General features: G+C 39.4%; 3 protein-coding genes and 3 long non-coding RNA genes across 9 annotated transcripts; 3 read left to right on the top strand and 3 right to left on the bottom strand.

The window, feature by feature from the left end:
* The first annotated feature begins 15,256 nt into the window (after positions 1 to 15,256).
* Positions 15,257 to 29,022, top strand: LOC122121828 (INTS3 and NABP interacting protein). 3 transcript variants are annotated; one of them, XM_042696026.1, is made up of 6 exons: positions 15,257 to 15,400; positions 15,654 to 15,870; positions 17,888 to 17,970; positions 25,078 to 25,180; positions 26,810 to 26,900; positions 28,240 to 29,022. In XM_042696026.1, exons 3-6 carry the CDS (start codon positions 17,946 to 17,948, stop codon positions 28,333 to 28,335), a joined length of 315 nt encoding a protein of 104 aa, XP_042551960.1. In that variant the 5' UTR covers positions 15,257 to 15,400; positions 15,654 to 15,870; positions 17,888 to 17,945; the 3' UTR covers positions 28,336 to 29,022. The 3 variants fall into 3 exon arrangements, with proteins under 3 accessions (XP_042551960.1, XP_042551952.1, XP_042551967.1); XM_042696018.1 differs by having other exon boundaries at positions 15,654 to 15,918; XM_042696033.1 differs by lacking the exon at positions 15,654 to 15,870.
* A 7,478-nt stretch (positions 29,023 to 36,500) lies between these two features.
* Positions 36,501 to 37,262, bottom strand: LOC122120894. The gene is made up of 2 exons (XR_006149808.1): positions 37,186 to 37,262; positions 36,501 to 36,964 (listed from the first exon to the last, which is right to left on the bottom strand). It is a non-coding gene; the product is annotated as an uncharacterized LOC122120894 (long non-coding RNA).
* A 1,035-nt stretch (positions 37,263 to 38,297) lies between these two features.
* On the top strand, positions 38,298 to 42,853 carry LOC122120904. The gene is made up of 2 exons (XR_006149810.1): positions 38,298 to 40,235; positions 40,995 to 42,853. It is a non-coding gene; the product is annotated as an uncharacterized LOC122120904 (long non-coding RNA).
* A 27,339-nt stretch (positions 42,854 to 70,192) lies between these two features.
* On the bottom strand, positions 70,193 to 175,002 carry Kiaa1958 (KIAA1958 ortholog). The gene is made up of 3 exons (XM_042695118.1): positions 174,800 to 175,002; positions 113,620 to 114,811; positions 70,193 to 71,537 (listed from the first exon to the last, which is right to left on the bottom strand). The coding sequence occupies exons 2-3, from the start codon at positions 114,785 to 114,787 to the stop codon at positions 70,492 to 70,494; spliced, it is 2,214 nt and encodes a 737-aa protein (XP_042551052.1). The 5' UTR covers positions 114,788 to 114,811; positions 174,800 to 175,002; the 3' UTR covers positions 70,193 to 70,491.
* Positions 83,076 to 85,939, top strand: LOC122120899. Its single transcript, XR_006149809.1, has 2 exons — positions 83,076 to 83,116; positions 85,876 to 85,939. It is a non-coding gene; the product is annotated as an uncharacterized LOC122120899 (long non-coding RNA).
* Positions 175,003 to 181,069: 6,067 nt separating the features above from the next.
* On the bottom strand, positions 181,070 to 234,286 carry Hsdl2 (hydroxysteroid dehydrogenase like 2). Of its 2 annotated transcripts, XM_042695130.1 has the most exons (11): positions 234,194 to 234,286; positions 223,278 to 223,441; positions 220,864 to 220,962; positions 216,257 to 216,371; positions 214,663 to 214,766; positions 211,666 to 211,764; positions 204,175 to 204,369; positions 201,424 to 201,495; positions 189,542 to 189,718; positions 186,829 to 186,957; positions 181,070 to 181,355 (listed from the first exon to the last, which is right to left on the bottom strand). In XM_042695130.1, exons 1-11 carry the CDS (start codon positions 234,208 to 234,210, stop codon positions 181,243 to 181,245), a joined length of 1,284 nt encoding a protein of 427 aa, XP_042551064.1. In that variant the 5' UTR covers positions 234,211 to 234,286; the 3' UTR covers positions 181,070 to 181,242. The 2 variants fall into 2 exon arrangements, with proteins under 2 accessions (XP_042551064.1, XP_042551072.1); XM_042695138.1 differs by lacking the exon at positions 223,278 to 223,441 and having other exon boundaries at positions 234,194 to 234,275.
* Between the last annotated feature and the right edge of the window lie 2,015 nt (positions 234,287 to 236,301).

Genomic DNA, 236,301 nt, shown 5'->3' with positions numbered 1-236,301 from the left:
TTTGATTCAAGTGGTAGAATGCTAGCCTTGAGTGAAAAACCCAAGAAACAGCAACCGGCCTTGAATTCAAGTCACTAGACCAGCACACAAAAAAATAATTAGTAATTACAAAAAAAGAACTAGAGACATGGATCAGCAGTACAGTGCCTGCCCTGAAAGTATGAGGCCCTGAGTTCAAAGACCAGCACCTCAAAACAAATTCGGCCAGGCATCGGTGGCCTATAATCCTAGCTACTCAGGAGGCTGAGATCTGTGGATCTCAGTTCAAAGCCAGCCCGGGCAGGAAAGTCCATGAAACTTTTATCTCCAATGAACTACTCAGAAAACTGGAAGTGGTGCTGTGGTTCAAGTGGTAGAGCGCTCGCCTTGAGCTGAAGAGCTGAGGGATAGCACCCAGACCCAGAGTTCAAGCCCCACAACTGACAAAAAAAAAAATTCAATGAGATCTTTTTGCTCCTAAACTTGTGTTTTATTGTTGTTGTTATTATTACATTCCAGAAATGTTCAGATTGTACGACAGTCATCTTTTCTATCAAAGCCTGTTGCCATTTTAACTATTTTCGGTTCTAAGTTCTTCTGTCTTCTTGCTAAGCCCCATTTGCCCACAAACCTTGCCAACCAGTATGTGAAGCCCTCAGGACTTGCCCAGATTTGCCTGCCAAGATGTAACTGTTAGCCACTGTCCTTGCACCAGTAGCAAGTTTTAGCCAATCGAAAGTAGACTGTGAACCTGAGCTCAGCCAGTCCTAGCAGAGGGGCAGGGCCTGCTGTGTTAGGGATAAAAGGGGAGCAGCTGACTGCTCTGAGTGCTTGGCTTGCTGACTTTCTGTGGATGGTGCATTTCTCTTCAGAAGTAACCTTTGCCTTGCCAAAGCAATTCTTTGTTTCCCTATCTTCAGTTGTGACTCCTGTAGGGTTTGTTTGTTTGTTTGTTTGTTTTTGTCAGTTGTGAGGCTTGAACTCTGGGCTTGGGCACTGTCCCTCAGCTCTTCAGCTCAAGGCTACCACGTGAGCCACAGTGCCACTTCCGGTTTTTGAGTGGTTTATTGGAGATGAGAGTCTCACGGACTTTTCTGCCCGGGCTGGCTTTGAACCGTGATCCTCAGATCTCAGCCTCCTGAGTAGCTAGGATTACAGGTATGAGCCACTGGGGCCTGGCTTCCTGTGGTTTTTTTGAGGAGGATATTTTAACAAGATCAACTAGACTATGTTGACAGATTTATTCCTTAACCCTTGGCTGTGAAGTAAAACAGATAACTTCCAGATCCTGTCCTCCTAGTAGTTGAGACTCGTGTGGCTTCAGAAGTGCAATCTGCTGCCATCCCTGAAGAATATCTGCTACTACCTGGCTTTCTTCACATACACGCTGTTGGGGTGAGGGAGAGAGGATGAATGTGTGATCCTTTATCAGTGTTACCCTCAGAGAGAAAGACTACAGAAGACATTGAGTTGACAAGTCCAGGAAGCCGTGGCATTGATGAGTCTCAACCTACTCACTACCATCCCTTGAGCTGGGGATCAAATCCAGGGCCTACTAGAGTAAGAGCTGTACCATGGAGCAACATCCCCAGCCCAGGGATTAAGCTGTATTAACAATGAGTCTCTGATAAGAATGGAAAACTTACTGGTTGATTTAAATTTCACATGGGCGAAGATGGCTTGGGTCCTTGGTTTTCATAGCATCCTGGACTTGTCTTGCTTCCTCATTCCCTCTAGGCCTTGGTATTTCTCTGTTCATTGTGTTGCCTTAAATGGGGCCTCATCCACAGTCACTAAGGCAAGATAATGGCAAAAGTAAGTGTCAGAGACTAGGAAAAGAGCTGGGGCTTAAGAGTCAGGAGCTGGTACTTCTGAGCAGGCATTATCATCATTGGAACCACTGAACTTGTTGGTGTGGGATGCATGGCATGGCTAGCTAGAATAGAAACGACTGTTCTGGAAAGCTTCACTGAGCTGGCTGGGGGATTCAGTCTGGGGAAATGACTTCTCAAAATTCCTTCCTGACCATATATATAATTTGTTCAAATTAAGTACTAGATTATAGAGACACCAATGCTATTTCTGGAGGAAGATAATTTCTTGGTTTAGATATATTCCCTCAGGAAGGATGTGGCTGGCAACAGTAACTGACAACCCCACCCCTTTAATTTAAATGTTTTATTTTAGAATTTTTTTTTTTAGGTTTCCAGAAAGGCGAAGATCATGCAAAGAGTTTTTCCAGACTCCTCACCTAGTAGCCCCTATTGCTAACATCTTGTGTCACTGTGTGGTACATTTGTCAACAAATGAACCAAAGTCAGCTACTATTAAGTAAACCATAAACTCTACTTTTCCCCCAATTTCTGCCCCTCCTCCAAGTTTTGGCTTACAAATCTAGGAACTCATTCTATTTCAAGTGTTACCAAAAAGAAAAAATCCAAATCTATTTGGTGAGGGTTTTTTTGTTTGTTTTTGCCAGTTGGAGAACTTGAACTCAGGGTCTGGTATTGTTCTTGAGCCTTTCTGTGCTCAAGGCTAGCACTTCTACTTGAGCCACAGCACCACTTCTGTCTTTTTTTTTTTTCTGTTTATGTGGTACTGAGGAATCAAACACAGGGCTTTATGCATGCTAGGAAAGCACTCTACTGCTCAGCCACCTTCCCAGCCCAGCAGAAAGTGGAGCTGTGGCTTAAGTAGTACAGAATCAGCCTTTTTTTTTTTTTTTTTTTTTGTCGTTCGTGGGCTTGAACTCTGGGCCTGGGTGCTATCCCTCAACTCTTCAGCTCAAGGCGAGCGCTCTACCACTTGAGCCACAGAGCCACTTTCTTGGTGAGTTTATTGTATGTACTGAATTATCAAAGATATTCCTGATGGCATTGAATTTTATTGTTAATAATCAGTAAGAATAGATGTAGATTAAAATTTTGGAACTTTGACAGTGGGGAGAATCTCTTTCAGAATACCCTCTGGACCTGGTTTGTAATTCAGTAGTAGAATGATTGTCTAATAAGTGCAAAGGCCCTGAGTTGTTTTTTTCTTTTAAAAAAAAAAAAAACTACTATTGAAAAATAAAGCCAGGTGCTGGTGGCTCACGCCTGTAATCCTAGCTACTCAGGAGGCTGGGATCTGAGGATCACGGTTCAAAGCCAGCCCAGGCAGGACAGTCCGTGAGACTCTTATCTCCAGAGGAAACCAGAAGTGGTGCTGTGGCTCAAGTGGTAGAGTGCTAGCCTTGAGCTGAAGAGCTGAGGGACAGCGCCAAGGCCCAGAGTTCAAGCCCCACGACTGAAAAAAAAAGAAAAAAAAAAAAAAAACACCACTAGGGGCTGGGAATATGGCTTAGTGGTAGAGAGCTTGCCAGGCATGAAGCCGTGAATTTGATTCCTCAGTAGCACATAAACAGAAAAAGCTGGAAGTGGTAGGGTGGCTCAAGTGGTAGAGTGCTAGCCTTTAGCAAAAGAAGCTTAGGGACAGTGCCCAGGCCCTGAATTAAAGCCCCAGGACTGGCAAAAAAAAAAAAAAAAAGAAGTACTAGCTCTGGCTCCACATTTCAAATTTTGTTTTTCTTGAGTATCCTCAAGATTTCAGGTACCACAGGACAAATTTATCTCATGATTTGACCTTGGACCTTGTATCTTCTAGAGGAATTCCTACACCAGGATATCTAGCAGTAACTTTGCACAGAAATGGCAGTGAACCTCATAAATGTATTCTGTTAAACTCAAATAATTCCTAACTCAACTTTCAGAAATGCCTTACTTTTTCCAACTTTACGAAAATACATGTCTCTGTGAGCACATTGCTAACCCAGGGCCTGGAAAAGAGCAACCTGAGGGTTGAAGTAAAGAACCCTAAACATAAACTTCACCAGCTCATAGGAATTCTTCTCTGCATCCATTGCAAGTGAGGATACAGAGAAAGGTAGTCTGAGCAGTGATAGCCCTTGTACTAAAAATGTATGCGTGCAAAGACAGTTATTACAACATTGTTTATAGAGGCAAAGAAAGTAGAAACAACCTACACACATATCACCAGGGGAAAGGTTAAATAAATTAAAATACATCCACACTGTTTTCTGCAGCAATCAAAAAGAGTTAGAGCACTATATATAACTGGGAGGTCTTTTCAAATAAAAAAAAGGAAAGCAATATTTATGCATGAGAGGAACCTGTTTTTGGAAAAAGAATGTCCCTCCATTGATACATATAGATGGTTTATGTGTATGTACAAATATTAGTGTGTATATATACCGACATTTATATGCAAACAGGAAAAAGCAAGAGAGGCTATGTCCCAGAGGTTAAGTTCATGACCTATGAGGGGACAAGGTGGGGGATGACTGGAGGGACAAACTGAATTCATGTTTCCTTTTTACAATTTCATAATGCTAACTTTCCAATAATTATTCTCTCTTTTTTTAACCTTCTCTCCTTCCTTTCCTTCTCTGCTCCTCCCTTCCCCCCCAGCCTTTTTTTTTTTTTTTTGCTAGTCGTGGCTTGAACTCAGAGCCTGGTCACTGTCCCTGAGCCTCTTTTGCTTAAGACTGACACTCTATCACTTGAGCCACAACGCTACTTCCAGCTTTGTCCGTTTACGTGGTGCTGAGGATCAAACCCAGGACTTCATGCATGCTAGGCAAGCACTCTACCACTGAGCCACCTTCCCAGCCCTCTCTTTTCTTTTCTTACAGACAGTCTCACTAGGTAACTCTACTCCCTATCCTCCTGTCTCAGCCTCCTGAATGTTGAGACTACAGGGATTCACCAGCATGCCTACCTGTCATTTATTTCTTTTGCAATTAAATGTTCAAATCAAGAAAAAATTGAAAACTAGTGGTGGTGGTACACACTTGTAATTCTACTCTAGAAGCTGACAGAAAGATTAAGATTTCCAGCCCAGCCTGGGATACCTTTTAAAAAGGGCTAGGAAGGTGGCTCAGTTATAGAGTGTTTGCCTTGCATGCATGAGGCCCTAGGTTCAATTCCTCAGCACCACATAAACAGAAAAAGCCAGAAGTAGTGCTGTGGCTCAAGCAGCAGAGCGCTTGCCTTGAGCTGAAGAGCTGAGGGACAGCGCCCAGGCCCAGAGTTCAGGTCCACGGCCAGCAAAAAAAAAAAAAAAAAAAGAATTAAAAAAAAATTCTACTTTGGGGGCTGGGAAGGTGGCTCAGTGGTAGAGCACTTGCTTTGCATGCCTGAGGCCCTGGGTTCGATTCCTCAGCACCACATAAGCAAAAAGAAAAAAGCTGGAAGTGGCTCTGTGGCTCAAGTGGTAGAGCACTAGCCTTGAGCTGAAGAGCTTAGGGACAGCACCAAGGCCCAGAGTTCAGGCCCCACGACTGGACTCCCCCCCCCAAAAAAAAATTCTACTTTGTAATTTGTGTGTTTCTACTGTTATCTGTATATGTAGCTACTATGCTTTATGTATTTATAACTGAAGCCGGTATGTTTTCCATTTTCATTTTGAATAATAATCTTAAAAGTTTTTAGATTCTAAATATAAAATACAACATAGGACATTCTAAATTGTCTGGATAAATAAATGTCAGCCAAGTATAGTGGCACTGTGCCTGTGACCCCAGCTAGACGAGGGGCCATAGGTAGGAAGAAGTCTGAGGCTGACTCAGGCGAAAAAGAGAGACTTTAGCTGAGAAATCATTAAAGCAAAAAAAGTGAGAGGATTGGCTAAAAGTAGTAGAGCAGGTGCCCAGTAAGTACAAGACCCTGAATTCAAACTTTGGCACTGATAAAAAGAAAAAAGAAAAAAAAAGGATATATCATTAGTCTCTACATTTAGATAAGGTAAAAAAAAAAAAAAGGTCAAATATTTCAACTTTGAGTTTTTTAGAACAGCAAGGAAATGAGTTTTTCCCAGTCAGGACCATCTGGATGTTTGCAGGCCTGGGGCAAGAGTGCAGATGTAGGCTCCTGTTCTGTATCACTAAATATTTATCTTTTTTCCCATTGCCGAGGATCAAACACAGAACCTATCTACCATAGAGCTCTGTCCCCAGCTCCTATCTAAATATATAAAAATTATAAACCTAGCTAGCTAACAAGCAAGTGTAAAGCCTTGAAATGGCTGAAAGATGACTAATTATGATATACAACAAAGTATTATTTCTTAAAGCTAGGTAGTGTGTGTGTGTGCTAGTACTGAGGCTTGCTGCTTTTTAGCGGTCAACTAGAGATCAAAATCTTACAGACTTCCCTGCCCAGGCTGGCTTTGAACTTGTCAGTTTTCTGGTTTTGTGTGAGTTTCAGTTGTAACCTTAAATTCTAAGTTGTTAATTTTGAGAAATACTATGATGTTCAGTTTTTAAAAAAATATTGTAGGGGCTGGGAAGGTGGCTCAGTGGTAGAGTGCTTGCCTTGCATGCCAGAGGCCCTGGGTTTGATTCCTCAGCACCACATAAGCAAAAAGAAAAAAGCCGGAAGTGGCGCTGTGGCTCAAGTGGTAGAGCGTTAGCCTTGAGCTGAAGAGCTGAGGGACAGCGCCCAGGCCCAGAGTTCAGGCCCACGACTGGACCCCCCCAAAAAAATATATATATATTGTAAAGGTAATGAGTTCATATTCATATGTAGGCACAAGACTTATCTTGATGAACAGCTGTGAAGAATGGATTATAGGAAATTATTACAATTATAAAATATTTCTCAAAACTGCCTACTTAGAAGAAGTCACAGGAGATTGATTAGCTATATTATTTCCATATACCTAATTATTTACATGTATGTAAATTTATTAGCATGTAATGCATGCTAATAAAAAAAGTCACTAGTGATAGAGTGACTTTTGTGTGTGGGGGGGGGGGGGTACTGGGGCTTGAACTCAGGGCCTAGGCTTTGACCCTGAGCTTCTGTTGCTTAAGGCTAGTGTTCCACCACTTGAGTCAAAGCTCCACTTCTGGCTTTTTAGGGAGTTTAGGAGAGATAAAAGTCTCACAAACTTTCCAGCCTGGGCTGGCTTTGAACTACATCCTCAGATTTCAGACTGATGAGTTGCTCAGATTACAGGTATAAGCTACCAGAGCCCAGCTGATAGTGACACTGGTTTTTTAATTAATTCAAAGCAATAGTCCTCCATTGAACTATTGTGTAGTAAAAATTTAGCAATAAACCCCGTGCTGGTGGCTCGCGCCTGTAATACTAGCGACTATGGAGGCTGAGATCTGAGGATCGCAGTTCAAAGACAGTCTGGGCAGAAAAGTCCATGAGACTTGTATCTCCAATTAAACACCAGAAAACTGGAAGTGGTGCTGTGGCTCAAGTGGTAGAGTGCTCGCCTTGAGCTGAAATGCTCAGGGACAGCACCCAGGCCCAGAGTTCAAGCCCCACGACTGACAGAAAAAAAAAACACAATAACCTTTCTTTGAAACAGTAGGGAAATACCCATATGTGATTGAATTTTAGTCTTAGATCCAACATAGCTAACTTTGGTACAAAAAAAAAAATCTGATTTGTATTTTTATCATCCACACTTTTCAACATGGTGCCTGGCAGGTAGAAAGCCCTCAATGAAAAAGAAAATTACAACACACACACACACACACACACACACACACAATACTATGTCAGCATTTTTATGAAGCTTTGAAATATTTTTAAATGTATATTTTATACATTTTTAAAATATTTAAAACAATATAATACCTTGTTAGGGGGACTCAATGTAGTAAAAGCTTAAAGATGCCCGTAGGAACAATGAAAGCAGATCAGTGGCTCACGCCTGTAATTCTAGCTACTCTGGAGGCTGAAATCTGAGGATAATGGTTCATAGCCACCCTGATCAGCAAAGTCTATGAGAATCTCATCTCCAATTAAACACCATAAAAAGCCAGAAGCTTTATGCCACAACTCTTGTGGCATAAGTGATAGAATGCCAGCCTTGGGCAAAAAAACCCTTAAGGGACAGATAAGAGAAACCATGGGACCTATGTTTCTTTGGGCCTGGCTTACTTCACTTAATATAATTTTTCCAAGTCTTTCCATTTCCTAACAAATGGGGCATTGTCATTCTTTCTGATGGAGGCTTAGAATACTATTGATCCATTTTTCTTGATCCATTTATCTACTGAGGGGCATCTGGGTTGGTTCTATATCTTAGGTATGGTGAATAATGCTGCAATAAACATAGTTGTGCTGGTAGCTTTAGTATGGCCTTGTTTGTGATCATTTGGGTAAATGCCCAAAAGTAAGATTGCTGGGTCATAGGGGAGCTCTATGTGGAGTCTTTTGAGGAACCTCCATACTGTTTTCCAAAGTGGTTGAACAAGTTTACATTCCCACCAACAATGCAGTAAGGTTCCCTTCTGTCCACATCCCCTCTAGCATCTGTTGTTATGAGAGTTCTTGATTATAGCCATTCTAACTGGGGTAGGTGGAATGTCAATTTTTTTAATTTGCATTTCTTTTATGTCTAGAGAAGTTTAGCATTTCTTCATGTGTCTATTGGCCATTCTTATTTCCTCTCCAAAGAAATCTCTCTTTAAGTCTTTAGCCCACTTATTAATCAGGCGGTTGTTTCTTTGAGGATTTGTTGTTGGGGATTTAATTTATTGAGTTCTAAGTATATTTTAGATATGAGACCCTTGTTTGTTGTATGGCTAGTGAAGATCTTCTCCCAATCCGTGGGCTTTTTATTGATCTTGCTTGCTATGTCCTTTGCCATGCAGAAGCTCTGCAGTTTCATGCAATCCCATTTGTCCAACCTTTCTTTGATTTGTTGTGTTTCTGGGTCTTTATTAAGAAAATTTGGCCTGTGCCAAGGAGCTCTATAGTTTCTGCTATTCCTTCCAGTAATGTTTTCAGGGTGTCTGCTTTGACTTCGAGGTCTTTGATCCATTTGGAGTTGATTCTGGTACAGGGTCAAAAACTATGTACATATGACCATATAAACTAATGCTAAGCAAAATGAACCCCAAGATAGGGACACAAGAGATTTTATCCTTCTTGCTGTTTTTGTTAATGTACTTATAATGCACTATTGATCTTTTTGTATTTTTTTTGTTTTTACTTTCTTATTTCAACTTTTATTATTATTATTTGCCTCATTATTATTATTATTTTTGGTTGGTAGTGGGGCTTGAACTCTGGGCCTGTGCTCTGTCCCTGAGCTTTTCAGATCAAGGTGAGTGCTCTACCACTTGAGCCACAGCACAGCTTCCTCCTCTTGTATTTTCTTCCCCCATGGTATAACCTCTGTTGTCACTGTATTTGATTCTGGTGTCCTGCATCTTATATATATATTTTTCTAATTTGGGGAGGGGAAGGGAAATAACAAAATGCTGAAATAAGGATACAGGATGATCCATTGTATAATGAGATGTACCCATTTCAATACTATGTTGAAAACAATCTTTACAACTTTGCAGGAGGGGGGAGAAGTTGGGGATGTGGGTAGAAAAGGGATGGTAGGGGAAAAACAAAGGAGGGGTTAACAATGCTCAATAGGAAATGGACTCAGTACCTTGCTCACGTAACTGTAACCCCTCTGTACAGTATCTTTACAATAAAAACATATATTAAAACAAACAAACAAAAAACAAACTAAGGGACAGCAGTCAGGCTCTGAGTACAAGCCACAGTATTAGCAAAAAAAAAAAAAAAAGGTTTTCCCAGCATTTGTTTATTTAATATGCTCACATTTACTCTGAGATGTGGTAGCCATAACAAATTACCATAATTTGGAGTTTCAAAACAACAGGAATTGCTAGATATGGTAGTCACATCTGTAGTCCCATCTTCTTAGTAGGTTAAGGATTGCTTCATCCTGTGATTTCAGGACAATCCTGTGATCTTGTCTAAACACACACACACACACACACACACACACACACACACACACACACCACTTTAACCTTTCACACATTTCACATAGTTTGAATCCCAAACAGCTTCACTAGAACAAAATCAAGGTGACAGCAGGATAAGGATCCCTCCTGAGTGTCTTGCTTTCTATCTCTAGTTGCCAGCATTCCAAGGCTTGTGGCTGCATCCCTCAAATCTCTGCCTTTGAGGCTACATTGCCTCCTTCCCTTCTAAGTCTGGTGTCTCTGTGCCTCTCTTTTGTAAAAACAAAACAAAACAAAAAAACACTTGTAATTGCATTTAAGATTTATCTGAACAATCCAGGCTAATCTCCTGTCTCAAAAATACTTAATGCTATAAGATAACTTTCAGAAGTTCTAGAAAATGGGACTTGAACACAAATACCTTATCTGTTCTGACAATAAACACAGTCTGGGCTTAAGCTCAGGGTTGAACACAGCTGGCTCAAGGGTAGTAAATAAAAGGTACTGATTAACTGTAAAGGAACTTTAGAAATGTTCCAGGATTTGAAGCACACAGCCTAGGGCTGGCATTTTTGTCTGGAAAGACCTTAAATAAGACCTGTTTATCCAATTTATTAAATCTATAATGGCACTAGGCCTAGAGGAACTGTTAAAACCCTTGAGCAATCGTTGAAGAGCAGCTCTTTGAACTTGGACAGATCAAAGATGCCAAAAAGCATTTGAACTGCACCCAGGGTCCTCTGGTTTGAAAGTTTTTGTTCCTTCCAGAAATGAATGTTGAAACTTGATCCCCAATGCAACAGTGTCAGGAGGTGGGGCTTTATGGGGGGTGTTTATGTCTTGAGATGAAGCTCTTAAGACTGGGTAAGTGCTGGTATAAAAGGTGGCGGAAGTTCTCTGTTATCTTCTCAGCTGCTTTACAGGACTTAGCTTGTCCCTCCTTGTTCTTCGACCACCGTGATAAGATGCAGCAAAAAGGTTCTTAACCACTTGAGATCCCAGTGCCTTGATCTTGGACTTCCAGCTTTCAGAACTGTAAGAAATAGGGTACATAAAGTTCTGTTTTTCTGGTTGGGTGCCCATAGCTCACACCTGTAATCCTTGCTATTTAGAAGGCTAAGATCTGGGCTGGGAAGGTGGCTCAGTGGTAGAGTGCTTGCCTTGCATGCCTGAGGCCCTGGGTCTGATTCCTCAGCACCACATAAGCAGAAAAAGCTGGAAGTGATGCTGTGGCTCAAGTGGTAGAGTGCTAGCCTTGAGCTGAGCAGCTGAGGGACAGCGCCCAGGCCCAGAGTTCAGGCCCTACGACTGGGGGAGGGGCGGGGGAAAGGGTAAGATCTGAGGATTAAGATTTGTAAGCCAACCTGGGCAGGAAAGTTTGTGAGACCCTTAGCACAAAAGCTCAGGGACAGGACCCAGGCCCTGAGTTCAAGTCCTACAATTGACAAAAAAAAAAAAAGTTCTGTTTTTTTTTTTAACTACTGGGGCTCAGGTATTCTGTTGTAGCACACAATGAGTTATGAGGCAGTAGGTAGCCACAAAGCCTTTGTAAATAGTCCTTTGACTACAGGATTAGCTTAGTTGTTTTCCCCCTTCCTTCTACTCTCAGGGATAGGAGGGAATTACAGATATGTACCACCACACCTGGCATCCTGTTGGCACAATATAAAATGTACTGGAAAGCAGATCCTTTCCAAGCACCCAAAGTAGAAGCAGATGTTTTGAAGCTTATCTTGCATCCATTCAGCCATTCCACAAGAAGCTTAGTATATCCTAGTTAGTGATGCTTCTATGTAATTAATTGAAAACACCGGGGCTGAATTAGTCCACACCTGTAAAGCCAGTACTTGGGAGATGGCAAAAAGAGGATTGGAAGTTTGAGGGCAGCCTGGGATGTATAGATCTTAGCTCAAAACTAAAAATGTAAACAGAGACAGGGGCTGGGAAGGTGGCTCCATGGTAGAGTACTTGCCTTGCATGAATGAGCCCCTGGGTTCGATTCCTCAGCACCACATAGGCAGAAAAAGCTGGAAGTAGCTCTATGGCTCAAGTGGTAGAGTGCTAGCCTTGAGCTGAAGAGCTGAGACAGTGCCCAGGCCCAGAATTCAGGCCCCACGACAAAAAAGCAAAAAACAAAACAACAACAACAAAAACCCCAAAGAGACAAAACCATAGGAGAATGAGAGTGTTCTCAAGTCAAGCAATCTCATAAAAATACTAGAACCTTCTCTCTTGTGGGCCTCCTTTCCTCACCTAGGGAGGAAGAATAGGCATTCATCCCTTGGTGTCCTGCAAACTGCACTCCACCCAAATACACAAAAGGGGCCTCAGTCTGCAGTAGTAGTACATGACCGTGACCACATTCTAACCATTCTTGACCTTGTTAGAATAAACAGAACAGGTAGCTTCACCTAGTGCTTTAGCTTGCTATTATAAAACAAAATTTGGTGGCATGTGGGAAAAGCTATTTTTAAAAAAAAATCTCAGTGTATGGGGCTAGGAAGGTGGCTCAGTGGTAGAGCGCTTGCCTTGCATGCCTGAGGCCCTGGGTTCGATTCCTCAGCACCACATAAGCAAAAAGAAAAAAGCCGGAAGTGGCACTGTGGCTCAAGTGGTAGAGTGCTAGCCTTGAACTGAAGAGCTGAGGGACATTGCCCAGGCCCAGAGTTCAGGCCCCACAACCGAACACCACCCCCCCCCCAAAAAAAACTCAGTGTCCCCCTTCTCTTTAAAATAGGAAGGTGGCCCGGTGCTGGTAGCTCACACCTGTAATCCTAGCTACTCAGGAGGCTGAGATCTGAGGATCTCGGTTCAAAGCCAGCCCAGGCAGGAAACTCCGTGAGACTCATCTCCAATAAACCACCAGAAAAACCGGAAGTGGTGCTGTAGCTAAAGTGGTAGAGCGCTCACCTTGAGCTGAAGAGCTGAGAGACAGCGCTCAGGCCCAGAGTTCAAGCTCCATGACCTACCAAATAAAATAAAATAAAATAGGAAGGTGATCATTGTATTTTTCTCAAAGTCAGGTCTTCAGAGAATGTATGTTGGGTCTTGGCACATAATTAGAAGTCCACTGACTTCCCAAAGTTTCTAGAAGTTTTCATAGTAAGCAAGTTCTCCTTCACTGAATCATCATCTATCTAATCCTTCAAGGGTAGGAAATGCTCGAGGGGGTAACCAGACATAATCACAGTATAGGATTAAGGAGGGAGCGCCATTGTTGCCAACACCCACATGGTAGTTCCAAACTTTTCAGTGCAGTGTAAAAGCTCTCACTCTGGTTTTGGAGGCAGCTAGTTGTGGTACATTATTCTCTTCTCTCTGCTGCCATCTATTGACATACTAATGCGAAGCTTTAGTATGTCATCATTTTACCAAGCCCTTCTTTCTGGAAAAGATCATTGCTCATGTAGAGAATTAATCAAAAGGAAACCAACCATCTCCCTGAATTAGTTCATCCTTGGGGTTAACAATGGCCAGAGAAGGGCTGGGAAGGTGGCTCAGTGGTAGAGCGCTTGCCTTGCATGCATGAGGCCCTGGGTTCGATTCCTCAGCATCACATAAGCAAAAAAAGAAAAAAGCCGGAAGTGGCGCTGTGGCTCAAGTGGTAGAGCGCTGGCCTTGAGCTGAAGAGCTGAGGGACAGCGCCCAGGCCCAGAGTTCAGGCCCCACGACCGGACCTAAAAAAAACCCCAAAACAAAACAATGGCCAGAGACCTGCTCTAGAGGGTAGCAGGACAGATAAGGAGGAAAGGCTTCTTGTTGATCCTGTTGTATTAGCTACATATTGAAATACAATGAATTACCCCCAAATCTAGTAGCTTAACACAACACATATTATCTTGCCCAGTTTCTGTGGATTAGAAATTTGTGAGTATATATTGTAGTCCCAGTGCACACATTGTAGTCCCAGCTACTGAAGGAGGATCAGTTGAGCCCAACAATTCAAGACCAGCTGGAACAACATAGTGTCTTTCTTCCTAGAAGTCAGGATGTAAGCTACCAGCCATGTCATGAGCAACTGTGAAAAGACCTTCATGGTATAGAACAAAAGCCTCCTGCAATCAGCCATGTAAGTGAACTTACAAGCAGTTCTTTACTCCCAGTCAAGCTTTCAGATGACTGATGCGCCAGCCAGTACCTTGACTGCAGCCTCAGCAAAGATCCTTAGTCACAATCACTCATCTATGCTGCTTAGATTCCTACTCTATCAGGAAATGTAAGATAATAAAGGTTTACTATTTTAAATGACTAGCTTTCAGGGCAATTTGTTACACAGAACTAAGCAGCTAGTATAGTAAATGTCTCAAATTTCTACATATTTGATTTTAAAGACTCTAGCCTAAAGCAGTTCCCATTACTATTTTATTACAAAATGCCCAAAGGGGCTAGGGTGATTTCAGTTGGAAACTGGGGTCTATCATCAACTATTTCTTTGGATGTTGAAGGTCAATAAATACCTTCAGGAATTGCTTTATGAAGAAGATATTCACAAACTGCTGTCTGGCATTTCCTAATGAGCCTGGGTCTGTCATTTGCACCTCTTTTGTCATGCACTTTCCTATGTAGGCAGAGTCCACATATGTGTCAGCTGGCCTACTGATCAAGTGCCAAGATAGCCAATACAACACAAATCTTTCATTGTTCATAAAATCAATAGCCAACATTTATTGAATCTCAGCTTACCACTTGACATAAGCATAACAGCATTTCCCAGGAGTGGCAGGGCCTGAGTTGATAATCTGCAAGCATCTAGCAAGTAGAAGGCCCTCAACAGATGATTGTTACAGAGTCCATCAATGCTTGGAGTTGAAATTTCATTGTTACGGATGCATGCAAAATTATGCATCATAGATTTTCACCCTGCGTAAACGTCAATCACTAATAACGTGTTCAAGTTCTAGAAAATATACCCAAATATACCGACCATGGAACAAATGACACCTATCAATGCACATTTCAGGGAAACGTGTAGATTACCTGTGCTGGAATGCATCCCGTGATTCTGCTGGTGCCGTCTTGGTGTTTTAATACCCAGATTTATTTCACAGCAGTGAAAAAGAAAACAAAACACAAAACAACTTCACGTGCTTTCAAAACGATGGAGCCAAAATATCCCTGGAAGTTGTGTGTGTGCTTAGACACGCAATCCGACGCGGCTGTGAAAGACTGAGGGCGAACTAGCCTCCTTCTACAGCTCAGCTGAGGCGGATTCGCGCGGCTCCAAGTCCTGCCGCGCGGGGGGCTGGGCCTAAACAACAAATCTCGGTGCTAGGGACCCAACTATTGTCCGCCCCGCCCCTGCCTATCCGCCCCGCCCGCGGCCCCGCCCCAACGGGCTGCCTGCATCTCCCATGAGCCTCTTCGACTGTCACTCTTTGGAAGGGAAACACGTCCGCACGGAGGCAGCCATTAAAATGAGAATCGCTGCGGAGTCGGGACTGTTGGGTTTCCACGGTAGGCGGGACTTCCGCTCTCCTGGGCCTACGTCAGCCAGGAGGCGGAAGCGCTGCGCGGGCGGGAAGGTTGTAGTCGTGAACGGCGCTGTGGTTTTCCTGGCTCTGAGTGGTCGCGCCCCCCTTGACAGCCGCGGGGCGACAGCGACGTTTCCCGGGCATCCTGGCGTCCCCGGTAAGTAGGACAGCCCGGCAGCGCCGGGGAGTGGAGGCGTGTGGACGTGCGGTTGGCTTGCTATCTTTGTTGCCTCCGAGAAGCGGCCTCCTCCACCAGCCTCGCTGGCGAAGCCACCAGCGCCCCGGGGCTGCGCTCCGTCGGCGGGCCGGGACCCGTGCCGGCCCTCTCACACCCCCGCCTCACGTTACCATAGCCACACGGCTGGGATGCCCGCCGGTCCTAACCCAGCTTCGCTTCCCTTGTGCTTCAGCCGCAGGAGACCATCCGCGATTCCTGTACGGAGCCAGCCTCGGGCCTCCGGCCTCTACCTTTCCCGGGCTCTCCTGAAGGCATCAAAGCATCACTCCAGTAGCATCCGTTCTCCGAAGCACTGTTCACACCTGTTTGAGACCGGGTCTCACTCACTGCGTAGCCCAGGCTCGCCTCCAACTTGCAATCCTCCTTCCTCTGGACTGCTAGTTGTAAACGTGAGCCACTACACCGGCTTTGTGCACACCTCTTAATAAGCTGTTTTGGTATGATTGCTTGGATAAGACTTCTCCCCCACCCCACCCCCCGAACTCTGTGTTCCTTGAAAGTAGAAGTAAGGTCTAATTATTTAGGAATCTACCTAGGGCCTAGTATAAAAACGCTGATGTTGGAAGGGAGCAGCCCAGAATTATACTTACTACCCCTGTGACAGCCTCCACACGTGTAAAGTGGTCATAAATAAAATAACCAATTTCAAGCAAGTAACGGTGTATGTCGCAGAATAGGTATTTGATAAATGGTAGGCTTATTTTTCTTCCTAGCTTTCAGAGAATACAGTAGTTGCTGGTAACAGCTATGGAAGCAGAAGCACCATAGATGAGTGATTTTACTTTCTAGCATTGTGGTCCTGTGGAGGCTGTCAGTGGGTTAGTATATTTGGTAATATTTGGTAGATGCAACCTAGTGATGTATATTAAAGAGAGTGTTTCTAAATGTTAGTAGTCCTGCCTTCAAGAATAAACAATGTGGGCTGGGAAGGTGGCTCAGTGGTAGAGTGCTTGCCTCACATGCATGAAGCCCTGGGTTCAATTCCTCAGTACCACATACACAGAAAAAGCTGGAAGTGGCGCTGTGGCTCAAGTGGTAAAGTACTAGCCTTGAGCCAGAGAAGCTCAGGGACAGCACCCAAGCCCTGAGTTCAAGCCCCAGGACTGGGAGGGGGGTGGAAAAAAAAAGAATAAACAATGTTTGCTGGATGCTGAAGGCTGAGATCTGAGGTTAAAAGCCAGCACAAAGCTGAGAGATTCTTACCTCCAGTTAACTAGCAAAAAGTGGGAACTGACTACTAAACTTGAGGAAAGAGGTGGGAGAGAACAGTAGAAGGGGTGGCAATGAATGAGATGCACTGTACTTATAACCTGACTTACAGAATTGAAACTGGTTTGTATAACCATTTAAAAACACATTTTTTAAAAGCAGAGGAAGGGGAAACTGGGGGAAAGCAAAGGAAGGAAAGAAGGGGTGACATTGTCCAAAAAGAAATGTACCAAGGCCTGGCACCCGTGGCTCATGCCTGTAATCCTAGCTACTCAGGAGGCTGAGATCTGAGTAATTCGGTTCAAAGCCAGCCCGGGCAGGAAACTCTGTGAGACTTTGCCCAATTATCCATCAGAAAACCAGAAGTGGTGCTGTGGCTTAAGTGGTAGAGAACTAGCCTTGAGCCCAGAGTTCAAGCCCCATGATTGACAAAAAAAAAAAAAAAAAAAAAAATAGAAATGTACTCATAAGCTAGTTGCCAGTGGCTCATGCCTGTAATCCTAGTTACCCAAGAGGCTGAGTTCTGAGCAGAAGATCACAGTTTAAAGCCAATCCATGAGACTCTTATCTCCAGTGAGCCACCAGAAAACTGGAAGTGGCACTGTGACTCAAAGTAGTAAGTGAGAAAGCTCAGGGACAGCACCTAGGCCCTGAGTTCCAAGTCCTACAACGGACCAAAAAAAAAAAAAAGGACTCAATGCCTGACTTATCAAACGGTAACTCCTCTGTACAATACCTTAAGAATACAATTTTTTTAAAAGTGAGAACTAGAGGTATGACTCAAGTGATAGAGGCACAGCTATAAGTAGAAAAAGTGACTCTCAAGAAAATGCTTGAGGGAGCTGGGAATGTGGCTTAGTGGTAGAGGGTTGCCTAGCATGCATGAAACTCTGGGTTCGATTCCTCAGTACCACATAAACAGAAAAAGCTGGAAGTGGTGCTGTGGCTCAGTGGTAGACTACTAGCCTTGAGCTAGAGAGGCTCAAGGACAGTGCCCAGGACTTCTGAGTTCAAGTTCCAGGACCGGCAAAAAAAAAAAAAGAAAGAAAATGCTTGAGACACTTGTTAAGTTTAGATTTGTGACTTAAGTCTGCTTTTGGAATGTGTCTTTATGAAGCAATTAAGAAACTGCAAGTAGGCTCGCTGTTCTTGACAACTATATCCTGTATGTGTCTTTTACTCATGTCTCTTTTACAGATGACTATAAAGTGCTGATCATTTGCCACTGAACATAACTGAAGCAGAAGAACGGAATATGGCAGCAAACCCTTCAGGACAAGGTAGCAAATGTTCGAATTTCTGTATTATTGAGAACTTTTCCCCCCATACAGTAAATGTATTTGACTCAGAGAATATATGGTATAAGTCAGTTACTATAGTATGTAAAAATAAATAGTAAAACAAACTCCCAAATTTGAAATTGGTCCAATATTGTCTCATATATGTAACATCTTTAATATTACCAGTCCCAATTTGTGTGTGTGTGTGTGTGTGTGTGTGTGTCGTGGGCCTGAACTCTGGGCCTGGGCGCTGTCTCTCAGCTATTCAGCTCAGACTAGTGCTCTTCCACTTGAGCCAAAGCACAACTTCTGGCTTTTTCTGCTTATGTGGTGCTGAGGAATCGAACCCAGGGCCTCATGCATGCAAGGCAAGCACTCTACCACTGAGCCACAAATTTTAATCATGTGTGTGTGTGTGTGTGCACATGCATGTGCATGCCGGGCTAGGGATCAAACCCATGGCTTTGTGCATGCTCTGGTATGGCAAATGCTCTAGCACTGAGCTGTAACCCCAGATCTCCTATATTATAAACCTTGACATTTGTTAGTTAAATAGGGCTTAAACTCACGGCATGGGTGCTGTCCTTGAGCTCTTTTGTTCAAGGCAAGTGATCTATCACTTTGAGCCAGAGTTCTACTTCTGATTTTTGAGTTGTTAATTGGAGATAAAAGTCTCACAAGGACTTTTCTGCCCTGGCTGGTTTCAAACCATGATCGTCAGATCTTACCCTCCTGAGTAGCTAGGATTACATACATGAGCCACCAGCGCCTGGCTTTTTTAAACTGTAAGCCAGAATCACTTTTCTAACTGTAATATTACCAGGCAGTGACCATGATACATTTATCTGCATAGTTCTAAAAACTTTCACACACATTTCACTGGTGTTGATACCATTAATCAAATCAAACATATGTTGTTGTCAAGGAATTAATTTTAAAACGTTTTATAAAAGTAAAACTTTGAAAGTATTATATCCCACTTTGTAAATAGTTCCTGCTTGAACACTTGCAGACCTCTGACTGTATCAAGTCTGAACTCCTATTTAATTTTTAGGTTTGCTCCATTATCACATTGTTTTAAGTTGTTCCTGTTCTGATATATTATGTTCCTTTTTTCCTTTTTTTTGTACTAGGGATTAAAATTTAGAGCCCTATGTTCTTGTTTTTTTTTTCTGGTCACAGCTGGCAATTTACCACTTGAGCCATTCTCTGCTAGTTCCAGTGTTTTGCTAGATTTTTGGAAATGAGTCAGATTTGTCTCCAGAGGTTGGCTTCAAACCAAGATTCTAAGATCTTACTATCTTAAGTTAAGAAAAGATTATAGGTAAAAGTCGTGTGTGTGTGTGTGTGTGTGTGTGTGTGTGTGTGTGTGTGTGTGTGTGTGTGTGTGTGTGTGTGTGTGTGTGTGTGTGTGTGTGTGTGTGTGTGTGTGTGTGTGTGTTAAGGGCCTGGGCTTTTTTACTCATGGCTGGTGCTCTGCTGCTTGAACTATACCTCTTCTGACTTTTTGGTGGTTAATTTGAGATAAGAGTCTCACAGACTTTTTTTGTCCTAGGTAGCTTTGAACAGTGATTCTTAGATCTGAGTAGCTGAGCTTACAGTTGTGATACTGGTACTTGAACCTGAGTAGCTGAGATTACAGTTGTGAATTACTGGTACTTGAACCTTACTTTTTGTGTGTGTATGTGTCAGTCCTGGGGCTTGAACTGAGGGCCTGGGTGCTGTCCGAGTTTCTTTTACTCAAGGCTAGTGTTCTACCACTTGAGCCATAACTCTGCTTTCAACTTTTTGGTGGTTAATTGGAGATAAGAGTCTCCTTGACTTTCTTGCCTTGCCCTCCCCTCTACTCCTCACCCTCCCCTTCCCTTCCCTTCCTTTTTTAGTTTTCAAATTTACTTTATCCTGGCTAGTTTTGAACTGTGATCCTTAATCTCAGCCTATTGAGTAGTTAGCATTAGCTTTTTAGTAGTTAAGCATGAACCACTCCCTGGCCTAACTTTTGTTTTTAATCTTAGTTTTGTCTTAAACTTCCTATAGATGGAATCATAAAGTATATTGGTTTGTGTCTATTTCCTTTTACTACACTGTCTATGAGATTACTTGTATTTTTGCATGGATTAATGGTTTATTCTTTGTTATTGTGGAGTAGTACTTCATTGTATGTATATATCAGTTTGTTTATTCATTATTCTCTTAGTGGGCTTTTAGGATTGTCTGAGTTTGGAACATTGTGAATTAAGCTGTTTATAAGTATTTCTGTAGATAAATGTTTTATTTTTCTTGGATAACTATTGAGGAATGGAGCTGTTACAGTATAGTCAGTGCCAGCCCCTTTATTAAAGGGACCAAATGGTTTATATTCCTTTCAGATTGCCATACATGTAGAGCAGTAGTATCAGTCTTTTTTTTTTTTTTTTTGGGTCCAGTCGTGGGGCCTGAACTCTGGGCCTGGGTGCTGTCCCTCAGCTCTTCAGCTCAAGGCTAGCGCTCTACCACTTGAGCCACAATGCCACTTCTGGCTTTTTTCTTTTTGCTTATGTGGTGCTGAGGAATAGAACCCAGGGCCTCATGCATGCAAAGCAAGTGCTCTACCACTGAGCCACCTTCCCAGCCTGTCTTTTTTTAAATAGTAAAAAAAGTCTAGCCTGGCGCCTGTGGCTTATGTCTGTAATCCTAGCTACACAGGAGGCTGAGACATGAGGATCACAGCTCAGAGCCAGCCCGGGCAGGAAAGTCCGTGAGACCCTTATCTAGAAAACCGGAAGTGGCGCTGTGGCTCAAATGGTAGAGTGCTTGCCTTGAACTGAAGAGCTCAGGGACAGCGCCCAGGCCCAGAGTTCAAGCCCCATGACTGACAAAAAAAAAATGTCTATTGGGAGTCAGGCATTGGTGGCTTATGTCTGTAATACTTGTTACTTAGAAAACTGAGACATGGGGCTGGGAAGGTGGCTCATGCTGAGCTAGATGTGTGTTTCAAGTAGTAGAACACCAGCTGGGAGTGAAAAATCCACATGAGAGTTGTGAGGCTCTGAGTTCAAGTCTCAGTATAAACACCGCAAAAAAAAAGTTTATTAAGAAAGGAATACATTTTCAATAGACTGGAAGCAGTAATATCTGTTGTCAGTCTTTTTATTTTTAGCTGCTCTAGAATAGTGGCATGACATTGTAGTATTAACTTGCATTTTCTTGTAAATCTTTTGTGAAGTGTTCAAGTCTTTTGTTCATTTTTAAAAAGTCAGCTTCTGGGCTGGGAAGGTGGCTCAGTGGTCGAGCGCTTGCCTTGCATGCATGAGGCCCTGGGTTCAATTCCTCAGCACCACATAAGGAGAAAAAAAAGCCTGAAGTGGCACTGTGGCTCAAGTGGTAGCGCGCTAGCCTTGAGCTAAAGAGCTGAGGGACAGCGCCCAGGCCCAGAGTTCAGGCCCCACGACCGGAAAATCCCCCCTCCCCCCAAAAAAAGTCAGGTTCTTTTTTTTTTTTTATTTTTGGTCAGTCATGGGGCTTGAACTCTGGGCCTGGGCGCTGTCCCTGAGCTTTTCAGCTCAAGGCTAGTGCTCTACCACTTGAGCCACAGTGCCACTTCTGGTTTTCTGGTGGTTAATTGGAGATAAGAGTCTCACAGACTGGCTTTGAACCGTGATTCTCAGATCTCAGCCTCCTTAGTAGCTAGGATTATAGGCATGAGCCACCAGTGCCCAGCTTGTCAAGTTCTCTTTATCAGGTTGCTTTGTTTTACGTCTGGATGTTAGTCCATGTGCTTAAGATTTTCTCCCAGCCTTGTCTTTTCATTTTCTTATTGGTAGCATTCTTATTCTAGATATAATACATTCTTTTTCTCTTGCTACCTTCAAAATTTTCCTAGGGAGCTGGGAAAGTGGCTCAGTGGTAGAGTGCTTGCCTTGCATTTATGAGGACCTGGATTTGATTCCTCAGCACCACATAAGCAAAAAAAAAAAAAAAAAGCCGGAAATGGCTCTGTGGCTCAAGGGGTAGAGGCTAGCCTTGAGTTGAAGAGCTGAGGGACAGTGCCCAGGCCCAGAGTTCAGGCCCCCTGACCAACAACAACAACAACAACAACAAAATTTGCCTAGGACATGCCTCAGTGATTTTCTTGCATGTGATTTCTAGAGGCATTTTGACCTGTAAGCCTTGCACTATGTTTGGGAAATTTTCATGCAGTATTGTACAGTTCTGGGCTGGGAATGTGGCCTAGTGGTAGAGTGCTTGCATAGCATGCATGAAGCCCTGGGTTCGATTCCTCAGTACCACATACACAGAAAAAGTTGGAAGTGGTGCTATGGCTCAAGTGGTATGAGTGCTAGCCTTTAGCAAAAGAAGCTCGGGGACAGTGCCTAGGCCCTGAGTTAAAGTGCTAGAACTGGCAAAAAAAAAAGTAAAATTCTATTATTTTTGAGGGTTACCTTTTTTTTTGTTTGTTTTAGGATGGAAATTATGCATAAATTACTTGCCATTGGCCCATAAGCTCAGCTTATTTACTTATGTGCTTCAGTACTTTCTCTGTGCTTTAGATTGGATAATTCCTAATATTCTAATTTGGACTTTACTGACTGTTCTGCCAGTTCCAATCTGCTGTTAATTCAGTACAGGGAACATCTTGTTTCAGTTATTTTTAGCTTTTGAATTTCCATTTGGCTATTTTCTGGAGTCAATACTATGCTTCTAAAATGCTCCTTTTATTTATTATATGACTATTTTTCTTAAGTCCTTGAACATATTTTTACTAGTTGAGTTTAAGTCCTTAACTGATAATTACACCATGGAGGTCATCTCCGAGTTGATGGGGGTTTTTTTTTGCCCATGGGTCAGACTTTGTTCTTTCTATAACTAATGCTTTGTTATTGGATACTAGACATTATGACTAATACATCATGGAGACATTAGGTTCTGTTTTCTTCTGAAATGTGATTCTTATTCCAGCACACAGCAAGTCACAACTCAGCTTCCAAACTCTTAAGTTCTTTGTGTCAGACAGCAACTGAAATACTCCTTCCATATATGTGGAGCTTAACAATGGAGAGACACTTCAGTTAAATTTCATATCCATTCCTTCTATCTCTCTTATGTCTTCTAATGTTTTGGCTATACTTTTAAGCTCTTGACTCTGACCTCTGACACCTAAGGTAGTAAAGCAAGGCTCTCTGGCCTGTTCTGGGTGTAGTTCAGGCAAAACATTACAAATTCCTAAATCTCAGCAGTTGCAGTTTCTTTTTTCTTTTCTTTTCTTTTTTTTTGGTCAGTCGTAGGGCTTGAACTCTGGGCCTGGGCACTGTCCCTGAGCTCTTTAGCTCAAAGTGAGTGCTATACCATTTGACCCACAGTGCCACTTCTGGTTTTTTGAGTGGTTTATTGGAGATCAGAGTCTCCTGCCTGGGGGCTGGCTTTGAACCATAATCCTCAGATCTCAGCCTTCTGAGTAGCTAGGATTATAGGCACTTGCACCCCATCTGGCAAAATATTGTAGAAAGCAGTCATTTTTCTGTGCATATAAGGTGTATATGAAATATAAATGAACTATGTTCAGTCACAGGTCCATCCCAAAATATCTCATGTATATGCAGATATTGAAAAATCTGAAAAAGTCCAAAATACTTCTGGTAATAAGCCGTTCAGATAAGGGATATTTAACCTTTATTGTAAAAAACAAAACCAAACAAACAAATAAAACCCTAGTTAATGGATAGCTTATGAGCTATAACTACATTTCTGTTTCTTCAAATAATCATATATGATTTACAAGCTAAAAGGACTGACACTGGTTAACATGCCTTTTGGTCTTTAATCTCTTCTTTTTACCATTGAGTTATAATGGTTCAGATGAAAAACAAACTAACAAGATGAAAAACTAACATGTTTATCCTCAGCATGTATGAGCACATATGTATACAACTGAAAACTAAGAAAAGTCTGTTTAGGACAGATAACATGCTACTAAAAATCACATATTAACAGTCAAAATGAAAATGAAAATGTAAGTCACCTGTTCTAATAACACAAAGAATTGAGATTTACAATTTGTTGGTTATTATTCTTTTTAACTGTTACAGTAAGATCATAGCTAGTTTAGTGGTACATTTGACCCATAGTCAAGTCTCCTGTGGAACATCAAGTCTACAGATATGTTAATTTACATTGATCATTTGTCTTTTATTATTCTTTTGTCAGCAATTTTATTTGTGTCATGCAGCTGCTACAATTAGACCAGCAGAGGGTGTTCATAGTATGTTCTATAAACTTTGAAGATTCTCAGCAAAAATTTTTATTTTTTTGTCAGTCGTGGGGCTTGAACTCTGGGCTTAGGCGCTGTCCCTAGGCTCTTCAGCTCAAGGCAAGTGCTCTACTGCTTGAGCCACAGCGCCACTTCCAGTTTTCTAGTGGCTTATTGGAGATAAGAGTCTCACAGGGACTTTTCTCCCAGGACTGGCTTTGAACCTCTATCCTCAGATCTCAGCCTGTAGCTAGGATTACAGGCGTGAGCCACTGGCGCCGCAAATTTTTATTTATTTATTTTTTGGTTGGTCGTGGGCCTGCACTCTGGGCCTGGGCGCTGTCCCTCAGCTCTTCAGCTCAAGGCGAGCGCTCTACCACTTGAGCTACAGCGCCACTTCCTCAATATGCATCATTTTATATGATCGTGTGCACATAGCTATTGAGCCCTTGTGATCCTCTCCCAAGAATATCCTCCTTTGGTCATGAGACGTTTATCTCCAGTTAACCATCAAAAAAATGATACAGCTGTGGCTCAAGTGGTAAAGTGCTAACCTTGAGCAAAGAACTCAGGGACAGCTCCTAGGCCCAAAAGAAGCTTTTCAAAGAGACCTAAATTGAAGGCTTATAATCTGTATACTTAGAAATTTGATTGCCATGTTAAAAAGCAAATGTTACAATCCATACCTTGGATGTTAAAATTATTTAGAACTAAGTCTTACAAAGTCTTCAGTTTGTATTTATTTTTATTGTTGTTGCTCTTGAAGCTGCTGGGAAAGAGACAGTAGGGGAAGGAATTTGTGCTAGTGACTTCCTTGTTTTAGGTACATCAAATGGGTCTAAAATGTTTTCTACTTCCTGTCCTCCACCCTTTTATTTTAGGTTTTCAAAACAAAAATAGAGTTGCAATCTTGGCAGAACTGGACAAAGAGAAGAGAAAATTACTTATGCAGAACCAGTCTTCAACAAATCATCCTGGAGCTAGGTATTGAGTATTATTTTTGGGTGCTATGCTGCTTAATACTCTTTTGAGGTATCCTACTTCTGTTTGGATAAAATCAATCTTATAACATTTTTTCCAACCAGTATCCCATTTGTGTGAAGAGTCTGTATTGGTACTCTGCTATGACCTGCATCATGTTTCATCAGAATTGCTCTTGTCTTCGAGCTTGTCTTGCATATTTTCATACTCCTAGAGCTTAGCCCAGAGCCACATACACCTAGCTGATCTAGAATCAGGTGAATAAGTGACTCTAAGTTTGTTCTTAACTGCGATCCTCAGATCTCAGCCCACTGAGTAGCTAGCATTACATGCGAGAGCCACCAGCATCCGGCTCCGTTCAGAATTTCTAATCAAGGCTTAGTCTTTCTGGTGACCAGCCCCCAACCTGACATAATCTAGGGGTCTCTAACAAAAGTTGCCTCTTCAGCACAAGTACAGATACAGTTGGAAAAACCTCCTTAAACCAAAATTTGCTAGACTTGGAAAAAATTATAGTAAGTGAAGCAAGCCAGGCCCCATGGTTTCCCTTATTTGCAATAACTAGTATATGTCTGAGACAAGCAGAAAAGGTCAGATAAGTTGATGTTAGGTGAAATGAACCCCAAGATAAGTATTCAAATGTTTTTGCTTTCATGCAATTGTTTCTAACATATTTATAAGATGATTTCTTTGGTGCTTTGTATGTCCCTCCCCCACCGTATAACCCCTGCTTTCATTGTATTGATGTTGGTATAATGGGAAATTTTAAGGATTTGGAGCTCTGTGTGGAGAACTTGGAATAAAGATCTTTTTCCCCCTCTTATACCAAAAAAAAAAAAAAAAAAGATTGGTGGAACATGATTATAATTGTCTCAGTTAATTTATTTTTCAAACCATACAATATGATTGTATTTTTTGAGTATGTGATTCAACAGTTTTCAGAATGATGCTATTAAGCATCATTAAGTAGATGGTGGTAGCCCATAACTATTTGAAAGTGGAGAACTATTTATTATGAAATTTTAAATATATCCAGACATGGTAGCACACACCTGTAGTCCCAGAGTTAGGAGATAGAGTATTAGTTTGAGGTCAGCCTAGGCTAGGTCTCAAAAACAGCAAACAAACAAAAAATCACTTGAAATTCCAGTAAGTAACAAAGGCTTTCTTCATCTAAAACACTGTAGATAATGGGAGAGGGGAAAAAGACTTGATTTAGCCATTTCCTAATGTATACAAAAACCAACATATATACAACATGTATAATTGTGTGTGTGTGTGTGTGTGTGTGTGTGATGGTTGTGGGGCTGGAACTTGGGGCCTATGTGCTGCCCTGGAGCTCTTGCTCAGGGCTAGTACTCTACCACTTTGAGCCACAGCTTCACTTCCAATTTTCTTGTGGTTAATTGGAATCTCATAGACTTTCCTGCCTGGGCTGGCTTTGAACATGATCCTCAGATTTCAGACTCCATAGTAGCTAGGATTATGGACATGAGCCACTGGCACCTGGCAAGCTTTTTTTTTTAAAATTACTCCTATAAAAGTGCCAATTTAATAAATCTCCCTTTATAATTAAAAAATACAAAAGTTGTCGGTCTTAATCAGCAAAGTAACCTGCACATTCTGTTTTAGCATTGCACTCTCCAGGCCTGCTCTCAATAAGGACTACCGGGATCATGCTGAGCAGCAGCACATTGCCGCCCAGCAGAAGGCAGCTTTGCAGGTGAGCAAAGTGTAACTGACATCCTTGGCTCATTGGAGATTTCCAGGTCTTAGAAGCTAGCACAGTAGTTATTTTGTATTTCAGTGCAGTAATATCAATAAAAATGTTCCACACATAATTGCAGAGGTTTGCTGATGTTCAGTCATGCCCAAAGGATTTGAAGGACCAATACAGCAGTAATGAAAGGATCTTTTATGAAGTCGATGTTGTCATGATTGATTCTGTGCTGTACCTTGCCAGGGGACTGCTTGTGCACAAAACAAGAGTTTAGAATATTTGAATGGACAGAACCTAGAGAAATGAGCAGGCTAGTTTATTATTAGACATACATATATATTTTTTTTCAATTTTGAAGTGTTGTTACCTTATTTGGTATTGTTACTGGTTGATTATTTGGATTTTTTTTTTAATGGTCAGCATGGTTTGTATGGGAAAATGTTTAAAAGCTAACCATGCTTATCATAGGATTAGGAACAACATGCCCCATCAGTTTGAAACATTATTCTTCAAAGAATAAATAGTTTTAATATCCATCTTGGATGATCTAAGTTTTCCAGAGACTTTGGACCAAACATCAGGGTTTTTTTGTTTTTTATTTTTTGGTAGATATAATGTAATTACTAATGCTTTTTGTTGTTGTTGTTGTTGGTTGGTTGGGGAGCTTGTGTGCTGTCTCTGAGCCTCTTTGTGCTTAAGGCTAGAGCTCTACCACTTGAGCCAGAGCATCATTTCCAGTTTTTGAGTGGTTAATTGGAGATAAAGAGTCACACAGGGACTTTTCTCCCAGGATTGGCTTTGAATCGCAATCCTCAGATCTCAGCCTCCTTAGTAGCTAGGATTACGGGCGTGAGCCACTGGCACCTGGCTTGCCTCTGCTTTTAAATCTTAGAATCCCAGAATTGGGAGGGACACTATAATCTTTGATGACTTTAAAACAGTCCTCCTTTTCTTAGTGACAGAAGTTAATTACTGGTTGTTTCCTATTATTTACATTCCAACATCCTCTATAAAAAGTTGGTATTTTTTAATCACTGACTCCCCTACCTCTTGGGGCATACTTTGTGCTCTAAAGTGCTAGTTTTCCTCTAGGCAACAGAGCAGTTGTATCTTCAGCTCTTCTCTTGTCTGGGAGACTCATAGGGGAGATGATGAGGATGATGAAAGAGTACCTGGTCTAGTTTGTTAATCTGAATTCTGATACTGCCTATCTCCTGTGTATTTAAATGTAGATAGATTACAGCATAAATTTGATCTCACTCAGAAAGGGTAATTCTAATGATACGGCTAAAAAATCATGGCTCTTAATAGCTTTCTTGTGTTTTTGTTTAACTTTGCTCAGCATGCTCATGCACATTCATCTGGATACTTCATAACTCAAGACTCAGCATTTGGAAATCTTATTCTTCCTGTTTTGCCTCGCCTTGATCCAGAGTGAAGAAACTATCTGTGATGAGAATGACTGTCATGTCCAGTGCCGGAGCTACCCTCATTCAGCGCTGTGCCAACAGACTTTCAGAATTTTGGTGGACTTACGTATTGTTTGTTTCTTTAAAAGAAAGGAATGTATAAGTGAAAGGAAAAAGCAGGGTGCCAGGTGGTGAGAGCTTTGGCTGCTGTGCTGTCTGAGGACTGATTATGCCGCCCATGTGTAACTTCCTTGTTGTGTCCTTTGATTTTTAACTCTAAATCCTACTCTAAACTGGATAGTCACTTAATAGTGGACTGAATACTATGTCCGCCATATTATCAAGAATCACTTGTGGAACTTAACTAAAGAAGCAAAAATTTTTAAATGTAAATCAATAGGCCTGAGTAAATTTTATAGTCATGTTTGTAATTTATAGGATTGTTGTCAGTGCATCTTTTGAGTTTAGAGTCAACATCGTCATCCAGAAATATTTTTTGTGAATAGTGACTAGTTCTGCTATTACCGGTTTTAAAAAGAAAACCCAAAGTAAGACTAAATTACCAGCTAGTTTTAAACATCTTGTATAAATGGATATGGTAAATGATGTGACTAAATAATGTTATTAAAAACAATTATAAGTATTGTGGTGGCTTTAAATCTGTACAAGTTCTTAGTGTAACTGTATAAATGCTGTGCCAGTGTGGTTTTATTATCCTTTTTGTTTTGTTTGTTGAGACTGGGTCTTTTTATATAGTAGGTCCAAGCTGGCCTTGAACTTATCAAGATCATCCTACTTTAGGTGTGTAGGACTGGGATTAAGCCATACACTATCATGCCTAGTACTTTATTGTTGATTTTTTTATTTTTTTGCAGGGGGAGGAGGATTAAACTTAGGGCCTGGAGACTTTTTATGATCAAGGCTAGCAATCTACCACTTTGAGCCACAGGTCCACTTCTGGTTTTCTGCTGGTTCACTGGAGATAAGAGTCTCATGGACTGTCCTGCCAGGGCTGACTTTGAACTGCAATCCTTAAATCTCAGCCTCCCAAGTAGCTAGGATTACAGGTATGAGCCACCAGTGCCCAGCTTATTCCTGATTTTTTTTAATCTAATAAAAAACTTCAAATTATGCAAGCTACTTTTTAATTTCTTTACATAAGAAGGCATTAGTTAGTAGGTTGCTCAACATGAGCTATCTCTAAAAGAATCGGGCATATACTTAAATATGCAGTCTCTACTGTCCTACACTAGTCCTTTTTTGGGGGGGGGGGGGGGGGTCTGGTCGTGGGGCCTGAACTCTGGGCCTGGGCGCTGTCCCTCAGCTCTTCAGCTCAAGGCTAGCGCTCTAGGGGCTGGGAAGGTGGCTCAGTGGTAGAGCGCTTGCCTTGCATGCCTGAGGCCCTGGGTTCGATTCCTCAGCACCACATAAGCAAAAAAAAAAAAAAAAAGGCTAGCGCTCTACCACTTGAGCCACAGCGCCACTTCCGGCTTTTTTCTCTTTGCTTATGTGGTGCTGAGGAACCCAGGGCCTCATGCATGCAAGGCAAGCACTCTACCACTGAGCTACCTTCCCAGCCCCTACCCTAGTCCTAAAGATCAGATCTGATTAAAAATAAAATCTGAAGTCATCATGTGTTTGAAAATTCTATAACACGCACAAAATTTTGATGATTAAAATTATATTTTATACTATATCTCAGATACAGTTTTTATGGTATTTTTGTTGTTTTGCTTTTGAGTTTTTGTCCTTGGGAATTGAGCCCAGGGACTTACGCATGCTAGCACTACTGCTTCCCACCACTGTGTAACTAACTTATAGCTGACCCTATCTTAGCCCTGGAGTCCCTACTTTTTGGTGGTAGAACAAAATTTAAGTTTAGAACTATAGTTTGGGTCAACAGTTAGTTGAAGATTTATTAAATTTTTATGGATTTTCTTCTAGAGATTTTCCCTATCCTGCCCAATTAAGCAGCTCCACTTCCAGGCTTTGGTGTTGCACAGACCCAAGTCTAAAGCAAAAAGCTGGAAGTAGAGCTGTAGTTAAAGTGTGTTAGCCTTGAGCCAAAAAGCTACAGGAGTTGAAGCCTCAGAATTGGGATGGAAAAAAATAGTGAAAAGCTGGGCTGCAGGTATGTCTCAAGTGGTAGAGTACAAGCATGAGGTCCTGAGTTCAAATCCCAATACTGGCAAAAACAAAACCAACCAAACAGATGGACTTGCTATCACAAAAACTGAGAGAATTGTGACACTTGGGTATGTGACCCAAATGTGTGATCACATGCTGTCTGGGAGGTGACACTGAGAAATAATGAAAGAGCACGAGAACCACATACCATGAATATATGTGATCTACACATGTATTGAGAACCCAGGACAAAAAAAAGAAACATCTAGATTAGTTTTTCCCTGGCTAGGTCAAAGTGTATCCTTTCAATTCTGGGTCATTATCCATGGGGCAAGCAGTGATGAAGCACAGACCATATTAGCTATTAACTGTCAAAAGTGTATTTGCTATTAGTGAGTGTTAGATTCTTTAACGGGGTCCTAAAAGAGTCACTGGGTTCTTTAAATTTGGTCAAATTCTTAGCTATTATTACTATCGTTAAGGGTATTAGAATATGCTAAATTACTTCCTTGATTGCATTTTGAACATTTCAACAGCTGAGTACACTGTAAACACTCCAGCAGGAATTTTTATTTCTAATCCTTATTTCTTTGGGATCCCATGAGAAAAACAAGAATCTAGCATGTAGTTTATTGCTGAAATTCATCTTGTTTACTGTCTTTCAAGTCTCCCTCATGTCTTACCGGCAAAAATGGTAGTGCAGATACTCTAAGCAGTGGAAGGAAAAAACAGGGAAACCTAAGGGAGAGAAAAAAAGAAATATACTGGGGACACATACCTCTGAAATAAGCCAAAGTATTGGCTACTAGAAGCTCCCCACACAGGGGGCATAATATCATGATGCTAGATGAGAATGGGCAGGCTGCAGGTGCCAGGAGTCTCAGATGCCTTTGCTCAGGTCCCAGCATCCCTGCTGCTGCAGTAGAACCTCCTAAAGACTGAGAAAAGGCCATATGTTGTCTATGTAAGACCCACTTCTTTGCTGTTTACCAGACTTCTCAGTACTGTGGCATGACTGGATCACAAGTCTGCACATCCTAAGCGCAGCTATTAAGGCTACTGGAACCAACCCCAAGACATCGGGAAATCTGCATTAAAGAGGACAGGCTTAATCAGATAGAAGGTACAAATGACTCTTCTGGTAATTTGCTGTCATTGCTCAGCTCAGCATAGTCACCTAAGGATCTACCTTAAGTGTCACCATTCATTGTTCACAACATGGTCTCTGCAGGTCCCTGTTTGTGGCCTGAAGATGCCACAGCTCTAAGAAACTCCTAAGGAGGCTATACAATCTTTAGTACAGGAGCTTGTGGTCTTCAATTGTTCCTTACAGAAAATTTCAACATGTACCAAAAGCACAGAAGGAAATAGTGAACCTCACATATGGGCCAGTTTGGGTATTAATGTCACCAACTGTTCAACTCCTTAAAAATATATCTAGTGGCTGGAATGCTGGTGGCTAATGTCTGCAATCCTAGCTACTCAGGAGGCTGAGATCTGAGGATCCTGGTTTGAAGCCAGCCTCAGCAGAAAAGTCTATACGATTCATATCCAATTAACTACCAGAAAACCAGAAGTGGTGCTGTGGCTCAAAGTAGCAGAGCACTAGCCCTGAGTGAGAATTTTGAGCTGAAGAGCTGAGGGACAGAGCCCAGGCCCTGAGTTCAAGCCCCACAACTGAAAAAAAAAATATATATGCATACATATACATACACACACATATATATATACACACACATACACCTATATATGTGTGTATATATATATATAAATACATATATAGTGCAAGACTCTTTTAAAACTTGATTTTTATTAAAATGTTGCAAGAACATTGGCATTTTCCTGGGAAATGTCCAGACCTTTCATCAAATATCAAATTTCATTTCTTTTTTTTGTCAGTCATAGGGCTTGAACTCTGGGCCTGGGCGCTGTCCCTCAGCTCTTCAGCTCAAGACTAGTGCTCTACCACTTGAGCCATAGTGCCACTTCTGGTTTTCTGAGTGGTTTATTGGAGAGAAGAATCTCATGAACTTTCTTGCCAGGGCTGGCTTTGAACCATGATCCTCAGAGCTCAGCCTCTTGAGTAGCTAAGATTATAGACATGAGCCACCGGCACCAGCCAAATTTCAACTTTTTAACCAACTCCCTTTTTTTTTGGTTTAGCCAATCAGATAATATTCTCGTTTTCTCCTTTTTCCCAAAAGAAACAATAACCATCCATGACAAATGGCAGTTGCAGCAAAGCATCAGCAAGAGCAGGCTTCATCCTTAAGACAACGTCTTTTTTTTTTTTGTAAGTATGTTTAACAATCACTGCTAAAAAGCCAGATGCTGGTAGCTAAGACCTGTAATCCTAGGTACTCAGGAGGCTCAGATCTCAGTTCTAACTCAGCCTGGGCAGAGAAAACCCTGAGACTATTCTCTCCAATTAACCAGCAAAAAGCAGGAAACAGAAGTGTGGTTCAAGTGGCAGAGCACCAGCCTTGTGCAAAAAAAGCCAAGTGAGAATGCAAGGCACTATGTTCATGTCCCAGTACTGGCGTGCGTGCATGTGCACGTGTGCACACACATACACACACAAACACAATTACTGCTATAGTGGAACAATGAGAAAACAGTCGATTTCCCTTAAGTTCAATATTTATTATTTTGAGATAGAATCTAACAAAGTAGCCCCAACTGCTTTTGACCTCTTGATTTTCCTGCCTCAGCTGATGAGTGCTAGGATTGCAGGTGTTATCAGTACACCCAACAGGATCAATGGTTCTTAACAAAACTGCACCTTTTCACCATTGCTATGTTAGACACTATTGGAAATATTTTTAAGAAACTTGCTTCTTACAAATTATTTTAGCTGTTGTATATATTAAGTAATTCATTTATACTTTAAAAGCATTGAGGGTTAAGTATCTCCAAAAGTAGTAAAAATAAAAGAGGAGAAAATCACTAAGGAAAGCATCCACACAATGGTCAGTTACAATCACCCTGAGAACTTTTCAGATTGGGACTCAGTCTCCAGAGATGCAGATCTGCCAGCAAACTGGAGGAAGTCAGTCGGAGCAACAATTTCACATTAGCTCAGAAGCACCTGCTTTTTAATCCTCCCATTACAAAATACGAAGAAAACATTACTTCCAGATATGTGGTGCTAACTTAAGCACATTCAGAAGACATAGAAACTGCAGATTAAGTTCAAATAACCATGCTATTTTAAGAAAACAGACTGAATATACATTATTATTTTTATTTTGTTCAAAAAAAGTGGGTCTAAACAGTCAAGCTACATGTACATAAAACAAACCAAGCAACAACTTTTTTAACACAGACCCTTGCAAATTATAACATTCTACTAACTCTCTACAAAGGGCTGGACTAGACAAACAAAAACAGTCTTCCAACACTGACACTGTGACAGGAAACATGACAACTGCTTTCCCTCTCACTTGCTCCCCTATGCACTACCATGTGTGCCAGGCAAGGCCTTCACCTGGGGATGGGAGCAAAAGTGGAAAATAGTACAATAAAACCATCCAAACCCCTCTCCATCTTTTTGCCAAGAGGCTTTACTGTGTGTCAGAATGAAAACCTAAGCAAACAAAAACAATCCATGAGCTCTTCTATTGCTAACTTTAAAGCAAACATGCTGGTGCTGTTGAAGATTTAATTGAGAAGTCTAAAATGACAGCACCGATTAAACTTTTATACTGGGAAGGAGCTGACCCATGAGGCCTTTTTATGTTTCTGTGTTTTTAGGCTTCCCCAGTGCCAGCAAATTACAACACAAAAGAACCCAGTTTTAGTACTCACAATGACACTGGATTCCAGAAGTGATTTGTTTTACTGCTTTTATTCCCTTAATATCTGACTTGGGGTGTGTGTGTGTGTGTGTGTGTGTGTGTGGTATTGGGTAGCCAACACCCACAGAGAGTGTGTGAGTGTGTGTGGTATTGGGTAGCCAACACCCACAGAGCCCTGTGCAGGCTAGGCAAGTGCTGAACCACTGAGCTACATACCCAGCCCTTGGTATTTGAATTTACACAGAACTCCATAAAACTTCAGGTTCTAGTTAAGGAAAGCACCTCATTGTCTCTCCAGCTCCCCCTCCCCCCGCCCCGCCCCAATAGGTTAAATAACTTTCTTCGTATTTGCACCCAAAAACAAGTGACATTCTTCCCATGTGATCTGTAAAACATGGATTCTGTAATTGTCAAACCTTATACCAGTGGTTATGACTTTGAGGAGAGTGGAATAGCACATGGCATGCAGTCAACAAGCTCTCACCTAGGAAATCAGACCCAAGAAGAAATGCGGGACCCCCAGCTGTGGCTCACCTGAAAGCAAGTACAGTATTACAACTGGCAGAAGGGAAAATTGAAAGCATTTATATTTCATTTTTAAAAGTTGAATTTGGCATTTATGATGAATAGTCACCAAAGAAATATTTTAAGAGTCAGATCTGAATTTTGTACGTATAATGATTATGCATTTTTTAATAAAAGTAAAGAAACATGAGATTATATCGTACAGTAATCTTTAGATATATCTTGTATTTATTTAGCTCATACATATGGGTACTTTCAAATCAGGGTTCTAGCCATACTGTCTACTTAACAGTATCAAATCTTTTTTTAGTGGGATTTAACACTCCACAGTCCCTTGAAAGTATATTTAATCTAGTTTTACTTGACTTAAATCGGGCTTTGAATTTGCAGTACAATTTATTATAGGAATAGTACATAGCTGGTATATGTATTTCCTGGATACTTGCCCATACATAATTCCATATATAATCCCAACAAAACTCTTCCCCTCAAAATTCCCTATTGTTTCCTGGTATTTGGGTTTGCAGAGAACAGGTCTGAAGCCATTCTTTTATTTTCTCTTAAGCAACCTATTTTCTGAATACAGTACAGAAGGATTGAAGGCTGTATCATTTGTGTCATTCTCTATCAACAGTAGTTTATTGTTCTTGACAGAAGTGCTTAGCTGTTGATCTCTTTAACGTTTTTGGCATGGTAGTGGTGGAGGAGGAGGAGGAAGAGGAGGAATACAGGGAGTCTTTTTAATCTTTTAATTTTATCCAGGAAAGACTTTATTTTTATAGCTGACAATGGTTTTCTCAGTACAGTCTTAGCATTAGAAAAGTAAATGTCAGTAATGTCACCTGCTGTTCTGTTTTCATATTTGTTCTCTTTCCCATTTTAAATGGTTTATTTTAAAAAGAGAACAATCTCAAGCTTGTCCTTCACATAACTGAGTTAATATCTTTAAAGATCAATATTGTGCTTTTCTGCTTCCAGTATGAGTTTTAGTCCGTTATTCTGTTTTCCTGCTTTCTAGAAATCCCTGTTTCTGTTTCCATTTGATTCTATTGCCTTTCCTCAAGATAACACAGTACTGTTGCACAGAAGAAAATCTCTTCTTTCAATTATGGCAAAGAGAATCCTAAAACTTTTTTTCCTGTGGTACAGCCCTTTCAAGATTTTTCTGGAAGTGTTTATCCTTGATTTAGTCCTGTTTTTTGGTGGCTCTCCCCCCATATTCATTCCTAAATGTGTGTTTTTTTCTCTCCTCAGATACTTTTTTAAAAATAAAATTCCTTTTTCAGTCAAATCCCAAGCTGATGTGCATATTTCCAAATTTAACATAGAGGTAGCATCCTCTGCCATCCTGTTGCCTGATTTTCTGCATCTCTGAACCAATGACTGCTACCCAATCATAGACTGCTTCTGTGTCACCTGAGGGCTTAACTCTCAGAATGCATTATGTACCACCTCAACTTTGCTTTCTGCTCATGTTTTATTTAGCCTTAGGCTTTGAAGTCCTGGGATGAATGAAGATGCATGTTGAGGAAAGGAAGAGCAGCATCTGGATAGGACACCAGTCAGCCATCACTGGTTCAGGATCTCTGAGCCAGACAGAGTAAAACAGAAGTGGTTGGGAAGGAAGACATATACTAAATAGCATTAAAAAATTGTGAAGCTAAGGAGTGAGCTATGGCATGGAAAGTTTTGTTCCAGTTCACTTTCATCTGCCTTGAAAATGATCCTAGATACAAAATTGGGGTTTGGTCTTCTAGGTCTTCAGGAGTGCTTTCTGGGAAGGTGGGAGAAATTCAATGGGGGCTTCTGCTAGCCAGGTGTCATTTACCAGGTGCATTAATTTTCAAAATCCAAATCTTCCCAGTTATGGCATGGAGGACAGTTTTGGACTAGTTTTCTAGTCCCGAGTCTGCTATTTACTGCCTGACTGACCTTCAGTGGGCCTTTTAATTAATCTCTGGGCTTTAATTTCCTTGTGGGTGAAATGAGGATTCTGGATTAGTCACCCATAGTCTACTGTTTTACATCTTGAGCAAGAAAATAAATATGCCTGACAAAGGAAAGAATAAAAAACAAATGAACCAAATAAGTATATAAAAATATACTTAGGTGACTGCTTTAGTCTAAAGATTATACATAAAAATCTTTTGATGCCAAAATTAACAGGCAAAAGACCTGAGCATGAAACTGTGACACAGAGGAGAAACACCTTCACATTTTTATTTTTTTTTGTCAGTCATAGGGCCTGAACTTTGGGTCTGGGCGCTGTCCCTCAGCTCTTCAGCTCAAGGCACTATCTAGCACTCTACCACTTGAGCCACAGCACCACTTCCGGGTTTTTCTGCTTATGTGGTGCTGAGGAATCAAACCCAAGGCCTCCTGCATGCAAGGAAAGCACTCTACTACTGAGTCACCTTGCCAGCCCCCAACCTTCACATTTTGAGCGGTGGGTCTAATGTCAAAACAGATACAATCTTTTATTAATCTGGTAGGAGCATCTGCTCTTTTTCTGTTGTTGTTGTTGGTCGTGGGGCTTGAACTCTGGGCTTGGGCACTGTCCTTGTGCTCTTCAGCTCAAGGCGAGCACTCTATCACTTGAGCCACAGCACCACTTCCAGTTTTCTAGTGGTTTATTAGACATAAGAGTCTCACAGACTTTCCTTCAAGGGCTGGCTTTGAACCATGATCCTCAGATCTTAGCCTCCTGAGTAGCTAGGATTACAGGCAGGAGCCACCAGCACCTGGCTAGCATCTGCTCTTTAAGGGAGAGAACAAGTAATAGAAGTTACTTGGTGGACAAACACATACCAGGCCTAAGAGGATATGGCTCGAGAAAGGACCATTTCTTAAATTTTAACAAATTAAAAGGACCTCTGTGGGCCTAAAGTTCTAATAGATGGAGTACTGGATGTGTAATCAAACCTGCCAGTTCAAATTTAAGATCTCTAACTACCTCTGTAAGACTTTAGCTATCTGAGCATTGGTTTCTCATTAAAAATAATTTAGATGTACTTTGAAGAACTGTTTGGAACATTAAATAAGAATGCAAAGCAGTTATGAGAAAGCTCTTACTATAGTGTTAGACCTAAGAGCTTCTATTTGAGCAAATCAGCAGATATAATAAGCAGGTAAGTTCGTTCTTTCTCTCTCTCTTTCTTTCTTTCTTCCTTTTTTTTTTTTTTTTTTGGCCAGTTGTGGGGCTTGAACTTAGGGCTTAGGTGCTGTCCCTGAGCTTTTTCCACTCAAGGCTAGGACTCTACCACTTTGAGCCATAGCTCTACTTGTGGTTTTCTGGTGGTCCACTGAAGATAAGAGTCTCACAGACTTTCCTACCCTGCCAGGCTTTGAACCATAATCCTCAGATCTCAGCTTTCAGAGAGGCTAGGATCATAGGCAGGAACCACCAGTGCCTGGCAGCAAATCAGTTCTAATTAACCAGTTATATTGATCATTAGCAAATCAGTTCTAATTAACCAGTTATACTGGTCATAGGGTATTTAGGAGCTCATGCTCCTCTCAGCAGAGGAGAGGAAATGTATTTAATCAATATGAATAGTAAAACTATTCATCTACATATTACCCACTGCAACTTTTGGTATTTGGTTTTGCCCCAAATTTCCATGAATTTCCATATGAGCTGTATTATATAAATAAAGCACTTTAATTGAGTGTAACAATCTGATTCTGCTCAACAACTATGCAAGGGCATCTGGATTGCTCAAAATCTCATAATAGTGGGAAAACCTGCCTGCAGAATGGTTTTAGAAAATCCTGTGAGGTCAGATGCAGGAAATTTCCATAAATGTAGTTTAATTTTCATCCTCCATAGAGCCTCCTCTTTCAGAAAGGGGGTACATTTGTAGGACACCACCAATCCATCCCAGGAAAGGTCTTAATTGACTCATTTATATGAAAAATACACAAAATTCTTTTATCTAACAACTCTTCCTGAACAATGTTCTTAACTGTCCTTTAAAACACTTATACCCAAAGCAAAATAATTGAAAGATATACACAAATTTGAAACTTAATTTATTATATTTAGAGCTGTCTATTAATAGCTTCTTAGTATGTATAGACCTTAACTGAGACTCATAGGAGCTCATCTAGAGAAAATGAGGTAACTCTTTTTTGAGGTCTTCATTGTTTTCATTCATTACTAGCTCAAAAAAACATTTTTTAGCAAGCCATATCTCAGAAAAACAACAAAGTGCTGAATGTTTCATAAGGATAATATTTAAATATTCTCTTTATATAAGTAGTAACAAAGTGGCCACTGTTAGCCTCAACTGAGAAAAAAATCAACATTCTGCTGTCTAGAGATAGCAAAATCATTTCAGAAGTTGTGAAATTTGATAAATCTCATCAAGATAAGAACAAGGTAAATCTGATTTCTTAGGAAGTCTTCCCGGTATCTGACCTTGAAGAATTAGGAATTTTGTATCCTGGCTTGGCCCCTTCTTAACTATATAACCTTGAGAGTTGCATAAGGGTGATCCCGTATCTGGGAACTTCTGACTAATCTGACAGCACAAGGCTTTCCTTTCTATAGGAACATTACCGGGTCCAGATTCTCTTAATAACTATGTCCACGAGCATGCCAGATAGAGCTTAATGCTTTTCATAAGACTGAACTTAGAAAAAAAATGAAAGTCGCAATGTCAAATTTCTTCAAACATTTTATCTGTCAGGACAGACGAATGCAGGATACAATTCAAGGAAAGCTGGGCAAATGACATATGATAAAGGAAACGTTTTTCCCATAGCTTTGGTTAGATACTTTCATAATATTCCTTTTTTTCCCCCCAAACACTAAACAGTGGGAAAACCTCTGTAAGGCCTCTTCAAGGCTTCTGATCTTCCTTCATTTATTTTTACCTAGATGTGAGGTAATAGAGCTTAGTTGTACTGGAGGTAGAATTAACCCATGGCATAAATGTGTTAACTTGGCCAGATTAATGGATTTAGTTTTCTTTTCAAGTTTAAGTTTGGTGAGGGAGAATCTGCATAATGAAAGCAATAGGTGGTATAATGCAGATTGGTATTAATTATTAACAAAAGTTATATCTAAAAAGGCTAACATGTACTATCCAGGTAAGATGTCCCTGGTAACAGCCTCACTGTTGATATTTAATTTGTTCACACCCATCAAGTTGGACAAGTCTGTCTAACTACACTCTCTGATGGGAAGCCTTCTGGGTTGTGGGGTACCCAGAGCTACTTCTAGAACAGCTACAGAAAGTGCTGCAGGGGTGAGCTTCCCAAAGATGCTATAGGTCCTCTCTGAACATCTATAGCACCTCCATTTCTGAATGAGTAGGTGAATTTGTGTTTCTTTCTTTCTTTTTTGTGCTGAAGATCAAACAAATTCATCTTGCTTCCTGGCATATGCTAGGAGCTATCTACCGCTGAGTAACCCCCCAGGCCTACCTTGCAAATCCTTGATACTCATTCCAAATGTGGAGCACAAAAACACAAAGGTAAGTGAAAAAACATTCTCTTACCTTCCCTCTTCCTTCCCTTTCAGTTCTTGTTTCTCTTGCTTAGGCCTAGAGCAGGTCTCTCCAGTGAGGATGGCACAAAGTTGACAGGAAAGGGCTGGGGAGGTGGCTCAGTGGTAGAGCGCTTGCCTTGCATGCTCAAGGCCCTGGGTTCGATTCCTCAGCACCACATAAGAAAAAAGCCGGAAGTGGCGCTGTGGCTCAAGTGGTAGAGCGCTAGCCTTGAGCTGAAGAGCTGAGGGACAGCGCCCAGGCCCAGAGTTCAGGCCCCATGACCGGACCCAAAAAAAAAAAAAGTTGACAGGAAAGCTAGAACCACAGCCTCATCTGAGCCCCAGCTAGGATGAGGTGTTCTGGATCTTCTTAAGAGCCTCTGAAAGCAGGTATGATGGTACACACCTGTAATCCTGGCACTAAGGCAGGAGGACTGTGAGTTTGAGGCCAGCAAGGGCTACCCTACAAGATCCTGTCTCAAAACAAAACAATACATAATGCCTCTGAAGATAGGCATAGTCATATACACCGACAGTGTTGTGCCATGTTAACAGGTTTAACAGGATTTATCAGATGTTGATTTTACAAGTGTGTCTATACTTGCACACACATATTTGCACAAGTTCTTAATACAATAAGTGCACATGCAGTTCTTGAGGAGCCTACTTTTTCACTCCAATTCCTCAAGGAGGCATGTGCTGAGTGGCATTTAGGATGCCGAGAAACCATTTTTTACTCTATCAGGTGTTACTGAAGATCTGCTCTCCTGAGTTTTTAGTGTCATCATTCACTTCAGAACTCTGGAGATGTAAAATACATCAAATAGGTGACAGGTAACAAATTCCATGCAGAGATGGTTATACAGTTAATGAAAAGCCACAATGAACACTGAAACTACAACTTCTGCATCAGTTATTGCTACTTTTAAAAACACGAAAATCCGATTCCAGTGATTTCTAATGGCAGTTTCCTCCTGAATCTGTTTAAAACAAAAGTGGAGGCTTTATTTAATGAGGCTGCAGGCTCTGCTTATAGTTAATACAGATCACATTTCAGTCTAAGAGTAGACTGACAAGAAAATGACCATTTACTTTCCACAAACAAAATATCCTTTGGATGTTTAGCAAACTCAAAATACTTAATATTTTATATCAAGTTTTCTTAAACCCTTAAAAATCACTACAAAAAACCCACAACAGAATAGTATGCAATATTAAGTTGTAACACTGATTATTACTTTTTATATACAGATGGAGGTTTACCAAAGTAATCTCTACTCAGAAAAGATCAACTAGTAAATAAAATTATAAATGTGTAGTAACTAGAAAGTGAACGACATTAGACCTTAAGGCAGCATTGGTTGAGTCTTCTCTGGCAAAGTGTCACATATTTCAATGATCAGCAAATTATTTAGAAGGAATTAAGTGCTAAAATAATGCTTTGAAAAAGAAGTACAACTATTTTTTAAACTCCTGCAAAATGAATTTAAATTGGATTTTAATTTGAGATTAGAAAGCATTCCCAGGAACGTAAGGTTCAGTCTTTCCTCCAATATATGATAAAAATACTAGAAATTATTATTGATTAGCAATCGTAGGGCTCCTTTTTCACTTATTGTTGTATTTCTAATAACTACTGAACAATATTTGGAAGATTCTGTGAGTATTTAAGTAACATGTGGTCAGGATGTTTTACCTGAGTGAAATGATTTTAAACTTCACGAACAACCTGTCATGATGGTTTGGTTTTGCAACTTACATCCTTAATGCTAGGTTTGTTTACTTGGTAGGTTGCCTGAATCATACTGTCCCAAGCACTGGTGCCAACCTAAAATAATGACATCTGTGGTGACTGAAACAGTCAGACTTGGATAAAAATATCTCAAAGCTCTTTATCAAATGCATTTGAGGATTTATTTCCTTTGTATTGTGTTTTATGGGGTTTTCCTAGGAAAGCCTGAACATTATTATTTATCCTTTATGTGCTGTATGCCAAATAAACAACTGTATGACAGGAAGAACAAACAAACTCCCAACACGTTCAAATGAAAAGTGCTGTCATGTGGTGCTGAGAACTAAGACAGACGTAGGCACTTCTGCTTCAGGTTTTCACATTTGGATCACAGGTGGCTTTTCCAAGCCCTTTTCTTTCCCTACAAGAATTCCTCTCATAGTACAAACTATCTAGTTAACTGGGAACCTTGTTCTCACAAACATTCGTCTTCTTTTATAAAATTCTCTCCACTCACAGCAGAGATGATCTTCCTGCTAAAGTGAGGAGCCTGCCTCTCTGGCTGAGGCTCAAGGTCCTGCCCTGCAGGACCGTGCTATCCACCAAGAAAATGTACAGGAGTGTCCAGTGCAATTTCCTCTAACACGTCTGTCTCTCTCCTCTCTCCAGTTCTTTATTGTGAGTTAACTCAACAAAGCGTATAGTCCTCAAAACATTCTAATGCTACTGGCTACTGGGATTTTTTTTTTTGATGACTACTGAAACCGTTTCCTTTCTCTTTTTGCAGAAAACCTGTGCTAAAAAGGCACTAGATAAAATGAATTCCCTCACTCTTATAGATAATAGTGATAGAAATAAATTCTCATAGAATCAAGGTTCTGTGATTTAACAAAGGTGAAGCACACCTGGACAAAACATTCCAATTATTCAAATCCATCTCCTTTCATGTAAAAAAAAACCCCAAAAAGAAAAACAACAAACTCCGAGTTAGAGGAATAGCAGGCTTCAGGGAATGGAAAGGGCACGCCAGGGTCAGCTTCTGACTCCGGAGGACTCTGCCTTGCTGCTGAGCCTGGCTTTGGCAGCCTGGAGGAGCTCTTGCTGGGAGGGGAGCAGGGCAATGGCCTGGATCCATGGAGAGAGGGTTCACTGGCAGCAGCTGTGGGAGCCAAGCCTCCTGGAGACCTGAGTAAAGGAGACGAAGGTGAAGTTCTCACAGTTGTCCAGCTTGACTTTCTTGGCTAAATTGGGGACAATCCCCCGAAGGGACCGCAGTCCCATCCTCTGCTCCTCATACCACACACTGCCCATGTCTGTGGCCTCCTTCCTGGCAGTAAGGTAGAAAGGGGACTTGGCCTCCATTTGGGTGGGTGGTCGATGGATGTACATGTACTTGTACAGGAGGCAGTAAGGGCACTGTTTGTGTCCCCTGGAATGCTCATGGTAGATTTTCCCATGACACACTCGGGTAGAAGTGCTCCGGCATTCCCGCTTGACACTGTCGGTCCGAGCAAAGTAGGGCTGGTTTTGTGGGTCTTTGAGCAGCTCGATATCGCCGTACATGAGATCAGCATGCTCCTGCAGTGTCCGCATGTTCAGGTACTGGCTGTTGTACTTGACTACAGTGGACAGGAGAGTGATCGGGCTGGTATCTCCTAAACATCCAGCCTGCCACATCTCCTCCTCGTCAGAAAGGGAAAAGTAAACAATATTGCGGGAGCGGGCACCAGACATCCCTGCCTTACTCAGCACCCACAGCTTCTCCTTGAGCTTCTTGGTAGATGAGCTGAAGGTGCTGCTGGTGATGGAGAAGCCCACCCCTGCGTTCTTCAGGATGCGGTCCAGGCCTCGGCGAATGGCATGGAGTGAGGTAGCCAGGAAGTCTGAGCCATCACTCTTCTTGACGGTGACATAAAAGTTCTCAAGCAGCTCATTCAACTTCACTGCAGGGATCTCAAATGAGACAAACACTGAGGTTATACATTTGAGGACACCCCAATAACCAGACCTCTCCTCCTTCTTCTTCCTACTCCTCACCAGAGACTGTACTACAATAGCACATGTTTGGCTTCTAGGAGATTGAGCCCTTACCATCATAAAGCAGAAGGAATAGTGAATGTGAAGCTGGAAGATCTAGGTTCCACTTGGTTCTCTCTAATGTCTTTTAACCTCAGTGTTTCCATCTCTGAAATAGGCCATAGGAATAGATATATCTTCCCAAAGGATTTAAGTAATGTTAAAAAGTATTACTGACTGGTGCTGGTGGCTCAAGCCTGTAATCCTAGCTACTCAGGAGGCTGAGATCTGAGGATCATGGTTCAAAGCCAGCCTGGGCAGGAAAGTCCATGAAACTCTTATCTCCAATAAACCACCAGAAAACCGGAAGCGGTGCTGTGGCTCCAGTGGTAGAGCACTTGCCTTGAGCTGAAGCGCATAAAGGACTTGTAAATACTGGTGGACACATACCCACTGTACACATATATACGCATGTTTTTGCAAATTCATACATATATATACACACACACATACACATAAATTACTGTTATTATTGGCTCTGTGTGTGTGTGTGTGTGTGTGTGTGTGTGTGTGTGTGTGTGTGTGTGTGTGTGTGTGTGTGTGTGTGTGTGTGTGTGTGTGTGTGTGTGTGTGTGTGTGTGTGTGCTGGTCCTGGGGCTTGAACTCGGCCTGAGTGCTGCCTCTCAGCTTTTCTGATCAAACCTAGTGCTTTACCACTTGAGCCACAGCTCTACTTCTGGCTTTCCTAACTGGTGGCTTTGAACCACAATCCTCAGATCTCAGCCTCCTAAGTAGCTAGGATTATAGGCCTGAGCCACTAGAGCTCAGCTTTATTAGCTTTTTGTAATTTTCACTATTTCTCTCTGAAAGGTTCTTTCTTCTCTTTGCTTGCAAATCAATTGTTTCCTTCTCCCTTAATAAAATTCAGTTCTTTCACTAAAAGATTCCTAAACCATAAACTTAAACTCTGAATCACCCCATCATTAATTTCCTTGCAATCTGCACACACTTTCTGGTCCTGCTATTATTAAGCCTGGGCTGTAGTAGAAGATAACTGATTGGGCCACCTTGCATCTAATTAATGACCCTGGAATTTTCACTTGAACTTCCAAGTAGCTCCTAAAATTATCATCAGCTTAATAACCCATAGGGGTTCAATAATATTATGTGTTAAAAAGAAAAACTTAATGACTCTATTGACAGAGCTCTATACATGAGTATAATAGGTAGAGAAGGAAGCTTTGCTTTGTGTTCAGGATGTACTTTAAAAATAGCAAAGTAGGTTTTGCCCAGTTAGGTCAGGCTGAAAGAGTCACAAAAGCTGAGCACTGGCAGTTCATGCCTGTAATCCTAGCTACTCAGGAGGCTGAGATCTGAGACTTGTGGTTCAAGACCAGGCAGGGCAGAAAAGTTCCTGTGAGGCTCTAAACTCCAATTAACTCAAAAGCCAGAAGTGGAGCTATGGGTCAAAGTGGTACAGCAATAGCCTTGTCAAAAGAGCTCAGGGACAGTGTCTAGGCTCTGAGTTCAAGCCCCACTACTGACAAAAAGAAAAGAAAGGAAGAAAGTCACAATAGGGAGAGTACAAGGAAGGGGTGACATTGTCTAAAAAGAAATGTATTCTTGGGCTGGGAAGGTGGCTCAGTGGTAGAGTATTTGCTTTGCATGCATGAGACCCTGGGTTCAATTCCTCAGCACCATGTAACAGTAAAAGCCAGAAGTGGCGCTGTGGTTCAAGTGGTAGAGCTGAGAGACAGCACCCAGGCCCAGAGTTCAAGCCCCATGACCGAAAAAATTAAAAAAAAAAAATGTATTCTTTACCTGCCATATGTAGCTGTACTGTAACCTCTCTGCACATTATCTTTATAATAATAATAAACATTTTTAAAAAAAGAAAGTCACTATAAAAATGGTCAGTGTAGAAACTGTACAGTTAACATTTACTTTTCCTATAGCCCTCAGGTCAGAGAAAAATAAAAGCAAATTGCTGATTTAAAATGAACTAAGCTAAAACAAAATGCTTAAATAGGGATACAGGTTGATCCATTGTAACAATGAAATGTACAAGACATTATGTTGAAAAATGAACTTTACCATTTAGGCAGGAGTCAGGGGAGTGTAGTTGTGGAGGTAGGAGGGAAGGGATGGTAGGGGAAAAACAAAGGAGGAGGTAACAATGCTTGATAGGAAATGTACTCTTTATATTGCTCATGTACTCATGTAACTGCACCCCTCTGTACAGTATTTTTTCAATAAAAACGTATTAAAAATTAACTAAGCTAAAACATTATATATCAAAATGCATGAAATACTGCTAATTCATTCCAATAATGTAGTATAGAATGACTTTGTTAGCAAATTTTATTCCCAACCACAACAAACTAGACAAACCAAATTCAAAAATAGTAGAGTAAGCCAACAGAAACAGATATATAAATCAGTGAAGTGGGAAAAATAAAAATTGGGTCAGATAAAGAAAATGCCATCTTTGAAAAGATCTATAAAGTTGACAAACTTCTAGGAAGGCTGACAGAAAGAGAAGAAAGGAAGAAAGAAAGTATATAATAAGCAATCCTGGGATTATCCTAGGGAATACTTAGAGCATATGTATGACCTAACTTACATTACCTTTCTTTAAAGCAAATGCACATATTGCCAAAAGTGGCAACAATGAAAAGATCAGAATAGCTCCAAGAAAGAGAAGTTAGAAGTATTTTGTAGGCGAGAACTACAAAATTGATAACCACAATGAAAATATTAGGATCTATGGGGCAGGATGAGCATATTGAGTATCACTGTTCTTACCCCATACTGTTCTGGAGGTTTTCAGCAGGGAGGTAAGCCAAAAGAAAGAAATCCCCCCACCTCTCCACTGCATGTCACACCCATGCATGCACACATATGTATGTATGTTTACCCATATAAAGGAAAAAGACAAAATACTGGTAATCTGTTTCTCTAGGGAAGAGGAACATACTCAGTTGATACGCTACTAGAAAACCTAGGGTAGTTGTACCCAAAATATAAGAATCAAAATAAGCAATTAAAACAATTTTCAACAACCATTATACTCAAACTCAGCTGGCTTGGGTATGTACAGTATCACCTGCAACTCTTGACTTCTCAGGGTAACCTCTCTTCATATAATTAGGACTCTTGGTTGCAAGAAACTTGAACAAGCCTGGGTACAAAGGGATATTAGAAATAGGAGACTCTAGGCCAGCAGGACTCCTGCTAAGTCTCATCTGTGTACAGACTGGCTGTCTCCACAGAGCTGCAAACACAGCATTCCTTAAGGTTTATATCTTCAGGCATTAGTATGAGATCAACTCTTTTTTTGTTGTTTGTAGGAAAAAAAACTTGAAGAAGGCTTTGATTGGCCCATGCTTTACCCAAACCATTCACCAAGAGGTTATCCATTATATTTGATGTGATGGTTGCTCTAATAACCACATGGCTTGCAGGAGCACCACAGTTTCTACATAAATGGTGCTAAGCAGTTTTGGCTTTTTTTTTTTTTTTAAGATAAACAGTCTTTCTTTCTTGCTTTCCTGCTTTCTTGCTTTCATTTATTTTTTGTCAGCCATGGGCTTGAACTCTGGGCCTGAGTGCTATTCCTCAGCAATTCAGTTCAAGGCTAGTGCTCTACCACTTGAACCACAGCGCCACTTCTGGTTTTCTGGTGGTTTATTGGAGATAAAACTTTCACGGCCTTTCCTGCCTGGGCTGGCTTTGAACCACAATTCTCAGAATTTTAGGTGTGAGCCACCAGTGCTCAGCTAGATAGGGTTTTTCTTTTTCTTTTTTTGGGGGGGGTCTGGTCGTGGGGCCTGAACTCTGGGCCTGGGCGCTGTCCCTCAGCTCTTCAGCTCAAGGCTAGCACTCTACCACTTGAACCACAGCGCCACTTCCGGCTTTTTTCTTTTTGCTTATGTGGTGCTAAGGAATCGAACCCAGGGTCTCAAGCATGCTAGGCAAGCACTCTACCACCAAGCCACCTTCCCAGCCCTAGATAGGGTTTTTCTAAGCAGTCCAACTTTGCCTTGAACTCGGAGTCCTCCTGCCTCTATCATCTCAGTGCTGGGATTACAGAAATGTCTCTCCATGCTTAACTCTGAAGCAGGTATTGTGTGTGTGTGTGTGTCTGTGTGTGTGTCTGTGGTACTGAGGTTTGAATTCAGGATCTTGCACTTGCTAGGTAGGCACCTTACCTCTTGAGCCAACTACTCAGCTTTAGGAAAACATTACTTTTTACCTTACTGCTTCAAACAGAAAACAAAAACACAATTTTTGTTCATGGACTGAAAGACCTACTAATGCTAAAATGGTAATAATGGCCCACATTTCCTACAGATTAAAAAACCCTATCAAAATTCCAGCTTTTTTTTTTAATAAATAGAAAATGGAGCTGGGTGCTGGTGGTTCACACCTATAATTGTAACTGTTCGGGAAACTGAATTCTGATTCTGCTTATACTCAGTATGTGTAAATCAAAACACATTATCCTTTAATTCTGTCTCTATAATGTTTCAAAAAATTTTTCCTACCATTTACAAATCTCAAGTATTTCAAGTTAGAAGATATCTTTTTTTTTTTTCAGTTTTTAAAAAAATTTTTTTGTCGGTCATGGGGCTTTAACTCTGGGCCTAGACACTGTCCCTCAGCTCTTCAGCTCAGGGCTAGCACCCTATCACTTGAGCCATAGAGCCACTTTGGGCTTTTTCTGCTTATGTGGTGCTGAGGAATCGAACTCAGGGCTTCATGCATGCAAAGCAAGCGCTTTACCACTGAGCCACCTTCCCAGCCACTAGAGAGATCTTAAGAGCTCACTTTTTTTTTTTTTTTGGTCAGTCATGGGGTTTGAACTCGGCCTGGGCGCTGTCCCTCAGCTCTTCAGCTCAAGGCTAGCGCTCTACCACTTAAGCTACAGCGCCACTTCCAGTTTTCTAGTGGTTTATTGGAGATAGGAGTCTCACGGTCTTTCCTGCCCGGGCTGGCTTTGAACCACTATCCTAAGATCTCAGCCTCCTGAGTAGCTAGGATTACAGGTGTGAGCCACTGGCGCCTGGTGAGCTCACTTTTCAAAGGTAGAAAATGAAGACCAAAGATATTAAATAACTTTTTGTTCGTTCACTTTTTTCCCAGAAATATCATTTTTATCCTTCCTGCTCAAAAAAAAAAAAAAAAAAAAAGCAAACAAACAAACTTTCATGGTTCCTCTCTTTTGCCTAACATTAAGATGCTTGAAGCAAAAGCAGGAAACTTCAGTGATTTCCCAAGTTTCTAAGACTCTTACTTTAGCAGGGAAAAATTATAAAAATCTGGTTTATAGTCTCCTTATACACACTCTCAGTTGTAAGTAGTTCTTTTCCTTGAAATGTTACTCTTCCCCATATCATACAGTCTTAAAGTCTGCTGTCCTCATCGAATTCTACTGAAATCCTACCTCTCCATCAAAATATGGCTTAAAGATTAAATCTCTCTCTAGTATCATCAAAATGAAATGTAACTCTCTGAATATTTCTGGTCTATAAATAATTCTGGTCTATAAACTTTCTAAAGTCTGCTTTTGTACTGTAGACATTTTTCTTTGCGTTACAATTGTTCTTTCCGTCTCCCCAGTCAGAAAGCAACTGTTCTGTTTCCTACAATGCTTAGCATAGTGTCAGGCACCAGAAAGGTCAGTGAAGTTGGCAGAAGGAAGAAATAAACCCAGGATCCCTTACCTTGGTGATGTCTGTGTGATCTTTGAGCCCGTTGGTCATGCACCAATATCGCCACACATTCAAGGCATACCGTGTGGCTTTGGTGGTGTTTGGGCTTACTGCACTGGTACACAGATCATTCAATTCATCGTTAATATTAAATACAGGAAATTTGTTGAGCTTAGTAGAATAAGCTAGAAACAAAAACAATAAAAGCATTAAAATGATTTTCCATTCCCTCTTTTGGAGAATTACAGCTTGGGATCATGTTAAATCACAAAGCCTACTAAAAGATATTTTCTATCAAATATATATGAATTCTCTCTATATATAATAAAGCAGGAAAAAAGGGAACTGATGCAGTAATCTTTCACTTAATCCCAATTATTTTACCACATATACTAACACAAGCATTTCAATAATAGGAGGAAAGTTGATGCTGGAAAAAGTTATATTTTAAGTTTTCACCAGAGGGAACAACACAATTAAATGGAAGATGAAGGATAAGAGGGGGAAGTACAGATGGAGGAAAGAGAAAGAAAGAGAAGGAAAAAATGACCTTAGTACAGAGAAGAGTTGTCATCTGTAATATACAGTCTCAAAATGACTGGTGTGCCACCATCATCAGCCTTGAAGCTAATGGTGTTAGCACGTTTGCTTAATTCTTTTCAGAAATTAATAAAGACAGATAATTTGCTCTGTATGACTTGTCAACTAGTTTCCAATCAAAATGGACAGTCAAGTGACAGGGAAAGGGAGCATATTCTAAACTACCAAAAACCAAACCATTCATAGCCAGTGCTTACACTTTAGTATTTCTTTGTGCTCTGTGATCTGTTGAATCCAAACCTAATTTTACCCCAAATCTTTCATGTTTGATAGAAAAGAAAAAAATCAATGTAGACCACCTCAACGTGAAAACACTGCCAGCCTATACTTTAATATTCTGATAATCTCTGGAATACATACTCAAACAGAAATGGACTAGGCTTCTGAGAAATAGCAAAATAAATACTACATGCCATTTCATGATGACCTGCAAGTCACTTTCACTTTACCTGTCCATTTGTGCTCCCTCTGAGGGGTTTCTCTATACCAAACACCAGTCTCCTATGAACGAATCCAGTAGTCTCTGCATATAGGGCTCCTACTCACATCCTGAATAATGTTCGCTTTGTCCTTGTGCTAGACAGCATACTGTCTTTTTTTGTTTGTTTGTTTAGTTCCAGATTCACTTATCTCTAATCTTTCTGCTTAGTAATTCAACCTCTACAGTCTCCCCTTTAGAGTATGCTTCACAATTTCCTTACTCTTCCTGAGGACTGTGTTAGATCTCTCTCTTCAATTGGTTTGTATGTCCAGAGGACAATGCCTATGCCCTTGATACACATCCTGAGTCTGGGTTCACACTTTGGAATGCACATACACACATATGCTTTAATTTACCCAGATTTCCTATTACTAGTGGAGTAAATAATGGGGGAATCATTCTCTGAAGCATCTGAGTTATGTAGACATATTCCTCTTACCCTCCTCATCCATTAACTTTGTTAACTACTATTTGGAGAACTTGCTTGATATTAATGAAAGAATTTTATATAAAACTTATTATCATACCAATCACTAATTGAATGCCTGGTATGTGCCAAGAAGCTTTACATAAATTAACTATAATCTATAGTGGAACACATAATTTTGTCTTTCATTTTTATTTTTGTCAGTCATAGGGCTTCAGTTCAGGGCCTGGGTGCTGTCCTTGAGCTTTTTTGCGCAAGGCTTGTGTTCTACCACTTTGAGCCACAGTCCCACTTCCAGTTTTCTGGTGGTTAATTTGGAGATAAAGAGTTTCACCAACTTTCCTGCCCAGGCTAGTCTTGAACTACTGACCTTATAGGATTACATGTATGAGCCACTAGTGCTAGGCTTATAAAGCCTATTTTATAGACAAGGAAACTGAACCTTATACATTTAAGTAACTTCATACATTGACTCAGGCAGTATTTAGTGAGGTCTCCTCGGTGCAAATCCCTGGGCTACTGAAGCCATAGTGTTTGGAAAAGGCAAAGTCAGGACTTGGACTGGGGTTGACTCTGCTCTGGATACTACAACATAGGGATCAGGTACTATAGGGTAAAATTCCCAGTTGATACAAGTTAGATATTATTATCTATTTGTGCTTAAGAAAATATCTTGTTCGGGGCTGGGAAGGTGGCTCAGTGGTAGAGCGCTTGCCTTGCATGCTCGAGGCCCTGGGTTCGATTCCTCAGCACCACATAAGCAAAAAGAAAAAAGCTGGAAGTGGCGCTGTGGCTCAAGTGGTAGAGCACTAACCTTGAGCTGAAGAGCTGAGGGACAGCGCTCAGGCCCAGAGTTCAGGCCCCCCGACCGGACCCAAAAAAAAAAAAAAAAAAGAAAATATCTTGTTCTCCAAACTTTCTCAAATTAACCTTCACTTTGGACAACTAAGTCTGACTCATTCTAACAACTACAGTTTCACACAAGATGATTTAAGTTTAATTGTAACACTAAACAACTACACAGTGTTTAAATACTTTCACTTGCTTCATTTTTTATCAGAAACAGGGACTGTACATGAAAAATGGAAGCCAAAATCCAAATCGATAGTTGTATAAAGAATGCTTATGTGCATACACAAAGAGAAAGGAATTGTGTGAAAACAACTATATTGTTCTTTCATAGTTAGAATTCATATTAAATTACATTTACGTATTAACACACGGCTTGAAAAAATCTTGGCAGTAGAAATTGCCATGATATGCTGTTGAGGAAACTTTTAGGAGATTATATTGCTGGAGAAATACACTGACTAAAGGAAAAAGGGGAACTATTAAGGAAAAACTTGAGAGTGCTTCCAAGGTAGGAAGAGCTGGGAGTGGGAATGGACCACAGGATATGGTGTATCTAAGGACTGCCAGATATGACCTTAGAACATTTTCCACTAGCACAGATGGTAGCACACAGTTGTGTGACGTGAGGAGAATCTGCTGCAGAAGGCTACGTCTAAGGTCACAGAGAAAAGTGAGTATTGCCCCAGGTAACTCTGGAAGTTCAAATGGACCCCTAAGACAAAAGAAAAGTAACAAAGAATACCCTGAATGCACATGTATCTCACATAACACTTTTTTTCCTTCTATCTACAACTGAGTTCTCCACATCCCAGCTTGCATCCAGTGAGTGCCTTGAAATCAAACCTCTTTATGAACACTTCTTCAGTGACTGATGAAGGCTGGGTGAAGCTCACCTGAACAGTACTGTGGTCAACTATTACCTGCAGAAGTAGGCTCAGCCCAAATGTCTCAAATAAGAACTTCTAATCAGCTACCAACAATAATAATCTAGACCTCAATTTTAAAGGGTGAGCACACAAATTAATATGACCTGCAAGTCAGGGAAAATCAAAGGCATGAAAGTCACAAGCCTTATACTACATTCCCTATTCACATCTCCCTACCACTATTAGTTCATTCAGGAAATAAACAAAAAATCACAAACATATTATTAGAATGATACAAAAGCAGAATTAATCTTTTAAAAAAGAGTAAACATCACTGTAAAGGAAGAAATAGGAAAAAAAGATATTGGAAAACTTAAATATGCATATAAAATATAAATACATAAGCAAAAGTATATATTTACATATAATGAATAATTTACTTCTGAAGAAAGGGGGAAAATCTATGGGATTATATTTCAAACTGAATGACAACAAACATATCAATGATCTAAGATGCTGTTAATTGTATCTCTAAACAAAAGATAATAGCATTAAATAGATTGAGAAGTATGGTTGAATATCACTAAGATTATTACAAAAAAAAAAACAACAAACATAAGTATACTCAGAAAGTACGAGAAAGGAAATAATAACAAAAGTCAGTGAACAGGAAGGACATATATAAATTTTTAGAAAAGTAATGCTACATGAAAATTTAAAAAGATGAAATTTGAAAACTGTAAAGATTAAAAAAGAGAAAAGCAGCCAGGCACTGGTGGCTCATGCCTGTAATCCTAGCTACTCAGGATGCAAAGACCTGAGGTTCTCGGTTCAAAGCCAGCTCAGGCAGAAAAGTCTGAGATTCCTATCTGCAATAAACTACTCAGAAAAAGCCAGAAGTGGCGCTGTGGGTTAAGTGGTAGAGCATTAGCCTTGAGCACAAAGAATCTCAGGGATAGTGTCCAGGCCCTGACTTCAAGCCTCAGGACTGGCAAAAAAAAAAAAAAAAGGGGAAATATATAAAAATGAAAGGAGGATTATCACTACAGATCATACAGATAGCTTAAGACACCGCATAAGATATTATGAATATCTTGATGCCAATAAATCTGAAAATTTGGATGAAATGTACAAATATCTAGAAAGTCCAAAGCTTTAACAAATAAAAATATAAAATTTGAATAGTTCTTTATACATAAAAGAAACTGAGTATAATTAAAAAGCCCATCAAAAAACCAACAGATGCAAATGGATTTCATCAGTAAATTTTTTTAGCATTTAAGAAAAATGTCAAATCTATAAGACTCTGCTAGTTAAAAAAAGTGATAACATAACTTTCTCATAAAATTACAAGAACTAGTGGGATGCTATTGGCTCATGCCTTTAACTTTAGTTACTTAGGAGGCTGAGATCTGAGAATTGTGGTTCAAAGCCACACCCAGCAGGAAAGGCTGTTGAGACTCTTATCTCCAATTAACTACCAGAAAACCAGAAGTGCAGCTATGGCTCAAAGTGGCAGAGTACTAGCCTTGAGCACAAAAGCTCAGGGACAGTGCCAAGCCCTGAGTTCAAACCCCAGGCCTGGTACACACACACATATATACACACACACACACTACAAGAATGAAATACAATTACAAAAATCATTACAACAGTAAGAGAAAACTGAATCCCTACCTTATAAACAATAACAACAAAAATGTAAATGACCTGTGAACTAAATTTGAATGGCAAAATAAAACTTAAAAGGATTAGAAGAGATCACCTAAATATTTTTAAATGGCATTAAAATCACTACTACATAAATAAAACATTGATAAAATCAGTTTCATTAAAACGCAAAGCATGAACCAGGCACTGGTGGCTCATGCCTGTAATCCTAGCTACTTAGGAAGCTGAGATCTGAGAATCACAGTTCAAAGCCAACCCGTGCAGGAAAAGTCTGTGAGACTCTTATCTCTAATAAACCACTCAGAAACACAGAAGTAGTGCTGTGGCTCAAGTGGTAGAGTACTAGCCTTGAGCTGAAGAGCTGAGGGACAGCACCCAGCCCAGAGTTCAAGCCCCAGGACTGACAAAAAAAAAAAGGCATGTATTTCTATTAAAAAACAAAACTAAAAACTCAAGAGCTGGGTGCTGGTGGCTCATGCCTGTAATCCTATCTACTCAGGAGATTGAGACCTGAGGATCATGGTTTGAAGCCAGCCGTGGCAGGAAAGTCGACTTTTTTTTTTTTTTTTGGTTGTTTGAGGACTTGAACTCAGGGCCTGGGCTCTCTCCCTGAGCTTCTGTGCTAGTGCTCTACCACTGTGAGCCACAGTGTCATTTCCAGTTTTCTGGTGGTTAATTAGAGATGAGAGTCACAGATTTTTTTCTTGCCCAGGCTGTCTTCGAACTATGATCCTTAGATCTCATCCTCTTGAGTAGCTAGGATTACAGGCATGAACAACCAGCGCCCAGATTCTGTGAGACTCCTCTCCAATTAACCAACTGAAAACCTGAAGTGGAGCTGTGGCTCAAAGTGGTGCCTTGCCCAAAAAAGCACAGGGACAGCACCCAGGCTCTGAGTTCAAGCCCTATGACCAAGCAACTACAACAACAAAAACAAGGCATCAAGAAGTAAAAAGGCAAGCTAGGTTCATAAAAATGAATTACACAAGCAATTTAAAACTACAAAATTACTTGAGTATAAAGGTTAGTGTAGTGGTTGTCTTAGGGATATAACAACAGGGAAAGCACATGAGGAAAGCTTCTGGGGTTCAGATAATTCTGTCTTACCTTAGGTGGTAATATAGCAATATGTTTGCTTTATGAACATTAACAAAGCTATACTTTCAATGACTGTTCATTATCCAGTACAATTCAGTAAGAAAACTTGCCTCAAAACCATTAAAATTATATTTTTCCCAATAAGAATTATAATACCATGTACCTAGAGATATTCAAGAAGTTCTAAATTCACTATAATTTTAGTTTACTCCCTTTTGTTGTTACTTATCAGGCAGGTTCAAAGTTTAAAGGAGTCTATGTATTAAAAAGATGATTATGAAACTAATAATTAAGATTTTTGTCCTAAAAGATATGAAAATGTATCCTAAGACTAATAGTTTAAACTATAGATTACTGGTAAAGAAACAGGCCAATCAGTGCTACATCAGAGAGCTTGGTTATGTAAATATGCAAATTGAGTATATAATCAAGACTAATTCAAACTGTTGGGGAAAGGACAGGCTCTTCATTAGTTTGAACCAATACACTGAAAAAGCAACAACAAAAGCAAATTTAGGTTTCTATTTCCTAAGTCCTCTACCCTCAATTTCTAAATGGCTTAAAAAATTGTTTCTATAAAGATAATGATTTTTCATGACTTTGGGAGCGAGGAAAGGCCTTTCTCAGCATGACACAGTCTAGAAGCTATAAGAAATAGATGAACAGATCAGATAACTAAAACATTAAAAAATTTCTGCATTGAAGATTTTAAAGTCAATATACAGAACTAGATAAAATACTTAGAAAACATAATGACAAAGGACTTATGAAAAGATTCTACAAATCAATGAAGAAAAGATGATTATCTCAGGAAATAATAAGCAATTATTCACAAAAGAAATATAAGTAATGAAACACATTAATAAGCCAGATATTACCATTAAAATGAAATCTATGTATTATGTATCAGACTAGCAAAAATAGTTTAAAAAGAAAGAAAAAAAAGAGGTCTGACACATCTGTCCACACCAGCCCAACTTTTTTTTTTTTTCAGTGCTGTTCTTGGGGCTTGAACTCAGTGCCTCTTCTGGCTTTTTTCTTTTTGCTTATGTGGTGCTGAGGAATCAAACCCAGGGCCTCATGCATGCAAGGCAAGTGCTCTACCACTGAGCCCCCTTCCCAGCCCCATCCCTTAGCTTTTATGCTCAATGGTAGCACTATACTATATGAGTGATAGCTTTACTTCTGACTTTTCTGGTGGGCAAGTATTAGCTAAATGAAAAAATACATAAGTATACAAAAATAAAGATGTCCACCAAAAAATCCATTAGTAATGATTGAGTACACAAATTTTTATGCATTATTACAAATTATGCTACTCTTCTACATGTTAACATGAAAATAAGTTCACAGTATATATCTAGGTTAAAAAGAAAACTCATTCTAAGAAAATAGCACAACATGATTACAGTTCTTATGAGAAAAATAAGATTCAAACCATCTATTTATGACTATATTTCTAAATATCACCTTAGCTTCATGAGACTTTCAGTTTTACAGTAAGGATGAACATTTTATATTTGAATGATATTTAAAAAATCACTAGGACTTTGGCTATGGAAAAAAAAATCAAATGTTCTTATAATTTGGCCTAAAATTCCCTCTTCTGGGAATTTATCCTAAGAATTACATTAGCGATTATAAAAGAAATGTATGTGCAAAGAGTTTTTTTTTAACAGTAAACTTTTTGGTGGGGGCAGCCCTGGGGTTTGAACTCAGGGCCTGGACACTGTTCCTGACCATCTGTGCTCAAGACAAGCACTCTACTGGTAACTTGAGCCACAGCTCCATTTTTGGCTTTCTTGTTGGTTAACTGGAAATAAGAATTTCATGGACTGGCTGGGAAGGTGGCTCAGTGGTAGAGCGCTTGCCTTGCATGCATGAGGCCTTGGGTTCCATTCCTTAGCACCACATAAACAGAAAAGGCTGGAAGTGGCACTGTGGTTCAAGTGGTAGAGCAACTAGCCTTGAGATGAAGAGCTGAGGAACAGCATCTTGGCCCAAAGTTCAAGCCCCACAACTGACCAAAAAAAAAAAAAAAATTTAAAGTAAGAACTGTAAACAAATTCAATCCATCAAAAGTAAAATAGGTCTTGGCACATTTGTGCAATGGAATATTATGTAGCAACAACCCATTTTCAAATATTAGAGATCACTTACAAACGTACAAGATATAATTTAATGAGGGCTGGGAAGGTGGCTCAGTGGTAGAGCGCTTGCCTTGCATGCCTGAGGCCCTCGGTTCGATTCCACGACTGGACCCATAAAAAAAAAGAAGATATAATTTATTTGTTTTTTTGTTTTTTTTTTTGATCCAGTCATGGGGCCTGAACTATGGGCCTGGGCGCTGTCCCTCAGCTCTTCAGCTCAAGGCTAGCACTCTACCACTTGAGCCACAGAGCCACTTCTGGCTTTTTTCTTTTTGCTTACGTGGTGCTGAGGAATCGAACCCAGGGCCTCATGCATGCAAGGCAAGCGCTCTACCACTGAGCCACCTTCCCAGCCCAAGAAGATATAATTTAATGACAATTTTTGAATATTATTTATGGGTGGAGAAACTCCAAAATAAAACACCAAAATGTTAAAAGTTCTAATCTAGAGCCAGACAGTGGTGGCTCACACTCATAATTTTATCTACTCAGGAGGCTGAGATCTGAGGATCACAGTTGTTTTCCACAAAATTCAGTTTACTTTTTAAATTATTTTTTGAGATGATAAATCAACAACATTAAGTATTTTATATATATTCATTTTAACTCCCCAAATCTTCATGATGAATAACTTTAAAATAAAACTTTAGAATAAACATTTTCTGACTTGTAGGTAAATACTCCTCAAGTTGAACTGTCATATTCTTTTCTTAGCAAAGAAGTAATATCAACCACATTTTTATTTATTTTTTGCCAGTCCTGGGACTTGAACTCAGGGCCTGGGCACTGTCCCTGAGCTGCTTTGGTTCATTCTACCACTTGAGCCACAGTACCAATTCCAGCTTTCTCTGCATATGTGGTACTGTGGAATCAAACCCAGGGCTTCATGCATGCTAGGTAAGCACTCTACCACTAAGCCATATTCCCTGCCACCAATCACATTTTTTTTTTTTTTTTTGGTCCGGTCATGGGTCCTGAACTCTGGGCCTGGGTGCTGTCCCTCAGCTCTTCAGCTCAAGGCTAGCGCTCTACCACTTGAGCCACAGCGCCACTTCCGGCTTGTTTTTTTTTGCTTATGTGGTGCTGAGGAATCGAACCCAGGGCCTCAGGCATGCAAGGCAAGCGCTTTAACCACTGAGCCACCTTCCCAGTCCAACTTTTTTTTTTTTTGTCAGTACTGGGGCTTAAATTCAGGGCCTAGGCACTGTCCCGAAGCTTCTTTGTGCTCAAGGCTAGCACTCTACCACTTGAGCCACAGCACCAATTCCAGCTTTTTCTATTTATGAGGAATTGAACCCAGGGCTTCACGAATGTTAAGCAAGCATTCTACAACTAAGTCACATTGCCAGCCCCACATTTTAAATGTATAACTTGCAAGTGTGTTTAATGATGAGTTCTTTACTGAAAATATAGTAATTCTTCTGCATTTTCAATACAACATAAATTACTTTTATAAAACAACAAATTGCCTAAAGTTAGCCAACCTAGCCATAATTGAGGAGCTATTCCTATTCTGCTTGAAGAACAATGCCCTACATGCCAAATGCAAGATGACACATGGAGAATTATATCTGAATAAAGATTTTTTTTTTCTAAAAGTAAGTCTACTATCTAACATCTCCTTAGTTTGGCATAACTTTGTACCTACTTTAAAAAGCAGCTGACAAGAATACTGGAGATGAAGAAAAAATAGCCAGCAGAGCTCTACAGAGAGAAAGACAAGATACCCAGTTTACTATGTATGGCAGTGATTTCTGCTCCATAAACAGAGTTTTCAGCCTGGGGCTCTAAGAAGCCTAAATCAGCCATCAATTCTTAACAGCTGCAAGACTCTACATGCGCACAAATGCTTACTTCTCCCCCTCATCAGAGGCTAGAAGTATCCCTGTACCTGTGTAGCTCAGTACAATAACTATATACTGGGATTACTCAAAAGTCCAGGTGAATAGATTTTTTTTCTTTCATAATGTGGTTCAATTTGTCTTATAAATAGCTTATTGGAGTTACAAAAATTAGCCAGCTTTACAGAAAACAATTTATTAAGTGAACAAAGACTGGTCATCATACTCAAATACAGACAAAATACTGTGACTAAAGCATGCACTCAATTTAGAGACATTATTGACACACATTAGCTGATTTTATTGGACTGCTTTTCTTATTTCCATAAATGGTAGGTGTACCAACAAATATTAAGAACAATAATTACAGTACATCAGAGGCAAACGTTATACATACAATGGAATAGACTACTGGGACACAAAACTAGAACTTTATTTAGAATACAAGCACACAGACAAATATGAAGCAAAAACAATGAGCTGATACAAATGAACACATCTTAGTGTAAAAGATCAGTGAGAAGCAAAAGAAAAAAGAAAAAGAAAACAGTACTATATACTTTTATTAACAACAAAAAAAAGGTTCATATTGTTACAAGTGTCAACTGGCAGAGGGTTAGCTGACCAAGAGCACCAAAGCCACATGTCTTAATACATTAACAATATTTCCCTCCAGTTCAATTCACCTTTCTCCTCTTCCTTTCACAATGTAGCAGCTTAAAAAGTTTTCAATATGATTTCAGTGAAACTGACACATAAGTGCTTTCTTCCACATAACCCAGTTAGAGGCCAAGAGATCAGAAAATACACAGAAAAAAGACATTCCATCAAATTAGGGAAAAGCAAATGTACTCTCAAAGAACAGTACAGTACATACAGTACAAGCTATCTTTTCTCATAGGTTTTTCTAAATATTAACTGTGGTTATATTTCTAAACATATGTCTGCTCTTAAAATGATAAACCTGTCTTTTTGTTCCCAACTAACTTCTAAGTGAAAGTTAAAAGGAACCTTAAACATATTGGTGAATGCAGCATTTATTTTGCAAAACCATGCAGCGCCTTCATTTTAACAGAGATGAATCACAGAGTGATTCTGTTAAATTAGAAGAAATTCATCCACAGTAGGCCCCAGTGGCTTATGCCTATAAATCCTAACTACTCAGGAGATTGAGATCTGAGAATCACAGTTTGAAACCAGCTAGGGCAGACAAATCCTCAATTCTTATCTCCAGTTACCAGTAAAAATCAGAAGTAGAATTGTGGCTCAAGTGGTAGAGCACGAGCTGTGAACACAAAAAGTCAAGTGAGGGCAAGAGGCCCTGAGTTTAAACCTAGGTATTGGCATGTATGTTAGCATGCATATGCGTACACATGCGCACAGGTGCGTGTGCACACACACACACAATTAAGTATCCACTGTCTCACTAGCTTTCAGGCAATGGCATTATAGTTCTATTTTCATATTATAATGTAAAATGTACAAACTGTTACTTACTCCATTACTCATCAGGAGGCTATTCTGGAAAAACTGTCTTTAGCAGTGAGAATGTTTAGTCGTGAAGTGGGGCAGGGGAGATGGAAACGCTATAAATTAGAAACCTAATAAATATATATATATATGTATTTTGATAAAAATTGCCTTAGGCATAAAAGCCTCAGGACAAAGAGATATACAAAATATAGAGAAGACTCAAAGGAGGGAGAAAATCCAAGAGCAAGATTTAAACACGTGTGCCTGTTGCTATCTACAAGAAACTGGTACTCATCAGGCTATATTATGTCACAATCTTTGGCGTCCAAAATATAAAAGAAATTCTTGGTAAAGGCTTTGCTTGCAAACTTCTTATGCAGTAATCAACAAATGCTTTTGTGTGACCCTGGAGGCCAATAGACAAAGGCAGCCCTTCTTTAAATCATACATAATTGAATTTCTTTTTATTGCTTTATCACCTCATTGATGGGTAAATGTTTAAAGCATATTCTGGAGGAAAAGCTCATAGTTAAAATCTGCCTTTCTTTTAAGCAAAGAACTGTGTGTGGAGGCTTGATGAATTAATTTTATATTCTTAGAATTAAATCAGTAATTTCAGCAGCAATGTATCCAAATAGAGCGATAGCTGTCGCTATGTCTCTGACAGTCACACAAAGCCTCTATATAATTCAGAAGATCACCCCTTCATTAAAGGACCCTTGTAATTATAAACCCACTGAACTGATAGAAAACCTTGCACTAAGTGAGGCATTTTGGAATGGTGCTATAGCAGCCTTCTTGGGTAATGTTGTCCAAAAAGAAATGTACTCATTACCTGACTTACGTAATTGTAACCACTTCATATATCACCTTTATAGTAACAATAGAAAGGTAAAAAATCCCCCCCCCCCAGGAAGTAGCCTTAGTATTTTGATAGTTTTTCCTTATTTTTAATAAGTAAAATGATATTTCTCCCATGTTGAACTTTAACAGTGGAGTTCATCTGTTAAAACATAGTTTGGAGCTGTTCAGGCCCACAATGAAAACTACCAGGATTTTTACCAAACAGGTCGCCAATAAGCAACTCAGGAAGTCTATACAGATATAGAATGCAAAATCAGTGGTCTCTCAAAAGCAGACTGTGATCACTAAATATTCTTGTTAAATACAACTCAAAACAACAAGCCATGATAGCCAACTAAATTAATCTATGTATCCCACAGTTATTTGATACCCACTTCAACCTAAACTGATCTAGTTAGATATGGGAAAATTATGATGCCCCCTCCCCTGGTCATTTTAGTGGGTTTTTCTTTTCTTTTTTTTCCAGAGCTGAGGACCAAACTCAAGGTCTTGCACTTGCCAGGCAAGTGTTCTTCCACTGAGCTAAATCCCCAACTCCTCTAGTGGGTTTTTCTGTAAGGTGCACAAGTGTCTAAAGGAAGAAAAAAGGAGCAAAGATACAAGGGATAGGAGTACCGGAAGAGTTCAGACTTTGCACTTTCTTTCTCTTTTTACAAACAATTAGCAAAGTTGGAAAAAAAGCTGACCTAGTCTGGAATGACACAGATAAATCAAGACATTCAAGTTTGGCACCACTTGACAACTACAATATTTCCTTCTGTAGAAGCCATTAAGTTCTGGCTCAAAATATTAAACAACAAAGTACATATTTTCTCAAGTCCCACATACAAATGTTGACTGGCACAGCCTTGAAGCACCATTCTCCAGCTTAACTGCAATAAGTGACAGTAGCAATGGTTGACAATTCCACATGAACACTACACAGATATGAAAGAGCACCTAGAACATGCAAAATATCAAAAATGACATCACTGAACACCATATAATGCATAGAAATTGTAATGGTTTTTGGCTTTATATGCTTTATAAAACAGAAGTTCTTCCATTAAAAATGCTATTTAAAAAGTTGGAATAGTGTAGATATTGTAGATTATAGATAGAAAAGTTCAGTTAGATAAGGTTAATCTACGTAGACTAATAGTAAATGTGGATCTGGTACTTTATTCAATATAAATAATCAATTATAAATTAACTTGTAGTGACACTATGAAGGTTTTTGATTTATAAAATGTAAGGATTTTAGAAAATAAGCAGGCATAAAAATCACTAAAATACTATATGCACAATTACTGTTAAGATTGTATATTGCTGATGTCTTCCTGATTCTACTTACTATAAACAAATAAATTGTGCCAAAGCATTTTTTAAGCTCTTGGAATGAATGCATAAAGGTAAAATGCTTTCTAATTCCAGTGTAATACAAAACAAATGTTATAAGTGTAGCCAAATTCATTGCTGCACAAAAGACTAATAATTACATTGTACCTTTTCTTGATATTCTTCCATTTTTCTCAAATATGATCTAGTAAATATAATTTAAAAACTAAAAATCTGTGAAATTTGTATTTGTGCTTGACTTTTTTCAGAAAAAAAAGCAAGACAGAATGAGAAATACTTTTTATTTCTGTGTCTTTGCTTTGAATTTCCTTTGTTCGTTACCCTTGTTTCTTTACTAGTTCTAAATCAATATACTCAAGAAACATCCAATTTTTGTTGACAGAAATTTGATTCTCTTGACAGAGGATGTCTAAGTCTTGAAGTATGATGTTAAAAAATGTACTGCAGATTTAAAGAATATATTGCAGACTGACCTCAAATCAGTAATATAGCTATGTAAATATACACATTAATTCACATTATAATGTAAATAGAAATTTACTTTTTACTTCATAATCTATCATTGGAATTCAAATATTTTATGATCAGTTTGTTTCACAATCATAATTGAGAACTAAATATAAGTGGAACAGGTTGAGAGAGATCCATTAAAACAATTGTTTAGAGATTATCCTAGTAAGTTTCATAAGAAGTTGCTAAAAATCAAGATATGACACTATAAAATGAAAATTGAAATTTCACATTCAAAACCAGCTTATTTGCAAAGTGGCAGCTTGAATCTACTCAGTGAAAAATTGAGGGTTTAGAAAACAATTAAAATTTACAAAGAAAAAAAAGAGATACTCTTTTATACGCTTTTTCTAACTCAGAGTTCCAGAGTTGTTTTTCCTCCCTAAATTTTATAGATCTTTAATTTATATAGGAACATAACACCAAGAGTGCTAGGATGCTCATCCTGCAGTAACTCTAACAAGGTGTGAGCACCTGGACATTCAGCCCAGCTTAGAGGCTGTTTATTCTTTTGGAAAAGAAGACTGAGGTCAATGAGATATTTTCAGTTTTACTTTCCAGTCAGCATACCTAAAGGATGCATAATTGATATAAGAGCAGCTCATTTGATCTAGAGTGTCACAGAAGGAAGGGACACGTGGAAAAAATTCCCAGGGAATGTGTGTTTGAAGATTTTTCCCCCATTCTTGTCTCCTTTTCCTTCCCCTGCTCTCTGGAGGGACAGCATGGTTCACCTATTCTTTTCAGCATTGGAAAACTGTAAGACTTCTTAGGTCTTCCTAGGGCTAGCCAATATAATAATTCATCATAGACAATGAGTTTCTTTTAATACTCAGACTTAAGTAATACTATGATTAGAATTTAACATTCATTGTTTGCATAAAACTCAATTTCACATATTAAAATGTTATCTTAAAAGTAGTACAATCTTTAGTACAAAATCAGTTCTTTCACTCAGTTTTGGCAGGCCTAACTGATCAATTTCCTTTTCTTTTTTTATGGGTGGGTGTCAATTTTCAAATAGGTAAGATCATAAACACATCTGAGTATCTTTCTTTTTAATGCTTAGAAAAAAGAAATCAGCCCAACTACTCAGGAAGGCAAAATTGAGAGACTCTTAGTTTGAGACCAGACTGAAGTACACAAGATTGCATCTCAATAGGAAAGGCTGGATGTAATGACCAAAGCCAGACTCTGTCTCAATAATCAAAAGTAAACTAGGTTGGAGGTGTTTATTCAAGTGGCAGAGTGACTGCCTTGCTATTAAACCCACAGCAGTTCAAAATCTAGTACCACTAAACAGAAAAATAAAATTATTGTTGTGTGTGATTTGCTATTATTATCCTCAACCCCCTGTCTTTGCTCTGTCTCTAGAAGTGTACCACCCATGTATCTCTTTATCCCAGTTCTATTTGATAAATAAGGTTCTCTGAAAATTTTATCCTAGCTCTATAACTCTGCCTTAAGAAAATCTATACACAACATCTCAGGCAGTGCCAAGTAGGAAGGCAAAGCAGTATTTGAATATCATGCATTAGGGGAAAAATAAAAAATATTGAGAATGGATGACCTTGCTAATGGTCTGTTTGTACTGTATCATATAGTAGACCCAGACATAAATCTTGAATAAGAATTCTATTTAGGAAAAATTTACCAAATTGCTAATTTTGCAATATTTATACCTACTATGATATTTATACTGTGTTGGAGATTGAACTTGTGCATGCTAAGCACATACTCTACCTCTAAACTATATCCTCAGCCCCTAAAACTCCTCTTCAATGACTGAAAAAATTACCTTAGTGCAATAAATTATTATTTACTCCTCTTGATTTTTACTTTAGGCTTGGAAATTTATTTTCTGCATTATACAACATAGTTTTAGTTTATAGACATCATGTATTAAAACTGTATTTTTGCTAGGGAAATAAGGATAAAAATATAGCTTTACTTTCATATAGAAAATTAATAAAAAGTAGGGGGATTAAAATCAGAAGTGCTTATCTCATATTAAACTGTGGAGAAAATCAACCTACAAGAAAACACGAATAATTTCAGTCTATTTCTAATTCTAGGAATCATATGACAGTATTCTCTCCCACCCTAACCTTTCTGCTGTAGCAATCATAATTATTCTAAAACAAACATCAATAACCAAATACCTCAGTTGAGAATCTACTGGCACCAAATTTGTAGACAAGACCAAACTCCTTGGAAGACTGGCAACCAGTATTTCCTATCTGGTCAATAGCAGTATCTGCCTATAATATTGGAGGTAGAGAGGCATTCCCTTTGCCTATAACTACCTTGTCTAAAATTAACAAGGAGCTCTCTTGAAACTGGGTTTTTGGCCTTACTTGTGGTAAAAATAAACAAACAAACCAAGTAACAATCAAGCATCTCATCCTTTGTGCACCTGTGCTCACACACACACACTCACCTATCACCAGGACAAAGTGTTAAATAATGACACAAATGTCTGCTCTCTGAGAGCTAGTGGCCAGGGGGAAGTAGACTTTGCTCATTGTTTTGTCTCAAAATAAGTACAGTTACAAGGCCTAAATAATGCTTTGCTAACATGCCAAAATATGGAGTCAAATGAATAGTAATGATTTTATTATACTGTGGACTGTGTTTACAATTTACCACCAGGGTTTACTAGAGAAGCACAAACTAAGCAGGAAATGATAGAACTTAATGAGATCTGGATCCAGTTTCAGAAACTATGGTCTTATGGATTAACTGTGACATAGTTCACTCCCTTTACTTCTCATTTCCTCATTTGCAAAAGAGAACTAATACTTATTTAAAGGGATTATTATGAGAACTAAAACAACAACATAGAAGCACCTGGCAAAACAACACATTATAAGCACTCAACGAACGACAGACACTGATGACAAATCTCTACATTTTTAGGCATGTGTGTACTTATGTGAACACAATGGATGCTACAGAAATGGCTTTACCTTTTTCTGATTTTTAAAACAGACTCTAAGAAAGATACTCCACAAAATGCTCAAATAGTATGTACTCCACAGAAAATCAACATATTCAATGAAGAACTAACAGATTGTAGGAACACAAAGTTTGGAAGACAATGCAAAATGGTATTGGCAGAGAACTTTTTTCTAGGCTCTCAAAAATACAACTTTCATTACAGTGTCTTACATTTTGAGTGCTGGAACTGTTTTTGCCTTAAAAAAAAAAAAAGGTTGAGAGCAGGAATTATCTGTACCTCTCCCTAGGTCTAGATCCTAGTTGCTCAATAAATAAAGCCAATGATTCCAGATGCTAAGCTATGACTGAAAACCAGAGACCTAATCTATGCAGGAAAAACTTCAGACCATTTTTTTTCTAAATCAGGCAGTGATTTAACTTAAGGCAAATGAATTAACATAGGGAAATGTTAAGATAGGAAAAAGTTATAAAATAAGCATTTTAGTAGTTATATGCATTTATGAAACAGCCAACCCATCCTAAGAACACTGACCAAGAATCAGAATCTTAAAACTAAGCTATCTTTGATAAATACCCTAAATATCTCTAACCTTTCCAAATATTATGGTTATAGTTTATGTTTTAAAAAAATTACATCTATGGTTTCTAATATATTCACATGCATATTGAATTAAAATTGAATTATGCAAGTGTATCATCCAACTTCTGACAGATGAGTTCAGTGTCTCAGCTTTACACAATGAAAAACTTCCATAGTCATATGAAGGGTACCGGAGAATTTATTATATTATTGGCCTTAAGTTGTAAACTCTGTAAATATGGTTTTACTGTTTCTGTACAAACTACACAATGGCCTGAGAAGGCAGCACGTACAGTTGTAGTCAACACCTGCTTTAGACGATTACATTTTTACTAAAGCGCAGATATGATTTTTGGCATCTACCTCTGTCACAGTGTTTAGTGATTTTAAGTTAAAATTCATTTGGCAATGGTATATTCTATGTATTGTTTAGAGCAGAACACAAAATTTAGAGGTAGCTGCAGATTTTTCATAATTTAATTATCTCAAAAAGTTACTATAATTTGACTGTGCCTCTAATAAGCCACTCTTCACAAGTTTTTTGAATCTACATGTTCCTATTTGGTTCGAGTTACCACAACAAAATATAAATAAGTAACTTTAATTATATCTGTGTAAATGAAAATGCAGCATAAGTAAGCAGGACAATTTTCATTTCAGTACCTCAAAAACCACAGGGATTTGAGTTTTCTAGTTCTGCTTTCAGTGCATACTGACTGCCTACTGTCCTGAAACAAAACTCTTTGCTGTCAGAGACATGTCAATAACTTAGGAATTATGTCGATTAAAAAATACACAATAACATTTAAAATGTTTCATTGAGACTTTTAAACAGTGAGTTAGCCCACATTAAAAAAAACCTTATTTTTAAAAGACACAGTTCCTTAAAGTAGGCTGTCTTGTATACTTGAGGACAAGCTCTAGAATAAAGAAAACAAGAACGTTTTGTAAACAGGATGGGGAGAAAGATACGCTGATTTAAAACGAATGGCAGCAGGGGTGGGCCTGGGCTAGTGCACACAGTGTGTCATGGTGTCATGGTGTGAAAGATTACAGCATCCCTTTTAATGAGTCTTCAGAGATGGAAAGATGCTCAAAGATAACTCTGTCCATCTCTGGCTTAAATCACTGGGAACTAATTACAAGTTGGTATTAAAAGAGTGAATAGAAAAAGCTCGAGTGAGATGAAAGATTACCATTCTTTCCCTACAATCTAATTGATTTATTGTGATCTCACCAAAAATGGAGATAACTCACTTTCTTTTCAAAATTGTTGAAAATATTAAGATAACACATATAGAAATATATCATCTCCCTTTCTTCTTGTTTCTAGATGAATAAATGGATGCTTCTCTGTGAAGAGAAAATCATGAAAATGAAGTTAATTCCACCCCACAGAGCCCATGGCAGATTTCCTTTTGCAGAGCTATATAAAAGGAACAGGTCTTTATGTGCTTATGACTTAGTGACAGAAAGAGCCCTGAAAAAGCTCATCTTTGTGACAAGTTAGCAAAGCATATCAGAAGGAAATCTGTCCTCAGCATGCAATGAATTAATATATTAAAAACCATCTACCTTCCTAGCTAATGTGAATTATGAGGTTACCTAGAAGAACAAATATCTCCTAACAGGATGTCAAGCTACTACAAATCAATTAAGATGTGAAGCCCCTTGTGTGTTAATGTATCAGATAGGAGTCTAGGTCAGCTGTACTATGATGTTAATGTCTAAATTTATTTTTTTTTTGAAGGATCTTAATCATTCTTCGAATCTTGAAGACTGATGTATTCATAGTCTGCAAGATTCAAAAACAAAGATCCTGGAAAACCATTACAAATGTCTGACTAAATTAGTTATTATTATTATTATAACTCCAGGATACCACATATATATGCATTCATATTTGCTTTAGAAGAAATTTGCATATTTTCAAAAATATTTTGAATTTGGCTAAACCTAGTAATAAACTACCATTACTTAAAGTGAGTATAAATATTCCTTTGATCTCAAATGCAGAGTCAAGCAACCCCTAAGAGAAAAGAGACTGAATTTAACATTTACAAATTATTCAGGAGATCTGAGCTTTGAAAAGAACAAGTTTTCCTGTTGTCTACTAGTGCTTCTTGATTTTTCCTTAAGACTTCCATTCTCTACCTTCTCTTTATGCCTGATATACATATAATCTAATGCTTGAGAATATTTTCACAGTTTTGGTAGTTTTAAATGTCTTACAAATCTGATAATCAAACTTGTCATTTACACTGACCTGGGAACAAGGAACATTATGCCCAGGTCCAACACACCAGTGAAAATGAACCATGTAACAGTCTTTTTTTTTTTTTGCCACAATATCAGACTTTGCATATTATTTTAAAATCACATATCTTCCAAAAGAAAAAAAAAAAGGATGGCACCTTTATGTCTGCTTCAACTCCCTTTCCCTCCCCAAAGGAAAGATATTCTCTAAACATTTGGATTTTCCAACATGGTGAAAAATGAGGCACAGGAGGTAAAACTCTTAAGTTAAAAAGAATATATAATTCAAGGTCCAGCTTATATCAATTTTATACTTTGATCTGGCTGAATACCATTTTGTGTGAGTAGTAAAAGTGTTGTCTCCTACTGATTAATATAGAATTTTAAAAAATAAAAAAATAAAGCCATTTGTAAAGGAGACCAAAAGTGAGAGGAGAAGTAGGGAGGAAAAGCAGGAGTTGAGGACACAGTGTTTAAGATGACTCTCAGTTTCCTTTCTGACAGTTTTCTTAAAAACCAAATTCTTTCTCTCCTGTTGCCTGAGAACCATGATAAAGTTTTGTCAAGTCTGTAACAGTAATTAACATGTAATCACTCACAAGTACATATTTGCTTTTAAGCTATAAATACTATGGCAGTAATACTAAACTATTGCCACTGTCTTATTTGTAAAAAGAAAAAATATATTATATATTTATATTTTTATAAAGTTAATTAACACTGAGGGCAGACGGAAGGGAAGGAGGAGTGGTGGTTAATCACAGTTTCTCAGGACCCAATAATCAAACTGGGTTCTTGCTCAAGCCACCTGGTCAAGCAGTGTCTGAGGAGGAGTCATAGGAGGCGGAGACGATGAAATTGCCACTGTTGGAGTGGCCGGCCACTGACTGGGCGGCCTGCTGGCTTAGGTTGTTGCAGATGAGTACCAGCTGGTTGCTCTGGGCCTCCGACAAGGTGCTACAGCTCTGATACACGCTGAAGTTGGTTTTCCTGCCGGGGATGTTGCCCTTCTCGCACATGGTCTTCACCATCTTGGCCAGCTTGTTCTTGCCCAGGGCTTGGCAGTTGTACCAGTGCAGAGCCGCCAAGTTCACCACTGGCTTGATGGACAGGTAGAAGGGGGCATCCTCATAGCGCATGGCAGGGGGCCGCCTCTGGGCATACTCCTTATAGTCCTGCACCGGGCAGGTCTGTGGGGCGTGCTGGGTGGCATACACACGTGAGTCCGTGCCCCCTCTCTTGGTTTTGGCGTTCAGGTCACCAGTGTCTTGACCCATCCACTCCAGGTACTCTAGGCCCGTTTCTGTGACTCGGAGCCGGATGTCGCCCCACTTCAAGGTAGACCCATGGAAGCCCGTGCAGTGGCCGAAGGCTTTCGTGTTGTTGAGCCAGACGAGGTTGAGCAGACCCTCCGGGTTGTACCGGCTTAGCAGCCCTCTTTTGCGCAGGATGAGCTCATCCGCGAAGGTGAGCTTCATGGACTTGTGCGGCTTGTTTCCTTTGCCTTTGCAGCGGAGCTCGATTTGCTTCTGTTTCAGGGCCTCCTGGGAGCGCTTAAACTCCTTGTCCCTGGTGATACTGTAGCCATACCTGTGTTCCTTCAGGTACCGTTCTAGCCCACACTGATAATTCGCCAGGCTGTTGGGTTCGTACTCGGACCCATCTTTCTGCCTGGCATCAACAAAGAAAGAGGCAAGGTAGGCATCCAACTCCTTGCAAGGGATGACATAAATCTCTCGGGTTTCCGAAGGGTACTTGGAGATGAGGAACTCCCGGAAATTGCGGAGCGCAGTCTGCGTGCTCCGGATGGTTTTCTCATTCTGCTCCCTGCTGAGCTCAGCTGCTCTTTCATCCTGGTCTGCAACAAACGGGGGAGGGGAGGGATAGAGAGGGTGTTGATGAGTTCAGACAATGCACTTTCTACTCTGAAATAAAGTTTCCTTTTATAACGAAAAGAGAAAGAAGGATCCATTTTACAGAGATCACCATCAATGGTATTTACAGATCGGTCAACACTATCAACGCCAACGACAGTCTCACCAATGTTCTAGACAAGAGAACGGCCCACAACCATCAAAGTGAACTTCTCGTGTCCACTGGTGTCACTGTGTCGTGTGTCACTCTTTGCAGGAAGAATAAGACTGGAGGCAGCCTTCCTTTGGGGGAGAATGTGGGGCAGATATTTATCCTATGGATAAATGGAGGACCACTTGAGAGCTGACGATGCATTCTGAATCCCTACACTTGTGGAATCAGAAGGTGGTACTGGACTATTTTACTGAACCTGTGCATTTACTTTCACACATCCCTAGAAATATAGTATTAAAATGACTGAATGGAGGTTTGAGGACAGTACATTTGATATTTGCTCTTCTCTACCAACTCAGGCAGACATAGTTTATAAGTATTTTGTTTGTGACCATAACTTATAATAAGTAAAATAGCTGTATTTTTTGAGTAAAGAAAGGACTCAACTTCTCAGCTAGCATAAAGCAATGATAAAATGTGAAAATTTCAAGGCTGTTACAATCAGTCAAAATGTCTTTTCTTGGATACAATGTTTTATTTTTTCTGACTCATTATTTATACTCTGCCTCAAAGACCTGAGTTGCTTATGACTAGGTCACCTATGACTAGGAATGCTGCTGGTCTCATAGAGTTCACTATGCTTCATATTAGTCAAGATGCCCAAACAAATGCATGCTACTTGGAGGCAGTCCTAGGAACTTGCATCTTAATCAGTACCTCTATTCTCAGAATGAGGTTCCAGAGACCACACTCTGAAAAACAAAGTTTTATTGAGTCCTATGAGGAAACCCTATTCTATTTTACCTACTTCTTTTTCTTTTACAAGTTTGATGCTATAACTTAAATAGTATTATTTTAGTTAGTATTTAAACTTGGGACTTAACATTACTAATAAAAACTTTTGAACAACAAGCACAACTATTATGTGAGATATGGTAACTCAAAAAGAAGCCCTAAAGATGGAATTGCACAAAGAAAACCAGGATACATGGTTGATAACACACTGATGTTGTTTTTTCTATTGATTCTTGAGAGGCAAACATAGTAGTTAAAACAACAAAAAACACAATTTCTGATCCTCAAGCATTTTGTTTATTCCCAATCATGTAGAGAAAACTTCACAATCATTTGTAACTCTACTTGGTTAAAAGTCTGTTATTACCACACCCAGTAATAAAAATAAAGTTTCTAATAACTAATTTTATTCATGAAATATATATTTTGTATTACTAAATACAGTTGTGAAAAACCACGTTATTTTAAAATGACAATTCTAAAGCAGAATTGCTCAACTACAGATTGCTTTATAAAATAAACTCTACTTAATTGTTAAGATATTTAAAAATTTTGAGTTTACATTTCTAAAATTCAAATATATGAAAGTAGGTGTTTTGTTTTGTTTTGTTTTGTTTTGGTGCCAGTCCTGGGGCTTGAACTCAGGGCCTAGGCACTGAGCATTTTTGGCTCAAGGCTAGCACTCTACCACAGCACCACTTCTGGCCTTTTCTTTGTAGTATATTGGAGATAGTCTCGTAGACTTTCCTGACCAGGCTGGCTTTGAACCACTATCTTTATATCGCAGCCTCCTAAGTAGTTAGGATTACAGACGTGAGCCACCAGGGCTAGAGAAAGTAGATTTTATACTTCAATAAACTTAAACTTTCAGTTATAATATTTTTCCCCAGTTGAAATTGCTCATGTATCAACAATAATGATTCCTATCTCTCCATCAAAAACATGGAAACCACAAGTTAGAGGTAACCTTTCACCAGTTGGCTTCTTTGACTATTTATACATAAAGCCAAAGGGGCCAGGATACTGGTTATTTTGGCTATTTGTTGAAATATCTATCATAGCAGTCTTTAACCTTCAAAGACTTTCTTTTTTGGGGGGGGGTCCGGTCGTGGGGCCTGAACTCTGGGCCTGGGCGCTGTCCCTCAGCTCTTCAGCTCAAGGCTAGCACTTAAGCCACAGCACCACTTCCGGCTTTTTTCTTTTTGCTTATGTGGTGCTTGAGGAATCGAACCTAGGGCCTCAGGCATGCAAGGCAAGCACTCTACCACTGAGCCAACTTCCCAGCCCCACCTTCAAAGACTTTCTAAGAAGTAAACATTCACAGACAAAGCTAGGGAAAACATGTCCAGTTTCTCAACTTTCACATGGGATCTTCTATGTAACTTCATTATCAGCGAGGAGACTGAGTTTATGCAAATCTACTAAGGTACATGTTGGAGGAAGAGTATAACAGACTGAGAATCCAAACAAAAGTTACAAATCAATGATTAAATCTATTATATTACATGGATGCTGATGTAGGTGAAATCATTTGTATATGATCATATAAAATGATATTTATCGAAATGAACTCTAAGAAATGGAAAGAAGAGTTTTTTAAAGTTACTTTTTGCAATTTTTGTTTTGTTTTTTCCTTTTTGTCACCGTTTTTTATTTTTGTACTTCATGTCTTATATGTAAATTTATCTGTTTTGGGGAGGGTAAGGGGAAGCACAGTAATAGTAGGACAAAGGGTGAACTAATTCAGCAGTGATACTTACTAGACACTATATTGGAAATGAACTATATGACTTGGGGAGGAGGGGGTATGAGGGAAAAATTGGGAGAAAACATGGGAAGAGGTGACACTGTTCAAAAAGAAATGTACTCATTACCTGACCTGTGTAATTCCAGCCCCTCTATATATTACCTTTACAATAAAAATAAATTTAAAAAAGGAAACATACTTTGGGGCCTGAGCTGAAGTAATCTGAATTAGCGATTTTCTGAGGGTTGATTCTCTAAATTGGAATTGTGTTCTGCAGGACTACTAAAATATTCAAGATCAAGTAAAGGCTGAAATTTTTACCCATTTTTTTCCAGATTCAGTAGGTTTGCAGTCATAATAATTATGTGATAACTATTATCAAATCATGTCATTAGATAGATTCTTTTTTTTTTTTTTTGACCGGTCATGGGGCCTGAACTCTGGGCCTGGGAACTGTCCCTGAGCTCTTCAGCTCAAGGCAAGTGCTCTACCACTAGAGCCACAGTGCCACTTCCAGTCTTTGCTGCTTCTGTGGTGCTGAGGAATTGAACCCTGGGCCTCATGCATGCGGGGCAAGCACTCTACCACTGAGCCACTTTCCCAGCCTAGATACAGATTATAACTTACTCAATCTGAATTCTCATTTTATAAAATATTCAGTTTCATTTATGTCCTTTATACAAAAGTAAACTGAAACTTATTTTTGAAAGCCTTTGGGTGTCAGTTTAAAGTTGAGTGATTGGTGCTTTTTTTCAGAGATAAGAACAAATGTTCCTTTGTCAACTTTTTCCTAGAAGCTTGGAATGTACTTTGATTTTACAAAAATTAGGGAGAATGACAAGTAGGTTTAAAATCAAATAATAGTAAAAAATTTCAGCTAATACCAAAATCAAGTAAGACAAGAGACAACTGATAATTATGGAACAATTATAATTATCTTGTATTCATCTTGGGATATAACATATATCCAATAAAGCAGATGATATTCAACCCACTAACTGCAGTGATGAATTTCCACAAACAGATTTCATTTGTGAACCCAGTACCCAGATCTAGAAAATAAACCACAGAAGCCATCTTTTTCTTATACTAAGAAAACGGCTATCTTAACTTGAAGTTTGGCTGGCAAAACTAAACTATTATGGTAACACTCATAAATGGATTCAGGAGGTAAACACTTTTGTAATTGGCTTTTTTTGCCCAATGTTGATTGTAAGTTTCACTCACACTATTGTGTATATCCACAGGTAGTTTATCCTTATTGCTGTAGAACATTCCAGTGTATAAATTAATAACACTTCATTTTTTCTATTCTGTTGGACATTGCATTTTATTAGATTTCTGTTGTTTTCTGTTTGGGACTTTCTCTTATTTTAATTAGTATATATTACAGGGTGGGGACAATTCATTGGTACATTTCCACACATGTATACAATGCATACTGGTCAATCTCACCCCTGTGTCCCTTATCCTTGCTGCTGCTTAAAACGATTTCAAGTTTCATTTTCATAAATGCAAACAAATCACCTCAACCAATTTCATTATCATTATTCCATTCCTTGTTGGCTCAACCCTTTCCTCTTCAACAGAACTTGTTTTATATTTTTACTGTGTATTAATTTTAATGTGTATTAAGTGCACCATAGAATTACACCATAGCATTTCAGATATGTATATATTTTTCTCAGAACAACAATTTGGGGTTATTTTTAACAAAACTGCTGTGAACATTCTCACAGGCATCTTATCATGATCATATGTATACATTTCTCTTGGGTGTATATTTATTTATTTATTTAGGGTCCGGTCGGTCATAGGGCCTGAACTCTGGGCCTGAGCGCGGTCCCTCAGCTCTTCAGCTCAAGGCTAGAGCTCTACCGCTTGAGCCACAGCACCACTTCCGGCTTTTTTCTTTTTGCCTATGTGGTGCTGAGGAATAGAACCCAGGGCCTCATGTATGCAAGGCAAGCGCTCTACCACTGAGCCACCTTCCCACCCTCATTGGGTGTATATTTATAAGTGGAGCTGCTTAGTCATAAGAAATCATCGGCTCAGCCTTAACAAATAACCAACATTCCAAAGCAGTTTCATCAGTGCCTTCCCACCATGATTGTGTGAGAGCTCAAGTTATTCTATATCCTAACACTAAGAACTATCAGTCTGTCTTATTTTAGAAGAGGTAGGTCCTACACTAATAATGTTGAACACACTTCTTTCTAGGTTTTTGGCCATCTGGATATTCTCTTCCATGAAGTGCTTATTTTTAGTGTTCCTTGCATCACTGGTATGTTTTGGTTATAAATAGAGTAGATAAGTTCTTCTATATAGAAGGCCTAAGGCTTTGGCTATTTGAATGAATGACCTCTTGTTCTTCTAACCGTACTATTCAGAGCCATAATACTTAGCACTAAAGCTTCTCCAAAGAAGAATCCACACAGTGAAGTGTGCTTTCAGTAAATATAGCTAGCACATCAATAGGCCTGAAATATCAGCTACTAGGAGGTCCGAAGGATTAAGCTCCAAGTATTCTCTTAACAACTAACAGATCCTATCTCAAAAAAACAAAAACAAAAATGAACAAAAAAACCCAGACAGCACTGGTGGCTCACGCCTATAATCCTAGCTACTCTACTCAAGGAGGCTGAGATCTGATCATCACAGTTCAAAGCCAGCCTGATCGGGAAAGCCCATAAGACTCTTATCTCCAATTAACTACCAAAAAAGCTGGAATGGAGGCATGGCTCAAGTGGTAGAGCACTGGTCTTGAGCAAAAAGGTTTGACAACAGCACATCCAGGGCTGGAGTCCAAGCCTTAGGACCTGCACAAACAACAACAAAACCTACAGCAAAAAGGGCTGGGGGTATAGCACAGCTGGTAGTGTCTGATTTGGGTTACTCTCTGTGACCTAGAGGAGGTCCTAGGAAAAACCTTAGAACCTCTCAAGAACGCTTCCCAATGAGTCAAATTTTTATGTAGTCATGATTTTCTGTACTTATTAGTCTCTATGCCCCTTTAATCCAATTATTTCCTTCCTTGTTAGGAGAATCATGGAAAAACACACAATTAGTGCAGTAACTTGTTATCACTTAATTTGAAGAGATTTGTGTTAAATTTAAATTCAGCATTTGCTTCTATTGCTGCAGTATTTAAAATAAAAGCAAATTTAGCCACCACATCCTTGTGTGATTTTATTAAAGTAATATGTCTGAAGCAATACAAATTGCTGATGCTTACCTTCTCCTTTATTATTTTCATTTAAGAGAAGAGTTTTTTGCCCCATTTTTCATTTGGTGGAGGAAAAAATAATATCTGAATTCTCTTTACAGACTACTGAATGTAAGTCAATAATCTTATTAAATAAGAACGTTTTTTTAAAAAGTAAAAAGAATCTGGTGAGTAGTTTTATATTTGTGAAGCTGAGGTTGGAATGTTTAATCCACACGTGAGAGTACTGTATTATACCCTAACACAGTAGTCTAGATTGGCTTTCATCTCACTGTATAGTGCAGACTGACCCTGAACTCTTGATCCTCCTTCTCAGCCTCTCCAGAACTGTGATTATAGATATGCACCATCACACTGTTTCATTTTTGAAAATAATAGTAGCTGTCAGTATCTTCAACATATTGGAAATAATAGTGGCCTGTGTTTAAGGTATTAAACAAATGATGGTAATTTTCTAATTGCCATAAAATGTTTTTAACATTTGGTGTTTTCTTTCTCCTTCCAATACCAACTCCTTGCTCATTTTTTATGCTTTTAATGCTTTTTCAAACTAGGGCATTTTCTAGGATTGTTAACATCACTAATTGAAACTAGATGTGTATGCTATTATAGCTATCTGACCAGCAAATTATTTTTATGCTCAGTTAATCTTTTCCAATCTTAGTAAAACACATCTCTCACACACATCAGGAGGACTAAAATTTAACATAATTGTACCAGTTAGTACAGTATAATTTTTGATAGCATTTTTCACTGAAACAGGATTCACTTATATAGATATTAAGTGGATTGCTCATTTCTCTTCAGTATATGTTATATGACTAGAGACTCTGGAGAAATTTCTCCTTAGTAAGAATTCAGAAAACGGAACAGAGCACATAGTATACTAATATTTATTATACCAACAAAGGGGCCCTAAAGTACAGGGAAAAGGCCTCTTTCTTTTCCATATCAGGAGATGTGTCTATGTATGAATTAAGTCAGGTCAAGGGAAAGTATGCAAGGGTAAGACACTGCATGTACAAAGGAGATGACAAACTAATCTCCCAGATCTTTACAATGGGGAATTATCTCGTGGCCAACAAGTTGCAGGAGTATGAATTTTTAGCAAGTCTCTTAATGGTTCTACATCTAACACGCATAGTCCACAGGGAAAGTACTTTGAGAAACAATGCCTTAGCCTTGCCTTCCCTAGGTTAAGGCTCCTCAGACTTCCAGAAAGCCTAAGCCCAAACCCTGTCTCAATTATATGCTACTACAACAGCAGGTTCTAGTAAAAATTATTTATTTCCCTGGAAACCTATTTGGATTTAGCCCTTTTTATGGGGGGAGGGTAGTTTTAGTGGCTTGAGCACAGGGCCTGTGTACAATCCCTAAGTTTTTTTTTTGCTCAAGGCTAATGCTCTACCACTTTAAGCCACAGTTCCACTTCCAGTTTCCTGGTGGTTAATTGGAGACATACCCCTCCCCCCACCAGCCCCACTGCAGATCTCAGCTTCTGAGTAGTCAGGATTACCTGCCACCAAAACCTGGCTAGACCTTTCTTCTTTTTGTAACACCTTTGGAATTATTCTGAAATTAAACATTTACCTATTTGCCAAAGGCTATTTAAAATCTGTATCTTATCTGACTCCTTTTGCCTGGCTAATGGTTCATGCCTCCAGTTTTGCCAGTAAGAATGCTGGTTTCAAATTCCAGCAATGGTGCTTAACCAGAGTTATCTGAATCCATGTATTGTTTGGACCTAACCCTTGGTTTCTTCAATAGTAAAATAGTCACAACTGTATTTCCCTCTTAAGAGTTGTATAAGGGTTGAGAAAGACAGGAAAATAAACCATCTTAGCTCTGTGGTGGGCACCCTGTCAGCAAGCTCAATCCTTTAAACACTGCTGCTTAGGAAATGTGTTCCAACCCACTAAATCTAAGTCTCTTTTTGACTGACTAGGGGATGTAGCTTAGTGGCAGAGCACTGGCATAGCATGTACAAGACTCTGGTCTGATCTTTAGCATCAGGACAGAAAAGAAAGGAAGGGAAAACAAAACAGCAAAGTGTTTTTTATCTCACCTGAACCTCCCTATAAAGGACACTAGTATTGGGTATTCCCACATAAATACATGGACACATATGAACTGGAGTTAGTAGATATATGTAAAGAGCTCTTTGTAAGACCTTAATTCCCTAGGACAGAGAATCCTGTGTACTGATAAGCTTACTGCATGGCTGTAAGAAGAGGCACCAGGACTATGAATTTAGTATAGTATTAAATAAGGGTATAATCATCAGGTTTTTTTCCCTTCTAAAAATGCTGATATTTTAATTAAGGAAATAAGATAGCACAAAATGGCCAGAGTTCATCTGATAAGCGTGAAACTAGAGGAAGCTCCTGCAATTTCAAAGTTAATTCTAAGTCACAGAAAGGAAATTAAACATTCTGTACCAGAACAAAGGCAAAGGAAGAGGAGAAGAAAATATTGTATTATAATTAATAGCATTAAGGAGTACTTTTGTCTTGGCAAAAATAAATTCTTAAATCAACTTTAGAGTATGGCTGCATTTGTAGGCTTAGCACCATGAAACCTGTGACAGTAATTAATGTAATAAATCATCCTGTGGACTTTTCTACAGTATCTGACAGCATTCATTGATATATTGCTTATTAGAGACTTTAGAGCTTTCTCTCTCACTTCTTTATTATACTGCCAGAGACACTGAATCAAGAATACCTTTTTGTGTTGTGTCTGAAATATCCGCTACTGGTGTAATATATAAAATATATAGTGAGCTGCTGCCAGCAGCCTTTGATATACGACATGTCATATACATTTCAGAAGCAATCTTGCTTTTTTAACTCTCATTTTCCTTGACTTAAGGCAGTAGAAGATACATAGATTCACTGTAGATGCAATATTTACATTTTCCACAGAATGTAAATTCAGTAATAAAGTCTCCATTTTACACTTGTTTATCTCGCCTTTTTAGTTCACTCTTTAATGATTCACATAGTATACAACACAGAATCTTCTGAACAGATATAATGTCATCAACTCACATATGATTTTTCACTGTTTTTAACATCTGATTTTTTGGTAAAAAAAAATCTGTTCAGCATCATTTCCAAAAGTAAAAACTAGATTCTTTCCCAGTTCAGGAATTCAGCCATGACTATTATATTTCAATGAGTTTACATACCTCTTTAATTTGTTGTGCATAAGTAACTCCTAATTTCTAAGTATTTGAAGTTTAAAATATAGATGGTACTGAGGTTGAAGGCATGGCCAATGAGCAAAAGCATCAAGTACCTGGTTCAAGTCCCGGACTCAGACCAAAAAAATAATAAAATAGATAAAAAATAAGATGGTTTAAAATATAACTTTTATATAAGGAAAGGAGATTTTAAGTACTTTTCCCTAATAAAATGCCTCCATTAGTTTCATCATAAAATAATAATATAAAACACTCTCTTAAAATACTAAGACTATAAAGAAGGTAAAAACTATCCAAAAGTAGCCGTTAGAGACATTTTGGTATATATCTTTCCAATTCAAAAAATTTCATAACTGGTCCCCTGTCCCCCCGACCCAAAAAAAAAGCACTGGTGGCTCAAGCCTGTAGTCCTAGCTTCTCAAGAGGCCGAGATCCAAGGATCTAAATTTGAAGACAATCCTCTAATTAGTCATCAAAAAGCTAAAAGTATATGTGTGGCTCGAGTGGTAGAATGCCAGACCCGAATGAAATACCCAAGTGAGAGTACAAGTACAGGGGAAAAAATTACCTCAGGGCTAGGAGCATGACCCAAGTAGTAAAATACTTTCCTAGCAAGCACAACCCTGAGTTCAAACCCTAGTATTACCCACAAACACACACACACACACACATACACATACACACACCACACACATCAAAGTTCCTCTCTAGTACTGAAAATTGACTACGTCATCACATATGATACTGATGAGCCCAGCTGTTTTAAATTTTAATTAAAATATTAATTACTAAGTTTTAGTATAGTACTCATATTTCTTTTGTCTTATTTTGTTTTTCTCTGAAAATGTTGCTTTGTTATATATTCAAGTGAAAAACTACTTTTTACTTAGTAATGCCTGAATGGTCATTCAAAAATACAGATTTTAAGAACTAAGCAAGGTGCCAGTGTTTCATGCCTGCAATCCTGGTTTCTCATGCCTGTAATCCTACCTAGCAAGAAAGCTTAGCAAGCACAAGGACCTAAGTTCAAACTCCAATACTAGGGCTGGGAAGGTGGCTCAGTGGTAGAGTGCTTGCCTAGCATGCATGAGGCCCTGGGTTTGATTCTTCAGCACCCCATAAAACAGAATAATCAGAAGTGGCACCTGTGGCTCAATTGGTAGAGCGCTAATCTTGAGCTCAAAAGCTGAGGGACAGCACCTAGGCCCAAAGTTCAAGCCCCACGACCAACCAAAAAAAACAAAAAACAAAAAAAAACTCCAGTACTCCCCTCCCACTCAAAAAAGGGAAAAAGGGCTTAAGAATTTCATATCAAATTTATTATCCATTGGTGATTCAACAATCTTCCTTAGCTCAAGAGGGTTTTCTATACCTACTTGCAAACAAGCTATGGTTCACATGGCTGCCTGAGAGCCATTTAAATCCACGTTGCTCTCCGGCTTGATTTCCTTCAATACTGAAGTTCAGTCCTCAGTATTTCCCACCAGGTTCTGGTCTGTCTCACCAGTTCCATTTGAAACCAGGCCAACCTGGTTTCCTCTAATGTGGCCACAGGGCCTCAGGTTTTCAAATGTGCTCTTTTACTATCTCCTCTCCCAAGAGTTTGTATAAGCTGAGCTCTCTCATCAGGACTCTACTCCTGACCTCTCAACCTTCACAATCAGCTCAAATGTCACTCTTTAAGAATTTTCCAACATCCTCCCTTTACTATAACTGATCCTCTTCTCCTTCCTATCACAGTTTTTCTAAAAATTCGTAATTATCTACGTGAAATTATTTGACTAATATCTGTAATCTAAGTTTCACAAGAGACTTTTTTCTCTCACTGACTCATCCATTGTTGAAGAAATGAATATTACACACTCAATATTTGTTAAATAAGTAGACCAATTTGACTATCAGAACAAATACACTAAAACTACCTAAAAAGAATATAAAGTCAAGAGAAAACACAGGAAAGTTACATTTTCTAGGAATTTTACTATTTACATTTTTGCTTCAACATTTGCAGGGAGCTGGGACAAACGCCATTACAAGATGGCGCCCAACTCCTTTCAGCTTAGAGGTAAACAACTCCACATTAGGCAGTGCTTGGCGGGACTGCGGGTCCCTAGCTTTGCGCATGCACCATCATCGTAAATCCTGAGCCAATCCCGTGGCACCTGGTGACGGCAAAAGGCGGACAGCCAATCCTGAAGCGACCCGTGTTCCAAACCCTATATAAGCGGCTGTATTTTCTTGCTCGCTCTCTTGTGCTCAAGCTCTCCCTTCAACTAAAAGGCTCTCCGATAAAGTGTGATCTGAGAAGACTCCTGGTGTGGTGGTCGTTCTTCCTCGCTGGCCGAGAAGGCGTTCGCCGCAAGTGGTGCCGAAACCCGGGACCTGCGCAAGAGGTCGAACAGGAGCCAGAACTCAACACACGGAGAGGAGACGTCGGTAAGTATCCCTAGGTATGCTGTTTTTTACTATGGACTATTGGTTGTTTACATTGCTGCTTCCTTTGTGGTTTGTCTTTCTGGTGGTTCTCTGTGCCTGTCTGCGTTGTGGGGATGACCACAAAGAGGGGGTCTCAAGGAGACCCCTGTACCCTTCTTTGAAGGAATTTTCAAACCGGTTCTCAGCCCTACATGTGGAAGGGCAGGACCAAGAACGCAGTGATCCTGTGAGTGACTCAGAGCAAGAAATGTTAGAGGAGGAGGGAGAGCAGCTCGATCCAGCTGATAATGAAGACTTAGAAGAGGCTGCGGCTGAGTATGAGGCAGACAGATATGGGGGGTGGCGTCCCCAAACGATAAGAGTACCGCAGCAGCCAGAAAGGAGGAAAGGAGCTGGCCCTCACCTGTCGGTCCCTCCCCCGCCGCACCCGCCGGCGGGGCGGAGTCACTTTATAAAAGGGAGCACATGGTCGCGGCTGGCGGCCGCATTTCCGGTTTTTGAAAATCCAATTACTAATGAAAGAAATTTTGAGCCGGTTTCCTACTCCCAGCTTAAGGATTTAGTTGAGGCAGTCCGGACTTATGGAGTGACGGCTAATTATACCATAGCCTTACTCCGAAGGCTGACTGTTAATGCCATGACGCCTACGGACTGGTTCGAGGTGGCCCGCACCTGCCTTAACCACGGGCAATTTCTTTTTTTTTTTTTTTTGTCGGTCGTGGGGCTTGAACTCTGGGCCTGGGCGCTGTCCCTCAGCTCTTCAGCTCAAGGCGAGCGCTCTACCACTTGAGCTACAGCGCCACTTCCAATAGTTTCTTTTTTTTTTTTTTTAATTTCTTGATTTTCGATCTATTGTTCATGATAAGGCTCAAGCTCAATATAGACAAAACGTCCATGATGGGAATCCTGATTGGACTGTAGACATGCTTCTTGGGCAGGGACCCTTTGCCGTGGATCAAATGGGGTACCCCTTTGAAGTGTACCGGCAAGTGAATACCCTTTTTTACAAATCCTGGCGAGCTCTTCCAAACAAGGGGGAGATGGCGGGCAATTTAACAAAAATCACTCAGGCCCCTAATGAACCATTTTCCGACTTTGTTGCTCGCATGCTGGAGACAGCTGAGCGGGTGTTAGGAAATTTGGAGACAGCCATGCCATTTGTGCAACAAATCATTTTTGAACAAAGTACTCAGGAATGTCAGAGGGCAATTACCCCAGTTAGAACTCAAAGCCTGGAAGCTTGGATAAAAGCCTGTAGAGAGGTGGGTGGCCCTCTGACCAATGCGGGGCTGGCGGCTGCTGTTTTGTCAGCTACCAGGGCCGCAAAAAATAATAAGGGAAAAGGATGTTTTCGGTGTGGTCAGTTGGGACATGTTAAACGGCAGTGCCCTCAAAATGGTGGTCCTGCACAAAACACGCCCAGGCCGCTAAGGACTCCAGGGGTGTGTCCTCGTTGTAAAAAGGGGAAGCATTATTGTAGGCCAGATCGGGAGGATGCAACCCTTTGTGGTTGACGTCCCCGTTAACCTTTGGGGAAGAGATGTACAGCAACAGCTAAAGTTAACCTTGACTAATGATTATTCCGAGGCCAGTCAAAACATGATAAAACAACAAGGATTTGTTCCAGCCCTGGGGCTTGGGCGATGTCTCCAAGGATGCAAGGAGCCAATAGAGCCACTTCCTAAGCAGGATAGAAAGGGTTTGGGTTTTTCTTAGGGGCCCCTGAAAACAAAGCTTCCACTAAAGGTGCGGTGCCCATACCTTGGTTATCCCAAAAAGCGGTGTGGGTTCCTCAGTGGCCCCTCTCTCAAGAAAAGTTGGAAGCAGCACAAACCCTTGTTCAGGAACAGCTACAGTTGGGGCATGTTGAACCTTCCGTGTCATCCTGGAACACCCCAATTTTTGTAATAAAAAAGGCCTCTGGAAAATGGAGACTGCTACATTACCTTCGAGCAGTAAATGCTCAGATGCAGATCATGGGACCGGTGCAAAGGGGGCTCCCCCTGCTTTCGGCATTACCTAAAGAATGGCCTATTTTAGCCTTAGATATTAACGATTGTTTTTTCTCCATACCGCTCCATAAATAGGACAGGGAGCGCTTTGCTTTTACTTTACCTTCAGTTAATCATGAAACTCCGGATGCTCGCTACCAGTGGAAGGTTCTCCCTCAGGGGATGGCTAATAGCCCAACAATTTGTCAATTGTTTGTAGGAGCTGTGTTGGCCCCTGTTAGAAAAAACTTTCCAAAGGTACGGATTATCCATTATATGGATGATATCTTGTTGGCTGCTCCTTCAAAAGAGACTCTTCATAGAGTGTTTGGGCAGATAACGGAGACCTTAGCTGAGAAGGGATTGATAATTGCCCCTGAAAAGGTTCAACAGACTAGTGTTGTTCAATTTCTGGGAACCATTGTTTCTCCCAATGAGATTAAGCCGCAAAAGACCGGGTTGCCTTATAATCCTCAAGGACAAGGTATAGTGGAAAGAGCCAATAGAAGCATAAAAGAAATGCTTCAAAAACAAAAAGGGGGAATTGCTGAGTCAGCATCCCCCAGGGAAAGACTTTCCCTTGCGCTCTTTACCCTCAATTTTTTAATTTTAAATGATAAAGACCAGTCTGCAGCAGACCGGCATGTGACAAGAGACTCTACAGACAATAAAGACATGGTTATGTGGAAGGATGTCATTGATAACAAATGGTATGGACCGGATCCGGCTATTACGAGATCCAGGGGAGCTGTTTGTGTTTTTCCACAGGATCAAGAAACACCACATTGGGTCCCAACTCGGCTAACAAGATTGGTCAAGGAAACTCAGGACGGAAAACAGGATGATCAAGAAGGCGTTGAGCGTGATAATATTACTGATGGTCAAGACCTATCACAGTCAAGGAGAGCTACGATGGGGGATCCTATCGGTGTTCCCGAGGCCGATGCCAGTTAGGCACGATGCCCGCCTTTTTAACAAAACCATGGATCTCCCGTACCTCACACTGGATGTGGAAGAAGCGCCCATCAGAAAAAATCGATCCATTTCCCTAAACGGGAGCTTGTGCTTCCAATTGGTTAAAAATGCATCTGCCCTTTCTCCAGGCATCCTGCTCTTATCTCAAACAGCAGTTATCTTTTAGGTAATTGGACTGGCGAGTTTGATGAGATGCTGGAGCAGCTGCGGATTGCCATTGTGATTGTTAATTCAACGCGAGTGGATCCCGGATTTGTGGAAGGGCTCCAGTCCTGGATTTCCTCCGCTGTTTCCTGGTTTAAGGAGTGGGTGGGAGTTGGAATTTTTTTAGCCTGCTGTTTGGGCGGATGCGTGGTCTGCCTATGGTTGGTCTGTCGCCTTCGAGCCCAAACCAGTAGGGACAAAGTTGTTATTTCGCAAACATTAGCCGCCTTGGAGAGTGGATCCTCACCCCAAATTTGGCTGTCGGCCCTGAGAGGTCATTAAGCCTTATCATTTCGCATAGCCCTAGCACCCCGAGGGATCTGGGGATCCCATCGCACCGGGACGGGTATGTGACTGATAACTTGGAACAGGGTGTAAGGCAAACGCACTGCACTTGGGCAAACGCACTGCACTTGGGCAAACGCACTGCACATGGGAATCACTTCCTGGCGTAAGCCCAAGAAGAGCACGTTGGGCTGCAAGTGGGTTGATGCCCAAGATCCCACCTCTGCAAAAAAGGCATCGGACGGGCCTGGTCGTCACTGGGGAAGGCGCCCCCCAGGCGAAGGCCAGTGCAAGGTCCTCTTTTTGAGGCAGAGGCCCGACCTCTACTCTTACCTGTTGCCAAAACAAAAAGGGGGAACTGCAGGGAGCTGGGACAAACGCCATTACAAGATGGCGCCCAACTCCTTTCAGCTTAGAGGTAAACAACTCCACATTAGGCAGTGCTTGGCGGGACTGCGGGTCCCTAGCTTTGCGCATGCGCCATCATTGTAAATCCTGAGCCAATCCCGTGGCACCTGGTGACGGCAAAAGGCGGACAGCCAATCCTGAAGCGACCCGTGTTCCAAACCCTATATAAGCGGCTGTATTTCCTTGCTCGCTCTCTTGCGCTCAAGCTCTCCCTTCAACTAAAAGGCTCTCCAATAAAGTGTGATCTGAGAAGACTCCTGGTGTGGTGGTCGTTCTTCCTCGCTGGCCAAGAAGGCGTTCGCCGCAAACATTCAATAAAATCCATTCAGAGCCTCAGCCTAGGAGGCATCATTCTGAGAGTGCCTACCCTAATTTTTAAACAGTGGTTTTTACCTCTTCCAGACACAATGAAAACAGCTGGAGATTAGAAGTAGAAATAGAAGAGCAGAAGCTCGAAGTGAGTTGTTTTTTTGTTTTGAAAAATAAAGAAAACTGAGAAGAGGCTGCTTATATTCTAGAACAGTACGTCCAGTTAAGGAGTAGGATAGTGAACCACATCACTGTTGCTAAGCATATGAACTTGGGCATCAGACTCCTGGGTTAAGAATACACTGTTGGTGGGAATGGAAACAAGTACAACCACTCAAAAACTGAAACATAGACTAACTTATGACCCAGCAATACTACTCTTGGATATTTACCCAGAGCATTACAAGTCAGAATACAGTAAAGACACATGCACATCCATGTTCATTGCTGCACTACTCACAATAGCCAACTGAAGAACCAACCCAAATGCCCTACAAAAGATGAGTGGATCAAGAAAATGTGGTAACATATATATGATGGAATTTTACTAAGTCTTTAGAAAGAAAAACATGTCATTTGCAGGGAAATTGATGAACTTAGTAGAACAGATTATGTTAAGTGAAGCAAGCTAGGCTCGGAAAGAGTGTATGTTTTCTCTCATATGTGGAAGCTAGATCTAAAATACAACTAGGCATGGTAACATGTACAGGGCTCAATGCATTTAAACAATAACAAACTGATTAAAGGACGATATACTTAGGGTAGGACTGTAAAGGCATAAATCCACTGAACAACTAAAAAATACTATTTATCAAAACAAATACTAGGAAAGAAAAACATTTTTTGGGAGGGGATAGAAAAAGAGAAGTATAGGAGTGGAGGAAGGGTAAGAAAATGCAGTCGGGGCTGGGAAGGTGGCTCAGTGGTGGAGCACTTGCCTTGCATGCATGAGGCTCTGGGTTCGATTCCTCAGCACCCCATAAGCAAAAAGAAAAAAGCTGGAAGTGGCGCTGTGGCTCAAGTGGTAGAGCGCTAGCCTTGAGCTAAAAAGCTGAGGGACAGCACCCAGACCCAGAGTTCAGGCCCCACGACCGGACCAAAAAAAAAAAAGAAAGAAAATGCAGTCATTGTATTTCATATATACTATGGAAAAAGTGAGCTATACAACTTGTAGGTAGAGACAGGAGGGGGAAAATGAAGGAGGGGGGTGACATTGTCCAATGCTAGTAAAGCGTTGTACTCATAACCTAATTTGTGGAATTACAATCCTTTTGTGCAACTCCTTAATAACAAGTAAAATTAATAATAAAAACAGAAAAATCCAGTCTTTCACCCTTTCCTTGTGTGACCTTGGGTAACTTTAATCTTTCTTAACTTTAATCTTCGTTCCTTCATCTGCAAAATGGAGTTTAGTTTATTATACACCTAATATACAGCTGTGTGAACCAAGTTAACATAAGTAGTTATTGAGATAATAAGTACTCTTAGCATTGGCTATTATTATTATTTTGCATGCAGTAATCAAGGAGAGTGAGTCAAGAGACGTGGCTCTATGGACTGAAGAGAAGTTTGGAATTAAATAAGAATTACCCATTGTCAACAGTTCATCAGTATAACAGAAATGAGTGTTTGAAAAGTGTTTTTCATGAGTTTGCAGACATTTCCTGAGTTTGATGACTGAGCAAAAAAAAAAAAAAACAAAAAACCACAGCACATAATGTAACATCTGATGAATCCAAGAGATGAAATGCTATACCCATAATATAAAGTTATTACAATTTTTTTTATTAGATGTCATTTCTTGAGGCTAGGCATGGTAACACTTGTGGCCCCAGCTACTTGGGATGTGGAGGTAGGAGGATCATGGCAAGGACAGCCTGGGTGAAGTTAGCAGAAGACCCTATCTGAAAAGCAAACAACAAAAACCCCTAAAAGATGAGCATGGCTCAAATAGTATACCACTTTCACAACAAGCACAAGCCCCAAGCTCAATCCCCAGTGTGACAAAAATAAAAATTAAAAAAAAAAAAACAAAGAAGTAATTTCTTCCTTTAAATTTACATTCAATTTACATGACTGCCTACCTTAGTCAATAGAGATCAAAATATAAAGGCATCTTATACTGAAAATGGATAATAAAATAGAAAAATAAAAAGGAGTTATTAATCAACCTGAAATAAAAGATATATGGCACATAAAGCAAAAGAAAAACAGATAACACATAAAAATGGAAATGCACAAAACCCTAATAAATTATCTCCTTCTCTTGTAAGCTAGGCTATTAATATTCATTAAATTCCACCCAAGAAGCAATAACCTAATGGATAGGGGGAGGATGCTAATTTCTCTAAGTGGGTCAGTGGATGATAACAAAACATGTTTTTGAAGAATTCATTATAAAATAAAAATTTTTTTTTCAGTGTGGATTAGCATTCTATTATCCAGTTATAAGTATAGGCAGCACAAGAAAATAAACCTTTCTCTTCACGACAAGATGGCTGCTTTCCATAACACAGAATAATTTAACAACATTGATTATAATAGCACACGAGTGTTGAAGAGCTAGTGACCAATGACATAAATCTTCGTATACTCTAGAGGCTAAAAATATTTTGTAAAAGGGAATTTCAGGCATTATTCTATTTTTTTTTTTACATTTTTCCCCAGAGCTGAGGACTGAACTCAGGGCCTTGCACTCACCAAGCAAGCCCTCTTCCACTGAGCTAAATCCCCAACCCCTCAGGCATTATTTTAAAAGAATATAAATTTATAATCTTTGACTTGAATCTACTGATACTAGTTATACTTTTTTTTTTATCTTTCCTGCTGAAAGAAGGGTGACACTATTTAATAAATGATTTTTCCATTTTCAACTCTCAGCAGCCATTTTATGTGCTGTCTTTGTCAGAGGTCTCCAGATCTTTTTGATTGTATAGCCCTATACATAAAAATGCTCTTGAACAAGAGCTATGAAATATGTGTATACACTAAATATGTATATCCTGTCAGTATACGAGAAGCTACTATAGCTTAATTTATTTTATGGCTTAAGTAAGAAATTTGATATTTCATTCTGGCACCACTGTGGATCACCGTGTCTGTACTGAAAAACACTGAGCCCTAGCAGATGCAGTGACAAGCTTTTGTCATTTTTTTGAAATTAATACAATTCTCTATCAATCACTGAGAGATGAAGAAAGGTCATTAACAGCTTTACTCTTTGATGATAGATAGTTGTCATGAAAGTACGAAGATTTGTGGATGATTATTACGAGTGAAAAATATGGGTACCTCTAATATTTTAAAACTCTAATATCACTCAAGTACGATAAATGCATGTATGAAATATGCCTACCATTTTGTACAATATATGCCAACAAAAAACCCTTGTATATAAATGCAGTGGAAAAATATGAACAGATGCTCAAGATTGTCAGTCACCAGAGTAATATGAACTGAAATCACAATGAGATACCACTTTACATTGTTTTGATTAGGCTATACTCAAAAGTCAGATTATAATACATGTTGGCAAGGATGTGGGGGTGGGGAAACTTTTTTCTTTTGTCAAGGGCCATTTACATATTTATAACACCATTCAAAACCATATAAAATTATCAATACAGGCAGACAGCTGAGGATAACTGACGAGACACTTATGAGAGGCATATGTATCTGACTTGTGTACTAAATGATTTCGTGGGTTTCATACAATCCTCAAGTCAGATGTTCCTTACCTAAGAAAAATTTGATCCAAATACCTTGTTACTGAGAATACAAAATGACATAGCTGCCTAAGACAACAATTTGGTGCCAGGTGCCAGTGGCTCACGCCTGTAATCCTAACTACTCAGGAAGCTGAGGACACGGTTCAAAGCCAGCCCTGGCAGGAAAGCCATGAGTCTCTTATATCCAATAAACCACTAGAAAACCAGAAGTGGTACAGTGGCCCAAGTGATAGAGCGCTCGCCTTGAGCTGAAACACTCAGGGTCAGTGCCCAGGCCCAGAGTTCAAGCTCCATGACCAACAAACAAAAAAACAAAAACAAACCCAAGACAACAATTTGGTAATCCTCCAAAGTTAAACACAGAGGTACCATATGACCTATAATCAAGTTCTCTCCTAGGTATGCTCTGAAGTGAATTTGAAAATATCCATCCACACAGTCTTGCACATTAAGTGTTCACAACAGATCATTTTTCATAACAGCAAAAAATATATTAGTAGAGGAAATCAACATATTAATAATCAACACAATATGGTCTATCCATACAACAGAATATTATCCAGCCATAAACACAAATGAAGAGATTTATCCTGTAACATAGATATACCCTGAAGCCTGCTGTGAAAGAACTAAGAACTGAAAATATATAAAGTCAATTTTTTTTCCTTTTTCTTTTTTGTTGGTCGTGGGACTTGAACTCTGAGCTTGGGCACTGTCCTTGCACTCTTCAGCTCAGGGCGAGCGCTCTACCACTTGAGCCACAGCGCCACTTTCGGTTTTCTAGTGATTTATTGGAGATAAGAGTCTCACTGACTTTCCTGCCTGGGCTGGCTTTGAACCGTGATTCTCATATCTCACTTGGCCTCCTGAGTAGCTAGGATTACAGGCGTAAGCTACCAGCACCCGGCAAAGTCAAAGTTTAAAATGCTTAATTGTGATCTAAAACATTTTAAGTGGGTGGACAGATAGTACATGCCTGAAAAGTGCATATATTTGTAGTTACCAAGCAAAACATGTTAAGAAACAAGAGCCATCCAGTTACTATGGACTTTAAAAACTGTTGTAGCTAACGATAGAAAACTAACTTTAAAAAATGATTCTTTTATGAATGGGTAAATCTACTGAAAAAAAAAAAGTAGATCAGGGGCTGGAGGTAAAGGGGGGTGATAACAAAGTACTGAAATGTAGTGCTGATGGATGTGCAACTCGGTATTAGAAACGATCAAACTGGTAAATAACTGGAAATGTTATAGAAATTGTTGACTGTCCACCCAAATCAACATTGCCCATTTCCAGAACTTATCAGCCATGCTACATTTACAAATCTCTCACAAAGTTGGGGTTTGAGAATGGCTTTCTGCCTCGATTGTATAAAATCATTTCCCACCTGGCCTTTGTTTAACTTGCTAACTAGATTAACTTGCTAGCTCTACAAATATAGTCTAATCTCACCCATGAGCCCCTAGTATGCCACATATTGTTTATCACCCCAAATTACAGAACATTCTTTTCAAACTCTGTCAGCTTTTTTTTTTGGTCCAGTTGTGGGGCCTGAACTCTGGGCCTGGGTGCTGTCCCTCAGTTCTTCAGCTCAAGGCTAGCGCTCTACCACTTGAGTCACAGCGCCACTTCCGGCTTTTTTCTTTTTGCTTATGTGGTGCTGAGGAATCGAACCCAGGGCCTCAGGCATGCAAGGCAAGCGCTCTACCACTGAGCCACCTTCCCAGCCCCAAATTCTGTCAGCTTTGAAACCAGTAACTTAAGCAAATGAAAGGTGGGCTTCTACCTATTGTTTAATAGTCTTGTATAGATCATGTTCAGATTTTGTAGCTCTCTCTCTGGTCTGTAGTCATCTATGAATTCATTTATGGGCCAAACTGCATTTTTTTTTCAGTGGTGGGGCTTCAACTCTGGGCCTGGGTGCTGTCCCTCAGCTCAAGGCTCAAGGTGAGTACTCTACAACTTGAGCCACAGCACCGCCTCTAGCTTTTTCTGCTTATGTGGTGCTGAGGAATCGAACCCAGGGCTTCATGCATGCGAGGCAAGCACTCTACCACTGAGCCACCTTCCCAGCCCCCAAACTGCATAAATTTTAAGTCAGTGGACTTACTGGTCTCTTCAGATTCTGCAGCTGAAGATCACCATGGGGTGGAGCTGGAACCCTGACAGTAACTTTAATGTATATAAAGGATATATGAACCACTTTGTGTTTTGTTATTTAAAATATTCTTTTAATTTATTATTATTATTGGTAGTACTGAGGATTAAATTTAGGGCCTCTCACTTGCTAGGCAGGTGTTCTACCACTTGAGTTTTCATTAGTTACTTTGAGGTAATGTTCCACTTGATGCCTGGACTGGCTTCGGCTACAATCCTTTTGCTTGCACCCCCCCACCTCCTGTCACTGGAGATGACAGGAATGTACAGCCATTGGCAGAGAGCACACATGTAGTTGTAGACTAGATCATACCAAGCAAGGACTGTGATGTGGGTGTCTGAAATGTCTGAGACTTGTCTTTGGAGGCCTGCTGCCCTTTGCCAGCTCTGCCCACTCTGTGAAGGAGAGCTAGTCAGTATATCCCATCCTGTGGTTCACTGGGGATAGGCGTGCAGAAGGAAGAAGAAAAAGCCTACAGAAAGCAAAGTTATTTATACAACTGCAGGAAACAACAGCAGCAGATTTCTGCCCTGCATTCTTGAACAGATAGGCATCAAAAGCAAACCAACAATCCCACCAAAGCCGCCCGGCACCAGCAGCGCGACGAAGGGACCTGCCCTCAGACCACCCGCCCAATCGCGATCGCAACGACCCGGCGGGGGCCGCCCAACCCAGCCCGCAACCACCCCAACTGAACTCGGATTGCAACAACAACTGACGACCTGCAAGGTGAGTACCCAACAGGGGACAGTGAATACCTCAAGGGAGACCAGAGCTGGAGGGAATCCCCAGACCCTGACCTAGACTCCCTACCCCAACACCCGGACCACAGGACCCACTAAAACTGGGAACTGTTCGAGAGCTCCACCAGCCGGTGGAGCACACTCTGCTGGCCAGGCCAGAGCAAGAACGCCCCTGGAAGGGAGCTTAAATGCCCAAGCCAGGAACAGCGCCCCTGGGTCAAGACTACCAACAGTAGAAGAAATTTGAACTGTGTCCTCCAGGCTGCATAACCTAGGTGGTATACACATTAGCACAGGCCTAACGAGTGCGCTCCAGGCTGGGGCCGGAACCAGGCCCGGGGACCGGCGCCTGAACAAAGCAAAAAGGGTCAGAAGTGGGGCTGTGGCTCAAATGGTAGGGTGCCAGCCTTGAGCTGAAGAGCTGAGGGACAGCACCCAAACCTAGAGTTCAAGCCCACAACCAGCCCAAAACAAACAAACAAAAACACATCAGGAGCCCATAGCAGACTCCAGTATTTGGGAGAGTGCATCCAGAGCATCTGATCTTCCCAAGAGCACCCGCAGGAGCAAACACAAGCAGTCTAGGCTGCTCAACCCTTCCAAAGGCGGGAATTGCTACAGCAGAGAGCTGAGAATCCTAAGTAAGTCAGAATAGCAGCTGGAAATAGGCTCCCAACAGAATCCAGATCAGGCACAGACTCTCTCTACCAATACAGAATCAGCAACCAAGCAAAGACAGACACACCAAAACAAGATTAAAGAGCAGTCTCCTAAACCCCCATGCGAAAATCACAGAGAAAAATCACAAGGTTTACCACTACCCAGGACAGCAAGCTCACCTCAAAAGCCAGCAGCCACGCAGGGGAGAGCCCCAGTGGGAGCAAAGCAGGAATGGAAGACAAAAACTACATCCAAGGGTTGCTGGAGGCAATGACTCAAGAAATAAAGCGAGAAATGGATCAGAAATTGAAAGAGCACAAGGATGAACTATCAAAAGATATACAGGACATCAAACAAAAGTTGGATGCAAAAATAGAAGCTGCACAAACCTCAGTAAGAAGTGAGATAAACGCCAAATTAGAGGTAATGCATACTGATCTCACCTCATTAAGAGGTGAGATCAGTACTCTGAGAACCAACATTGAATCCATAAAGGGATCCATTTCCTCCATGCAAACCACAATAGAAGTCACGGTCAACAGAGTGAATGAAATGGAAGGTAGAGTGTCAGATACAGAAGACAGAATACACCAACTGGACCAAAAAGTGACAGATATGGAAAAATCACTCAAATTAAACCAAAGGGAAATTCAAGAGCAAGCAGATAATGCTAAAAAATTTAACCTTCGCATAATTGGAGTGGACGAAGGTGAGGAATTCCAGAGCAAGGGAATGCAACACCTATTTAACAAGATAGTCAATGAAAATTTTCCCCACCTAAAAAACGACCATCTTAATTACATCACAAAAGCTTATCGAACACCCAACAAGCAAGATCCCAGGAGAAACACTTCTAGGCACATTATAGTAAAAATGATGGATCTGAATAATAAGGAAACAATCCTGCATGCAGCAAAAATGAAGAAGGAGCTATACTACAACGGGAAAAAAATTAGAATCACTGCAGATCTCTCCACACAAACAATGAATGCAAGAAAAGCCTGGGAAAGCACCATACGAGCCCTGAGAGCCAATAACTGCCAACCCAGACTGATATACCCGGCAAAGCTAGCATTCACATTCGATGGAGAACTGAAAACTTTTAATAGCAAAAAAAAAATAAATGAATACATAAACATTAAGCCAGCATTACAAAGAATTCTAAGAGGGGGGACACAACCTGAAGAAAGCAACCAGGAACTGGGACCTGCCCCAAACAGGCATTACTCAAAGTCTAACTGAGCAAGCACAGGAGGAAAGGAAAGAAGAAAAACTTAGGAAAACGGAATGGCAGGGACAACAATGCATCTCTCTATACTTTCTCTTAATATAAATGGGCTGAATTCGCCAATTAAAAGAAAACGAACTGAGGACTGGATCAGAAAACAAGACCCATCCATCTGTTGCCTTCAGGAGACCCACCTCTCAGCCAAACATACAAACAAACTCAGAGTGAAGGGGTGGAAAAGGATCTACCAATCAAATTCCCCCAATAAGAAAGCAGGTGTAGCTATCCTGATATTTGACAAAATAAACTTTTCATTAAAATCAGTACAGAAAGACAAGGACGGACACTACATATTAATAAAGGGAACAATCCAAGAGGAGGATATAACCATCATCAACTTATATGCCCCAAATATCGGTGCACCCAGATATGTTAAACAAATGCTCTCAAACTTACAGAATAAAATAGATCCCAATACGATAATACTAGGAGACTTTAACACGCCACTCTCACCAAAGGACAGGTCTACCAACCAGAGGATTGGCAAAGAAGCTACCGAATTAAGTGAGGCCATACTTCAAGCGGAATTAACTGACATCTACCGAGTATTTCACCCTAAAACAACACAGTACACATTCTTCTCAGCAGCTCATGGAACTTTCTCCAAAATAGACCATATCATAGTTCATGCAAGGAACTTAAGCAAATACAAAGGGATCGACATAATCTCCTGTATCCTATCTGACCACAGTGGAATCAAGCTAGCTCTCAATAACAAAGCATACCGCAGAAATTTCTCTAATACATGGAAATTGAACAGCACACTCCTTAACAAGGCCTGGATAACAGAAGAGATCAGAGAAGAAATAAAGCATTTCCTACAACTCAATGAAAATGAAAACACCTCACAAAGAAACTTGTGGGACACAGCAAAAGCAGTCCTGAGGGGCAAATTTATTGCCCTCAGTGCCCACATCAAGAGAATGGAGACAGACCAAGTAAATAATCTCATGTTGCAACTAAAACAGCTAGAAAAACAAGAAAAAATGGGACCTAAAGCTACTAGACGAAGCCAGATAACCAAATTGAGAGCAGAGATTAACCAATTAGAAAATCAGAAAACCATAACCAAAATAAACCAAACAAAAAGCTGGTTCTTTGAAAAAATAAACAAAATTGATGGCCCGTTGGCAAGATTAATTAAAAAAAGAAGAGAGGAAACCATATTAATAGGATTAGGGATGCCACGGGAAACATCACAACACGTACCCAAGATATCCAAACAATTCTAACAGACTACTTTCAAAAGCTATACTCTCTAAAGGAAGAAAATCTGGCAGAAATGGATGCATTTTTAGAGAAATACAAGTTACCCAAACTGAGCAAAGAAGAAGTTAACCAATTAAATAAGCCAATATCCTACAATGAGATACAGGAAGCTATCAAAAGTCTTCCAACAAAAAAAAGCCCAGGACCAGATGGATTCACAGCAGAATTCTATAAGACCTTTAAAGAAGAACTAATACCCATACTCCTCAAGCTCTTCAGAGAAACAGAGAAGGAGGGAGCTATCCCAAACTCATTCTACGAAGCCAATATCACACTCATCCCCAAACCAGGCAAAGACCCAACCAAAAAGGAGAATTACAGGCCAATCTCCTTGATGAACACAGATGCAAAGATCCTTAACAAGATTCTAGCTAACTGAATCCAGAAACACATTAAATAAATAATACACTAGGATCAGGTAGGCTTCATCCCAGAGACACAGGGATGGTTTAACATACGTAAGTTAATAAATGTAATCCAGCATATCAACAGAGCCAAGGTCAAGAATCACATGATTATCGCCACAGATGCAGAAAAGGCCTTTGATAAAATTCAACATTCATTCATGCTAAAAGCTCTGGAGAAAATAGGAATAGAAGGAACATTTCTAAAAACAATAAAAGCCATTTATGACAGACCAATAGCCAATATTATACTTAATGGGGAAAAGCTACAACCAATCCTCCTAAAAACAGGAATAAGGCAAGGGTGTCCACTGTCTCCACTCCTCTTCAACATAGTCCTAGAACCCTTAGCCAGGGCAATAAGGCAAGAAAAAGACATTAAAGGGATCCGCATAGGGAAAGAAGAAGTGAAACTATCCCTTTTTGCAGACGACATGATACTATACCTCCACGATCCCAAAAACTCCATCCCCAAACTTTTAGAAATCATAAGTCACTTCGGCAAAATAGCAGGATACAAAATAAACCCACAAAAATCAGTTGCCTTCCTATACACTGATAACGCACAGGAAGAGAGGGAAATAAAGGGAGCAACCCCATTCACAATAACCTCCCAAAAAATAAAATATTTAGGAATTAACCTAACCAAAGATGTAAAAGAACTATTTAATGAGAACTATAAAAAGTTAAAGAAAGAAATTGCAGAAGACACTAGGAAATGGAAAGACCTCCCATGCTCCTGGATAGGCCGACTTAATATAGTAAAGATGGTGATACTTCCAAAACTAATATACAAATTCAATGCAATTCCTATTAAAATCCCAATGACATACATCACTGAAATACAGAAAACAGTCCAAAAATTTATATGGAACAACAAAAGACCTAGAATAGCCAAAACAATTCTAGGGGATAAAGACAATATGGGAGGGCTATCCATGCCGAACTTCAAACTCTACTACAGAGCTATAATCACAAAGACAGCATGGTACTGGCACAAAAACAGACCCGAAGACCAATGGAACAGAATAGAAGATCCAGATATAAATCCACAGGCCTACAGCCAGCTGATATTCGACAAAGGAGCCAAAGACATACAATGGAAGAAACACAGCCTCTTCAACCGCTGGTGCTGGGAAAACTGGGCAGCCACATGCAGAAAACTAAAAGTGGACCCCAGCCTATCACCATGCACCAACATCAACTCAAAATGGATTAAAGACCTTAACATTAAACCTGAATCTCTGAAACTACTGCAGGACAGAGTAGGAGAGACACTTGAACTAATAGGCACAGGAAGGAACTTCCTGAACAGAGTCCCAGGGTCACAACAAGTTGGAGAGAGACTCGACAAATGGGACTACCTTAAAATAAAAAGCTTCTGCACAGCTAAATCTATCGCAACTAAGCTAGAAAGACAACCAACTAATTGGGAAAAAATATTTACCAGCAGTATATCAGACAAGGGGTTAACATCCTGTATATACAGGCAACTCAAGAAACTAATCCCTCCCAAACCTAACAAACCAATTACTAAATGGGCAAGGGAACTAAAGAGGGACTTCTCAAATGAAGAAATAAAAATGGCAAAGAAACACATGAGGAAATGCTCATCATCCCTGGTGGTGAAGGAAATGCAAATAAAGACAACCCTGAGATACCACCTTACCCCAGTCAGAATGTCCCACATCCACAAATCAGCCAACGACAAATGCTGGAGGGGATGTGGAGAGAGAGGAACCCTATTACACTGCTGGTGGGAATGTACACTTATACAACCACTTTGGAAAGCAGTCTGGAGGGTCCTTAGAAAGCTAAAGATTGACCTCCCTTACGACCCAGTCATACCACTTCTAGGCATCTACCCTGAACAACAGGAACCAATATACAAGGACACGTGCACCTCCATGTTTATTGCAGCACTGTTCGCAATAGCTAGGATATGGAAACAACCTAGGTGCCCCACCACAGATGAATGGATCCAAAAATTGTGGTATCTATACACAATGGAATATTATGCAGCCATTAGAAATGACAAAATAATGGCATTTGCAGGGAAATGGATGGAGCTAGAAGGAATCATGTTGAGCGAGGTAAGCCAAGAACGAAGAGACAAACGGTACATGGTCTCCCTCATAAGTGGATGCTAAATCCAAAAGGTTAGGTGATACGACAAAACTAACAGGACTTAAGAAACAAAGAACTCCCGCTCATCTGGTTGAACCACTACTAAATATCCTCATGCTGCTGATCACAAATATGGTATATAACATGTGAACACTGTTATATATTACAGACTGTGGTAGACAATTTGCTCCAGGGAAGTTAGAATGAACTTGTGACTTTGAAATTATGTAATCATTTAATCACAATCAAAAAAAAAAAAAAAAAAGAACCTCGTGGAAGGGAGGGAGGGAGGGGATGGTAGGGGGAAAACAATGGAGGGGGTAACAATGTTCAAGAGGAAGTGTACTCATAACCTCACTCATGTAACTGTAACCCTCTGTATAGTAGCTTTACAATAAAAAAAAAAAAAAAAAAAAGCTTCTGCACAGCTAAATCTATCGCAACTAAGCTAGAAAGACAACCAACTAATTGGGAAAAAATATTTACCAGCAATATATCAGACAAGGGGTTAACATCCTGTATATACAGGCAACTCAAGAAACTAATCCCTCCCAAACCTAACAAACCAATTACTAAATGGGCAAGGGAACTAAAGAGGGACTTCTCAAATGAAGAAATAAAAATGGCAAAGAAATACATGAGGAAATGTTCATCATCCCTGGTGGTGAAGGAAATGCAAATAAAGACAACCCTGAGATACCACCTTACCCCAGTCAGAATGTCCCACATCCACAAATCAGCCAACGACAAATGCTGGAGGGGATGTGGAGAAAGAGGAACCCTATTACACTGCTGGTGGGAATGTACACTTATACAACCACTTTGGAAAGCAGTCTGGAGGGTCCTTAGAAAGCTAAAGATTGACTTCCCTTACGACCCAGTCATACCACTTCTAGGCATCTACCCTGAACAACAGGAACCAATATACAAGGACACGTGCACCTCCATGTTTATAGCAGCACTGTTCGCAATAGCTAGGATATGGAAACAACCTAGGTGTCCCACCACAGATGAATGGATCCAAAAATTGTGGTATCTATACACAATGGAATATTATGCAGCCATTAGAAATGACAAAATAATGGCATTTGCAGGGAAATGGATGGAGCTAGAAGGAATCATGTTGAGCGAGGTAAGCCAAGAACGAAGAGACAAACGGTACATGGTCTCCCTCATAAGTGGATGCTAAATCCAAAAGGTTAGGTGATACGACAAAACTAACAGGACTTAAGAAACAAAGAACTCCCGCTCATCTGGTTGAACCACTACTAAATATCCCCATGCTGCTGATCACAAATATGGTATATAACATGTGAACACTGTTATATATTACAGACTGTGGTAGACAATTTGCTCCAGGGAAGTTAGAATGAACTTGTGACTTTGAAATTATGTAATCATTTAATCACAATCAAAAAAAAAAAAAAAAAGAACCTCGGGGAAGGGAGGGAGGGAGGGGATGGTAGGGGGAAAACAATGGAGGGGGTAACAATGTTCAAGAGGAAGTGTACTCATTACCTCACTCATGTAACTGTAACCCTCTGTATAATAGCTTTACAATAAAAAAAAAAAAAGCAAACCAACAATATTAAGACAAACACTAGGTCAAAGAAACAAAACTGAAGAAAAAGGCAATTCAAGAACAAAAGATAGCTTTTAAAAATTCTTTTTCAATTGTATCAGCAGAAAAAAAATAATCAATTTAAGAGACTTAATAGTTTATTTCCTACTTAACCAGTCTTGGAAGTTACTAGTAAAATGGGGGAGAGTGAGTGAGAACTGCCAAAAAAATTGAAGGATGTACAAACATTAAAAGAGCCATTAGGGAACTGGGTGTGGTGGCACCAATGACACCAATCCCAGCACTCAGGAAGAAGCTGAGGCAGAAGGATGGAAATTTCAAGGTAAGCCTTGTCACTAAATAACACACACACACACACACACACACACACACACACACACACACACACACACACATTTATACATTTTCATATTAACCAATGTACCACAAAGAACAATTAGCTGAATTTTCTACTTTTGCCTTTCAGAAAGCTAGTAAATGATTATGATTTTAATTCTTAAAAGTGAAGACACCAGCATTCCAATTTAATATAGCTAGGCTTGTTATTTGTAGTTGAGTACAAAGTGTTTTGAATAAATTATGTGGAATGGGTTGCCTGTAGCTTCTACACTTTTAATTTCCAGCCAGGGAAGACTTGACTTTCATTTATCATAGTGGGTCAATTGTTCACCTAACCACAGTTAGTCATCTATCATCCTAGAAACAGCCCTAATAAACGTGTTATCTAAAGGCAACCAATTTCATCTTACAGCCATTCACAGTTTGATTAAAAACTTCTCAGTTCAGCAAGTATTTGAAATTGTTTTGTTAGTTCTGAGTCAGGTTGTCATCACATAGCCCAGCATTTGAATTCAGCATCCTTCTGTCTCAGCCTTCTGGATACTGGGATTATAGGCCAGGGCCACTATGCCTAGTAGTTAATTGGGGATTTTGATGAGGTAAAGTTATGTGTGTGTGTGGTCTCATTAGAGAGTAGGCAACAGGAAAAAAGAATCATATTTTGCTTTGTCATTTTGGTGCTACCTCAAACAGTGGAGTACTTTAGACAGGAAATGTGCATGTGACAAGAGAGATTCCCCAGAGGCCTTAAAGCTCTGTACTTTAAGTCCTTGCAAACATACCTGTCTCCTCTCCAATGGCTTCCGTTATGGCACAGATGCGCACTTCATTGTCATCTCTCTCCTGAATTACTAAAATGCCTTATAAAACAGCCTTTATGTTCCAGCCTCTACTTCCCCAACCCTGTCTGCATGACAATGAAATGAGTTTGGCCCTCTGCTTCCTAGACAGGATGTGTACAATACCACATACACAGCCTTCCACATCTGGCTCCAGTTCATCTTTCCAGCAGCAACTCTCTGGTTCCTTCAATATCTCTCAAATCAGTCAACTCCTTGCTCTCTCCAACATTCTCTGTATGTCTTTTCCCTTATTGCCTTTGCTCATTTTGTTCTGTTTACTTGAAATGCTCTTCCATGTGTTCTTGAAGGCTGAGTCATATCTGCTCCACAGATACATTCCAATACATTTTATGTACATGAAGTTGTTAGTTTATTTGCTTTCTTTGAACAGTGTTACCCCCACAGGTATGAGAATCTGACATTCATCTTTGTATTTTCACCAACATGGCACACACAATGTTTGTCATATAGTTGATCCTGAAAAAAATCCATGATAAACTGAAATGCAAGAGACTTGTCTATATACTGAGTAGAAAAAATAGTAAGACACATTATCTCTCTGCTTCTGATACTGTCTGTCAATTCTTCTGGTTAAGCCTTCTGTCCTTTTAAAAACAATTCTCAGGAAAATAAATTATTTCTTTATCATTTAATCTATTAGCTTAAAATTTGGGATAGGAGAAGCAGTCAGTAATTTAGGTTATTTCTGTACCTAATCAAGCAGAGGTAGAGAACCTGGTACAAAGGAACCCATCTCTCTTAGTTACATGCAGGATACCACTTTCCTTCCTGTGGCAATTCTAACCAAATATTCTAGGGGTGTGTGTGTGTGTGTGTGTTCCTGGGCTTGAACTGTGTATGTGTGTGTGTGTTCCTGGGGCTTGAACTCAGGGCCTGAGCAATATTCTAGGTGTGTGTGTGTGTGTGTTCCTGGGGCTTGAACTCAGGGCCTGAGCAATATTCTAGGGTGTGTGTGTGTGTGTGTGTGTGTGTGTGTGTGTGTGTGTGTGTGTGTGTGTGTTCATTCCTGGGACTTGAACTCAAGGCCTGAGCAATATCCCTGAGCTTTCTTGCTCCAGGCTAGAACTGTACCACTTGAGCCACAGCTCCACTTCCAGCTTTTTGAGTAGTTTATTGAAGATAAAAAGTCTCATGGACCTTCCTGATGGGGCTAGCTTCAAACCACAGATCTCAGCCTTCTGATTAGCTAGGATTAGAGGTGTGAGCAACCAGTGCCCAGTTCTTCTAACTTCTTTTGTGCTTATTTTCTATCAGTAAAATAAAGGAAACAACCAGTAATGTTGATCTTGGAGGTAAAGATGCTTTAGAGATAACACATGACATTTTGCGGTTTTTTTTAAAAATTCATTCTGGAAGAAAAGCTTTAAAAGGCATTTCTTTGACAACATCCATTACAGTCAAAAAGAAGAAAGTAAACAGTTTAAGTTTGTGAAGATAATTCTCAAATTCTTTATCCATAAACAAGCATACTGGTGACAATGATAGTAAAGTTTGCATTCCCATATTGTATTATAACAGCATCATAGCCCCAAATTTAATTTATGCTCCATGATCTGTACTTAAAAGTAATCATACTTTAAAACATACAAAAAAGTATGAAGTATATTTACCATTAATTGGAGGGGTTTGTACTGGTTAACTAATCTCAGTATTAACTCTGTATCATTTTTACAAAAAAAAAATTAAGAGGTAGTTCTTGAATCCAGGCAGTCAGTCTTTTCTGGAGTCACACAAGAAGCTAGGTGCAAATTCCCACCTCTCAGATTTAATAAATGATAACATTGTATTTATGTTTTTAGAAAGAAAACGCCCTAAGATACAGTTCATGTTTCCTGTGTATTAATTTTCCCCTCCTCCCTAAAAGCAAGCACTATCATGTATCTGGCATGCCTCATTCCAGTCCACGCTTCATCTATATGTGAGTGTATGTGTAAAATACAATATATGGCAATGTGCACTTAAAAGAACATATCTTGCAACTTTCTTAGAGTTATCCACATTAACAAACATGTATCTGGCTGATTCATTTACTCCATTTATAAGCATAACACATTTAAAAAAATTTGTTTATTGACACATATTGAGGTTAACTGATTTGTTTTCCTCTTGATTATTACAAAGTTGCAAGACAGACCCTTATACAAATATTTTAAAAATATGAAAGTCTCTCAGAGCAGACATCTACAAAATTATTTCCTAGGAAAGAGTAGGATAAGGGAGAGAAATGGGGATTGGGAGGGGGTTAAGACTGATAATGATATATTATATGTACATAGGTAGGAAATATAACAATGAAACCCCTCTTGTACAATTAAGATATGCTAAAAACAAACATTTAAAAACTGAATTCCCAGATTATATCACATGCACATCTTTATTAGACTTTGCAAACTGCTATCCAGCGCTGTTGTACCAATTTATACTCACAGCAGTATGTCTTTGTTTTTTCTATAACTTCAACAGTACTACCTTTCTGGTATGAGGAAAATTGTATCTCATTGTAGTTTTAATTTGAATTACCCTGAATCTGTTGTGGGTACATTTGCCTGGCAAACCCTAAGGTCATACACTTGCTAAATTATAAACTTCAAAAGCAAATTTCTGGCCTTTCCTGCAGGGAAGTGCAAATACGAGGAAGAATGCTCTCACACAGGAAGAGTGTCCAGTTACTGGGTGTAGGGATAAGCTGAAAATGTGGCCTCTAAAGTAGGTTCTGTGTTCCCTGGACAATTGTCTTAAGCTTTAATGCACATACAAGTTAGTTACCTGAAAATCTTGGTAGATGCAGATTGTGATTTTGCTGGTCTGCACTGGGGTGGGGCCTGAGATACATTTCTAGTAAGAACATCTGTCCTAAGTGATATTCATGGCATTGTTTCATGGGCAATATTTTAGGAGATATATAGGCATAAAGGTTTAAAATCAGAATGTACTTCAGTACTCTGTACTCTTAGTACAGAGTACCAAGAATAAACTACTAATATTACTTAAATGAATTATTAATATATTAAGAATGGATTTAAGAATTATCCATATATTGAATATTTATTATATGTTAGGTCCTTCTTTAATATTTCACTTATATTTTTGCATTTGGTCCTTTACACTAACACTTGGGAGCAGATACCACCATTAATCTGCAAATACAGAAACTGGGTCTCAGGTTGCAAGGCTACCAGGTGGGACTGGGTATTAAGTTAGATATATTCCATTCTATGTTATAGAATCTGCTCTTCTGGGCTAGTATACCTAGAGCTGCCTGCCACACAATCTTCAGATGAGCACTATTTACAACAAGGAGGAAAATGATGATTCTGCATTTTAACTCAGCTTCTCTTATCTTTGAAAATTTGTTTCAGGTCTTCCTGCAGGGAAGCACAGGAAAAGGTATGGTCAAGTAAACAAATGTTAGTATCATTTTGTAACAAGAGGTATACTTTTTTTTTTCAGAATAAGGAAATACACTAAATAGTATTACATACACGTGTGCATAGGTACACAAATATAACAGAAGTATATACTTTTACAAAATCTTTCTATTAGAACACTGTTCTAGTATACTATGTCTTTGAATAACAGAAAAACTTACTATTTACCCACACACAAAAATACCTAAAAGTCAAACCAAAACAAACAGCATAAATAATAAACAATAGTAGAGATCTCTGGTCTGTTGTACCTCTCAAGTACAGAACTTAGAATATTCTTGGAGGAACACTTCCATCCCTCCTGATCCCACTCCAGCCCTAGCGTTGTAGTTTGCATGCAGAGCACTAATTACAATACTGTTTGTTTCCAGAGTGGGTGCCATGCTGAGATGAGGTATTAGAACCAAGAGGCCAAGGTGGTAAGTGGCAAGAGAGAAGTAGATGTGTAAACCATAGATGACTACAACTAGAGGCCAAAACCATAGATGAATGCTTGCTAGAACATCTTTCCTTGAACTATAAAGCAATTTATTCTCTCCTTGGATTTTAATTTGAGGGATCCTTTTCCTAACAAATGAAGCCATTATTTATTGTGTCAAAATGAACCAAATAACTCAAAGTAATATATACTTTAATCAAATTTTAAAAGCTCATTGAATTCAATTTTATATTAGTTATTTTTCAAAAAGTATGTTAAGTGATTGAAACCATACGCCTCTTTGAGTGCAGTTTTCCAGAAAATATAATCACACAGTAAAAATTAGAAGAAAAAGATAGAGATAAATAAAAACAATAAATAAAAAATTAGAAATAAGCCAGGCACCCGTGGCTCATACCTGTAATCCTAGCTACTCAGGAGGCTGAGATCTGAGGATCACGGTTCAAAGCCAGCCCAGGCAGGAAAGTCCGTGAGACTCTTATCTCCAATAAACCACTAGAAAACCGGAAGTGGTGCTGTGGCTTAAGGGGTAGAGTGATCACCTTGAGCTGAAGAGCACAGGGACAGTGCCCAAGCCCAGAGTTCAAGCCCCACGACCGATCAAAGAAAAAAACAAAAAAACTAAAAATAGACCCAATAATAAAATGTGATATATTAATACAATGGAGAATAGGAATTATTCAATAAATAATGTTGAAATGTTGCAAAAATAATGGCATTAGGTTCCACCTCAAAACACATTTTAGAGTTAAATGTTAAAAAGGAAGAAGAGAAAAGAACACCATGAAAGAACTAGAGGAAAATATAATTATTTTTTATTGTTTACTATCTTTTGAGATGCCAGAGATCTAACCCAGGGCTTTACATATTTAAGCAAGTACTCTACCACTGAGCTACACCCTTAATCTCTAGATAACTATTTATGTAATCTTAAAGTAGAGAAACAACTTCCTAAGGAAAATAACAAAAACAGAAATGATGGTAACTAAAGACATTGATAAAAATTAGGAAAATCCAGGGGCTGGGAAGGTGGCTCAGTGGTAGAGCACTTGCCTTGGCATGCCTGAGGCCCTGGGTTCGATTCTTCAGCACCACATAAGCAAAAAGAAAAAAGCTGGAAGTGGCGCTGTGGCTCAAGTCTAGCCTGAGCTGAAGAGCTGAGGGACAGCGCCCAGGCCCAGAGTTCAGGCCTCATGACCGGACCACCCCCACCAAAAAAATTAGGAAAATACATACCCTCCAAAATATTGTCAATAAACTTAATGGCTAATGTATTTCTAATACACAATATACTCTAAATTATTATTTCTAATATAGTCATACATCACAAGCCAACATTTCATTGACAACTATACATCATAGTATCTTATATGATTATAACAGAGCTGAAAAACTCCTGTTATCTATTGATGTCAGAGCCACAATGTTGCAGCATGATATACTATTCAGGTGTCTGTAGCAATGCCAGTGTAAAAAAGCCAACTGTCCTTTTATACCTAGGTATAAAAGTTAGAGAACACAATTATGTTCAGTAAAATGCTTGAAAATAAATGATTCTTATTAGTTTATATATTTACTATAACATGCTACTTTTTGATCACTTAATTTGGAGTGTACTCCTACTTTTTTTTTTTTTTTGGGTCCGGTCATGGGGCCTGAACTCTGGGCCTGGGCACTGTCCCTCAGTTCTTCAGCTCAAGGCAAGCGCTCTACCACTGAGCCACCTTCCCAGCCCTTCTCCTACTTATTGAAAAGAATAGTTAACTACAATATTCCTGGGAAGGCCCTCCTTCTGTTTTGCAACAGAGGGTGTTACAAAAACAGCTGCTTTGGCAATTCCATGTGTAAGACAGCCTACCAAGACCTTGTAATGGGAAAAGAGGTAAAGGTGGGGAAGTGGTTATACTGATGAATCTGTGAAGGCCTAGGGTATCTGTCTTGTGTTTTAACTGTAATATTTCAAAAGATAAAATATAAATTAATACACTTTAAACAGAAAAAGCTTATAGAGAACAAGAAAATATGTAAGAAAATATCTTTATATAACTGTATAATATACTTTTAACTGTTATAATTGTCAGAAAGTTTAAAAAGTTTATAACAAGCTACGGTTGATTTTTTTTATTGCAAAAGGATTTTAAAAAAATCAGTGTAGCCCAAGTGTATAGAGGTTATAGTCTACAGGAGAATACAACAATGTCTGAAGTCTTCACAGTCACTTACTGTCCATCCCAAAGTAACTTCTAGTCCTGGGAGTTCCATTCATGGTAAGTGTCCTAGATGGGTATATATTATCTTTCATCTATTAGACTGTAGTTTTAGCTAAGTTTAGATACACAAACATGTACTGTATATATAATTATCTATAGTATTCATGTTACACAGATTTGTAGCCTAGGAACTACAAACTGTGTCTTACAGTTTATGTTAGTACACTCTGATATTTTGCACAATGACAAAATTGCCTAATAACACTTTCTTTTCTTTGGGGGGGGTGATGGTTTTGGGGCTTGTACTCTGGGCCTGGGCACTGCCACTGAGCTTTTTTGCTCAAGGCTAACTTTCTATCACTTGAGCCACAGCTCCACGTCTGACTTTTTGATGGTTAATTCAAGGTAAGAGTCTCAAAAGCCTTTCCTGCTCAGGCTGGCTTTGAACCATGATCTTCAGATCTCAGCCACCTGAGTAACTAGGATTATAAGGCATGAGCCACCAGTACCCTGCTTGGCAACATATTTCTTGGAATGTATCCCCATAATTAATTGCACATAAAGGACACTTAAATTGATCAGAAAAAGATAAAACTGTATTTTCAAAAGAAAAAGTGCATTTATTAAAAGTCTAAAAAGCCACAGAAATGGAGAGACACTATGCTGAAAATGAACTATACAACTTGTTGGCAAGGCTGGGAGGGAAAAACTAAGAGAGCTAGGGAAGGGGTAACACTGTCCAAGAAGAAATGTACTCTTTACCTGACTTACATAACTGTGACTCCTCTGTGTATCACCTCTATAATAACAATTTTTTAAAAAACTTTAAAAAAATCTAAAAAGCAAAAATTGATCATTTGCTATCATAAAACTTCTGAGAATGTTCTTATACAATTCTTAAGTCAGTATATTTAAGAAATATACACATACACATAAAATGTAACCCATGATGCAATAGGGATCTAATATCATTATGACAAATGCCCTAAATTTGTGTAAAAACCTGAAAGTTAATGGAATCTGAGCTATGGTTAGATAATCAATAACTCCTCTAATAATATGTATCCACTTATTTTTTTGTTAAAATTTGTATTGAGCAGTATAGCAGGCATGACATGAAAATTAATAACTTTATTTGCACCTTGATTAACATTTTATGAATATAAATTCAGTTCTGAACAGAAATAAGGATGGATTTTCTGTTAAGGGGACAGAATTTAAATAAAATTAGTACAACTCAACAAAATGGAATAATAGCTCTTTTTTTTCGGGGGGAGGAGAGGTCCGGTCATGGGGCCTGAACTCTGGGCCTGGGCGCTGTCCCTCAGCTCTTCAGCTCAAGGCTAGTGCTCTACCACTTGAGCCAACATGCCACTTCTGGCTTTTTTCTTTTTGCTTATGTGGTACTAAGGAATCAAACCCAGGGCCTCAGGCATGCAAGGCAAGCGCTTTACCACTGAGCCACCTTCCCAGCTCAGGAATAATAGCTCCTTGTTTCTTGCTAACTCAGTAGCAAATCTATCAAGTTGTTTTAAAAATATTATTCTAAGATATGCAATATTTCTGCAATGACATGATAAAGACTCAAGTTTGTATAGTATCTATATTAAGAGCTGGGTATAGCTTTAAGCTAGTTCTTCCAGAACCTTTCTGTTTAGCTTGGTCCCAAATATGTTTTACATATTAATTTTATAAGATCCATTTATACAGTCATTTACTTACACTGTCATATGGTAGACATTATGATTTTTAAAAATCTTTGTTTAAATGAAGATTAGCTACTATAAATAAATATATAATCACAAATAAACTTTAGAATACAGAACCTTAACGTGGACTCTAGTAACCAAAGATAAATTACGGAAGTGGCACTGTGGCTCAAAGTGCTACGTAGAGCGCTAACCTTGAGCAGAAGAGCTCTGGGACAGCACCCAGGCTCTGAGTGCACCCAACCAAAAAAAAAAAAGGTCAGCCACAAAGATAAACACACATTGTATATATACAGACACACACATACATATAAAATCTTTCATTAAAAAATGAGGAGGCAACAATGCTTGATAAGATATGTACTCATTACCTTCTCATGTAATTGTAACCCCTCTGTACAGTATTTTCACAATAAAAAAATTGAAAAAAAATGACAGATTTTGTCTCATTGACATTCCCAGTTAAAATAGTGTTTCTCTAAAGTAACTGATATGTTGGCAATACGATATCCTTCCACAAAACCATGAATCATATTCTATAGAGAGGACCACTGCTTAGAAAACTTTCATTACCACTACTCTTCTTTTGGCTCTGATGGATGGGTTCACCTCCAAGCCAAGCCAAACCAACTCTTGTGAGAGAGTAAAGTCAAATCACAGTTAATGAATGTATACATTATGTACTATCTTTGGCCATGTCTGCTTTTTACAGCTATTACAAGAAATACACTATCCATAAGGGAAGAAAATAGTATAAAATAATGTAAAAAGGATAAAATTTCTGGTGCTCAATATTTTTGCATCACACTTTGCAGAGTTAAGTTAGTGTGAGAAAAAAAGCAACATCACTTACTAAATTGCTTGAGTGTACTAGACCAATTTGTAAAATACATTTGTGAATTATATTCTTAAAGATAAACTATGCAGAAAATTCTTCTACACTATGTCTCCTACTTATGAAAATAAAAATGAAAAAGAAAAAGGAATGGGACATATAAATAAACCATGTATTTAAGAAAAAGGTATCACTTATATCATATATATGTATATGTATATATACATAAACATATATATATATATAATTAAATTTACTGTGCAAAGACATTCACTAGCATAATGTAACGTGCCTAGGAGTATGAAGAGTAGCCAAAGACTACATCAATATTCAATTATTAAAGTAAAAGTTACTTAAAGAAAGAAAAAGACAACCCACAAAAGGGGAAAAAGTATTTGCAAGTCATACATCTGGTTAAGGACTTAATATATCCAGAATACTTTAAGAACTTTTAAAACTCACCTATACAAAGACAAGGATTAAGGATTTATACAGACATTTCTCAGAAAATATACATATGACCAATAAGCATGAAAAAAGCTCAATATGATTAATCATTAAGATAATGCAAGTCAAAACTGTAAAACAAACTACTACCTTACACACACAATAGTATAGATAATTTTCTAAAAACACAGAAAAATGACTTGATGGCAACACGAAAACAATGGGATTTTTATGCTTGGTAAAACTGTTTGGAAGCTCTCAAAAAGTTAAACATTGAGTTACTATCATAGGGCCCAGCAATTCCACTCATAGTTAGTTACCCAAATGAAACAAATATAGATATATCCATACCATAACTTTATATTCATAGGACTGTTATAAAAGACAAAAGAAGGAACAATCCAATACCTGTAAACTGATGAAAAGAAAAATAGGGTATATTCATACAACAAAATCTTACTTGGAAATAAAAAGTAATAAATACTAACTTGAAAATATTATGATAAATGTAGAAGACAGTCTGACATGGTTATATTGTATATGACTCATTTATATGAAATATACAGAATAAGTAGATCCATAAAGACAGAAAGTAGATCGATCAGTAGTTGCCAGGGACTAGGGAGAGAAGGGAAAATAAACTACTAATAAGTATAGGGCTTCTTTTAGGAGAGATAAAAATGTGAGATTTGATATGGCAAACATATTTAATTGTGCATTGTATATGAATTATCACAATAAAGCTGTTAGTTTAAAAAGAAAAAAAATTAACTGACAAGCATAATTTTCTTCTTCTTATTTGTACCACTACTAGGGCTTGAACTCAGGGCCTTGCACTGTGCCTTAGCTTTTTTTGCTTAAGGCTAATGCTCAACCAATTGAGCTCCATTTCTGGCCTTTTGGTGGTTAATTAGTGAATGAATCTCATACACTTTTCTGCCTTGGCTGGTTTTGAACCTTAAGTCTCAGATCTCAGCCTCCTGAGAAGCTAGGATTTTAGGTATACGCCCCTGGCACCTGTCAACATTATTATTAAATAGCAACTAAATGACATGCATATTTTAGTGTATATTTTATCAATAACATGAATGTGCTAGGAAAAACATAAATGGGCAATTCCCTTTGGGGAATCTTAAAATTGACACCAAAATTGGAAAAGCATGTTTATAAAAGCAACTTAACTCTAAGAAGTTTTAGGCTAAAGACATTGACTCAGGCTTCTAAGAGGCTTTTCCTCAAAATACATGTCTTTTTTGAGAAGGACCAAAATGTGCAAAAGAGATCTGCTTTCTATATTTTCTTCACATCTGTTCATCCTTGTGCATGGTTCTACTTCTGGCCTATTGAATTTGAAGTGTAAATCCAAAAGCATGGGAACCTAAATCTCCCCTATGAAACAATACTCCAAATTAAATAGACATTGAACATTTGAAAGAAAGACATTAGAACATTAGGGTTATAGGTACCAGGGCCTTGAATAATTATTTCACTCTCCTCTCATCTACTCTAGTTAGGCCGACATATTCCAGAAATGTAAGTTACTCTATTCTTTTAAATTACGGGAGAAAAAAAAAAACCAAAGCACTTCTTATAGACATATCTGTTGCTTTAAACGATTCTTTTTAGCTACCACACCAACTAAGATGAATAGCAGTATGAAGGTGGTTCAGATAAATAATTGGTGTTAATTAGTTCTACTGTCATTAATATACCTTCCCCAACACCATTTGACATCAAACAGCAGTTAAAACCTTAACATTGATAGGAGAACATTATTTTTTTCCCAAAAATAAGTTCACTATGAAGAAATCCAGCTTCAGGAGCTATCAGTGTTAAAGGTAGTCTTGTACTATCATACTCACAAACTTAGAGCTGCCCCTATCTCTAAGGTACATCAACTTATCAAGGATAAATGGCCTTAATTCATTCAGATTGTTTCTTTCATAGTAGCTCCTGATGTGATATATTTCATTATTTTTGTCTTTATGAAAATAAAGAGGGGCTGCACCTTAGCAAACCAAAATAATAGTTTTAGAAATGCTGATGGCGCAAAATTCTGTGAGGTACATGGATGAGAGACTCATTGCCGCCTTGTGTCATACCTGGTATGCACTGTGCTGTGGCCTCAGTGGTTATAGTTGGAGCGACTGGGGGCTGCTGCTGACTGGAGCTCACTTCCGGCTCTGTGTTAACGGAAGGAGAAAGGGCTACCTCACAGGACGAGACCTGGCTGGGCAGATGAGGCAGGAACTCCTCAGAAGCAACTTGCTCATCCTGTCCAGGCAGCTGCAGGGCAGACAAAGGAATACTGATCTGTTTGTTAGGATGAGATGTGCTCACAGGCATCTGCATGGCCACCTGCTGGTTGGTGCCATGGGTACCAGGGTGTCCTCTGTTTGGTGATGCCAGAGATACCCTGGCAGTCTTTGGGATGAGTGGTCTGGAGATCACAGAGGGGGATGCTGACATAACATGTGGGTCTAGTTCTGAGCTGATGGCTGATGTTACATGGGGAATCAGCTTAGCAGACCCTACACAGGAAGGACCAGCATGAGTCTGAGGCTTGGGTTTTGCCATTTGGGTCAATGAAAGGGCTGGCCCATCTACCCCTCCAGTCAGTTCTGCATTTGCTACAATGTAGTAATCTTCTGGAATCTCTTGTTTGATTTTCTTGATGATGACATCATTACTGCATTCATCAACCATCTGTGTCTGGGAACTTGAATGGAGGGAAGATGGAACTATGGGCCTTTTGCGAGAAATGCTTTGAGGTCTTTGGGTTTGGGGTTCAAAGTCACTATCCTCATCGGTAACGGAAGACTCACAAACCATATCAAACAGGGTGTTTTCATCTTCATACTCTTCCACAGCTTCATCCACCTCTGAGGGCTCACTGCAATAGGAGAAGTCACAAGAGTCTCTGGTCCGGTTACAGTCTAGCTTTGTTTTCACAGCTCTCCCAGGGTACCTTTCAACAGGGCTAGTCTGTGTCTCAGAAGGCACCCCGATTATACTAGGGCTATCAGAGTTAAAACTTCGGTTGTCTTGGAAACAGACCCTCTCTTGGGATCCAGCTCTGCAAGTAGCTGTCAGTGGCCAGTGGTAAGCATGACCAGCACTGCAGCCCCACATTGCGGTTAGGTTCCCATGGGAACCTTCAGAAAGCAAATGTTTCAGGTTTGGAATGAGGCTGCAAATGGTCCCATGGCTGTGGGCCCAGCTGACCAATTTGGACAGATTTTCAGATGAGGTATGAAGACAATCCTCCATGTTACAGGATCAGCAGTGTCTTTCCTAAAGGGAAATAATCAAAATAAGAATCCATTATTACCTAAGACATTCCCATATCACAATTAATTTCTTCCATCCATGATCATTTGGATTAAAAAAGAAAAATGCACTTCAAAATTCTACCTAGTTAATATCCCTGGATTGGACAGGAGCCGAAAAAGAATATAAGTGTTCAGCCAAGTGCTGGTGGCTCCACCTGCTGTGTTTTAAGAAGCTCAAAACACATAAAACTGTCTTTCTCTCTTCTCTACATTTTCACTTTACCCAAAGTTGAACAACAAGGAATATAAATTAAATCTCTAAATTGTTAAACCATGAAAATAATGTAAGATCATACCATTTTAGACTAAAGGGATAGTGACTTATCCAGGCCACAGAACCCAGCTTCCAACTCAAACATCGTCAGAATGTTCTCCATTTACTGTGCTGCTTTATATCTTCTGATTGCTCATGTATTACAGGTTGAACTACCCTAGTCCAAAATTTGAAATCTCTGTAATCTAAAACTTTGAGTACAGACACAATGTTCACACAGTGAGCAACCAGAATGCATGAAGAAACACAGTAAATGGAGAAAATTCTGACTGGTTGTACCAGTTGGGAACTGGGCTCTGTGGCCTAAACAAGTCACTATCGCTAAGTCTAAAATGTTATGATCTTACATTATCTTCATATTCTAACAATTCAGGGATTTATTTCATTTATATTCCTTGTTGTTCAACTTTGGCTAAAGTAGAAATGTAGATAAGGAAAAGACTGGTTTATGTGTTTAGAATTTCTTAAAACATACCAGGTGTGAACCACTAGAGCCTAGCTAAATAACTCAACAGTCTTAATAACTAATTATTCATGTTCTCTCTGTGTGTATATGTGTGTGTGCATGACAATATTGGGGCTTGAACTCAAGGTCTCTACCACTTGAGCCACAGCTCCACTTCTGGCTTACTTGGTGGTTAACTGGACCTAAGAGTCTTATGGACTTTCCTGCCCAGGCTGGCTTCAAACTGATATCCTCAGATCTCAGCTTGGTGAGTAACTGAGCCATTAGTGCCTGACTTTCATGTTCTCAACTTTTACAGTTAACATTGTGTATAGAAGTTTCAGTTTTTTTGAGGTGAAGTCTTACTATGTAGCCCAGGCTAAACTTGAAGCTCACAATCCTCTTGCCACAGCCTACCAAATGCTAGGATTACAGGTATTTACAACCATGCCCAGCTTTTGAGTACATATTTTTATTATATATATATATATATATATGCATATATATATATGAGATCAGAAAAGGATGAAAATTATAATGGCATTCCATTTTCTTCAAATTGTTCAAACAGCAATCTAATTCATCCACACTTACAAGTGATCTTCTCATCAATGGGATGACTGACATGATTTACTGTTCACAATCCACTCAAAGAGGTAAAAGAAAATCTAAATATGTATGAATATTTTTAACTGCCTTTAATTCATATGTTTTTATTCTCCTGATAAAATGTTCAAGACTTAAGGCAGTAACAATGTTTTTAAAATAACAAATCTGTACTGGATGCTGAAAATACATCTCAACTTGGTAAGTAAACTAAAGGCATGCTGATCCCAGATTCCAGAAAACAAGGTAAAAATACATGTGACTTTCCATACTCCACTAGAATTGTTCTAGCCGACATCATCAACAATTTCCATGTCAAGAAATTCAATAAGGAATGGGAATGTGGCTTAGTGGTAGAATGTTTGTGTAGCATGCATGAAGCCCTGGGTTTGATTCCTCAGTATCACATAAACAGAAAAAGCCAGAAGTGGCACCGTGGCTCAAGTGGTAGAGGGCTAACCTTGAGCAAAAGAAACTCAGGGACAGTGCCGTGGCACTGAGTTCAGGCCATAGGACTGGCAGGGGGAAAAAAAGAAAGAAAAGAAAAGAAATTCAATCCATAGACCCCAATCCTTTTCTCTTGGCTGCTCAGCAGTTCTCAAATGTTCCCTGCCCCATGGTACCCCCTTCCCTTGGGTCCCATGGTATTCCCTTTATCATCTGTGAGCTCCATTTGCTGAGGCTCAGCACTTCTTTTTCATCTTTAAAACTAGAGTTTATTGTTTTTGTTTTCTCACATTATAGTCTCATAAGATGATGATCTCCTCCACTCCTGTGAATCAGGTTATCAGATACATACCCTGACAATTAATAACCATGGTAACGTCTTATTATATTGCCATCGTCTCAGCTGCTGAAGCACAAATCCTAGGAGTCATCGTCAGTCCCAACAGCCCCTTTCAACTCTGTGCAGAACTTGCTGTAGGGCTGGTTCAATTTTTTTTTTTTTTGGTCGGTCGTGGGGCTTGAACTCTGGGTCTGAGTGCTGTCCCTCAGCTCTTCAGCTTAAGGCTAGCGCTCTACCACTTGAGCCACAGTGCCACTTCCCAGTTTTCTGGTAGTTAATTGAAGATAAGAGTTTCACAGACTTTCCTGCCAGGGCTGGCTTTGACCCATGATCCTCAGATCTCAGCCTCCTGAATAGCTAAGACTACAGGCGTGAGCCATCAGCTAGGGCTGGGTCAATTATAAGAACTCATTTCAACTGTTTTTTAAAATTACGTTTTATAAAGTTTCTAAGTTTTAGTACTGAGATCACTCTAAAGCTTACAGAAAAAGATGAAACATTCAGATGGTGATGAATTTTCTTTCATCATAAGCCTCAAGTTAACATATTATTTTGCAGTACTGGGGTTTGATCTCAGGGCCTTGCACCTGCTAAGCATGTGATCTAGCATGTGAGCCATGCATCAGTCTCTTCTTGCTTCGTTATTTTTTCAGATGAAAACAGACATTTTTTGCTCAGGGCTGGCCTCAGACAACAATTCTAACTGGTGGTCTCTTCCATTTCTGAGATGACTGGCATGTGTACCACTTCCTGACTCGTTGTTTGAAACAGTCTCTAACATTTTGCCTGGGCTAACCATAGTTTTCCAATCTCTGCCTCCAGAGTAGCTGAAATTAAAGCAAGAATCATATGAACCACCGTGCTCAACCCTAAATTAACATTTCAAATGTGTTAAGTTCATATTACATAACATTTTTGGTACAAAATGTTATGCAAGTTAAATTCCTTCATTTTCACTCAGTCTTAGGAAGTAAGGACAGGTCTGTTTCATTATTGTGAAATATTTTCTCATGGAAATGAGATTTTAAGCTACTGTGTGATTCATTTTAACAGCCACTCTATTCTGATTCTCATTTTTAGGAATGGAGATGGCAAGTATTGAAAATGATACAATTTTTTTCAGTGGAAATGGTGAGTCAGTGATAATGCTGGGAATGTGCGTAACCTACTTTTATTCATAAAATGAAATATTTTAGAAACACTGAAATAGGCTTAGAGGCATTAAGAGAACTTGAATTTCAGGACACTGGTAATAAGGCTAATAGATTTTATTTCTGATTTATTTTATACTCTTGTTTATAACTCTGATTTATTTTATAATTAATGACTTACCAATGAAATTTGTGTAGCTAAATATGCTTCTATTTCGGGGAAGGCAAATCTCTCCTTATCTTGATGGCTTTCAATTCTTAATTTTTATGCCGAAGCATCCAGTATATCAGATCATTGTGTGTGAGGAGTGTATGTGTGTGTGTGTGTGTGTGTGTGTTGGGGGGGGGTAACAGGCTTGAATTCAGAGTCTTGCACTTACAAGGCAAGTGTTCTACAACTTGAAACATCCTACTACCCTTTTGGGGGGCTACTCCAAGATAGGCTCTCAATTTCTTCTGGACCAGCCTGGGCTGCAATCCTCCTGTTTGTGCTCTTCCTCCATTTTCATCTTGGTTATGGGGCTTGAACTCAGGGACTAGGCACTCTCTCTTGAGTTCTTTTTGCTAACGGCTAGTGCTCTACCAAATTGAGCCACCAGGCCACTTATGGATTTCGGGTGGTTAATTGGAGATAAGAGTCTCACTGACTTTCCTGCCCCAGCTGGCTTTGAATTGTGATCCTCAGATCTCAGCCTCCTGAGTAGCTATGATTACAGTTATGAGCCTCTGGTACTCTCTTGTGCTTTCCCCTTTTGATGGATATAATAGTACACGCCACTACAACCAGCCCTGGTGCTTTTCCTGTAGATGAAATAGTAGGCATGTGCTACAGCACCTAGCTATTGGTTGAGACAGAGTCTCAACCCAATGCTAGGTCTAGCCTCAAACCAAGATCCCCCAATCTTCACCTCTGTAGGATTATAAGCTTAAGCCACTATACCTGGTCATTCATTATGCCATATAATATTTATTCTTAATAAAATTGTTAACCATGCTCAAAGTTTACCACATTTCTTACTGCAAAGGATATTAAATTCATAGTATCAAGTATTTAGTCAGCAACACACATAACATCTTTTCTTTCTCATGTTATAAGTTACATTTACAAGTGTCTCTATGTTGATGAATCTTACATTACAGTTGCTATTTCCCAACCCCATCAGTGGTTCATCCTGTCTTTTAAGTTCAGAATTAAGTTCTTCAATGGCTCCAGCACTTCTCCTTTCTAATGGTAGTTTCACTAGCTGATGATTTTATCCATCTGTAAATCTAGTAAGCAGATGTATATAATCTACCTTAAAAAATCCTGGAACAATAACTAGTATATGTCTAGGACAAGCAGAAAAGGTCAAAAGCTATGTACATATGACCATATAAGCTGATGCTAAGCGAAATGAACCCCAAGATAGGGACACAAGAGATTTTTCTTTCTTGCTGTTCTTTTTAATGTACTATGTGATTTTTTTTTTTTTTTTGTTTCTTTATATGTTCTTCCCCCATGGTATAATCCCTGTTGTCACTGTATTTGATTCTGGTGTCCTGCATCTTGTATATACATTTTTCTAATTTGGGGAGGGGAAGGGAAACAACAAAATGCTGAAATAAGGATACAGGATGACCCACTGTAACAACAAGATATAGAAGACACTAGGTTGAAAACAAAATTTACAACTTTGGGGGGGGGAAGTTGGGGAGGTGGGAAGGGAAGGGATGGTAGGGGAAAAACAAAGGAGGGGGTAATAATGATGGATAGGAAGTGGACTCATTACCTTGTTCATGTAACTGTAACCCCTCTGTACAGTATCTTCACAATAAAAATGTATATTAAAAAAATCCTGCAGCAAGCCAGACACTAGTGGTTCACCTGTAATCTTAGCTTAAAATGTTATACACCACTACCTCTTGAGTAATGTTCCTGATTCCCTGCTTCATCAGGTTTGGGGTTCCTCTCCCTGCATCCCATCAGAAGGGAGGATGTGCTACACTGTCCAAACCCCATGCCTACTTTAAGAGCTGTAGCCAGTGCTTCACACTCCCAGTGGACCTGACTAAAGCGATGGAGAGTGAAAAGGAGAATTATCCTTGTTTTTAAACTGGTAAAAACAATTGTATTTATGTTCATGATTTCTTGCTAGTTAACTGTTACAACATATTTCAACATCACTGTTCAATGAGGATGTGGGAGAAAACACCAATTTTTTATTTTAAAAAATTCTCCAGTGAAAAGTGACTTATAGGGCACTGCCTGACACAGATGTGGTTCCCACAGGTCCACAGTATACTTCTCTATTTATATTAAACACATTAGGCCCGTGAACACCAAAGATGGATTACTTTCAACACAATGTAAGCTGACTCAGCATTAGAAACAAGAGAACTGAAAATGTGAAAAACCAAAGATCCTTAATCCTCTGCCAGTTTGAACTTTGAGACTTTACAGTATGATGACTTTAAGGGAGAGGGTTCTTCGCTACCCAAATGCTCATTAATGATGACCTAAGACCATGAAGCGAAAGCTGTCATATGAAAAATGACTCCCAATAATCTCACCAATTATTGCTGAAATTTACCCCCTACATACTAGTATACCTTTTTTGGAACCTATTTATGTCACTCTGGATGCTACAAACATCAGAGTACATAAAAGCAGGATAATATAAACTAAATTTACAAATTTGGCCAGATGCAAGCTTTGAACAAACTGCTGAAAAATATTAGAAAACTGCTTTAATCACATGCATAGATAGTTTAACAAAGGAATGACTAGCACAGTTAGGCCAGATAGCAATTAGACCAGAAAGCAATTGTGGAGAATTCTTAGGATGATATAAAAGGTACTTCAAAAGAGAATTGATTCTCTGTGAACTGAGGGGCTCTTGGGAGAACTGAACAAGCCAAAGGATATTTCTGCAAAAGTACCTCTCTGTTCTTGACCTGGCTGAGTGAAAATTAACTGATGAAGCAATCATATGATTTTGTTAGAAAACTATTTTCCCCAAAGTGAACATCTGAATCACTTCTTGTTCATTCTAAGGATTAGCACAATTTTGATTATACAAACACTGTTAAATATAATTTTTTAAACTTTTCAGAAATCCCAATGTTTTGTTAAATATAAAGTGAAAAAAAACTTCTCATTGTTTTCTATTCATTTTCCCAGTTAAGCCTTAGCAATCAACATTAAAAAGAATGAAATTCTCATACATGTTATAACATGTACCAGAAACTTAAAGACATTATGCTAAAATGTGCCAGATATAAAAGGAAAAATACCATACAATTCCTCTTTCATGAGATACCTGGAATAATCAAACTCAAAGAGACAGAAAGTGAAATAGTGTCTGTCTAGGGATGGAGGGGCCAGGAATAGTACAATCTATTTTCAGTTTAGGGAACAATGAAAAGTTCTGAAGTTCTGTAGATGTGAAGGTGGTTACACAACAATGTGAATGTACTTAGTGCTACTAAAATACTTGCTATTAAATAGTAACTTTTAAGTTGTATACATTTTATCACACTAAGACACCATTTTCCTAACTTGAGAAAGCCTGTATAGTCAAGCATTAATTTAATAGCCTAAGTTTAATAGCATGAGTTTAATCGCAGGCTAGAGTTGTTCAAACTTTGCATGTTCTTCAAAGAAAAACTGGCTTTTCACAGGCTCCAGCAAGACCACCTTTGAGCTCATTTAGTATCTTCAGTAATAAGTGCTTTCCTGAACTTGTTGCTTTTGGCTCTAATGTATCAGTTTGACCTCTGAGTGTTGGAGATTGAGAAGTGAAAATGGTCATACAGGTAACAAATAAAAATGCTAGATATCAAACTTCCTGAGGTGGCCTTTACATGTTCTGTCGCACATAGTCTCTGGGAGAATTAAGCATGGCATTCCACAGGACAACACACTTGCCTTACACCTGACTTGACCTATCTGCCTTTTGCCTGAAAACAGAATGGGAAGTTCAGGCCAACCTAGCTGCCCTGAACTTTACTCGGAGAGAAATGAGGGATTGGAAGGAGAGATGTTAGTCACACAATGTCTTTAATGAGTTTATATAGTTATCAAACAATAGAAAAGAATGTTCATCTTGAATGAAATCTTTTCCTCAGCATTTCAGAAAAAAAGAACACTATATATAAATCTGGTCATCTAAATATTTGAGATCTGCTTGTATTAGTTTGCTAGGGCTGCCATAACAAAATACCACAAGTAGGTGCCTTAAACAAAGGGAAGTTATTTTCTCTCCGTATCATTCAGCAGGACTGAGTTCTTCTAAGTTTCTAGATGAACTAAGGTCTTTTATGATCTTCTCACAGCCTGCAGTCTGTGTGTTCAGGTCTGCCCAAATTTCTTCTTCTTATAATAGTACACACAGATACACTGGGTTAGGACCTAACAGAAAAGTCTCATTTTAACTTAACTACCTCTTTAAGGATCTTACAGTTATATTCTGAGGTACCAAGGGTTAGGACTTTTAACATGTGAGAATGGGAGTGAGGGGCACACAATTCTCATTATAAAAATGCTGAAAAACATTTGTGAGGGGAATCTCAAAGCCATTAATTCATTTTGAATCTCTTAAGACTACCATGTAGAAAATACTATGCAAAGACACTGAAGATTCAATGTTTCACTGAGAAGATATTTTGTCTTTACAGAGCTTACACTATAGCAGTTCAAAATCTAAACAGAACAAGAGAAATGCAGCCTGCCATAGACTATGATAGAGAAATGTACAATGCAAAAGCACTGTGGATGATGAAATTACATAAGGCAGGGAAAATGAAGAGTATTCCAGGCATGAAAATGCAGAGCACTGAGAAATATAAAAACTCAGCATAATAGGAGTACATGACAACCAACAATCACACATTCTCAATTCAAACTTCATTTCTTTCTAGGTCATCCAAACTACAGAAAATTTCCAGCCTCAAATCAAGTTATAGTTTTAGTTACTAACTCAAAGACATTGTATTATTTGGTACTCTGAAGTGACTTCATTCAGGAAAGACTAATTTGGAGCTTTCTTGCTCAGGCCCACCACTCATACACTGAGGAGTGCTATTTTCACTTTATCTTGCCTTAATAAATCTGCATAGTTCACCTTAAAAAATTAGGAGACTAAAAATGCATCTGATAAATTCAGTGTTTAACATATCAACAACATCCAATTAATGAGGGTCTATGTCCAAGAACTGCAGCCATTATTCTCCAAAGTTCACTAATAGAAAGTCCATCATTAATGAAATGGTTGCTTAAAAAGGTGACTGAAAATAAAACAAGCAAACACCAAATTCCTCCCAGAAGGAAGCCTGCTCTTCTAGTTCACCTCCATGATGCTAAAGTAAGTAGAAAAGCTCCCTCTTGGCAAACAGCAGCACAAATCCAAAGCGTTAAAGAGGCATGTTTCAAAAATGATGAGAACATTTCCATCTATATGCATCTTTCTGCTAAGTGACAAATGCCAAGAAAAAAAGGACATAGCATTTCATATGACTACAGACTAATACAGTACAGAAAGATACACATTTAAATAGAACAGTATATATTAAGATTTGGCAGGAATTTATTCCTTTCTAGACTGTTCATTCTTCTCCCATTATCTCTTAATACTGTGAATTCTGCAAATACTTAATTCGTTTCATGCATAACTGAAACAATTATCATGTGGCCAAAAGGTGACTGTAGGTAGTATTGGATTCATAGGTGAACGATACAATGAAAACTGGGGCACACTTATTATTTTGTGCAAAGAGACAAATTTGGAGTAGGGCACTGTTGGCTCATACCTACAGTTCTAGCAACTCAGGAGGCTAAGATGTGAGGATCACAGTTCAAAGCCGGTCTGTAGTCTCTCAGACAAATCTGACAATCTACTATTTGGGGTTTCATAAATGCTTTTTAACAGTCCAATTCTTCAGGTTAGTGAATTTAACCTTAAAGCAAAATTTTTGACTGCTCACATACTCTTCTGACTTCAGAAAAAGTAAACTGAAAAACAAGGTTATAAATTAGAGAGCAACTTGAAAATTTTTCTTTTCCATGGACTTGATGTTTTACTATCTTTAAAAATGAAAAAGTTGACTCAGCACCAGTGGCTCATGTCTGTAATCCTAGTTACTCAAGAGGCTGAGATCTGAGGATAGTGGTTCAAAGCCAAATCAAGGAGAAAAGCCCTCAAGATTCTATTTCCAATTAAATGGCCAGACTGGACACAGGGCTCAAGTGGCAGAATACCAGCCCTGAGTAAAAAAGTCCAGCAAGAGTCCTAAGCCCTGGTTCTGGTTCTGTTAGTGTCTAACAGAAAGGTCTCCAAATACACCAAAAAAAAAAAAAAAAGGAAGGAAGGAAGGAAGGAAGGAAGGAAGGAAGGAAGGAAGGAAGGAAGGAAGGAAGGAAGGAAGGAAGGAAGGAAGGAAGGAAGGAAGGGAAGGAAGAAAGAAAAAAAAAGGAAGGAAGGAAGGAAGAAAAAAAAAGGAAGGAAGGAAGGAAGAAAAAAAAGGAAGGAAGGAAGGGAGGGAGGGAGGGAGGGAGGGAGGGAGGGAGGAAGGAAGGAAGGAAGGAAGGAAGAAAGGAAAAAAAAAGGTTTTGATTATGATGACTATACTGGTTATTCAGGAGGTGCAGAATAGGAGAATCATGGCTGGAGGCCAGCCTGGTCATAAAGTTTGCAAGAACCTGTCTCAGTTAATAAAACCTAGCAGTACATGCATGTATATGTTTGTATAAACATGAGAAAATTGCTGGGCACTGGTGGCTCACGCCTGTATTCCTAGCTACTCAGGAGGCTGAGATCTGAGGATCATGGTTCAAAGCCAGCCTGGGCAGGAAAAGTCCCTGAGACTCTTATCTTCAATAAACAACCAGAAATCCGGAAGTGATGCTATGGCTCAAGTGGTAGAGCGCTTGCCTTGAGCTGAAGAGTGCAGGGACAGTGCCCAAGCCCAGAGTTCAAGCCCCACAACTGACCAAAAAACAAACAAACAAACAATAAAAAAAATGAGAAAATTAACATAGTACATCCTAGCTATGTAGGAAACGTAAGATCATGGTCCAGGCTGGCCTGGACAAAGAACAAAAACACAGTAGGAAAAAAAGCAAAGCTGGTGGCTCACACCTAGCTACTCAGGAGGCTGAGATCTGATGATTCCAGTTTGAAGCTAGCCCAGGCAGGAAAGGCTGTGAGACTCTTATCTCCAAATAACCACCAGAAAACCAGAAGTAGCACTGTGGCTCAAAGTGATAGAGTGCTAGCCTTGGAAGAAAAAGTTCAGGGACAGATCCAGGTCCTAAGTTCAAGCCCCACAACTAGGGAAAAAAAAAAAAAGCAAAACCTCATTAGATAAATAACAAAGTAAAAAGGATTAGGAGTATAGTTTTTAAGTGGTAGAGTATCTGACTAGTAAGCCTAAGGCCTGAGTTGAAACCCTAGAACTGTGAAAAGAAAAAGAAGTCACGCTGGGCACCGGTGGCTCACACCTATAATTAAAGCTACTCAAGAGGCTGAGATCTGAGGATTGTGGTTCAAATCCAGCCCAGGCAGGAAAAGTCCGTGGAACTCTTTATCTCCAATTGACCACCAGAAAAATGGAAAGTGGTACTGTGGCTCAAAGTGGTAGAGCACTGGCCTTGAGAAAAAAACTCAGGGACAGATCCTAGGCCCTGCTTTCAAGCCCCAACAACAACAGCAAAAATCTCTTTTGAAAAGGACTCCTGGCACAATTGAGGACAGTATACATGGAGTCTTTCTCGATCCAGTGTAACAGTCCTCTGAATATGGAAAGTCAACAAGTATAAATGTGTAAGTTACAGAGCTTGGCAAGCACTTTAGAAAAGGAATCACTGCCATTGATCTCGTCTCTCCAGAGACATGGAGTAGATAACAAAACTCAGATTTCTAATATGCCAAACTGGGATTTAGCAAGTGTGGGCTGCCTATTAAACAGCCACGTGACTCTGAGCAGTTCATTCAACAATCTTGATTCATTAATTTATTCAGCACCAGTAAGTAAACACCTATTTTCTTCCAAACACTGTGTTCACTGTTGGGGATGCAGCATTAATAAGACAGATGCAGTCCCTAATCTCACCAAATATATCACTGAATATAACGTCTAGATAGAAATACTCATAATAAAGAGTATAATAATAAAGCAATTGCAAAACAATTTGATATATTTTACAGTGAAGAAGTAATTAAAATTCTGGGGTCTTCATCAGTACAATTAAGGCATTGAATAGGGTCTCACAGGTCCCACCTTCATTCAAGTCCACCTGTATACAAAAAGGCATTTAGCTTTTTCAAGTCACTAACATTTTCCCTGTTATACTGTACATAAGGCCATAAATAACAAATCTAATATGTTGTGGAACTGTAGAAAGGAAGATCTCCTCTGGATACATAGAGAAAAAGAGGACATTTTTGTTAGGATAACAGACCCAATGAAAAAAGGCGTAAAAGCCACATACTTTACCAGTTAATGGACACAACAGCAAAACAAACACCATAGGGAAAACATAATCACTACAGGACAAACATATGTTCCAATAATTTTGTATTTCAGCTAAAATTTCTTATAAATATTATGATAGTAGCTGATAACAAGGTTGTTTCTAAGATAGACATTTCTAGTATTTACCCATTAAAGCTATTTAGCATCTGTTATTTACAATGAATCATACCTAACTGTAAGTTGTAAATACTATTCTAGCACAGCATATATAAATCAGATATGGCATAGTGATCTTAAGAAAGTCACAGTTCAATGGTAAAGCTAGTGAAGTTGAGCACTTTACTGAATTCTTCGTATAAATATGAGAAAATTAATGCCATATACACAAAACAAATAAGGTGTTCATAAGGTCTGACCACTCAGCATCCACTCTTTTTTAACGGTTAACTTTTTTCTAAGACACGTGTGTGAAGTAGAGTTACTTTCTGAGTGTCCATAAAACATTAAGGGATTAATAGGATTTGGATCTTTAGTTTTCCCAAAGGTTCATCCTCAGACTGTGTTTGTTTCATGTAGTTTTAAGTAAGTGGGCTGAGAAATTTGGATTGTTGCTGGTAGGAAGCCTCTGAGTGAACACTATTCAAGTGATCAAGAATCTTAATCTGCTCAGGGTAGAAACAAGTCATGTAAAATTCTTTATATGAGATCTCAGGATAGCAAATTGTCTGAAGCCTCAGAATTTCTTTCTGAATTAAACAAAACATCAAGATGAAGAGAGAAACTCACAAAACAAGCCACTTGACCTCCCAATTTCCCTCTGTTTTGCAGACAGTGACTCTACTAAACTCCTCAGACCTCAAACATAGTAATGTTTCTATAAGAAAATACTAAACTGCAGGGCATTATCACCAAAAGTTTGAAAACACACTAAATTACCCTATAGCAAAAGGAAGAAATGAGCCGCTTAGGTATACCCTAGAGGTATTTGCAATCTGATCTGAGGGACCCACCTCTCAACATGGTTATGAATGTTAAATAAGAAGTTTTGGCAAACACCTTGTACAGTATCTAGTATTTTATTAAGAAGAAAGATTTAGGTTTCTAAATGGCCTAGAAACTCCATTCTCAACTGACCCCATTTCAATGGCTCTATTCCGTATTTGAATTAAAATGAATTAATAAATTTGGGTGTCAGCACTCTCACTTGCTAAAATTTCCTTTTTTTTTTTTTGGTTCCGGTTGTGGGGCCTGAACTCTGGGCCTGGGTGCCATACCTCAGCTCTTCAGCTCAAGGCTAGTGCTCTACCACTTGAGCCACAGCGCTACTTCCGGCTTTTTTCTTTTTTTGCTTATGTGGTGCTGAGGAATCGAACCCAGGGCCTCATGCATGCAAGGCAAGCGCTCTACCACTGAGCCACCTTCCCAGCCCCAAAATTTCCTTTTTTTAAAAAACTATATTTGTCTCAAAGTAGAACACATGTATTGCTTGAAAGCTACAATAACTAATGTTCATAATGTTTTCATCAAAAAGGACTAGGAAATTCCAGCACTCAGAAGGCTAAATTCAAAACTGGCCTGGGCTATAGCAAGATGGTATTTTAGAGAAAAAAAAAAAAAAAAAGACCAAGAATATGTTCACCAAAAGCACAAGAATGTAAAGAGTAGTTTTAATTTTAGCCAGAACCTGGAAACAACCCAAAATCAAAGTAAAGTAAAATTTTACTGTACATTTATACAGTAGCAACAAAAACAGAACATACATTGGGCATTGGTGACTTACATCTATAATCCTAAACTACTCAGGAGACTGATATCTGGGAAGCGTGGTTCAAAGCCAGCCCAGGCTAGAAAGTTTGTGAGACTCTGTCTCCAATTAACTACCAGAAAATGTGAAGTTGCGCTATGGCTCAAAGTGATAGAGTGCTAGCCTTGAGCAGAAAGAGCTCAGAGAGCAGTTAGGCCCAGAGTTTAAGCCCCATGACCGACAAAAAAGAAAAAAAAATACCACAGATAAGAAAACTTCATACCACAGATAAGAAAACTACAGTGAAGGAACTTCAGAAATTACACTCAGTGAAAGAGGCCAACATTGGAATATTTGTTTAATAGTCTAGGAATATATCTTATAAATTTCAAGAATGGGGAAAGGAATCTACAGTGACAGGAATCAGAATACGGGTCACCTTTACGGGGTGAGTACTGAGTAAGAAGGAGCAAAAGGAAGCTTTCTGGGTTAACAGAGGTGTTCTAATTTGATCTGAATTGCATTATACAGGTGTATACAACATGTAAGGATATATCAATTTAGGATCAGGCACAGTTGCTCATGCTCCTCATGCTCCTTACTATTCCACAAGCAGAGAAATCCTGTTCAAGGCCAGCCCAAACAAAAAGTTAGTTGAGACTCCCACTTCAATCAACAAGCCTTAGGTATAGTGGTTATGTCTGTGTTTCTAGCTATTTAGGAGGCCACAGGTAAGAGAATGGCAGTCTGGCCATCCATTATGAAAAATAAAGCAAAATAATGCTGGGGGCTTTGGCTCAAGTGATGGTATACCTGCCTAGAGGCAGGAAGCTGAATTCAAACCTCAGTACCCCCTAGAAAAAAAAGAAATGTAATTAATCTAAATAATTTTTAGATTCATGCATTTTATTGTATATAAATTGTACCACATGGGAAAAAAAATTCAAAGTATGGTAAAGGGAGCCCAGTTCCAAATGCAGTCATCTGTCTCCAGAGCCCACTCTTCATCACTACACTATACAGGCTCCTAAGTGAATCCAACTCACAGTATGAAAAGGAACTTGAAACAGATATACCTGGCTCCACTCACAGCCTGTACTTAATTCCCAGACTTGAGCCAATGGTTTTTGCAGGTCACACAATGGCTGAAGTTTTCTTTCCCCTATTATTTCCTTTGGGCTGTAAGTCTTTCCTGAGCACTTAGACAACCCAGCTATTTTCTTTTGTCTTGATTTTTTCAGAATACTGTAATAAATAAAGCTTTGCGTCTTGCTGAGAGAAAGGGATCTAAGCTGGGCGCTGGTGGCTCATACCTGTAATCCTAGCTGCCCAGGAGGCTGAGATCTGAGATCATGATTCAAAGCCAGCCTGGGAAGGAATATCCGTGAGACTCTTATCTCCAACTGATGATCAGAAAACTGAAAGTGGTGCTATGGCTCAAAGTAGTAGTAGAGCCTTAAGCAAAAGACTTCAGGGACAGCACCCAAGCCCTAAGTTCAAGCCTCATGACTAACAACAACAACCAAAGGGATCTAAATTATTTTGCCAAGAACTATTTGTTAGGAGCCAATTCATAAATAGACTAATTCACTGACTATATCAAATTTATACTTTTTGAAGTATACTTTACTTTTTGAAGCTGTCAGTGAAATTGTAGTACACTGATTCATAGCAACATTTTAAGAGCTATTTACCTTGTCAATAAAAAGTAGAGTTGTAAGCTAATCTTCTTATGAATATATTCTTTTTGAATATATTTAATAAGTGAGAATATAGTTTTATAATGATTATATTCATGGCTATATCCTCCTTATGAATACAATCATGAATACATTCTTCTCTGCCCTGTTGGGAAAAAATTTTTAATATAGTTTAAAATTAATGAACATGAATACATTCATGAACATTTTTATAAGTTTATATTCATATTCATGAGCTATACTCTTGACCATATTGGGACATTTTTTAACTCAGTTTAAAATTTAATGAATATCAATATATTCACTAGAATATATTCATATTTTCATCAGCATATATTCATATTCATGCCTATATTCTTGACCATAGTGGAAAATTCTGAACTTAGTTTAAAATCTGATGAATATTAATAGATTCATTAAGAGTACATTCATAAGAATATACTCATATCCCATATTCCAGATAGGTGTACTTACAAGTCAGCTAATTCACTCAGCTGACAAAATGAACACCCCTTATAGCAGGACAAAGAGTACATTTGCCTATTTTTTGGTAAATGTAAATTCCTTGTAGCCTTCTACAAGCACATATCAGCCCCGGAATTTATCCAGTGAAACTCATTTCAGCACAAATGCTGCAGCATCACTGATTTTTCTTGCTTTACTCTAACACAATGAGTTGGGATATAATTAGGACTAACAGGTTCTTTCTCCTGAATACTGAAACTTCAAACAGTTCCACCACATAATCATCACTGTCTATCTTCTGCTATTATTTCTTCTCTCTCTCTCTCTTTTTTTTTTTAAGGGAATGGACTGAACTCAAGGCCTTCTGCTTGCTAAGCAGACGCTCTATCACTTAATTCATGCCTCTGGCCCCTTTTTGCACTGCTTATTGTCAAAGTAGAGTCTCAGTTTATGCTCAGGCTGGACTGGGCTGCAATCCTACTTGTGCTTCCCTGTGTCACTAGGGCTGACAGGTGCCAGCCAGTGCCTCCAGCCACTGTTTCTCATGCAGGCATGCACCACCAACCATGTCCTGCCACTGGTTGAGATGGAGTCTCATGAACCTTTTTATGGCCTTCAACACTGATCCCCTGATGTTAGCCTCCTAACTAGCGAGGATTATAGGCTTGAGCCACTACTCATTTCTGCCCCAATGTTTACATGCTTTAACATAAAATGTATAAAACTATTTGAAACAGTTTTGTGGAGAGATAACTAAGTTTTATTACACTAATTTTAAGTTCTAGTTAGATGGCCACTATTAAGAAAGGTGTAGTTTGGGACAATTCTTCTCATTTTAGTGTACTGATCAATCCCATTATGAAAAATTCATAGGTGTTCTGCTAAAAGGTACATGGGGCTATGAAGGCACCGGCACACAGCACACAGTGGCACACCAGCAGATTGGAAGAACTAATCCCACTAACACCATGAGATGAGAGTACGTGAATGCTGACCCAGTTTTTAATGTTACTATCTGACTCTCCAGCTGGAATTACCAGACCTTGTGGTAAAAACAGACCACCTACCCTCTGGAAGCAGCCAGGCAAGTGATCACCCCTAGACCATATGCTCTCACATATATTTACTTCCCAGTGACAGAGAGGATAAGAGATAGGATACTGACTGTTAGAGGCAAGGAATTTTTCCTCTGACTTAATTAAAGACAAAAATAAGTCCCTTTGTGTGACTGTAAAAGAGGGATTGTATCAGGGCGTTGTGTAGGGGAAGGGATGCTGGGGGAAGAATATAATCAAAGTATGTTATACATGCATAAGCCTAGCATAATGAAACCCACTAAAATTGTTGAAAGGGGTGGGTACTGGTGGCTAATGCCTGTAATTGTTGGTACTAAGGAGGCTGAGATCTGAAGAATGTGGTTCAAAGTCACCCAGGACAGGAAAGTCCTTGAGACTCTTATCTCCAAAAAATTACTCAGAAAAAGTGGAAGTGGCACTGTGGCTCCATTGGTAGAGTGCTAGCAATGAGTCGAAAAGGAGTTCTTCTGAGTTCAAGCCCCAGGTAGACAGAGAGACAGACAGACAGACCAAGCGAAAGAGAGAGAGAGAAAGAGAGAGACAGACAGACAGAGACAGAGAGAAACAGACAGAGAGATAGACAGAAGGAGACAGACAGAGGGAGAGGGAGAGAGAGAGAGAGGAAGTGATATGGGGTAAATCTGGTCATACAAGCATGCATGTATACATCACAATGAAACTTCTTTGAAAAATGATCTAATGCTAATAAAAAAAAAATCTTTTGAAAAAAATGTCCTCCCAAATACCTCCCTAAGTTTTGTTAAAAGTATGGTTTGCATTATTAAAAATAACTTTAAAATATTTACCCAAAGTAAAATTCCTCTTTAATTGTAATACTTTTGAAAATTATTTGAAGACTGGAATTTACTGAAATGAACCATCTCAAAGACAACAAAAGACAATAGCCTACAAGATCTACCTGGCAACTTCTAAGCAAGACTAAGTCATTAACTCAATCTACTCTTTCAACATCATGGTAGTAAAAAAAAAAAGGACATTAATAAACAATGCTGGTATTTTAAATCCTGATAGATTCCCCAAGTATCTACCGATGCCATCAGTTTTCTAGAAAGGACTTGAGGCTGAGAAGCAATGGCAGCAATGGTGACAGGGCCCAGGCTCTACTCCCAACTTGAGGATCCTCTGTCTTTAACTATGACCCTGCCGAGTATATAAAGTTCAAATTTCTAAGAATTAATTTTTATGATAATCCAGTTGATGCAGGTTTCAATAAATGAGTTAAGATATATAAAATAGTTTGTAAACTGTAAGTGATATTTTTACTCTAAAAATAGGAATTTGTCCAATAGTTAATTCAGAAAAACAACTTGAATAATGGAATTTTTTTCAAAAGCCCCTTTAATTTTCAGTATCTAAAATGAAATAAACAAACCAGTATCCAAAAGAAATCTCTGTAGAATCTGTTCCCTTTCCCTAACTTCAATAAATGCTATCTAGGGATGTCACTCTGTGGTAGAACAATTAATTGCCTGACATGTTCAAGGTATGGTGGCACATGCCTATAATTCTGGCACTTAGGAAGCTGAGGTAGTGAAGCAAGAGTCATGAATTTAAGACCAGTCTCGGCTATAAAGTGAAACATCTCAAAAACACACACACACACACACACACACACACACACACACACACACACACACACACAACAAACTCCATTTGCACAGGTTATTATATACAAGTAATATATGCTGATTTATTTTTACTTAGAAAACAAAAATAGTACCACATCATCTAGTAGATTTCAATACTAACATTGTTCCATCTGGTCTTTTATTTGTACTTAGGACCACAGTTCCTTTTTATTTAATTAACTTAATTAATTTATTTATTTTGTGCCAGTCCTGGGGCTTGAATTCAGGACCTGGGTGCTATCCCTAAGCTTCTTTTGCTCAAGGATAGCACTCTATTACTTGAGCCACAGTTCTACTTCTGGCTTCTGTTTACTGGAGATCAGAGTCTTTCTGTTTACTGGAGATCAGTGTGTTTTCTGCCTGGCTGGCTTAGAATGGCTCAGATTTAAGTCTCATGAGTAGTAACAAGGATCGATCACCAGTGTGAGCCTCTAGTGCCCAGCTCATTGTTTCTTTCCCTCCTTCCCTCTCTCCCTTCCTTCCCTTCCTTCCTCCCTTCTTTCCTTTTTTCCTTCCTTCCTTTTGGTGCTAGTCCTGAGGCCTTTATCAGGGCTTGGGCACTGTCCCTGAGTTTTGCTGCTCAAAGCTGGGTGCCGGTGGCTCATGCCTGTAATCCTAGCTACTCACGAGGCTGAGATCTGAGGATCACAGTTCAAAGCCAGCCTGGGCAGTAAAGTCCCAGAGACTCTTCTCTCCAATAAACCGCCAGAAAACTGGAAGTGGCGCTGTGGCTCAAGTTGTAGAGTGCTCAAGCTCACCTTGAGCTGAAGGACAGTGCCCAGGCCCAGGCCCAGGCCCAGAGTTCAAGCCCCACAACCGACAAAAAAAAAAAAAAAAAGCTAGTACTCTACTACTTGAGACAAAGCTCCACACATCTCAGCAATCTAAGTAGCTAGGATTACAGGTGTGAGCCACTGGCACCTAGCTTAACAGTTTCCTTTTAAATGAAGCTGTAATCAAACCAAATATTACTGTTTATTCCTGTTATCTGAAGCACTTTCTACGTTGTTTCAAAGTTTCATTGCTGGGCTGGGAAGATGGCTCAGTGGTAGAGTGCTTGCCTTGCATGCATGAGGCACTGGGTTCAATTCCTCAGTACCACATAAGCAGAAAAAGCTGGAAGTAGTGCTATGGCTTCAGCCTTGAGCTGAAGAGCTGAGGGACAGCACCCAGGCCCAGAGTTCAGGCCCCAAGACTGACCAAAAAGCAAAAAGCAACAACAAAAAAGTTTCATTGCTGTATTATTTCATCCGCTGTAACTCATAATAAGCAGACCATAAAATATATAACGGAATTATACAGTTCCAAAACAGTCTCTGAAATATTTAGTTAGAAACAAGCATACTAAAAATTTCAGGATTCTAAAAGCTAAACTTAATTTCTGGCAAGCATGACTGGTAATTATAACCAAAAGCCAAATATTGTTAAGTCCTTTTTTTAGACTAAGCAATTTTATAATCACTGAACACTTCCAGCATAAGGATATCTGTTCAGCTATTGGCAATGTAAGTGTTTTTGAAAGCCAAAGAAAAGTAAAAATTCTCTAATATGACTTGCAAAACAAAGTTATAGTTGAAAGGATTGAAAAGTACAAAACTGTTGTCATAAATACAACCTTTTTTTGGGAGTATTGGAGTTTGAATTCTGGTCCTTTCATGGGCTAGGCAGACTTTCCAGGCAGGCCATGCCCCTATCCTTTTTTCTTTAGGTATGTTTTGGATAAGGTCCCCATTTATGTCTGCGTCAGTCTGAACCATGATCTCCTATCTATGCTTCCTGCATGTCCAAGGCATGTACCATTATAACCAGCTTTTTATTAGTCAAGAAGGAATCTCAGAAACTTTGGCATATGTTGGTCACACATCCTGATGTGCCTCATCTCTATTTTCTGAATATCTATGATCACTGGCTTGAGCCACTATGCCAACCATATATGATTACTGGCTTGAGCCACTATGCCAACCATACTATAATATTTATTCAGAGAAAATTCAACCAATATCTTCATAAATCATCATCACAAAAAATTAAAATAACCAGGCTGAGATCTGAGGATCATGGTTCAATGTCAGCCTCGGCAGGAAAGTCCAAACCCCAAAAAAGCCAGCAAGTGGAGCTGTGGCTCAAGTGGTAGAATGCTAGCCTGAGCAAAGAAGAGCTCAAGGACAGTGTCCAGTCCCTGAATCTAAGCCCAAAATAAAATAAAATAGTAAATAAATAAAAATAAGCAATCTACTATTGAAGAAATCCTGATTCATACATGCACATCAAATTTTCTTTGAATTTTCAAATTCTATATTTGACATTTAAAATTTCAAATCAGCTGAAGACTTCAGAAAATAAGGAAGTGAGTGCTCCAAGAAAACAAATATTCCAAATCCCAATGACTAACACTAGAACAATTTAAGCAACAAAATTAAGTAATATTAATTTCTAACCCCAAACATGTAATAAATATCCAAGGATCCATATTGATATAAAGAAATGACTGAATAAGTAGGAAAAATCATGTTACTGTGCATAACAATTCTAGTAATTTATGTAGTTACTACCTCAAGGTAGTTACTACCTCAACCATGAAGTATAGGCTGCTTCTTTTTAAATGCAAGTAGGAATGGCAAAATACAGTGCAAATCAGACAAATTCCATGCCAGCCTCATGATTAAGGCATCAATAGTGATAATTCTTGTTGATTTAATGTACCATTGATGTGACATGGATAGAATAGCATTTTAATTGTATTCTTGTTCCAAGAACCCATAACCCCTGTCTAGCTAGGAGAAACATATCAGGCAAACCAAAATTGAGGGACATCATATGTTCTATAGAGACCAGCATAACTCTTTAAAACTGTCAAGATCATCAAGAACAAGTCCGAAAAGGGGCCACTGTTCAGAGGAATCTAGGTTTGCTAAATTAAATATAATTCAATATCATGGATGGGACTCTGGACAAAAAGGGGACTCTAAGTAAAAACTAAAAGTATCTGAGGGGCTGGGAAGGTGGCTCAGTGGTAGAGCACTCGCCTTGCATGCTCAAGACCCTGGGTTCGATTCCTCAGCACCACATAAGCAAAAAGCCGGAAGTGGCGCTGTGGCTCAAGTGGTAGAGCGCTACCCTTGAGCTGAAGAGCTGAGGGACAGCGCCCAGGCCCAGAGTTCAGGCCCCACGACCAGACCCGCAAAAAAAAAAAAGTATCTGAAGGAAGTATAGGCTTTGGTTCATAGTAAGTAATATGCTAGTATTGGTTCATTAGTTGTAACAAATGCATTACAATAATGTAAGATTTTAATAATAAGAAAAGTGAGTGAGGAATATATGAAAACTCTCCTATTTTTCTGCAGCTCAAAAACTAGAGTTTACATACCATGTTTGGTTCACTACTCCGTATGCCATTGTTAGACCATCACCTGCACTCAATAAATACTTTTGAATTAAATAAGCACATTTTTAATAATATGTTTTATTTCTTATTATTCCACTTACCAAAAATGTTATAAAAGAAACGTAGTACTTATTTCTTTTTTATCTTTTCTTTTTTGGTACTGGGGATGGAACCCAGGACGTTGCACTTGCTAGGCAAGCGTTTTGCCACTGAGCTACATCCCAGCCCAGTATTATTTATTTCTGATGAAGAAATAAGCAAACAATCATCAAAATATCCACTTAACCTTTATTATTTCTTTACCACAATCCAAAACTGATACTGGGTGCTGGGAACTTAAAATTTTAAAACACATTAAAAAGTCTAAGTTTGAGGAAGGAAGTTGAGGTATGGTGATAGGTAGATGATAATAATACATATAAAATGGGTTAAGTGAGAAGTACTTGTTTCGATATCATAAACCATTTTATCAGGCATGTCTAATACTGCACTGGATGTTACAGTACATAGGATTCCTAAGCAAAGAATGGCAAATAGGCTCCAAAACAACTGATATAAGGAAGATAGGGAAAAACTGTCAACCAGAGCATTAAGTCCTGGGCAAAGCAGAATGATGGGTGGTGCTTGAATGGGCTACACGAGGTCATTAAGAGGCCTGGAGGGTCAGAGAGTGCCATGGTGGTTAGGTAGGACAACAGCAGATAAGCTGATGACCTGATCAGATCCTGTCTCTCCAGAGTCAAAATAGGACAAAGATTAGACAGAATGGTCAGTATGACATTATGGAAGTAGATCAGGCAAAGATGTTGAATTGAAACAGTGAGGAAGGGACAGAGTTAAGAATTATTTAGGGGGGTATTACAGGTAGATTTGGCACTTAATAATTATGACAGCCATGCCTCTTATTTCTCATTTTTCCCATTTCATTGCTTGTCTTCTTCAAACACCTCCCTTCACAGCAGATAGACTTATCTTTCTGAAAACATAAAGATCATCCCGTTTAAAACTTTCCAATGGTTTCTCATTACATATTACAAAATTAAACTCAGTGTCGTCTCCAAAAGGGAAGGTAATCAGGTTCTGCTTTCTTCTCCAAGTCCATCTTGTGCTATCTCTTCCAGCCTTTTCTATTTGTTCCATAATCTCAACTTAAATGTTAACTCCCAAGCAGCCCAAAGCAAATCACATCAATTACTCTCCCCTGCAGCACTCAGTTTTTCTTCACATTTGAGGTAACAGGCAAGTAGAGTTGATTGCTACTATAAGCAGGTTACCATTGCTCTTGGAGGAAGTTAGCAAATATCTTATCATTAGTAAATTAGCAAATACTTATTTTATCATGTAAGATTAAGTTCTTGTAATCATCTGGTCATACCATTTTGGCCAATCAATATGGAGCACATGGGCAGCAAAGATGGCGTGAGAGGGAGTTGAGTGGGCAGAGCCCTATTTGCTGTAGGGCACATGGGCAGCAAAGACGGAGCTGAGAGGGAGTTGAGCGGGCAGAGCCCGGTTTGCTTTACGTTCAGTGCGGAACCAGCCTGTGGAAACTTAGGTGCATGATAGGGTGTGACCTTGACAGTGATTGGTTCCTCTTCCTCCCCTCCCATGCCACCTGCTCTTTTTTGCTTTAAAAAGGGCTTGCTCTTTGTTAATAAACGAGTTTTCCTGCTTGGCTTGACTCCCCGCTGCGTCTGATTGTCTGGAGGCTAAGGGAGGCTGGGGAACGCAGCGAGCGGCCACACTTACCTTTCCTCGGACCCCATCCATCTTTCGTGGGATGGACGAAGACCCAACAAATCAATCAACACATTATCTTGTTTCATGAGTGTTTAACAACATACTGTACATTGCTGAATCACTAATACTGATTCCAAAGCCAACAGAATAGTAAGCAATGCCAGAACATAGCTTATTTAACACAAATTTTCTACATAAGGAATACTAGAATACTTTAGTGCTGTGCATGGAGGGTCATTTTTGTACAAATGGTAAAATGACAAAAAGAAAACAAAGGAATATAAATGCAAAGAACATGGCAGTAAATAGGCCAGAAAAATGAGAGCTAAAACAAGAAGGCAGAGTACTCTCTTGCTCTAATTCAGCTGAGAACCTGTGAATCATGCTGCTGGCCATTTCATTACTGCTTAAGTACATAAATGATGGCAAGAGAGCTGGAAACACTAATTTGGGGGTTACAATTTTAGTGACTAGGGTATTCATAAATAATTACCACAAACAGTAAAATCAATTGTATTTGACAAGCATTATTTACTTTATAATTTGTAAACCCACAAAGTCAGGGAAGACGCAGAATCTGTCTTAGAGTACCTGGCACACAGCAGACATATAGATGAAGAAATGTATAAATGTTTAAAAGTCAGTCACAAGGAGAAGCTAAGATAAAAATGACATAGTGAGTAATCATGAATGTGGTTATTTGCTGAAAAAGAATTTGAACAAAGTGCAAGGAAAGATAATTAGGATGGTTAGAGAGGTCTTTCTGAATAGGCAATTCCTAAGCTGACAATTGAAAAGAGCAGAGAAGAAGTTATATAAAGCAGAGTGTAGAAAATTTAAGGCAAAGAAGACAGTAAGTGTATAAGAGTTCAAATAAGAAAGTATCTAATTGCTAAATGCTGTTATCCGAAAGTTCGAATAAAAGGTCAGTACATAACATTTGTCTCTAAATAAGTCCATTGAAAATAATTTCAAGGGCCTGTAGAAAGCAGTTACTCTAACTTTTTTAAACTTCTGAGGGCTGTGCAAAGCAAATTCTTATCTTAAAACCCCACAAAACAACTGAGATACATATTGGAACACTACTATGGTTTGAATGTTCCCTCTAAAATGCATGTTGTAGGGGTTAGGGATTTAGCTCAACAGAAGAGCACTGAGTTCAGTCCTAAGCTCTGAGATTTAATTGCTATTTTAACAAGTTTGAGAAGTAAGACTGATCCGATCAGAAGGGCTCTGCCCTCTTGGGAGGGAAGTATTGGTGGCATTTTAAAAGTCACACCCCCTAGTGCTGAACACACTGGCTCTTACCTGAAATCACAACTACACAGGAAGCAAATATCAGAAGGGTCACAGTTCAAGCATAAGTGAAAAGGCAAAAATACCAGATAAGATCTGAAAAATACTAAAGCAAAAAAGTGATAGAGGCATGGCTCAAGTGGTACAGCACCAGCCTAGCAAGCATGAGTCCCTAAATTCAATCCCCAGTGCCACCAAAAAGAAAAAAAAAATGAAGTTCACATACATCTCCTTGTCTCACATTTTGCCATCAAGAAGACCCTTTCTAGATGCTGGTATCTTTTTTTTTTTTTTTGTCATTCCTGAGGCCTGAACTCTGGGCTTGGGCACTGTCCCTCAGCTCTTCAGCTCAAGGTTAGCGTTCTACCACTAGAGCCTCAGCCCTACTTCCGGCTTTTTCTACTTATGTGGTGCTGAAGAATAGAACCTAGGGCCTCATGCATGCAAGGCAAGCACTCTACCACTGAGCCAACTTCCCAGCACCTAGATGCTGGTATCTTGACACTAGGCTTCCCAGCCTCCAAGACTGAGTAAGTTTCTGCTCATTATATATTAGCCAGTTCCAGGCATTCTGTTACAGTGATACAAAGTAGACTAAGATAGATAACAAGAACGCTGCAGTCAATGATATGGATGTAGCTGGAGAGTTCATTAATAGGGGATACAGCAGAACACAACAAAGAACATAAAACTTTTCAACTTTCCTATTCCAATGACTAGGATCATAACAGCCCAAACCCCTTTGTCTTCTTCCTTCTCTGTGCTTAGCCACATTTAGTACATTGAGATCTGTTCATATTTTGATTGTGCTGTGTAATCAGTTGGCAAAGCAGTAACAATAATCAAGGAAAAGATGCAGCTTTTCTCATTCAGAAGAAATAAAATTGTGGAATCCTGGGAGGACTAGAAAACTACATAAAAAAGAAATATGCAATAAATTCTCCTTCATATAATAGGTACTAGGCAAAATTACTTTTATATATGAATAACTGCAGTAATAAACACCAATAAAGCAGGAGTAATGATATCATTAGAAATAGCAAAATTATTCAAGCAATGAACAGACCACTGGTGGTCTCAAGAATCAGGCTACCTCACTATGACTGGGAATATGCCATTATGAATAAATGAAAATGATAGGATATGCTAATTTCTTCAAGATTTGCATGTTTACAGGGAGGTCAGCTGCTGTGGATTCCAAGAGAGAACATGCTCTCCTGTATTTCCAATGTTTACGGTCGTAAGAGGATGGGTACCAGGTGACTGATTAGAAAGAGAGCAAAAAAACTAAATAAATTAAATGTCAACCAGTGACCAGTAGAGTAAAAACATTCTCAGATTTGGTATGTAGAATACTTACCAAAACCTTCACTGATAAGATTATTTCTGATACAATCTATTTCTGATACAATCATCAATATACACCAATACAACCAATAGGTTGTAATCCCCTGTGGAAGGAATTCTACAGAAATAAAACACAAAGCAAATTTGTACAAAGATACTAAGGTCCAAAGATGATAAATCATCTGGTTAGGATATGAATAAGTGTTTTATTATATAAACATTATATTTAGAGTGATTACATTCTCAGATCACCCTTTAAAAAAACTCATGTACCCTTAAAAAAAAACTCATGTAACCCACTCTTGTATATATTCCTAATGGTTCTATAGTTTGGATAGTGTACATACCACTGCAATAAATATGAGTATTGGGGGGTATCTCACCTGTATACTTATTCTTTGGATATATGTCCAAGAGTAGAATAGCAGGGTCACAGGTAGATCTATTTTTAAATCTTTTGAGGAACTTCCATTCTGATTTCCACAGAAGTTGCACTAATTTACATTCCCACCAACCATGTATGAGGGATCCTTCTCCTTACCATCCCAACTTCACCAGTATTTGTTACTGTTTGTTTTCTTAGTGCTAGCCATTCCGACTGAGATGAAATCTTGATGCCATTGTTTTTTTTTTTTTTTTTTTTTTTTTTTGTTGGTCGTGGGGCTTGAACTCTGGGCCTGGGCGCGGACCCTCAGCTCTTCAGCTCAAGGCGAGCGCTCTACCGCTTGAGCTACAGCACCACTTCCGGTTTTCTGGTGGTTTATTGGAGATAGGAGTCTCACGGTCTTTCCTGCCCGGGCTGGCTTTGAACCGGGATCCTCAGATCTCAGCCTCCTGAGTAGCTAGGATTACAGGCGTGAGCCACCAGCGCCCGGCTTGATGCCATTGTTTTGTGTTTTGTTTTGTTTGTACTAGGGCTTGAACTCAGAGCCTCACTCATGGCTAGCACTCTAACACTTGAGCCACACTCCATGTCTGGAAATTAGGAGTCTCTCAGATTTGTCTGCCTGGGCTGGCTTTGAACCATGATTCTCACATCTCTCCTGTAACTACAACTATAGGTATGAGCTGCAGGCACTTGGATTCATGTCATTTTGATTTGCATTTCCTTTATAGCTAAGGATAAAATGTTCTAATCCTTACCAATATTAAAAGAATAAATTAGTTCACTAAAATGGCAGCAAAAGCCTTCTATGGAGGTAAAGGGAGTGGTGGGATTTGAGGAAAAAAAGAACAATGACATACAAGTAAGAATAACCCAAAAATGTTTGCAATGCATTTGTGCTAAGACTGTTATGCTAAATTACCTACAAACTGCAGTGCCTCACCTATCTCAAATCTGGCATGAAGTTTGCCTGTTATTTACACTGTCCATTGGGGGCATATCTGAAATATGTAGGAACTTCTAGGAACACAATGTTGTGGTCCAGGAATAAAAATAAATCATCAAATCCAAGCCAGTTCTATTTCCCCAGAATGTCCAAATAAAACAACATGCAAAAAATTTAGACTACGGTAAATCTGATAAATTTTATTTAAGGCAAAGTTTCTAAAACTACATGTCTACAAGATGAGAATGTCTACAATGGGGTAGAAAAAAAATCTGGGGGGGAAAAAATCTCACTATCCCACTAGGACCATCATTTACTCCTAGCATCTAAAATTCTGATATAACTTCTTGGGTCAGCTACGCAAAAAAGAAATCAGTTTCTGATGGGTGGCTATGATGATGGTAATGATGGTAGGAAGCTGTGTTGAGGATAGAAAAGACATTGTCCAGCTGTCATCACACAGCCTGATATCTTGCCAATTAATTCAGGCCACTCTCATCTGTTAACTTGGGGATACTCCCCGAGTTTTAAGCACAAGAACAACTCCTTTAAGCACAAGAACAACTCCGGGGATTTCACATGTCAAGTCCAGCCACTCACTTCAATACAATAAGTAGGGAGATAAGTAATGGTGAATGGCAGATTTAATTGCTGAGGGATGGGTATGCTTGAGAAAAAGCAAAGTATGTACTTCTGCTCACCTACAGGATACAGAAAATGACTATGTTTAAACAGAAGACAACTTGGGATATAATTTATTAAACAATCCTAGGCAAAGTTATTGTTATAACATGAGAGAAACAATTTGGTTACAAGATGATCTGTCTTGCAGATGTTTTGCTTTGCTTTTCCTCGGGCACAGTTTCCTCAGTCTACTTAGTAAGTTCTGTCCTTCCAGGATTCCAATCACTGCAAGGAAACAATGTCTCAGCACAAAGGACACAGATACAAGATGGCGATTGGAGATGTGAAAATTTTCTCCTTAGTTAACTACAGATCCAAGTGTAGAATTGGTGCTTTTAGTAAAAAGCAGTTTCTAAGTACCTATTATATCCCTACCATCTTGTCTAAAAGCAATTTGAACCATATGAATTCAAATTTCCACTGTATCTAGTGTAACTAAGAGATAGATACTGTATATCAGGGTTTCTGTGAATGACCTCCTAAAAAGGTATTCCAAAGTCCTCTGAAGTAGGGCTTTAGTACATCCAAGGCTGGGTATGGGTGCTAAGCTTAAACCAAGGATCAATCAATAAATAAGTAAATACAGTCATTAGATCTATGAAGGTCAAGGCACAAGGTCAAAGCAAAAAATGAAAATTACTATATACATCAAGTCAATTATATCTTGTTTGATACCAAGAAGAAGTAATTATGGCCTCTTCAGAGGAACCAAGATAAGTAAGTGTGTTGTGCCAGGTAAATATATAGCATGATGAACAGTACTAGATAGATATAAAAATGTGGAAGAGATTTAAATTGATAGGATGAAGTAAGACTTGGATGGCTGTTTTCAAGAAGCAGTATTAAGGATAAGACACTAAAACAGAATAAGAGAGTAATAACCCTTTTGTACAACTACTTCAAGGTAACAGAAAAAAAATATGAGGTCTATAATCTGCAGCAGGAAATACTAGAAGACAAGAAGATGGTCTGTAGTTTCGTAGGGGAAGGTTATTTATTTGTTTTTGTTTTGCCAGCCCTGGGATTTGAACTAAGAACCTGGGCACCATCCCTGAGCTTCTTTTGCTCAAGGCTAACATTCTGCCACTTGAGCCACAGTGCCACAACACCACGGCGTTTTTTGTGTATGGAGGAATGAAACCCAGGGCTTCATGCATGCTAGGCAAGCACTCTTACCACTAAGCCACATTCCCAGCCCCAGGAAAAGTTTTGTAAAACCAAAATTCTGGCCGGGCACCGGTGGCTCACACCTGTAATCCTAGGTACTCAGGAGGCTGAGATCTGAGGATCATGGTTCAAAGCCAGCCTGGGCAGAAAAGTCCATGAGACTCTGATCTCCAATAAAAACCACTAGAAAAGCGCAGTGGTGCTGTGGCTTAAGAGGTAGAGTGCTCGCCTTGAGCTGAAGAGCGCAGGGACAGTGCGCAGGCCCAGAGTTCAAGCCCCACGACTGATAAAAACAAAAACAAACAAAACCCAAAATTCTGTGCACAGTACTGGTCATTCAAGTGTGTGGAGAAAAATAGACATTTCATTAAAGAGTTAAAAGAGCATAAAGTATCAGCCCAATGCACCTTGGCAAGAGGTAGAGGATAGAATATGTTCTAATTGTATGAAAACTGAACTAGGACAAGAATTCAAGACAGTAATAAAAAAATAGAATAGCACAACTAACCTGGAATGAACCTACACATGTTATTTTTATGCCTATACATGTTTATTTTATGCCTATTTATACTTAGTGATCACATGATATGACCACACAAAGAAAAATATAGGCTATATTTATAATTTAAGTACAATAAAATAATCAAAATAAGAAAAAAAATCTTTTTTTTTTTGTTCGTATTGGGGCTTGAACTCAGGGCTTGTGCGTGTTGTCCCTCAGCTTTTCAGCTCAAGGCGAGTGCTCTTCCACTTGAGCTACAGCGCCACTTCCAGTTTTCTGGTGGTTTATTGGAGATAGGAGTCTCAAGGTCTTTCCTGCCGGGGCTGGCTATGAACCATGATCCGCAGAGCTCAGCCTCCTGAGTAGTTAGGATTATAGGCGTGAGCCACCAGCGCCTGAATAGAAAAAAATCTTTTAAAAATATTATATTTTGGCCAGGCACCAGTGGCTCACACCTGTAATCCTAGCTACTCAGGAGGCTGAGATCTGAGGATCACGATTCAAAACCAGCCTGGGCAGGAAAGTCCATGAGACTCTTATCTCCAATTAATCGCCAGAAAACTGGAATTTGAGCTGTGGCTCAAGTGGTAGAGAGCTCATCTTGAGCTGAAGCTCAGGGTCAGCACACAGGCCCAGAGTTCAAGCCCTAGGACTGACGAAAAAAAAGACAACTACATATACATATATATATATATATATATATATATATAATTTAAATGTTATTTTTTTTAGAAATATAAGACATGGAGGCATTAAAACCTAAGGAAAACTGCCATACCAACTGACCCTGGAGAGATAAGATTGTCATATGTACTTTAAGGTAAATGTTTTAAAAGATTGAAAAATAAATTGGTTAAACTGTAAGCTAAATGAGCTTTAAACATGAATAAAATAAACTAGACAAACTTACAAAGTAAAGAAGAAATTAATGAAACAAAACCCAAACAAAAAAATGTTACAGATTGTATAATGAAGGGGAAAAACAATGAAATATGAACATCATTTATTTAATATCTTCTAACTCCAGGCACTGCATGCCAGGTGCCAGGGACAGAATGTTGAAAAGGACTGACATATGCTGTCTTGATCTAAACCACAGATGGTCTTTAAAGAGGATTCCTAGAAGGAAAACTCAGGACACCATTAGTACTAGCTTCCATATTTACCCCTTATATTTTGGCTTTGTTCTTAATGGGAACTAAAAGTTAACACTGTATTCAGTATTTTTTCTTGGCGATCTGGAGTTCTTCAATTAGAATCACTTACAATGCACAATAATGGGAAAATCTTCATATTTCTCACTCTGTTTCTCATTTTCTGTTCTGCTTTGCTCCTTCTGTTATTCTATCTAGTTTTAAGTTGTGGATGTTAATTTACACAGAATACCAAAACTCTTACTGTGCAAAAGGTGACTTAGGACTAATATATCAACTTAAGTAGAATGCAGAGTATCATGTAGATGGGGTAAAAGCATCAGACATATGCTGTTGCTTTTTCAGACATAATAAATAATGCACAGCTATTTTAAGATATCAATTTCATTCTGTCTCTAGTTATTTGAGATGATACCACACACCCTATCGTATCTACAACTAAAGGTAGTACTTCTACTCAAAATCCATTGCTAAAGACCAAATTAGATTTGTTTGGCAGTAATATGTATCTAGCATATTTGTTTGTCTTTTCTATTTTCCATCTTAAGGGTTCGGCAAATGTAAAAGTAATTTAATTTCTGCCTCTTTCCTACTAACCAATCTAATTAATCAAACCAAAATGTAAAGTGACAAAGAACTGTTTTTCACTTTGCCATTTCCCCAAATAAACAGAACTTAAGCACCCCTTGAATCTTAATTAAGATGAGGCATCAATGAAAGGCTGAACTCCCTCTTTTATACTGGTCTACTTTCTGCTACACTGCATAAGTAGGAATAAGAGACAAGGTGATATATTTATACTAGCAGTTACTGAAATACTAATTAAATGCTGTAATGATCTCACAATTACATAAATACAATTCACTGGCATCCAATTATTACTACATTGTTTTATCAGAAACAAGTAAGCACAAAAGGTTTTTGAACCTCAAAAGGTACACCGGCACTTCTTGTTACAACTAGCAGCAATGGTATACACCTGTTAGAAATACCTCAAAAAAACTGAAGGATGTGGAATTTTCATGACTATCATGACTATTTTTCCATTGGATAATATTTATTCACCCAATAATCACCAAGAATATGTACCAGGCTTAAGGAAAGCAAATTCAGAGTAGCAATGTTCAGAAAACACACAAGGATAATTCAAAATGATTTCTTAAAATTCTGAAAGTCATCTACATTTGTTAATGTGAGATTATATTTAAATAATGAAACATGTCATATGCTGGTGATAACCAAAATAATTAGATCATAAAACTTTCAAGTTTGGGAAGCTAGATTACAAGTTTAAACATGGTAAACCAACACCCAATTTGTGTTAAATCTCATGTTTAGTACAATAGATAACAGTATGTATCAGTAAAAAACATAAAACTCGTTTTAAAAAGCAGTCTACAGAGAGATTACAAACTAAAAACAGCAACAAAGAAAACTCATTCCAAGAGTTACTCAGTAGTGTTCATGTCTTTTAATTAAGTTAATTCTGTTCCTATTCTCTGCTTAGTAATGTGCTGTATCTCCAAGACATGTATTTAAATAGTAGTCACTTTCTGTCACACTTTCATTCATAGATAGATAGATATTGTTATTATAAAGATGACATACAGAGGAGTTAAGTTTCCATGATTACATTTCTTTTTGGATGTCACCTCTTCCTTCATTCTCCCATTTTCCCCTCCCATCCCTACCCACAAGTTGTATAGTTCATTTTCAACATAATATCTAGTGAGTACTCTGCTGCATTTGTTCACACTTTGGCCCTCCATTTCTGTTTCCTCCCCCTTACTCTCCCAAAGATAGATAAACAAACGACCAAGAAAAAAAGCAACAACAAAGACAAAATCTCATTTTCTTTTTTCTGGAGTTTGTTTGGTAAGTATTATTTTATATGATCAGTTTTGCCTTTGTGTTTCTCCCCTAAGAGTATCCTCCTTTGGTGTCATTACGTGTGAATGCCTACAGTCTGTTATAATTTATCATTCAAAAAACGTCATTCAGGAAGTGGCGCTGTGGTTCAAGTGGTAGAGCGCTTGCCTTGAGCTGAAGAGCTGAGAGACAGCGCCCAAGCTCAGAGTTCAAGCCCCACAACCGACAAAAAAAAAAAAAAAAATTATTCAAATACAATAAGCTCTACATATTCTATTTTTTTTATCTTTTTCTTTTTTTAATTTTAATTTTTTTATTGTGAAAATACCGTACAGAGGGGTTACAATTACATGGGCAAGATAATGAGTGCATTTCTTACCAAGTATTGTTGCCTCCTCCTTTGTTTCCCCTTCCCATCCCTTCCAATCTCCCTCCCCCCCACTGCCCTTTCTTCCTCCTACCCCCCCACCCCCACCCCCAGAGCTCTACATATTCTAATTGTAAAACTTGGTAAGTTTTGACATACGTAAAAAATAACCATGAAACAAACTATCAGCATGATCAAAAAAAGGAATATAAAGGTCACTCCCAAGTTTCCTTGAGTTTTTTTTGTTACTTCTCTCCCGCTTCTCTTAGGATTTAAATAAATAAAAATCATAGAGCATGTACTTTCACTCAGTTCCATTCACTCAGCATAATCCTGGAGATTCCTCCCTATTATTAGGTGTTATCAACAGTTCCTTCTTTTTACTGATGAGAAATATGTACACACTCCAATTATTTTATTCAGTAACTTGTTAAAAAGGCATTTTAATTATTTCCAGTTTTAGCCAGACATTGGTGATTCATGCCTGAAATCTAGCTATTCAATAAGCTGAGATTTGAGAATCACAGTTCAAAGTCATTCTGGATAGAAAAGTCTGAGAGACTCTTATTTCCCATTAACCACCAAAAAGCAGAAAGTAGCACTGTGGTTCATGTGGTATCGTGCCATCCTGGAGTTCAAGCTCTGAGTTTAAGCCTCAATACTGACACAATTCTTTTTTTAAAACTAATTATTTCCAGTTTTTAGTAATTACAAATAAGACTATTACAATCTTTATGTATACATAAGACTAAAACAATCTTTATGTATACATACTATGTATATATACATACTATGTATATATATATATACATTATTATGGGACAAATACACAAGGCAATTTAATAAGTACATGACTGTAACTTTTTTAATAGTGTTCTTTTTTTTTTTTTTTTTTTTTTTGTCCAGTTGTTGGGCCTGAACTCTGGGCCTGGGCACTGTCCCTCAGCTCTTCAGCTCAAGGCTAGCGCTCTACCTCTGGAGCCACAGAGCCACTTCTGGCTTTTTTCTTTTTGCTTATGTGGTGCTGAGGAATCGAACCCAGGGTCTCATGCATGCAAGGCAAGCGCTCTACCAGTGAGCCACCTTCCCAGCCCCGACTGTAACTTTTTTTAAAAAAGGGAAGAACTGGGCTGGGTGCTGGTGGCTCATGCCTGTAATCCTGGCTACTTAGGTGGCTGAGATCTAAGGATAGCAGTTCTAACCAGTCCAGGCAGGAAAGCCCATGAAACTCGTATCTCCAATTAAGCACAAGAAAACTGAAGAGGTGCTGTGGCTCTAAGTAGTAGAGTGCTAGCTTTGGGCAAAAAGAGCTCAGGGACAGTGCCCAGTCCCTCAGTTCAAGTCCTATAACAAACAGAAAACAAAAAGGAGGAGGGGGAGAACTATTTCCCAAAACAGTTATATCACTTAACATTTCTACCAGCAGAGTATGAGAATTTCAGCCAGTCTATGATCTAACATGTATGCATACACATTTCCTTCTGAAGTGCCTTTGACTTAGTCAAGTAACAACTGATGTCTGTGGTCCTATTTCTGTTCCCTTTACGCTAGTCCACTAATTTACTTACAGTAGTAATGCATCATGTTATTTTTAAAGACACAGACTCACTATTTAGCTCAGTCTGGTTTGAAACTTGAGATCTTCCTGTTTCAGCCTGAATACTGGTAATAAGTGTGCACTACCATGTTCAGCTTAGTAATATATTATGTTGACCACTGTGACTTTATAGTAAGTCATGAAATAAGACAATGTTAAATCCTACAACTTTACTTTTTCAAAATGATTAGCCAATTACTGGTGGCTCACCCCTGTAATCCTAGCTACTAAGGAGGCTGAGATCTGAGGATTGAGGTTCAAAGGCAGCCCATGCAGGAAAGGAAATGGGACCCTCATCTCCAATTAACAACCAGAAAACAGGAAGTGAAGCAGTGGCTCAAAGTGGTAGAGAGCTAGCCTTGAACAAAAGAACTGAGACAGTGCTCAGGCTCTGAGTTTAAGCTATGTGACCAACCAAAAATAAATGTGTGTGTGTGTGTGTTTACACATATATATGCATATATGCTTTAGAAAGCTTACTGATATATTGACACTGAAATTCTAGGGTCATTTGGGGGAAAACTGACTTCACAATATTGAGTTGTTCAATATACAGGCAAGCTATATCTCTTTTCAAAGTATTTAAATTTCTAGTATTCCTTCAGTAGATTCCACTATTTGCCACATAATTGTGTTGTTAGTGAATAGAAACAGTATTAGTTCTTTCTTTCTAACCTGGATTTTTCTCTCCTAATCTCAATACATTTTTTACCATTTGTCTTCTCACAGGCTAGAAACTCCAATACAAAATTGAATTTTTCTGTTCCTACGGAGAAACATTTGATCTGTTAATATTAAATATGAGGTTAATGATTTTTTATATATGCTTTTTATCAAGTTGAGAAGATTCATTCTACTTCTAGTTTGTTGATCATTGTTTTTAATGAGGAAAAGATGCCCAACTCTTTTACTACATCACCTGCAATGAAATTAATACTGTAATTTCCTTTTTTAGATACTCTAATAAAACTTCTTATACTGAGATTTGAATGTTCTACCAAACTTTTATTCTTGGGATAAGCCCACTTGGTAATGATATATTTTCTTTCTTATAAATTGCTAGATTTCAACTATAGTAACTTTACTAAAACTTTTCAGCTATTAGTCTACAGTTTATTAAATATTTTTGCTACAGAATGCTATAAAATCATTGGGAATTATTCTTTCCTCTTCAATTTCCTGACAATTTGTATGTATTTAATCTTTGGTAGAATTCTCCAGTAAAGTCATCCAAGCCTGAAGTTTCCATTGTCAAAAGTTTTTAACTACTTATTATTTTATATAATAGATAGAGTATTTGGGATTATAGTTTTTCCTGAGTAGACTTTGGAGGTTTGTGTTGGTCATGAATTGATCATCCATTTTAGAGAGGCTGGCAAATTAACATACAAAATTGTTCATAATAATTCTTTTTTTTTTGGGGGGGGGGTCCGGTCGTGGGGCCTGAACTCTGGGCCTGGGCGCTGTCCCTCAGCTCTTCAGCTCAAGGCTAGCACTCTACCACTTGAGCCACAGTGCCACTTCTGGCTTTTTTCTTTTTGCTTATGTGGTGCTGAGGAATCGAACCCAGGGCCTCAGGCATGCAAGGCAAGCGCTCTACCACTAAGCCACCCTCCCAGCCCCCATAATAATTCTTATTCATGGCATTAGTAATTGGTATCACCTCTTATTAATCTGGTCTGAGGAATATTTTTAATTGTCAATGAGAAACTTAAAAGAAGCAGCTTTTGATTTCACTTTCTATATTTTTCTACTTTTTCTTTTAGATTTTGGCTGATACTTCCACTTTCATCAATTGTTATCTCCTCTTTGTTAATATTTTAATGTTTATTTGCTATAGACACTCCCATACCAAAGTACTATGGTTAGCTACATCTCAAATTTTGACAGCCTTTCAATAGCTGGTACTAGCTTCTTTTTTAAAAACTATGTGTTAAAGCAATAATATTAATTCAATATATTTGAGTTTTTTTTCATTATCTTCCTCTGTTTTCAACTGTGGTAATGAATTTTCTGAATTTATTGGGACTTAAATATTATATCATTAAGGCCAGACTATGTTTTTGGTGGCTAATCAAGAGATAAGAATCTCAGAGATACTCCTGCCCAACCTGGCTTCCAACCATGATCTTCAATTCTTAGCTTCCTGGGTACCAGTATTTTAAGAATGAGGCAATGGCACTCAGCTTATTATTTCTAGCCTTATGCAAGCACCATACAATTTTGTACACTATGGCTTTAGAGTAAACATAGAAATCAAGAACTTTGTTCTTTTTTAAGACCGTTTTGGTTATTCAGGGCTACAAGCAATTGAATTCAAAGATCTAGTTTTTCATTTCTATAAGGAAAAAAAGCTGTTAGAATTTTCAGAGATATCTTTGGGGAAAACTACAGTATATTCTTTTTTTAAAATTATTATTGTGAGAATACCGTACTGAGGAGTTACAATTACATGGGCCAGAAAATGACAACATTTCTTATCAAGCATTGTTACCTCCTCTGTTTCCTCTTTCCATCCCTTCCCATACTCCCTCCACTTCCCCCCACCCAATCCTTCCCCCCCACCAAAGTTGTAAAGTTAGGTTTTCAACATAGTGACTTGTACATCTCATTGTTGCAATGGGTCCACCTGTATCCCTAGTTAAATGATTTGTTTTTGCCCTTCCCCTCCACAAATTATACCAACATCAAATACAGTGAAAGCAGGGGTTATACCGTGGGGGAGGAACATACAAAGCAACATAGAAATTATCTTATAAATATGTTAGAAACAATTGCATGAAAGAAAAAAAAATTTGAATACTTATCTTGGCGTATAGTATATTCTTACCCATGAACACAGGATATATTTCTGTTTAGGTATTTTTTACTTTCAGCCATGTTTTATAATTTTCAGTATACAGGTCTCCTAGCTCCTGAGTTAAATTCATTCCTACATATTTTATTCTCTTAAGATACTATATAAATGGAATTGCTTTCTATTCTATTTACTCTCAATTTTCCTATTATTCACTGCTTACATACATAACACAACTGATTTGTGTGTATACATCTATACCCTCCAACTTTTCTTATTAGCTACACAAAAGAGGTTTTTTTTGTTAATTTCTTGTGGGTTTTTGTTTTTTGTTTTGGTTGGTTGTGGGGCTTGAACTCTGGGCCTAGAAACTGTCCCTCAGCTCTTGAACTCAAGGCAAGCGCACTACCACTTGCCACAGCGCCACTTCCTGTTTTTCTGGTGGTTTGTTGAAGAGGCTCACAGACTTTCCTGCCTGGGCTGGCTTTGAACCGCAATCCTCAGATCTCAGGCTCCTGAGTAGCTAGAATTACAGGCGTGAGCCATGGACTCCTCGTTCCGTGTGTGTGTGTGTGTGTGTGTTCTAGGTTTAGGATCACATTATCTGTAAGTGGAGATAATTTTATTTCCTCCGTGTGTGTGTGTGTGTGTGTGTGTGTGTGTGTGTGTGTGTGTGTGTTCTAGGTTTAGGATCACATTATCTGTAAGTGGAGATAATTTTATTTCCTCCTATATGCTCCAAAAACTTTTATGGATGCTAGTTGCTTTGATCTCAGATTCCCAGTTTTATCTTCTCAAATCAGGGGCAGCCTTTATCAGTTCTACCTCCTTGTACTGCTGGTAGTAAGATAAGGCAACCTTCTTTCTTTCTTTCTTTCCTTCTTTCTTTTTCTTTCCTTCTTTCTTTCTTTCTCTTTTTGGCCAGTCCTTGGGCTTAAACTCAGGGCATGGGTACTGTCCCTGAGCTTCTTTTGCTCAAAGCTAGCACTTTACCACTTGAACCACAGCACTACTTGTGGCTTTTTCTGTTTATGTGGCACTGAGGAATCGAACCCAGGACTTCATGCATGCTAGGCAAGTACTCTACCACTAAGCCATATTCCCAGTGTAGATAATTGTACTTCTGCCCAATATGCAACTTCTGCCAAATGTGCAATGTCTTTTGTTGTTGTTGGTACTGAAGCTTGAACACAGAGCCATGTGCTCCTTCAGCTGACACTCTACATTACACTTCTAGACCTGCATTTTATTAATTATTGGAGATGGAGTCTTGTGAATTTTTCTGCAGAGGGCTTCAAATCATAATCTTCCTGGTCCCAGCTTGCTAAGTAGCTAGGATTTATAGGTGTAAGCTACTAGCATCTGGCCATATATAATGTCTTAATCATTATCAAAAGAAACCTCTTATTATGTGTGAAAACTTCCTACTATGTAGACAGGCTATCAAATATATTCTTTTGTGTGTGTGTGTGTGTGTGTGTGTATGTGTGTGTGTGTGTACACATCCCTGTCCTGGGGCTTGAACTTAGGGTCTGTGCACTGTTCCTGAGCTTTTTTGCTCAAGGCTAGCACTCTACCACTTAAGCCACAGTGCCACTTCTGGTTTTTTGTTGGTTAATTGGACATAAGAGTGCCATGAAGGACTTTCCTGCCCAGGCTGGCTTCAAACCATGATCCTGAGATCTCAACCTCCTAAGTAACTAGAATTATAGGCATGAACCACAAATATCTGGATATTTTTAGAATAAACAATGTTAAGAGAAAACTCCTATTGTTTGACTGACTGCTAAAACATCAATCTTTTCTTGCTTCTGGACTTGAACTAAAACAATGGCTTTTCTTTGGTCTCAAGCCTAAATTTTCCCACATGAAATTTATATATCAGGATCTCTGGGTCTTCAAGATCTTGAGATTTCCTAGTCCCTATAATCATGCAAGATAACATTTTATAATAATAAATCTACTTATAATAATAAGTTAATAATAAATCTTCTTACAATAATAAATTCAATATAGTATTAATATTATTTTTATTATATTATTATAATATAGTATTAATATTATAATATAATCACATGATTATATAATATTAATACATAATACTAATATAATCATGTGATTATATTATAGTATTAATACTATAATTATAATATATTGATATTATAATACATATTATAATAATAAATTTCTTAAGCCAGGTTGTCAGTGGTTCATGCCTATAATTCTAGCTACTTAGGATCTGAGAATCTGCGATTTGAGAATCTCTGTTTAAAGTCAATCTGGGCATATAAAACAGAGATTCTTATATCCAATTAGCCAGCAAAACTGGAAGCAAAGGTACAGCTCAAGTGGCAGAGTGCCAGCCTTGAATGACAAAGCTAATAAGCAAGAGCAGGAGGCCCTGAGTTCAAGCCCCTGTACAAACATTAAAATAAAACAAAACCACCTCAAATCACTTTATTTATATATACACATCCTATTGTTTCTCTTTCCCTGGAGAATTGTATTATAGGTAAAATGATAATGCTGCTCCCAGTCACTTTATCTCGGCTTGTGATGTATAATATATTTTTAAGACAATATTTTATTGTAAGGCCAATAATTTACAACAGTCATAAATACTTTTTTTCCTACTCTTCTATAGGATTCATATTTTTCATAGCCACAAGGCAAGGTTCTTTGTACTATACAAATGAAATATAAGATATAAAGGGAGAGCAAAGTAATATGGAAAACAGAGCATAAACTAGGAGGCAGGATTCCATATTTCACAAAGTATTTCAATATACTAGTCTATTTCATGTTTTGAACAATTCTCATTTTTTTTTATTTTTTATTGTGAAAATACTGTACAGAGGGGTTACAATTACATGGGCAAGATAATGAGTACATTTCTTATCAAGCATTGTAGCCTCCTCCTTTGTTTCCCCTTCCCATCCCTTCCCATTCTCCTCCCGCCCCCCCCCTCCCAATTTTCCCTGCCCCCCTCCCCACCAAAGTTGTAAAGTTCGTTTTCGACATAACAACTTGTACTTCTCATTGTTGCAACGGGTCCACCTGTATCCTTATTTAAACGACTTGAACAATTCTCAATTTTAACCATTACGTACTTTTAGTCTCATTACAGAGATACCAAAACTGATTAAATGACTTATTTAAGGTCAGTTAAAAATAAAGGACTCAAAACTTTTTGACTGGAAATGGTGACACAAACCTGTAATTTGGAAGGCTAAGGGGAGAACTGAGAGCTACACAGAAAAATAAAGATTGGGAACAACAAAGTCTTTTTGACTCAAAATTATTTATTCTAGGGTGATACTGGTCAAGATGCATTGTACTCAGGGATAGGAGAGAATGATAAAAGAGGTAATTATAGACCAACATTTGTTGAATGGTAACCCCTTTGCAATAATAAAAACATAATTTTTAAAAAGGTACATTGTGCCCACAGGTATACTGAATCGAAACCTATTTGTATAACCACTTAAACAAATCGACCAATAAACTAGTATACAATTCCACAGTCAATAAACATGGTAAATGGGGGAATATCGGGAATTCTGAGTCAATCAAAAGTATATCAGAAAAAAAAAAGTATACTAGAATTTCTTTCACTATCACACATGCCCTGTACTCCATTTCTTTCTCAATACAACCAAGGTTTCATGGCTTATCATTTCAAACAATACCTTACAAACAGAATATACAAGGAGTTTAACACACACACACACACACACACACACACACACACACACACACACACACACACACACACACACACACACACACACACACACACCACTGATGTAGCTAAAACATGGCATTTGAAAGTGTGGGGTACCCTGGTGAAATCACTTTGAACAATTAACTGGCAGTGTAACAAAGGAACATCAGGAAATGGAAACATGTCTAGACTGGGATGTGGGTAGGAGGAGGAGGGGGACCGGGGAACCAAGAGGGGGAAAGAAGGCAAATATGGTCATAATTATGTACATGTGTGAAAATGGAATGAGGAAACTCGATGAGACTGGTTAGGGTAGGGAGGGAAAATGAGGGTGGAACAGAGTGATTCTAATCTAGATGCATTGTCCGCATAAAATGTTAAAATGAAAATAAATAAAACAATTCTTTATCCACTCAATTTCCTCATCTCCCTTCTTGCCTCAATATAACCTAATGACTTTTCACATTAAAGTGAAGTTAAACTCAATGGGCCCTGTGCTACCTACTAACTATATTCACTTCCCTAGTTCAGCATTCTCAGAATCAGAATAACTTAGAGAGCTTGCTAAAATACAGATTATTCTTTTCCCCAGAATTTCTGATTCAATAGGCTTAAGATGGACCCCAAGAATTTGCATTTCTTTTTTTTTTTTTGTCAGTCGTGGGGCCTGAATCTGGGCCTGGGCGCTGTCCCTCAGCTCTTCAGCTCAAGGCTAGCGCTCTACCACTTGAGCCACAGCGCCACTTCTGGCTTTTTTCTTATGTGGTGCTGGGGAATCAAACCCAGGGCCTCATGCATGCAAGGCAAGCACTCTACCACTGAGCCACCTTCCCAGACCCAAGAATTTCCATTTCTAACACATGCTTAGGTAATGTTAGTGCTGATATTCCAGAGATTACACTTGACTCAAGTCCATATATTCACTCTCACTTTTCAGAAGGAGCATCCCCTTAAATCTGATTCCTCTGCCTCATCCTCACAACTACAGAAAACAGAAGCAAGCAGTGCCTAGGCCCAGAGTTCAGGCCCCACGACCGGAAAAAAAAAAATCAACACACCCTGGGTGCCAGTGACTCACGCCTGTAATCCTAGCTACTCAGGAGGCTAAGATCTGAGGATTTCAGTTCAAGGCCAACCCAGGCAGTAAAGTCTAGTAGACTTTTATCTCCAATTAGCCACCAGAAAAAAGGTAAGTGGTGCTATGGCTCAAGTGGTAGAGTACTAGCAGCCTTAGCTCAAGAGCTGAGGGACAGCTCCCAGGCCCAGAGTTCAAGCCCAAAAATCTACCAAAACAAAAAACAAAACACACACACACACACACCTCGACATGTGCTTGGCATTCCCTTCCCATATTCCCCACCTTGATTTATTTTTTACCTTGTTATTTATTGTCACCTGCTAGTTTATTTGGTGGCTTGCCTAGCATCTTTGTTTAGCTCTGCACTTTTGAGCAGAAGCAATAGATATTATCATAGGGACAGCACATTATTCCCCTTATCTGAGAAATCTGGCAGTGAGAGAAAAATAGGAATAAGCAGCCTCAGGCTCAAGAAGAGGCTCCTCAAGGTGTAAATGCAGATAGAGCTGAAGGCACAGGGCCAGAACCAGGGCAAAGAGAAAAATGGAAAGACATTTAAAAGATGTGTGGGAAACATGATAGTTCAGTAGCTGAATCTTTACCTAAAATGCACAAGATCCTGAGTGCAATCTCCAGGAAAAAGAAAACATATTTAGAAGAAAAAACTCAGGAAGTTTTTTTGGGGGAGGAGTTGGTTGTGGGGCTTAAACTCAGAGCCTGGGCTCTGTTCCTGAGCAGAAGGCTAGAACTCTACTGAGTTTGAGCCACAGATCCACTTCCAGTTTTCTTGTAGTCAATTGGAGTCTCAGATTTCCCTGCCCAGGCACAATCCTCAGATCTAAGCTTCCTGAGTAGTTAAGATTACAGGTGGGAGACCCTAGCTGCCGGCTCTGCTTTTTTTTGTTGTTGTTGTTTTGGGGTTTTTTTTGGTCGGTCATGGGGCTTGAACTCTGGGCTTTGGGCACTATCCCTCAGTTCAAGGCGAATGCTCTACCACTTGAGCTACATTACTTCCGGTTTTCTAGTGGTTTATTGGAAATAGAGTCTCAGGGACTTTCCTGCCCGGGCTGGCTTTGAACCATGATCCTCGTATCTCAGCCTCTTGAATAGCTAGGATTACAGGCATGAGGCTATGCTTTTTTTAAAGCAAGTATTTACTAAGGTTTTATTTTGGACACTATAAGGAAACAATTCAAACAAACAAATGTACTGTGACATGTTAGTCAATCTTCACAGCAATGCTAAAAAATAGGAATTACCTAGGCGTTTTTTGTATATGCTAATGACATCTTGCTGACAGATATTCCCACTACAAAAATACCATACGACTTTTCCTCCCAAATAATTTCACCGATCCTTTCTCTCTTACTTCATTTATATTTGACCCCACAGTTTCCACCTTCATAGCCTCATTCAATCGACATCAGAGCTCAGGAGCAAACTTGTGTGGAAAAGGATGAACTACTTCTTAACCACACAGGTGGTTACTAAGCTGCACATTCATACAATTTGGCATTTATGTTCAGAGATACAGAGGTCACCCTGATTCACAAAAACTAATCTCTCTTGGAGGTTCAGCTCTTGCTATTCCAAGTAATGTCTCATCACAACTGTTCCAAAACCCTTTCTCTCCATTATTCCTGGTTGCTGATTTCACCCTCAGTTCCTCCACTTTGGTAGAGTGTTCACTCACCAAAACTATGAAGAACTCCCAATGGACAGGTTACAACTTCCTCTCCCTCCAGTCTACATTTTCATCTTATTCTCAGAAATCTTCTTTTTCCTCATCCCATCTCTATTCCTGCAAATGGCTTCTTTTATACATCTGTTCCCTTTTCTTGCTTGATCTTACAAGATGAGACCTCCAGAACAATTGTAACAAACATCCTCATCTTTTCCTGATTTACCCTGCAAGAGCTTCTCACAACCTACTTTATTTTAAATACCTCAAGGATAGAAAATCCATCACGTCAGTTCCAAATTCATCTAACAACAACTCTCACTATTCTATTGACAAAGAAGTTACCTTCTTGCCTTTGCTTTTTTGTCCTGGGGCTTAAACTCAGGTCCTGGGAGCTGTCCCTGAGCTTTTTTTGCTAAAGGTTAGCATTCTGCCAACTTGAGCCACAGCTCCATTTCCAGCTTTTTGGTGGTTAATTGGAAATAACCCAGGCAGGAAAGTCCATGAGATGCTTATCTCCAATTAACCATCAAAAACTGGAAGTAGAGCTGTGGCTCAAAGTGGTAGAGCACTAGCCCTGAGCAAAAGAGCTCAGAGACAGTGCCCAGGCCGAGTTCGAGCCTCATGATCAATCAGAAAAAAAAAAAAAGTCTCACAAACTTTCCTGGCTGGGCTGGCTTTGAATTATGGTCTCAGACTCATGAGTATATTGGATTGTGGGCATAAGCCACCAGTGCCTAGCTAATACTGTTTTTTTTTGGTCAAGGTGATATGCAGAGAGAGGGGTTACAGTTACGTAAGTAAGATAATAAGTACATTTCTTATCAAACTTGTTACTTTTTCCCTCATTTTTCTCCTTCTTCCCCTCCCGCTAGTCCCCACCACATTTTATCTATATCACCCTTTAGTTTTTTAACAACATAGGCATTTTAATCACAAGTCAGCTGTTCATTTAAATGTTTATTTTACTATCAAATCATTATTACCAGTTTTTTGTAATGATATAAAGGCAAACTCGTGCTCATTCACCAAAGTATAATATATGGTAGATGGCCTATAAAAGTTTTTTTTTTAAAAAAAGAGACCTAATTGACCCATATAGCTTAACTAGTGACCAACAGGGGCAAATAATCTTATATAAAAAAATGAGAACAATAAGCTTTATAATATAAACCAGCCAAGAGAAAACTGATTTCAAAACCAATCATGAGATTGGTTTTAATAATGTATACTTTCATGACATGACTTTCAGCTGTTGTTGCACCTTCCAGCTAGACTGAATAGGATTTTAACTACCCTCATGGCATTGTACATATGCGCGCAGCAAATGTAATCCGTTGAAGCAAAACAGTATATGTAAAAGGGCTCAATTAGATAGTAGAATGTTTCCTGTAAATTAAAGTCCTACTGAATAATCATCTTCCATACAAATTATCTTTCTTGGGGTGTTCCAACAATATGCCATCATCATATGTGGCTGCATTTAATACATGTTTATTTGTAATGCTTGACATAATGAATTCTCCCTCTTTATTTCCTCAGAAATGAGAATGACTTTAAGCTTTTAAATTTTTCCTCACTTAGACTGCCTTTGTGAGTATACCAGTAGTAAGACACTGTATTTTTTTGTAACCTACAGTGCAGAAGAATGATTTAACCACATGCATGCTCCTAGCACATTTATCAGGAAAAAAAATTAAATGCATTTCTGATGGGGGGGGATGTTAATTTCTCTTCCCTCAAGAAAATAATTTCTTCCAGCCCAGCTCACTCTCCTAATTATCTCAAACCTTAAAAGTTTATATCCTTACACATAAGAAAGCTATCTGCTAAAATGTAAACAAAATAAATATTAAAAATATATTAGAGAAGTCCATATATTTCTAAATTTTACACAAAACTAATAATGTATGCTTATGTGTGTTTTCTGGAATCAAAGATGTTATTCCAATTCTCAAAGAAGTTCAAAGAGGACAGAGTAGAGTCCCATGGAAAAACTAAGACTCACTAGCCAACAGCTAAAAGGTACAGTTTCTCAGGTTCATATTTTTTAATCTTACAGTTGGCAGAGGTATGACCTAGTAGTTATATCTAGAGGTGTACCCAGTAGGTATTCCCTCTGTGTTAATACTGCACTTTTATAGCAGACAAAAATTTCCATTCAGCGGCTGGGAAGGTGGCTCAGCGACAGAGTATTTGCCTTGCATGTGTGAGGCCCTGGGTTCGATTCCTTAACACATAAGCAGAAAAAGCCAGAAGTGGTGCTGTGGCTCAAGTGGTAGAGTGCTAGACTTGAGCTGAAGAGCTGAGGGACAGTGCCCAGGCCCAGAGTTCAGGCCCCACGACTGACAAAAAAAAAAAAAATCTATTCACAAGAATGGAATTCTTTATTCATTCAATTAGTCATTTCTTTTTTTGATATTTTTTATTGTAAAAATACTGTACAGAGGGGTTACAGTTACATGAGTAGGGTAATGAGTACATTTCCTACGGAGTATTATTACCTCCTTTGTTTTTCCCCACCATCTCTTTTCTCCCTACCTCCCCAACTCCTCCCTCCTCACCCCCACACCTGAAATTGTAAAGTTTGTTTTCAACATAATGTCTTATATCTCACTGTTACAATGGATCAACCTGTATCCTTATTTAAGCATTTTGTTATATCTCTTCCCCTCCCCAAATTATAAAAATGTGTACACAAGATGCAGGATACCAGAATTAGATACAGTGAATACAGGGGTTATATTGTGGGGGAAGCACATACAAAAGAAACAAAAGAATCACATAGTACATTATAAGTACATTAAAACAATAGAAAGCAAGAAAAAAAAAACCACTTTTGTCCCTGTAGGGGTTCATTTCACTTAACATCAGCTTTTATGGTCATATGTACATAGCTTTTGACCTTTTCTGCTTGTCCTAGACACATACTAGTTATTGCAAATAAGGGAAACCATGGGACCTATGTTTCTTTGGGCCTGGCTTACTTCACTTAGTATAATTTTTTCCAAGTCTTTCCATTTCCTAACAAATGGAGTGATGTCATTCTTTCTGATGGAGCAAAGAATTCCATTGTGTGTGTGTGTGTGTGTGTGTGTGTGTGTGTGTGTGTGTGTGTGTGTGTGTGTGTGTGTATACACACATACCACATTTTCTTGATCCATTCATCTACTGAGGAGCATCTGAGCTGGTTCCATATCTTAGCTATGGTGAATAATGCTGTGATAAACATAGTTGTGCTGGTAGCTTTAGTATGGCCTTGTTTGTGATAGTCTGGGTAAATGCCCAAAAGTGGGATTGTTGGGTCATAGGGGAGCTCTATGTGGAGTCTTTTGAGGAACCTCCATACTGCTTTCCAAAGTGGTTGAACAACTTTACACTCCCATCAACAATGCAGTAGGGTCCCCTTTTGGCCACATCCTCTCCAGCATCTGTTGTTATTAGATTTCTTTTCTTTTTTTGGTCAGTCGTGGGGCTTGAACTCTGGGCTCGGGCGCTGTCCCTGCACTCTTCAGCTCAAGACGAGCACTCTACCGCTTGAGCCACAGCGCCACTTCTGGTTTTCTAGTGGTTTATTGGAGATAAAAGTCTCACAGACTTTCCTGCCTGGGCTGGCTTTGAACTGCAATCCTCAGATCTCAGTGTCCTGAGTAGCTAGGGTTACAGGCGTGAGCCACCGGCACCAGCTTTTAGATTTCTTGATTATAGCCATTCTAACTGAAGTGAGGTGGAATCTCAATGTTGTCTTGATTTGCATTTCTTTTATGGCTAGAGCAGATTAGCATTTCTTCATGTGTCTAATGGCCATTTGTATTTCCTCTTTAGAGAAGTCTCTCTTTAAGTCTTTAGCCCACTTATTTATCGTGCAGTTGTTTCTTTGAAGATGTGTTGTTGGGGTATTTAATGTTTTGAGTTCTAAGTATATTTTAGATGAGACCCTTGTCCGTTTTATACACCACGATCAAACAGGATTCATTTCAGGGATGCAAAGCTGGATCAATATACGCAAACCAATTAATATAATTCATCACATCAGCAAGAGCAAGGATAAGAACCACATGATTATCCCAATAGATGCAGAAAAAGCATTGGACAAGATCCAACACCCATTTATGATGAAAGCTCTGGAAAAACTAGGAATCCATGGAACATTCCTCAATATAATAAAGGCTGTGTACGACAAACCTTCAGCCAGCATTATACTTAATGGTGAAAAGTTAAAATCATTTCCTCTAAATTCAGGAATGAGACAAGGATGTCCACTCTCTCCACTCCTCTTCAACTTAGTATTAGAATACCTAGCTATAGCAATAAGACAAGATGCAAACATAAAAGGGATCCAAATAGGGAAAGATGAAGTAAAACTCTCCCTCTTTGCAAATGATATGACCTTGTACTTAAAGAACCACACAGACTCCATTCCCAAGTTACTTGAGCTGATCCAAAACTTTGGAAAAGTGGAAGGATATAAAATTAACTCTCAGAAATCAATGGCTTTCTAGTATGCCAATAGTGAGAAGAGCATAGCTGAAATTAGGAAAGCAACCCCTTTTGTAATAGCTCCACAAAAAATAAAATACCTAGGAATTAACTAAGAGGTGAAGGACTTCTATGATGAAAACTTTAAAAATCTGAAAAACGAAATTAAGGCAGAACTAAGGAAGTGGAAAAACTTCCCATGCTTCTGAACTGGGAGGATTAACATCATGAAAATGACAATAGTGCCAAAGGCTATCTATAAATTCAATGCAATTCCTGTCAATATCCCAACTTCATTCTTCAATGAAATAAAAGAAGCAACCCAAAATTCATATGGAACAATAAAAGACCCCGAATAGCAAAAACAATCCTTAGTAGAAAGAGCAGTGCTGGAAGAATATCAATACCAAATTTCAAACTCTACTACAAAGCTATAGTAATAAAAACTGTTTGGTACTGGCACAGGAATAGACCTGAAGACCAACAGAATAGGACTGAAGACCCAGAAATGAATCCATGGACCTATAGCCATGGGGAGCTAAAAAAAAAAAAAAAAAATAGAAGAAAGACAGCCTTTTCAGTAAATGGTGCTGGCAAAATTGGCTAAACACCTGTAGAAAACTAAAACTAGATCCATATTTATCACCCTGCACCAGAATCAACTCCAAATGGATCAAAGACCTCGAAATAAAAGCAGACACTCTGAAAACATTACAGGAAGAAATAGCAGAAACTATAGGGCTCCTTAGCACAGGCCGAAATTTTCTTAATAGAGACCCAAAAACACAACAAATCAAAGAAAGGTTAGACAAATGGGATTGTATGGAAGTGCAGAGCTTCTGCATGGCAAAGGACATAGCTAGCAAGATCAATAGAAAGCCCACAGACTGGGAGAAGATCTTCAGGAACCATAAAACTGACAAGGATCTCAATTAGTCATTTTTTAAAACCTGTGATTCTATACATCTCCCAGAGGACACTTATGTTTATACATTGTTATCAACTTGAGTCCTAAAAAGAATAAGTGGCAAAGAAGTTTGGGGGGAAACTCAAGTCATGTGCCACTCTTTGGATCAAAGCCTGGTAAATCAGCAAAGAGCTAGAAAAGCAGAGCTAAATTTTATGAGGATCTTTATAAATGTATGACTTCCTTCCTTCCACTCCCCAAATGCTTCTAAAAATCCTTAGCTTAACTATTAACTAAATCACAGATACTGAGTTGCACTTTAAAAAAACCTTAAAAATCTTCTCAAAGATCAATTATAATAGACTAGGAAATTTTCAAATGATCTTCAGGTTCAATTAAATACTACAACTGCTAACAACAGCAGTACATGGACCTATTAGAAACCTACTAAAACCACTACACTTCTAGTTAAACACACACTCAGGTTCTATTAAGAATTAGTATGATCACAGAAATCTTACAAGTCATGACTCTTCAAGGAAGGCAAAACTTTCTTATTTAGCTAGTAGGGTTGAAATAGATAGACTGAATTTGCATTTATTCAGGTTAAAAAATGAGCTAAGCAATGGTTGGGTTGTGGTTTGGATATGAAGAGTCCTCCCAATAGGCTCACTGCCTTGTTAAAGACGTACTTAACAGCTGATATTCTTGGGAAAAGATTGGAGTCAGAGGGCTTTGATCTCATCAATGAATTAACACTTCAAGAGTCATCATTTGGTGGTATTATTAGGAGGCACTGAGGACTGAAGGAGTGGGTCACTGCAGTATACTTTTATATTTTATTTATTTATTTATTTTTGCCTATCATAGGGCCTGACCTCTGGGCCTGGGCACTGTCCCTCAACTCTTCAGCTCAAGGCTAGTGCTCTACCACTTGAGCCACAGCGCCACTTCTGGCTTTTTCTGCTTATGTGGTGCTGAGGAATTGAACCCAGGGCCTCATGCATGCAAGGCAAGCACTCTACCCCTGAGCCAACTTCCCGGCCCCATGTATACTTTTAAAGCATATAGTTAGTCCTTGGCCCTGCTCACACACTCTGTTTCTCTCTCTCTCTGCTTTTCTGCCAGGAGGTAAGCAGCTTTGCTTTACCACATCCTTCCATAATAATGTTATCTCATCAAGGGCTCAGAAGTGATGGAGCCAGATGACCACGCTGTGATCCAAAATAAATCTTTCCTCCTTTAAGCTGTTACCTCAGGTGTTTGGTCATAGTAATGAAATGCTAAGACAGCAATTACTTCTGAAGTCACTACTGAAAAAAAATGAAATTGCTGGGTGCCACTGGCTCATGCCTGTAATCCTAAGTAACTCAGAACACTGAGATCTGAGGATTGCAGTTCGAAGCCAGTCCAGGCAGAAAAGTCCCTGTGAGGCTCTTATCTCCAATCAACCACTCCAAAACCAGAAGTGGAGCTGTGGCTCAAAGTGGTAGAGTGCTAGTCTTGAGCAAAAGAGCTCAGGGACAGCACCCAGGCCCTAAGTTCAAGCCCCATGACCAGAAAAAAAAAAAAAAAAAAAGGAAAAACAAATGTAAAAAGATTTCAGATTTTTTTTCCCCAGTAAAATGTAATCAAATTCTGTGCAATCCACAAACAGTCCAAACAATATAAAATATATTAGAGACACACAAGTATAAAATTACCCTTAATTACTACAAAGAAACATAACCAAACACTTGTTTTCGCAAACTGCCATGCTACTCTGTAAATTTAATTCCATTTTTTGCAAACTTCATGATTTGCCAAACCTTTACTAAATATTTAAAAATCATTTACTTTCAATTTTTAAAATTGTTCATGCTTAGTTATATTCATTAGTACAGTGGTCTTCAGATTCTGAGGTTAGGGAACATTCAAATATCAGAATTTCTGAGGCACACTTCCAAAGGATGGGGTTACATCTTCATTCATCCCTGTCTATTAGATGGCTACCCCTTTACCATCATGTGCCTGTCTTACAGTTTGGTTTGGGTTTTTTGTTTGTTTTTGTTGGTCCTGGAGCTTTTGTTGGTCTGGGCCTAGGCGCTGTCCCTCAGCTCTTCAGCTCAAGGCTAGTGTTCTACCACTTGAGCCACAATGCCACTTCAGATTTTCTGGTAGTTTGTTGGAGATAAGAGTCTCACAGACTTTCCTGCCTAGGCTGGCTTTGGATCGTGATCCTCAGATCTCATCCTCCTTAGTAGCTAGGATTACAGGCATGAGGTACCAGCACCTGGCTTTGGGTTGGTTTCTGAGGCACGGTCTTCACCTTGTAGCATAGGCTATCCCAGAACTCCCAATCCTCCTGCCTCTGCCTCTGTAGTGCTGAGATTACAGCCTGTACCACCTTGCCTGGCCTGTAAATCTCTCTTTACTGTCCTGAACTAGACACTAACAAAGAAAAGTTCTTGTCTGCTTTAGTAAACAAGAACGCTTTCCAAGAGCTACCTGAATATAAATTACTAGTGTTACCCTTTAAATCAAAGTAGAGACGCTTATACTTTACATATTATACAACTCAAAGACTTGTTGAACTCAATTTCTTTTTTTTTTCTCTGATATCCAGAAAATACTGTTTCCTCTACAACTTCAAAAACAAGTTATCTGCCAGGTGCTGGTGGCTCCCATTTGTAATCCTAGCTACTCAAGAGGCTGAAATCTGAGGATCTCAGTTCAAAGCCAGTATGGGCAGCAAAGTCCGTGAGACTCATCTCCACCAATTAACCAATAACAACAACAACAACCAAAAAAAAAAAAAAAAAGGCCAGCAGTGGAGTTGTGGCTCAAGTTGCAGAGCACTAGCCTTGAGTGAAAAAGCTCAGGGACAGTACTGAGGCCCTGAGTTCAAGCCCCAGGACTGGTACAAATAAACAAAGACAAATTATCCTATATGTCTAGTACTATACCCACATGAATCTATTTAATCTTCATGACAGGCACATTCTTACTATTATCACCATTTTGTAAATGTGGAAACAAAAGCACAGATGTCAAACACTTATAAAGACCAGATGTAAGGTTTACAAGGACCAAAAACAAATTTTAACCCAGACAATCTAGGTCAAAGTCTGCTCTTTTTTTTGGGGGGGGGGTCCGGTCATGGGGCCTGAACTCTGGGCCTGGGCGCTGTCCCTCAGCTCTTCAGCTCAAGGCTAGCGCTCTACCACTTGAGCCACAGCGCCACTTCCGGCTTTTTTCTTTTTGCTTATGTGGTGCTGAGGAATCGAACCCAGGGCCTCGAGCGTGCAAGGCAAGCGCTCTACCACTGAGCCACCTTCCCAGCCCTCAAAGTCTGCTCTTAACCAAGGAACTTGACAAAAGAATTCGTTGACACCATAGTTGTAATAATGGTTTAAGAATTTGGAAGCTTTACATTAAATATCTTTAGATTTAATTTTCTGAAAATATTATTTTTATGATAAAAATCAGGTAAATTGCTGACATTTTACACCTGTAATTCTTCGTACGCAGGAGGCTTAGATCTGAGGATTAAGGTTTAAATTCAGCCCAGACAGGAAAGGCCAGGAGACTATTATCTCCAATTAACCACTGAAAAGGCCACAAATGGAGTTGTGGCTCAAGAAGCCTTCAGCAAAAAAGTACAGGGGGCAGCACAGAGGCCCTAAGTCAAGCTCCAGGACCAGCACACGTACACGCGTGCATACACACCCCACCCCACAAAAGATTAGATAAATTATTAATCACACACACATACACACACACACAAATCACTCAAGTACTAGACAGCCTCAGATTGAATGGTGATGGAACATACAAATACCATCAAATGGAATTAAAAGTTCAAATTCTTCATTTTTGCAGAAAATTTCTTCATTTATAAAACAGGAAATAAAAACTGGCTTAAACACATGAAGATTAATAATTAAAACCAGACAACTCCTTATTCTAAGACACCGTTGCTCACCCATCAATATGGTCAAGTGACAATCAATTTGGGAAGGATCTAAAGGTGCTTGGTTTCTAAAAGCTAATATAGAGCACCCTGGTCCTGAGTTCAAGCCCTAGTACTGGCACAAAAACAAAACAATAAAACAAAGACAGAAAGATTATTCTTTCTTGTTTCTACTTGAATAGTTCTACACAGTCCACTCTCCTCACCCCACTACCGATTAGTTACCCCTCGATCCTCTTGCTACTCTCACTCTACTTCAATCTGCTGTGGCCTTAACTACTTTGCTTCTAGAACATATCAAGTTCATTTCTAACTGGCTACTTGCCCTTTACCTCAAATGTTCTCCTCCACATACTCAATTATCAAGGCATCCAATTAACTTTCCTACTTTCCTGGTAATCCTACCTAAAATGTAATAGTTATTATTTCTTGTTTTATTTTTTTCCTCATCAGTTATCTCTTAAATGTTATTTTAGTCATTTATCTTGTTCAGTCTCTGTTTTCCCTATCCAGAGTTCTATAAAAGCAAGTACTTTTTCACTGCTGACTTTCCAGAACCTAGAAAAGCACTCAATATGTGGCAACTGCCCAGTAAATATTGTCTATGGAATAATTTCTATAATAATCATTTTAAATGGTCATATCCAATTCCATGGAGGATTTACCTAATGCTTCTTCTATTAGTAATAAACATACTGGTTATTGCCAATCTTTTACTGTAAATAATGCTTTAGCAAAGAGATCAGCAAACTTTTACTTTAGAGGGTCTAGTAGTAAATATTTTCTTCTTTAAAAGGTCTCTATCAAAACTACTCAATTCTGCCACTATAACACAGAAATAACCACAGACAATGAAATGAACAGGTCTAGGCCTCAGCAAGCCAGATTTAACTGAACTTTTTCTTTTCTTTCCCATTAGGAGAACTGCTGGATAAATTGCTACAAATATACTTATAGTTCTTGAAACATTCTGTCAAATTGCTTTTCAAAAGAACTGGGACATTTAGTCATGGTGGTGGGAGTATAAATTGATACAACTTGAGGAAGCAGGCAGTTCTCCTACAAAGGTGGACATATGTAGGAGCAGAGTGCTGACAATGTCCTGCTTATTCATCTGAGTTCTACTCACATAAAACAAAAATCAACTGTACAGTTAGATACAGATGGGGTGGGGGAGGGAGATTTGGTGCTTGTAAAAGGGTCTTGTACTCAGGGCCTGGACATTGTCACTTAGCTTTTTTTTTTTTTTTGGTCAAGGCTGGTGCTCTACCACTTGAGCTATTCCTCCAATTCCAGCTTTTGAGTAGTTAATTGGAGGTAAGAGTCTCACAGACTTTACTGCCTGGACTGACTGAACTGCAACTCTCAGATCTTGTGTAGCTAGGGTTACAGGCATGAGACAATTGCACCTGGGTATACTTCAATTTTAAAAGAAAAAAATATCATAATCCTGTCAGCAACATACATGAGAATAACTTTCTTCCTTGTTTCTTCCCCTTGATAAGCAATAACTATGATTTCATTTTAAATTATGCTAATTTGATATGGATTTTAAAAAAAGGGTTTCTGATTCTTAGCAATCAAGAGACTAAGATTGGAGGGTTACAACAGCAATGGGCAGCAGGGGCTAGCCAGCCAGACCATGTCTTGGCAAACAAACAAGCAGCTTTACATTGCCAGAATACTTTGTGTTTAATTACCAAGCAGGCTGAACATTTAATCCTCTTCTAAGAAAACATTTTTTTGAGTGCTAATATTGGGGCTTGAACTCAGGGCCCCTGCGTTCTCATTTAGTTTTTTCACTCAAGGTCAACCCTCTACCACTTAAGACACACTTTCTTTTCATATCTCTAACAAAATTAATTTTGTTTTTGTTTTTATGCCAGTCCGAGGGCTTGAACTCAGAGGTTGAGTATTATCCCTGAGCTTTTTCTCTCAAGGCTAATGTTCTACCACTTGAGCCACAACTCCACTTTCAGCTTTTTTGCTGGTTAACTGGAGATAAGAGTTTCACAGACTTTCTTGCTTAGCCTGCCTTTGACCATGATCCTAAGATCTCTGCCTCCTGAGTAGCCAGGATTATAGGCATGAGCCACCAGCACCCGGCTAATTCTGGTTTTTCGAAGTTTTTTTTTTTTTGGTTGGACATGGGGCTTGAACTTGGAGCCTGTGCACTATCCCTGAGCCTCTTTGTGTTCAAGGCTAGTACTCTACCATTTGGGCCACAGAGCCACTTCTGGTTTTTGAGTGGTTTTTGACCACTTCTGGTCAGTTGGAACTTTTCTGCTCAGGCTGGCTTTGAACCATGATCCTTAGCTCTTAGCCTTCTGAGTAGTTAGGATTACAGGCATGCGCCACTGGCGCCAGGCTTTATTTTTTAAAGTAAATAAATAATAATTACTAACAATTCCACAGTACAAACAACTTACTGTCATGCATCTAGAACAAAGACCATAAATTTCAAGGAAGTAAGCGAAAAAGGAAAGCTAGTCTCTAACCTACAGCTACCAAAGTGAAACCTGTTGCCTGATGCTAACATTCAGGCAGATCAAAAGGGAAAAAAAAACTAGACTAAAAAAAGTGTTCTTTTATGGTAGATGTTTTAATGTTTCTAAATGATTCGCAAATACTTTAGTGTCTTCTTAAAGTTACATTTCACAAGTGGAAAGCTGGTCGCTCACGCCTGTAATCCTAACTACTCAGGAGTCTGAGATCTGAAGCCAGCCCAGGCAGTAAATTCTATGAGACTCCAATTAATCACCAAATAAAGCTGCAAGTGGAGCTGTGTGGCTCAAGTGGTAGAACATTTGAGCACTTGCCCCAGGAACAACATGTCTGGGCACTATATTTCACATATAGTTGTCTAATTTTCCTTCTGGGTGATCATATCCTTTCCAGTATAAAAGTATTACCGAGGTCCAATACCACATACCTTTGCTTTCTGTGTTATATCCAAGTATGATAACATATCCTTTTGGACCCTAGAGTCATTAGCATTACCAGTATGAAATGTTACGTTACCAGTATGAAAAAGCTCTCCAATCATTTAAGTCTAAGTCTGAGAAACAAACTTAAATACTGTTGTATAATTTGTCTTTCTTCAGAAAAACCTATTAAACTCTATTGGCACTAGATACAAAGTAAAATTCCAAAATCTGCATTTTTAGTACTTTTGATTTCTTGACCTTTTATTTGAATTTAAGACTAAGCTTTACCAAACAACAGAATTTACACAGTAACTAGCCAACCACAGTCCTCATTATGGAATCTATGCAGTGCATTTGTTACCTAGGAAACTGACTGGAGCACAGGCAGAGTGCAATTTTAGTCTAGCAAAAGAATTCTCCAATCATGCTGGTAAATAAAGTCCATAAATCAACTAATCAGGAGTAAAGTCAAGAAGCATCACATAAGAATTAAGCTCTATGAAACTTTTTTAGAAAGAAGGAAAGAAAGAAAAAGAAAGAAAGAAAGAAAGAAAGAAAGAAAGAAAGAAAGAAAGAAAGAAAGAAAGAAAGAAAGAAAGAAAGAAAGAAAGAAAGAAAACAAACCTGTAGGGCTTCTTTTGGCAACTATGTAGATCTCTTAAGTAAATATTATGAGCCAGTTTCTTTACAAACACAACTGTCATAAAATAAAACTGTTCAAAATAAATGGCTTCTCTCCAATCTTCAGCTTCTTTATTTTTGACAGTATGTAAGAGAGAAAGCTTCTTTAGAGCCAGCCTCATACATCTGGTACCAGAATATTAATCCAAGTATGAATTCTGCATTTTCAGCAAGCAACACAGGCATGTGCTGTTCTTAAACAATGCAAGATGATAAAGGCTGCAACAAGAGGTCACTGTCCACCCTTCCCAGCCAGCCCTGCATCCCAACCAGGCCTGGAAAAACTGCATGAAACTCATAGATCTACTATAAGACTAAAGTTACTACTTTCTGCTTTCTATTTGAGTATTACAGATACTGAAACTAAACATTTGGAGGTCTCAACTAACACTAAATGTCCATTTTGTTTCCTTTAATGATATATCATGTTTGATAATTAACCAACAGGAAAATGCTAGACAACTCTATAGATTTTAAAACCTATTAAAATCAACTATAGAGAGTATAGTGTTTACAAAAAACCCTGTATTTTAAAATCTAATTTCATATAAATTCAAATTTTCTCAAAGTAGCATTTTTTATCACAATGTAAAAAGTAACAAAAAATTCAGTCATGAACAATAAAAAGAAAAAAATATATGCCTTCTTGACCATCAGCTCACTAAAAGGGGAAAATGAAAATCTGTACACTTCTCTGTAATGTTTCTTATTACACTAAAATATTACTTCCAACTGCACAAGAAAAAAACTGAAACAAAAATACAAAACCCTACTTATCAGTCAAAAACAAACAGAAAGCTAGGAACTGCCTTTAAGATCCCACAAAGACACTCCTGTGCTGACCTGAAAAGCAATTTCTTAATACAGGCAATAGTGTGTAAATGTTTAGTTTACATAGTGACTCTTTGTTAAATCTTATCATCACCACTGACAGACTGGCAAATGCATAAACAAGCAATTCAATTTGTTAGCTTATCTTTTTTAGTACTTCGACCAGCTAGATGGAATTCTGAGTGGTCTTGAATTCTTTTTTCCAAGCTAAGGCCAAACTTAATTTCATTATTTTTCCTCTTTGGAGTCTTAATAATGGAAAGGGGAGGAGAGCATAGGACAAGAGCCACACACTACTGAAGCCACACACTAAGCTCTGAGCCTTTGCACAGACTTTAAATTTATTTACCTACACTGAAAGTCAAGAAGGGAACTAATAAAATATGACCAGCTTAAAAGGCAGTTATCTACCATTTTTACACGAAGTCTATTCTGGTTTTCAAGTAAAATGTGCACAAATGTGTTGTCCGGGTATTTTTAAAAGTAGGCATAATATTAATGTACTAATGAACTGAAGAAAGAATCTACAACATAATTTTTTCCTAGAAAATAATCACTATTTTAAGTATATTAAACATCTTTCTGCACTGACAAAAATTTAGTTTGCCTAAATACATTAAATTATGTATATTTCTGATGAATTTCTATGTCTGATAGAAATAACACGAATATTTTTCCACCAAGAAAACACTTGAAAAATGAAAACCTCCACTTTCTCCAAATGACTGTACCTTTAATTGTCTTGGGGCTTCTCAAAGCTGCTTAAAAAAAGAAAAAAGAAAAAGAAAATCTCTCTGGTAAATGTCAGGTTTATATTTATTAATAAATTCTTGGAGTAGGCATGACTACTTTTGAGAAGTGAGCAGGCCGAGATTAACACAAAATTATAACCTCAGACCTACATAAAAACTCTGAAGCTGTAAAATTGGTTTTTAAGATGGTTTATTGTTTGAATGCAATTGTTCATTTAAAAAAAGTTAGTATGATAAATCAAAAATATCATCCCACAGTAATTTTCAAAACAAAAATTCCAACATACACAACAACCCAATTTTGGGGTCATATGCATAGAATACATAAAAGGCACATAGAAAAAAAAAACCAGAAAAGCATAATCATGGGGGTGATGGGATAGTCAATTCGAACATTCATGTTCTTTTCATACATAATGAAAGACTTCCTATCTTAAACCAGCAAAAGAAAGGTTCTAGCCTGAATGGAAAGCTACCCTCCCTCATGAAAGCAACCCCTTGGGGACTCACAGGTTAGCAGTTGACTTCCCGGGGAGAACATTCTTTTTCAATGCTAATCCTAAAACCCCGTAGTCTGGGTGAGTTGGGGGGAGAAATCAAAACTTTACTCCACACCTTCCAAACAAATATATTCATTACTGTAAACACACGCACACACACAGCCGTGTTATCTTCACCCTTTACATCCCTATCTAACCTTTAAAATAACAGTAATTTTTTTCAAAAGCCTAGCAACTAGGAAAGAAAAAAAACCAAACAAACACAAAACACACCGAGATTCTGGCCAGCCCCACCTCCTTCCGCGCGGCACACTACGTTTGTTGATGTATTTGATAACAAACACAAATCACTGTGCGCAGCCTCAGATGGGGGCGGAGTGGGGGGCGCCCAGCGCCTCCGGGAGAAAGCCCTCCTCCGCTAGAAACAATAAATAGGGGAGCCCAGCGGCGCACGTTCCTGCACACACGCCCCACCACGCGCCTCGGGGAGCCTCCCGCGGAGAGGAGCGAGTCGTGCACGGCCCCAGAACCACCTCAGACTTGCAAACTAACAGGCACGTCTTGTCTTCCCCCTTTCCACCTCCGACAGACCCCGGCCGCGGACCCCGAACCCCCCCCCACTCCGCCCGCCGCGCGCCGGGGTCTCCGCCCCCCCATACGCGCCCTCCCCATCCCCTCCGCCGACGTCCGGCCGCGCGGGTCCCCGGCCCTCACTCCCGCCGCGCTCCCCTGAGGAGAAACAAAAGGAGGGTTCGGCGGGTCACGGCGCGACCGCCCCCACACAAAGAGGCGTCCCCGCCCGGGCCGCCGCGTCTGCGCGCTCGTCCCCGCCCCGCGCGCGGGCTCTCACCCACCTGCAGGTGTCTGTGCGTCTGTCCATAGGAACGCGAGCGGCGGGGCGGCCTGTGGGAGCCCGGCTGCCGGGGGCTGGACGGGGCGGGACGCAGGGAGGGAGGAGGACGGGCGGACGGCGAGCGGCCAGAGGGCCGGGCACCGAAGGCAAGTGGAGCTGGGAAGGCGGCGCGGCCCGGCGGACGGCGGCGGGGGAGCCAACCGGGCTCGGCCACCGCGCGCGCCGCTCCGTGCGCCCGGAGCTGGGCGCGCTCGGCTTGGAAGCGCGCTGGGCGGGCGGTGGGGGGCGGGGCGCGGGTGGGGGCGGGGCCGGGCGCAGGGCGGGGGCTCGGACCCGGGGCTCCAGCCCGCACCGGAAACGCGCCGTGGTCTGTGAGACCCACAGGAAGTGTGTAACGACACCTCCTACCGCACACGCACGGGGCTCGCGGGCGGCCCTCGTGCCGCGCACACGCAGCGGTCGCCACGCTGGGCCGTGGAGGCGTGGGACCCCGACAGGTTCCTGCTGTATCCCCCCCCCCCCAGCCCCTGCCCGCCGCTTCCGAGCCCCACACACCTCCACCCACACCCAGAGAGCAGGCTACACGCTCCTCTCGGGAGCGAGGTGACACCTGTTATAACACACCGAGCTGAGTCCCCTCCGCAGCCAGGGAGGTGACTGAACACCAACATACTCCAACACACTCCGTGCACCCCACAGAAACCGCCGCCCGGTGGAGGTGCCTAACGTCCAGCTGCAGCAACACCCACCCACCCCTGCTTAAGTCAGCCCAAAGCTGGCTCAGACGAGTGGTCCTGCACGCCAGGGACACAAGAACACCCTTGGGACATCCTGTGCGACATGGCACAACAGAGGTGAGGCTGCACCTTTAACAAACACTTATTTTTATTTTCATGTTGGTGCTGGGGCTTGAACTCTGGGCCAGGGCGCTGTCCTTTTAGCTCAAGGTTAGCACTCTACCTCTTCTGGCTTCTTGCTGGTTTACTGATGATAGTCTCACTGAGTCAGATAAATATGAGTGTGTGTATACGTATATTGTGTATAGTTCATGCATGTACATATGTAATAAATACATATAAGTACATATATACCAATATATAATATACATAGAGCGCCATGCCTCCAGCCCCTTTTTGCATTGATTATTTTCCAAGTAGAGTTTGGTTTTATGCCCAGGAGGGGAGTAACAATGAGAAACACACCCTTGCATCTAGTCATGGTACTTTCCTAATAGCCATTGAGTGAGACAGAGTCAAACTTTTTTTTTTGGTTCGGTCATGGGGCTTGAACTCTGGGCCTGGGCACTGTCTCTCAGCTCTTCAGCTCAAGACGAGTGCTCTACCACTTGAACCATAGCACCACTTCCTGTTTTCTAGTGGTTTATTGCAGTCTCATGGACTTTCCTACCCGGGCTGGCTTTGAACGGTGATCCCCATATCTCAGCCTCCTGAGTACCTAGGATTACAGGCGTGAGCCACCGGCACCCAGCTGGAATCAAGCTTTTTGACAGCATTAGTCTCAAAGCACCATCTGATTTTTGCCTCCCGAGTAGCTAGGATTATTGGCTTGAGCCACTGTGCCCAGCTCAGGATGATATTCTTAACGTTTTCTGGTGTTAACACTCCCCTTTGTCTAGGCCCAATGTTTAAAAATTTGCATAAATATTTTTCACAAACTGATGTCTATACAAAATAACACCACTCTACACACAGTTCATTGCTACACATTCCAAAGGTGTAATTCTGTGAAGAAACTGGCACCTTTGTGCACTGCTGGTGGGACTATAAGGAATAATCGCCATGTAAAACAGTATGGAGGGGGGGTTACAATTACATGGGAAAGATAATGAGTACATTTCTTATCACGCATTGTAGCCTCCTCCTGTTTCCCCTTCCCATCCCTTCCCATCCTCCCCCCCTCACACCTAATCCTCCCTGCTACCCCCCTCCTCCGCTCCCAAGTTGTAAAGTTCATTTTTCGACATAGACATAACAATTTGTACATCTCAACAGTATGGAGGGTCCTCAAAAAAAAACTAGAAGTGTAATAATCATATGAACCATGCTCCAGCAGACTTACTTCTGAGTATGTATCCAAAAGACTTGAAGGCAGGGTCTTAAAGATAAGTCAGTGTATGCACAATATGTAAAGAGGTGAAAGCAATCTAAGTGTCAGTTGACAGATAAATGGATAAAATGTTACATATACTTACAATGGACTATTCAGCCTTAAAAAAAAATTCTGGGTGTAATCTGTAATCTTAATTGCTTTGGAGGTTGAGATCTAAGAATCAAGGTTTGAAGCCAGACTGGGCAGAAAGGTCTTTGAGACTTATCTCCAAAAAGCTAGAAGTGGAAATGTGGCTCAAGCAGTAGAGTGCCAGCCTCGAGGAAAAGCCAAGCAAGAGTTTAAAGCCTTGAGTTTAAGAGCAAATACTGACACACAGCACACACAAAAAAGTAATGTCAAATGCTGCAACTTCCTTGAATTTGGGGGACATTATTCTAAATAAGTCAGTGGCAAAAAGACGAATACTGGATGATCCCACTTACCTGAGGTACCTACATGTTCAAAATAATGGAAACACAAAGTAGAATAGTGGTAACAAGGAGGGGGTGGAAGATGGAATATGTTTCACTTTTTGCAAAACGAAAAAGTTCTAGAGATCTAAATTGAAATATAGAGATCTAAGTTTAAGTATATACACTATTTTTTTGTTTTTACCACATTAACTTTAAAAGTATATGCATATATATATGCGTGTACATATATGCATTCTTGTGGCAATTTAGGGGTATAGTGTTAAGCAAATTAACTCTCTCACTGAGAATTATAAAAGCTGCTTATAACTATTAGAGAACAATCTAGTCAACCAATCCTTGAGAGTTCAACAGTAAGGAAGAAGGAAATATCTTGAAGTGAATAGTACATTCCTAGCCACTTTTTCTTGTTGAGAGCATTGCCAATTTGTGAGTATAGAAGCCACAGAGAGAGTAGCTTTTGGAGTTTGGGACAGTCTCATTGGGCTGAAGACATAAAATTTATATGTCACTCTGTTAAGACACTTAAGCCTTTGTCAGGCCAAGGTCCTAGACGATGTGATTATAGTAATGATACACACACCTGTAATCCAAGCTAGATGGAACACACAGGTTGTGTGTGGAGGCTGGTTGGAGGCTGGTCCAGGACAAAAGCAAAAGCGCAAGACCATAAAAAAAAAAAAAAGAAGGATGGAAACATGTTAAAATATTTGCCTAACAAGCTGCAAAAGGCCCTGAGCTCAAACATCAGTGCCACCAAAATAAAGTATCACTTTGCCATTCTCCTCCAAAGCACTTGTGGATTCCTAATCTTAAAAAAAAAAAAAAAAAGCACAAAAAGCCATGAAGTGAAGCAGAAAGCAAACTGCTAAGAGGAAAAAATAAGTGGAAATCTTTGTCTCATGGTGTTGTAGAAATTAAATAGGAAGGAAGGGCCCTTGTAAACATCAGTTTCAGTTGTAACTCTTAACAACTATATATACTGGAAACAAAAGCAAATCTGAAATAGTCCGACCAGTACCTAAATAGCCTTGTACTACCTTAGTCTCTGGTTGGATCAAGATGAACTTCAAATACTGTTTTCCTGCCATAAAAAAAAAGCTCTTGGGCTGAGAAGTTGGCTCAGTGGTAAAGCTCTCGCCTTGCATGCTTGAGACCCTGGGTTCGATTCCTCAGCACCACATAAGCAGAAAAAAAAAAGCCGGAAGTGGCACTGTGGTTCAAGTAGTAGAGTGCTAGCTAGCCTTGAGCTGAAGAGCTGAGGGACAGCACCCAGGCCAAGAGTTCAGGCCCCAGGACCGGACCCAGAAAAAAAAAAAAAAGCTCTTTAGTGGACCTTAGTAGAAGTGCTTTATAATTTTTCATAAATAATATCTGGTACTCCACCAAATATTACCAAACATGCCAAGAAAAAAACAAGCTTAATAAAAACCAGGACAAAAAAAGACAATGGAATCATGGGTACAAATGTTCCAGATATCCTAGTTATTAGCTAGAACCTTTAGAATACCTATAATATGTTCAAAACACAAGTAACAGAATGGACAATTTCACTAGAGAATTAGGATTTCATAAGAATCAAATAGAGCTATCAAGGAAATTAGATCAAAATTACAGCAGAATACCACTACACATCCACCATGATGTTTATAAAAAAGACAGTACTAAGCCTTTGTGATAGAAAATCAACTCTTGTTCAGTTCTTAGTGGGACAGTAAGATGGTGCAGGTATTTTAGAAAGTAGGCAAGTCTTCAAAAGGCTAAACACAAAATTACCACAATCCAGCAGCTCTCCCCATAGGCATATATAATCAAGAGAAATGACCATATATGGCAGCACAAAGTCTTGTACATGAATATTCACATCAGTACTGTTCATACTAGCTATAAAATAGGAAGATCCCTTTGGATTTTAAGACAACAAAATCTAAGTTGACAAAAAAAAATTGATTTAAGAAAAAAAAAAAAAAAGGTTTTCTTAAAACAGTCTCATCAAGTGGTAGAACACCAGCGTTGAATGAAAAATCTAGGAGATAGCACCAAGACCCTGAGATCAAAGCCTCAGGACTAGCACTAAAAACTAAAACTATAGAAAGAAAACATTTATAAACAGGGAATTTTTTTTTATAGGTTTCAATTTGGGGATATGTGGAGTCCTTGGGATGAGGAATAAAGTGTTTTTTGTGTTTGTTTTTGCTCTTCTTGGGGCTTGAACTCTGGGCCTGTGCGCTATCTTTGGGCTTCTTTTGCTCAAGGCTAGCACTCTACCACTTGAGCCACAGTACCACTTCTAGCTTCTTCTGGGACTAATTGGAGATAAGAGTCTCACAGACTTTCCTGCCTGGGTTGGCTTCCAACCTCAATCCTCAGATCTCTGAATAGCTAGGATTACAGGCATGAGCCACCCATGCCAGGCAAGAAAGTCAGTTTTAACTAAGCCCAAGGTGACAAGGTACAATGGGCTTTAAACAGCTAAGTCAGGCCAAAAAAACTGATGTGGAAGCAGCAAGTATATCATATAAATTGACAATGACACAATGCTACAATATGGATGAACTCTGAAAACATTAAGGAATTGAAAAGCCAGTCATGATGGTTATATTAACACCCAGGATAGGCAAATCAACAGCAAGAGAAAGTTTACTGGGGTTGCCTATAGCTAAGAGGTTTTAGTGACAATGTGAGTGAGATAAATGCTACTGGAGTACAGTTCCTTTTATGGTTAATAAAAATGTTCTAAAAATGTGATGACATGGTTGATTAACTGTGAATATAACTAAAACCCAGTGAATTATACACTGTAAGAAGAGAATGGTATGCATGGTATTTATATGTCAACAAACTGGTTTGGTTGGTTTTCTGAGAAAGTCTCACTATGATGCTCAGACTGGGATGTCCATTCTCACCATCAGTAGTCACCACTATACGTGAGCCTAACAGTACAATACAACAAGAAAAAGAAACAAAGGTACAGTGAATAAGAAGAGATAAAATTATCTTTATTGGCAGTTACCATGATTATATATTTAAAAAAAAAACCCTGCAAAATCTTCACATAAAGCTAAAACTAGTTAAGTGGATGTAAGGCCTACTTATAAATTTTATTATATTTCTGTGTATTAGCAAAGAAAAATTAAAAACTGAAATTCGAAAAGCTATTTCAAATAGCATCAATAACATGAAATGTTTATGTGTAAGTTTTTTTTTAAAAATCCTACATGCAAATATTTTATACTTAAACCCATAAAACACTGCTGAAGCCGGGCGCCAGCGGCTTATGCCTGTAATCCTTAGCTACTCAGGAGGCTGAGATCTGAGGATCAAGGTTCGAAGCCAGCCTGGATAGGAAAGTCCATGAGACTCTTATCTCCAATAAACCACCAGAAAATTGGAAGTGGCACTGTGGTTCAAGGGGTAGAGCACTAGTCTTGAGCTGAAGAGCTAAGGGACAGCACCCAGAGTTCAAGCCCCATGACACCCCCCCCCCAAAAAAAATGCTGAGCAAAACTAAAGGCCTGCAAAAAAGAAGAGAGATACTACAAGTTGAGCATTCCTTATCTGAGTTGTCTTTGAGGGAGGACAAACATGAGAAGAAGCTGCATACAGAGCTAATTTTACTGCTTGACCTGGTTGGTTGTTCACCATATACTTTTCCTGAAAGAGAATGAGATATAAGGCATAGAGGAATCTGTCAGAATATAAAGAACACAATGTCATAGAATTTAATAAAATATGTTTGATTCAGTTAGCTGCTTTAATTATGTCAAGTTTTATAGATAAATTCTACTTTTTTTCTAGAACATGTGTATTCTTGAAAATAATAAGGAAGACAATGAGCATTAGATTTTAACTGTTGAGCTTTTTTTACTTTTTCAGCATAGTCAATATTTTTGTTTCTTTTCCTTCACAGTCTGGAATTCATCTGATTCATCAGCTTTTCCAATTTGATTGCTAGGGCCATGTTTCCTTTAATCTTCAATTTTCCAGACATAAATGCCATTGTTGGCTTTAGTTTCCCTAGAATGAGAAAAATGAGAGAAGGCAAAGCAACCATTAGTGATCCAAAGATGTACTCTTTCAAAAATATGCATTATAAAAAGAATTTCCTTGAGTTATATAAATGTCAGAAGCATACAAATTTCTACTACAACATTTTTATCAGTATATCTAGGGAGTCTCAATCCCTGACTTAGATACTTACAATATCCTGTATATGAGGGATTACATAAAAAATGATCAGCAAAAGATTATGGAAAAAGCTAAAGACATATTTCTTACAGTACACTAAAAGAAACATGACCCTAAGATGAATTCTGGTAAATAAGTAGTATGTATTTCAGTAAAATTTCCAATTTGTTATAGATCATTCAACTTTTAGTTATTTCAAGTTTAACTTCAAGAAATTGAGGACTATGGGCCTGACTCAAGTATGGTAGAGTGCTTTCCTAACAAGCAGTAGGCTCAATTATTCAATCCTCAATACTGGGGGTGGGGAAGGGGAATAAAAGAAGAAAGGGAGGGAGAGAAAAAGGTAGGGAAAGACAGAAAAGCCACAAATACAGAGAAAAAAGGAAATCACATGCTTGATAAAGAGCATGCATCAACAAAGAAATGTGGTATGTATATGTATGTATGTATGGGAATTTTATTCATCCATTGGGAAGAATAATATGTCATTTGCAGGGAAATAGATGGACCTGGAAAAAAACTATATTAAGTGAAATAACTCAGGCTCAGAGATACAAAGGGCACATGTTTTTCTCTAATCTGTGGACGTTAGATCTAAATTATAAACATATATGACAACATATACAGGGTCATATACACACAACAACTATGTATGTTATACGCAGTATGGTATTCCAATGGTGTGACTCCTTTGAACAACTGACAGTTTAATGGAATGAATACCAGGAAGCTGAAACATGAGTTGTCAGAAGAAGAGGGAGGTCAAGAGGCAGGAGAGCAGACATATGCAAAGAGGAAGGGTGGGTGAATACAGTCATAATAGCCAACATACATATGTGAAAATGGAGCAGTTAACTTGAGGTGGGGTTGGGAGAAATGGAGGAGAACAAGGTAAGGGATGACACTGATCAAGGTACATTATACTCATAAATTGGTATTTTGAATTAAAATCCCTTTGTACCACTACATAAAAATAACAAATAATAAAAAGAGCATGCATCCAATCTAGACATGGAGATGTGAATCAAATGTTAAAGCACCTGCTTAGAAAGCATAAAGCAAATGCTAGTACTGCCAAAAAGAAAAAAAAAAGGACATGCATTCTGAATATAAATATTTTATATATAGAAAATATATCTTTATAATGATATGTTTAGTATCTCTAAGTATGTATATGATAAAATCTGTATGTTCATAGTTATATAAAGATAAGAATATCTAATCATATTAATCAATAATATTACAATCACAATCTCTTATAATTCAATAATAGACAAATGAGCAAAGGCTATGAATACATAGCTCACCAAATATAAATAGCCATCAAACATATGAAAAGATGTTCAACATCATTAATAATTAATAACATATATTAAAATGACATGAGATCTCCACACACACCCATTACAATGGCTAGAATAAAATGGCAATCACAAGCATTGGCGACCATGTAGAGAAACTGGAACCTTCATGAATTGCTGATGGGAATGTAAAAATAGTCACTTTAGCAAACCATTTGATAATTTCTTAAAAAGTTAATATCAACTTGCTGCATGTAAAATTTCTACTCTTAGAAATCTACCCACAAGCTGGGCGCTGGTGGCTCACGCCTGTAATCCTAGCTACTCAGGAGGCTGAGATCTGAGGATCGCGGTTCAAAGCCAGCCCGGGCAGGAGAGACCGTGAGACTCCTATCTCCAATAAACCACCAGAAAACCCGAAGTGGCGCTGTAGCTCAAGTGGTAGAGCGCTCGCCTTGAGCTGAAGAGCTGAAAGACAGCGCCCAGGCCCAGAGTTCAAGCCCCACGGCCGACAAAAAAAAAAAAAAGGAATCTACCCACAAAGAATGAAAGCATTTATCTACACAAATATATGTATAAGAGTGTTCAGAGCTGGGTGCAGGTGGTTCACGCCTGTAATCCTAACTACTCAAGAGGCTGAGATCTGAGGACTGCAGTTCAAAGCATGCTCAGGCACAAAAGTTTGTGAGCCTTATCTCTAATTAACCACCAAAAGCCCCCCTCCCACCCAAAAAAAGCCAGAAGTGGAGCTGTGGCTCAAAGTGAAAAAGCTCAGGGACAATGCCCCCCTCCACACATAAATGTTCACATACAAAAAAGAAAACAAAAACACAATGTTGGTCTGGCAATATTCATAACAGTCCAAAACTTGAAACAATTCAAATGCTCATAAGCTGGAATGTGGATAAACAATATGGGATAAATTCAACCTCAACAATGCTATTAAAACAAATTTAAAAAAAATAGCTGTAAGGGGAAACAGAGGAGGAGGCTACAATGCTTGATAAGGAATGTACTCATTATCTTGCTCATGTAATTGTAACCCCTCTGGTACAGTATTTTCACAATAAAAATTTTTTAAAAAAATAAAAAATAGCTGTTTAGCACTGTATAACAATGGTGTGTGTGTGTGTGTGTGTGTGTGTGTGTGTGTGTGTGTGTGTGTGTGTGTGTGTGTGTGTGTGTGTGTGTGTGTGTACGTACGTGCGCGCACGCGCGCACAGGAGGAGCAGATAAAGAAATTACAAAAAGACTGGGTCTTGCTATGTTGCCCTATCTGGCCATGAACTCCAGGACTCAAGCAGTCAAGCCTCAGCCTTTGAATAGCTAGGCTGACAGGCACTTGCCACTAAAACCAGCTCAATTTCTTTTCTATCTTACTGCTTTATTACACAGTGGCCTCTACTGGTCTAAAGGAGAGATTATGATAATTTGATTACTAGTTGCTTGAGGATGTTATATTTATAATCTATTATATATTTAAGCATAGAAATGGCAGTGATTTCTGAAGAGACTTATGCTTATGATCTAAATTATGCCCATTTGAAGAAAAGCAGATAAGATAAATAGGATGAAAGTATGTAAGAAGGAAAAGCAAATTTGCTACCCATCTATAAAGTGTTGCTTACAAAATACACCTCATAATTACTAATGTATTTTGAACAGTTCATATGGCTGGCTGGATCACTTAGTTAATGCAACAACATATCTATTATTTCAAGTTAACACTCTGTGACCAAAAGGTAAATTAAAGAAGCCATGGATTCAACTTAGGAGGTCAGTCAAAACAGCATTGAGAGGAGGAACTTTGGTGTTCACTTTGATTTAAATCCTGGCTCCATCATTTACACATTCACTATCTGACCTTGGGTTTGTTATTTAGTTGTTCATAAGTGTTTCAGTTTCTACTTCTATAAAATGGTGAAAATATTTTATCTCAAAGGACTGCTGAGTACATTTCTTAATTCACAACAATCATACAGTAAATATTAGATCAAATTAATGTTTTAGTTTAAATGTTGACAACAGTTTTAAGTAGTTTTTAAGTTAAAGAATTTGTTGTGTTTGTCCTTGCCAGTCCTGGGCCTGTGCACTGTCCCTGGGCTCCTTTTGCTCAAGGTTAGCTAGTACTCTACCACTTGAGCCAATGTGCCATTTCTAGCTTTTTCTATCATTAATTGGATAAGACTCTCATGGCCTTCCTGCCTGGGTGGGCTGGCTTCAAACTGCAATGTTCAGTTCTCAGCCTCCCGAGGAGCTAGGATTTCAGGTGTGAGCCACAGGCACCCAGCTTAAAGAATATAAGATGCATGTTTACGTACATTCATTGGGTGTTAATTAAGTATATCTAAAGTACCATTTCAGTTCTACGAAGAAATAGTTTTGAAGAACTAAAATTAATTAGACTGTAACACTGAAAGATACAATGTCCAATGGGAAAAAATTATCAAGTAAAATTGGTATCATGTTTTATAAGCATATATATATTTATATAAATTGGTATGTACAAGTATATATACTATTTAGAAGTATGTAGAAGTACACATGCACATACATATATATTTAAAGTCAATTTTTCAGTACTGTGGTAAAATATTATATACAATGGAAAAATGGTATCTTGTTTTATAAGCAATTTTTGTATAATTAATATTTAACACTACTACAAAAAAGGATTAAGTTAGGACATCTTGGTCATTGGGGCATCAAAGACAGATAGGCTTGGACATCCTGATATCCTTGATTAGAACTGGAATTCGAGAGTACAGAATATACTGTGATCCTGTTTGTCAAGATTAAAACAACAAAGTCTGAATAACATTTGTGATTCATTACATGAAGGATTCCTTATAGTGCTCTGAAGAGCTGCTTCTGACTTTTTCCAAATTGAGTCAATTAACTTACCAGTTGGAGTAGTATTCTAAGAATAAAAGTACAGCAAATTACTCTTTAAATTTCTCTGGCACTCTCAATGGACAGAATAGAAAGAAAATCATGCAAAAAGTTTCTCTGGTTAGGCCTTCCCCAGAAGGCAGGTTCACTGGGCTAGGGCAGAAGGCTGCATCCACTTCCTATTCCAGTACCTGGCAAGTTGGAAGCAGGACTTTGCCCTCAGTAAGTGAGGTGCTGACTCCTGCATCTTTGGTCTCCATGGAGTTACTGGAAATATGGTATCTTAGTTCAGCTAGCAGAATGAAGCCCACTTAGGAATCTCTGAATTCTCTCTCTGCTTCCAATGTTACATTGTTAGCTTCTGAGTCATGTAAAAACAATACAAAATAAAACAAAGAGCAAGACCTGACAGCTACTCTGTGATTGTTGGATGAAGTAGAAATGACAGTAGAGGCAAGATTAACTACAGCCTCACAAGACTGTGTTCTTCAACACAGACAGCAGCTATAATTCCACTGTTAGGAACAGTTATGAGTCTCAATTATTTGGAAAGGAATAAACTGAAATATTTTAAAATCATTAAAAATTTTTTCTGAACAAGCCAGGTATTGTGGTACATGTCTATGATCCCAGCTATTTGGGATACAGGAAAGTTGTGAATTTGGAGCTGGCCTAGACAAAGTTAGTGACAAGACTCTTCCTCAAAAACAGTATACTGCTAGGCACTAGTGGCTCATGCCTGTAATCCTAGCTACTCAGGAGGCTGAGATCTGAGGATCAAGGTTCAAGGTCAGCAAGAGCAGGAAAGTCCGTGAGAATCTTATTCCAATTAATCACAAAAAAAAAAAAAAAAACTAGAAGTGGTATACTGGAGCTCAAGTGGTATAGTGCTAGCCTTGAGCAAAAGAAGGTTAGGAACAGCACCTAAGCCCAGAGTTCAAGGCCCAAGATGGCAACAAGACAACAACAACAAACAAGTAAAAGGGTTAGAAGCGTAACTCAGGTGGTAAATACTTGCCCAGCATGTACAATGTCCTAGGTTCAGTTGCCAGTACTGCAAAAAATAATTTCCCTGAACAATAAGTGAACTTACAAAATTGAAAACTTACCTGAAAACATTTTGACAAAATCATCAGTAGTCATACTCATCACTACATCTGCCCGATCTGAGGGCTCTCCATGTCCCACATACCCACCCTTGGTTTTCAGATCAAGAAACCAAGTGCCACCATCTTCACCTATACAGAAACAAACATATGGAAATAAACAATAATTATCAAGATCAGAATAATCTTCCAATATCCTGCTTCTCAGGGTACAACCTTTAGGCCTCTATCAATCATATTCAACCAATATTTACTGAGAACTTACTATGTTCCTGGTACAATACTAAGTTTTGAAAGCCCTTTGATAAACAGGAAAAACATGTTCTCACAAGAGCCTGGAAGTGGATGATGATATAGGAGTATACTAATATGGAAGCAAGACACCTAAAGTAGTAAATTCATGCAGACAGAACAGTAGGACTAGAGGTTAAAGGAGAGTCACTGTTTAATGGTAACAGAAAGTGAATTTAGGATATTGAAAAAGTTCTAAAGGCTGGGCGCCAGTGGCTCACACCTATAATCCTAGCTACTCAGAAGGCTGAGATTTGAAGATTGTGGTTCAAGGCCAACCCAGGCAGGAATGTCTGTGAGACTCTTATCTCCAATTAACCACCAGAAAACCGAAAGTGGTGCTGTGGCTCTAGTGGTAGAGCGCTTGCCTTGAGCTGAAGAGCTGAGAGAGAGCGCCCAGGCCCCGAGTTCAAACCCTACAATGGACAAAAAAAACAAAGTTCTAGAGAAGGAGAGTGCTGATGGTTGCATGGCAGTGTGAATGTACATACTACTGAATCACACATTTATAAATATTTAAAATGTATTTTACTTATGTCTCGTATATTTTATGTATATTTTGCCACAATAAAAAAAAAAAAAACTAGCCAAGCCATGACTATAATTCCAGTACAGGAGCAGAGGCAGGAAGACTGTCAATGAGTTTGAGGCCAGCATGGGATCCATATTGAAACTGGTACTACATAGACATTAAAGCTTAGGGTAGCCTGGAGCTGGTGGCTCACGCCTGTAATCTTAGCTACTGAGATCTGAGAATCGCAGTTCAAAGTTAGCCCAGGCAGGAAAGTCCTTGAGACTCTTATCTCCAATAAACCACCAGAAAACCAGAAGTGGCACTGTGGCTTAAGTGGTAGAGCACTAGCCTTGAGCTGAAGAGTGCCTAGACCCAGAGTTCAAGCCCCACGGCTGACAAAAGAAAAAAGAAAAAAACTTAGGGTACACTGAATGAAAACAGCTATATTGGGCAGAAAGGAGGAAAGGACAGGACCTATGCAGATTGATTTATATTTTCTGGCAGGAACACAAAGCAGTTTCTGTATGTAGGCATCTCAGAAGGTATAAAAAGTAACCACTGTGGGAAATGAGGCAGTAAGTGAAAAACACAGTATTTAAATCCTATGTAAGAAAGGACAATGATGACTTTCTCCTGTACAAACCCACTAGGTGGCGTGTTTCTTCCTCCACCAAGACTTAGCAACCTGGGACCACTACAGGCCAGGGGCAATATGATTTACACAAAACTAGTCCTCTGACAGCTGATCACATAACAGAGTCCAACAACTTTAGAAGAGTGACTAAGCAATAGACCACAGATTCCAAGGACAAAAAGGAAGCAAAAGCCAGGTGCTGGTGGCTCATGCCTACAATCTTGCCTACTGAGGAGGCTGAGCTCTGCGGATGATGGTTTGAATCCAGCCTAGGCAGAAAAGACTGTAAGACACTTTTTTTTTCTTTTTGCTTTTTTTTTTCTTTTCTTTTTTGGCCAGTCCTGGGGCTTGAACTCAGGGCCTGGGTACTGTCCCTGAGCTTCTTTTGCTCAAGGATAGTACTCTACCACTTGAGTCACAGCACCACTTCCAGCTTTTTCTGTGTTTGTGGTACTGAGGAATTGAACCCAGGGCTTCATGAATGCTAAGTAAGCACTATTCCACTAAGCCACATTCCCAGCCCAAGACTGTAAGACTTTTATCTCCATTTAACCAGCAAAAAAGCCAAAAATGGAAGTGTATCTAAATAGTAGAATGCCAAACTTGAGTGAAAAACTAAGCTATAACCACCAGGCTGAAGACCTAGGATTAATCCTAGGTTTTCATACCTGCAGGATCATTACTCAGCCCTAAGCTATATAACAAACCCCTTTTTATATTTTGAGAAAGAACTCAGGCTGGCCTCAAAGTTTCCATAAACCTGTCTTAGGGATTATAGTCATGTGCCAAGGTATCAGGCCTAGTTCTTAAAACTACCACTAAACTGTGTTCATTTTATAATATATAGGAAAACTATTAAGTTTTTAACAGCTGGCTACATTCAAGTTATCTCAAAGATAACATTATCAAGTTACCCTACCTGTCAATGCATACATACCTGTCTATATAAGATTTGCCCTCCATTTCACATGCCAAGGAGATATTTAACATTTGAAGTATATGCAATGAAATTGTATTTTCCATTTATCCCTATGCACTGATTCCTATTATCCTTCAATGTTTTCCTATACTTTTTTTTTTGTTTTGTTTTGTTTTGGTCGGTCGTGGGGCTTGAACTCTGGGTCTGGGCGCTGTCCCTCAGCTCTTTAGCTCAAGGCCAGAATCCTTCAATGTTTTCATTCAAGATCTTGGTAGTCACTACCAGAGGCTGAATTTATTCCAGAAGAAACATCCCACTGTATTCATAAAAGCCCCAGATTATCAGACACAAACCTTACCTGAGAGTTCAAATTGATACACTGCTTGAGTGGCTTTAACAACATCATCACTGAGAGAATCCCTAACAATTCGAAATGTTTCTTCCACAGCTCCAGTATGCATTTTTGGTGGTGGCTGCATCTTCTCTTCCTTTAGTTCCTTTGGTTCTTTTGGTTTCTTTGGTTCTGGCACAGCATCTATAAAATATTATTCAGGTAAATGGCCTTAAATCCTTGGTAATGGAAGAGCACACGAAGAATTTATTAGCTGGGCTGGTAGTGTAGCTTAGTGGTAGAGTGCTTGCCTAACATGTATGAATTCCTCAATACTACATAAACAGAAAAATCCAAGAGTGGTGCTGTGGTTCAAGTGGCAGAGTGCTAGCCTTGTGCAAAAGAAGCTCAGGGACAGTGCCCAGGCCCTGAGTTCAAGCCCCAGGACTGGCAAAAAAAAAAAAAAGCCGGGCGCTGGTGGCTCAAGCCTGTAATCCTAGCTACTCAGGAGGCTGAGATCTGAGGATCTTGGTTCAAAGCCAGCCCTGGCAGGAAAGACCATCTCCAATAAACCTATCTCCAATAAACCACCAGAAAACCAGAAGTGGCGCTGTAGCTCAAGTGGTAGAGCGCTGGCCTTGAGCTGAAGAGCTGAGGGACAGCACCCAGGCCCAGAGTTCAAGCCCCACGACTGACAAAAAGAAAGAAAGAAAAAGAAAAAAAAGAATTCATTAATTAGCAAGATGCTCTTGCTATCAAATAGACCTATTTGACCAAATGATATCTAAAAGCATCAATCTGAGGGACAGCAGACAGTTATGTCAGTTATGACTATAAATACAAGGAAGGACCTGTACTCCCAAGTAAAAGGCTCACTTTCAGATTACGTCACAAAACCAAAACAGAAACAAACCACTGCTAACAATAAAATGTTTATGATAAACAGACCTCACCAAAAACAATTGCATTTTGGAGATGATAATTAATCACTCTCTTATATCCATTCAGTTTTAAAGCCAAGGGGGAAAAAAAGACCCTGAGAAAGATGGAAATCAAAATGTTAACTGTGTAATTAGTCTTGCTAGAGATTATAGTTAGAATCAACAGCTAAGTGAACATTCTAATCATTCTGCAAAGCAAATAATGACTGGAAAAATAATAAATCCTAATAAAAATGGCAGTGATATTTAGGTATCTGAATTTTTATTTATTTATCTATTTATTGTCGGTTCTAGGGCTTGAACTCTGGGGCTGGGCGCTGTCCCTACTCTCTTCAGCTCAAGGCGGGTACTCTACCACTTGAGCTACAGTGCCACTTCTGGTTTTCTGGTGGTTTATTGGAGATAAGAGTATCATGGACTTTCCTCCCCAGGCTGGCTTTGAACCATGATCCTCAAATGTCAGCCTCTTTAGTAGCTAGGATTACAGGCATGAGCCACTGGCGCCTGGCTTTAGATATCTGAATCTTAAAAACCTATCTTGGGCTAGGAAGGTGGCTCAGTGGTAGAGTGCTTGCCTTGCATGGATGAGGCCTTGGGTTCAATTCCTCAGTACCACATAAGCAGAAAAAGCAGGAAGTGGTGCTATGGCTCAAGTGGTAGAGTGCTAGCCTTAAGCTGAAGAGCTGAGGGACAGCACCCAGGCCCAGAGTTCAGGCCCCACAACTGACAGGAGAAAAAAAAAAAAAAAAACCACCTTTCTTGGTAGGTGACAGTGGCCTGTAATTCTAGCTACTAAGGAGCCTGAGATCTGAAGATCATAATTCAAAGTCAGCCTGAGCAGGAAAGTTTGTGAGACTCTTAATCTACAATTAACCACCAAAAAATCCACAAGTGGAGCTGTGACTCAAGTGGCGCAAAAAAGAAAAAAAAGGGAATAAATCAGAAAACAAATGAATAGAATTAAAAATATAATTTAAAGTCAGATAAATAAAATACAATGAGTAATGCAATTTCCTAGAAATTTTAATGAAGAAAAACATTTAAAGATAAAATATGGGAAATATTTTAAATTATGCCAACCTTCTAACAACTTTTACAACTAAATGAATGGCTTTGTGTTTTTTAAGTCAGTGACTGAATGAGAAAATTAAAGTTTTTGGGTTTTTTTGTTTTTTTTTTTTGTCGGTGGTGGGGCTTGAACTCTGGGCCTAAGTGCTGTCCCTCAGCTCTTCAGCTCAAGGCGAGCACTCTACCACTTGAGCTACAGCACCACTTCCGGTTTTCTGGTGGTTTATTGGAGATAGGAGTCTCACGGTCTTTCCTGCCTGGGCTGGCTTTGAACCAAGATCCTCAGATCTCAGCCTCCTGAGTAGCTAGGATTACAGGTGTGAGCCACCAGCACCCGGCAGAAAATTAAAGTTTTTAAACAAATAACCAGAAAAAACACAAATGACTTAGCAGGTGAGCTATTTTAAATATTCAAAGAAAAATATATAGGGCCTTTTAACCAGCCAGCCACTTTGTGTACTTTTCTGTAAAGACAAACAGCAAAGGAAAGAGTAGAGGTGCCCAACGTGTTCTCTAGGTCTTTGAAAAGTCATGGAGTTGTTGCTTTGTCTACATGTGTATGATTCTACAAGACGGATGATATGGTAGACATCACAAGATGGGCACTGTTCAAAAAGGCCTAACAAGTGTCACCATGGCAAAATTGGAGAGTCTACAGTGTCACCCAGCATGCTATTTAGCTGGTTGAGGAAAAGCAAGTTAAAGGCAAGATTCTTGACAAGAGAATTAATGTATGATTTTGTACCTTAAGCACTTGTGAAGGAAAATGATCAGAAAACCAAGAAGGCTAAGAGAAAGGAAACTGGGTTCAACTATAGTGACAGCCTGCTTCACTCGGCCTACTCTCACCTTGTGAGAACCAATAGGATGGAGCCTGAGCTGCTGAAACCTATTCCTAATTGATTCATGGCCTAATAGATGTAAGAAATAAGATACCTCTGGACTGTGGGGAAAAATAAAAACGTAAGAAAATATTCAAAACAACAAATTTACTACAAACCACTGATTTAAATGTGTGTAAGCACACGTACATGCTTACACCAGGGATTGAACTCAGAGCCTCCTGCCTGCTGGAGTTCTACCATGGATGGAGCTATACCCTGTATGGTCCTGCCCTCCCCCACAAAAATCCTATCTAACACCTTACAAGTAAATTAAGAGTCAAGTAAGAATAGCTAAAGTAAATAATTTCAGTGAACCTCCTAGAAGCTCCAGTCAATGTCTTAAGACACAGAGAAAAAACATGTAGATATTAACTTTGACTCAGAAAAGTTCAAGATAACTTAATGACAGTTATTACAACCAATATTAATGGAAGCTTACCATATTAAATGCAGAATAGGATACACCACAATAATTAACTTTTCCAATATTTATAAGGAAAGGAAAGGAGACAAGAAAACTGTTGCTGACATGACTTGAGGCCATAAATATGTGACAAGGGGAAAATTTTAACCCAAATCTGTCTCACTTATTCCAAATACTATTCTTTTTCAATGACTACTATCTTTATACTAAAAATGATAATTTTTTAAATTTTAAAGTCTTCTGAATGTGACCAAATACAAAATATACAGAAATCAGAATTTACCCTTTTTATAATTTGTCTTGTTCTATAAAGTGTTTCTCATTGCACATATACAAAAAAAAATTAAGAAAGCCCAGAGGGCACAGTTTGTTCAATTCAGTAAATACAATGAATAAATTTTAAAAGATAGGGTCATACACTGGTGGCTCATGCCTGTAATCCTCCTCAAGAGGCTGAGATCTGAGGATTATGGTTCAAAGCCAGCCCAGGCAGAAAAGTCCATGAAACTCTTTTTTTTTTTTTTTTTTTTTGGGGGGGGGGGGGTCTGGTCGTGGGGCCTGAGCGCTGTCCCTCAGCTCTTCAGCTCAAGGCTAGCGCTCTAGCTCTACCACTTGAGCCACAGCGCCACTTCCAGCTTTTTTATTTTCTGCTTATGTGGTGCTGAGGAATTGAACCCAGGGCCTCATGCATGCAAGGCAAGCGCTCTACCACTGAGCCACCTTCCCAGCCCCCATGAAACTCTTATCTCCAATAAACTACTCAGAAAAAGCCAGAAGTGGTGCTGTGGCTCAAGTGGTACAGTGATAGCCTTGAGCACAAAGAGGCTCAGGAACAGTGCCCAAGTCCTGTGTTCAAGCTCCTCCCTCCCCCCATAAAGTAAGATATGTTCTCGAATGGCAACGGGAATCCAGGCTCCACATACACACAACACACATGCACATATGCACATACATACACACAGCCAAATTTATACTTCAGTAAGCATATCAGGAATTTCAACCTAGATGGTAGTACTCCAGAACCTACAATTTTACCCTTTTGTAATACTTCCTCCACATCCAATTTTTATCCAGCCAACGTAAAGGTCGGCCTAGAACTGAGGTCTGAACTTACCAAAATTAGCTGAATCAGAGGCTGCCAAAGCCAGGGTAGCAAAGACACCCAGCTCCCTTCATGTAAGCATAAGATGTGTTTAGCTGTATTGCAGTTACACCAGCAAGAACTACATCTGTTTTCTAAGTTAACTACTGGAGCCCCTTCCTTATTGAGGAGTGAGTCAGGGTGATTTGTGAGTTAATTAAGACACATTATTTGTATTGTCTCAGGTGCCAATGAGATTGTAGCAAAACCTTCAGTATAGCCTTAAAGATGTTGCCCAGACATAAAGTACATTATTAATTATCTGGAGTATTTAGATATAAACATGATGAAATTACACAAGAGAATATAACTTCAGGATACAATAAGGAAATTTGCAATATATGTGAAAAGTAAAAGGTGCAGGCAGTAGATGACCAGCTTAAATCAGGGAAGAAACAGTATTTCAAAAGGCATATGGCTAGAAGTCCATGCTATATCCTCATAATTCCACTCAATTAAAAATTTTAATGTACTGAAAAAAGGCTAGAGAGAACATTTGTCTAATATGTACAAGCCTGTAGACTCAATCCACAGCACTGGGGGTGGGAGGGAAGACAACACAAAACATCTCCTAGGTGGACACACATTCCAATATTGCCTTGCTTGATTGTAGAAAGACATGGTTAGCAATTTGACAGTACGCAGAATCAGCATAGGAAACATAAGCCTGGTCGAGATTTCCTCAAAGCAGGAACAACTCTGCCTCACCCCCCCCCCCGCCCCCCCCCATCCCCCAACCCCCCATCCCAAACAAAACACAGAGTACTCAGATTTTTAAACCATGGGTTCAATCTGGGCTTATACCAACTACAAGTCTAGGATCTGTCCTTCTGTTTTACAGATGCTGCTTTTCAAGAAAGATTCAATATTTCTTACAAACATTTATTAGCAATATAGCGATTATAAAAAAGAATGGCTTTCAAACTGGGCACTGTGGCTCACACCTGTAATCCTAGCTACTCAGGAGGCTGAGATCTGAGGATCATGGTTCAAAGCCAGCCCGGGCAGAAAAAAGCTGTGAAACCTTATCTCCAATAAACCACCAGAAAACTGGAAGTGGTGCTGTGGCTCAAGTGGTAGAGCATTTGTCTTGAGCTGAAGAGCTGAGGGACAGTGCCCAGGCCCAGAGTTCAAGCCTCATGACCAACCAAAAACAAACAAACAAAAAGATCTTCATGGGGACATTTTCACCCTCTATAACAGTTGTCTCCTTGACGCTCTGCTTGTTTCTTCTCTTCCTAAGTAGATGTATTTCTTTTAGATATCTATTTTTAATCTAGATTCTGCAAGCAAGTTTCAATATTAACTCTTATCTTTCAAATCCAAGTCCAAAGCTTAAAGTTTCCAAATAAGACAGGAGCAGTAGGAGTTCTGTGGTAGTGATCTATAAAATGGAGAGGGGAAGAACCATAGGTACACTCTGGTGGGCAGACTGGAGGGAGGGTGCCAACTGAGGCCAGGCCAGCTGGTTCACCAGCTTAGAGTCAGTTCAGACAGAAAGGCAAACTATCTACCCTGATCATTTGACTACTCTAGCTCTAGAGATATCTCCTAAAGATGTATAAATAAGGGGGATAAAAAACCCCAAAAACCTAATGCTATGACAAAAAAAAAGAGTAGCACAAGGGTAAAAGAAGGTTGTTCTGAAAAGGAAGAGTCTATTATGAAGATAATCTACTTCACATGGATACTATATGATCAACTATAACAAACTGCATGTTTTCACTTTCAGGTAGGAGGTATATACAGGAGAATCTGAGTATCTTTCTCTCAATTATATTATGAGCTTAAAACTACTCTAAAAAATAAAGACTTAGAACAAGGGAAGGGTGACATTGTCCAAAAAAAATGTACTCTTTACCTGACTTAAGTAATGTAACCCCTCTGTACATTACCTCTATAATAACAAGAAAAAAGAACTTAAATAATAATATAAAATAAAAATTGAATAAAAATAATACATAAGTAAACATCCCCTGAGTGCTAGTCACAGGCTCATGCCTTAATCGTAGCTACTCAGAAGGCTGAGATCTGAAGATTTGAAGCCAACCAAGCAGGAAAGTCCATGATATCTCCAATTAACCACCAAAAAACTGAAAGTGGAGCTGTGGCTCAAAGTGCTGGAGCACTAGCCTTGAACAAAAGAGCTCAGAGACAGTTCCCAGACCCTGAGTTTAAGCCCCATGTTCAACATAAAAAAATGCTGGGGCTGGGAATGTAGCTTAGCAGTACAGTTCTTGTCTAACATGCATGAAGCCCTGGGTTGGATTCCTCAGCACCACATAAACAGAAAAAGCCGGAAGTGGTGCTGTAGCTTAAGTGATTGAGTGCTAGCCATGAACAAAAAGAAACTCAGGGACAGTGCCCAGTCCCTGAGTTCAAGCCCCAGGACTGGGGAAAAAAAAAAAACAATGCCTGAAATGGCTGCAGAAATTGATATATACCTGGCTGAAATGGAAAGACAGTGGAGAAATTAAAAGAGGACATGGATAACTTGAAAAACAAGCCTAACAGCAAAGTTTGCTTGTTTCTTTTTAAAACATTTTTTTATTATATTTAAGTATTTGAACAAAGAGGGTTTCCTTAAAAATTAGAGGCAAGCCAGGTAGCAGTGACTCATGCTTGTAATCCTACTCAGGAAGCTTAAGTATGAGGATGAAGGCTCAAAGCCAACCTGAACAGGAAAGGTTGTGAGACTCTTCTCTCAACAAGCCATCAAAAAGCCTGACGTTGAGGTATGGCTCAAATGCAGAGTGCCAGCTTGAGAAAATAAACTAAGGGATAGTGCTCAAACCCCGAATCCAAGCCTCAGGGAGGAAAAAAGAGGCAGAGGACAGAAATGAAACTGTAGAAAATCTTGTCAAACTTTTTTATAATACAAACGATACATTTCACAAAGTTTTCCAGACTACAGAAGAAAAAAAAATGGGCATAATGAGACAGTGCTAGCTTAAAGGGAAAGGGTCATTAAACTAGGACTAAAACTGACATATTGAATCAAAATCCCTTTGTACAACTACTTAAAAATAAAAAGCCAGGTGCCGGTGACTCACACCTATTAGCCTAGCGACTCAGGAGGCTGAGATCTGACTATCATGGTTTAAAGCCAGGCTGGGCAGGAAAGTCCATGAGACTTATATCTCCAATAAACCTCTAGAACACCGGAAGTGACACTGTAGCTCAACCGGTAGAGTGCTCGCCTTGAGCTGAAGAGCACAGGGACAGAGTTCAAGGCTCACGACTGACAAAAAAAAAAGTCAATGAGATACTTATCTCAAAAAAAAAAAAAAAAAAAAAAAAAACACTAGAAAACCGGAAGTAGTACTGTGGCTCAAGAGGGAGGTAGAACGTTTGCCTTGAGCTGAAGAGCTCAGGGGCAGCACCCAGGTTCAGAGTTCAAGCCTCATGATCAACAAAAATAAATAAATAAATAGGAACCAGATTTTTTTGAGGAGAATCCAGACAACCAGAATAGAAGCAACTAAAATCACAACTAAATAAAAGTAAACAAATTCGAAGGGAGAGAGGTTGAGAATTACTGATAGGCTACCAATGTTCTAATGTGTAGTGTTCATGGGGAACTAATAAGGAAACAAAAGTACTGTGTTATGGTGAGAAATAAAATGCTATGAATTAAAACCACAAAGTTAGCCAGGTGCTTGTAGCTCATGCCTGTAATCCTAGCTACTTAGGAGGCTGAGATCTGAGGATCATGGTTAGAAGCCAGCCTGGGTAAGAAAGTCCATGAGACCAGCAATAAATAAATAAATAAATACCACAAAATTGCCAGACACTGGTGGCTCAGGCCTATCATTGTAACTACTCAGGAGGTTGAACTCTAAGGATCAAGGTTTGAACAGCTCAGACAAATCTGAGAGACTCTATTTTTTGCAGCTGGCCATAGAGCTTGAACTCTGGGCCTGGGCCTTGTCCCTGAACTCTTTTGCTCAAGGATAGCACTCAACTACTTGAGCTACAGCACCACTTCCAGCTTTTTTTATGTGATTAACTGGAGCTAAAAGTCTCACAGACTTTCCTGTCAGGGCTGACTCCAAATGGTGATCCTTAGATCTCAGCCTCCTGAGTAGCTAGGATTATAGATGTGAGCCACCAGCCCAGCTTTTTTTTTTTTTTTTTTTTCAGCTGAGGACTGAACCAGGCAAGTGCTCTTCCACTGAGCTAAATCCCTAACCCCCTGAGAGACTTTTTATTTCCAATTAACCAGAATAAAGCTAGAGTAGAGATGAGGCTCAAGTTTTAGAGCACCAGCTGTAACCAAAAAAGCCAAGCAAGAGTGAGAGGCCTGAGGTTCAAGCCCTAGTACCAGCAAATACACTCACACAAACACACACACACACATGCATATACACACACATATGAAACCTACAAAATTTACAGTAGTTATATATACATGATAGAAATTAGTAAACACAGAACAAATTGCATAAGAAGCACAACCAGATGTAAACCAGAGTTACTTAATAAGTGAGTACACTCCTAGGGAGGTAGAAATCAGGATGATCAAGACTCAAGGGAAGCCTGGGCAAAAAGTTCACCTGAGCTCTTCTCAACCAATAAAGACCTAGCCAAGGTGGAGCATACTTGTCATCCTAGCTATGAGTGGATCATAAATAAGATGCTCATACAGGCTGGCCTAGATGTAAACATAAGATCCTATTTTTAAAAAATAATGAAAGTAAGAAAGAAAAGATCAGGGATGTAATTGGTGAGTGTACCTACTCATGACCCTGAGTTAAAAATAAAAATAAGTATTGGATGAAATGGGAAGGTGAACTTCTTTCACTTTGCAAGTGAGGATCCACAATGACCTCTGAAAGATCACCTGTAAAGTGAATATGTGATGGATCTGGATATCAATATGGAAAATCACCTGAAAGAGGAAACTTAGATCTCAAGTCACAGACACTGGACTACTGCCTGTATAAATGTATTTAGAACAAATGTCTTGCTATGGATGGACCCAAAAAGAAAAGAAGAAAGAGCTATAGAAGTATTTTGTCCAACCATCTATGGGAGGAATCACCCAAAGGAACTTGAGTGTTCTGACCTCAAGAGTGAAAGGTAAGAACAATCTTCATGTGGAGATGGCTAGAGTTCAACCACCCCTATCCAAGCCTGGTGCCAGCATCTCACAGTTGATTATTCAACTTCTCTTGTTCTGAATCCATGGTCAAAAAATATCCTTTTATTCTGTTGCTACTATAAGTCCAAAGGGAGAATCTGCTGATCATAGCAACTACATGTTTAGTCCATGAGATGGCAACTCCTCATTAAAAGTTAATAGCTGGGATTACTAGGGGAAAGAATACGCTAGTTTAAAAGAATTGTAGGTGTTTAGGCTTTAGGAAAATCTGTTACATTCAGTAGCTAAAGACAGGCTTGGTACTATAGAAATATGATTTTAAATCCTGAGTTTGCCACCACTACTAGCTAGCAACCACACCAGCTAGTTGTAAATGATACTTGTCTTGTTGGACTGTGAGTATTGAACAAGAAAATGCATGCAAATTGACATATTGAAGGTGCTCAATCAATATTTGTTGAATGAATAAAATGAAGGAAACATGATCAATAAAGTAGTTCTTACTTAAAATTCAAAATTCAAATAAACCCAGTTCATGTATGGCTTCCTGCAAAGGTATCTCCAATCTTAGGGTACTGGACAAAAAAAAAAAAACAACTAGGATATGGGGCCATACTCTCAAAGACTTTAAGTCAGCTTCTGGGTAATTGCTATCCTGTAAGAATCCTTGAGAGAAAAAGACCGACAACTTTATTTTTTCTGGTCTTATTACTTTGGTTGGTCATGGGGCTTGAACTCTGGGCCTGAACACTGTCCGTCAGCTCAAGGTGAGCATTCTACCGCTTGGGCCACAATGCCACTTCCAGTTTTCTAGTGGTTTATTGGAGGTAAGAGTCTCGGGGACTTTCCTGCCCGGGCTGGCTTTGAACCACGATCCTCAAATCTCAGCCTCCTGAGTAGTTAGGATTACAGGTGTGAGCCACAGGTGCCCAGGTAAGATCTAATTTTTTGAAGAACAGTAGAATTATGAATTATTTTCCTTTCTATAGTTTCCATATTTTCTGTGTTACAAAAGAAAAGTTGTCCTTTTGATACCTAAGTAAATTTTAGGTTTCTTTAAAACTTTAGAAAAAGAAAAGGAACTGGGAAGGTGGCTCAGTGGTAGAGCACTTGCCTTGCATGCTCGAGGCCCTGGGTTCGATTCCTCAGCACCACATAAGCAAAAAGAAAAAAGCCGGAAGTGGCGCTGTGGCTCAAGTGGTAGAGCACTAGCCTTGAGCTGAAGAGCTGAGGGACAGCGCCCAGGCCCAGAGTTCAGGCCCCACGACCGGACCCAAAAAAAAAAAAAGAAAAGAAAAGGAAAAACTAAACGGGGGCTGGAGATATAGCTCAGTGGTACAACATTAGGCCTTGTGCCTAGAATGCACAAGGCCCTAGATTCAATCCACAGCACTTCATGCACACATACACACATAAACACATAAAATAGAACCTATATTTTGATACTAAAATGCATTGTGGTAAGGTTTGACAGATTTGCTAAAGGCATAGAGGAAGTTTGTTTTTACATTTTTTTATCAGCCTTCTAAAACAAAAAATGTATGATTCAAAGCATTAATAAGATTCAAGGGCTGGGAAGGTGGCTCAATGCTTGCCTTGCATGCATGAGGCACTGGGTTCAATTCCTCAGCACCACATAAGCAGAAAAAGCTGGAAATGGTGCTGTGGCTCAAGTGGTAGGGCACTAGCCTTAAGCTGAAGAGTTGAGGAAGAGCATCCAGGCCGAGTTCAGGCTCCATGACCGGCAAAAAAAAAAGATTCAAAAAAGTAGGGTAAAGACCCAGAAGAAGCATGTTCCGGTTAGTAAACCATGAGAAAAACTCTTGCAATAGATATTCAGAAAAGTTTCTTCTGACAGCCTTCAGTAGGCCACACAGCATGGTGCCAGAACACAAGGACCAATTCAAGGAGGCCATTGTTTCTGAGTATCAGAAAAACAAAAACAAAACCAAGCCTTCTTTAATGCTAATTCCTTCCATGAAGTAGTCACAGTACAAACTATATGTGTTATATAAATAAATAGCACATTTTGATGTGTCACTTTTTTTTCCTCAGAATAACCTACCAACATGTGATACTCACTCAAAGACAGTGTGTCAAAAAAAATAAGTAAAATGAGAATGAATAACTTAAAAAAATGATATATTAAGAAGTTGCTAGAAGACAAAAACAAACAAAAAACTATTTTCTTCCTAACAACTGAGAACTCATAGAACCCATTGGGTTTGAGTTATAAAATGGTTTCAGGACAGAGGGCAGAAATGTACTGTTACATAATCAATTCTGTGTTTTGGAAGAAATAAGTTAATACTTGTACTTTCCTGTGCTAATATGGTCTAGATCTTACCATGTGATTCCTTTGTCTTTGTAACCACATCCGGATATTCATCTAAGAAAAAATCTGGTAACAAAGGATGGCCTGAAAAAATAACAAGCAAATAATCAGGTTAATAAAAATATAATAAATAACAAATACAATATATTAAAATTTTAACATAAATGTTTTATAAACATGCATTTTTATTTTAAGATCATTCTGAGAAAGGTCTCATGAGAATTGTCAAACTAGTGATCTTCATTTAATTAATTTTCCTTTAATTCAGTTATCCTCTTCTATGACAATTTCATCTTCAAGATTTAATTTTTAAAAATCCCCTGCTATGTAAGGCCTTTCTTCAATCTAAGGATCCATTCCTCTCCTCATCCTTACAACCCTGTCTTCCCTTCCTCCAAAGTGCTCAGGACTCATTGCTTACCTGTCCCAGAGAACCAGGGACCTCATTAAGGAATATTGTCCAATTACCCTGTATTTAGGCCTTTTTTCTCTTCCTCTTTCTTCATCATCATAAAAAACTAAGGTATCCTTTTCCAATAGGCTCTATTTTCAGCTAACAGTTGTAGTTAGAAAATAAGTTAATTCGCAACATTAGACTGATACTGCCAAGACATGTATATGTTAGATTTGAAGGCAACATTGTCTTTAAAACTGAATGTTTCAAAGATTCATGTTAGCTAATTAATTAATGTTAGTTAATTAGATGTAGTACAGGCTGACCATGCATTGGCAATCATCTTACCTCAGCCTCTCAAGTGCTGAGATAAAGTATGCCCAATTCATCTACAGGATTTTTTAATCAATCTTAATTTTTGTGTATGATAATACTGTCTTTGAAATCTATAGGGATCATTAGAATGTACCATGAACCAGCTCTTAAGCAAAAGCATAATCTCTCTAAACCTGTTTTTACACTTACAAATAATAACTACTAAAGGCTATAGATATAAAAAGGCCAAATACTGTGCTAAACCAATTAGAGACGTTATTACACACAGTTCTGGCAGAATTATGTGTAGAATAAATCATCTTCTGTTATCAATAAGGAAATTGGGACTCAGAGAAAGTGAGTGACATGCTCAAATACATAGACAGTGAAAAGCAGAGCTGAAATCTGAATCTGAGAGGTTCTCTTCCAAATTCCATGTATTTTTGTCTTTGTTGTTGTTTTTATTGTTTTGGTGCTGGTCCTAGGACTTGAACTCAGGGTCTTGGTGCTGTCCCTGAGCTTTTTTTGTGCTCAAGGTTAGTGCTCTATCACTTGAGCCACAGCTCCAGGAGATGAGTCTCAGAGACTTTCCTGCCTGGACTGTCTTTGAACTGTAATCCTCAGATCTTAGTCACCTCAGTAGCTAAGATTACAGGAGCAAGCCACCAGGGCCCAGCAGAATTCCATGTTTTTAATTACTAAATAATTCCTTCTCAGGACTGCTATGAAGGTAAAATAGATAATGTATATGAAAGCTCTGTAATACTGTATCAGCTATCCTGCTGGAACTGAAGAGATGGTCAGGGATGACACAAATACAAAGATTTTTGTCACCTTTACAAGTTCAGTTTAATGAATACTGTTTAAAATATGCTTCAATACAAAAATATAATTTCTATATGTGGCTAAAATATTTAAAATACAATTTTTGTTGCTTGTTTTTCAGAGATGAAATTGTATGTTCCCCAAACTTGTCTCTAACACCTAGGCCTAAGTGATCCTTCTGCCTCAGCATCCCAAGGAGCTCAGACTACAGGCGCATGCCACAGTGCTTTGTTTAGAAAATGCATATATATTTTTGGTTGTTTTATTTTTTTTTGGGGGGGGGGTCAGTCATGGGGCTTGAACTCTGGGCACTGTCCCTCAGTTCTTCAGCTCAAGGCTAGCACTCTACCACTTGAGCAACAGCGCCACTTCTGGCTTTTTCTGCTTATGTGGTGCTGAGGAATCGAACCCAGGGCTTCCTTCATGCAAGGCAAGCGCTCTACCACTGAGCCACCTTCCCAGTGCTTTTGGTTGTTTTTGGGACAGACCCTACCTGTGTACCCTCACTGTCTGTCAACCTACTCTGAGAGACCACACTTCAAAAACAATTAGAATTAATCCACAATTTTAACTACTCTCATATCATCTGCCATGTATTTTTGAATAAAATCTTTGGGTTTTTGTTTTGTTTTCTGAGATAAGATTTCACTATCTGGCCCAGGATGCCCTCAAACTGATAGTCTTCCTATCTCAGGCTCATAAGTGCTAGGATTGCCGGCATGTACCTCTATGCCCAACTTTGAATAAAATCTTTATGTGTGTGTGTGTGTACCAGAACTTGGACTTGAACTCAGGGCCTTAAACTCTTGCTTGGCTTTTTCATTCAAGGCCAACACCCTTTTCATTAGAGCCACAGCTCCATTTCTGCTGGTTAACTGGAGATAAGAGCCTCACAGATTTGTCATTCAAACCTAGATCCTCCTGAGTACCTAGGATTATAATAGACGTAAGCCACCAGTACCTAGTTACTCTAATTTTAAGTCTAACTTTAAAAGCTAATTTTCATTTTTGGTTCCAAAATTTGGAAATGACTAGTAGCTGATACAACCAATGTATCTAGCTATCATTTCAAAATACTCGACTTATTTGTCCATTTTTTTAAGGAAAGATAGTGTGTTTTTCAGAGGATATATTTTTTTATCTTATAATCATACAAACATACACATACAAAAAAATGTATTCATTGCCTATATACAAAAAACATCATTACCCAAAACTGCAAGTAATACCTGGTGTAACTGCATAGACGTCAAAATTTTTAATTCCTTCTTCTTTTAAGATATTTTCATCAATAACAAAGTTGCCAGTAAAACTTTTTGGCTTTTTGAAAATAGAATATGCAGCATCTGCAAGGATCTCAACTTTTCTGCATTGGCTTTCAATACCAGATCCTCCCAGCATGTCCATAGCAGCAGTATGTATGGCTGTAGAGAAAATGCATACATGTGACTCTAAACCAAATGATAAGCAAGCACAACCCTTCCAAATTATCCCCTAAGGCCCCCTGTACTCTCTTCCTCTCTTTCTCTCTCTTTACCTCCTCTCCCTCCCCTCACCACACCATGACTAGAGATTGAATCCTGAGCCTGCTACATATGTACTCTGCCATTGAGCTATAATTGTACAAGCTGGCCTCAAACTCTTGATCTTCCAGTATCAGCCACCAGAGAAGCTAGGGTTACAATCTGTACCATCAGCCCTGGCTAAGGCTGATCTTGTTATTTCTCAAATGACCAAGAAACAAACAAGCAAACAAAAACAGGACAGAGAGCTTAAGAGATTCACTAAATGTTTTGCAGACAGAACTGAGTAGAAAACACGTTCTTTATATAATCCTGCCTCATACAGAACTCCTTCATGAAAACTACAGCAAAACTACAGGAGACTTCTGACTTTGAATGTTCTAAAATTTGCATGGTAGTCTTGAGGACTGAATCCAAAACCAAATACATTCTCAGCCCCCAATCCCAAAAAGAATTTTTAAATGAACTATATAATCTCCCTCCCCAATTACTGTTTATGTCTGTCAACGTTTGAGTACAGATAATTTTTTTTAGTTTTCTCTTTTTTGTGGGGGAGGGGGATTCCACATGTTGCCCAGGCAGACTCCGAAGAAATCCTCCTCTTGTCTCTCTTCTTCCACGCAGGTAGGCCTATAGGTGTGTAATACCAAACAGGCAAGGTACGGATAGCTTTAAATTTTTGCCTGTCTCATAATTACTAAACTAGAAAGACAGCCACAGACTGAGAGAAGATCTTTACTATCAATATATCAGACGAAGACCTACTATCCAATATATACAAGGAGCCCAAGAAACTAACCCCTCCCAAACCCAAGAAACCATTTAATGGGTAAGGGAGCTAAAGAGAGATTTCTCAGAAGAAGAGGTAAGAATGGCAAGGAAACACATGAGGAAATGCTCATCATCCCTGGCCATAAAGGAAACGCAAATCAAAACAACTCTTAAGATTACATTTTACCCCAATTAGATTGGCCAACATTGTGAATTCAAACAACAAATGTTGGTGGGGATGTGGAGAAAAAGGAACCTTACTGCCTGCACTGTTGGTGGGAATGTGAACTAGTACAACCCACTCTGGACAGCAGTCTGGAGGTTCCTCAAAAACCTAAACATAGACCATCCCTACGACCCAGCCATACCACTCCCAGGCATCTACCCTGAACTCCATGAGCCAGGATATGATAAAGACACCTGCACATCCATGTTCATTGCCACGTTATTCACTATGGCCAAGATATGGAAACAGCCCAGATACCCTACAATAGATGAGTGGATCAAAAAAATGTGGTACCTGTACACAATGGAATTTTATATAGCCATGAGAAGGAATAAAATAATGTCATTTGCAGGGAAATGGATGGAACTAGAACAAATCATGTTAAGTGAGGTAAGCCAAGTTCAGAGAGACAAACAGCATTTGTTCTCCCTGATATGCAGAAAGTAGATCTAAAATGCACTGAGATATGACAAATTATATAGGATTCTAGATACCCGGAGTAAGACTAAAAGAGAAAACTGGGTTGTTTTTTTTTTTTGGTTGGTCATGGGCCTTGAACTCTGGGCCTGAGCGCTGTCCCTCAGCTCTTCAGCTCAAGGCTAGCGCTCTACCACTTGAGCCACAGCGCCACTTCTGGTTTTCTGGTGGTTTATTGGAGATAGGAGTCTCACGGTTTCTCCTGCCTGGGCTGGCTTTGAACTGTGATCCTCAGATCTCAGCCTCCTGAGTAGCTAGGATTACAGGCGTGAGCCACCAGCGCCCGGCTTATTCTGTCTTCTTTACATTATGTATGGTGTAGTCACGTGTACATCGAGGGAACAGAACTTGAGGGACAAAGGTGAAAAAGCAGCAGTGGAGCTCACTAGACACTGATAATGTGAACTATACAACTCATGGTGGAGATGGGAGGGAGGGGCTGGGAGAGTGAGTGAACACAAAACACTGTATGAAAGGAAATGGACTCATTACCTGACTCATGTAAGTGTGATCCCTCTGTACATCACTTCTATAATAATGAAGTAAATTAATAACAAGAAAAAAAGTTTTGTCTGTCAGACTACAGGAGGATACTCATAATGGAAGAACCCAAAGGTGTAACTTCTCTGAACACTTAAAATACTATTTAGAAAAACAAGTTCCAGGAAATGGAAACATGGGGAAGGAGGGGTTGGTTGTTGGTGATGGGGTGTTGCTTTTGTTTTTGTTTTGCTTTGGGGTTGTTTTTTTTTTTTTTTTTTGTGGAGGTAAGGAAGGGTACAGAAAGGGAGGGTAAGCAAAAGTAACCATGATTTTCAGTGGAAAATGAATTATGTGGCATGTAGGTAGGGAGAGGGAAAATGGGGGAAAGAGATGGAAGAAATGCTATTGTCCAAAAAAAAAAGAAATGTACTCATTACCTGACTTATGAAATGGTAACCCCTCTGTATAGCAGCCAAATAATAACAATAAAACTATATTTAAAAATTTTTGTCCGTTACATGAAGTAACTTGAAATCCTCTGACTAGTGGTTCATTACTAATTATATAGTATCAAAGTTGTAATGTTTCAGTTTGCTTACATGTATCTTAGTTTATATATTAAGCAATAAAGTTAATTTGTTTCAATGTAACTTAAGTTTCAGAGTTTCTAGTAAATTAGATATAAATTTATTCCACTATTTTAAACGGTTTAAAATTATTACATACTGGAAATAACTTGGGCTGGGAATGTGGCTTAGTGGTAGAGAGGGTGCCTGGCATGCCTGAAGCCCCCAGGTTTGATTCCTCAGTACCACACAAACAGAAAAACATAGAAGTAGCGCTATGGCTCAAGTGGTAGAGTGCTAGCCTTGAGCAAAAGAAGTTCAGGGACAGTGCCCAGGCCCTGAGTCAGGTTATAAGTATAAAGAATCAATGTCACCCATTACTTCATTCTCCCCTATTTCCTCCCCCTTCCTTTTCTTACCTTAAGTTACTTAGTTCAAATGTTACATAATGTACATTAAATATAATGACTGCATTTGCTCACCCTTCCCCCATGCCTGTATTCCCCTTTGCTCTGCCTACAAAGCATGTTAGTTTGCAGATTAAGCAGTGAAAATCAAATTGTCTCAATGTAGCTTATATTTCAGAGTTTAGATAATTTAGATATAGATCTATGTCATTCCTTAAACAATGTTTAAACTTATTATATGCTGGAAATACATACTTTGACCTAAAAGCTAAAAAAGACACTGTAACCAGATGCCAGTGGTTCATACTTGTAATCCTAGCTACTCAGGAGGCTGAGATTTGAGGATCACAGTTTGAAGCCAGCCCAGGCAGGCAAGTCTGTGAGACTCTTATCTCCAATTAATCACAGAAAAAGCCAGAAGGGTCCCAGTAGCTCAACTGGTAAAGCACTAGCTTTTAGCAAAAGGAGCCTGGGACAGCACCCAGGCCCAGACCCAGAGTTCAAACCCCAGGACTAGCAAAAAAAAAAAAAAGTCACTGACCCTTAAACTGTTAGGCAGCATGGATTCAATCCTCAGCACTAAAAGTGTGTGTGTGTGTGTGTGTGTGTGTGTGTGTGTGTGTGTGTGTGTGTGTGTGTGTACTTTATCATCTTATATAGATAACACTGCTGTTTAGTCAGTAATTAGGTCCTAGTCAGTGAATAGTCCCTGGAAAAACAGGAAAATTTGGTTTCCAGCACAAGGGAGGGGGAAGAGAGGTAGAGGCCAGCTGCTACCCAATCTCCTTGCCTTCCCAGGTTAGCTAAATTATTTCATCCGTGACAGTGTGCTGCAGGTGAGAGGCCTCCAGGGCGCTATGATCGTCTTGTGACTTCTGTCTGTGCTGCCACGGCATATCAGCAGCTTCCCCACCCTGCCCCACATAAATCCACCCCAAAGTGGACTTTCCTATTTCCACCACACCTGTCCAGACCAGTGAAGAGGCAAGAGATATCCAGCATTCTGAGTGGCCGCCAGCATCTCTACTTCCTGCCCATCCTCCATTCAGCAGGACTATGAAACAAGTCTTGTTAAAAGAAAAATTTATAGTCCTGGAGGTGACCTAGCTTAGGGCCTGAGACAGACAACTAGAGGGCAGCCTGCCTCTCATCCCCTCAGCAGTGTGCTATTGAATTCAACAGTGCACAAGTGTTCAAATCTGGGAGGGCAATGTGGCCAGTGGCCAGAGGGAACACTGAATCAAAACAAGACAAGCAGCCAACTTGGAGGCGGCTCTAATGGTAGATAATGTTACACAGATCCATTCCCTTAACCACGATAAATCTCCATTTCCTTCAAAGGCAATCATGTTGGAAGATTACTTCTAGTTCTGACTACAGTCTTCTATACAGTTCAGGATAAATAATGTGTTTTTTAAAAATGGAATCTTTACAAACAGCCCAGAACCTGGACACCCTCTCCAATCCATTGTCATAACTTCACTCATGAATAATGTATATTCTAGTTGCTGGCTGGCCTTTCACAAGCCATCCAGTAGTCAGATGCCATATTAAACACCCTCATGAGCAACTGCAGCATGATACTGTTCCTATTTTCCCCTCTGCTTCTTATTATTCCCCTGATTTAAAAATTCTACAAGAAACTCTCCACTGAATACAGATTAAAATTCCAACTGCTAGTTTGGTGATACAGAGCAGTAGACCATTGCCTAGCAAATCTGATGCCCTGGGTTCGATCACTTCCACCATCACGGTATCAAAAATCAAGTCAGGAAGTGGTAACTCACAATTGCAATCCTAACTACTCTTAAGGCTGAGAGCCAGAAGATCTAGATTTGAAGCTAACCTGAGAAGTCTATGAGATTCCATCTCCAAAAGGCCAGGCCTGGCAAAAGGCCAGGTTGGAAGCATGGCTCAAAATGCTGAATGCCAGCTAAGCTAGCAAGCCAACCAAGGGAGAAGCCTTCAGTTCAAACTCTGGTATCAGCCAGAAAGAAAATAAAAGAAGAGAAAAAAAGAAAGGAGAGAAAAAGAAAGGAAAGGAAGGAGAAAAAGGAAAGGAGACAGAGAAAGTAAAAAAGAAAAGCTGTTCAATTTGGCAAAGAAGACCTGAGGCTTAGATAGACCATCAATTTCCCCCTCTACCTTCACCTCTACCCAAATTCCAAGTTACTCAAGTACTGTGGGAAAGAACAGCTCACACCATATTATGTACACCACATCAAACTCCTGGCACTTTTTTTTTTTTTGGTTGGTCGTGGGTCTTGAACTCTGGGCCTGGACGCTGTCCCTCAGCTCTTCAGCTTAAGGCTAGTGCTCTACCACTTGAGCCACAGCACCACTTCTGATTGTCGGGTGGTTTACTGGAGATAAGAGTTTCATAGACTTTCCTGCCAGGTTGGCTCTGAACTGCGATCCTCAGGTCTCAGCCTCCTGAGTAGCTAGGATTACAGGCGTGAGCCACTGGTGCCCAGCACTCCTGGCACTTTCACCACACACAGGTTTCTACACTGCAGCCTTTGCATATATTCTCTCTGCCAAGGTAGTTTTCCTTCTTGCCAGCTCCAGTATCCCCTTGAGATTTTATTTCATTTGGATGCCTCCTTTTGAAAATCAACTTTCCTAACTCTATCTTGATCCACATGGCTCCCCTGCTATGTTTCTGAAGTATCCAGAATAACTTATCATACCATGGACCACAGAAACACCATTATAAATTCATTTACTATGTCATTAAATCTAGGGACACTGGCTCCTGGGTGCTGAGTAAGCCTTCTAAGACCAATATCTCAAAGCTAAAGCAAAATCTCCAGCAACATCCTGCTGATCCTGATAATACCCTCTATATTCCCTGTCATACAATGTTCACACTCTTATGTAAGATATGTTTGAAATGTCTATTTTGGATCTAGGCAGAAGTAACCATATTGTACATTCATGAATTCTAAATTCACACATTCATGAAATATTTACCAAGTTTCTACAATAACTAACAAAAGGAACAGAGTATAAATTACCCCATCCTCAAAGTTTGTATTCAAGGAAGGCAATAGTCACCATAATTATAAATTAATAATGTAATTTCAAATGTGAGTGATACAAAAGAGATACCCAGACTACTTAATCCAATGGGGAGTATCTAAATTATTGGGAACTATTGTGGTAAGTCTAGCTACTCAAGAGGCTAAGATCTGAGAACTGTGGCTCAAAGCCAGCCCAAGCAATCAAAACTGTTCAAGACTCTTATTTCCAATTATTCAGCAAAAAGCTAGACCTACAAACAGCTCACATGATAGAGCTCCAGCTGTGAGCAAAAGAAGCCAAGAAAGAACATGAGGCTGAGTTCAAGCCCCAGTACCAGAATTAAAAAAAAAAAATAGAAACTATTGTGGCATTTGACACAAATTTAGTATTCCTATTCCTCCTTGAAATACTTTAAAGACATCATACTCATACTGGATGTCAATAGGTCATGCCTATAATCCTAGTTATTTAGGAGGTTGAAATCTGAGGATTGTGGTTTGAAGCAAGCCCAGGCAGGAAAGTCTGTGAGACTCTTATCTCCAATTAGCCAACAAAGAGCTGAAAGTAGAGTTCTGGGTCAAGTGGCAGAGCCCAGCCTTGAGCACAAAAGCTAAGGACAGCTGGGTGCCAGTGGCTCACGCCTGTAATCCTAGCTACACAGGCGACTGAGATCTGAGAATTACAGTTCAAAGCCAGCTCGGGCAGGAAAAGTCCATGAGACTCTTATCTCTAATAAACGACTAGAAAACTGGAAGTGGCACTGTAGCCCAAGTGGTAGAGTGCTTGCCTTGAGCTGAAGAGTGCAGGGGCAGCACCCAAGCCCAGAGATCAAGCCCCACGACTGACCGACCGACCCCTCCCCGCCCCCAAAAAGCTTAGGAACAGTGCCCAGGCCCTGAGTTCATTCCACAGAACCAGTGCTACACACACACACACACACACACACACACACACACACACACACACACACACACACACACACACACACACACACACACACACACACACACACACACACACACACACACACACACAGTTAAACTTGTTTCTCAAGAGACAGAGACAAGTTATGACATGCTTCTCAAGATTATCAAGGCCATGGCTAGGAATATAGATCAGTAATAGAACACTTACCTAATATGAGACACTAAGTTCAGGCCTTAGCAGTGGCAGGAAGTACTGTTGTTAGTTGCCAAAGACAATACTTACATGTTTAATAGGTGGAGTTTTTAAAAGCACATACCTGTTCTAGGCCATAAGGCATTAACTGCAATTTCACCTCTAAATTCTTCTGCCATCCCAAGTACACACATAGACATACCATATTTAGCAATGGTATAAGCTGAAAGAAATCACAAAGTAATAATTTAATTGGGAAATAAATTAAGAGTAAAAACAACCAATTTCTTCTGGGTATGGTTGTATATGCCTATAATCTCAGTACGTAGGAACCAGAAGCAGGAGGATCATGAGTTCAAAGCCAGCCTGAGTTACACAGTGAGACCCTGTCTGGAAAAGAAAAGAAATTCAGTACCCAATTTCTTTATTTAGTAATTTTTTTGTCCTGGCATATTTTTGAGAATTCTTTCCAATAATATAAACTATAATATTTAAAACACGCTGGGTGAGCTGGATGCTAGTGGCTCATACCTGTAATCCCAGCTACTCAGGAGGCTGAGATCTGAGGATCACAGTTCGGATAGAAAATTCCCTGTGAGACTCTTATCTCCAAGTAACCACTCAAAAACCAGAAGTGGAGTTATGGCTTAAAGTGGTAGAACACTAGCCTTGAACAAAAGAGCTCAGAGATAGCATCCAAGCCCAGAGTTCAAGCCCCAGGTCTAGCCAAAAACAAATAAAACAAAAAAAAAACAGGATTTCATGACTAGTTTTCAACCAGCTTTACAAAACTCACCCACAGGGACAAGAAACAGCTTTTGAAATAATGGAACTCCATGGCTTTTTATTTATTTTTCAATTTCCATATCTTGATTTGAGTAATGGTTACAATGGATTAAGTAGGTAATGGTTACATGGGAGTATACACTTGTTAAAACTCATTAAGCAGAACCAGACTTGTAGATTTTAATGAATACAAATTACGTCTCAATTTTCTAAGTATATTCCTAAATGGTTAGGAAAATACTTTCCACCCAGACATGGCATGACCCTGTAATCCCAGCTATTCAGGAAATAGAAGGAGGCAGGAGAGCTGGGAAGGTGGCTCAAGTGGTAGAGTGCTAGCCTTGAGCTGAAGAGCTCAGGACAGCACCCAGGCCCAGAGTTCATGACCAACAATGAGAGAGAGAGAGAGAGAGAAGGAGGCAGGAAAATCATGAGGCCAGCTTGAGCAAAGTTATTAGCAAGACTTCATCTCAAAAATGAAATATAACTGGGAGTCAGTGAGAGAACAGAAGAAAGACACTGTACAAAAGGAAGTGTACTCATTATCTGACAACATTTTCTCACATGTCTATTGGTTATTTTCACTTCTTCTGAGAAGACTCTCTTTAGCTCATTAGCCCATTTATTAATTGGGTTGTTGGTTTTTTGAGGGTTTAATTTTTAAGTTCTCTGTATATACTGGATTTTAGGCTATTGTCTGATGTGTAGCTGGCAAAAATCTCCCATTCTGAAGGCTATCTTTTTAGCTTGTTGGCTGTGTCTTTTGCCATGTGGAAACTTTTTAGTTTGATGCTGTCCCATTTATCAAGTCTTTCTTTGATTTGCTGTGCTTCTGGATCTTTACTCAGAAAGTTTCTACCTGTGCCCAGAAGCCTTAATGTTTCCCCTATTCTATCCTGTAATAGTTTCATGGTTTCAGGTCTTATATTGAGGTCTTCAATCCATTTCTAACTGATGTACAAGATGATATATAAGGATCTATGTTTTCCCTTATATGTGGAAGCGAGGTTTAGCTTTCAAATTCATAAATAAATACATTGGTGATATACAAGTGTATAAAAATGTCTTAATTAAAATATGGTAGATTCAAGGGAGATCTCAAATAGTGTAATTCCTTAGAAAGCCAAAACCAAAGTTCAGCAAAATAAAACTCCAGGAAGCAATACTCGAAAGGAGCAGACAAACGAATGAAGAGGAGAAGAGGGGGGGAAATGCATACAAGATCCAATGTAGGGGCTGGGAAGGTGGCTCAGTGGTAGAGTGCTTGCCTTGCATGCATGAGGCCCTGGGTTTGATTCCTCAGCACCACATAAGCAAAAAGAAAAAAGCCAGAAGTGGTGCTATGGCTCAAGTGGTAGCGCTAGCCTTGAGCTGAATTGCTGAGGGACACTGCCCAGGCCCAGAGTTCAGGCCCCATGACCGGACCCAAAAAAAAAAAAAAAAAAAAATCCAATGTATATCCTACCAAATGAAGAAGAGTGAGGGAAGGTGAGGGGAAAGGAGGGCTGAGTGACAATGTTGAAGGGCTGACATTGGACAGACGCCAGTGGCTCATGCCTGTAATCCTAGCTACTCAGGAGGCAAGATCTGAGGATCATGGTTTAAAGCCAGCCGGGGCAGGAAAGTCCATGAGACTTATCTCCAATAAACCACCAGAAAACCGGAAGTGATGCTGTGTCTCATGTGGTAGAGCACTAGCCTTAAGCTTAAGAGCTGAGGGACAGTGCCCAGGCCCAGAGTTCAAGCTCCATGACCAACCAAAAAAAAAAAAAAAAAAAGGTGACAATGATCAAGATATAGTATATGCACAAACTGCTTTGTTAAAATGACAAATCCTTTGTACACCTACTTAAAGATAATAAGTTTGAAAATAAATAAAATATAAAACCAAAGGGCTAGGTTGTAACTGAAATGGAAGAGCATTTGCCTGGAAAGCTCAAGGCCATGGATTCAATCCTCTGTACTGGAAAAAAATATATCTATTTTCCAAAATGCTACTTATTTATTTGGTATAGAAAACTCAATTAAGGGCTGGGAAGGTGGCTCAGTGGTAGAGCACTTGCCTTGCATGCATGAGGCCCTGGGTTCGATTCCTCAGCACCACATAAGAAAAAAGAAAAAAGCCAGAAGTGGCGCTGTGGCTCAAGTGGTAAAGCGCTAGCCTTGAGCTGAAGAGCTGAGGGACAGCACCAGGCCCAGAGTTCAGGCCCCATGACCGGACCCCCAAAAAAAGAAAACTCAATTAAAATACTATGTCCAGATTATGATTACATAATAAATACACTGATTTTATTCAAAACAACCAGACAAACCATCCCCTCACCCTACCACTTACCACAGTGCTGTTTGAACCAAACTGGATTTAAGTTCAGGGGTGGGCTGAGATTGAGGATATGAGCAATTTTACTCTTTTTTAAAAAAGGAATACATGCTTTAGATCTGAAAGGGAAAGAAAACACAAATCATGTTAATAGCTATCTAATGATTGCTTCACTTTGTGTGTATGTGTGTGTGTGTGTGTGTGTGTGTGTATGTGTGTGTGTATGTGTGTATTATGTGTATGACAGTACTGGGGCTTAAGCTCAGAATCTTGTGCTTTAGCACAATCATAGGTTGGGGCTCTACCCCTGAAATTGTACCTCCAGTCCACCTTTCTTGCTGGACCATGGGAAATGGACTCTCACACTTTTCTGTTCAGACTAGCTTTGAACTGCAAGTCTCAGATTTCAGCTTTCCTAGTAGCTAGGATTACAGATGTGAGCCACCAGTACCTGGCAGTCCACTTTTTGAAATTACATTTGACATCCATGGTTCAAATTCTGATTCTTTCCCTTTATGTATGATCTTAAGCAAACTGTACAGCATTCTAGCTCTGTTTTTTCCTCTCTAAATGTGGGTAATTAACACCTACTATCATTTAGAATTGACCAAAGGACTAAAATGAAATAATATAAGACTGACAATATGCTGACAATACAAATACTAAACACAAAGTTAAGTGCTATATCATCAATATCACATATTATTAGTAGACATAATACTTACATTAGCACTGTGATTCAGTAATGTAACTCCCAGTACATTCCCAAATTCCATTTATACAAATACAAAACACAGTATGCCTCTAGGAGCATTATATAATTTTATTTTTGAAAACTTCTCAAAAATACATAATTCACTTTATAAAAGAATAATTCATGTCCAAAATTTGTAAATTTTAAGTATTAATTTACAATACCTTAAACAAGATGTCATTACTTTATATCTCATTTCATATTCAAGAACATCAAGGACCTTGAACTAGTCTACTACACTTTTAAGTCAGTTGTTTTATTTTCAAATGTCTAACACTCTTGTTACCAAGTCCAACATGTTTTCAACCTTAGCACCAAATACAACAAACACAACAGGGCTTTTGTACATATTGCTTTGCATTTCCAGAGGTATTTCACTTTTATGGGGATGAAGTGAGAAGAAACACACAATATCATAGCTGATTTTTCATTAAAACAGTGAAACTGTGTCTCAAAAAAAAGTCAATAAACAGGAAAATAAATGGGAAACAAACTTGAATTTATGGCAGACAGTAAGATCATATTTTACAGCCAAAGCAAAGAGCTCATTTCATTTATCACTGTAAACAGGAGCATTCATTTGATTTATTAGACAGAACCTTTCTACCTGCACTCTGCAGGCCTCCTCGCCTTCCACATTACTCATCCCCAGTCAAGTACAGGTTTCATGGCAACAAGCTCTATCTTGCATATTGTACTGAAAACTCTCAGCCACAGTTAACTTAATAAGATCATTAAAATTTATTGATTAGAGTTTGAACTATACTGTTAATCTGGTTCACATCTGTCTAGGACCAGGTGAATTCCTTGAGAAAACACTGTGATGTTCTCTCCTAGCACTTGCTTATGACTCACGTGAGGTAGGTGCCTCTGGTGTTTACGCTCATCATCAAGTCCACTCTCTTTGTAGGTGTTTCCAACGTGTTGGTCAAGCTAATAGCACTGGCATTGTTCACCAAAATGTCAATTCCTGTTCCCAAAGCAATCAATTCATTTCATTTTAATACAAGTGAGACTTCATCACACACACACACACACACACACACACACACACACACACACACACACACACACTGCATTTATTCCATAACATGGAACCCTCTGATGAGTCAAAAATACTTCTTTTAGACAACGACTGATTAATATATTAATCAATGAATATATTAGTTTGGAGTTCAAAATAGCACCCACATGATTTTCACTAGCACAATGAATGTAGCCAATCCTCAGAGCTCCTTGGGAAACTGCAGGAAACGTAAGATCCTAGAGAGATGAAGCTCTTCTCTTACCTGCTGGTCTCCTCTCTCTATCTCTATAAACCTTAGGTCAAATTCTTCTCTAGCATGTCTCTAGGGTTTTTGTTTTTGTTTTTTGTTTTTGGGTCTGGTCATGGGGCCTGAACTCTGGGCCTGGGCGCTGTCCCTCAGCTCTTCAGCTCAAGGCTAGCACTCTACCACATGAGCCACAGCGCCACTTCTGGCTTTTTTCTTTTTGCTTATGTGGTGTTGAGGAATCGAACCCAGGGCCTCAGGCATGCAAGGCAAGCACTCTACCACTAAGCCACCTTCCCAGCCCCGTCTCTAGGGTTTGTGTCCCTTCCAAATATACTAGTCTCTCCCTACTCATTCCCCTTTCTTAAAGGGAAGGGCTCATTATGGTCTTGGGAGAAAAGAGAAAGCTCTGGAGTTTCAATTTGAGACAATATTAACTGTGAAGTACAACTGTCCAGGAGAGGCATGACCAAGACAAAGGTAATGCCATCTCTAAAAGGCAAAATTCAAAGACTACAGACTTCCCAATTATTAGACTGTAACTGGCAACCACAGTGTAGAACTAAAAGCAAATAAACAAAAAGATAAATAAAGACTTGGTTCTCTGGGGGAAAAAAAGAACAGATGAAAAAATATCACTTATGAGCTGGTGATGGTGGCTCACCCCTATAATTCTAGCTACTCAGGAGGCTGAGATCTGAGGAACACAGTTCAAAGTCTGCCTAGGCAGGAAAGTTTGTGAGACTCTTACCTCCAATTAACCACCAGAAAAAAACTCAAAGTGGCTTTGAGCAAAAGAGATCAGAGGCAGTGCCCAGGCCCTGAGTTCAAGCCCCACAAACACCAACAAAAAAGAAAATGAAATTAAAGAAAGAAAGAACACTTATGAAAGTGACAGCCACCTCACATATAAGACAGCAAAGACTGAACTGCAGAACACATCTTGCTCACTCGAAAATAGTAAAATGAAACACCGAGTTTTAAATACATCAAATGGATATTAAGGGAAGAAAAGACTCTAGAGCAGAAGTAACTCCACTGCCAATGTGCAAATTTTGCAAAAAGACATGAGGGTTTGGGGTGCCCTTTTTCAATAACAGAGCAAAGTATAAAGTTTTTTCTGTCAAAAATATAGAAGCTAGGTATGATGGGATGCACTGTAATTCCAGCATCTAGGAGGCTGAGGCAGGACAAACACAAGCTGGAGGCCAGTTTGGATTACATAGTGAGTTACATCCACTTCGTTTTTTAAGTGTTTAGGATCAAAATTGGGGCATCATCCATGCTGGACAGGTGCTTTACCATTGAGATATTCTTGCAGTCCCAAAAGCGTATCCTCCTTGGTTTTTTGTTTTCTTGTAGTACTGAGGATAGAACCCAGGGCCTTCCATGTGATAGGCAAGTGCTCTATCACTGAGTTACATTTCCCACTTGATTCTACAATGGTTATAAATGCCAAATCAATTACATGGACATGTATTTGAGAAACACAGAACCAAATTTCCTTTTGGCGCCTTCTACTCACTACTTGGAAAACAGATGACATGACAGTAAAGTTGAAGATGCTGAAGGAATGATATCAAGTTGGGAAGATGAGCTAAGCTACAGTAGGCTAAAAAATTAAAAAAGAAAACCCAGATCACATTTGAATTAAAACTGCCTGGTTAAGCAGAATTAGAAAATTAAATGGGAGAGATTTCTGGGCTCTAATTTTTCTAAGAAGGGAGAAATTTTAATTTAGGTCTTTCAGTTTTCTGTGGCAACAAAAGAAGAAATTTGTTGATTCTTTACTTTCTCTGTTGCCCAATATTGAAATTGGAGGCATTTCACATTTTAAAATTCATATATAGGCTGTTTCATCATGTAGTATATAATGTGTAACTTGAATGAACAAGGTTGGATGAGGTGCTCTCACTACCCAGTGGTGTTAAACTCATACCTAGTCAGTAGACAGAATGGGTGAAAAAGGACCTGTGAATACAGGAGAATGAGACCATCCTCCCTCCACCTGCTCCTGCCAGATCCAATCCTATTGCCCACTTTTACTCCATGAAGTCATTTTAAATAAAAAGATTCTGCATTGTATGTCCTCCTCTCCTTTCTATCATATGTACGGCTCTAGCAATAAGAAAAGACAATTTTGCAAAGTCTCTCCTCTTCTCATTTTACTTTGGGAAAGACTGCCAGCTAGAGGTAATATTTTAGATTTAAAGGCAGTGGTCCTACTTGGGTCAAATGTCTGTGTTTCAGTCCACTACACCAGATCCCCTAACAATAAAGCATGATGTTTTCCATTGGCCATGTCTCTCATATATACACACAATCCTCTGGAACATGATGGGGGACAGTAGAAATGGTCTGGGCAAGCCTGGAAAGGCACAGGTGCCCTGCTATACTTTTATATAATACTTTATATAGCTTTTGCTCACTCTTGACACTCCTCCCCTAAGAGTTCATGAACTAATTGGGGGAGAAATAAAGAAATGCTGAAATCTAAAGTAGTACAAGGAAAGGATCAAAGGAATGCTTAAGAATATAGAAGAAAGGGGGGGGGAGGAAGGGAAGGGATGGGAAGGGGAAACAAAGGAGGAGGATACAATGCTTGATAGGAAATGTACTCATTATCTTGCCCATGTAATTGTAACTCCTTTATACAGTATTTTCACAATAAAAGAATATAGAAGAAAGAAAATATGGCTCTATTAGTTTGCATGGTGAGGAACAAGCTCTGTGAAGGAGATAAGATATAAGCATATCGGGGAGGATTTGAAAGACAGAGAAGGGAGAATTCTGCAAAGATCAAAGGTAGAGGAGGGAGCACTCCTCTACTGCATATGGCTCAAGAAGGGGAAGAGAAAAGAGAAATCCTTAGAGTAAGAAAACAGAAGTAAATTATTGTTTAGAATAAGGCAGTTATGTAGAGATTTTTTTTAAAAAGATGGAACCAAAAGAAAAAAAAATCTGTTGATACCAGGTTATATAATACTGTGAATACCAATAAGATACCTACATTTTATCCCAGAAATATAAAAAATCACCAAATAATGTTTACATTAATCAAGGAGAGGCAAGTATATGAGATTTCTATTAGGTCCTAACTTTATTTTGGGTGGTAGATTTGTCATATTATCCACACACATCAGATTAGTAAATTACTTGCTTCTGGTTATACTCCCAGGACTCAGAGAAAATCCAAAAAATCAAAACAAATCTATAATTATTCAGTGGTGTCTCTATATCCAGAATTTCATTTTCCACTGTTTCAGTTATTCATAGCTAGTACCAGTTTGAAATAACTAAATGGAAAATTACAGAATTAAATAATTCCTTAACTTAAAATTACACATATCAGGGCTGGGAAGGTGGCTCAGTGGTAGAGTGCTTGCCTTGCATGCATGAGGCCTTGGGTTCAATTCCTCTATACCACATAAGCAAAAAGCCGGAAGTGGCGCTGTGGCTCAAGTGGTAGAGCGCTAACCTTGAGCTGAAGAGCTCAGGGGCAGCACCCACGCACAGAGTTCAGGCTACATGACTGACAAAAAAAAAATTACACACATCATTCTTAGTGATGTGATGGAATCTCGCCATCCTACTCCATCCCACATAGGACCTGAACCATCCCTTTGTGTACTGTATCCATGCTCTACACCTACCCACCCATTCATCAGTTAGAAATGGTCTTGATTATCAATCACATCAACTGTCACTGTTATCACATTATTTTATTTAATAATGGCCCTGAAGTACTACAGTAGTAATACCAGCATTTTAGAGATGGCATGGACAATCACTATGGTACTCTAAGGGAAAAGATGAAAATTCTCAACATAAAGAAAGAAAACTGTAGTTATCTGAAGTCGCTAAGACCTACAGTAAGAACAAATCTTCTGTAAGTGACAATCTGAGGAAGAAAAAGGAAATCCAAGCTTTTTGTGCTAGTGTGCTTGGATAAATCATATACCTCACACTTCAGGAAGAGACTACTGTTACATAACTTAGTAGTACAGTAACTTATTATTACTGTTTTATTACTAGTTATGCTAATCTCATATCTGATTTATAAACTAAACTTTATAGGAAAAATCAGCTTATCTAGAGTTCAGTGCTATCCACTTCCAGGCACCTATTAGGTTTGTCATCACTATTATTTTTTATCAATATTCAGTAATTATTGCAGAATCATGATCCTACCTCCAAATTTCTCGACTGCTTTTTCCACCGCATTGTTGATTTGTTGCTCATCCCTCACATCAACAACACAAGGCAAGGCCTTTCCTCCAACTGCTTCGACTACAAAGGGGAAACAAACAAATAGGCATTGATGCATTGAACTATTGCACCTTCCATTCTGATTCAGCAATCAAAATGTGTCTTATTTTCAGAAAACCAGGACCAATAAATAATTCTCATAACAACTCCATCTCATAGTCCACAGACTAACCATATCTAGCTTCTAGCCAGCTAGATCAACTCTACTAAAAAATGAAAAAGACAAAGAATTTTTAAAAATCTATTAAGAAACAAAGAGAGAGAAAAAATTTAAACTTTCTATTACAAAGTATTACAAACACTCGGGGCTGGGAAGGTGGCTCAGTGGTAGAGTGCTTGCCTTGCATGCAGGAGGCTGTGGGTTCTATTCCTCAGCACCACATAAACAGAAAAAGCGGGACATGGCGCTGTGGTTCAAGTGATAGAGTGTTAGCCTTGAGCTGAAGAGCTGAGGGACAGTGCCCAGGCCCAGAGTTCAAGCTCCACAACCAACCAAAAAAAAAAAAAAAAATTACAAACACTGCAGGGCGCTGGTGGCTCACGCCTATAATCCTAGCTACTCAGGAGGCTGAGATCTGAGGATCGCCATTCAAAGCCAACCCAGACAGGAAAGGCCGTGAAAACCAGAAAACTGGAAGTAGCACTGTGGCTCATGTGGTAGAGCACTGGCCTTGAGCTGAAGAGTTCAGGGATAGCACCCAGACCCAGAGTTCAAGCCCCACCACTGACAAAAAAACTAAAATTACACTTGCCAAAAATACAAAGAATAGATTAAAGCTTTGTTATTACTCCATCATCTTTTGCCAGTTTACCTTCTACTTGTTTAGTTTTTTTTGTTTTTTTTTTTCATTTCATTCTTTATATAGATATATTTTTTAATTGTGAAAATACCATACAGAGGGGTTACAATTACATGGGCAAGATAATGAATACATTTCTTATCAAGCATTGTTGCCTCCTCCTTTGTTTCCCCTTCCCATCCCTTCCCATCTTCCCCCTCCCCCCACTCCCTTGTTTAGTTTTTGTTTGTACTTTAAAATAATCCCCCCTGGGCTGGGAAGGTGGCTCAGTGGTAGAGTGCTTGCCTCGCATGCATGAGGCCCTGGGTTCGATACCTCAGCAACACATAAGCAGAAAAAGCTGGAAGTGATGCAGTGGCTCAAGTGGTAGAGCACTAGCCTTGAGCTGAAGAGCTGAGGGACAGCGCCCAGGCCCAGAATTCAGGCCCAAGACCAGCAAAAAAAAAAAAAAAAAAAAAAAAAAAAAAATAATAATAATAATAATAATAATAATAATCCCCAGCATCTGGTGGTAGCTCCCACCTATAGTCCTAACTACTCAGGAGGATGAGATCTGAGGATCGAGATTTGAAGCCAGCCTGGGCAGACAAATCTGAGACTTATCTCCAATTAACCAGCAAAGAGTCAGAAATACAGCAGTAGCTCAAGTGGTAGAGTGCTTGTCTTACCCAAGTAAGTCAAGCAAGAGTACAAGGCTGTGAGTTTAAGGACTACTACCAACACAAAATAATATAAAGTACCCCTAATATCATTCCACTCATAAGCTGTTCATGTACAATCCTCAGCCATCACTATAGTATGTGCAATTTATGTGACTAACAAAGCTAGCAATATCACTAGGCATGGTGGTGCATACCTGGAAGCCAAGCCCAGAAATTAGGTGGCTGAGATAGAGAGATCACAAGTCTAAGGCCATTTCAAACCCAGTTTCATATACACAAGGTCTTTACATACACACACACACACACACACACACACACACACACACACACACACACATCTAGTAATATCAACAGAAGTTGAATTTTGAAGCCTTTCGTCTTGGCACTGCACTGGACACAATGAGTTGAACATAGTTCAGGATAAAGATTAGTCAACCAAAAACTGAAAACGACTTGCAAAGTGCTGAGAATAACACAAAGAGCTTTTGTGAAATGTTCACAGCATTCCTCCTTCAAACTGTTTCTCTCCAATTCCACTCCATCTCTCCTGAGACATAGTTTTTTGCTGCTGTTGTGGTGGTGATGAATGTTGTTTTGATTTTGCAGAGCTAAGGATGGAACTCAAGGCTTGAACAAGGTTAAGTTATACCCCCAGGCCAGAGGCATGATTTTGAACTAGACTCTCTCATATGGCTTTAAAATGGCTTTAAAAAGAGAAAAATGGTCAAAACCACTGCTCTTGGGTGACTAGATAAATACTTCTGGAAATAGATATAATTATTTTTAAGGTAGCTTTCAAATAGCATAAACTCAACTCTCTAGCAGATTATCTCTGTGTGACAGCATCTCATGAAATGGTACCTGTCATACTTACTTTCTTCAGCAGCAGTATAGATTGTGCCTGGGAGTTTGGGGTGGGACTGGGTGGTCTTTGCAGCAATAACAATATTTGCTCCATCCTTTGCTGCTTTCAATGCAATAGCTTTGCCAATGCCACGGCTGGCACCCGTGATAAAAACTGTACATCCTGCTAGCTTCCTGCAACAGAACAAATATGACCTTATTAGAAATGTCAATGTTTTATTTATTGGCCAGCATATCCAAAACTCATGTGCATTTCATAATAGACATGTTTCCTGCTCTGTGAGATTTTTTTTTTCTAAACCCTTTCCCCTGCCTGTGTGACAACTGATAAGTCTACTATACTACCACCTACAGACTTAGAAAGTATTTATGACAATTCCAATTAGCCAGTCTGCTGAGATCTGGCAAACAAAACCTGCTCAAATGAAAAAAATAAATCTTAAATACAATAAATAAACAAGTTTTCTTTTCAACAGAAGTATTAATGTGTCTATAATCCTAACTACTCTATAGAGATAGAAGTAGGAAGATCAGAAGTTTGAGTCCAGCTTGGGAAGTTAGTGAGACATTATCTCAAAAACAAAATAAAAATAGGACTTAGGCATATAGTTTAAGTGGTAAAGTGCTTCCCTCACATGTGTGATTCTTGGGTTCAGACCCCAGCAGGGTTGGGGATGTGGTGGGGCGGGATGTAATAGGGATTAACCAATTTGGGGAAGGTTGTCTTTTTTTCCTCTTGGAGACAAGGTTTTGCCATGTAACTCAGGCTGTCTTCAAACTTATGATCCTCCTGCTTCAGCTTCCCAAGTGCTAAGATTACAGATGTGAACCACCACACCCAGCTCCTTATTTTTGAATGGTAGAATTAGGCATAAATTTTATGGCATTCTTTTAATTCTTTTATACTTTTCAAATTTTCAACAATGAATACTTAACAATTAAAGAAATTATCTAACAGCAAATAATTGTTCAATGGATGGGTATAGCAGTGAGAGTGGAAAAAAAACCTAAGTATCTACTAACTAATGAATAGATAAACACAATGTGCAATACTGTTCATTAACACTGTTAAAAAGAAACAACTACTGATCCATGCTATACTATGGATGAATCAAACACATATTGCAAAGTGACAGAAAGCAGCACAAAGGATCACATAAAACAGGCTTCCATTTATAACATACACAGGAGAGGCCAATCTATAGAGTCATCCCATCAGTGGCTGCCTATAATTGGGAGTGGAAGGGATTGGGGATTCACAGCTGAGGAGTGAGGAGTTTCTTTGGGGAATGATGAGGAGGTTTTAAAAATCAATTGCAATGCTAATTTTAGTGAATAAAACAGTGTTTAGCTATATTAAACAGGTGGATTACTCCATATACAATTACACCTCAGGAAAGCTATAAATAAAAGTGAGATGGACTAGAAATAATCTCTAATAAATCTCTAGGCCTACTTCAGTCTTTACATCCTTCCATATTAACTTTAAACTTGCTGCTTACTCAATTGTTAGGTGAGAAGGGAATATCTAAAATAAAAGCAGAGGGAAATACACTTTCTTGTTTGCTTTCTACAAGCAAAGAAAAGCAAGCAAAATTGACCATGAAAAAGAGAAAAGAGGTGACAGGCTTGTAAACACAAGAACAGAAGGCTCTTCCAGGACTAGAGGATTACATGCCTGATATAGAACAAAAGAGGTGAAAGTAGAATTAATTTTAAATGAGGGAATAATCATCTTTATAAAAAGAAAGGAAAGATCAGTTATGTAGAGAATTCAAGATGCATTAGGAAATCCAGGAATAGCTGAGAGGCTGGTGAGCAGAAACTTATTTGTTGGAAACTTGACAACAATACCAGCTTCCTGGATAATGAATGACGGAGATACAGATGTCATAACCACATCTTGAATGAGGATGCCCATTCACAGAAAAAATACTTGCTCTAGTTCTTGAGATACAAGATCTGATGATAAGACATCCGGAAAAGACAAACATGGAAAGAAAACTTACAAATTTTGAATAATGTTGACTGCACACAGACTTTTAATGCAAGTATTAAATCTTGTTTACATTAATAGTACACAATTATTAAAGTTAAATTTATGCTAAAAAGGAGGAAAAGGAGGAGGGAGGAAGGAAGGAAGGAAGGAAGGAAAGAAGGAAGGAAGGAAGGAGCAAGCCAAACACTAGTGGTTCACATCTATAATCCTAGCTACTCAGGAGGCTGAAATCTGAGGACTATGATTCAAAGCCATCCTGGGAAGAAAAGCACTTGAGACTATTATCCCATTTAACCAGCAAAAAGCAAGAAGTAGAAAGGTGGCTCACGTAGCAGAACACCAACCTTGAACAAAAGAGCCCAGTAAGGCCATGAGAGCCTGAGTTCAAGCACCAGTAACTTGTACACCCACACAAAGAGAAGGAGAAGGCTGGGTGCCAGTGGCTCGTACCTGTAATACTAGCTACTCAGGAGGCTGAGATCACTGAGGTCCTGTTCAAAGCCAGCCTGGGTGGGAAAGGCCATAAACTCTTATCTCCAATAAACCACCAGAAAAACTAGAAAGTGGTGCTGTGGCTCAAGTGGTAGAGCGCTAGTTTTGAGCTGAAGAGCTGAGGGACAGCACTCAAGCCCAGAGTTCAAACCCCATGACCAACAAAAAAAAGAGAAAGAGAGAAGGAGAAGAACAATATGGAGGAAGAGAAGGAGAAGAAGAAAGGAAAGGAGACATAAGAAGGGAGAGAACTATTCTTGGTAAAAATAGCAAACATATCGTAAGTATGTAAAAGGAATGTTTAAAGTTTAAAAGACAAAATAAAAATGGAAATGGTGTAATTATTATTCAAGTTAAGAAAATTACCAATACCCCGGAAGCTATCTTTCTATTCCTCCATAACTGTAATGGGGGACATTCTGCAAAATAACAACTACCTAAAATACCATTACTCATTTCTTGTGATTTTAAAAATTATTCCTAACACTTATCTATCTATGTATAAACCAAAGGTCAACAGCAAGCCATGGTCCACAAACCAAATACAATTCACTACCTTTGTGGGTATGGTCATAAGCAAAGAATATCTTTGTTGTTGTTGTTGTTAGTTGTGGGGCTTGAACTCAGGGCCTGGGTGCTGTCCCTGAGGGGGTTTTTTGCTATAGCTCCACTTTCTGGTTCCACAGACTTTCCTGTCCAGGCTGGCTTTGAACCATGATCCTCAAATCTCAGCCTCCTGAGTAGTGAGGATTACTGAGTGAGCCACTGGTGCCCGGCAAAGAATAATTTTTACAGTTGAACACTGTGATCAATTTGATGATACAGAATACAAATACTGGGGCTGGGAAGGTGGCTCAGTGGTAGAGCACTTGCCTTGCATGCCTGAGCCCTGGGTTCGATTCCTCAGCACCACATAAGCAAAAAGAAAAAAAGCCGGAAGTGGCACTGTGGCTCAGGTGGTAGAGCGCTAGCCTTGAGCTGAAGAGCTGAGGGATAGTGCCCAGGCCCAGAGTTCAGGCCCCACGACCGGACTCAAAAAAAAAAAAAAACAGAACACACTCAAAAAAAAAAAAAAAACAGAACACAAATACTGAACCTCAATTAAGTGAAATATCATCTTCTTGCTATTACTAGAATGTATCTCCCTACCACCACCAAAAAAAGATGAAGTTCAAAACTCCAGTACCTTAGAATATGACCTTATTTGGAAACAGTTGCTGCAGATAAAACTAGCATTGGAGAAGAGTAGGCCTTTAAAGCCGTATTACTAGTGTCCTTACAAGAAGAGTAAGAACAGCCATAGCTTTCATGTCATCAACACCATGTGATGCAGATCCTAGCCAAAGAATACCAATGATTGTTAACAGCCAGAAACTAGGAAGAAGACAGGACCCAGGATTTTTTTTTTTTTTTCCGAGTCATGGGGCTTGAAGTTTGGGCCTGGGTACTGTCCCTGAGCTCTTCAGCTCAAGGGGAACACTCTACCACCTGAGCCATAGCGCCACTTCTGGTTTTCTACTGGTTAATTGGAACTAAGAGTCTAACTGGACTCTTCTACCCAGGCTGGCTTTGAACTGCAGTCCTCAGATCTCAGCCTCCTGAATAGCTAGAATTATAGTTGTGAGCCAACAGCGCCCAGTTTAGGATTTTTAAAAGAAGCAGAGTCTTCCTGCTGACATCATAATTTCTAGCTCCCAGGCCCATGAGAGAATACATTTAGTTTAATTTAGTTTTATTTTATTTTATTTTGTTTTGTTTTATTTTTGTGCCAGTCCTGGGATTTGAACTCGGGGTTTTAGTCCTTGAGCTTTTTTGCTCAAGGCTAGTGCTCTACTACTTGAGCCACAGCTCCACTTATGGCTTTTTTTAGTGCTTCATTGGAGATACAAGTGTCTCAGATTTTTCTGCCCTGGCTGGCACAATACTCATATCTCAGCCTCCTGAAGCTACAGGAGGGTTACAGGTTTGAGCCACCAGTGTCCAGTTAATAAATTTGTTTTAAGCTACCAGTTTGTGATACATTGTTAAAACTTGATGAAACTATTATACTACCCTTCACTCCTCAAATTAAGTTTCACTCTTCCCATTGGATCTTGTACTACAAAAAAATTGTACCCAATTATTTTGAATATCAACAATAAAAAATAATATAGAAATTGTTTTCCTCTCTTGTTTTTATTTTATTTTATTTTTTTTTGTCGGTCGTGGGACTTGAACTCTGGGCCTGGGCGCTGTCCCTCAGCTCTTCAGCTCAAGGCAAGCGCTCTACCACTCGAGCTACAGCGCCACTTCCGGTTTTCTGGTGGTTTATTGGAGATAGGAGTCTCACAGTCTTTCCTGCCCGGGCTGGCTTTGAACCGCGATCCTCAGATCTCAGCCTCCTGAGTAGCTAGGATTACAGGCGTGAGCCACCAGCGCCCGGCTTTCCTCTCTTGTTATATATCTGTCTCTAATGTTGTCTTTTACCTCCCAAAGCCAAGTATCTACTATCCAGGGTTTTATAAAAAAAACAAAAACAAAAGCAAAATACCTGCTAAACATGATCTAAGCAATACAGTATTTAAATTTATGTAATAGCTTCATACAGTACATATTATTCTATCATATTACTTCCTTCTAATATTGGAGATTTGTCTACATTGATTTAAATCAATATATTTATTTTCTTTCCAACAATACCTGAGATTCTATAAATGAACTTTCTATAAATTATTTACTCATGCTATTTATGGATTTTCAGGGTGGTTACCAGAGTTTTCTATTATGGACAATGCTGCTATAAATAGTTGTATTCATCTTCCAATCACATCTACAAGAATTTCTCTAGAACACATACTAATAAAGTTGTTGGTTTGTATGACTACAAGCTGTTAATCAAAGATAATCACAAGCCTAGCACTGGTGGCACCTGCAATCCTAGCTACTCAGGAGGCTGAGATCTGAGGATCATTGTTCAAAGCCAGCCTGGGCAGGAAAGCCTATGAGGTGCTTATCTCCAATTAACCACCAGAAAATCAGACGTGGTGCTGTGGCTCAAGTAGTAAAATGCTAGCCTTGAGAAAAAAAGCTGAGGGACAGCACCCAGACCTCAAGTTCAAAGATAACCACTATTTCTTTAAACATTTTTCCCATCAAGAGGAGGAGCATATTTTCTTTTCCCCTGGAGTCTAGGTTAGCCTTATGGCTTTTGTTGACTAAAACAATGGGATGGAAGTGACATGCTTGGATTTCCCAGTCATATGATAGCTGGCAGCTTTTACCATCTCTGTCAAATTTGGAGGTAGTTTGTAATACAAAAGACAAACACATGTTAGAAATTCAACCAACAAACACAATCTTGGTCTTTTGTCTGGAGTAATGATTTCCACAAATAAGGACAATACTGTTGATTTTATTCTAACCCATATACTTTTCTTTTCTTGCTTATGTCTACTTCAGTCAGAAGAAAAGTGTTTCCATTCTGGGCACCAATGGGTCATATCTGTAATCCTATCTTCCTACTCAGGTAGCTGAGATCTGAAAGACCCGAGGTTTTAAACCAGCCTAGGCAAAAAAGTCTAAGAGATTCTATCGCTAATTAAGCACCAAAATGAAGGTGCGAATGTGTGGTTCCAGTGGTAGAACACCAGCAGAGCAAACAACCAAGCAACCTCAGAACTGGAAGAAAGAAGTGGGGGGGGGGGGGGGGGGGGGAGTAAGGGAGGGGTGAAGAAGGGAAAGGGAGGGAGGAAAGGAGAGGAAAACAAAAACAAAAATGAAAAAGAAAAGAGTGTTTCCAGATGGAAGATCTGAAATTCAAGATCAGAAAACCAAAGATAAGGTAAGTAAATATAGAGACCAAAAAAAAGGAGTGTGATCATAATAAAATAATGCTTGTGGGGTTTTTTATTTTATTTTAATTTTTTTTTTTGGTCAGTCGTGCGGCTTGAATTCTGGGCCTGGGCGCTGTCCCTGCGCTCTTCAGCTCAAGGCGAGCACTCTACCGCTTGAGCCACAGCACCACTTCTGGTTTTCTAGCGGTTTATTGGAGATAAGAGTCTCACCAACTTTCCTGCCAGGGCTGGCTTTGAACCGCGATCCTCAGATCTCAGCCTCCTGAGTAGCTAGGATTACAGGTGTGAGCCACCGGCGCCCGGCTTGTGGGCTTTTTAAAAATAAAATATAGGCTGGGAACTTGGCTCAGTGGTAGAGCGCTTGCCTTGCATGCATGAGGCCCTGGGTTCGATTCCTCAGCACTACATAAGCAAAAAGAAAAAAGCCAGAAGTGGCACTGTGGCTCAAGTGGTAGAGCGCTAGCCTTGAGCTGAAGAGCTGAGGGACAGTGCCCAGGCCCAGAGTTCAGGCCCCAGGACCAGACCCCAAAAAATAAATAAATAAAATAAAATATATTGCTACAAGTAACCTACATTAAAATGGAGTAACTAGAATGTAACTTTTGTAGGGCCTTGAATTGTTTGGAACAATAGTAAAATTTTACCTTAGTCACTGGCAAATTAGATACATATGCTAGATTAAGGGGTTGGAGATATAGTAGTAGGATATATCTTTAGTATGCATGAGGCCCTGGGATTGAGCCCTAGCACTACCCAAACACACACACACACACACACAAAATCTAGTTTAAACATCCTTTTTTCTATTCTTTCTCTCACCCTCCCCCCCCCTCCTCCCCCCCCCCCCCCCCCCCCCCCCGCCCGCCTCTTTGATATTGGAATTTCTGAACTCAGAGCCTCAAGTTTATTAGACATCAGCTCTACCATTTTGCTTTAGTCATTTTTCAGATTATGTCTCACACTGTTGTCTAGAGCTGGTCTCAAACTCCAATCTTCCAACCTACCTACGCCTCCAGCATAGCTAAGATTACAGGCATATACCACTAGGCCAATCTTACTGATTGAGATGGAATTTCGTTAACCTTTTGCCTGACAAGTCTCTAGATCAGCTACCAAGCATATACACTCTCATACCAGGCCATTAAACACACTTATAAGACAAATAGCAAATTTTGATAGTTTTGGTAACAAAGATTCGATATAGATAAAGTAAGGCAAAAGACAAAGGCTTAAGGAATATTAAAAGATATTCCAGAATCTTTCATACATGTCTAAAGAAACAGTAAAGTCTTATCTGTTCTGTTAAACTGTCAGAGCAACACAAGATAGATGTGTAATATAAGACACACTAATCTTTTAATTGCCACATTAATACCACTACTAATAATAAACCTACAGTATAGAATTCAAATGCCACTACCAGAAATGCATCTACTACACAGAATTCAAGATTTCTTTGCCTTTCTTTATGCCTTTAGGTTGAATCCTTCTGAAGGCATACAGATGATATGTTAAAAATTACAAGTGATAAGGTTAATATATAGTTAAGTTTATGTTTTACGTTGGCATTCTATTTTACTTTTCTGTTTCATCTTTGGTAAGGCATGTTGTAAAAATAAGTTTGATAGGCAAAACTTTCTAATAATATATGCTCAAAGAAGTGTAGTGTCTTTGTGTGGGTAACCAGCTTCATTAATTTCCCGTCTATTCTTTTTCTGTATTTTTAATATACAAACATTATATAAAATGTATGTATATGTTGTATGATGTGTACAACTTTCCCTTTTCTATATATAAGACAGCATATATCAAATGTTAAAGTGATTTGTGTGTGTGTGTGTGTGTGTGTGTGTGTGTGTGTGTGTGTGTGCCAGTGCTGGGGTTTGAACTAAGGGCCTGGACACTGTCCCTGAGCTTTTTTGCTCAAAGGTAGTACTCTACCACTTGAGCCACAGCTGGCTTTTTGTTGGTCACAACTGGATATAAGAAGTTCATGGACTTTGCTGCCTGGGCTGGCTTTGAACTGTGATCCTCAAATCTGAGCCTCCTGATTAGTTAAGATTGGCCTACTGATATTTTAAATAGAAGTATTCAGCTAAAGATGTCCCAATTATTGTTGCTAAAGCCTCCCTCCTTTCCCTGTGAACCTCTTGCCTACTGGGACAGAATCCCAGTAGGACAAAGGGCATTCCCTCTCAGCCAGTCTGGGGCTTTGGCAGCAAGGACAAAGGAAACCCAGATGGATCTGTACTGTCAAGTCTTCCAGATCAAAGTGTTAGAATCACAATGTCAATGGAAAGGGCACTCAGAGAAAGAGTCCAAATTTCTCAATGCCACTAGTAGATAACTAACATTTGAAAATGTAAACTCAAACTCAATGTAAATTCAAACTTCAGCTTACTAAAATTTTCTTGCACCTCAAAATCAGAGTAAATGGGATAAAATCTGAAAGAATAACTTAAGGGCTGGGAATGTGGCTTAGTGGAGAGTGCTAGCCTTGAGTAAAAGAAGTTCAGGGACAGTATCCATCCAGGCCTTAAGTTCAAGCCCCAGGACTGGCAAAAAGTTTTAAAAAAAGAGAGAGAATAACCAGCCAGACAAATCCATGAGATTTTTTTTTTTTGGTCCTCAGTCAGTCGGGAGTTGAACTCTGGGCCTGGGTGCTTTCCCTCAGCTCTTCAGCTCAAGGCAAGTGCTCTACCACTTGAGCCACAGCGCCACTTCCAGCTTTTTCTGTTTATGTGGTGCTGAGGAATTGAACCCAGGGCCTCAAGCACGCGAGGCAAGCACTCTACTACTGAGCCACCTTCCCAGCCCTCCATGAGACTCTTATTTTCAATTAACCAGCAGAAAAGCTGGAATTGGTGGCGTGGCTAAAGCAGTTGAGCATCAGTCCTGTTCTGGCACATTTAAGAAATTTTACAGCTGGAGGTATGGCTCAAGTGGTAGAGTGTCAGCCAAATAAGAAAGCCAAACCAGCAAGAGGCCCTGTACTCAAACTCTAGTACTAGCAATAAATACCATACTCACTAGATACTCAAGAATAAATACCATACTCACTAGATACTATGTTGAAAATGAACTGCTATACAACTTATGGGTGGTGACAAGAGAGAATAACTGGCAGACAGCAAGGGAAGGGGTGACACTGTCCAAAAAGAAATGTACTCATTACCTGACTTATATAACTAATCCCTCTGTACATCACCTCCATAATAACAATAAAAATTAAAAAAGAATAACCAGAAAGAATTTGAAAAATAATTAAATGTGGTGGGATCTAGCTTTGCCAGATATTCAAATATTTTATAAACCAAGAGTAAGCCTAGGATGATGGTATATGCCTATAAGAGACTTTAGCTATGTAGAAGACCGAGATCTGAAGCTCGTGGTTCAAAGCCAGCCTGAGCAGAAAAGTCAGTGAGATTCATTCATAACTAGTAAAAAGCCAGAAGTGGAGCTATGGCTCAAGTGGTAGAGCACCAGCCTTGAGTGAAAAAGCTATGGGACAGCACCCAGGCCCCTGAGTTCAGGCCCCAGTACCTATACACACACACACACACACACACACACACACACACACACACACACAAATAAAAAATTAAAGGCTGGGAATATAACTCAATGTTGAAGTGTTCATCTTGAACAGATCCTGGGGCCCATCTCTAGCTCCCTGTACATACATGAATTTAACATATGACAGTGATAACTGCAATTTCTAGCAGCAAGGAAAGAATAACACTAGGTCATTGTGGCTGAAATAAACAACTGGACCGAAATGAAGCAGGCTTCCTAAGTGGATGAGAAAAACCTTAATTCAGCATATGTACTTATAGTTTCCAAAATACAAAATATTAAAAAGCATAAAAGCAAGGACCAAAGTATAGTTCCATTGTAAGAACTCTTGCCTAGCTGTATGAAGGAAACCCTGGGTTCTGTCTCTAGTATCACAAAATAAATAGTGCAATACCATAAAAATACTAAATACATGTCTTCATTTATTTAAACATATACGTGCATTTATCATGGCTTTATAGGCTTTTCATCAAAGTACAGATTTAAAAGAACAGACTGATAATTCTGACTTCATAAACACACATTTCTTACTGTTAAATAAATAGCAGAATCAAAGTCAAGATGCAATTTTAAAAACTCCATCCTACTATTCATCATTCGACAGCCAAGCGATTGGGGTAAGTGGAAACCCAAAGGGTCACCAGCGGCCCCAGTGACCTTTCACCTAGAACTTGCAAGCCCCTTAGTTGTCACGCAGCTCCTGCTGAATCCAAGATGGGGCCACCACCGAGGGCAGGGAGAAACTCACAGTCGACGCTCCACGGGTGGAAGAGGGTCTCACTCTGCCGCTCCCTTCGCGCCCCCCTCCCCCCGGGTGTACTACACACAACTTCGGATGGTTTTCCAAGCTCGAGCGCAGACCCTGGGTGCACCGCGCCGTGCGCGCGCCGGGGTGTCAGGGCGCCGGGCGGCAACTTCACTAAGCCTCCCTCTGCAGAGCCCGGCCGCCGGGCGACCCGCTGCGGCGCCCCTGAGCCCCGCACGCGCCTCAGCCCAGCCTCGCTCGCAGCGCCCCCATCCTCTTACCCGGTGTTGGGTAACATGGCTCCTGCAGACCCCGCACTGGACTTGGACGCGGCAGTGAACAGAGTCTAAAAGCAGACCACCCCGCCGCATTTAGCCCCGCCCCAGGCCCCGCCCCGAGGTCCCGCCCCGAGGTCCGCCTGGGGGGGCGGGGGGATGGGGGCTCGAAAAAGCAGGGTTTGCTGAGTGCGCCTGCGCACGCAGACCGCTCCGGGCGCTGGGCGTGACACTCTACCCTCCCAACCGACGTCCAGGAAACTGGCTCTCTGGCGCACGCGCTTTAGGAGAGCCCTCGCCCCGCCCCGGCGGGGGGGGAGGGAGGGGTCCTACGGTGACAATCGGTCTCCTCCAGGCGTGTGGTGTATTGCGGGCGTCAGTCCCTACGTGCGCCTTTTCCCCTGGCGCCGGAGGTTCGGAGCAGCGCCTGCTCTGGGCCTGAAGGGTGGCTCTGAGGAGGGCGCAGGGAGCTCGCAGCACTGAGGACGGATCTGGGGGTGCACGCCCGAGCGTGTGCTCCTGACCCGCCGCGGGCCTCCGGAGCCTCCCTGACACGGGGCTGAACAGCACTTTTTGCCGCCTGACCCCGCCCGTCCGTGCGGAGAGGCCTGCTTCTGGAACAGAGATCTCTCTCTCTCTGTGTGAAAGTCGTGCCCAAGAATTCATAGTAAATCCTGGTAACAAAAGCCAGATTTGGAGAAGGGAAAAAATTCGATTTTGCTCTTGGGCTTGTACCCTGAACAAAACTGAACTAAAGAATTGCGGCAGGTTTGAAATGAAATGGTTTTGTGTTGTAGGGCTGAAACAGGATGCCAAGGAAGTTGCTATCCAAAGCCTAGGGAAGGAAATTAGCCTGACCATGGGTATGTATTGTCTCATTGTCTCTCTGGCTCTATTTTCTCCTATGTCACCTGTCCATCTATGTCATTTGAATTTATGAGGTCCTTAGACGCTCCAGAGGAACTTACTCAACACATATTAGCACTTACTGTGCACCTGTCATTTGATAACAATAGGAGACAAAGACACGATCTCTGTCTATATGCGATGTGTAATGAGTAGCCAGTGTCTTTTAGATTTGTGAAAAACCAAGTCTTGTAGGAAAAGTGTTGATGGAGACTGTTGATAAAAATCTCACTCTCCAATCACTCTTGGGAGCTTTTGCTGAGGGTTGTATATATTGGTTAGATACAGTGAACTGGTAAGGGGAAACTAACACCTCTATAGTGTCTAAAATATTCCCTCCTTTCTGAGAGCTCTTATATCCTTGATCTGTTAGATTCTCCTTTCTTGATTGATTGCTTCTACATCCATTTGTTACAGTAAAAGAAATCTCTGAAGCTGGGCACCGGTGGCTCACACTTATAATCCTAGCTACTCAGGAGACTGAGATCTGAGGATCTCGGTTCAAAGCCAGCTGTAGCAGGAAAGTCCGTGAGACTCATCTCCAATAAACCGCTAGAAAACCGGAAGTGGTGCTGTGGCTCGAGCAGTAGAGCGCTAGCCTTGAGCTGAAGAGCTGAGGGACAGCGCCCAGGCCCAGAGTTCAAGCCCCACAACCAAGAAAAAGAAAGAAAGAAGGAATGAAAGAAAGAAAGAAATCTCTGGAAGGGTAGGAAAACCTTAGCCAAGTTGACAGTGACTCCCTACACCTCTACTTAGACTGTTTTTATAATTTTGGGTGGCTTTTGTAGAAGGTTGTTAGAGGTAGTTTTGGTAAGTAAATCTAGATTAAACCTATGATATTCAATATTTTTACTAATGTTAAAAGTATGATTTGCAGTTGACCATGACCTTTGTGTTACACTTTACCTTGGATAAGCTAGCCTTAATACTATAAGTGACAGGAGGTGATAATGGGAAGACTTATGAACATAACTAGATCTGTTTTAAGAACATTCAAGAAGGGCTGGGAAAGTGGCTCAGTGGTAGAGCACTTGCCTTGCAAGCATGAGGCCCTGGGTTCAATTCCTCAGCACTACATAAGCAAAAAGAAAAAAGCCAGAAATGGTGCTGTGGCTCAAGCGGTACAGCACTGGCCTTGAGCTGAAGAGCTGATGGACAGAGCCCAGGCCCAGAGTGGACAGAGCCCAGGCCCAGAGTTCAGGCCCCAC

Source organism: Dipodomys spectabilis, unplaced genomic scaffold (genome assembly GCF_019054845.1).
Source record: "Dipodomys spectabilis isolate Male_0828 unplaced genomic scaffold, ASM1905484v1 ptg000006l, whole genome shotgun sequence".
In the NCBI taxonomy this organism is placed as follows: Eukaryota; Metazoa; Chordata; class Mammalia; order Rodentia; family Heteromyidae; genus Dipodomys; species Dipodomys spectabilis.
This window is presented reverse-complemented; position numbering and strand designations above follow the sequence as displayed.

What these genes read in the sequence shown, in the direction of transcription:
- LOC122121828 (XM_042696033.1), top strand. Translation starts at nt 17,946, where the DNA reads ATGGCAGCAAACCCTTCAGGACAAG. An exon ending in AGCAAACCCTTCAGGACAAG is followed by an intron (nt 17,971 to 25,077) that starts GTAGCAAATGTT and finishes CTTTTATTTTAG; the next exon opens with GTTTTCAAAACAAAAATAGA. An exon ending in ACAAATCATCCTGGAGCTAG is followed by an intron (nt 25,181 to 26,809) that starts GTATTGAGTATT and finishes ATTCTGTTTTAG; the next exon opens with CATTGCACTCTCCAGGCCTG.
- Kiaa1958 (XM_042695118.1), bottom strand. Translation starts at nt 114,787, where the DNA reads ATGGAGGATTGTCTTCATACCTCATCTGAAAATCTGTCCAAATTGGTC. An exon ending in CACAGCACAGTGCATACCAG is followed by an intron (nt 71,538 to 113,619) that starts GTATGACACAAG and finishes CGTTTGTTGCAG; the next exon opens with ACCAGGATGAAAGAGCAGCT.
- Hsdl2 (XM_042695130.1), bottom strand. An exon ending in CTATACTGCTGCTGAAGAAA is followed by an intron (nt 220,963 to 223,277) that starts GTAAGTATGACA and finishes TCCCCTTTGTAG; the next exon opens with TCGAAGCAGTTGGAGGAAAG. An exon ending in AAAGACAAAGGAATCACATG is followed by an intron (nt 189,719 to 201,423) that starts GTAAGATCTAGA and finishes AATATTTTATAG; the next exon opens with ATGCTGTGCCAGAACCAAAG.